General features: G+C 47.3%; 3 protein-coding genes and 3 long non-coding RNA genes across 8 annotated transcripts; 2 read left to right on the forward strand and 4 right to left on the reverse strand.

Annotated features, from left to right (window-relative positions):
* Window positions 1-17,742: 17,742 nt before the first annotated feature.
* BRI3 (brain protein I3) lies at window positions 17,743-27,539 on the forward strand. The gene is made up of 3 exons (XM_042972200.1): window positions 17,743-17,978; window positions 18,520-18,622; window positions 27,116-27,539. Exons 1-3 carry the CDS (start codon window positions 17,837-17,839, stop codon window positions 27,246-27,248), a joined length of 378 nt encoding a protein of 125 aa, XP_042828134.1. The 5' UTR covers window positions 17,743-17,836; the 3' UTR covers window positions 27,249-27,539.
* A 1,791-nt stretch (window positions 27,540-29,330) lies between these two features.
* On the reverse strand, window positions 29,331-121,997 carry BAIAP2L1 (BAR/IMD domain containing adaptor protein 2 like 1). 3 transcript variants are annotated; one of them, XM_042972197.1, is made up of 14 exons: window positions 121,767-121,997; window positions 96,374-96,449; window positions 91,889-91,975; window positions 54,325-54,386; window positions 54,146-54,217; window positions 52,788-52,925; window positions 51,987-52,139; window positions 50,069-50,236; window positions 47,183-47,330; window positions 45,086-45,302; window positions 44,381-44,458; window positions 43,150-43,330; window positions 30,036-30,073; window positions 29,331-29,541 (listed from the first exon to the last, which is right to left on the reverse strand). In XM_042972197.1, exons 1-14 carry the CDS (start codon window positions 121,815-121,817, stop codon window positions 29,466-29,468), a joined length of 1,545 nt encoding a protein of 514 aa, XP_042828131.1. In that variant the 5' UTR covers window positions 121,818-121,997; the 3' UTR covers window positions 29,331-29,465. The 3 variants fall into 3 exon arrangements, with proteins under 3 accessions (XP_042828131.1, XP_042828132.1, XP_042828133.1); XM_042972198.1 differs by having other exon boundaries at window positions 47,183-47,288; window positions 121,767-121,995; XM_042972199.1 differs by lacking the exons at window positions 91,889-91,975; window positions 96,374-96,449; window positions 121,767-121,997 and adding an exon at window positions 75,357-75,390.
* A 244-nt stretch (window positions 121,998-122,241) lies between these two features.
* On the forward strand, window positions 122,242-123,412 carry LOC122234723. The gene is made up of 3 exons (XR_006212640.1): window positions 122,242-122,389; window positions 122,534-122,745; window positions 122,842-123,412. It is a non-coding gene; the product is annotated as an uncharacterized LOC122234723 (long non-coding RNA).
* A 6,155-nt stretch (window positions 123,413-129,567) lies between these two features.
* On the reverse strand, window positions 129,568-134,276 carry LOC102949293 (40S ribosomal protein S17-like). The gene is made up of 2 exons (XM_042972410.1): window positions 134,120-134,276; window positions 129,568-130,115 (listed from the first exon to the last, which is right to left on the reverse strand). Exons 1-2 carry the CDS (start codon window positions 134,274-134,276, stop codon window positions 129,568-129,570), a joined length of 705 nt encoding a protein of 234 aa, XP_042828344.1.
* Window positions 134,277-156,314: 22,038 nt separating this feature from the next.
* Window positions 156,315-164,129, reverse strand: LOC122234608. Its single transcript, XR_006212454.1, has 3 exons — window positions 163,694-164,129; window positions 159,452-159,648; window positions 156,315-157,406 (listed from the first exon to the last, which is right to left on the reverse strand). It is a non-coding gene; the product is annotated as an uncharacterized LOC122234608 (long non-coding RNA).
* Window positions 164,130-174,941: 10,812 nt separating this feature from the next.
* Window positions 174,942-183,102, reverse strand: LOC122234703. The gene is made up of 4 exons (XR_006212615.1): window positions 182,633-183,102; window positions 182,317-182,398; window positions 175,832-175,899; window positions 174,942-175,153 (listed from the first exon to the last, which is right to left on the reverse strand). It is a non-coding gene; the product is annotated as an uncharacterized LOC122234703 (long non-coding RNA).
* Window positions 183,103-230,682: the final 47,580 nt, after the last annotated feature.

Genomic DNA, 230,682 nt, shown 5'->3' on the forward strand with positions numbered 1-230,682 from the left:
CAAGGAGTCAAATGTCCGGCACTGAGCCCGGTATTCATAAGGCGGGACCCTGGGCAGCCTTCTCCCTGCTCAGCCAGCAGGACCCACACTGTACACAGCTCTTTCTTTGTGTCTGCTAATTAAGTTAATTTCAACACTTTCGCTTTTCCTTGTCATTCTTACGATGCTAGAGGAAGCAGTTAAACATGTGGTGTTTCCTCCAGCTCTGACAGAGGAAAACTTGCAGAAACCATCTGTAGAAAAGGGCATGTCCTGATTCACATGTTTAAATATAGGCAACAGTGCCTTAAAGTGAGGAAGTCATGTTTTTGTTTCTAAGAGGAAACCCACAGCACCTCTAAAATCTAAAACACAAGCAAACAAATAGTGAGCTCACCCTGGAAGCCAGTGTTAGTCACTGTCTCAGCTGTCTGATCTCCGCCTGGTTATATAGACTCAGGCAGACATGGCCGAGTCAAGCGTTCATTTGACAGCCGTCTTCGGAGTGCTTACTATGTGTTAGGTTAGTGCCAGCACTCTTGGGGATCCAAATTCTCCAAGAAACCTTTTCCCCCAGAGCTGAAAAGGTCCAGTGGGGGAGAGGGAACTACATTAGAAGGCAGGAAGGACTATAAGCCATAGGGGTGTATTTGAATTGTGTATATAAAGGCAGTTAATTAAAGATAAGGTCAGTGGTAAAGTACAAGGGTCAGGAGTAGACAAAGAAAACCCGGGTTCATTTGCTTAAGATTATGCTCCAGGAAGCAAAATAAGGCTTGGGCTCATACCTTTAAGACCAATAGGCATACGGGTCTCTGTTTTATCTCGTGGGCCAGAAGCTTCTCACGTGGGACTTACTTTGTACTTCCTTTATGCATCCTTCTGCGCTGGACCATGTGATGGCTACTGGTTGACAGTTGTTTGAAGAACTTTTTTTTTTTTTTTAATTTTTAGTTTTAAGTAATCTCTACACCCAACTTGGGGCTCAAACTCACAACCCCAAGATCTTGAGCTGCGTGCTGCACCATCTGAGCCAGCTGGGTGCCCCAGGAACTTCTGATGGCAGTAAACTCACACAGAATGTTCAAAACCAAACCATAATCTGTGTTACACTTGTACATAAAAGAAACCTACTGTATTTTTGAGTCCAGAAATATGTGTCAAATAAGCCACTTGTGCCTAAATGCCTAAATGCCTAAATGAAAGGCCTAAAATGCCTTTCATTGTGTTTTACAATCATTTACACAAATGGGGTTTATTATTAACCTTCCCTGGAGTGATGTTTCCTGTCTCAAACCCATCAGCTCTCTTTCCAGCACAGAAGTGGAGCTCTGCTGACTGCTGCCACAAGTGGGATCTGCTCTGGGTGGGGACTGACGACGCACCTCCCGGCCTCAGCTCCGCCCAGCTTTCCCAGGCGGGCAGTGCCCAAGGTTGGGGGCCACCCAGCCACCAGGTGTGAAAGCCAGACCCAGACCTGCTCTTCTGAGGCATTCTCGTGTGCTTCTCTGTACCTCTCCAAGGGCCAGTAGTCCCTACTGGCTAGAAGTAGAATTATCTGCTGCTGACTGACTCCGAGAAGAAAAGCTTAAGAAACTTTTCAGATACTTAAAAAAAAAATTTTTTTAATGTTTATTTATTTTCTGAGAGAGAAGGAGACACAGAATCCAAAGCAGGTTCCATGCTCCGAGCTGTCAGCACAGAGCCCAACATGGGGCTCAAACCCATGAATGGTGAGATCATGACCTGAGCCGAACTCAGATGCTTAATTGACTGTGCTACCCAGGTGCCCCCAGACATTTTTTGAGAGTAAGGGGGATGCTCACTGGAGGAGATGCTAGGACAGGAGTCATAAACCTAGACATACGGCCACTCTAATTACAGATCTAATGTGAAAAACAACTTATTGAAGATAATACAAGAAAATATTAATGATCTTGATCTAAGGAAAGATTTCTACAAAAAAGGATATAAAAAGCACCAACTGTAAAGGAAAATATTGATACATTCAACTACTCTCAAGTCAAGAACTTCCCTTTATCAAGACACCGTTAAAGGGGTCAAAAAACATGTCCCAGAGCAGAAGGTATTTGCAAATGTGTAACCAACAGGGCTAGGATCCAGAATATAGAAAGAGCTCCTGCCAACCAGCAAGAAAAAGACAAACGTCTAAATTGGGAAAAGGTAAGGGACCTGAAAAGGCACTTAAAAGAGGAAATACAAACGGCTAATAAGCTTATGAAAAAGTACTGAGCAGGGGAATACAAATTGAACCCACAAGGAGACGCCTACCACATAGGCCAGGTGGAAGTATAGGTTGGTGCTGTCACTGGGGAGGTCGGTCTGACATTGTCTAGCAAACCTGAAGATAGGCATGCCCTGTGGTCAGTAGTGCCTTTGCTAATACCCACACCAGCAGCACATACGAGAACGTTCTCAGCAGCACCGTTTCTCACGGCCCGCGGTATCCATCAGCAGTAGGACAGATAAATGAATGTGACATAGTCCTACAGTGGAATATCATTGGTAACAAAGAATGAATGAAGTACAGCCAGATGCAACAACGTGGATGAGTCTTGAACATATGGTGAATAAAAGAAAGCCAGACTCAGACCCAGAGGAGTACATACGATCTCTTTTATATGTGAAGTTCAGAAATAGGCAAGAATTTAATTATAACGTTTGAGGATATATGTTTATGGTAAAAATACAAAGATAAGTGGTTACCATAATGTTACCATAAAAACCAGGATGTGGATGCCTTTGGAGCACCACAGGGACCTGCTGAGGCTTTGGGAATCCTGCCAGTGTTTCAGTTCTTGACCTGGGCCGTGGTTACACAAGTTTTGCTTTATGATAATGCACAACACGTATGCCTCAGTCTTCTCTGTTATGTTTTACAATATAAAGAAGTTTTTTTAAAAGGACGCATGGTAAAAGCAACTGTGCTAGCTTTATATGAATGAGATAACTTACCAGTGACAGCATCACGCGGGATGTTTTTAAATGTCATAGTTTGAACGGTCCAGAAAAAAAGACAAGATGACGTGCCCTGGAAATCTGTCCGAGAGCTCAGAGTGAGCTCTGGCATGATGGTGACACCGTGGTGATAGCAGCATGAAAAGAAGTTTGAGTCACCTCCAGAAAAGAAAGAGTAAAAAACATTTTAAAAAATATTTCTTACGTGCATCTGGGATTTGAAACGTGTACATAAAATCAAGTTAAGGGGTGCCTGGGTGGCTCAGTCTGTTAAGCGTCCAACTGTTGATTTCAGCTCAGGTCATGATCTCACTGTGGGATCAAGCCCCAAGTCAGGCTCCATGCTGGGATTCTCTCTTGTCCTCTCTCTCTGCCCCTCCCTGGCTTGTGCTCTTGGTCTCAAAGTAAATATAGACTTAAAAAAAAAAAAAAGAAAAACAGCTTAATAAATGTTGTAAATTGATATCCATTTCATTTTTATTCTCAAAAAGTTGAGCCCAAGTCAGCCACATCTTTTTTTTTAATAGTTTATTTATTTATTTATTTATTTATTTATCTATTTATTTATTTATTTATTTAGAAGGGGGGAGGAACAGAGAGAGACAGGGAGAGAGAGAATCCCAAGTAGGCTCTGCACTGTCAGCGCACAGCCCAACCCAGGGCTTGATTCCACGAACCGTGAGACCATGCCCTGAGTCAAGATCAAGAGTCAGACACTTAACCGACTGAGCCATCCAGGCGCCCCCAGCCGCACCTTTTGTGGGAGCTTCCCTGGGGGAAAGGAGAGCACAGTCTGTGTTGGGACAGTCCCAGTAGCTGTTACCGGCCCCATTGGACAGAGCGTGAAGGCATGGAGATCAAGTAACTTGCCAACGTTCACGCAGCTAATTCTCAGCATTCTTGGGCTGCAGAGAAAAAGTGGAAGGGAGTCTGCTGCAGTGGGTATCCTGTGCAACAGCAGGCTGGGAAGACAGGTTCAGCGAACAGCAGGAACAAGGCCCCTGAGAGCCCAGATCACCGTGCACGTCTTGCCGCAGCGACAGCCTGACAAGGGTGGGGGCGTCGATACTGTTGGCCGTTGCCCCAGCGCCACCCGCCTCCACTGAGCTCTGGATCCTGGATGCTGGTGCCGCTGCCGCCACAGGTGGAATGCATTCCAGTCCGTCTGTCCTTTTTGTCACTCACACAGACCCAAAGTCCCAGGCTCAAGCATTCAGTTAGCCAGCACCACAAAGTCCTTTGTCTGTGTCTTAGGGAGTTGGCTTTTGAGGGAGCAAGGATCACAGCTTTTAGTGTCCCTATTGATTTCCAGATCTTCCAGGCAACAGAAGGGAGTTCACACACTCAGCAGTCAAAAATTGTCACTTTTAGAGGCAATCAGTAGCAGGGCTCAGCCTGGTGCCCAGGACTACATGAATTTCCACTGTCCCTTCTGTGTTGCTTTGGACCCAGGGGTTGAGACAGGTGGAAAACACCACTCACCAGCAGCAGTGTCCTCACCCCCTTGTGCAGCTGCTGGCATCAGATCCCAGGTGAACAGAAGGCTCTCCCGGCTGTGCTGGAGTGGGGGCTGCAGGTGGGAACCTGCCAAGATCACCCACACGAGTCAGTTCCAACAGCATCTTCAGTGACTTTCAAGCCTGTTTACTGGCTTGGACGATGTGGGTACAGGTACAAAAAGAAATACTCCAGGGCCCCCTGGGTGTCTCAGTCAGTTAAGCATCTGACTTTGGCTCAGGTCATGATCTCACACTTCGTGGGTTCGAGCCCCACATTGGGGTCTGTGCTGACAGCTCGGAGCCTGGAGCCTGCTTCAGATTCTGTGTCTCCGTCTCTCTCTGCCCCTCCCCTGCTCGTGCTCTCTCTCTAAGAAATAAATAAACATTTAAAAAATTTTTTAAAAAGGAAATACTCTAGGCTCCTGCTCTAAAGAACCTGTAGTCTAATCTTGTAAAACATCAGCTGTATATTACTGCTGCCTTTAATGTAAGATCCTTAATACAGAATTCCTGAATTCCTCTCTCTGGTCCCCTATTGTATTTTCAAGTATATGTTTTAAGGGTGAAGTGATCTGTGATCTCTTCCCAGTTTATATTTTGCAGTTATTGTCACTCTTTATTCCTAAAAGATGAAGATCGTCAGTTAAACGAAGCTTTAGAGTGTGAACTTTGGGTTGTTTGACAAGCTCCTTCGCTGCCTGGCATAGTTCTTCAGGCGTTGTAAGTGCTCAGTACATGCTGGAGAGTGGTTGGGGGTGGGGCAGGTAGTGGAAGTGATTTGGAGAAATGAGAGAGAACGAGAATGAATTTGATTTAGGTATGGAGGGGCCTCCATAAGGCACCTAGTATGTCACCTGAAATGAAATCAAGAACAATTTTATAAAGGGAGATTTCTCCAGAAACCACAAAGGACCAGGGAAGAGACCGGAGCAGGGCAGGATCCCGGACCAGGGCCTCTGGACAGCCAGAAAGGAAGGCAAGCTGGCCCTGAAACCACGCGTGACGTCTCAGCCCGGGGGGGAAAGGAGTGAGGTGGACAGTTTTGTGCCTGAGACGGGCCGCTGTAAGGGCCCAGAGCTCTGTCTTTCCGTGACCAAGGACGACCCTGGGGCCTGGGGAGGTCACGCTGCCCAGAGCCAGCGGGGATTCACCCCTCAGGCACTTGGCCCCAGGGCCTGTGTTCTTCATCCCTGCTCTCTACTGCCTCTCAGCAGTTTTCGGACTTCTCTCCTGGGGAGGCATCTTAGAGGCCTGAGGAAGGGAGTGAGGACGTGAGTCCATCGCACGGTGGGAACGTCAAGTGCAGCAACTCAGGACCAGCAAGGAGGCAGGGTGGCCGGAGCCCAGGGAGACGTGAGGCTGAGTAACAGTGAGCTGGGGGAGCCTAGGAGGAGAGGGCCTTTGGGGTTACGGCGCGGCCAGGCGCTTGCGATGAAACACCTCTGGAAGGTTACCATGAGGCGAGGGTTGTAAGTGCGGCAGAGCGGTGATAGATTCTGTCTCACGTCCACCGCTTTCATTAAGTGGGTGTGGCAGACAGACCCCAGAGTGGCCGGCTGACCTCTGCCCCTTCTAGAGTCCCCCGTCCCCCCCTCCCCCTCCCCCCACCACCTTGAATGTGGGCTGGCCTGTGACTCTTCTGGCTAGTAGAATACCGCGTAGATGTGGGGATTGGCAGATGGGATTAAAGTCCCAAGTCAGTTGATTTTGAGTGAATTGGAAAGGAGATTATCCTGAGTGAGCTTGGGTTAATTAGATAAAAGCCTTTTTAAGAGGGACTTGGTCTTTTCTGAGGCTAGAAACTCTCTCCTGCTGCCCTTGCAGATGCAAACGGCCATGTTGTGAATGACCTCTGGGGAGGGCCACGTGCCAGCGGACCTCAGGCAGCCTTTGGGGTCTGAGGACGGCCAACAGCCAGCAAGAAGCCGGGTCTCTCAGGGGCGCCTGGGTGGCTCAGTAGGTTAAGCATCCAACTTCAGCTCAGGTATGATCTCAGGGTTCGTGAGTTCGAGTCCCGGGTTGGGCTCTGTGCTGACAGTTCAGAGCCTGGAGCCTGCTTTGGATTCTGTGTGTCTCTGCCCCTCCCCTTCTCGTGTCTTGTCTCTCTCTCGCTCAAAAGTAAATGAACATTAAAAAATAAAGAAGAAGTTGGGGTCCTCAGTCACCAGCTGCAAGGAAATGAATCTAGCTAACAGTTTGAGTGGGCCGGGCAATGAATTCTTCCCCTCAATTTTGAGGGGAGGATACAGCCTGGTGACACCTTGGTTGTGGGCTTGTGAGACCCCCAGCAGAAGACCCGGCTGAGCCCGTCCCGAGCTCCTGACCAGGACACCGTGAAATGATAAATGTGTGTTGTTTTAAGCCGCTAAATCTGTGGTGCTTTGTCGTGTAGCATAGCACACGAGTACAGTAGGAGATTCTTAACGTTACATATATATGTGTGTTGTTTTCCCCCTGATTATAAAGCAACCCTTGGTACTCGTTTCTGTCAGTGTAAGTAGAAACAGGTAAATGCTGGGGACCAAGGAACAAAGCCCCAGAAAAAGCAGGAACCATTGGTGCTGGTGACTATTCACGAGAAAGGGCAGGTGCGCGCCCCAGAGCTCACACACAAAAGCCGGCAGTGAGCAGCCTTCGCAGAGTGTTCCCGGGGAGGTAATCCATCACCCGAGTGCCCCGAAGACATCACCGTGAGGATCTGATCCTTCATTTCTGGACAATAAAATTTCTAGGGGCCTTGCTAATTTTAATACGATGCAAATAAGGCAAACGTAAATTGTTAATAATGCTAACAGATGAAGTCACTATTTTGTAGTGACAGGATTAGGGTAATGAATCATAAAAAGCTAAAGGTGGGTTTTGGAATACCACCCAGCAAGACTTTAAGAATGCATTGTTTTGGGGCGCGTGGGCGGCTCAGTCAGTTGAATGTCTCACTCTTAATTTTGGCTCAGGTCGTGATCTCGCAGTTCATTGGTTCGAGCCCCACATTGGGCTCTGTGCTGGCTGCTGATAACCTGCTTTGGATTCTCCCTCTCCCCTCTCCCCTCTCCCCTCTCCCCTCTCCCCTCTCCCCTCTCCCCTCTCCCCTCCCCCCTCCCTCCTCCCCCCTCCTCCCTCCCCCCTCTCCCCTCTCCCTCCCCTACTCACACTCTCTCTAAAAATAAATTTTAAAAAAAGTGGGGGGGGGGCACCTGGGTGGCTTAGTCAGTTGAGCATCTGACTCTTAATTTTTGATTTTGGCTCAGGTCATGATCCCAGGGTCATGGGATCAAGCCTCGCATTGGGCTTTGCTCTGAGCATAAGATTCTCTCTAAAAAAATAATAATTAAAAATAAAATAAAAATGTATTGTTTTAGGGGAGACATAAGGTTACAAAGGACTAAAACCCATGTGAAGGGTGTGGGTTATCCGAATCTGGCCAACACAACAAATGACATTTCTATAAAGCAACTTTAGTCTGATGGCCTAGTTCCAGCCCTTGACAAGAATCCATCTATAACCAAAATGCCTTAACTCAGCTGGTTTGAGATGGAATTGTTTTTCTCTGGGGCCTTTAACCCTGGTAAGATATCAAAATAAATATAGCTGTAAGCCTAGAATGATATATTTTTTAAAAATAAAGGAAATCATGAAGATGATATTGATGGTTTTTTATTTGTCTTGAAATTGAAATTCAAATATAAATTTGAAATTTATTATTTATTGATTTTTTAAAGGTTTATTTTTTATTTATTTTCAAAGAGAGCACGCGTGTGCAAGTAGGGGAGGGGCAGAGAGAGAGAGAGAGAGAGAGAGAAAGAGAATCCCAAGCAGGCTCTACGCTGCCAGCCTAGAGCCCGATGTGGGGCTCGAACTCCCGAACCATGAGATCATGGCCTGAGTGGAGATAAGAGACGCTTAACCAACTGAGCCATCCAGGCACCCTTGTAATTGCTTTTTAGATATAGAAAAAAAGAGAAAGATTTGTAAAATTTCATTCATAAGAGCTTAAAATTGAGCATTAAAAGTACAGGGGGTGTGGGTGTCGTCTCGTGCCAGGCGCTCTGGGACAGGAACCTTGTCAACAAGGGAAGGGATCTGGGTTCCGGAATCTGAGTGTGGAGCCTGGCCTTCCAACACACAGGGACGTTTATTCTCTTGTAGTAAGAGGATGGAGATCAATCACGGGCATCTCCGTGGAGATGCAAAGATCTCCAAGTGAAAAAAGCAAATTGCACAACAAAACATTGAGTGTCCACGAGAGGGAAAAGTCAACCCTAGTGAATCACATATGCGTGTAACTAGTGGGAAGGGAAGGGATGATGAGATTCGCCCTAAGTCCTCCATGTGACGCCTGTGGGGGCAGAGGGACTGTCCTTTTTTTCACCTGATGTCAGTGCTTGATGTGCAGATGCCCGTGCAGGGTCCTGGGCAGCACCTGGTGCTCAGGGCCAGGGGCCACATTCTGCTGCTGGATGCTCCCCCGGTGCCGCACGCTGCCTCAGCCACTTCTCACAAAAACCTGATGAAGTTGTTATTACCCCATTTTACAGGTGAGGAAGCTGAGTCATAGGTGGGCTCCTAGTTAGTAGGTCAAGGAAATGGAGGCCTACAATCCGGACCGCTTGACCTCCCGGCGCCTGTGTGCTCAATCAGAAAACCGCAGGAGAGCGCCCTGCCTCCCTGATTCTCTAGCTGGGGAGGACGACCCATAGGAAACGATACCAGTCAGCTCAGGTTCCCAGGAAAACATGTCAAATGGGTGAAGTGGGGGCTCGGAGGAGGGAGGAAAGACCCCATGTGGGGAGTGCTTCCCACAGGGCCATGAGGTCTTGGACGATACACCGGAGAGCTGGGGTTTTATGCTGCAGGTGGTGGGGAGCCATTGAAGGTTTTAAGCAAGGAGAGCTATTACACGCTGCTGAGCACAGTGGCTCCCAAGGGTGATACGTCCGTGCTTGGTATGAGGGGTGCAGAGGGAGTAGAGGCCGGGACACCCTGGGGAGGCTTCCAGATGACAGGCCGGGACCAGTAACCATGAGCTGGACAAGAAGGTTGTGTAGCCTTTGTGTGGAGAGAGAGAGTGAGCAGGGGAGGGGCAGAGAGAGAAGGAAAGAGAGAGGGAGAGAGAGAATCCATGCAGGCTCCACACTGCACTCTGTCCGTGCAGAGCCTGATGTGGGGCTCGAGCTCACCAACCGTGATATCATGACCTGAGCCGAAATGAAGAATCGGATGCTTAACCGACCAAGCCACCCGGATGCCCCAGGTTATGTAGCCTTTAAAAGAAAGACCTCACAATTACATCTCAGGCTGGGGGTTTTTGTTTTTATAAAAAGGACAGGCTGTAGGTCCTTGTTCCTATACATAGGCGTACAGGAAGGGGACGTGTCTGTTCCGCAGGCGGCTTCTCTGACACCAGAGAAGACCAAAGGTTGCATTATAGAAAGTGCCAAAGGCCAAAAATTATTCTACAATATCCAGTTTTGCTCGCTCTAGTGATGTGAACTTCAGATTAGAGCTCAGATTGGAAAAAGGATTCTTTAGGCGATGTGGTATGTGGTAAGCAGCGAGGAGCTGGTCCGCATGTCACACGCCCATTATGACCTCTGACCCGCAGTGGCCAGCTGAAGTGCTGATAGCATGGGACGTGCCCTGGGCCGAGTGGACCCTGTCTGCTCCTCCCGCCAGCCCTTGCTTTTCTGGATCCCGACACCGGCTTTTGCCCAGCCCCGGGCACCCCCTTTCTCTTAGGTCTACACTGGATCCCCAGAAGGAACTTGACCAAGGAAAGTCAGGAAAATAACCCACAGGAAAGAAGCAATGACGGTCTCATGTGAAGGGCGCTTGGTTCCTGGAATTTAAAGGGGGCCACTCTTGCCAGATGGATATGGCTACAATCCTTGCTCCACCTGTCCCTACTGACACTTTGCGGGACACGGGACAACGCCGGACCCTGGCCGTTTGTCTTTGGCGTCTGTCACATTTGGTCCTTACCTGGCCAGCCCTACGGTTCCTACCTCTCCTAAGTCACGGATTTGATCAAAGATGCCCTTGGCAGTGGTATTAGATGGGCTTCGTCCTACCTCCCAGAGGCAAAATCTGGTGGGTGGCGCCTCCAGCCTCTCCCTAATGGCGGGACTCCATTCTCAGAACCTGAGAATCTTGGAATAGGGCAGGATTGTGAGACTGCATTCTGTCCCCCACGCGGTTCCTCCCGGGCTTCCCTGCCCCACGATGGCTCCTCCCCCGTGGCCTTCTCCATGACTGCTTCATGTCAGCCACTGCCTCTCTTCTGCTGGAGCATAAGGGGGCTGTCCCCGGCCCCGTCCTCAGGCTCCCTCCTCACGCCCAGGGGCAGCTCGCCAAAGCTAGCCATGACCACGGTGCAAGCGGCAGGTAGGGGCCACTGGACAGGGCGGGCTGGCCAGAGGAGAGGGTGGAGTGGCTGGAGAAGGAGGAGAGGGGACGAGGATGGGCGGGTCTTTGCAGCAGAGGTGGCCCCTCTCCTTGGGGACCTCCGCCTGCTCAGCCCTCCCAGGCCTCCTGGTTTCACAGAGCTCCTTACCGACACCATGTCAAAGCCTTGGTCCCTTCTGCTTTACTCTGTGACCTGCAGGAGAAGCAAGCTCTGGGTGTCACTGGCAAAACAGAATAAGGACAGAGAAGGGAGGCCAGAACCCTCGGAGGCCCTGCAAGGGGCTCTAAAACTCACCGGCCGGGGCAGCTTATGGAGGTCCCCCCGACCTAACGAGGTGGCCTCTCATCTCCACTTGGAAATGGCCATTTGCTTTCCCCCAGCCAAAGAAGATACCCAGTTGTCATAAATTCAGTGCTCTGGTAAATGGTTAACAAGCTTACCTTGGTTTCTCTTTACTGTCGCAAATTAAACAGTGACAGATGTCAAAGGGAAATCCCTTCTGTAAATCTGAATAATTGTGATTGACCTCTGGGAGAGGGTAGAAGAGTCTGGGAGGTACACTGTTTTCCCTGAACGATGCCCTGTAATCACACTGCATGAGATCCCAAAAGGCATGAATCTTCTTCATGGACGTCTTCCCTGTGTTCTGGGCACTCTTGACTTTTTAAAACCAGGAATGTCTTTCTGGAATGATCCAGACCCATTCCTAGCCTGAAGGGGCACACACTTCATGGCCTATGGGCCAGAGTGCAGATCTGGAGGTGAGGGGATCTGGTTTGAATCCTTACTGGGCATATGATCTTGACAAGTGACCTTGAGGTCAACAGTTAATGGAGCACCTACTGTTCCAGGCCCTGGAGATACAGGGATAAGACACTATCCCGGCCCACAGGGGGGGGGGGTTCTGTGGGCCCGACTTAGTGGAGAGATTGGCTCTTTCCTTATATGTAAACTGGGAGTAATAAAATCTGAGGATCGTGGCCCTGACGTGGGTAACGTGAATCACAACCTAGCACCCGGCACAGAACAACCTGACGAAGGTTGGGTTTCTCCCTGTGAGTCCTGTTGAGAAATGGGGATTCTATCATTGTGGAAGGTGATGAGGTAAACGTGGCCCCCACAGAGGAGCCATTGTAATAGTTCTGGAAGAATGCTTGAAGTCTTAGTCTAAGAAAGCCTGGCTTATGAAGGCTAAGTGGCCAGTTTAGGCTTGAGAGCTGTTCTCTGTGTGGAAATCTGGGTGGGCACCAGCTGTTGCAGCCTCAGCCCACTTCCTCGAGTGCCGCCCTCAACATCCAAACTTGGCTGCCGTTTTCTTGGACTTTCCCCTACCCCCAACCAAGAAGACCTGGGCGGGGCTTAGTCAGTTAACCATCCGACTTCACCTGAGGTCATGATCTCGTGGTTTGTGGGTTCGAGCCCCGCATCAGGCTCTGTGCTGACAGCTTGGAGCCTGGAGCCTGCTTCTGGTTCTGTGTCTCTCTCTGTCTCTGCCTCTCCCCCACTTACGCTCTGTCTCTGTCTCTCTCTCAAAAATAAATAAACATTAAAAAAAAGTTTGTAAAAGCACTCTGAACATGGTGGAGATAAAAGGCGTTAAATCAGTTTTGCGCGTGGTCACCACAGATGGGTCTGACTTCCGAGTTTTCTCCTGTTACTGGTCTAGCCCATCAGTTATAGCCATTAATACTGAACTGCTTTTCAGGGGTATTGAGAACAGCTACTTGGAAATTTATTTAGCTAGAGACCTGCTCTCCAGAATTTGCTCTTTGTTCTTATGAGAATTGCTAGAAAATGTTGACCCAAGGACATTTCCTGTTTCAGTGTATGAATGTGTTCTCTCAGGTCCGCCTATGGAGCGAGGGCCACCTCTTAGAGAAGGAAGGGTGTAGTATGGATTTAAATCTATGGATACATGTCACTTGTGATGAGATTTACTGTGTGGCCCAGCAAGAAATTGTCATTTGTGTTGCATAGAAACACATGTGCTTAATTTATAAAATATTTAGAAATATTTGCCTACCAGAATTGTAAGGCTTATCACAGGCTTGCCATAAAACTTAAAACTCAGTGTTTATCTAAGATAAACATTTAGCAAATATTTGGTGAGAGCCTTCCCTGAGCCAGGCACTTGTAATTGGTTACAGCCTTGGGTTTTGAAATGATATTTGCTGCTGCTGCTTTTTTTTTTTTTTTTATACCACAATCCCAGCCACGTGAGATGCTAGTTTCCTGAATGTGCAAGACACTCACGTGATGGGTTATCAGCACTTTTCAAAGTCTGCGAAAAAGGGCATGATCCTTGTTTTGGTTTCCTCTGGGTACAGCTGGGGAGAGTCCTCGGTGACTGTCAAGGTCTGGAGGACGGCAGCACCTCCCCGGCCCGACCGGGTCCCCTACAGAGCGCTCCTGGTGAAGACGTGTACACATAGCAGTTAAGTGAGCAGTTACTTTCATGGAAATGGCAATACTAAAGAACTTTTTTCGACGTACACACGGACATGCCGGATTTCAGCCATCTGTAAGATGTGCACAGAGGAAGTGATGTTCCAAGTCTTCTTGCACAGGAACGTATTCGTGTTAACATCAGCGGCCGCTGGCTTTTCTTGTGCACTTTGCAACGAGAGCAATGCACAGTGATCGTTAGTGGCCTGAGTGCTGATGTGGGCTTGGCGACCTTGGAAAAGTTACGGGACCTCTCTGTGCCTTGGTTTTCTCATCAAGCAGTTGGGGTCTGTCCAAGTCTACTTCATGGGATGGCCCCGAGGATGAACTGAGATATCAATTGTGTTGTAGGTGTTTAAAAATTCAACCAAGTGGGGCTCCTGGGTGGCTCAGTCGGTTAAGCGTCCGACTCTTGATTTCGGCTCAGGTCATGATCTCACGGTGGTGGGATCAAGCCCCACACTGGGCTGTGCCGTGGACGTGGAGCCTGCTAGGGATTCTCCCTCCCTCCCTCTCTCTCTTTCTCTGCCCCTCCCCCATGTGCTTACACTCTCTCTCTCTCTCTCTCTCTCTCTCTCTCTCTCAGAAAAAAAAAACAAAAACCTGAGTAAATGTAAAGATCAATTTGACTTTATTTTGTGACTTGTGAGTCGGGCAGCACCCCATCCGGCACATAGAAGGGAGCTCGGGAGGGGCACCCAGGTGGCTCAGTCGGTTAAGCAACCAACCTCGGCTCAGGTCATGATCTCATAGTTCGTGAGTTTGAGCCCCGCATCCAGCTCACTGCTGTTGGCACAGAGCTCACTTCAGATCCTCTGTCCCCCTTTCTCTCTGCCCCTCTTTGCCCCTCTCAAAAATAAAATAAAGCATTAAAGAAATAGGGCCCCTGGGTGGCTCAGTCGATTGAGTGTCCGACTTCAGCTCAAGTCATGATCTCATGGCTCGTGGGTTCGAGCCCCACGTCAGGCTCTGTGCTGACAGCTCGGAGCCCAGAGCCTGCTTCGGGTTCTGTGTCTCCCTCTCTCTCTCTGCCCGTCCCTTGCTCGTGCTAAACATTACAATTTTTTTTTAAAAACATTAAAAAATAAAAAAGGAGCTCGGGAGAACCTGCACAAAATGGGAGACTTTTACAGGCAGAGGGGGAAAGGCAGGGAGGGAGTGGGTTACCTCCCCTCTGGGGGATAGAAGGATTCTGCCAAGTGGATCACCTCACTACTGCCGACCAGTATGTTCCAGATTGACTGGTTTAAAACTGCACTCCTGCCAATGGTTGAAACTGCAGTTTGCCTAGGTAGTTAAGTCTTGGTTTGCTGACATGGGGCTGAGCACAAGTGACTCCGTTTGGGGCCTTTTTATCTGGTTTTAGTTTATTCCTGGTCTCCCTTTGAAGTCAGCATCTCTGACCTCGGTCAGCTCTTCCGCTGCCTTGCGGTCAGACCCTGATTCCGTAGCCTGGCCGCACACCCATTCTCCTCGGTGACTTCCCTACTTTCTCTTCTCTCCTGGAACCCCAACACCCCTCCCCTATCCTCGGTCTCACTGCTGCCCTTGCTTCCTGTGTCATACGGAAAACAGAAGCAGGCAGAAGACAGCACCCGCCTTCGTCCACCTGCACGGGCACCCACGCGCTCTACCTTCTCCTGTTCCTGTGGGTGACTCTGGGATCCCAGCAGGGGCTGTGCCGCCATCTACCGGGCACTGGACCCCAGCTCCTTCCGCTGCCCCCCCTCTTTCTCCCACATCCTCCCTCTTCCTACTTTATACACATGCTGTTACTTTCCTTCCGCCCAGAACACAAGCAGACACACCAAGCTGGTCCTTCTGGTCCCACAGCTAACTCTGACCCCCGTCCAGGCTCTGCTCACCTCCCGGACGTGCCCACTCCAAACACCGCTGCGCCACCTTGCCCATCTCACCCCCGTGGCCTTGACCCTGCTCATTTCCCCCCTGTGGCACTCCCCATTTTCTAACACTGCCCCCACCCCATTGGAGTGTAGCCCCACAAGGCAGGATGCTGCCAGTTTTGTGGCATCCTGGGCAGGGTGTGTGCTCCATGAATACTTGAGGAGTGGGTGATCGGCCGTCAGCCACTACGATCGTCTCAGATCTTTATCACAAGGCTAATGCTTTATAGTTACTTTCCTGCCTCGCCTTTCTTTGGTTTGGTGTTTCTTCGGGATTTGCGTGCACAAGTCAGCCTGTGCGAGCCTGCAGACGGCTTTGTCTGATTCACATCCGTGTTCGGGCGATACTGTCGCCTGAGCCAGAAACCTGAGCATCACGAGTGTTCCACAACCATCCAGGAGGTGACCAAAGCTCAGTGGGCTCTTGACCTCTCTCACACCTTTCCTGGTCCCTAGGGCCAAGTCAGCGCTGGCATTCTAGACGGGACTTCTGCCCTCGTACTCTTGGGGCACCCAGGGCTCTTGGGCCCCTCTAATGGGCCCCTCTAACCCTCTCACTGCACTGCCATTGTGAGTTTACTGGCTGGCTCCCTACCAGACTGCTCCTTCTGTGTGTCCCTGGCCTGTCATCTTTGCCCCTCCCCCCACCCCCCTAGGCCTTTTGTGGCCTGTGGGATAACAGGTCACACTCAACTTGCTCAAGAATTAAGGAGCAGGACCTGTTTTGTGTCTGTGAGCAATGTTTACCAGAGTGATGTTGGGAAATCCCAAGCCACATCCTCTCATTCACGAATATGGATTTCCAAGCTGGGGGGTGGGGGGAGGAGGAATCAATTATTGGAGGAAAAGGGAGCCAGAGGCTAAGGATTTTGTGGAGTTTGATTAGCAAACAAAGGCACGTGAGGAAGGGAGAATTAACCAGGGAAATTGAAGGGACATCTGCCGATTTACCTGCAGTCCAATGAGAAATGACCTCACCAGCTACCTGCTACTACATTGGCACGGTTGGGTGTTGGGGAAGGACGGGGGACCCCATATGGGTGTGCACAGCTGACAGCGTGTTAGCAGGCTTGACCTAAGCCCACGTTTCACTGGTCGATGAGGTTGGGGATGCACCCCTGTTTTTCCCTGGTGGGGGCTCTTGTCCTGTGGAGCCATTTCTCCCACAGGCCAGGACCTCTGCTGGCCCCAGTCCTGGCCCCTCTGCGGTCTCTTTTCTTGACCTGGCCCTCCCTGGATGCTAGCCAGACCCATCCCTCGTTCCGCCCCACAGGATGCTGGGATGATGGTGACCGGTTCAGGAGATAAAAGGTGGGGATGGGCTTTGAGGAGTCACACTTGTGACAGAGAAGATGGTCTTTTCGGAGAAATTCAAAATAGGCTGGGGTCTCAGCTGTCCTTTGTCCTCGCACTGGATCAAACTGCAGGTCACGTAAAAGAGGCTGGGAAACACCAAATGCTACAGAAGGCCCTGGAAAGGCCTAGAGGAGCTACAAATTCAGAGCTTTCTTTTTAAAGTTTTTTACAAACCCATTAAACATTAGCAGGTGACAGGGAAAATGCTTCTTTGAGGGAACCCAACCGAGTGGTTGGTCTTTGCGCCAAGTTTAGGCCACTCCCCTTGTCTGAGCCTCTGTCCCCGGCCCGGCCCCGTAAACCAGGGCTAATAAGTACCTCCCGGGTTGCTGTGCCGATGAGTGAAACCGAGGAACAACCGGAACAGTGCTTGTCACGTAGGAGGTGCTCAATAGCTAGGGTTTTGTCCCCAAATGGGGAGTTATTTGTAATCAGTGGCTGCAACTCCTAGAAATGATCTAATTTGTCAAGACGAAAATCGAGGGAATGAGCATCAGCCGAGCGCGAGCAGGCAACGTTGAGATGCGCGCCCTGCTTCTTCCCGCAGGGGTTTGAGCTTCCATTGACCCCGGCCGCGGCCCAGATTGGGATCCGGGGTCACTCGACACGCGGAGCACCTCCCCACCCCCCGCTCCTTTGCCCAGGATAGGTAACAGCCGGGGGACTCGCCCCTCCTGGACCCTCCTCCAGGCCGCCCCGGGTCCCTGCCCTTCCCCGTGGTGAGTGGGCTCGGGCCATCGGATCTCCCGCCTACCACGGGGGTCTCCGCTAGGAGATGGGTGGGGCCGACCCCGGCTCTGGAAGGGGCGGGGTCCGCGGGCCATAAAAGTCACGACCCAAGTGCGGCACCTCCCCCCAGTCCCCTGTGTGGCGGGCAGTCTCCTCGCGGCGGGAGGTCTGGGGGCCGCGGTAGCGGCGCAGGGCAGAGCGCGGGGTCAAGGCGGCAGGCGGCCTAGCGGGTGGCCCGGGGCGGGCGCGGCCCCTTTAAGACGCCGCGCCGGCCCCGCCCCGCGCCGCACCCCCCGCCGGGAGCTGCGCCACGTGACCCGGGTCTTGTGACTGGCCGGGGGGAGGCGCGGAGGGGAAGCCCGCGGCGCCCGCCTCCGAGAGGGGCCCAGCCCCGCAGCCGCCGCCGCTGCCGCCGCCGCCCGCGAGGAGCGGGTCCCGCCGGCGGGTCCGGGCGTCCGCGCGAGTCCGAGCCGGCGCGGGAGCCGGAGTCCGAGCGGGAGTCCGGGCGGGAGCCGGGCCGGGCGCGGTGGGCGCCGCCCGCCATGGACCACAAGCCCCTGCTGCAGGAGCGGCCGCCCGCCTACAACCTGGAGGCCGGCCAGGGCGACTTCGCGTGCGGCCCTCACGGCTACGGCGCCATCCCCGCCGCGCCCCCGCCGCCGCCCTACCCCTACCTCGTCACAGGTGCGCCCAGCGGGCGGGGGCGGGGGGGACCGGGAGCAAACTTTGGGCTCCGTGCTGTGGCGACCTTTAACCCCGAAACCAACTTTTCTCCGGACGCGGCGGCGGCGGCGGGGGGGCGCGGCCCGGCCGTGCTCGGCCGGGGGGGGGGGGGGTCCCCGCGCGGGTGCTGCCGAGAAGCCTCCTCGGGGCCGGGAACGCGAGCCGGTGGGGACGGGGGCGGCGGGTGAGGCTCCCGCAGCGGGATCCCGCCGTGCGGCCCTCTGCCTACCCGGGGGCGGGGGGGGGGGTGTTGGGGATTCGCGAGCACCAGGCCGGCCCTTCTCGGGTCGCGCCACGGCCGTCTTGCCAATTAACTTCGTTAACCAGGTGCCGTCTGCAAGTTAGCACCCGGTCAAGCCCGTCGCGGGCTCTCGGCGAAGGCGGCTGTCGTCTTGATTTTGGAAAGGATAAGTGGGGTGAGGTCGGGGGGAAAGGTAGGAGTAGTCCTCACGCTTCCCAGATTTCCTCCCTGCCCCCTTCTCACGTGCCTTCCTGCCCACAGGGATACCCACCCACCACCCCAGGGTCTACAACATCCACAGTCGAAATGTCACCAGGTACCCTGCCAATTCCATCGTTGTCGTTGGAGGCTGCCCGGTCTGCAGGTATGTCACCGGCCGGGGACTGTCCCCCCCCCCCCAATCCGGAGAACACATACCCAGAATCTCAGAGAGGCGGACTCGTTCGGAGGTGGGCTAGTCTTGTCTCGGGACAAGCTACTGACCTGCGGTGTGGGGGAGAGAGGGTTCTTTTGTCCTTAGATCTAAACACATCGCAAGGGTCATAGGGGAGGGGTTCACTTTCCTGAGGAGAGTGCTTTTGGGGCCACCGAGTCCCAAATGAGTGGGATGTAGAAATGTTAATGTCTCATGTCCCTGGTTCTAGGACGTGTAAGTTTGCTTTGCAGTTGATTCTGGAAGGTGGTGAAAGGTTTCATTTTGCTGGGAAGGGGCAGCTAGGAAAGCCCCAGTGGCCAGTGTGTTCAAGGAGCCGGAGGTCCAGGAGGCCAGGGGAGCACCCTCCTTGAGGGCTGCTTCATCCCCAGCAGGGCGGTCAGCTGGAGGAGGACAGAAACACCGGGCTTCTTTGGGGGCAGGAGCGATTTTTCCGTATTCTCAAACCAGAGCCTCTGGAGTTTGGCAGGTGTCCGTAGGAGTCAGACTCGGGTAAGACTTGGTCCTTGCCCTTGGTTGATGCGAGAGAGTCCAGGTCAGCCCCTTGAGTGGGAGGAGGAAGTTGGAAGTCTCAGAGATGGAATTGAGAAACGCTGGTTTACACTTCGGCTTCGTGTCGCAGGTGTATCTGGAAGACCCAGGGTGGAGTCAAGGGGAAGTTAAAGGTTTCAGAGTCACAGGAGTAACGAGTGGGGGGTGAGTGCCGTCCAGGAGCGGGGGCATCGCAGAGATGAGGGGAGGAGGGGGACTCCCAGAGCCAACTGAGTACTTAGGTAAGAGGGCTGTGGGCAGGGGGCCCTGGGGCCGTGGGCTGGCCACGTGCCTCGTGTGTAAACTCAGAACAGGCATCTCTCTCTCTTTGTTTTCTGGGTTTTTCAAGTTTATTTATTTACTTGGAGAGAAAGGTTGAACATGCGAACCAGGGAGGCGGGGAGAGAGATTCCCGAGCAGGCTCTGCACCATCAGCTCGGAGTCAGCGCTGGGCTGACCTGGGGCTCAGACTCAAGAAGCACGAGATCACGACCCGAGCCAAAACCAGGAATCCAACACTTAACTGGCCGAGCCACCCAGGCGCCCCTCGGAACAGGCCCCTCTTTGATATGCCTTTGGAGGACACGGAGGGGGCGGGTGGAGGGCGAATGACCCGCACCCTCCTGACCGCCCTTCTCTTCTTGGGCACCTGGGGGCGTCACAGCTGTTGGGGTTTAAGGGCCCAAGGGTGGGAAGAAGGCCTGTGTGGCCTGGGCGCTGGCGGCGTGCCGCTGGGCTGAGCAGGGATCGGGACTTGGTCCCCGGTGTCTCGGGGGGTTGCTTGTAGAGGTGGGTGAGGGGAAACCCACTGTATTTGGCTTTGAGGCGGTCCCGGGTGCTCAGAGCCCTGGCTGCTTGCACAGTGCTGTCCCCACTTGGGCCAGCTGGAGGATTCCAAAGGCCTATTTTTGGGTGGGAGAATTGAGTGATCTCCCAAGTTTAGGGAGTGGTGTCAGGCCGGTAAACTAGAGGGGGGCCGGGGGGGGGGGGGTCTGTCTGGAGCAGAGCAGTCTGGGATTTCCGGGCCTCCACGCTACGTCCGAGTGTTCTGTCCCAGTGCCCAGCCTGCTGGAGGAACTGGGTTCAGATCCTGGCCCTGTTTTCCTGTCCGGGAAACGGGAGCGTCTTGGGATGCTCTCTGAAGCCCCCTTCCTGGCCCTCGTGCCTGTGCACAACCAGCAGCAAGGCCCACGTGGCTGCTGCCAGATGGGGAGCACTTTCCCTGGGGTGGGAGCTCTGTCATTTTGGGGGCCAGCGGCTTCTGCTGCCTCGGGTCCCAGAGCCCCAGTCCTGCGGAATCCCGATCAAGGTCGGGCTGCCTGAAGGCTGAGGTGCGGGACTCCTGTGTCGGAGACAGGCTTCTTTCTTTCTGTGTGGGGATCCCTGTCCTCCCTCTTCTGGGCGGAAGGCAGTGAGGAGTGGGTGCTCTGAGGGCAAGTCCGGGAACTGTGTTGGGACCACACACGGACTCCCTCTTGGCACATTCCTCTGTGGCCCAAGAAGGATGGATGCCAGAGCTAAGGGCCCCTCCAGCACTTGGGTTCTTCGTGCAAGAGCATCCCTGCCCCCTGCCTGCCCCCTGCCGGCAGCGCCCTCCCGTCTGGGGAGCGGTCCTTTCTGTGCCTCTGCAGCACGGGGGAGTGTGGGGGGGCTGGGGGGTGGGGGGGTTGGGGGAAGGGAGGTGGGCAGCGGGAAGGAAGGAGAGTCTCGGCGCTTCCTAGGGAGGCTCTCCTGTGGTTTGGGGAGTGGGTGCGTGGCCTTGAGGCCGCTCCTCTCTGGGCAGGATGGAGAGGTGGCCCCTGGGCATGGTGTCTAGAGTTGGGAGACAGGACACTTGTCATGTGACTGTGCTTTCTCCCTTTCCGTGCAGCCCGCCAGGCTCTGTCCCCTTCCCTCCCTGGTAGCTTGGCAGCGATTTGCCCAAGTCACACGTCTGTGATTTCTTCTGAGGGAGGCTTGGCGCGAGAGGCCTGTGTCCCTTGTCACTTGGCCATCATCTTAAGCAGCCTGACTCTGTCTTCCCTTTTTAGTCGGCTGCAAGAGAGCTTTTCGTGTGAGCCCAGAGGATGAGCGTGCTCCTTCTTGCCCTGCCCGCGGGGACTGGGTGCCGTCTTGCTCAGCCGGGCCCCCGGGCTCTCCAAAGCTGGGCCTCCCCTGGGGGGGTGTGGGCTGTGCCTGGATCCTGATCCCAGGGAGGTGGCACCGAGAGTCCGGGATACCAGGCCCGGCTGGGTGCACCAGGGGCTGTGCCGGGGTCGCCCGTGGAGAAGGCGCTCTGAGCAGCACGGGTCAAGGCCAGGGCGCGCGTAAAGCAGCAGACGCAGGGCCTGGCCTGCTCTGAGTTCCCCACTGACACTGGCTGGGCGTCCTCGGGTATTTAGTTTCGGGGATAACCAGAGAGGGGGTAGGAGATCTGGGAATGAGTGGGGCCTTGGAAGCCGAGAGAGGCTCCAGGAACAGATCAGGGTCAGATGTCGCCTGAAGCCAGCGGTAAGGTGCACGTGGCCCGGGGTGGTCAGCGTGGAGGGGACTGGTGACCTCGGTAGAGCCGGTGGGGGCACAGGCAGGCAGTGAGAGTATGACACGGGACGTGGGGGGACGTGGTGGAGCGTGTGGAGGGGTCCTGAGAGGAAAGGATCTGTGGGCACTGTCTCATTGGTCCTCGGTCCCGGAGGAGGGGGAGTAGCACCCAGGTGAGCTGGGACTTGGCGGGCCGTGCAGCCCGTGGGAGCACTCGAGGGACCGTGGGGCTGCCTCCCGTCTGCGGGCCGAGGACCGAGCCGGGGTGGCCCGCGGCACCTCCAGAGGCCGTTGTCATGGAAGACCCCTTCGCCCCGCCCCGTGATCTGCTCGGGGAGGCGTGAGGCCGTTCAGAGCCGCCGGCGGCCTGTTTGCAGGGGAGGCCCTGGGACCGCAGAGGGCCGGACAGATGCGCCAGGCGGGCGGGTATGACCCGGGTGGCCGCGTGCCGGGGCATCTGCTCCCCACCCCGAGAAGTCTGCCGCTCCCTTTCCCCACAGAGGCTAGTCCTTCAGGTGAGGGCTGGTCTGGGCACTGCCCCCGGGCTGCATTCTGCCTCTATGAGTGAGTAGTTGGGGACGAACCGGGGGCGGCTGGAGCTCGTGGTACCTGGTCCCCCGGTGGCGGGGAGGGGACTGGGAAGCCCTGGGCGGGGCTGCTGTAAGGAAAGCGGGAGGTGGGGAAATCTGGCACCCAGCCTCGGGACCTCCTGGGACGCGTGGGCTTGGGCCTCCCATGCTGCCGTCCCTTGTGAGGCAGGACCCCCGTGCAGGCAGGGCCTCTGTCATCCTGCTCATCCAGCGCGTCACCCAGGCCCGCTCTGGATAGATGGCAGGCGGCCCCTCTCTCCATAGGATGAGTCAGACATCCAATAAGCATTTTCAGCATTTGTCAAGTTCCTTATTTCCCCAGCTTCCCTGACTCCCCCCCCCCCCCCGCCCCCGCCGGCCACCCAACCACACACACCCACACCCACAGACAACCACATACAACCACACAATCTGTTGCTCAAGAGTGGGGGCGGGGCCTTCCATCCTCAGCGAGAGCAACCTGCTCAGTTTGGATTCTGAGCCACTTGAAAGAGTTGAAACTTTGTCCTGAACTGATCGGGGCCTTTCCGGGGGGGTGTTTGGGGAGAAGAGTGTGGGAAGCTGGGAGAGGCCGGCAGGAGATGGCCAGGACAGGGCATCCCATCCCTCCTGTGGTGGCCACATGGGGACTGTAACTGAGGACAGGTCTGCTCTGTAACCTGGAGTGTCGCTGCATCAAGAATGGCCCAGAGATCAGATCATGTTTCTCAGTTCAGAAGATTCTGGATTTTTAAAAAAAAATTTTTTTTAATTTATCTTAGAGACAGAGCGTGAGCAGGGGAGGGACAGAGAGAGGGAGAGGGAGAGGGAGAGGGAGACATAGAATCTGAAGTAGGCTCCTGGCTCTGAGCTGTCAGCACAGAGCCCAATGTGGGGCTCGAACTCACCAACCAGGAGATCATAACCTGAGCCGAAGTTGGAGTCTTAACCAACTGAGCCACCCAGGCCCCCAGAAGAGTCTGGATTTTTAAAAACTAAATTATGTCAGCATTGTTTTTGAGGTCTGGGGCATTACTCTTGGTCAAAACATTAATATTTTTGTAGCAAGACGTGAATATTCATGTTAAGTGAATGCATTATGACCATCAGTGGCCACATCAGTTCAGGTCACCTGTGGCTGCCAGGTGAGTTTCCTGTAAGCCTATGAAAAAAAGTTTTCTCAGAGCTTTCTGTTGTTTGGAATTGTGGGTAAGACTCTTTCCAGTGGGAAGTGTGGTGCCCGAGAGCTGGAGGCTCCTGCTGGCCGTCCCTTTGTCCCTCAGGCTTCAAAGCCAGGTTGGGTTCTGGTCATTGTCTTGTGGGAGGTGGTCTGGTCGTAGACTTGCTGGCAGGGATGGCCCCTAAGGTGAATGGTGTGAGCTGGGCTGTGCTCTGGTGACAGTGAGTGACAGGTCTGGACGGAAAGCACCGCAGGCTGGTGCTACCCGTGTCTGGGAAACGGAGGTGGGCCGGGTCAGCCCGTGTTACCCTCACTTTGCTCTTTAGGTTCCCAGAGCAGCTGCCGGGGGCTGAGCAGGGGGGCCGGTCCCCCGGGCTCCAGGGCAGCGAGGGCCTGGGCGAGAGTGACCAGCCTTCGCGGGTGTGCTTGGTGGAGCATCCGGGAAAAGCAGCCCCCAGGATGGGCGGTTCACTTCGGCGGGCCTGCCAGGCAGCGTGGGTAGCTCCCGGCCCCTGCACCGCCGGGGAGACTGCTCCCAGCTGGGGCGGAGCAGGTTGGCGGGGGGGGGGGGGGGGCTCCTGCAGCCAGGGGTGCGGGCTGCCCACACGCACCCACTTGAGGGCACTGAGGACGACAGGACAGGCCTTGGCCCCAGCCTCCCGCCAGACACCTGGAGCCTCTGAGCAGACACCATGGATTCTAGGCTGTGCCTCTTGACAGGTTGGATCCTGACACGAGATGACATGGAGTGTCCAGCTTGGGTGGGTGCTCAGCCCAGTAGTCCCGGTCCTCAGGCCTCACTGGCCCCTGGAGGGGACGCTGGGCAAGGCACCCTCTGCTCCTCCAGAGGGCAGTCTTCTCTGCAAGGTTCTGTGCTGGTGCAGGTGACCCAGCTGTGAGGCCCGGCTCGCCCCTGCCCTCTGCCGTTTCCTTGGACATTCTGACCGAACGTGTGAACTGGTGTGGTTCCTGGGACTTCAGCCGTAGGTGGAACGTTGCTTAGAGGCCAGGAGGAAGGACAGTGGCACCTGGGTGGTGCCATAACTCCCAACTGGTACAGGGCCGCCCGGCTGCTTCCAGCTGCTCTGTTAGTGGCTTGATTAGCATCAGTAGTTGCAGGAGTTGTGGGCGGGGATTGTGGACAGAACAGGTGTGTTCCCTGCCCGGGGCAGCCTGTCCAGTCTCCCTGTGTGTGGGGACACAGCTGGTGGCCCACAGCCTCACCCCTGACTTTGGCAGCATGGCCTTAGGTGCTTTTTCCGGTGGGGCAGGTGTAAGGTGGGCCCCGCGCAGCTGCGTCCGGACTCCCACGGGCAGGGGCAGCCATGGGAGGGCCCGAGAGCAGTGTAGCGACCCGACTGCCTTTGCAGTCCTTAGAAAGGCGACTCCTGAGCGGCTCAGTCAGTTAAGCAAGTCTGACTCTTGATTTCGGCTCAGGTCATGACCTCCAGGTTCGTGGGTTCGAGCTCCGTGCCAGGTTCTTGTGCTGACAGTGCAGAGCCTGCTTGGGATCCTCTCTCCCCCCCCTCTGCTGGTGCGTGCTCTCAAGGAAAGGTAACTCTGCTGAGAGAAATTCAGGCCTACTGATTAACTTTCCCCCAGATCTGGCCTTGTCTGTGTCCAGTCTAACCGTTCGGCACACACATCGGTTTGGGAAATGCCGGCTGAAACAACAGTTCAACAAATGGCTTTACTACAGGACTTCTCAGAGCCATTCCTAAACTACTGTGCGCTGTGATACCAGGATGGGAAGAGAGTTTCCCCAAATTGACCAGAGAACCCCCCCACCTTTTCTGCAGTTTATCAGGGGAACTAGTGTGTTAGGACCAGCACCTGGGGAAGCGCTTCTGACCCTACTGTCTGTCCATTGTGGAAGTTTCAGGCAACCCTCTCCTGAGTGGGCAGGAAGAGAAGTGGGCATTGAGTTTGATTTTTTTCTTTAAGCAGTGGAAAGCCAGGCCTCTTAGTCTGGTTTCTCACAATTCCCCCGCCTGCTCCGTAGGGCTGGGTGCAGTGTGGCCCTCAGAAGGAGCAGCATTAGCAGCTTTGGCATTTTGAGTGGAGGAAGCCTTCTGTTGGGTGCTTCTATTAAGCCGAACCTTCCTCTGCACACACAAGGTGGCAAAAGGAGAAGCAGCTGTTTCCAGAACATTCTGGAAGGGCACAAGAGATCCTTAGCAGTGTTTGAAGACAGGCTGAGGCACGGATGGGAGACCTGGCTTTAGGGAGACCAAGGCAGCTGGGGTGAACCCGGGGCAGGGGGCACGGGAGTGGGGGCCTCCCCAGGAAGGAGTGGGTCAAGTCTTCCTGCTCACTACCCAGCTCCTGTCCCCCCGTGGAGCCCCTCCTTTATTCCTTCTCAGTACTCAGCCCTGGGCACTTTGGCACATTTGTTCCCGTGAAATCTGGTGAAGGGCCCTGTTCACTAAAAGCCCTCGGTTCGCATCGCGGTAGACAGGGTTAGAGGCGTCCCCGGCCGCCTGGGAGAGTTTGTTTCCACCAGCTCTTCCTCGGTCTCCGGAATGTAACGGGTTTCTCATTAGGGCTGAGCTGGCTATTGCGGCTCTCATTTTAATTTCAGCTGTGTCCAGAACTTTCCAGAAGTAGCCTAAAGAGCAGAGGCAGAGCTGAGCACACGGCTCTTGCTTCCCACCTTTGGGAGCGAGCCTTTGAAAAGGACCCTGGAATGTGAGCGGTGACTTCAGATCACTGAACCTGTGCTCGCGTGGCTCATGATTGGGGTGATAGCCCGGAGGCGCCTTGTGGTAATTGTGTGTTGTGCGCATTGAAGGGAAACTTGACTTTTTGAAGAAACAGATTAAATGTCTCAAGATACATGCTGCCTTTTTTTCTTTTAATTTTTAAGTGATTTTATTTATTTTTGAGAGAGCACAAGCAGGGGAGGGGCAGAGAGAGAGGGAGACACAGAATCTGAAGCAGGCTCCAGGCTCTGAGCTGTCAGCACAGAGCCCGACGCGGAGCTCGAACCACGAGATCACGACCTGAGCCAAAGTCAGACACCTAACCGACTGAGCACACAGGCACCCTGTTAAGTGCTGCCTTCTTCTAGACGTTGTGAATATGGCTGATTTTAATTGTTCACTAAAATCTATTGTACCCCTCCCCCAAGTCTGAATTCTAAACTTCCTAAGTTTTTGGAATTTCCCTCTAAGGAATAGAAGAATAAAACTTTTCAACACTGGGGAGAAAAACTCTAAAATGATACGGTTTTCTTGGGTCTTGTTTTCAGAGATACAAGAATTTTTATAGAAACTAGCATTTGCTTCTTGTTCTTCCTTTTGTGACGGAGGAGAAAACACTGCAGGTTATGTGGCAACTGAACGTTCTTGTCTTTGTAAGTGGTAATTCCTGTAGGTAACGTAGCGGCTGAGAGTGGCAGCTAGCCTTCCCCTGGGTAAATGGGCATGTGTAAGAGGCCGGGGGTTTGTTGCTGGAGGGGTGAAGGCTGCTTCTGTGGACCTGGTCACCGTGAGGCACCCGGGGCTCTGGGTCCTCGCGGCCTCAGTCCCTTGTGCCGGGGTGTGGGGGGGGTACAGAACTGGGTCCAGCCTCGGGGTCTGCCAGGGACCCTAACGCGCGTGCCCCCCCCCATTCTCTCTGCAGAGTCGGGGTTCTGGAGGACTCCTTCACCTTCCTGGGCATCTTCTTGGCCATCATCTTGTTCCCGTTTGGGTTCATCTGCTGTTTTGCCTTGAGGAAGCGAAGATGCCCCAACTGTGGAGCAAACTTCACTTAAAGGGAACAACACACCTGGCTTTCCTACATCCAGCTGTCTTTTTCTAATGTAAATGTCGTGTACAGTAGCTTTATTTGATTAAGCTTCCAGGACTGTTTTGTAAAGTGAGGCGGGATAGACGGCGTGCGCGTGAGCTGCGGTTTCGTGGGGCGCAGGGGTCACGGCGTGGGGACGCAGCAGCACTGCTTCGGGGTGAATGACAACTCAATAAAGCACTGCTTCTATTTTTTGCAGTCTTCAATTTGAGAAAGGTGAGAAATACTGTTTTAAATAAATGAGATTCATACCATTGTTGACCTGGTTCTGCCTGGTGTGCACACTGCCACTTGTATAAATAAACTTGTGTGGACGTTGGAAATTGTGACCAGACTAGAATAACATACCCAGCGCCTGGCTTCAACACTGTCCATCGTGGCCGATCTTGATCTAGTCCTCTGTAGGCATTTGCAGCTCCAGAGAATGTGCTTTTCGAAGTTTTATTATTATAACGAAACATAATACCTTGACATTACTCCATGCCCGGGGCCTGAGGCAAGCCCGCCCACCCTCCGTGAGGCAGGTGGGTGCCCGCTGCGGCCCATTCCCTGGAGGTGCAGAACGGGTCCCCGGGTGGGCCCGCAGACCGCACCTAATAATCTGTAACGAAGCCAAAGGATCCCAGAGAGCAGAGCTCTGGAGACCAGGGCCCCCACCCCCTGTAACACACCGGGGCTGTGTCTTAACACCCCCCCCCCCCCCCCCCCCCCCCCCCGTTGAAAATACCGGGCTTCCGTGAACCCTCCTCTTAGAGGAGCGGTGGACCACGTAACTAAAGTGGACCGTGTTTTCTTCCCTGGCTGGAGCGTCTTTCCTCAAGACAGGTGTACTGCCCGCCAACCACTCGGCCCCTGGAGAGCCCTCACATGGGTCTGACCCCTCAGCTCCTGGGGACCTTGTCTGGTTTGCCAACGCGGCCGGGACAGGACCAAGAACGAGAAGTGGCACGCACACACACTGGTTTACCTGCGTTTGCCCAGGACTAGTTTCAAGTGTCTAGAAAAACGTTGATAGTTACGGCGAGACCAAAGGGGCTGTGATAAAAAAACAGGGCCCTCTTCGCCCACACACAGTGAATGGCCTGGGTGTGAGTCCTGATTCTGCACTCCTCCCAAACAGGGCCCGATCCCTGGCAGCCAGAGATCAACTCGGCCACTCGCTCCGAGGTCCCTTGGCACGGGACACCCCGGGTTCTGAGGGCACAGGGCAGGTCTCGGGTGAAATGCAGAACTTCCCATCCCAGCCGCTGAGACTCGGGCATATGGCTTTGTACGCGCTGTTTCGGGGCGTGCGTAGGTGTGTCCGTACCCGACTCAGAAATGGAGAAACTTGGACCCCAGGGGGTTTCAGAGTACACCAGCGATGGAGGCAGCTCTGGTCAGCCGGCTTAGTGAGAACGCCCTGGGTCTGCACACGCAGGGTCCTTACACGCGTGAGTGACGCCCATCACCTGCAGCACAGCCTGGTGTGTTTTCGTTGGTGAATCCAGTCGGTGACTCCGAACTACCAAAGTCCGTGGCTCTAGGGTTATGCAAGTACTAAACGTGGCCGTGACAGGGACAGGCAGAACACCTCCGTGCTCTGTAGCGATGTCTAAATCAAGGGGAACTTGGGGATTTCTCCATCTAGGTAGCTCTACATTTGGTTAAACAAAAATTAAGAATTTTTAAGTTAAAAAATCAAATTTTATAGACTATTCATAATTTATATTGCTTAAAATTATGATTTGCATGCTAAGATGCAACTTTACACAACCAGCCTTTCCTTTAGATAATGTTATAACGCTAGATAAGAGCACATGCTTTTTAAAATAAAACTGTGCTCATTTCATGCAGAGAGCTGGTCACGAAAGCAGACTATCCCTCATTCTATTAAAAAATAATCACAGAATATTAAAAAAAAATGATACAGTAAGGATTGGAACCAAATTTATGGTCTTCTGACAGAATGGGAAGAAAATATTTTCACTGATTTGAGTTGGTCACTAGACTATTATTAAAGACAAACGTATCAACCCAACTATGTTAAATTGAGAAAACGCGTCGATTTGCTCAAGTGGAATACATTTAAAATCAGGCACCCTTTGGCGAAGCTTTGCAACAGTTAAGCGCACACCAAACAACACATCATTTTTCAAGTGAGAACTTAACGTCGGAGGGACTGGAGCTCCCGGCCTGCTCTTCATCGAATGATCGGTGCAGAGCGATCGTTTGTCACCGTCGGCCGGAGTTTCACCGTCGCGAAGGGGTTTTCTCCGCTGCAGGGGGAGAGGAAAAACCACGTCTGCAGACATACTACAGGATGGGAATTGGGTTTTAGAGGAGCTGTGAACTACCGTCCTTGCTCTGTGAAGTTAGAAGGCTTCTGTATAAAACTCTGGACGTTTTCTAGACACAGACGTTTCACGGTGGCAGTCCTCTCTGTGCACCCATGCCCACCCGTCACAGAACTCTCCAGGGCTGTAGATGCTGTAATGGGAGAGCCCACCCTTCTGTGGCCCTGTGTGGGAGGGGTTACGTGAGAGAGCCATAAGGACGTGGTCTGGATCAAGGTGCCAAATGCAACATGGCCGGGAGGCATCCCTTGGGGACCCAGGCAGAGGCCAGGCAGGCTTCCTGTGCTGTGAGAACAAGGCGGCCGCCTTCTCCTTGGACCCCATAGGCCTAAGGCGCCTCGGCCGGGACACGCCCCCCCACCCCCTGCCCCGGGCTGTGCACCTACCAAGACCCCCAGGAACACAGTTCAACGTACCTGAGAAAAGGAGGCTTTGCTGTCCCATTTGCGTCGTTCTGTGAGGAAGATAAAGATGAAGTTTATGGAAGGGTCACGAAACCGGGACATTTTCAATAAGACCTTAAAGGTAAAGATATCTAAAGTGCAAGGAGCAATTTACGGCTGATGCGTGTAAGCCCACCTGAGGCCATCTCAACGTCTGTCTAAAGTCACCTAAGGGATAAGGGTAAGAACAGAAAACCGAAGACAGTGAGGGGCCCTCACAAGTGCTGGCATGTCTCAGGCCTTGGAAGACCATGGCCCTTAAGCTGCCCAGCCGTAGTGCCTACAGCTGGTGTTTTGGGAGCCCAGTCCTGAATGAGGCCGTTATAAACAGGAAGCAAAAATAAAACCTTGTTGGGTTTTGGTGCCCACAGATGTGCCAAGGGCTAGCCAGAGATCTGGTGGGAAGTTCCAGAAGATGGGACGACAGAGGGACAACACTGCCCTTGCCTTCAGGAACTACCAGAGCCTGGGGACTTGGGGGGGGTCTCCCAGTGTGGCCAGGGACCAGGGGTGTGTGTGTGCCTTCTGTCCTTCGTTTTATAAAGCTAGAAGGCTTTCAGAATTTGCTTTAAATCTGCTCTGGCTGTTGAAAAAAATCACTGGCCTGAGCTTGTGGGGCTAATTCTCAGATGGCTGCCCAGGAGAGGGCAGTGTAATGCCGTCTGAGCCACAGGCCACCAGACCAGACCAGACTCCTGGAAGCTCCCAGGATTCCCAGTGGCCTCAGGGCATATGGGCCTCTGAACACTGAAGGACAGATAGCTCTTCTCACTTCTGGTTGCCAGCCTAGGGTCGAAGGCCATAGTTGGAGGCCAAAGCCCAGGTCAGGGCTCTTTCTGCATGGCTCCTCTTGGGTTGTGGACACAGATTCTCGAAGTACAAGAGAGGCTGTGGGCACTGGGGCTACTTCAGACCTGTGCCTGCTGTCTCTGTGCCTCTGAAGACCTCCGAGCGTGCTTTGAACCTCGAGACCAGCAGGTAAGCAAGGTCATTCTGATGGGGAGCCCCAAGCACCTGAAGGCAACCCCAGTCAGCCTTGTGCCCCAATTCAGTGTCTACCTTTTCTTTTGTAATTTATTTTAGAGAGAGAGAGAGGAGAGTGAGTGGGGGGAGAGGGACAGAGGAGAAAGAGAATCCCAAGCAGACTCCAAACCCTGAGCCCCAACACAGGGCTCCATCCCACAGCCCTGGGACCGTGACCTGAGCCAAAATCAAGAGTCGGATGCTCAACTGACTGAGCCCCCCAGGCGCCCCTGTGTCTACTTTTCATCACAGATGCACACAGCGGCTGCCCTGCTCAGCATGTCCTAATAGGGTTTTAAATGGCTGCAAAATGATTTCTTCCTACTAGGCGTGCTGAGCTTCCCCAGCAGGCCTCAGAGCAAGTCATTTGTGGGGTAGTGCTCTCATTCCGTGATGGTTACAGGCTAATTTATGACTTACTGAAAAAGCACCAGGATGCCTGCCCTACAATGGCACGTGTGCTCAGTCCGTTGGCAATGGCATGTCGCCTAGAGCAGACAGCCCGTGCACAGAGGCACCAGCTCACGCAGCAGAGAGGCCTCCAGTGTCCTCCCTCCTGGCCTGGAAAGCACACTTCCTGCAAAGCCAGGTGTGGCCTCTGCCCATCTTGCGCTTGGCCACAGAGGCACACTTGGCCCTCTTGCTCCTTGATACTGTCTGGAAACCACCTTCCTGTGGCCTTTCCCGGGAGCACGCTCTGTCCCTGCCGTGTGCGTCCTCAAGTCTGAGGAAAGCTCCGTGCGCTCTGAACTGGAAACCAGAAACAAAACCCTCCCTGGAGTACTTGCCAGACAGACTCAGCCTCAGATGGAAAACTTTGGGGCCTGTTCCCGGGAGGGCCTCCTGAGTCCCGACTGACCCAACTGAACTTTAAAGTTTATTTAAGTACTCTCTACACCCAACGTGGGGCTTGAACTCACAACTGTGAGATAAAGCGTCACATGCTCTACCGATTAGCCAGCCGGGCGCCCCCGACCCAACTGAACTTTAAAATGAGTTTAGGCACATGTTCACAGGCTGTGCCATTCGAGTACTCGGTCCAGACATTTGAGAGAAACAAAAATGGCTGCAGAGATGCAGCACACTCGACCCTAAAGTGACAAGTGATGACTCCGCTGTGAGGAAGGAAGGTGAGAGTAACCTGGGACAGCCCAAAGCTATTTAGTGCCGGGCAAACCCGGGTCCTGGTGCGGTACGTACCCCGCACACACCCTGGCCAACCTACACGCATGCACGTGGGCACCAAAACCCCACCGGGATACTCAGAGGAGCCCTGACAGGCCAGCCTCAACATCTATCAACAGGAGAAGGGACAAGAGCCTTCTATCCAGTGAATCCACGCAGCGATGGAGCGCCACAGGACAGCCCGCTGTGTGGTTCACTTCCTCTGAGGGCCAGACCAGATGCGCCGTCACGGGGTCCGAAGTTGGGGCCGTCTGGACTGAGAAGGGGCAGCGCCGTGTGTGTGTGTGGGGGGGTGGGCTTCTGGGGGGCTGATAATCTAGGTCTTGCTCTGGTGCTGGTTATATGTAGCTGCTTTGTGAAAAGTCCTGCACTTTCCTGAATATGGCATTCTTGAATGTCTGCTTTTAGAAAAACAGGACATTTTCAGAAAGGTTTCTCCTCTCTTTAACATACTTCCACTAAGCCCACTCCTGTGTTCCCTTTCCTGCCAGTGAAGGGCACCCCCAGGCCGTGTGGCACTGCCCTCATTCAGTCTGTTAGGAAGGCTCATGTTGTGCTCAGAAGCGTCTGCGGAACCTTCCCTCCAAGCTGACCACATGACCCCGTCCCTTGTGCTGGCCAGTGCCCCAAGCCCGTCTGTCCATCCTGCCTGCTGCCTCCAAAAGCTCCAACTGAACCTGTCCCTCCACAGCCTCCCTGAGGCTGAGTCATGGGGTTCGGGTCTCCTGGTCTCTGCGTTCCCCAATCTGTCTTTCCCTCTTCCAAACAGCAAAGTCTCTGGAGGCCTTTCTTGGTCCTGCGTCCCTGGACCGGGCTGGTCTTGATATGCCTCCTGCTGCCCCAGGGCCCCTCTGCACAGGCTGCAGGCCGTGAGCCACCTTCTCCACACGCACGGTGCAGGGCACACAGCACATGCTAGAGCAGGTCTGTGGAGCTGAGCTCCCCAGGGTCCCCTAGCCCCCTGGCAGAAAAATTCCTTCTACAATGTGGACCTTGCTCTGAGTCAGCAGTACGTATCCCGCACTTTTCTACAGACTTCACAAAGGCCGGCACCTATGGCCTCAGAAGCACAGCCGGTTGCATGTTCTGTGTCCCCTTCCGGCAAGCAGCATGGTGCTGGTCTGGAGTGTACTCAACACGACAGGAGGTGATCAAGTGACAAAACCAGGCACCCCTAGGGGCTAGGCATGTCATTATGAGCGCGGAAAAGGTCATCCGTGAGACAGTAAGGGCAGTGAAGGCCTTGGGCCTGGTCAGCAAGATAACCCATAACCAGCTTATTTTGACCCAGCAGGAACAGGCAGAGTAGGGCACATCTTGTGATTCCCCCAGAAAACAACACGCAAGTCCACCTTGAGTGGGCACTTGCTGCCACGTGGTGTCCATCCATCTTCCCCTTCCCACTAGCCAGGCTTCTGCTTCGGTGTCCACCACATGTCCACGTACCTGAAGGCAACTACTTGGTCCCAGCTTATGGGTGGTCCAGGTCAGCATAAGACCACCCCATACAGTCGTCCTCCTGGCGGTAGGCAGACACTCAGACGAGACAGGGACTTCTGTGGCCCAGTGAGAATGCTGAGGGGGGTGACCTCTGCTCTCTGCCCACTGGTGATACGGAGCTCATGTCCCCAGAAGACAGGGTGACTGATGAGAGAGCCCTGAGGGAGGCCTTGCTATACCAACCCTCTCTGGGCTGCTGCTTCCATCAGATAGTTCCTTCCTGTCTGAAGCTGCTGGAAGTCAGCTCTTACCTGCAACACGGGCAGCCCTGATGCTTGTTTTAATTTTTGATGTCTGTTTATTTTTGAGAGAGAGCGCATGAGCAGAGGAGGAGTAGAGAGAGAGGGAGACACAGAATCTGAAGCAGGCTCCAGGCTCTGAGCTGGCAGCATAGAGTCAGACGCGGGGCTCAAACTCCTGAGCCATGAAATCATGACCTGAGCCGAAGTCGCACAGTCAAATGACTGAGCCACCCAGGCGTCCCATCCTGATGCTTGTTTTAGATGTTAACAGCTAATGCCAATCCTCAACGTGGGCTAGACTGATCTCACAAATCACAACCTCTGAACTAGTTCAACCCCTTTATTCTTAAATGGGGACACTGAAGGCCAGACAGGGAAGAGTCAACTACCCTGGGGAACCAAGGTGTCCCCTGTGGAGAGGAGATGCAAAAAAAACCAAAAAACAAACCAAAAAGGCCACACTCCGGGCCCTCCCTCACACACACTTGTGGCTTACACAGGGCAGTGAATGCTGAGTTTGAGAAGCAAATGTATGTGGAGGAGAACTTAGTTTTCAACAGCTCTTTCAAGCCTGGTTCTCTATTTAACAGCCCTGGGCAACAAGAGAACGTGGCCATCAGACCCTCCAGCTTCAGTCTCAAGGACCACTCCCCCAAGCCCTCCAGGGAGAAGTCGGTGTCTCAGAACATCACAGGGTAGCTACAGAACTGTGGGGCTGGTGGGCCCAGGAACATTGTATGGTAGGCAGCTCCCAGGATTGGGTGTTTAGTATACTTAATTAAGCCTAAGAATCCTGGTGTTTTAAGACTACATGTAACTGACAATAACAGTTGTACATAAAAATTAAGTATAAAAGTATTAAGATGCTTTGCCAGCTGCCATGGATCCCAGCATCTGGCTGAGACAGAACATACCTTTCCCCAACATCATCAGCTGGCTTAAAAATTTTAGTTTAGGAAAAATAAATTATCAGCCTGGCTGGGCATAAAAACTTTTGAGATACAAAATCCCAGGACCGCGTACCAGGCAGGCCTGAGTCATGCTACATGCTTCTCCGCCATCATGTTTCTAGATCAGGCTTTTAAATGGAACACGGTTCTATTTTTGTATGATCTATACCTGATTGTCCAAAATGGTAGCCACTGCCTGCATGACCCAGTCCTGGACATTTCTGTCCAATCCTCTAACTGTTATGAGTCACTGATCAGCCCTGCCCATGCCCTGACACCGGAGGATTAGATCCTGTGCCTCCTGCTGCTCTTGCAAGAGGCCACCGAGCCGAGGCGGCCGGTTCCAATTTCAGGAGCTTCCAGGGCTCCTGAGACCACTTCTGGGGAGCAGAACCAGTTCTCGTGTGCCTCCCCGCAGCAGGCCCGCAGGTTTCAGTTATGTTCGCGGAACTCCTGATCTGACTTGCCAGTGACCAAACGCAGTCGCTCGTCTAACAGAACGGGGTCAGCAGAGGAGCACGTGAGGGTGTCCGCCGTTGGAGGTGTGGGGTTTTTTCTTTGGCAGTTTGCATAGGATCTTGAAATAGGACTTCAAAACGTCAGTGACAGAAATGGAATATCAATCATTTAATCTCACTGTGCAACTGGGAAGCACTGTGTACGTATTTTGGGGTCATTACCCTCTTTATTCCAAGAGAAGATGACTCTGTGGTCTTACAGATAAGGAAAACTGAGTATCCTGAAGAGGGTGATGGGGGAGGGCGCCCCTGAAGTCGTGGCCGGCAGTGTCTTGTTCAGGGAGGCCCTCTGACTTTGTGGCCGTTGCTGGTTTTTAAAAACCAGTTAGTATTTTCTTGTGACCTTTATGAACTGGTGTTCTCCATTACCCTCCAGACCACAAAACCGAAGCAGCGATCATCGTTACCTGCCAGTACCTCGGGAAGAGCGTAGAGGGGACAGTGGGACCTGTCATACGGAGCGTTCTGATGGGGGAGGGGCAGGACACACTGATGCACGGCCAGCTGAGGTGTCAGAACCATTTCTCAATCTGAAGGACTCTGAGTCCTTCGCTCTGTGTCTCCCCCTCTCCTCCATCTCCCAAGGCCCCACAGTCCACCCCACGGTCTGGGAGCTTAGAGAGCTGGGCTGGCAGCCTTCCTGTAGCACACCAGCCCAGGCAGCAGCACGGGGCTCGTCTGGCACTCATAAATGCCTGGTCCGAGAAAGTGTTCTGATCCTACTGTGTGCGGGTGCTGGGGAGGGAGGGTAAAATATCTAGTCGGGGTGCCTGGGTGGTTCAGCCAGTTGAGCATCTCAGTCTCGATCATGGCTTAGGCCATGATCTCACAGTCTGTGAGTTCAAGCCCCTCATAGGGCTCTGCACTAACAGGGCAGAATCTGCTTGGGATTCTCTCTCCACCCTTCTCTCTCTGCCCCTCCCCTGCTCATGCTCTCTCTCAAAAAAAAAATAAATAAATAAAACCAAAGAATTGAAAAAAAAGATTTGCCTATATTTTTCTCAAGGAGATCTACTGAAGTGCTAACAGCAGTCATCCTGGAGGTGAAGTTACGGATAGTTTCTAACAGAAGTTCTTTGGTTATTTTTATAAGTAGCAAATTGTGTTACTTTAAAAAGAGGTATTTTGGGGGCACCTGGGTCAGTTAAGCATCCAACTCCTGATTTTGGCTCAGGTCATGATCTCACAGTCATGGGATTGCATCCCCCATCGGGCTCCATGCTGAACATGAGCCTGCTTAAGATTCTCTCTCCCTCTCTCTCCCTCTCCCCTGTGTGCACTCTAAATAAATAATAAAGAAGTATTTTAAATAAGGTATAATGATTAGATATTTTAACTTGGACTTTGCTCTTTAACTTAGATCTGCAGCTGTGATGGCCCAGTAGAGTTACAGGAAATCTCATTTCAGCAAGTGTTTATCTAGCAAACAGCAGCATTTGGGGGGGGGGGGAATATATATATATATATGTATATATATATATAGTTGTTTTATGTATAATATAGTTGAAATAGTTATTTTCATTTATGTATAATAGATATTATACATATATATTGTATGCATACATATATGTGTATATGCATGTATATATATGTATTGTGTATATAATGTAATATGTGAATATATACATATATATTTATATATAATACATAAATGAAAACTATTTCAGTAGGGATAAATGTTATTAATTTGAGAGCATCCTTATTTCTGTCTCCAGAGTGGGGTAATTTATCAATTTGATTATTTGTAGTAGAATCTGAGACAAAATTTTCACCATAAAGCCATATCTAATGTTAAATATAGTAGAGCATGAAATATATATACACAGATGAAAAAATTTTTATCAAAAGTGAGAAGAAGGGTCTCTCAAATTGTACTTTGTCCTTTTTTTTTTTTTTTTTTTTTTTTTAAAAGAGAGCTGAAATGCATGAGGAGCAGAGAGAGAATCCCACACAGGCTCTGTGCTGACAGCACAGAGCCTCAAGTGGGGCTTGAGTTCACCTGTGTACTCTGTACTTTAAAAATCCATAAGTAACTTCGTCTTTAAGGAATAAAAATACATAATACCCTGATTATTTTACATTATTCGGAATGTTTTTCTAATAGTTTACATGTATAACTTAATTATAGGTAAGAATTTTTTTTTTTTTTTTAATGTTGGCATTTCAAAGATCTGGAACTCAGAATTACATAAATTATCAAAAAAAAATCCTGGGGCCCTGAGTGGCTCAGTTAGTTGAACGTCTGGACTTAGGCTCAGGTCATGATCCTGTGGTTTGTGAGTTCAAGCCTCATGTTGAGCCCTGTGCTGATAGCTCGGAGCCTGGAGCCTGCTTCGGATTGTTTTTCCCTCTCTCTCTGCCTCTCCCCTGCTCATGCTCTCTCTCAAAAATAAACATTAGAAAGAAAAAAAAAAAAAAAAAGCTCCAACATACATTAACGTGAGCAAACCAGAACTGCTTCCAAAGTGAAGACAGGACGATGGTTTCTCCAAGCAGGCCACAGTGGTCACTAGCTCCGTCAGTTCTTACCTCTTAAATAACTTGTCATCCCTTTCCATCTCCACCGAACGCGACTCCCACCACCCTCATTCCCTGGACACCTGCACTGCCTCCTACCCCGTCACCAGGCCCCAGTGCACACCCTGAGGGCCATCAGCAGATGCCTGCCGTGCAGGAGGACGCAGGAAGGACGACGCACGGCCCAGACATCCTGGCTCGGTGTGCTTTTCTCCCAGCCTGTCCCTCCCACCGCCTGTCTGGCTGTGGCCCCGGACCGCACGTAGCCACCATGGTTCCCACAATGCACATCTGGAAGGCTTTGTTTGGTCAGAGCTCTTCCTTTAGAACTTGGCTCAAATGCTTGCGACCAAGAAGCCACCCCTGTGCTTGCCAAGAGCCCGAGCCCTCCCTCCCCCGCCGCCCGTCACGTATTTGCCCTCCACACTTTCGCATGGCTCCACTGCTCACTGGACTCCACTCCTAGGCTGCCTTCTTCCTGTTTGTTTCCTAAGGGCTAGCACAGGGCCTGGACCATGCATGGTAAATTTGTCAGTCAATGCTCAATGGATGAATTCCAACATGAAGGTCTCACCGTGGTCCACAGATCCCTTCTACACTGTACATCTTCACACATCATTTAACTGTCTTTAAAAAAGAAGTATGGTTGGTCACAGTTGTCTGATGCCACGGAAACATTAGTTACCAAAGTTATGCGACCTCACTACAGGTATTGACTCCTTTGCCTGTTGGAAGTACTAAACATGCCTTTTTTATGGAAGGTTTCTGTTATTAACTGGGGCATGTGGGTGACTCAGTCGGTTAAGCACCTGACTTTGGCTCAGGTCATGAATTCAGGTTTGTGAGTTCGAGTCCCACATTGGGTGAGTTCGAGCCCTGCTTCCAGTGAGCACTGCTTCTCTCTCTCTCTCTGCCCCTCGTGGGATTCTCTCTCTCTCCCTCCCTTACTTGCTCCCTCTCCCTCTCTCTCTCTCTCTCAAAAAAAAAAAAAAAAAAAAAAAAAAAAAAAGTTCATCAGCATTCATTATTCTGACGCTTGCGAAGTGAATGATAACTAAAAGCACCACTGGAACCCATACAAAGAAAGCATTTTCGTTAGATATTTGGGGCTTCTAAATGTTATATGAGGGACAGCTGGGTGGCTCAGTGGGTTAAATCTGACTCTTGATTTCAACTAGGTCATGATCTCACAGTTAGTGGGATTGAGCCCTGCAGCCCTGCTTGGGATTCTCTCTCTGCCCCTTCCCCGCTCTCTCTCTCTCATGTAAAAACATTTTTAAAAAATGTTACATGAAACCAAACATTAATGGCTGCTAAGATGAAACACTAGAAAAATGTCTTCTGGCTTACAAGACAGAAATAGGGGGCCTGACTGTAGTATCAGGGTGATGCTGGCCTCAGAATGAATTAGGAAGTGTTTCCTCCTGTTCAATTTTTGGGAAAATGTTTGAGAAGGATGGTATTAGCTATTCTTTATTATGTTGGGCAGGAGAAAACAGGATTTTTCATTGTATCCAATTCAGCGTAATAACAACTGCATCAGTACTTTTGTCATAAAGCTTTACTGACACGGTAACAATACTGAAAGTTTCCTAAAACCGAGACTGTGTTGGCTAAAATGTCAGTGTTTTCGCTTATAATTTCAGTGTTAACTATGATTTTGGGGCAAGGTTCTTTTTTATCTTAAAAGACATTATGTAGCCTTAAAGTAATGGAGCGAGGCGGTTATTATCAAAGCTGCTAATACCACAAAAGGAGAGATAACTAGACATGTGTCCCCCTGGATGGACTAGCCACCACCACCACCGATGAAATGCTCTAACAAAACAGGCAAAGAAACAAAACAATAATACTGATTCTGATCAAGGCCGAGAATACAGGAGAAAGGGGAATGCAATAAAGGACACCACAGGATTGCGTTCAGCAAAATTGAGCCTGGGGACACCCTCCAGGACAAAAATCTGGTTCTTCCAGGTACATTATAAGGAAAAAGATATGAAGAGACTCGTAGGTACAAACACTCATCATGAGGCTTGGTGACCAGTTACAGTGTATGCAGCTGGTCTGGATCCAGATTCAAACTATACTGTAAAACTTTTAATAAGACAATCAGAACTTTGATGATTGAGGAATGATGATTGATGACATTGAGGAATTACTGTCAATTTTTAAAGATATGATAATTGGTATTGTGGTTGTGTAAAAATGAAAGGTATTCTATTTAAAGATAAAATTTTTAGGGGTGCCTGGGTGGCTCAGTCGGCTGAGCGTCAGCTCAGGTCATGATCTCGCGGTTCGTGAGTTCGACCCCGCGTCGGGCTCTGTGCTGGCAGCTCGGAGCCTGGAGCCTGCTTCGGATTCTGTGTCTCCCTCTCTCTCTGCCCCTCCCCCGCTCATGCTCACTCTCGCGCACGCTCTCTCTGTCAAAAATAAACATTAAAAAAATTAAAAAATAAATAAAATGTATTATATTTAAGGCATTTATACATGAAATGACATGAAGTCTGGGATTTAACACTGAAATGACGGAGTGGCTGGGGGCAAGGTGAAAAAGACTGGTAAATGACCTGGTAATTGTGAAAGCTGGGGGTGAGAGGATCAGGTCATTAGATATCTGACTCTTTCCACTTTTGTGTATGTTTGAATTTTTCCCTAAGAAAAAGCTGAACATCAAACAAAGACAGGAGAAGGCATTACAGACAGGTCACACCAGGACAGCATACCTGGGTATTCCTGGATCCTATGTTTTGTGACATGCACTTGTAAGGTTTGTTTCCCCCGGTAAAAGGAATTGTATGCTTTTCAAAATGCCTTAAAGTCATTTCCAAACACTGTGAATACTGCTTTAAAATGTACGAGGGCCTTTAATAAAACAGCATTTGATATCTTTATCCTTCCAAGCGATTTCTTTTCCACGACAACAGAATGGAAAAGCTCTATTTCCAATAGCTGTGTGTCATTCTTCTGAAAATAATTTTTGAGTTAGGTATTCGGAGTAACTTGGAATGATAAAGGTGCAAACGATTACCATACAGTATGCTTCTCTGAGAGGAGCCAGACAAAGACATTTTTGAATGAAATTGCAAAACCTTGCACTTCCTGGATCAGAACACACCACTGCAGCTTATGATGAAGTAGGCATGTTTCAAAACACCCGAAGGCTCGCACAATGAAACACGGGGCACGTTTGTTAAGAGTGCCCATCCCATGTAATCCAGAGACTGCGCCCAGGCACCATTCACAGCTGAACAGAGGCCGCCAGGGGTGCAGGGCTGTGGAGCCACACACCCCGTGAGAAGCAGGGAGATGCCTCAGCGTGCACTACTGAAAGGACCACACAATAACTGGAAGATAAAAATCACAGTAGCCCAGAATCACTGCACCCAAGTGCCCGTGGACCACCCACAGTGCCCCAGGGCGTTTCCAGGTGGAAGCCGGCAGCCCCCAGGAGTCCAGCCCACGCTCTGGCCCTCACCTCCCCGGCTCCTTCCCACTGCAACCATGCAGCCTCACGGAGGTCCGGACGCCACCTGCCCCCTCCTTTCCTACCCTCCGGTACCGTCTGTCCATGGCCATGCCTGGATTCCATGGTCTGGAACACCACAGCCCCACCCCTGCAAACACCTGGAACTCTCTGCTCCTCCTCCAGCTCCACCACCTGGAAACCCTCCAACACTTAATTACTTCTTGCCTGAGCTGCGCAGCGGCATGTTGCTGGACAAACGACCGTACCTCTTGGCTTCGTCTGAGATCATGATCCCAAACTGTAAACAGGCATCGGCATACTGTGACTACCTTTCTGGAGCGCAGGCACCTTCTCACTCCTCAAAATGCCTGTGTCACAGATTCTCTTTCTTGAGACTTGCTCGCTCTGCCCCCATCGGCTAATGATCTCACTTCCCTGGCCGACAGAGTGGATGTCCTCAGTTGGGCACTCCCTGTGTGTCCCTTCTCCTGGCCCGCCACTGAATCTGCCAGGTGTGCTCTTCTGGCCTTCCAGGCCACTGTCCTTTTCTCTATCCTGCCCCTCCTTTGTGATATAGTCTGTCCTGAGACAAAACTGACAACACGCACCCCTTTCTCGATTCTCTGCCATCCTGGAATCATGGCCTCGTTCTCTGAGCGTACCAAGTACGTGCTCTCCTCTGCTCCTGTGTCTGGGAATCTCTCCCCTTGAACCCTGCATGATGGGCTCCTTGCCATTCAGGTCTCAGCTTCGACATTGCCTCCTCGGGGGTGCGGATACGGTCGCGTGCTGCCCAGATCCCACTCAGGACCGAGAGACTGGTACTGGGCTGCAGGGGGGTGCTGCCCTTGGTCTTCCAGGCTCTTCTGGAAATCGCCCTGGCTAAAGCCCTCGCGCCCTAGATGTTCTCGCAGTCCTGCTTCTCCCCTGCCTGATGCTGCGCCCTCTCTCACAGGGGCGCACCCTCGGGATCCCTCATAAGCGCCTGCATGCAAACCTGGGACATCCATCTGAGCTGTCACCCCTTCCCCTCTATCCCTTCACCTTGCTTTGATTGTCTGCATGGCCTCCATCACCGCCCACTTCCTCTCAGTAGAATGTAGGTTCCAGCAGAGCCAGGAATTGGTGTCGCTCATCTCTGTACCTCGAGAGCCCGCACCAGGGACCGGGGCTCGGCAGACACAGCTGGCCAAGGAATGAGGGGGCTCTGGGCACCCACGGCCCCTCCGGTCTTTCTTATAGGGTTGTTTAGGATTCCAGAGAACGTACATGAAGCGGTGTTTCCCCAGCACATGGTGCACACTAAACACCTTCTGAAGGCACTGAGATATAGTTACCATTCTTAACCTGAAGTCTCCCTTCAGGGAATAGTATGAAACTTGAAGGAAATGCAGAAAAAGGTGAAGTGACTGGCAGACTGGAGCCAGGACCAAAGGCGAGGAGAGAGTAAAACCTGATACCATCTGACAAACTGCATTTACAGATAAAATACAAACAGAAGAGGGACCGAGTTTAGGAAGCTGAGTGGCTGTGTGACAGAGAAGGGAACCCAGAAGAGACGGACACATGGCCTGCCCCCAGCCCGCCCCATGGTCGCAACCTTCATCCCTTTGGGAACGACAGCCCACACCCCCCACCGCCATTCAGGAGCTGGGTCACAGCGGGTCACGCTGCAGTTCCACTCACAGGAGAGGTGCTTTCTGGTTTGGACACCGGTGCTTTAAAGGTAGAAATACTTTTGGAAATGTCTGCTCTCTTATCTGCAGCCGCTTCCAGGGACAGACATTGCAAGTAATCTGGCGGGGGGATGACCACGCTGCTTTTCTCGGATAAGTTCACGGTGCTGATGCTTCTCACTGGCGCTGGGCTAACAACCAACAGGCAGAGAAGGTGCATTACATAAGATCCCACCATCTGAACCCTGAACATCCTGAACATCCTATGGCCAGAACTGCAACAGATTAACAACCACACAGGGTGTGGGGAGGAGAGGACACATAATAGACCTCTATGTAAAAAGGACTGTCATGTTTTCACTGGTTTATAAATGTGCACTCAAAAGAAAACTAGCTTAATTCAGGGCTGGCTCTTGATTAATTTAAGGAGATCAATAAGAAAATGAACACTAAAAAGTGTTGAGCACTTCAGATTAAAACAAAACAAAAAGAACCTCAGCATTTTGACATCGTAAACACGATACCTAGTTTCATTCCTTGGCCCAGTGGCTGTTGAGCTACATGGCCAGGGATGAGGATACAGAGACGACACTGACCAGGACTTGGGGGCATCAGCTGTGGTGCTCAAAGGTGCGCCCGGACAGCTAGATGGGATGCAGGGCTTCCCTGAGGCGGGAACCACTGAGGATGTGGCAGTTTAGGGTAAAGATGAGGGTAGTCTGGAGGGGTCACTTCTGAGGACCCCACGGGGCAGCCGACTACAACTGTGCAACACACACGCAAGTTTCACAGCCAGGTGTGGGAAAGACCTTCCTGGGTTTTAGCCTTGGCTCCACCTTTCTGTGCCTCGGTTTCCTCAATTTTAAAGCGGCGACCTACCTCATAAGGCTGTTCTGAGAATTAAATGAGCTAGTCAGTGTAAGGCATGTTGGCGCTTCCTAAGCGGCAATGACCATGACGGTCGCCTTGGATTTAGTAACCAGTTGGGGAGGGGGGGGTGTGGTGGGTGGTTCCAGAGGGCTGACGGGGTGAGGAGCAGAGTCTGGGGGCGTGCCCTCACAGCAGAAGCCACAAGGGAAACAGCTGCGGGTAACAATCCCCCTTTTGTACTCTCCTACACCATCGGGGGTTTCCCTGTGGGGCTGGCTCCATATGCAGACGGAATTCTGATATGGCCGAGAACATGCGGTCAAAGGTGAGTTTGTGGTCACTGGGAAATGGGAGCCACAGTCAGGTCCTACCTTGGTGTGGGCACACTCATGGCCTCCTTTGCATCTTCTTCCAGCAACTTCGTGTAAGATGCCGGGAACCAACCCCTCCTACAGGTGAGTGTGAGAAAAAAACCTGATCATGGGGTCAGCAGCAGACAAGTGGACAATAAACACACCACGGGGGGACTTGGGGCAGCTCCAGAGCAGACCAATTCCTTTTCACCATGTCACATGATGTGTATTTTATACACAGCATTTATTTTATTTGGATTCTCTTTTTGGTTTTTTTTCCACATTTATTTAATAGGTAAGTAATCTACACAGAAACCAACTTAACCACCTTACAGTAAAGCCGGTGCACCTACTTGTTGAAATGAGGACACTAGCCTTTAAACTATTTGTGGGCTAAATCTTAACAAAATCTATCTAATGTGCATATTATCCTTGAGAAATCCAAAGTCACATTAAAAAAAAGGAAGACAAAGAGTATTTAAAGTACTTTCTGAGGCGACTTCATATGATCTATTCAAGAATCAAACTCATCTGCAGATGCACAGACATATAGAAAATGGCCCGGAACAGAGTATAACTCCGATGAACTAAACTAGGAACTTAACTTTGGTAAAAATACTACAGTGACCACAAGGACTCTGCTGCTCAACGGAGATACAGCAGTTCCCTGAAGCAGCGGGCGGTCCTGACTCCTGCGCGGGCAGCATCTACCCCAAGACTTACGCTTTAGTGGTGTCGTGCTCCCCATAAAGCCAGCCGTCTTTCTCCTCGGGGACGAGCAGCGTGAGGACATCTCCCTGGGCGAAGCTGAGCAAGCTCTGGTTCGCGCCTGCGGTGTGTGGGAAGATGGTTTTCACCTTCTGCTTCTTCATCATGTTCAGTCCGGTTGCGACAGAAACCGATCGCTGTAAACTGGGATCATCTGAAGAATCTGTTAAAACTGAGCACGGCAGCGATTGCTTTTCAAAGAGCGATAACACGGCAAGTTCACACCAGCAAACCCCAGAAAGCCACCCACTCCTGTCTGCCAGCGATCCTTCCACTTCAGCTCCACGCGCCGTATCTCCGAGCCTTAGTCTTTGCCTGGACCAACGGACGGATGGGCGGGGAACAGCGGCCTGAGGCCCCCCCCCCCCCCCCCCCGAGGACGACCCTTGAGGCTAAATGCTCTTCCCCACGCAGAGAGGACACACAGAGGCCAAGCCTCACCCGTGCTCTGAGGTAATCAGAGGCCAGCTGATGCATCACCAGAGGGTCTGATGCCTTCCTCACCCTCCTCTCCCAACATGAATCCCAAGGCAAGGCGGGATCTACTCAAACCCCACTGCCCACGCTCTGGGCTCCAAGGAACAAGAGGAGACTGGAAATGCAGCTATTCTCGCCGTGCTCACTAACTGAACCCTAATCAGTGCCGTCCACACTTTGGATGCTTCGCAGATTCTGAGGGAAGGACTAGTTATCATCCACAGTGACTCAGTGGGATCACAGCTAGCACGTGGCCTAGCTGGGCACCAGATGTGGGTAGCCTGACCCCACAGCCCGGACTTTGATACGTGAAGCGCTATGTGACCTGTACATTTCTGTCTCCCTTGGAGTGCGGGCTGATACTTACCACTCCAAAGAAACAAAAGAGCCATTCTGAAAATCTCCTCTCCTGTCTCACCCAGGGCTGCAAAGGCTGCAGTCTGTGGCTCTCTCTAGCACATGGCTTGAAGGCCATGACTTTCATGAGTGAGCCTGTGAGACACCTATCACAGAAAGAGGGGTCTCTGGTGTCAAAAACTCTGCACAGAGCAGAGCCTAACCAAAGCTGTCTAAAATGTCTGCAAACAGTAACTGGTCCTGATTTATTAAAACAGCATCAACAGAAATTTAAGCAGCGAGAACTTAAGTGTTCAGAAGGCATGAAGTTCTCTGTTAGAGATGACGTAAAATGCTGATTATAATTCAAACCAAGCCTACTGGTAAGATTAATAACCATAATTTTGTCATGGGAACTTTAATAGTTTGTTTATTGAAAAAATAAATTTTATTACAATTGCCACCTAATATGGCACTCAGTGTGGAGGCTCTTTGTACATTATATTTTAAAATGTAACACCTTTCTTTAAAAAAAAAAAATTTTTTTTAATGTTAATTTTTGAGAGAGATAGAGAGAGGCAGAGCACAAGCGGGGGAGGGACAGGGTAAGAGAGGGAGACACAGAATCCGAAGCAGGCTCCAGGCTCTGAGCTGTCAGCACAGAGCCTAGTGTGGGGCTCAAACCCACAAACCGCGAGATCAAGACATGAGCCGAACATGAGTCAGATGCCCAACCGACTGAGCCACCCAGGTGCCCCTAAAATGTAACACCTTTCAATAGCACAATTACTCTATATAAACATGAATCAGTACATGGAATTAGTATGTGTTAAAGTGTCACTTATAAAATGTCTTATGGTTTTATAATAAACTCATACCTTTATTTATTTTGAAGTGTAAGTTCCAATAAGGCAATGCTGAATTCTACTTCATGGTAACATTTATCCAAAATATTAAAAAAAATTTAAAAAGGTATTTAAAAAGGGGCACCTGGGTGGCTCAGTCAATTGAGCATCCGACTTCAGCTCAGGTTATGATCTCACAGTTTGTGAGTTCGAGCCCCACGTCAGGCTCTGTGCAGACAGCTCAGAGCCTAGAGCCTGCTTCAGATCCTGTGTCTCCCTCTCTCTCTGCCCCTTCCCCGCTCATGCTCTGTCTCTGTCTCTCAAAAATGAATAAACGTTAAAAAAAAATTTTTAAAAAAAGGTATTTAAAAAGAAATCAAAATAAATATCTTACCTGTTGAATTCTTTATCCTTTCTGAATTCTGTGCAACTGCTGTTGGGTTATTAAACATATCAATCAAAGGACTGGTATACGCTCTGGCTGAAGGAGCTGGGGGCACCTTTGGTGAATATTTAGAAAGGGTGTCATAATCTTTCCCAACCTGTGAAAAATTCCTTATTAGTTTAATATTAGTGTAACACAGCAATGGACTTACAGAGATTTCCAGGGCTGATGGAACATGTTTTAAATTCCACTTTCTTCCCCAAATTCTCTTAGTTGGGTGGTAATGCCTTATTCTGAATTATTTCAAGATTATCACATTCTTTTCTTCATTTTGTCTTTTTTAAGGCAATTACTCCCCATTTCCCACATCCCCTGGCAACCACTAATCTACTTTCTGTCTCTATGGATTTTAGGGTCCTCTCTAGGTCTATAGGATTTGTCTTCTTGGCTACAGAATTCTATACTTAAAATAATTTTTCCAAAGAATTTTGAGTGCATTGCTCCTTTAATTTCTAACATCTTGTTTTGGTAACAAGAAATCTGGTACCATTAGTGTTCTCTTTTCTTTGTGAGTAATTTATTTCCCCCCCTCCCAGAAATTTTTAGAATTTTCTCTTTGCCTCTTTCTGCAACTTGACCACGATCTATTGAGGTTTGGTTTTTTCCTCTTGTCCAGGCTCACTCACTCAGTGTTAAAGAGCAGGCAGGGTCTACTGCAGTAACTTCTGCAGGGACCATAGTCAGGGCAGCAGAGGGGGAGAAGTGGCTGGCCTTGAATATACCTGGAAGGTGGAAACAACAGGGCATGCCTGTGGGTTGGCTGTGACTGGGGAGGGGGAGGGGGAGAGAGAGGGAGGGCGGAGTCCACATTTGTGCCTGAGCTACTGAAAGGATGGAGCTGCCATTTCCTGGATGGAAAAGACTGGAGAAGCATGTTTAGAGTGAGAAAATCTATCGTGTGGTTTTGGACAAGCTGAATTTGAGATCCCCATTAGACATCTGGTGATTCTAAGAAGGCAACTGGGTATCTCCAACCTGTCTAACATTAAGTTTACATCCTCTGTTTTTGTTTGGCATTTTGGGAGAGCTCTTTGGCTTAATTTTCTAAGCAGTTCCATTCTGCTAACAAGCCCGTCTACTGGTGTGGGGTTTTCTTGTTTGTTTGTTTTTTTGTGGAGGGAGGAAGGGGAGGGAGAAATTTAAAAACCTATTTTAGAAGAATTTCAAGCAAGTACAAAAGTAGGAAGAAGAGCACAATAAATCTTTATGTACCCAACACCCAGCTTCAACAGTTACAAATTCATGGCCACTATTGTTTCATGTACACCACACCCATCTTCCCCCATGCCTGGATTATGCTGAAGCAAATCCCAGACATTTCAATTATAAATAATAATCCAATTTTTACTTTCCAAAATCTCTAGTTGATTTTTCCCTGGGGATGTAATATCTTTTCATCTCTTTCTTAAGATTTCTCCTCTGCTATTTCCTCTGTTGCCTCCGGTATTGGCCATTCTGGTTTTTTTTCTTTTGGTGTATCTTTTTTTTTTTTTTTTTTTAATTTTTTTTTTCAATGTTTTTTATTTATTTTTGGGACAGAGAGAGACAGAGCATGAACGGGGGAGGGGCAGAGAGAGAGGGAGACACAGAATCGGAAACAGGCTCCAGGCTCCGAGCCATCAGCCCAGAGCCTGACGCGGGGCTCGAACTCACGGTCCGCGAGATCGTGACCTGGCTGAAGTCGGACGCTTAACCGACTGCGCCATCCAGGCGCCCCTTGGTGTATCTTTTTATGGCATTGTTTTTCCTTACTTGCTCAGTGATTCCTGGTTATCTGTCCATCTTGGTATCTTACGGCATTCTCTATTCTTTTCACTCTTTATGGTAGTATGGATTTTGCCTGTTCTCCTTATCACAGGCTACCTACAGTGGGGTAGAGGACAGGGAAGATACTTCCAGGAGCATGCATGACCTCTGCAGTGAGGTGCTTTGGCCAGTAGACCAAAGTCCCTGTTGCCTACTGTTCATTCAGCGCAATTGGGTCATTCAGCGCAAGTGGGACATTCAGCGCAAGTGAGACAGTGGGGAAGAAACCGACCAACTTAGAGGATGCGAATCATACAGGAATGTAATGTCCTGGGTTCTCCACCGCTTCTTGCAAACCATTGACTCTGAGCTTACTGCTCCGCCCTCTGCTGCAGTCTTGCCCTGCACATGCTCAGAGCTAAGGTTTCCTTCTCTTTTGATTCTCCACACACTGATCTTGCCTTTCTTTTAGACTCCTTCAGGGTTGCTGGCCCACTGACAGCACCTTCTCTTATTCCCCATGCAGTTATGGATCTATTCTGTAGGTTGCTGACTGGTCTTTAGCATCTCTGCTATCATTTCAGAGGTTAGGATGGACTCATGTATCCAAACTACCCACTGGAAACAAATCTCCACATGTCTGCACAAAGTACTAAAACCCGGGTTCAAAGAACAGCAAACTACAATGCTTGACTGCATTACCTTGAATACTGGGGTGGCCATATTTTTTTTTCCCAGTACCAGATTATGTTGTGATGAATGGCACCAGAGTTTTGCTAATTATTCTCTAAGACACCTACACTTCCTTCACTACGAATAAACATACAAATTTTGTATCATTACAATTAAAAACAGTAACAATAACATTTCCAAAACAAAGATAACAGTGGTATCCACAGCACTACACACTGCTAACCACTGCACAGCCAGTGTCAAATCTGAAGGCAAGGGGATACAAGTGAGAAAAGGCAGGCCCTAGAATAAAGGAAGACCTGTGATTCCCACTAACAAAAGCCTTGGTCCTCTGTGCAAATTTGGCCCAAATCGTATTAGTAAATGTGAAATCTTGGGGAGAAAACCAGTTCCTACCATGTTGCTTCTCTCGATCATTGGTGAAGGCTGAGGCGTTCCGGACACTGGGGTAGAGACTGGGGTCTTAATTTCTTCTATCATATTCATGATTTTCTCAGGTACTTTGGTAGCATCCCCACAGGTCTCCTGCCACCTAGGCAGTTTGGAATTGAGTAATTCTGCAGACTATAAATCCAAAAGAAACACAACTAAACACAAACATGTATTGCTCAAAGAGCTGAGAAAAGTTACATCAACTATCAGTGGTAATGTTTTACTGACTTACTACCACAAGTCTGAGACATTGTGTTAAATCCAGTGAACATTTAACCATCTCTGAGCATCTGCCCTGGGTTACTGGCTGAGAAAGATTAGGCTCCTTTTCTACAGGAGCTTCTCCATTCCCACAGCATGAATGCAGAGTTTAAGACTACTACAAGAATTGTAAATGATGAAGAACAAGCTCAAACACCAAAAGGGAGGCTTGAGCAATCTTATTAAGCCCTATTGTTTCCCCAGTGGCCTCAGAAATGCCAATCAGTGCTTTCTTCCTCTTACTCCTGAGAGAGGGCAAAGCCCTCACCCCAACCCTTCTACGCCCTCAGACTGTAACCCTCACACACCAACTGCTTGGGCCTGCTTTATCCAAGGAGCCCCTGAAAGGACTGGGACACCGAAGCCAGGAAAAGGGAAGGCACAAGAGCAGTTTTCAGAAAGGTGATGTGACTTCCAATAGAGAAAAGAAGTAGACTTAGTTTATGCTACAAAGCATAGCTGGGATCCAAAGTTAACAGTAAGAAAGAGTCTGCCACCAACTAGAGCTCTCTGGAAACAGGCCAGGTTGCCTTGTGTCACAGTGAGTACCCCTTCAGTGGCAAGGCTTTGCTGTAGGAAGAGCTTCACGGTCACTTGGCCTATTGACCCTGGCCCAGCAGGGCACCCTCACCATGGAAAATGACTCTGCCAAAACTAGTACAGATGCACTGTTGACAAAAGTGATCATCTAATACTGCAATTCTTTCTTGTAACAATGTTAGATCTTAGGAATTTAGATTTGGTAGTTGCAAACACTTTATAAAATATGTAACATTTGCCTGATGCATACAGATAGGGCCAAGTTGTTTCCCCCGAAAAAGAGGACGTTGCCTTATATGCAAGTGCTTACAAAGCTTCTACCATGGAGCACTCTACATACATACAACAATACATACAACAATAATGTAATGTTGTAAATTACATTACAAATAACAATGAATATTTGACTTCACTCAATGCTAGTTTTGGATGCTTACACAGGCCCAATAAAATTTATAATTTAAAAAAAAGGGAAAGGGAAATGACACATATTTTGTAATGCTTTCTGGGGACATAACCTCAAAACTATGTGTGCTGGAAGCAGGGCCGTAAAGCCAGTCATTCAGTTGATGAGATCATGAGGAAACACCTTGAGGAGGATAAAAAAGTAACCACAACAACTGTCTCGATGCTGGGACAGAACTTCCAGGGACACTTCTGTACATGGACTCCCAAGGTGAATATCTCAAACCACCCAGGTGGGCTGGACTTGGGGCCCACTGGGGCCCATCCCACAGCTCTGGTGAGGACACTGATGCTGAGGATGCATCAGAGAGAGTCTGAGAAAAGCAGACTCATAGGTGAGAAAAGAAAAAGTGCTGTTTCTCAATTATTAGGCATTTTATGAAATATTTTAAATATGGATATATTACTTAAATATTATAAGCAACATTTGACCATTTCATCCACGTTTCTGAAAGTTTACATATTCAAGTTGGCCAAAACTCTTTCTTTGGAGTCTTCTCATTGGCAAAATAGGCCCATCACTTTACACTGAGGCACATATGGAAGGTAAGTAATTTCTAGGGCATTTGAATATGAAATTATTAATAATGCAACACAACTTGCCATCTGAACCCACCTGTAAATGATAATAATGTAAGTGATTTGCAAAGCTACAGTGTTTGTCAACCAGAAAGCAGAAGCGCCTTTTCTCTTCAAGCAGAGCTTCTTTGCACCCATCTGCAATAAATTTCTGGATGTCGCTCTGGCGAGAAGTAACGGTTTCTACATACTAGGAAAATAAATAATAATTATACAAGTATGACATGAGGAATCAGAGCTGCACAGCCAGACGTTTATCTTCCACCATCTTTACACTTGGTTTATTTTGATAATGGAATAAATACTAAATGCAGATAAACATTAGACAAAATAACAAAGTGGTAGCCTGATCTGAGCAGGTATTATCATTCTCATTAAGATCCCTGACTCATGTGCAGAAGAACGCTGCCAAAGGCCTTCCACTCTATGCTGGGCAATTTGCACAAAATATTACTTTATGTTTCAGGGACAGGATTGTGTTCTGTTGGAAAATCAACAGCTTTAGAACCAGAAACTTCGAATTCAAACCACAGTTCTAAGTATCAACCATGTGACTTAGCCTAAGCCTCATTTTCTTCATCTGTAAAATGGGGATAGTAATGCTAACCACCCTCCCCTGAATTGGGAAAAAATGCCCATGTTCTTAGGAGGCTACTAATTATCCTCGACTCTGGAAAACTCTGTGGCCTTAAGCTCATACCAACTCAAAAATGCTCGTAAGCTTCAACAGCAGCAGAGCAGTAAGCAGATGAAAGTATAGGCTGAGTGAGGTAAGCAAGCTTCCCTGTAAACTGCACAAGTCATCAACAACAAAATAAAGAAGTGCTGAAAAGTTCACCTCAATTTCTTTGTGTTCATATTTGAGCGCATTTCGTCCTCCTTGACTTTTCCTTCTGATCTTCTTCAACTCTGCTTGAGATTTCTCCAAAGAATCTAATTTATTCCTGTGTTCTGTTTGGTATCTTTTAAGAGTTGCCTGTAAGTGAAATGTTGTGCTTGTTTTAGTGTAGCACCATACAAACTGTTGGGCAGTTACTGCTGCCAATATTTCCACTGGACGTGGCCCTGCACACCCGTTCCCTCCCTTCCACTTCAACGTGTGACTTTGTCCTCAAGTTCCCCGTTCACAGAAGGGGCCACTGACCACAAGGGCAGCTCCTGTAGGATAACAATGTCTCTTCTTTCTTGTTCTCTCCAATGTTTTAGGACACTGAGTGGTAAGTACTTTGGGGAATAAAAAAACAATTTAATGTTCCTGACTGTTTTATGACTTACAGTTTTAAGAAACAAAATTAACAATTGCAATCACAACCAATTATTTTGGGTGCTGTGTAGTGAAGTGTTTGGGGAGCCTAATAGAACTAGGTCAGAATTCTGGCATCATCCTTCATTTCCTGTGTGATCTCAGCAATTATTTAATTTCTCTAAAACCCATGTTCTCCCTTTAACCTGTACAGTGAGGATAAGAAGAGTATCTACATAAGAGTTTCTATAGGGATAAACATCAGATAACGTATGGAAAATGCTTGCCATTACATCTACCTCAGCAGCTTTTGGAGGTCCCTCCAGAGTGCACACAGGGGCAGCAGGGCAATTTCAGGGTAACCTACACTGCTTACTGCCACATGGGGCCTTGGTGAGAAAGGGTCTTTGGGTGGCAAAGAAAGTAGCTACTCTACAGCAGGTAAGGGAGGTGGAAAGAGCCCTGTGTGTGGAGGGTCAGGCAGACGGAGAAAACTGCTGGAATCATCAATACCGGGTGACAGGCAAGGGACACCATGCAGGAGCAGTCTGTGATGACTGGGAGAACACCAAGCACGTCTCACGTCCTCAAGTGCTGGTTTGTGAAAGCAACAGCTGCACTAATACAGATGCAGATGCCATCCCCATGTATGTGTACTTTGAAGACAATGCTTTCTAGAAGCAGGATTCCTTCCAATATTGTCCTCTATGCTTTTTAATAAAGATCCCAGGTGTTAATGCAAATGGGGCCCTGGAAGGCACCTTGTCTATTTCATGCATCTGTGTATATACTCAATACTAATCTCTATCCGTATTTGCTGCTGCTGGATACACAGTGAGAGAAAGTTCTCCTAGGGCTTAGAGACCAGGCAAGCGTAGCCTCCTGGGAAAGCCAGGCCCCTGTGCCCCACACCTACCTCCACCCACGGAGGTGGAGCAAAACCGTGTACTCACATTCATGTATTTTACATCAAGTTCTGTCTTCTTCTCCAGCTCATGTATAATCTCTTTATGGAATTTTTTGAACTTTTAACAAAAGAAAATGAAAAATTCACATCAGCTTTGAATCTTTAAGCAAAACAAATTTTTAATGTAAAATAAATATATTTTGTAAGTATCAAAAGTTTACATACATTTTCATCAAGACTCTCATTGAGTTTCTTGTGGGTACTTGAAATCTCTATGAGAACTTGGCCTGTGAATAAAACCAGATGTTGGGGGGAGGGGGGAGAGTCACTGGGTGGATTTTGTAAAGATATTAAAGAAAGTAAAATAATGGAATGAAGCACAGTCTATCACTGCCCTCAATGCCTGGAAGCATCAGGCCCTGTGGCCTGTCAGAAACACTGACTTCACACCCACGGCAGGGTGGGTTCCAGAGGGACACAGCCCCTCGCAAACTCACTCCACAACATTGTTCACCCAAAGAATGCCAACTTTTGTCTTCAAATTCACATCATGCTTTCTATATTTACTCCCTCCCTAAGCTGAATCTTATTTATCTGATTTAATTTTTAAATTCACTTACAAAAGATTATCATGGTCATTATAGTAACTACCTATAGGAACAAATGACTTATTTTTATCTAATCCCCAGAGTAATCTGATTATCTGTCAGGCATAAAAGATAAAGGTTATTTTTTCTCTCATTCTTGTGTCCTTTTGGAAAATATTAATGCCATGGGAAAATGCAGCAGGGACAGTGCTCTGCCTCGTATCTCCCGGGACTACACCAAGTCTCTGACACAAGTACAGTCACAGGACAGAAGAGAATGTTCCAGGACTAAGGAGCCTTACTCCAAAGGCAGCAGGATGATCATTTGACTTGCAAAGCACATCTCTGGCAGTTTGAGGCAGTGTGATAGACATGTTGACTGTGAGGTACCTACTGGGACATACGTGTTCAGGAAGTGGTTGAATTTCTTCAACTCTGATAAAGGTGAACAAGAGCCTCTCTCTCCCTGCTCATTTATCTGTAGGAACCAAATGGGTCTGATACCTAAGACCTGGCAGATATGGAATCATCTGGAATAACCACCAGACCATACTAAATAAAAAGAAAATGTGCTGGGTAGGTCCCCTACAGTTCAGTGGATATAGATAGAAAGGAATTCCTTGGGTGAACTGAAAGGCTGTAGATGAAGGAGAATTTAAATTAAGACTGTGGTGGATATGGGAAAAGAGAAAGAATACCAACTAGACTATGACTTCAGCTGTCACCTTTACACAAATGAGTGCCCTGTTGTCGAAACAGTTTAAGACATCTGACTCTCAAACAGTCTAGGTTTCCCCCAATTCAACCCTTTTCTGGGGTACCTGGGTGGCTCATTCAGTGGAGCATCTGATTCTTGATACTGGCTCAGGTCATGATCTCATGGTTCATGAGACTGAGCCCAGCATCCAGCTTTGCACTGACAGCATGGAACCTGCTTGGGATTCTCTCTCTCTGCCCTCCCCCAATTGTGCACGCTTTCATGCACATTTATTTATTTATTCTCTAAATAAATAAATAATCATTTAAAAAATTTAAGAAAAAAAAAAAAGAAAAAGAAATTCAATCCCTTCCTGAACATGTTTGTCCACCTGGATGTCCCAGGAGGTACATCATGGTCAACATGTCTAAAAGTGAGCTCACCCCATATTCTCTAGCCCCAGCTCTTGGCTGCCAGCTAGCCAGTCACAAGGGGTCGACAATTCACCCATGTGTCACACTCAATGACAAAGATGCATCCCTTGTGCATGTGGTGTCATCACTTGGGCCAACCTCTAGGGTGAAATCATGCCCCTTACTCATCTTGCTTCCTTGGGCAACAAATGTGCTGGCCCTTCCCTGCCGTGGAGAGAAGATATGTGGAAATGACATGTGAAATCTATGTGCACTCAATCATCTGTCCCAGGCCAAGTGGGGAAGAGTCACCGTAATCTGCCACCCAGCAACACATTCAAACCCACCAGTTGGACTAGGAGTGTCCCCCTGCCCATCATTTCTCTTTACTCCCAGCTTGTTCTCTTCTGGATCTTCTTCCTCACAGGTGCCAGAGATCCCTCAAAACCAGATGTAACATTTCATTCCCCTGGCCCCCACCCATGGTATCCCAGATAAACCACCTCCTCAGCATGAAGCCCACTGTGGACAATGCTGCTTAAGATAACCATGGCAGGTGGTGGGGACAGAGAACTTCCTGTAAGGAGAGAACCTTACAAAGTTACAGACAGGTAACTCCTAAGTCCCTAAGCAGCCTATGATTCTAGGAACCTCTAACAGAACAGCCTGCTGGATGAACCAAAGGGAGGGGGCAGACACACAGCCAGCCGCATCCCCACCACACCAAGTTATCAAGATACCTACTCTCTATCCTTAATGACATTGACTTCATTTCTCCCATAATTACGTTCTCCTAAAGCTCAACATGAAATAATTCAGAGTTACCACAAAGGAAGCCTTCACATGCCCGAGAATATAATTATATTAAATGTCATTTTATCATTTAGTGATTTCAGACACTGAAATAGTCTGAGTTACTTTCACATCCATTTTAAAATCATAAATAACTCTTGGCTACAGATGAAAAACAGTAACAACAAAAAAACCCCCTACTTCAATTATTTGAAAATTAAGCACTCTATTCTTGGCAAGTCAGATCTACTTTTTTTAAAAAGTCTAAAAATAATTGTGCTTAAATCACTCAGTGTGACTCAAGCTAGAATCAAAGCACTCACAATTTTTTTTTTTCATATGGTCATGAACTTTATCTCTACAACCGTATATAATGTGGATCTCTGAGAAGCACGTTGCCAAAACAAAAGCTTGTGCTAGTGTGGCACTCTTGTGAAAGCCAGCACTGCTGAACCTGGTGCTTGGTCTCGAGGCCCCTCCCACCTCGTGGTTTTCTCCCTGTAGGCAGCTGGGTGGAAAGGCTCACTGAAACAGCCCATTCACTCTGTGGCCAGGAGCAGAACACCCGACCTTATCCTGGTTATTCCTGCCCCTTACAGTTCGTGGAATTTAAATGCTGACTTTATAGCAGCAGCCACGGAGTCCTCGGTCAAAGAAGGATTAGAAAACATCTTTACTGTGATTATGGGAGCTGCCAAAAGTGTATCTTGAAACAGAAAATGAAAAGTCTTTATGTTCAATCTACAGAAGTTTATTCTTAAATATAGCAAGTGTTCCTTTATGTCTGAAATGTGGCATTGCACATGTTTATTTACTCTTAGCCCTGTAACCTAATTTTTCATAAATTACATTTGAGAAGAAAAAATTTTTTTGAAAAGGAGGGTGGAGCAGAGCCCACATTCTAATGGAGCAGAACTAAACACACACCCAAACAGGAACCAATGTGCTGGTCCCAGAAATCACAGACCATATGTACTGATCAACCATTTCCTTTTTCCCTTTTAGGTTCTGAGTACACATTCTGGGAAGAAACACCCAAGTACAGTAATATGACTCAGTCTGAGTAAATTATATTCTTAAATAGCATTACTAAAGGATTCACATATATACATATTTCAAAATCATGAATTTGACATAACTAAAAGTTGATGTCCACTATCAGTTTTAGGAACTTTGAATAAACATGTCCAATAATTTGGACAATACTATATAAAGATACGAATTTAAGCTGAATGGATTTAAAAAGTTAAATAACTAAAATTAAAGAGTATTACTTGTATGAACACATAAAAGTTTTCACTTGAAATACAGATTAGTTGTTGGACTGTTAATATATTTTCAACTAGATAATCCATTTTTTTAAAGTTTGAGAGTGAAAGACAGTGTGAGTCGGGGGAGGGGCAGAGAGAGGCTCTGTGCTATCAGTGCACAGCCTGATGTGGGGCTTGATCTCATGAACTGTGAGGTAATGACCTGAGAGGAAATCAACAGACGCTCAACTCACTGAGCCACCAGGCACCCTGACAACTAGATAATTCTTCATCAATTCACAGCATAAATTTAGAGAAACCAGAGGGAGATTATTAACAGACATGAGTAGCACAGAACAGGTGCTCAACGTGTAGGCACACAGACTCTTTTTCATTTATAATTGATCATGGATAATCAGAACACAGTATTTCCAGAAAGCACAGAGCAATGATGGAGTGAGTCACACACGATTTCCTCCCTGTTACTTCAAGTGGAATCAAACAATAAAATGAGACAGTAGAAGCCAACCTACTGTGGACCTAAAGTTACATGAATTATGGTAAACCTGACCAAAAAGTCACTGGAAAAAGGATATACTTTTTCTGACAATTTTTAAAATATCAAACGTGATGAGAAAATATAATGGAAGTAAAAGCAAACTACACGCAGATGGCTATGTTAAATACAAAAGTATGTATCCCACAGATTAGAGTCACCAGCACGGAATTAGTACAGAGGCAGATTAGTAACCATGAACACGTGACTCAACTTGAAAGCTTTACCAGCATCTAAGAATAGCCCTCAGGGCTGCCCACCCACAGTCCCTGGATGCAACTGGAGGTGCTCTTTTCTGGTGAGTGTCAATACTGTACCAGTAAACAACGTGCATGTAGGGATAAAGCCAAATAAGTGATAGGGTAAGCGTTTCATCCAACACTCCTCCAGAAATCTAGCTTCTGACCTGGCCAACTATAGTACCACAGTTCTAATTAATGTCTTCATGGAGACCGTAATTATTCTACCACTGATCACGACTTAGTCCACCCAAGAAAACAAGTTGGACAAACAGAAATCGTACATTAGAAGTATATAGTGTTCCAAAGTTCTTTCATAGTCTGAGAGAAAAGTAAAGTGCCAGGCAGCATCTGACTTTGTTAAGAAGAGATGACACTAGGGTAGCCACTAAAAGAATAAAGTGCGTATAACGACCAAGCAAACAGAGAGGGGAAAAAAACAATCAGCCAAAAAGAGGACAAGAGAAGAAATGAGCATAGGACAGACAGCAGAAAGTAATTACACTTAATGTAAATAGACTATATAATCCAATTAGAAGACAAAGACTGTTAGGATTAAAAAAACAAAACACCCAATTATATTTTCCTTAAAAGAGATACACTTTAAATATAGGGATACAGAGAGTAAAAGGATGGAATAAGATATATAGCAAACACTAACCAAAAGAAAGCTGATGTAGGTACATTAAAACCAAACAAGATGTAGTAAGTGGTCAAAGAGGGTGAGAAGCATTATTAGAATTAGACATAAAACAATGATTTCATAATGGGAAAAGGTTCATATGGAAGATGGAAAATTTTTTTATTCATAGGCAGCTATTAACATGGTCTCAACATATTTAAACTAAAGCTGAATTATAAGAAGAAATAGATTAATCAATAATTGTAGGAGACTTCAATATGCTTCTCTTGGTAAATGGGTAGAATGAGTAGGCAAATATAGCAGTACAAATGTAGATAACCTGAATAAGATGATAAATACAGGTGATCTAGTGAACATATATAGAAGACTATATCTGATAACTTCATTTTTAAAGCAAAGAGTATATTAAAAAGAGATCAAAAGAAAACCTCACTCTGTTTCAAAGGGCTGAAATCACAATGAGTATGCCCTTTAACCACATCAAAATTAAACCAGAAACCATTAAGAGAAAGGTAACCAGAAAATGTCCCTATACTGGAAATGAAGAAACAGACTTCTAAATAACCTACAGATCAAAGAAGAAACCACAATGGAAATTAAAATTATTTTGAAATAAAATGATAAACATAGGATATAAGAACATGTAAGATGTAACTAAAAATTGTGGTTAGAGGAAATTTATAGCCTTCAAATGCATATGTTAGAGGAGTGTGAAAAACACTAAACACTCATTTCAAGAATTTAGCGGAATATAATCCAATAATAAAAATAAATTAACTACTGATAAACATAACAACACAGATATATTTCAGAAATATTATATTAAATGAAAGAAGCCAGACTAAAAAAGCTACATACTGTATGATTCTATTTATAAAACATTCTGGAAAAGGCAAAACCGACAGTATGTGATAAACAAATCTGCTTACTCTGTGACCCAGCAATTCTACTCCTAGATATATTCCCAAGAGAAATGAGTGCATTTGTTTACCAACAGAAGCACAAGAATGTCCATAGCAGCTTTATTCACATATCCAAGGCCAGAAACAACTCAAACATCTATCAACACTGGAATGGATAAATTATAGAATGGATAAACTCACACAATGGAGCAGGAAGACCTGATATCTGTATATAAATTCCTCTCAAATCCTTGGCTAACACCTAAACTACACATGCACAGGGTGAGACTCTAAGAAAAACCAGCAGTTAGAAGGATGTAGAGTTTGGCAGAGATTCTCAGTAGGACACACATTGAGTTGTCGGGGGGAATACAAAGTTGGGAATTCAAGTCCCACCAAGTGAGAAAGGCTTCATAAATACCACAGGCTTCCCAGTGACATCAAGAAGGGACTTAGGAATAAACACTAAGTCACAGGACAAGGGCAAAACCAAAATAGATCCACCAGAAAAAAATCTACCAGTAAGCCTCCACGAATCAAGGTGATCTACTAGTAATGTAACTGTCTACTGGAATAAAACTTCACAATCTTAAGAGGAAGATAACAAAATAGAGTCTCTACGACATTTTTTTAGTTTAGTTATTTATTTTGAGAGACAGAAAGCAAGCTCACTAGTGGGGTAAGGGCAGAGAGAGAGGGAGAGAGAATTGCAAGCAGGCTCTGTGCTGTCAGTGCAGGCTCAAACGAGGCTCAAACCACGAACCATGAGATTGTGACCTAAGCTTAGATCAAGAGTAGGACGCTTAACCGAATGAGCCACTCGGGTGCCCTGAGTGTCTATAACATTTTATCACAATGTTCAGGACAGGAAAAAAAAATTGGTAGGGTGAATGACAAACTTACAAACTCTGAAATCATTTTAGTAGGATCATTTTCTTTTGGTATTCCAAAATGTATAATTATAATACTTAAGTTTATGTATAACTTCACTATTATAAATAAACTTATAAATTGATACAAAATTTTTTTCCTTTTGTGACTGGTTTACTTAGTACAATGTCCTCAAGGTTCATCTATGCTATAGGATATGTCAGAATTTCCTCTCTCTCTTTTTTAATGTTTATTTATTTTGAGAGACAGAGCATGAATGGGGGAGGGGCAGAGAGCGAGGGAGACAGAATCCAAAGCAGGCTCCAGGCTCCAAGCTGTCCAAACAGAGCCCAAAGCAGGGGCTCCAACCCATGAACCATGAGATCGTGACCCAAGCTGAAGTCAGATGGTTAACCAACTGAGCCACTCAGGTGTCCCAGAATTTCCTTTCTTTTTAAGGCTGAATAATATTCCACTGTATGGATATTCCTCATTTTACTTATCTATTCATCATGAGGAAAAAATGTTGACAGTCACTTTGGTTCTTTCTGCCTCTTGGCTATTGTGAGTAATGCTGCATAAACATGGGTGTGCAGATATCTCTTCAAGACTCACTTTATAAAAAATTTATTTTTAAAATAAATGTTTTTTTAATTTTGTTTTTTATTTTAGACAGAGAACATAAGCAGGGGAGAGGGGCAGGGGAGGAAAGAGAGAATGGAGCCTGACATGGGGCTTGATCCCACGACCCTGAGATCATGACCTGATCTGAAATCAAGAGTCAGATGCTCACCAGGTGAGCCACCCAGGTACCCCCAAATTTATTTTTTTAATTCAAGTATAATAAACATACAGTGTTCTACTAGTTTAAACTGATAAAAATTTTTAATAGTTCCAGAACTGTTTTATTTATTTTTTTAAGTATTTATTTATTTTTGGGACAGTGAAAGCAGCAGAGGGGCAGAGAGAGGGGGACAGAGGATCCAAAGCAGGCTCTGTGCTGACAGGCTGGCTGCAGTAAGCCTGATGTGGGGCTTGAACTCACAAACCACATGATCATGACCTGGGCTGAAGCTGGACACTCAACTGACTGAGCCACCCAGGTGCCCCAATAATTCCAGAACTATTTTAGGTGTATCACAGAATTGAGAAAATGTACAAATATGATGATGTTATTGGGAGCCAATATTTGCACATATTTCCAAAATATGTAAGTGCATATGCTTATTTTTATATGTCCATGTGTATATATGCATATATGTATGTATATACACAGGTATGGTTTTATATGTATGTACACAGTACACACTGTATACATGTATATATTTCCTAGATCTGTTTGCTGAAAGGATCAAGATGACACTTCAACAGAGCAATAAGCACATCTAGTATTCAAATCTTAGCTTCTAGTATCATCCCCACTAAAAGCAAGGAGCATTCCTCAGAAAAAAATAGCTGTTGATTCCACCATTGAGAAGGGACAAGATGAGCCTCAAACGTACTTTTATGCAAGAAAATAAGGACAAGAAAGAATGAATGAATGAGTGAATGAATTAGAATCACCCTGAAGGAGCTCCTATTGGCCCAATATAGGATGGTTTGAGCACCAAAGTAATTAAGGACAGTAAGAGGATATATATAAATAATTGAAAAAACCTTGGAACCCATGAGCCCACAGCAATAAATAGATACATAAAAAAAGAAAGAGGAGAGAAAGGAGGGCTTCTGTTAAAAGTAAAATGCAACAAGTACAGTAAACACTCATTCAGGCAAAATTAATAGATGCTGAATCTAGAGAACAAATGTTGATGAGGAATAAGAGATCTGCATAGTCTGGGTGCGCCTGGCTGCTTCAGTTGGTGGAGCATGTGACTCTTGATCTTGGTGTAATGAGTTCGAGCCCCATGCTGGGTGTAGAGATTACTTAAAAATAGAAAAATCTTCTAAAAAGTTTTTTAAAAAGATCTACCTGCTCTGGTCATCAATCCAGTGCTGGTTGATAAAGAAGTGTGTTGACATGAGAAAGAATACCTACCAATGCTCTGCTTATTTCATAGTAAGTCTCTGGCAATCTCAATCTTAGAAAATAGTAGAAATGGCCAAAGATCTGAAGGAGAAAGTTCTCTGAGCCAAACAGAAGTTGTAGCTACAAACCCAAACATTCTTTCCTTCTTGGAGAGGAGTGGAGTCCCTTTAGACACAGAACAAATGAACTTTTATATATAGACCTAGAATAGGTTTCCCAAAAGACATCGTTCTTCCATAATGAAAGGCCAGCAGCTACTGCTGGTCTCTCAGTGACAGAACACAAGATGTCTAAGAAGAGCTCCTGAAGATGAAAGGCTGGTTGAGGAGGCTGGAAAAGAGTGGGGTACTGTGAAAGCTAAAAGACTGGGAGCATTTTCAGAAAGTGAGGTGCTCTGCATTGTAATCACCCACAGTGAACTCAAGGGGCACAAACATGGGGTAAAGGTTAAAGCATCTGCAGAAAGATGCAATGGTGCCAGACAGGCCTCTGGTAAGTTCTTTAACCTCTCTCCAGGTCATCTCATGCAGCCTCAGTACTGTCAGCTGTATGGTGGTAACCAGAATATCTACTTCACAGGCTTAGGAGAGTACAGTGCTTTCCTGAGCTCTGAAAGGAAACACTGGCTGGTAAGGTGTGCATCCAGACAGGAGTAGCAAATAAGTTAAATAATGCATGAAACACAACAACAGAATGGGCCCACATGCTTTTCAACATGCTTTCTTTCTGAGTACTTGTTTTCTGGAAATAAAGCCCACATACTAGGTTGTCAACTTATAACTAGTTACCACATTTGTTTAAATATTTCTTGTTCCTTACATGTACACATCTGTGTATTCTTTAATATACTTTAGTATGCTTAAAATGTTTCAGAATAATTCCTAAAATTTACTAAAATAGACAAATGGACACCCACCTCTCCTAAACTCAGCTCAGTGCTCCTCTCATGTTTCTTTCCCCCTTCCTAGGGTCCCCAAAGGAAAAACTGTCCATCTCCTGTTGAAGGTATTCTTGAGAAAATGGCTAAGAAAGAATTCTTGAGATGTCTTTGGTGCAAAAAGATGATTTTATTAAAACACAGGGACAGAACCCGTGGGCAGAAAGAACCACACTAGGGTTGCGAGGAGTGACTGATTATATACTTTTAAGTTAGTGGAGGTAAGGGATAGCGTAGCCTCTAAGGAATTTGAAAGCAAGGATTTCAGGACCTTGAGGGGCTAGCTGCTGTTAAGATAAGGTTACTTTTAGTCTTTAATAAAACAAAAACATTAAGGAAGTAAGGCAGCCATGAGTTGCTTGAGGAAGGTCATGGTCTGCATGTTTCAAGTGTTTATGAGTGGGCTGCAAGCTCTGAGGAGATTTAAGCTACATTTCTCTTGCCTTTGTTTCCCTTACCACTATTATCAAAAAGGAATACACACAGTACTCTTTCCTCCACCTCAGAGCCTTTTCCTTTACTAAACAGAATACTTAGCACTTCAGTTTTAAGTGTTGACAATTCTTCTATAGTTATACTGTACCAGGAACGATCCATTGGAGAACAGACACATCTGACCACTGCTGGTTAGAAACCAACCACCAAGGGCACTTCTGGTTTCTGTGAAGAACTTGGAAGTCATTACTCTCTTACTCACATCAAGAAGCTAAATAAACTGAAAAACAACAGTGCTTCTTAGATTCAGTAGAGAATTAAGTTCACAGGTAAAGATCTGCCCTGAAAACCAGAGAGAGGCTAATGTGGAGAATCCTGGTTTACTGGCAGCAGAAACCAATGCTGGAGCCAGTACTGCTAGAAACTCTTCAACTGTAACTGATGGTTGCTGGAGGCTCAGCACGAACCAGCTTGAGCTAAAAATTCCAGGGGCGCCTGGGTGGCTCAGTCAGTTAAGCACCCGACTTCAGCTCAGGTCATGATCTCGCAGTCTGTGAGTTCAAGCCCCGCGTCGGGCACTGTGCTGACAGCTCAGAGCCTGCAGCCTGTTTCGGATTCTGTGTCTCCCTCTCTCTCGCTGACCCTCCCCCATTCATGCTCTGTCTCTGTCTCAAAAATGAATAAACATTAAAAAAAATTAAAAAAAAAATCCAGAGGGCTCAGTCTTAGGGGAGGAGTCTAGCACTTTCATGAGTATTACCTCTAGGAGCCCCCACCAGGTTCCTACCCTGAAGACTGGAGAAAATGCCCACGGGGCTTACAGGCAGGTGGAGGGGGAAAATAACCGTTCTGAAATCAGCCCAGCATTGTTCTGTTCTTGCTTTGTTCTGTGTATGGAAGGCGAGGCCTCAGAATAAACTGTTTTACTAAGGCCTTATGCCAGGTATTTTGACCCACTAAAAATCAAATACACCCCACAAAACAAAAAATGGAGATTTAAACCTAGAATTATAGAATTATCCCCCTCCCTAATACTTCACTACTACAGCATCCATCAACAGGGTTTACATCTGAGACTTCATTTAGAAGGATTTTGGGAGGAAACTGAAAGACAACAGTGGGATGGGACAAAGCAAGGACATCAGAGGAAAACTGAAGTTCGAAGCTCTTCCCAGAGAAAATCACAGAGGACAGAAACTTGGTGCTACATAAAGAAATGAAAATGAGTAAAGGAAACCTCATTTCAAATGGAGTCAGAAAGCCCCCAAGGGGGTAGTTCTTGCCCATAACCACTTGTGCCGTTTGCAGACCTCAGCAGGGAAAAGGCAGCATGTCTGAATTTCCCAACAGGAAGAAGCCTACTACCCGCAGGAGGAGGAAAGAAGATTTTCTCCAGCCCAGCAACAATTCAGCCAATGAGAAGTCACCATAAACCTGAACTCTCGCCCTCCTCCAATGAGCTTTCATTCCAAATAGCCCCTCCCACTTTGTCCTTTCCTCTGTAGAAGCAAACCCTCTCCTGTGTTTTCTGGACTTGCCTATGGTTTGTCATAGTCTGCGTACCCCCTACTGCAATTCCCAAATAAACTCATTTTGCTGGTCAACTAGTTGGCTATTTTACTTTTAAGGTTGACAGAAATGAAGAGCATTAAAAAAGGAATGAATGTGGGGCGCCTGGGTGGCGCAGTCGGTTAAGCGTCCGACTTCAGCCAGGTCACGATCTCGCGGTCCGTGAGTTCGAGCCCCGCGTCAGGCTCTGGACTGATGGCTCGGAGCCTGGAGCCTGTTTCCGATTCTGTGTCTCCCTCTCTCTCTGCCCCTCCCCCATTCATGCTCTGTCTCTCTCTGTCCCAAAAATAAATAAAAAACGTTGAAAAAAAAATTAAAAAAAAAAAAAAAAAAAAAGGAATGAATGAAAGCAATTAAACCTTGTATTTCTTATTCTTAATTGATACACTAGATAACTGTTTATTTGAAGTAATAGCAACAACATATGGAGTGGGTATGACTTATGGATAAATCAGATGAATAACAGCAGTGCTACAGAGGTTAGGAGGGAGGAACTGGTAACACTCTGCATAAAGACCCTGTGCTGCCTGGGAAGTGATACAGTGGTGTTTGAAAGTGGACCTAGATTGCCTGTATACTACCCAACCTTAGGACAACCACTACCAAAAAAAAAAAAAAAAAAAAAAAAAAAAGGTTTAAATATAATCAGTATGCTGAGAGGAGATAAAATGGAATATAAAATGCTCAATTAAAACCAGAAAGTGCAGGAAATGGGGAAGATTGTTTTAAGATAATGAACAAGTGCAAAGAATACAAAACAAGTACAGTGATGTTAATCCAATGACATCACTAATCATTTTAAATATAAGTGGTTTAAATGTACCAATTAAAAGAGAGACTGACAGAGTAGACTTCATGTACACGTGCCCACTAAGAGAAAGCTGAAATACATGGGGAAGAACTGACAGAGCTGTGAGGAGAAACAGATGAATCCACTATAATAATCACTGTGGACTTCAATACTCTCAGTAACTGACAGCAGGATGATTGAAGTGAACAGCATCATCAATCAACTGAATCTAAATGACAGAGTAAACTTCACCAGGCAACAGCAGAATACACATTCTTTTTAAGCTCACACAAAACATTCACCAGGACAGACCACATTCTGCACCATAAAACATACCTCAACAAATTTAAAAGAATGGAAGTCATACAAAAAAATGCCCCCAGACCACGGTGGGATTAAACTAGAAACAAGTAACAGAAATCTAGCTGAAAAAAAATCCCAAAATACTTGGAAATGAAACACCATACTTCTCAATAACACAGGGGTCAAAGAAGAAAACAAGAGAACTTTTTAAATATTTGAACAAAATGAAAACACAACATATCAAAATTTGTGCAATGCAAGCAAAAGCAGTACTTCAAGGGAAATTTATAGCACTCAATGCATGTATTAGAAAAGAAGATATAAAGTCAATACTCGAAGCTTCCAACTTAAGAAGCCAGAGAAAGAAGAACAATTTAAACTAAGGCAAGCGGAAGAAAAGAACCAATAAAAATTAAAGCATAAATGAGAATAGGATAACTATAATAAAGAAAAGTCAATGAAACCAAAAGCTAGCTCTTTAAAATGCTCCTGATAAACGTCTAGCTAGGCTAAACCAGGGAAAAAGAGAGAAGACACAAATTATAGGAATAACTTGCTTTATTGTGCTTCACAGATATTGCATTTTTTATAAACTGGAAGGTTTGTAACAACCCCACATCAAGTATGTCTATTGGCACCATCTCCCAGTAGCATTTGCTCACTTTGTCACTGTCACATTTTGGCAATTCTCACAATATTTCAAACTTTCTCATTGCTGAATTTGTTACTATGATCTGTGATCAATGATCTTTGATACTACTATTAGAATAGTTTTGGGGTGCTTTTAATCTCACTCATATAAGATGGCAGACTTAATAAATGTTATGTTCTTGCTGCTTCACTGACCAACAGCTCCCCTCCCTCACTTCCTCTCCTCTGGCCTCCCTATTCCCTGAGATACAACAATATTTATATTAGGTTAATTAATAACCCTATAATGGCCTTTAAGTGTTCAAGTGAAAAAAAGATTCATACACCTCTCACTTTATTTTTTTATTTGAAAGAGTGTATGTGTGAGCGAAGGGGAGGGGCGGGGGGGGGGGAGAGAGGGCTGGAGGCAGGGAGAATCTTAAAGGCAGGATGAGCGTGGAGCACAACGCAGGGCTCGATCCCATGACTCTGGGATCATGACCTGAGCCAAAATCAAGAGTTGGATGCTCAACTGAGCCACCAAAGTGCCCCACACCTATCACTTTAAATCAAAAGCTAGAAGTGACTGGGATTCGTGCTTAAGAGTCTCTCTGTCTCTGCCCCTCCCCCAACTCTCTTTCTAAAAACAAAAACAAAAAACCCAAAATTAAAAAAAAAACACTCCACAGCTATCAGAATGACTAAAATCCAGAAAACTGACAACGCCAAATGTCGAGAATGTGCAAAAATGGTATAGTTTGGCAGTTTCTTACAAAGGCAAACAGTCGTACTATTCAATCCAGTAATTGTGCTCCTAGGTGTTCACCCAAATGACTTAAAATCTTTTGTCCACAGAAAAACCTGTACATGAATGTTAATAGCAGCCTTTTCATACTGCCAAAACTTGGAAGCAACCAAGATGAATGGATAGACTGTCGTGGTACATGTACACAACTGAGTATATTACTCAGGGATAAAAAAGAAAGAAACTATTAAGCCACGAAGAGACATGGAGAGCAAGCTTAAATGCATATTGCTTAGTGAAAGAAGCCAGTCTGAAAAGGCTACATACTACAAAATTCCAACTAAATGACATTCTGGAAATGGCAAAACTATGGAGACAATAAAAAGATCAGTGGTTGCCAAGGAGGGTGGGGGAGTGGATACTGTAATGGTAGACGTATGTCATTAAACATTTGTCAAAACTCATGTTAACACAAAAAGTGAACCTTGTGGCACCTGGATGGCTGAGTCAGTTGAGTGTCCGACTTTGGCTCAGGTCATGAGCTCACGGTTCATGAGTTTGAGCCCAGTGTTCGGCTCTGTGCTGACAGCTTTGAGCCTGGAGCCTGCTTTGGATTCTGTGTCTCCCTCTATCTCCGCCCCTCTCCCACTCATGTGTTTTGTCTCTCTCTCTCTCTCTCTCTCTCTCTCTCAAAAACAAACCAAAAAAAAGTGAACCTTAATGTAAACTATAGACTTTAGTTGATAGCAATGTATCTATACTGGTTCATCACTGAGTGGGAGAGAGAGGAGTATGTGGGAAGTCTGGGTAAGATCTGCTCAATTTTCTGTAAACCTAAAACTTCTTTAAAAAAACAAATTTATTAAAAACAAAATAACACAAAACAACAGCCGTCTGGAACGAGCAGTGATTAGGAAGCACTGCCCTGTTCCGAGGAAAACACATGCAGAGTCTGAATGCTTCTAGAAGTTACTCATGGACAAGAACTTGCATTCTGATTCTCAGTTACCTGTGTGATACCAGTGCCTGCCCAGCACATAACAGTCCTTAAAAGTCTAGTCAATAAGTAAGTGTACTGAACAAATGAATTAGAGGGTAATTGCAGTGAGAAAGAACATAAAGTAGTATAGTAGGGCAGAGAAAGGAAAATCTGGCAGAAGTTTGACCCATCATATGGTGGTATCTGTAGTATTTTATTTTATTCCTATACACGTAGGTATCACAGAAAGTCCTACAGGAAGAATGCTTTCTGTTAAACCTGAATGCCTGATCCCTAACTTGCCTTCTCTCTCTCTCTCTCTCTCTTTTTAATCTACTCAACAACTGGATCTAGATGGAGAGGCTTCTATTGTGGCAGTACAGACGCTGGCTGCATCTGGAGTGTGAGCACCCAGCATCCATCTGTAGGATCCTAAGCCCCGGAAGAACAAGCTCTCTCAGCCAGGGCTGGCACCCACACAGACCAGTTTCCATCCGCAGAGCCTCCAGGAGCAAATTCCTGGCATCTTTTGTTTCCAATCACCAAGGTTTAGTAACCCTGAGGTTTGGTCTCAGAGAATCCTGAGCCATAAACAACATATTAAAAAAAGAAAGAAAAGAAAAGAAAAAAAACAAAAACCAAAACCAAGGGACATTTTTATTTACAAAATTTTCATTCTGCCAAACAAAAAGCTATAATACCAGACTATGTGGGTTCGATTCTGGACACTTGGCAATCCAGGCTGCGAGGATTAAGTGTGCTAACAAGGGAAAGGTTCCAAGACCAAGACGCACACTAAACACCCAATGCTAGACTCCCTTCTAGCTTCTGATTTCTGGTGAAAAGTGGGAAGGGAAGGGAAAGATAATACAGAAAGGAGGAAGTTGGTATAAACCACTTATTTTGGATGTTTGGCAATAAAAGAAGGTAGCTAGAGAAAGGAACAATAAATTTTTTTCTTTTTTAAGAAAGGGAATGACAAAAAGTGTGAAGGAAGAATAAATGAAAACCAATAAACTCCATATATGAATTAATTCTTAACTTATATATAAAAATGCTTTAAAAGGAAAATATTAGTTATCTTTGCATAGAGACTTAATCTCCATGGGAATTATCATTAGAAAACATCCTGGATATTTAAACTCAAGTCTTTTCAGTGAAGCAGAGAACAAATGCACGCCCAATATCAGAAACCAAGTCTTTCATCACCTAAGGTAATACCTAGTAGAGACATCTTCTCTGAAAATTAAACCAAATATTATGTAAATGTAGGGGAAGATTCGGGAATTAGGTGCCAGTTCTGTCATTAGGACTGATAAACTGATTCGGGAAGCAAATTAGTTTATTTCCTACTTCATTTTTGATCAGCAATTACACTAATTTAGTCCACCTGCTGTACACAAGCACTGTCAAGTCAAAGCACAGGATTTGCAATGAAGGAAAAATATTCCCTGAGGTGTATTTTAATGTACTACTCTTATTTTAGCTAAAAGGATGACATTAGGGAACCTGGGTGGCTCAGTTGGTTAAGCATCTGACTTCGGCTCAGGTCATGATCGCACAGTTTGTGAGCTCGAGCCCTGCTTCTCTCCCTCCTCACCTCTCTGCCCCTCTTGGGAGTCTCTCTCTCTCTCTGCCCTCGCTCACTTGTGCCCTCTCTCAAAAAAAAAAAAAAAAGGACATTAACTTATTCAAGCTTATCAATTATATATCACCCAGGAATAATTTATCAATTTTGCATCCATATACAGATTACAAGCAATTGTTTTCTTTACATGTCAATGTAAAAAAACAGCATCAAAAGATTAAAAGTTTTCTACAAGCTATTAGTAAGTTAACATTAATTATTCATCTTCATTTTTTCATTGATTAGTAGATTAAGGCTAAAATACAACCATTTTGATACTAACAAAAATGAAATCAGGTGTATTATCAATAATGAATGAAACTGAAAACTAGTTATTCCTTATGGTGTCACTAATTAATTACAGGATTTTCAAGGCTAAAAAATGCTACATCTTAAGTTTTAAAAGTTCTTTAAAACTTTGAAACAGGACCCCAACACATGAAGACAAGGACAATATGTAGGTAAAGAAGGCACTAAGGGGCTATTTCAGTTCAGTATTACTGAGTAAAACCATCTTAAAAATTTTAAGTGAAGAATTTTTGGTGCACCTGGGTGGCTCAGTCGGTTAATCGTCTGACTCTTGATCTCGGCTCAGGTCATAATCTCACGGTTCATGAGTTTGAGCTTGCATCGGGCTCTGTGCTGGCAGTGTGGATGGAGCCTGTTTGGATTCTCTCTCTCCCTCTCTCTCTGCCCCTCCCCTGATCGCATGCTCTCTCTCTCTCTCAAAATAAATAAATACACTTCAAAAAATTTAAGTGAAGAAGAAGTAAGGATTTTCATTGTTTTAAGCAACCAATTGTAATTGAACAAGTTTAAAAACAGTATAAGAAAGGCTACTGCTCCCAACTTTCAGATGGAAAGCGATTTATTCTTTTGATCTAAAACCACACACTCCAAGATGTTAGACATTGGGTAGTCTTAATATGATGAGAATTTAAGGGAGTTTACACAAAATACAGACTCCCTTTATTAGACTGCTTACTCCACAAGAACTGAAACACAGAGAAGAGAGTAACTCTGCTTTTGCAGTTCTGATGTTGTTCTCACCTTCTCTACCTGAGAGGACAAGATGGCACACCGGCACACACTGTAAGATCCTCAAAGGTAACGGCAGCTCACACGTATTGACTGAGTTCTTCCCTTGTGTCCAGAGTTGTGCTCACTGCTGTACAGAGGTGACCTTTTCTAGTTAGTCCTCACAACCCAGAAGGGAGTACTGCTGTTACCCACACTGTTCAGAGGAGGAAACCACGGCTGTAAGAGGTTCAAGGGTTTTCCCACATTTACACAAGAACTAAAAGGTGGGAGAGCTGGAATGTGAACTCACGTCTGATCTTAAGCCTGTGCTCTCAACTACTCTGCATCCTCTCTCAGATATGCAATGAGAAACCATGTAGAAGACGAGTCACATTTTCTCTACTTGGTACCCAAGGACAGGATGATGCCCAGTGTGTGTCAATTACAGGGAAAGGAATATCTACTCAACATCAGCCAGAACACTTTAATTATTAGTGTTGTCTGAAAATGGAACAGGCTACCTCTGGGGGGCTGGGCAGCATCACTTGGGTAAGGCCTGGCCTGGTTGCTTAAAGCCATTTCAGTTCATAGTGTTTGGGTCATGCAGGAAGTAAAACCAAAGTGGTGGGGCTGACTCCCCAAGGCACCCCATGAAAATCAGCTACCCCCAACTACCAAGATCCAAACACACGTGCGTACGTATACACACACGACCTACCTCCCAAACGGAGTGGTCAGTGGTATCTGCTCCATGCACCTGAACTTTGGAAACAAACTAAAAAGTGTTTTAGGAAGGGAACTAGGGAGGCATACAAACAGGATTATCCATTACATATATCATCTGTAAGATGGACATGTAAATAAAGAGCCCCTCACAGGACCTGGTGAGAATCAAAGGAGAAGACAGAAACGAAGCACCTGGCATGCCGTGATCCTCAGTAATTGTTGGTTTCCTACTGAGGGAAGCCACAGGGCATGGAGTGTTAAGCATCAATGTGGTTGGGCAAGCGAAACAGGGCCCGACTTGTTCACAGGGATATAGAACTACACGTTCACACAGTGAACTCCAGACTCACATTTCCAGTTGCCGCCTTGACATTTCCACTTGCCTACTAGGCATCCCAAACCCAACACATCTAAAAGCAAACCTTGACCACCACCACCCCCGCCCCCGCCTCACCATACCCCCTTGTCCACACTTGTCATCCGGTGCACAGCAAACCCCACTCTACCTTCAATCCCAGTCCAAGCCACCATTCTTTCTCAGCTGGGCTGGCACAACAGCCTCCCAACCGGTCTCCCTGTTTCCACCCTCCTACACTCTATTCTTTGCACAGAAGCCAGTAAGAAGCTTTTAAAATGTTAAGTCAAACCAAGTCACACCTGAGCTCAAAACATGCAGCGGATCCCCACCCCCACCACAGATTAAAAGGCAACATTCTTATGAACACCCACCCCTATGTGACCCGGCCCCACCCTTGCACCTGCTGTACCTGTAGCCTCATCCCTTCCCACTCTCCCATCCTCACTGAGTCTCAACCAGACTGGCTTCCACACTGTGACCAAGTTCACAAGGCCTCAGGAATTTTGTACTTGCTGGACTCCACTGGAATGGTCTCTCCAGACATCTGCCTGTGGCGCTCCCTCCTAACTGCATGTCCCTGACCACTCTCCCTAAAATGGCCCCTTTCCATCCTTTTCCTCCATCACTCGGCGCCTCGCCTTGTTACTATCTGGCATATTAGGCATGTTCGTTTACCACCCACTAGAAAGTAAGTTCCCAGAGAGCAGGGACTTCTATGTATTCTCCCCAGTGACTGCAGCAAAGCTACCAGATAGTAAATGCTCATTTATACTGTGATTTAAACGAGGAAAGAAAAACTACTATAATCCCTCGATTACTGAATATTTGGTTTTATGTGCTTTCTTTAAAAAAAATTTTTTTTAATGTTTTTATTTATTTTTGAGACAGAGAGAGACAGAGTATGAGCAGGGGAGGGGCAGAGAGAGAGGAAGACACAGAATCTGAAGCAGGCTCCAGGCTCTGAGCTGTCATCACAGAGCCCGACGTGGGGCTCGAATTCATGGACTGTGAGATCATGACCTGAGCTGAAGTCGGATGCTTAACCAACTGAGCCACCCAGGAGCCCCTGTGCTTTCTTTTTTTAATGTGCTTTTCAACATACCATGCAATGACTCCCCTCCTTCCCCCCGCTGGTTAAGGGGCAATTTTTCACAACAGAAAAGAAACAAACCCTGTACTCATCCTTATATGGCAATTCTCCCCCTCGGAGTCCCTACACATGGCTCTGCCTTGGTACCAACAGAAGAAAATGTAAAGTGAAATGTAGGCAGCCATCAAAAACAATGAATAAACCGATTACTTATTAACACAAAGAAACAGAAGTGGAGTGCTAAATTTAAAAAAGCAGCGAACAAAGTAGTTTATATAGCCGCAGATTTAATTATGTACAAACATTTTAAAATAATAAAGGTAGAAAATGTGTTTATTAGGTTCATTTTTCAGTAGGTATTACATTTTTTAAAAACTTGAAGTATATTTAAATGCTCATTATAAAATGAAAGTATAATTCTAAACGTCTTAGAGGACTCATAAGTTATTTAAAATATTAACATGAAATGGGAAGTTGGGCAGGACTGAGAAAATAAAAGTGAGGTAAGATTAAAATACTTAATCACACACCCGCACACACATAGGAAAGAGACCTTAGTATGTCACAAATTCTGTTAGAAAAATGGAAGCTGCTGACTATCAGCCATGGCTCTGAGTTATAAATACCTGAGTCATCTATATATCAGCTTCACTTCACTCAAGAGTCACAGGGGGGAGACTTATTCTGGACTCTTAAGAGTCCAGTTCTGAGTTGTAAAGGGCTTGCCATTCAATTTGCTCTTTAGTCATCTTCCAGTTTTTATTTTATCTTTGAACCCATGCTCCTGAACTATTAGTCAGCATTTAATAACTCAAAATCCTTTAGCCTTACTAATTTTTAATTTCAATTTGAAATGACACAAACACAATCTGTAGGCCAGCACTCAAAATAACAAGGCTGCAACTTCAACTTGTACCCATTACACCCATGATCCTTAGTCCTAAATTCCAGGCAAATTGAAATATATCCCTCCCCCAATTGTTCCCCCAACCAGAAACCACCACCCTTTCTACCTCCAATGCTGACCATCATGATATTCAGCATTCCCTGACACTCAGCTTCCCTCCACTTACCCCACTCGGGTGTAATCATCTCTTCCCATGAAATCCTGTAGCCTTTGTATGTCTTACTCTCGCACTCACTCCTGTATTAAAGGTACGTATGTATATATTTTCTTAATGTCCCTCACTATGTTGTAGATATCTTGAAGGTAGGGCCAAGTTTATGAATGCTGTAAATGATAGCCATGGTTTCAAGAGAGCCTAGAGAAACCTGATTCACATTAGACTGAAAGAAGCCCAGTACCCTTATGAGATACTCATTTGGTTGACCAACAAACATTTCTAAGCTCATCCTAGAGTATCTACTTCTCACATACTTGCCTCACCAGCCTTCCCCTCCAGCTGACTCTGCTAAAGGACGGGTTAGGACACCTCCCCCACCTCAGAGTCCTTCTAGACACATTGTTGTCAGCACATCTTCACAGCTCCTTTGCAGGTTTTATAGGACATGTCCCAAGGCCATTTCCTGTACTGAATCAAATTCTGGTTTCCTGTTTCTTCTTTCCACTGGGTTTAAGGAACAATGAACAGGGGATCCAAATCCTTCTGTCATGTGCCCAGTCTTCCAGATTTCAAAGACTACTTTCATAATTTGTTCCCTATGTAGAAATCCAACTTCCGTGGGGTCCTCCTTAAGGAATACAAAATCACAAATTCAGACCTAAGTACAGGGTTTTAAAAGCTGTGCTGCACCTGAGAGGTCCTAAGGCTGATGCTCCCTGAGTCTGGGGGAAGCACTCCACTCTCCATGCAATCAACACACCCCCAGCTCTACTCCTAATTAGTTGTGTGAAGGTTGACAAGTTACTTAAACTAAGCTTCTGTTTACTTGTCCATATAAAATGGGAAGAACATCCCCAACTCAGAGGACTGTTGGGAGAACCGCATGAGCCTCCTGATTTCTGAACTCTTGTTGGCGCCAGCAAAATTCATTTACTGTGCTATTCATACTGAGTCGGGGCCAAATAAAACTCTTCACAAGTTACTGCAACGTTAGGAGGTAGCATGTGTGAGACGTGCTGCACAGCACAGAGCAAACTGTCTAAAATATTTCTGACCAACTGGGGTCCTAATTCAGATTTTCAGATTTCTGCTGAAAAGTTGGGAATAAAGTCGTACATGATTAGATGGTCATGATAGTGCTGCTGGGCTGCCTGCACTTTCTATGGGACTGGGAAACGTGTGCAACTAGCCTCCTGAATTAATATGTCTAGTATGTTGTTTATAGCAGGGATTTACTAGGATGCCCTGTGCTGGGAACTTCTCAGATCAGCATACTTACCTTTTTTGATTTTGGGGGATACAATACACATAACACAAATTTATCAGTGGCAATGTTTAGAATATTTACAATGTTGTACAACCATCACCACTATCCAGCTGAAAAACATTTGACCCCTCAAAAAGGAGACCCTGCCCTCATCAGCAGTCATTCCTCATCCATCTCTCCCCCAGTCCCTAGCAACCACCCATCTGCCTTCTCTTATGGATTCGCTGACTGGAAATTTCATATAAATGAAACCATGCACTCATATGTGGCCTTATCTGGCTTCTTTCACTTAGCATGTTTTCAGGGTTCACCCATGTTGTAGCACATATCAGTATTTCATTCCTTTTAATGACTAAGTGATATCCCATTATAAAGACATACTACATTTTGTTTATCCATTCCTAGGTGCTGGACATTTGGGCTGTTTCCACCTTTGGGCTATTGTGAAAAGCACTACTAAGATTTCATGTGGGCATGTAAAGAGCTAAGGAATGGAACTGCTGGCTCACACCATAACTCTGTTAAAATTCTGAGGCAAGTTCTTTTCCAACACCGGTGCTTCCTTTTACATTCCCATCAGCAATGTACAGAGGTTGCGATTTCTCTACAGCTCTACCAACACTTGTTATTGTCAAAGTTTTTTTTAATGTTTATTTGGGGGGGGGGAGGGGCAGAGATAGAGGGAGACATAGAATCCAAAGCAGGCTCCAGGCTCTGAGCTGTCAGCACAGAGCCCGACGCAGGGCTCGAACTCACAGACCACGAGATCATGACCTGAGCTGAAGTCAGACGCTTAACTGCTTAACTGACTGAGCCACCCAGGCACCCCTGTCTTTTAAATTATAGCTAGTCTGTTGGTTATGAAGTGCTCATTGTGGTTATGACCTGCATTTCCCTAATAGCTAATGATATCCAGTAACTTTTCATGTGCTTGTTCGCATCCTTACTTTTAATAATTTTGTTAAGTCATTTGGAACGCAAAAGAGTACCTAAGGAAGTACATTTATTCCCAAGTGGCTGAAGATCAAAAACTGTCAGAACCCCACTTGTACTAACAAGGAGTCTACCCAATCACCCACCATGGCTGTTGTTTTCCACCACGGCATCACAGTGTGCTTGGAAAGTCAAGTCCAGCTCATATCATGATTCGAACTACACCTATCGTTGGCATATCCCTCGCCCTTTTACTTACCTATTCTCCTTCCTCAGCCTGTCATAGAGGCCACACCCTTTTGCTGTTGCTAGAGCCACTTTTTCTTGGCATGCTTCAAAGTCCCTTCCCTTCCTATATTTGTACATTAGAACTTAGTGAGTTTGTTTCTGACACATAACTTTGGGCCTAGCACGGTGTCATGAACATAGTAAGATAGCTCTTCCAGCATTTTTAAGAGAATGTGAATAGGCCCTATCAACAATGATGGTGGTGGTGAAGCAAAGCCCTCTGGGTCTCCTGAGCCACTGCCCCTCACTGTGACCTGTGCAGTTGCTATGGCCCCTGACCAGCTCTCCTCTGGCTATAGCTGAGAGTGTAAGAATGAGGACTCCCACACTCTCTCCATCCTGAGTTGATGGCACACACAATATCCTTTAAGGAGAAGACCAATTTGACTAATTGTGAAAATTTGGTTTAAACAAGATAATTTTCTCTTCATATACTTCAAAAATGTAACAGATCGGGCAAATATAATAAAGTTATGAAAAATAGGCAATGATGTTTCAGATGTATATTCAGGATGTGCCCACCATGCAATCAGAAAGCACTAAATGTTCAACTGACTAATCTTGGTTTGACGATTCAGCTTTTACATCTCCAGTTTTTACTAATTATAGTGCTTCGTTTGCACACATAGTTATGTCAAAGCTAAGAAAAAGAATGCTTTTCTTACAACAATTTCTATAAGCTAGTACAATTTACAATACAGAACCTCCTCTTAAAGTTTAGGAATTTATACATATGCCAATATTCCTCTGATATGGGGACTTAAATGGCAGGTGCAGGGGCACCTGGGTGGCTCAGTCAGTTAAGCGTCCAACTTCGCCTCAGGTCATGATCTCGCAGTTCAGGAGTTTGAGCTCCTCGTCAGGCTCTGTGCTGACAGCTCAGAGCCTGGAGCCTGCTTCAGATTCTGTGTCTCCCTCCCTCTGCCCCTCCTTTGCTTGTGCTCTAAGAATAAACATTAAAAAAAACTTAAAAAAAGTTAAATGGCAGACGCATATGTAGACTTTATAAATTATTCATTTATAAATTATAAGCCTATCTTTCTCTACAGTTACTATAGCTTAGATCTTTCTTGCTCCCAAAGGGACAAGGACGTGTTGAGTGAATGTTTTCATTGAAAATTGAATGGACAAGAGTCACTTGCAAAGTCCAAAGGCATTTGTTACATGTACAATTCCAGGACAATCTTTTTTCAAATCCCAAACTGAAAATAAACAATAAAAATTAATAAAGGTCATATTATAAATACTTGTAAGCACAAAACAGAAAATCTTCATAATATCCGATGAAGAAAACACAAAATGCAGGGTCGCCTGGGTGGCTCAGGTGGTTAAGTGTTCGACTCTTAGTTTCATGTCCAGTCATCTCCTCACAGATGGTGGGTTCGAGTCCCACATCGGGCTCTGCACTGATGGTGCAGAGCCTGCTTGGGATTCTCTTTCTCTCCCTCTCTGTCTGCCCCTCCCCCACTCACACTGCCTCTCTCTCAAAATAAATAAACTTAAAAAAAAATACAAAATGCAGACGCATGAATCAGTTCAATCAGTTTCAGACTATGTGATGGTTCACTATTTAACACAACCTTTTATCTGCCAAACTATAACGAGCAGGATAACCTCGAGTGCCTTAAGATACAGCAAGTCAGAAAAAACACATCTTTGGGACACCTGGGTGGCTCAGTCGATTAAGCATCCGATTTCATTCAGCTCAGATCATGATCTCAAGGTCAGTGAGTTCGAGCCCCATGTCAGGTTCCATGCTGACAGAGCCTGGAGCCTGCCTCTGATTCTGTCTCTCTCTCTCTCTCTCTGCTCCTCCCCCACTCATACTCTCTTCTCTCTCAAAAATAAACATTAAAAAATTTTTTTAAAAAAGATATTTCAGATACTTTTTTTTATTTTTAAGACCTAAGACTGATTTTGAGTGCCAATACAAAATTATAATATTTTAAAAAATTGCATGACCTAAAAAAAAATAAATTGTATGACCTATAAGCATTCTATCAATAACAAAAGAACACCTGTGATTTTGTAGGTTCCTTAGTGATGAGGAGATAAAATCTTCTGTTTTGTACCCAATTTAAGAAACCGGGCCAAACAAATTAACAAATGATTCAAAACGTAATAGTTGACTAAACAAGAACAAGATACAGCCTAGATTTATGTAATGGTGAGCTATAAGGACCTCAAAGCAAAATTGTAAACTCTCCAAAGAAAGTCTCCTGTTATTTCTTGAGAAATAAATGAGAACAAACTTTATTTTTCCATGCTTTAAAAATGAAATGACTGATTCATACTTTCTTTTAAATATTTTGCTAAAACACTTTCTTCTGACCATTTCTGTTTTCCTTTTCTACTTTTTCAGTATTTTCTACGTTTTTAAAAATAAACATTGTTTGATTTAGGGACAAAACTGGAAGTTTTATACATATTTCAATTTCCTCTCTTAAATGAGTACTGTTCTGGGTTGAAGTGTGTACCTAAGATAAAGATTTATGTGTGCACTACAAGTACTACAAACACACATTCTGACAATGAATTCTTCAAGTGACTTATTATTTAACAATTAAACACAATGGATTAAAATATATTTACCTGCCAATCATGACTACAGAGCTCTTCAGCTCTTTTATTCGTTCCTCCCAACAAGGCAAAGCGGTTGTGCTCTTGAGCACATACTACTGTGGCTATTAATGTATGTTAAACCCAAGCACTTAGCAGGTGGTAGGGAACTGCCTTTCAAGAAAAAAGGGTATCAAATTGCTCACACAGTCACTCAGTCTTCACACGTAAACAACTGTGTGGTATTAAAGTTCTTCCACCTTCAGGGTAAGGTTCCTGGGAGGGGCCAGGTTGTAAATAGTTTAGGCCTCTTGTGGGCCAAACTTCTCTGTTGCAACCACTCAACTCTGCCATAGTAGCCTGAAAGTAGCCACAGACAATACATGAACAAGTGGGCCTGGCCAGGTTCCAATAAAATTATATTTACAAATAGGTGCTGGCTAGCCCTCTGGCTCTGGTTTGCTCACCCCTGCAGTTAAGGTACAACTAATAAAAGGTGATACTTTAGCAAAATGAATTTGAAAGAGACTTGAAAATATATGCTAATTCTTATTGTTACCTTCAAGTGGTTTAGAGCATTTATCATAAAAATGACTAAAATTTGGTATTTCCCTTGAATGATTAATATTTTACTTCTGGGGCACCTGGGTGGCTCAGTGGGTTAAGCAACTAATTTCAGCTCAGTTCATGATCTCCCTGTTCGTGGGTTCAAGGCTTGCTTTGGGCTCCCTACTGACGGGTCAGAGCCTGGAGCCTGCTTTTGATTCAGTGTCTCCCTCACGCTCTCTGCCTCTCCCCCACTCATACTCTGTCTCTCTAAAAAATAAAACATTAAAAAAATTTTTTAAAAATATTTTACTTTCAATTACAGTTGAAAAAAAAAAACAATGACACATTTTCTGAGTATTCTCTACAAGAGGAGAAGAGACTATATTCATAAAGAGCCTTTCATTTTCAAGAGAAATGAGCAGGATAGGACTTTTTCAGGAGAAGGATGTGTATCCAGCAAATTTATAGAAAATTAAAAATTGCCATTATTTCTCAAGTTTCAGATAGCTACAATAACTTACAAACTTTGGAAATTTACATTAAAATATTTTCCATAAAATCTGATTCCCTTTGCCCTGCAAAACTTACACTATACCTTTGTTCATATGGATTTTTTTTTAATGCTTATTTTTGAAGAGAGAAAGCAAGAGCACACACTAGCTTGGAGGGGCAGAGAGAGAGGGAGACACAGAATTTGAAGCAGGCTCCAGGCTCTGAGCTGTCAGCACAGAACCTGACACGGGTTCAAACCCATGAACTGTGAGATCGTGACCTGAACCGAAGCCGGATGCCCAACAGACTGAGCCACCAGGCGCCCCTGTTCATATGGATTAAACAGAAAATGAAAGGGCATTTCTAGTGCTTTGCAAATTCTAAATATTTTACAAGAATTTTATCAAATGTCAGGGCACCTGGGTGGCTCAGTCGCTTAAGAGTCTGACTCTTGTTTTCGGCTCAGGTCATCATCTCACAGTTTCATGAGTTTGAGTCCGTGTTGGGCTCTGTGCTGTCTATGGAGACTGCGTGGAATTCTCCCTCTCTCTTTGCCCCTTCCACGTTCACACCCTATCTCTCTCAAAATAAACAAATTTTTAAAAAGAGTTTTATCAAATGGTAAGTCATATTACATCAGTTATTTTTATTTTCTAAGAAGCAAACTATATTTTTTGAATACCTTTTAATCAGAGAAGTTCCACCATTGCTAGGCATTTCTCCTTTTCATTTTCAGTGACTTTCAGTGACAACAAAACTTTTACATCCTCCATAGGTGTCACCCCAACATAAGAACAGTAAGATAATAATAAAACCCTTATTAGAGAGAATCCTTCATGAATGAGAATCCAGAGGCACAATAATAGCAGCAGTAGAACCAGACCTTCAAGAACTCAAAATAATGGAATTACTGCATAGATAATAAAAGAAATCAAAACATAAAAACAAAACCCAAATTAAAAGTTAGTTTCCAGGGTGCCTGAGTGGCTCAGTCAGTTAAGCATACAGCTCTTGATTTCAGCTCAGGTCATGATCTCATGATTGGTAAGGCCCGCAATGACCTCGAGGAGTCTGCTTGGGATTCTCTCTCTCTCTCTCTCTCTCTCTCTCTCTCTCTCTCTCTGCTCCCCCCTTGCTTGCACGTGCGTGAACGTGCATGCTCTCTCTCTCTCTCTCTCTCAAATAAACTTAAAAACAATTAATTTGCAAAATCAAAGACAACCCAATTAAAAATGGGCAAAGGATCTGAATAGATACATTTCCCAAGAAGATATGCAATGGCCAATAAGAATGTGAAAAGATGCTCAACATTGTAAATCACTAGGGAAATGTAAATCAAAACCCAAGTGAGATATTACTTCACACTCACTAGGACGGCTATCATCAAAAAGACAGTAAGTGTTGACAGGGATGTAGAGAAATCAGAACTCTCACACACTGCTTATGGGAATGTAAAATGGTGCATTAATTTTGAAAAGCAGCTTGGCACCTCTTCAAGAAAAGTTAAATTTAGAGTTATCATAATATGAGCCAGGAATTACACTAAGTGTACACCAATGAGAAAGAAAAAGATAATACATACACACAAAATTTGTACACAAATGTTCATGGTAGCATTATTTCTAATAGTTTAAGGTAGAAACAACCCAACTGTCCATCAACTGATAAATGGATAAACAAAACATTGTATATCTATATAATATCATCCCATCCATAAATAGAAAGTACTCATACATGCTATAATGTGAATGAATCTTGAAATTATACTAAGTGAAAGAAAGTAGTCTCAAAAGATGACATATGGTAGGATTCCATTTATATGAAACTGTTCGATATAACCAAATCTGTAGAGATAAAATATATTAACCATTTCCTATGGCTGGAGTTGAGGGTAAATGGAAAGTTGACTGCTAATGGTACAGGATTTCTTTTTGGGGTGATGAAAATATTCTAAAGTTAACTATGGTGGTAATTTAAAACTTTGTAACTATACTAAAATCCACTGAACTGTGCACACTATAAATGGATGGACTGTATTCTATGTTAATTATATCTCAATAAAGCAGTTATAAAAAATATGACAAAAGTTAATTTGCAGATTTCAAAAAAAACGAAATAGAACTTAATACTGATGAAAAATAGTCACTGAAAGTGAAAACTCAATGGAACCAATTAGAAAATAAAAAGTTTAAAGCCATTTAAAAGAGCAAAACACACCATAAATATCTAATAATGCATATATAAAAATGTGTGCAAGACTTCTACAATTAAAAACAAAAAACAGTGACAGAAATTAAAGAAGCCCGAAGTAAATTTTTAAAAACTGCCATATTCGTGGATTAGAAATTCAGTATTGCTAAGATGTCAATCCTTCCTAAATCTATCTACAGAGTCAATCTGTAGTCCAAATTCTAGGAGATTGTTTTTTCGTGGAACTTGACAAGCTGATTCTAAAATATATGTAAATGCAAAAGTCCAACAACAGCCAAGATGCCCTTGAGTAAGAGCGTCGATTTGTTCTATCTGAGGTCTACTTCTAGCTATCAGGATGCATTCTAAAGTCACAGAGATGAAGACAGTGTGGCATTCGGGCAGCAAAGTGCAGGAGATGTGTTGCCTCCTTGTTTCCCTGGTGAGAAACCCATGTGACATGTTACAAAAATGGATAATTTAAAGTGGAAGTGCAGCAAAGAAATGAAAAACAGTAACAACAAAGTAAACGGAGTTCGAGAAGTAACTGCCTATGGGCATGTGGACACCGTGGCCCTTGGAGAGACACTGGACGTGCAGCCACAAGAACTGGGTGAAGCCTGAACTTACAACATAACCGAGCAAAGTGATTGTGACGAAAAATAAAATGAAGAGGTTTCAGAGAAAGCAATGACAGCAGAAAACTGCACGTTAAAAGAACTCTAGTGGCTATCTGGTCACATTGAAGTCACAAAGGATAAAATATTGGAAGTTGATACAGGGTTAGGAAGGAGCAGGACAATCCATAAAAGCTTAGAGAAGATGTCTACTCTGTATCTTGAGTTACGGGGGAAGGAGACAAGTGCCATTGAGACCACCCAAGTTTTTTACAATAAAAATGCTTCCATTGTCAGTGTTTCTAATACTTTAAATTAATGTGTACAACATAAATACTAGTTTAACTCTTTTTTCCACTTCCCTATACATTTGTAACTGAGAATAAGAGAATTTTGAGGATTTTTGACAATTTTGTTTTCTTTTTTTCCCCTTTTTTTTAGAGAGAGAGCGAGAGACCACGTGCACAAGCAAAGGAGAGGGGCAGAGGGAGAGAGAGAACTTAAACAGGAACCTTGTTCAGCATGAAGCCCAACACAGGGCTTGATCCCAACAACCCTGGAATCATGACCTGAGCTAAAATCAAGAGTCAGACACTCAACTGAGTCACTCAGGTGCTCCTTGACAAACGTTTTTCAAGGTCATGGCACAATCATATTTTCCCTGCTGATGATTAAGATGGCTTTCAATAGTTTTAACTTGCATGGTCATTTTTGTGGTCCTGCACTGCTGTGCAAAATGGGGACACCTGTATGTAAAATTAATGAATTAAATGTATCAGTTCAGAAATTAGAAAAAGAATAACAGGGGTGCCTGGGTGGCTCAGTCGGTTGGGCATCCGACTTCAGCTCAGGCCACGATCTCACGGTCCATGAGTTTGAGCCCCGCGTCAGGCTCTGTGCTGGCAGCTCGGAGCCTGGAGCCTGCTTCAGATTCTATGTCTCCCTCTCTCTCTGCCCTTGCTCTGCTCATACTCTGTCTCTGTCTCTCAAAAAGTGAATAAATGTTAAAAAATATATATATATTAAAAAAAAGAAAAGAAAAAGAATAACAGAGTCATCCTAAAGACAGCATAAAGAAGAAAAGAAAAAGCAGAAATTCATAAAATAGGAAACAAAGATACAATGGAGAGAACTGAAAAACTGGTTCATGAATAATCAGGAATAATCAAGGAAATGCATATTCTTGCAAACTTACATTACCTATTCTACAGGATAATGTCAATGAAAAAAAACCTATACTCTTCTTGAGTTCTCAAATATGTGTGAATATATGAAGTGGCAACAGAGAAGCATCTTTCTGGTCTTTGAAACTACAGAATCTAGTAGGTACATTATCTCATTTCATCTTCCCACAACTCAAGAGATGTTGCCATCATCCCCTGTAGGCATGCCAACCTGCTCATAGTCACGAAGTGTTGCCCAAAGTAATACGAATTGATAGCAGCAAGGTAACAATATAAACTTTACCGAGCATCTCTTAGGTGTTGGGTAATAAGCTACCTGCCAGGGTCTCAAGGGAAGATACAATCTGGCCTGGCTTCCACATCCTAGGTAACTGGATCTTTCCTGTGCTTCGGCTGGGGTGGGAGGAAGCTCTATGACCCACGAAGCACCGATGCCACCTACCATGCACCCTAGGGATCACCAACTCTACAACCCCTGTTTTGTCTTGCCTGGCTGCAGAGCACATAGCTAGGGACACAGGACCCAGTGTGGCTGCCCATGGAGGTTCTCTCTCACCTCCACGCAGAAATGACCACCAAGTTTACCCTTTAGGGCCTATCAGTCACATCAAGGAAACACTGGGTTACTGGGTTTTCAAGCAGGAAAAACTCATCCATGAGGCTCCTGAGGATGAGATGAGGCAATGTAAGAATAAGAAGCAAGTGGCACACAGCAGGCACTTAACTGAGATCTGAGTTTCTGTACAAAGCACAGCAGTACAAGCGCAAGTCAGGCAACACTTGTGAGAAGAGCCATATATAATATATTGTATAACACCTATCACGCGCGCGCGCACACACACACACACACACACACACACACACACACACACACACACACGCACACACAGTTAACTGCTCTGTAATTTCCATCCTTCCTAATCCCATAATGTAATACCTGGCATTTATGGTCAGCACCCCAGTGAAACCACCATTTCCGAGGGGGCCGGTGGCCTCTGCAGATTGAAAAGGTCCCCATCATGGGGTTCCCATTTCCTTTCTTTTCAGTGGCCCCTTCTTGGCTGGCTCTTTCCAGTCCCCTCTGCCTTAGTAAGGCACAGTGTAAGCAGAACAGAGGTGAAGAACTCAGATTCTAAAGTTGGACCATCTGTTATCCACTGTGATCTAGGGCACACCTTTCACTTCTAGGTCTTACCTAAAAGTGGAAGTGCCTACACCCAACTCATAGGACTGTGTAGAGAATGAGATGAAATAACACCCGTCAGGGGCTGCACCCTGTGTCTGGCAAGCCAGTCCTTGATGTTCGCTGTGAGGCATGCTATAGAAGAGCATACTCACAGGAAGAAAAGACTAGAAAAGAGTATAGTGGTGACAAAGCGGGTGTATTAGAGTGGTAAAATTACAGGTGATTTTTTTTTCTCTAGTCACCCAGTTTTCAAAAATAAAGTGTGAGGTCATGCAGACAATTGAACAGAGAGAAAAGGAAGGAGAGAGAAGCAGAGGCAGAGAAAATGCATCAAAGAGTTCATGATTACAAGACACTGTAAAGGCTGAAAAGAAAAAGGGCAGAAAAACAGAAACTACCCCCATATCCTTAACCTTCCTCTGTGCTTGGAGTCCCACTTCCCAAATAGGAATAGAAGGCTGTGGGAAGGAAGACTGTGGTTTTCAGGAGAAAAAGCAAGTATCCAGGAAAAACAACAATCATAAAGTTTGAAGCATATACATGATAGTGAAACATCCCACGTGGGAGAAAGACATTACCCGAACCAGAGACACTCACAGAATGCAGAAGCACTACGCAGTCTGAGGCACAGAGAAAGTGAGGACATTTGTGTAAGTCTTTTCCTTTCACTGAAAGTTGTTGAAACAAGACCTTTGATACCAGAACTGCCAGACATGGTGGTATCATCAGGTGTCCCCCCCTGACAGCTCTGTCCTCTCCCCCTCAGAGGTATTCCTTAGCTAATGGTGCTGGGGAAAGCTCTCTGGCTGCAGGGTCATGGGACATGAGAGGGTGTGTGTGCTGGGGCTCCCAGGGAAAGATTTCCTCCTTTGTAAAGGGCACAGCTTAGAAGAAATTCTTCTTCCTGCTTTTGGATACAACGGGAGGAAGGAGGATGTGATGTGTAAGACTAGCGATGGCAGCCATCTTGGTACCATGAGGAGTTGAACTTGAGGATAAGTAGAAAGAAAAGAAACCTGAGTTCTCAGTAATGATTGCTTAAACAGGAACCTGCTACTCCTGGCCTTCTTATGTGGGATAATAAACATCCTTAATGTTTAAACCACTATTAACTGGTTATTTGGTACTTTTAGGCAAAAGCATCTTAAAATTATTCATATAGCATTTGGTGAGCTGATGTGCTCAGAGGGATATCTAAATGAAAAAACCCATAGACAGAAATCAGGAATGGCAATGCTACAGCTTGGTCTTAATAGGTGCCAATCCAAATGATAAAAAGTTAAAAAGCTAATCAACTTTCTCCTCCAGGTTTTAGCTCCTTTTTTTCCCCCCTAAAGTGAGACAAGAGACTGAAATGCTCAGTTCTGCCACTCTAACTAATACTCATAATGCATTTGGCCAAGTTTTCCAAGTAGACTCCTCACAGCAAATTTCTATGAATTAGGTAAATATTTTACTGAAAGGATATTTTCTTCACCCACCTCCCAAAGTACAAAAGCATCAGAATAGAACAGAAATTTCACGTAAAAAAATTATGTGTACACACACACACACACACACACACACACAAAATGAGAAAGACTGTATATTCTATAGCAACATTAATAAATATTTTAATTCAGGAACACTCAGGTGGCTCAGTCAGTTAAGCTTCCAACTTCAGCTCAGGTCATGATCTTGTGGTGAGTTCAAGTCCCACATTGGGCTCTCTGCTGTCAGCACAGAGCCTGCTTCGGATCCTGTTTCCCTCTCTCTCTGTCCCTCCCCAGCTCATACGCACACACACGTGGGTGCACACTCTCTCAAAAATAAACATTAAAAAATATTTTTTAACTCAACATTAAACTGAAACCTACTCTTGCAATCTAAGTTTTAGAAATGGTAAGAATTCAAAGCACCTGGGTGGCTGTCAGTTGAGCATCTGACTCTTGATTCTGGCTCAGGTCATGATCCCAGGGTTGTGGGATCAAACCCCGTGTCAAGCGTCACGCTGAGCACAAAGCCTGCTTAAGATTCTCTCTCACACTCCTTCTGCCCCTCTCCTCCACTCAAAAAAAATTTTTTTAGGGGCACCTGGGTGGCTCACTCGGTTAAGCGTCCGACTTCGGCTCAGGTCATGATCTCAGTTTGTGGGTTAGAGCCCCGCGTCGGGCTCTGTGCTGACAGCTAGGAGCCTGAAGCCTACTTCTGATTCTGTGTCTCCCTCTTTCTCTCTCTGCCCCTCCCCTGCTCATGCTCTGTCTCTCTCAAAAATAAATAAATGTAAAAAAAAAAAACCTTTTTAAAATTTTTAAATGTTAAAAAAAATAAACAGTAATAATTTTTCAGCATCCCATTCATTTCTTTCCCAAGCAAAATTTTTAAACTGAAAATTTTATTTTTTTTAATGTTTATTTATTTATTTATTTATATTTTTATTTTTTTTTCAACGTTTTTTATTTATTTTTGGGACAGAGAGAGACAGAGCATGAACGGGGGAGGGGCAGAGAGAGAGGGAGACACAGAATCGGAAACAGGCTCCAGGCTCCAAGCCATCAGCCCAGAGCCTGACGCGGGGCTCGAACTCACGGACTGCGAGATCGTGACCTGGCTGAAGTCGGACACTTAACCGACTGCGCCACCCAGGCGCCCCATATTTATTTATTTATTTTTGAGAGAGAGCACATGTGCATGTGAGAGGGGGAGGGGGAGGGGGAGGGGGAGGGGGAGGGGGAGGGGGAGGGGGAGGGGGAGGGGGAGGGGGAGGGGGAGGGGGAGAGGGAGAGGGAGAGGGAGAGGGAGAGGGAGCGGGAGGGAGGATCTGAAGCAGGCTCTGTGCTGACAGCAGCGAGTCCCATGTGGGGCTTGAACTCACAAACCATGAGATGCTGAGACCTGAGCTGAATTCGATGCTCAACCGACTGAGCCACCCAGGTACCCCTATTTATTTACTTATTTTTAAATGTTTATTTCTTTTTGACAGCGAGTGAACAGGGGAGGGGCAGAGAGAGAGGGAGACCGAGGATCCCGAAGTGGGCTTTGCACTGACAGCAGAGAGCCCAACGTGGAGCTTGAACTCACGAGCCATGAGATCATGACCTGCGCTGAAGTCGGATGCTTAACTGACTGAGCTACCCAGGTGTCCCTAAATTGAAAGATTTTAAACTATAGGATTTGGAGGTGGAGGGAGAGGGAAGATCAGGGGAAAGGGGGAAAGGAATGAAAATTCTGAAATGATTCATGATCTTCACATATGAAACACCCCTTCAGTTTTATCAGATGGAATTTATAAATGTTTTGTAATAAACTTATGAATACCAACACCAAAAGTCAGCAATAAGACAATAAAGCCTTCTTGAAAAATGAGGAAAATATAATCCACTTTTGGTCTCTTTTTTCTGTGAACTGTTCATTACTCTTTCAAACAGAGAATTTAAACACATATAGGGCAATATTTTAGTCTAAACTTTAACAAAATGAAAAACTAAGCAAATCACAGGAAGTCAGTATTAGGCCTCCAAAAGCAACTCTTGCTAGGGTAGTACTTTATCATGAAATTGCTGTAGATGAGCAGAAAATTACTAACTATATGAGATGGTGAATATAAGCAAAAAGACAACTTGAGACAAAAATAAAACACAGAAGTTATTTCCATTCCCTCTGAATCAAATACATATCCACATGAAAGAAAATTTCACCACTGCAACATATTTTCCTTATTGAAACTGAAGAAGGTTTCAGCCTGTGTTTGCAACAACACGGTTGCTGTGGAAATAGCTGATTCAACATTATGAACTCGCAGCTGAATAAAGTAAGGTGTGGAACAGAAATCTTATTTAAACAGTGGCAAGAACCATAAAACATTAAAAAGGCAAACTGAATGACGGTGAATCAGCACCATATGGTTTAATGTAAGGGTCACACATTTTCCCTTTGGGCCTGACACAAATAGGATGTGTCTTTTTAATTTAGTCCTATTTTTGGAACCCTCTAATCATCACCATCATCCCTCAAATGTCCTAAGTTTTACTATCTGCTTCTGACTGCACGACGCACCGTGTATTTTATGAAACTGACTCTGTTGAAGACAGAGTTTCTGTAGTTCCTACCTCACCAGAACACACACAAGTTATGCCACCAACAAAGCACACGTCAGGGCTTTGAAAATTTTCTGCCTGTACCTGATTCTATTAAATACAGCAGCACGGTCTTCATCATCACACGACATCACTTCAGGCTTAGGTTTCAAGACTCTTTACAAACTCTTCCAGAACGGAAGTTGTGAGAGAATGTTACTGGGCGCCCAGAGCCACTTCACACCCTGTAACCCAGCCCGCACCCCCAGCACTGTTATCACACCTGGAATTTGTTCTTCCGCTTTTATGGGTCAGGTAAGAGTTCTCCAAGCCATCCTGAAAACCCTTAAGACACTTTATATAGAAATGATGTGAATTATTTTAACCCTAAAATATATGTTCTACATGCAGCCCCCGCCTCTGCCTCCCCTTTCTACAGAAACACACTTTTAAATACACACACTTTACCAATATTTTCCTCTGCTTTTCTGAACCTTTCAAATCATAACAAGCATTTTGAAACCAGAAATCTTATCCTTTGTAAAATAAAAAGAATCAACAAATTTTAAAAATAATGGTTATGTGTGGGGCTATTAAGAAAAGGAAAAACAGCGACTGTTCCACCCTTAGGAGAGGACGCAGTGAACGGACTCTGTAAACAGAAACCCAGATTCCCTCTGCAGCTGGCACTGCTGAGGGTGTGGCTGCCCTCCGAGTGTGCACAGGAGATCAATTCATACCAGCAAAACCGGAAAAATCACAACTGAGAGCAACTGTGGAAGCAGCGAGAGCCAAGAGCAGGACGTAAAGGAGTCTGCTTTCTGCTAGGTGAGTCACAGGAAACTTTCCTGCCAGAGTCGGGAGGCCCGCCGTGCCCATCTCCTTCAGTTAAGAATGTAGGTCAAAACTCCCTGGGTTTCATGCTCCAGGGATCCGAGGGGAAGGGCTAGAGCCCAAGTTTAGAGGCAGAAGCCCAGTTCCTAGGGAGCAGGGAGGTCAGCCACTGGCCTTGGCCTGCCTTCTAACTAAGCCTCCACTTTCAGCAGACTACAGGGAACTCCATCATTCCAGAAGTGAACAACACACGGGTGTACTGGGCTAGCCCTTCTTACTATTCTGGATTTGGGCCACCTTGTGTATTCTTACGAGGGCTCACAGGATGAAAGGCTCACAGGATGAACCAGCTCAACTTGTGTTTGTATATAATGACGGTCAGCTCACCCAGCTCTGTTGACACAGGGGACCCGGTGGCAATCTCACCAATCTTGGCCACTCCATCGTAGTAGGCTTTTCCCGCAAGGATCATAGCTAGACAGGGAAGGTGACACACAAAATCATCACTTACACAAGGAAAAGAGGAAGTGCACGGAGGTTTGCTTCCAAATATCCCTCAGTCCCTTCTGGGTGCAGAAAGGTTTGGACTGTGCCAAGGGTGGCTCTCGGAGGGCAGGGCTTGTGCCTGATAGCTGTGACGTCCCTCCAGTGCACTTTCGGAGGCCCCCGCCCAATGGAAAGCTCCACAGGATCCTCACCTTGGACCAGCCCTGGCATAGCTGAATCCAGAAAAGGTCCTGCCTTCTGATGCCAGTTCCAGAGGGGATATGTTTCCAACATCAAATTAGGGCTGGAAACATATCCGCTCCAGCAAGAGAGCTTTTCTCAGCTGGTTATTCTACAGCTACACAGGTCTGCAACATTATTAGTTGAAAGAACTTGCATGGGGTGGCCCAGGAACCTGGCCTTTCAATGGCACTTTTACTTTTCTATTGAAAAACTTATTCTGAGCCACAAACAATAAAATAATTGTTGTTAGGGGGGAAAGGTATGAAATTTAAAATACATTATTTTAATCACTCCAAAAACACAACAGAATTCTCTGAAAAATAATTGAATGTTCTATCAACTCCCCACTACCTTTTTGGCAGAAACAAGGAAAACTTCTACTGCTATATCAATTGGATTCTATTTCTCTTAAAAATAGTATTTCTCTTTTCAAATTGATTCTGAAGACTAAATTATAAGGTGTAGAAATCTGTTTTTGATTTTTATTTTTCCTTCCTTTCTTTTTCTTTAGGAAAGGGAGTCAGGGGCAAGACAGACCTGGGTCTGCATTCTGCCTTTACTTCTAATGACACGACCTCCCTGGGCAAGGTCACTATCCTTTCTGAAACAAAGGAGGGTCATCTATAAAATGCCCTAAGAGCACAAGCATGGAAGCTGCTAATATGATTTCCTTCCTTCACTTTCCAACAAGCTAGGTTTGGTAAGACTGATAGTGTACAACAAGCAAGCTTTTTAACAACACCTAGCCTATTTAGTGTGGTTTTGAAGAAAATAATTTATTTTGCTTTACTCAAAGACTAACTCTGAAGAATACAAAATTTTAGAACTAAAAGAGCCCTTAGGAATCTCTAAGATTCCTTTCCTTTTTACTGTGAAGAAAACCAGAGGCCATACCAAGTGCTTTGCCCCAATTTATAATGGGTATTGTTTTACAACAGTGGGTTAAAAAAGATATCTCAAGCATAAAAAGTAGGGGGGAGAAGGTAGGGGGTGCCACAGAACAAATTATGTACAAGTCTAGCTGAGGATATTACTGGCCAAAAAAGTAGCATTTTCATGGCAAATTCATCTATTTCTTGTAGAGTTGAAAAAAAATGTAAAAGTTACAGCTTTTACTAATATGTACACAAGTTTAAGAAATGTAACGCTCCATTATACAGTTATTTCATAAGACTGAGGATAACCTTAAAGTATTAGTAAAAAAGAACAATAACAAGTAGCATTTATATGGACTTTCCAAGCCTTACTTAAGTTTACCTATCCAAGAATATTAAGACATGGGTCAGTGATGTTATCACCCTGTTTCATGAAGGAGAGTGGAGTGAAGATATGCTGGGACGTGCCCAAGGTCAATGGCAAATCAGAGGCAGTGCACATAACTCCAACTAAGGTAGTTTACTTCCTCAGTTCTAAATTACCGTGCTTTTCGCGAATCTTTGGTCTCAGCTAGAACTGAAAAAGAGAGGACTCTACCTAAAAACAAGGTTTGTAGCCAATAAACTGGCAAGTTAATAGGTGCAACTTTTAATAAGAAGATTTTAAGTTGTACGATACTGATAAGCTGAAAAGCAGATCAGTGGGAGAATGACATATATGCACAATGCATAAAAAAAATTTTCGGTTTGCATCCACACATGAAATTGAAATTTTTTGTTAACTGTTGACTTATGTTTAAAACTATTTAACCTCAGAATGGTAAAATATTCTTGCTTTAATAATAAAGTTGAATTAACTTTAAAAACTATATAATTTATCCAGAACTTAATAAAGAATACTATTCTCATAATTTTGCCATCCCCCCTTTGTGAATACATTAGGAGATTTTCTATCACTTGTTTTAAGGAACGAAGCATATTTGTCCTATTTTAGTGGTTGACCAACTACTTCATCAATCTAATCTACAAACTGCTACCAGATAATTTTCCCTTAAAGTACGATTTCATTAGGTTACAGGAGTGCTCAAGAACCTTCATGGCCTCGACTGCCCATAGTGTAAGCCCACACTCCAGCGTTCATGACAGATTTTACAGAAATCGCCTTGGATAAACCATACCTCCCAGAATTCCCAACTTTTGTAGTCCCCTATACATTGATTGGGGACTTGGTCATGTGACTTGCTTTGGCCAATGGGGTACCAGCAAGCATAACTCCCACAGGGATTTGCACTCTTGGAAGTCTGCTATGCCAGAAAGCGGGAGCCCAGCCCCCAGCTGACTGCAATTGTAGGACTGAGCCCCAGGGGTCCAGAGAACTGCACTGCCTTTACAGGACCTTGAGAAATAATAAACTATTGCTGCCTTAAGCCACCAAGTTTAGGGAGACTTTGTTATGTGGCTATAGATAACTGATGCTGCATTCACATGCATTAACAATCTGACCCATTCCACCTTGTATTTTACTATTCTCCAACAGCTTCTCACTCATGCCAGTCTGGGCCTCAGATTTTGGCTTGGATGCTGTCTTTTCTGCCTGAAACCTAACATGTGTCAGCTTGCACAGCTCCTACAAGGCCTCCCGCCTGCTCTGTTCCCCACCAACTTCACTGCTCAAATTCCTGTGACACTGCTCTTTCCATGCTCTTTGTTAGCTGTGAATGTTGTCCTGACTTATGACCTAAGTGGTGACTGCACATCTGGCATCCTCAACTATACTACAAATTCTTACCGAGGACTTTACAAATTTATCTCAATTTCTCGATGGCTTCAGTAAAAAACAGATGGCCTGCAGAAATTCTGGAAATACTTTAAAAGTGCAAAATAGTCCCTTTGGGGAGAAGCCTTATTTAGCAAGAGACTAAGCTGCTGGCAGCTCCTTGAGTCACCTTGTAAAACTGCCTCGGAGAGGCACCAAGTGCTAGAAAGAAAAAAAACCATCGCAGGTCATTGTGACTTCCTTCACAGGGGCATCTAAAGCAATGACTTTGTGGCCTTGTGACTAAGCAGTCACGGAGGGAGAGTCAGCTGTGCAAGAATTCTAAAACCAGTCTCCTGCTCTTTGATAAGGGAGGTGAGGGGTCACCTACAGAGGTCGCTGACACTTCTTGGGGGGTGAAGGATGGTTTCCCAACAGTGAAAATGTCTGGCAAACAGCACAGAGATCCAGAAGAAAGTAAATAAGTAGTTTACTTTCCCGTGATTATGACAACTGGGCACCTGTCATCCAAACTCTAGCTACCATACCCCCTCTTCCTGGGGCATGCTTATGCTAAGGGTATATGAGGTCACAGATTTATTTTCAAAACCTCAAGAGGGAGCAGCCAAAGGTGTGACATGGTGAAAGAAGGAAATGAGAAATACATAAAAGACCCAGAACTTGATCTGAACCATTGGAAACTAAGTTTTCTACTTATGTTACACGGTGGTTTTAGTGAACCAAGGTACAGGGTGAAAATGGTGTCTGAATATTTTTGGGGTGACACTTGTTACATAGGGAGAATTATTGTGACTGTGTTAAAATCTAGTGATTATCAGCATCTCAAGTTTTTAAGGTGATCACTGATAACATTCACCTCTTAGTAGGGAAATCCATGTGTAGATGCAGGTCAGCTTCCTCCAATGAAACCTCTTGAAACTAGCAAACAACTCCAGTTCACAAAGAGAGACAAAAGCCAATGCCTGAATTCATTTTAAAGGAAGCACTCTTTTGGAAATGAAAATTTTAACTTCAACCTTTAACTCAGATGTTTTTCCGTTCAGGCTAAAACTTTTCTCATATCACTATCAGAAGTTATACACCCAAAGGCAAGAAAGTATTCTACATAAATAAAAAGAGAGTAATTCTTCTGCTGCAAGACACTAACAAATATTTTAAGCACACATTTAATATATGTTATTAGTTCACGACGAATTTGGTTTGCAAAGTGGAAAACATGTTTATGGCAATGATGTAAAAGATTGAGTCCGGTCAAAAACCATGATCTGGTAATTGAAATACATCACTTAGAATAGCCAATGATTCAATTTATTCATTTCAAATACACTAATATCCTATCATTGCAAACTTCCATAGAATTAACCTAAGTATTGTTTTTAACTTCAAGATATTTCAAAAATTCACTATTAACCACATAAAAATAATTAAGTAAAATATTTACTGAATGGTTTTTATATGTGCACTATATTTATAAATTTAGAAAACACTTACCATTAACAGCTTTTTCATAATTTTTTCCTAGGTTTATTAAATTTCGTAGCCCAGGATTGAACTGTTCCATAACATTCTGACAAACAAACAAACAAACAAATTAATAAGATAAGCAAACAGTAGATCAAGTAATCTTTAGACTTTGTCACTACATAGCCATGGATGCCTGTGTATGCTCGACAGTACGTCTACAAAGCCATGAATGTTTACTTTAAAATAATGAAGAGCACATACTTCTTTACTGATGGAACAGGGCACTCGTACTGGCAAGACACATGTGATCCTGGCAGTTTCCCAGTTGCCCAAGGGCTGCCTAGAACCTACTATAAATGGAGCAAGTAGCCGACACGCATACCTCCAAAGCATACCCCACAGGAGTTACAGGCCCAGAAGCTGATGCTCCCAGTGGGGTTTAAGTAGGTTAATGGTTGTCACGCTAATGTTAAAAACAGGTGTGCATGATTGGAACCTTATAACTATATAAGCAACGTTTTGGTTATCAATTGAACAGACATTTCTTTCTTTCTTTTTTTTAATTAACGTTTATTTATTTTTGAGAGACAGAAACAGAGCACGAACACGGGAGGGGCACAGAGAGGGAGACACAGAATCCGAAGCAGGCTCCAGGCTGAGCTGTCAGCCTGTGTTGAACCCACGAACCATGAGATCATGACATGAGCCAAAGCTGGATGCTTAACTGACTGAGTCACCCAGGTGCCCCTGAACAGACATTTCTAAGAGATCTTGTTTTTACTATGCTTAATAACCAGGAGAGGGTATGAGGGTGGGTGTTGCTGATGGCCCTAGGACACAGGCCAGTCTGCGACCTTCTGTCCAGGTGGTCACTGGCATTTTTTTTCCTAGTGATCAGTTTATTCATTAAGTACTTATGGAGTAACCACCGAGTGGTAGGTAGGTCCTGTGCACACAATAGTAGATGGAAAGACATGGTTTCCCTCTCATAGATTTCATGATGCCATATCTCTGCAAATGTCACGGTTTTCATTTTTAAAAGTGTTATTCTTATATCACTAGAAAGTCACAAACATAGAGACAAATGCTATGATAAGTATAAGAGGCAATTATTTAGAATGTTGACCTAAACTTAGATTATCCTAAATCTGAAGTACAGACAAAAGATCATTCCTATGGGTTTCTGACTTCTTGACTAAGAATACACGGTGACTGAATGTATTTGTTCCATCTACAAATAATGAGCTTCACAGCATTAGCCACTCCGGGTGGACCACTCAAGTCTCCTTACCTCCTCTCCCCAAATGTGAACCCTATTTGTACAAGACCAGGCAATAAAAAGAATGAAAAACACACAACATTCAAATGGCAGATACTTGATACACATGCTCTTCAGGATAAAAGGTTCTCCTTTATAAACCAGTACAGAGAGAACATAATAACTTTTATTTTATCAAACAATGATAAAGGCTTATCATGAAAAAGAACCCTTGGCTCAACCTTCCCCTAAACTTCAACTTACTCCTAAGAGCACTTTCAACTAAGTTGTTATTCTTATATTCATTGCCATAGTTTTGGATAATATTCTTGATTTCTCAATTTTGGACAATAATGACTGGCTTTCTACTACCCTAGATAAGGGCTCAGCTCTCCATATCACTCCACTTTCCCTACCCCAATCCTTCCTATATAATTAAATGGCAATTTGCTGGTAAGTTGAGAGGGTTTATTATGACATTGTAAATACCGGTCACTACAATGCAAGGAATGTACTAGGGATTATGTTCCTTTCTTGGTACAGTCTTTGTTTCTCCTGGGATTAACAATCATCTCATCACCCTCCACACACACCACCCCTCCCCGGCTTAGTTTTCCATGAATCTACCTTAAATTTTTCCACATGCTCCATCCCATCTAGCAGAAGTCTATCAATATTATTTTTCAAATGCACAAAGTTGTCAGCTAATCTTCCATTCCATTTTTCCCCTGAACTTCCTCCAAGGACTCCGTCCTCTTGCTCAGTCTGGCCTGACTGTCCCTGCCACGCTGCTACCCTTGCATGTCCTTTTCTGATCCCCTGTGTTAGAGCTCTCATTAACTGGACTCCACACCTTCGTCTTTCATTTATTCCCATTTGCTGAAGATCATTCTCCAAGAACAACCTAAGGAATGATGCATGATAGATAAATTTGAGTCACCATGTGTCTGACATTATCTTTACCTTGACATTTGATTGATATTTTGCTGGCTAGAGTATTACAAAGCAAAAGTGATTTTCCTTTAGAATGTTAAAGATACTGCTCCACAATTTTTAACATCCAGTTTTGCTGCTGAGAAGTCAGCCATCATTTCTTCTTCCTTTGCATAGGACATAGTTGGGGGTGCTTATTTCTGGAAGACTTCTCTTTATCCCTGTGTACTACATAATGGTCTGTCTTAGTATGGGTACTTATTTATTTTACTGGGCATTCAACAGACCCTATCCATATAGAAAGTTATGCCCATTAGGTCTGAAAAATGTTCCTGTTTTGTTTTTTGTCTCTCCCTACTTTCTGGAATTCTGATAAGGATTTTACACACCCTGAATTTATTATCTAATCATTTTACCTTTTTTCTTTGATTTTCCACTTTTTGTTCCCCCATCTCTGACAGATATCAACTTCACATTCCAAGTCTTCTATTATGTTTTTTAAAACTTTTGATATCATATTTTAAATTTGGGCTCTTTGCAGTTTTTTTTTAATGATCCCTTTTTAAAAGTATCCAGTTCTTGTTTTGTGAATGATGTATGTCTAATCGGAATAAATTATAATTTTTTTGTTATTTTCTTCCAGTTCCCCATATTATCTCCTAATTATTTCTTTTCATTGTTTGGCATCCATCTGTCTTTTGTGTTGGAGGCTTTCCTCAGACATCTGGCAATCCCTGATAGCCTGTTCATAATTATAAATTTTTTAAATTTTTTTTAATGTCTATTTATTTTTGAGACAGAGAGAGAGCATGAATGGGGGAGGGTCAGAGAGAGAGGGAGACACAGAATCCAAAGCAGGCTCCAGGCTCTGAGCTGTCAGCACAGAGCCCAACGCGGGGCTCGAACTCACGGACTGTGAGATCATGATGTGAGCTGAAGTCGGATGCTTAACCGGCTGAGCCACCCAGGCGCCCCTAGCCTGTTCATATTTAAGAGTAAAGTCCTAAAATGCTGGCTGGAAGCTTGTGGGTGTGGGTGTGTACACTAGGGTTGTTGTTGACTAGTAGGCTTCATTCAGAGTAACTGGACAAGTCAGCTATAGACAAACTGGCCATGTGACAGTAACCAGAGTCCACTGAGTCTCTCTAGACAAGTTTCTTATTTCCTATCAGGGGTAAGGGAAGAGGCAATGGCCAGGTGGCTGGCTTTCCCCACCCATCAGGAAGGTGACTGGGTTGGGAATTTCACAGTTTACTGAGTTGATTTTTACTGAATTCCTGCTCTCTAAGGTTTATTCCCTCCACCTTCTGCTGTTGTTTCCAGGTCGAGACCTCCTATGATTCAGTATGCCCTGAGATTAAATCTCGAGTCTGCCAGGCAGAGAGAGCTTCTAGTAGTAGTGGTGGTTCAGGTAGGAAAGAAAAACTGTCAGTTTAACCACCTTGTGTAACTCCTTTTCTGGCCCTGGGTGTCCCCTCCGTCCCCACCTTCTGTGGGCCTGCTCTCCAGCCTCTCAGGTTCTTTGAGGTGAATGGCTCAGCTCTCATCAGTACTCCCACTGCAGAGTCTTTAAGTTTTCTTAAGGCAGCTACCACTCCTCCAAATTTTTCTAGGCTGTTCATCAACTGCTCTTTTTTCAGTCCTTTCTACCATGAATTTATGGCTTCCACCCACCCTCCTTTCCTCTCCTCTTTTTCTTTTCCTTCCTTTGCTATCATTTCAATGTATTCTCTCTTTTTTTTTTTTTAACGTTTATTTATTGAGAGAGACCGAGACAGAATGCGAGTGGGTTAGGGGCAGAGAGAGAAGGAGACACAGAATCCGAAGCAGGCTCCAGGCTCTGAGCTGTCAGCACAGAGCCCAACGCGGGGCTCAAACTCATGAGCTGTGAGATCATGACCTGAGCCAAAGTTGGATGCTCAACTGACTGAGCCACCCAGGCGCCCCATCATTTCCATGTATTCTTAGAAGAAAAACCTCAGGATCAATCTGCTGTATTTAACTGGAAGTCCACTCATCCTGTGTTATTGAAGCCAGTCATCTGTTTGAGCCTCATTTACAACCAGCAGCCATAAAGCCCCAAAGCCAAAGATGACTCCCATACCAGTCTCTCTGAAAGATCTAAGTCTCAATACCGGATCACAGGGACCTAAAGCCATAGCTGCTATTTCTACCCTCTTTTCTCAATTCCCTTGTTTTGTTTTTAGGCTTATTTTGAAATTGTTCAAGATTCACAAGAAGCTATAAAAACTGTACTGAGAGTTCTCACATATGCTTTTCCACTGACAGTAACTTATATAACCATAGTACATTATCAAAACCAGGAAACTGATATTGGTACAATGCTTAACTAAACTGCAGACTTCATTTGTATTTACCAGTTTTTTTTTGTAAGCTTCTTTTGTTTTTGTTTTTTTTTAAATGTTTTTATTATTTATTTATTTTGAGAGAGAGAAGTCCATGAGCAGGGGCAGGGCAGAGAGAGGGGGAGAAAATCCCAAGCAGGCTCCGCACTGCCAGCACACAGCCTGATGTGCAGCTCGATCTCATGAACCACGAGAACATGACCTGAGTGGAAATCAAGAGTGGGATGCTTAACCGGCTGAGTCCCCCAGGCACCCCTGTATTTACCAGTTTTTATATCACTCATTTTGAGGGGGGAAAGTGCATTGTGTCTATGAAATCTTAACACAAGTATAGACTTGTGTGACCATCACCACAGATACAGTACAGAACCATTCCACTAACACAGTGATCTCTCTCATGCTACCCCTTTACAGTCACACCCTCTCCACCAATCTCAATCACTCTAATTTTGTCATTGTGAAGATATTATACAAATGAATCATACAGTATGTGACCTCTGAGACTGGCTTTTTCACTCCACACAATGTCCTTAGGAACCATCCAACTTGTTGGGTGTATTAATAGTTTATTCCTTTTTTTGGCTAGTAGTATTCCACAGTACAGATGTATCATAGTTTATTTATACATTTACCCGTTGAACATTTTGGTTGTTTATAGTGTTTGGCAATTGCAAATAAACCTGATATGGACAATCACATTCCGATTTTTGTGTAAACGTTAAGTGTTCATATCTCCAGGATAAATACCTAGGAGTTCAATTGCTGCATCATGTGGTAGGTATATGTTTAACTTTGTAAGAAACTGCCAGACTATTTTCCAGAGTGCCTGTACCATTTTACATTCCCATCAGCAATGTATGAGATTTTGGTACTTTTTAAAATCTAATAACTTTATTGGAAAATAATTGCTTTTTAATAAAAGGATAAAACTACTTTTCAATATCTCTTTCAAAATTCTTATAATAATCTTAAGAGACGAAGTCTGGACAACAAGAATGTAAGTTCTAATAAAAAGATAAAACTTGGGGTACCTGGGTGGTTCAGTCAGTTAAGCGTCCAACTTCAGCTCAGGTCATGATCTCTTGGCCTGTGAATTCAAGCCCCTCCATCGGGCTCTGTGCTGACAGCTCAGAGCCTGAAGCCTGCTTTGGGTTGTGTCTCTCTCTGCCCCTCCCTCACTCATGCTCTGTCTCTCTCTCTCTCAAAAATAAACATAAAAAAAAAAAAATTAAAGATAAAACTTTAAAAACATCATTTAAAATTCTTATAATAAACTTATGAGGCTGAGTTTGGAGGGGTAAGAATATAAGGAAACAGATGCAGAGCTAACTCTGTCTACTAGAATACAGTCATTAAAAAGAAGCCCAGATCTGTGTTTTTTCTTAAGATTATTCTTAGTTCAGCTAAGCCAAATAAGAGGAAAATATAATTTGATTTCTTGATATAATTCCTGAAATGTTTACATATAACTCCTATCTTAAAATATCAAAAACAATGAATTAATGAGAACTTCCAAAATTAACACCCAAGCATAAACCAACCATCCAAATGATTCTACTGGGGAAAAAAGTTAACTCATAAGACTTAGGACTACAATAAGCTTCAGAGAAAACAATACAAGAGTTTTTAGGCTCGAAAGTTTAACATACACTTCAATTTCTTATTATTTAAGTTCAGCTACAGAAATTTTTCCCCCAGAAACTTTGGCCCCCTTGAACAGTGGAAAATCCATTTCTACCCTGGCTCTTGGCCATTAATCTAGTTATTTTAGCTGAAGTACATGTATTTTTAAACTCAGGAACAAAAAAGCAGTGCTGCCTTTGTACTCCACAATCTGTAAAGTTTTGTAAGTAGCAGTGGATATCTTTGTGAACTGGATGGGTCCCACATTTTTTTGAGAGGGCAGTCGTTGGGTCAAAGGTCATATGGTGTGTTAAGGTTTATTAAGACCTGAATTGTTCACATGGCCTAAGATTTAGAGAAAATCACCAGCAGTAATGAACAAATCCATTTTAAGTTTGGCACTAAAAATAAAAAGTTTAAATACCAAGTATAAAAACAAAAAAAAAAAACGGTCCAAGAAACACTATTTTGTTACAATCAATAACAAAAGCTCAGTTACTGCCTGGCAAGGAGGATAATTTGCCAAACCAGTTTCCACCAGAATGAGTTCATTTCCATTCAGAGAGCAATATGGATAGTCTAAGCTAAAATAACTGGCAATATCACCGTTCTACTTGGGCTGAGTCTCAGGAAGAGGAGTTGGTTCTAGCACCAAAGCTCAATAAGCAGCATTGGAGAATTAATGGTTAGCTGTTCCAAATAAAATGCTGAGGAATAAGCCACACACTTTCCACCAGATTTCTAGCTGGCCCATTTATCTCATGCATTTCCTCTGCCTACTGTGGAGCTACAGATCATAATTTTAAAATGAATTATATAATCTTGTGAAGGTTTTAGCTTCCTCACCATTTAGATTTTTCCTTCATTTAAAAAAAAAACAAAAAAACAATTACCTTTACCAACATGGAACTAAAGACAATGAAGCATACATTAATTCAATTATGACTAGCCAGATAAACTGAGCTGACTTTAAATTTCTAAGAATTAGTTTACGTTTCTTTTTCCAATTCTCTACATGACCAAGGACAAATTATTTGATATATCAGTGCTTTATTTTTCTCAGTTGAAAATTGTGGGTAATATTTACACTGGAATAAGCTTTTAAAAGTGATTTAAGAATCTCTAAGTAAATAGGGAGTTTTATAATGTTCTTCAGGTAACATATTTACCCTTGAAAGTTTCAATGCCATTTTATATAATCTCATACAAATTAATCCAGTAATGTCACAAATGCTTAAACTAATTAAGGCACATTCTCATTTCATGTGACAAGATTATCTGTTAATAAGGATTAACGGTTTGAGAATACTTCTAGATAGACATCATTTGTAGAAAATTTTACTTATCCCTTCCTTGTGTTGTTGGAAGCCACCATTCCTGGACTAACATCAGTATTTGATTATGTCCCCTGCCTTTAGGGAAGATATTAGTGAGTAAATTTGGCAAAAAAGCAGCTGCTTGTAGACTAATAGATGGTCAGAAGAGTCATGTTTTCATATCCATCTTCAATGGGGAGCACAAGCCAAGTAAAGGAAAATAAGACAACGGAGATACTCTGTTTGAAGTATTAAGTTACAGCAGAAATAGTCAAGATTCAAATATGTAAAACACAGAAATGCTTCCTATCAAACATGAATAGTGTTTTTGTTCCCCTTCAGTCTGTATTATCTATCTATGCTACTAGCTTCTAACTTGCATTATCTATCGATTTGTATTATCTATAATTTGTAACATGCATTCCAGTAGCAATGGGCCCGGTTAACGCTGGATGAAAAAAAACTGAAAAAAAAATTGGGGAAATCACATCACCACCTCGCTAAGGCTCAATCTCCTCTTCTTTTTTTTTTTTTTTTTAACGTTTATTTATTTTTGAGACAGAGAGAAACAGAGCATGAACAGGGGAAGGTCAGAGAGAGAGGGAGACACAGAATCTGAAACAGGTTCCAGGCTCTGAGCTGTCAGCACAGAGCCCGACATGGGGCTCGAACCCACGAACCGCAAGATCATGACCTGAGCTGAAGTCAGACGCTCAACTGACTGAGCTACCCAGGCGCCCCTCAATCTTCTCTTCTATAAAATGGAAATAATGATAATTTGGACTTCATGAGGAGTATGAAGATTCAATGAGATATTAAGTAGTATTTATGCAACACTTAGGTGCTCTTCCAAGCACCTGGTACTTAGTGCACACTGAATCAATTGTAATAATTAATATTGCAAGACAAAAGCTCTAAAATATTAGTCAACTCTTCAAGTGGATGAACATTCCCATTTCCACAGATGTCTCCAGATACCTCAGTTCCTCTCTGTAATATGAAAATAAATGATACTGGCTATTCTACCTTGAAGGGTCACATCAGGATGAGAGAGACCATGAATATAAAATACTCTAGAAAAGTGTGGGATACAAAGGAAATCGAAGGTGTTATTATTTCTTCTATTCAGTTGAGAATATTTTATTCTTTTTTTCCTAGGTGAGATAAATTTGGCATTTATGGAGTGCTACTATATTTCAGGCTCTGTGCCCATGTTTTACATGGGCTGTTTCATTAGATCCTAACAACATGATTATTATTATCATCATTTTATGGATGACACACCAAAGCTTTGAGATGCTAAATTTAAAAACCTTGCTGAAGGGGTGCCTGCATGACTCAGTCAGTTAAGCGTCCATTCTTGATTTCAGCTTGGGTCACGTCATATCTCACGGTTTGGGTTCATGGGATCGAGCCCCGTGTTGGGCCTGCTTGGGATTCTCTCTCACTCAAAATAAATAAATAAATATTTAAAACTAAATAAATAAAATAAAAACTTTGCTGAAGATCGCAAAGGTCAGGCCCAGGCAGCCTCCCTGCTAACCTTTGCGCTCACCCCTCAGGTCTCAATACAATTCCTCGAAGTGAATTGTGCAATCGTATAAGCTGAAAATGGTTGTATAACAGAGCATTATTTTAGTGTGAGAAATTATGGGAGACTACAATGTTTTCTTTTTCTTTTTAGAGGATTTCTTGTGATATTACTCCTGATTTTTTATTAATAAAATATTCTAATAGCAGAAGAATTAAACCAATATTGACCAATTCTACCCGGGCAAACAAATATTTGACCTTCTTTTCTTTCCCTTAAGAAAAAGAAAAAGTTGGGGCGCCTGGGTGGCTCAGTCGGTTAAGCGGCCGACTTCGGCTCAGGTCATGATCTCGCGGTCCGTGAGTTCGAGCCCCGCGTCGGGCTCTGGGCTGACAGCTCAGAGCCTGGAGCCTGTTTCAGATTCTGTGTCTCCCTCTCTCTCTGCCCCTCCCCTGTTCATGCTCTCTCTGTCTCAAAAATAAATAAACGTTAAAAAAAATTTTTTTTTAAAGAAAAAAAAAAGTAAAGATAAAGAAGATTCCTCAACTACCTATAGTCCTCACAAGAATAATGGTTGACACTATCATACTGATTTTCTTTAGTGTAAAGGAATTAAAATATTACAAAACCACCGGATGTTTTTAACCACCCCAGCCACATCTTGTATCTCTTTGACTTTCTTCTCCCCAGAGGGAACCATCAATTAAGAATGCTGTTAATTTTCTAACTCATATTTTATACTTTTACATATACATATATTTAGTCCTGACTGATACATAATTTTGTTTTGTACATTTTAATAAAATAAATGGTATCAAAATACATTTCACTCTTACTTTTTTTTTTTTTTAATTCAATGTTATGTTCCTGAGACCTGCCCACCTGGTTACATATTGACTGAGTTTATTCTACTACTTTAAGTCTGCATGGTATCCCATTGTGATTGTTAGTTTTAGGTGTCTGCATAACAGTTAGTAAATTAGGTACTAATTTAGGTGTTGCTGTGAAGGAATTCTATAGATATGGTTAACATCTACAACCAGTTTAAGTACTATCCTCAATAATCAGGGTAGGCTTCCTTTAATCACTCGAAAAGCCTTCAAGAATAAAACTAAGGTCTTCTGAGGAAGACGATATTCTGCTTGCCTACACTACAGATTTCAGACTTCCCAGCCCTCACAATCAAGTAAGCCAATTTATTTCCTCTACTGAGTAGCATTTAGATGGGCTTATGAGTTTTGGCTAATATGAAGTATGTGGCAAGGGACTGTACATGTCTCCTTGTACTACACAGGTAAGAAATTACCTAGAAACAGAATTGCTGAGGCATAGAGTATGTGACAGATTTCTCAATTTTGTTATATACCACAATATACTTTAGAGAAAGCGGCTGTAGCAATGGGTGCTCCCACCACCACTGTATGAAAGCACTATCTTACCCACACACTCACCAACACTTAGTGTTGCCACAGTTTTTTCCTACCTGATGAGTGAAAAACAGTAACTTTAAATTTTTTTTTAATGTTTATTTTTGAAAGAGAGAAACAAAGTGTGAGCAGGGGAGAGGCAGGGGGAGAGGCAGGGGGAGAGGCAGAGAGAGAGGCAGAGAGACAGACAGACAGACAGACAGACAGAATCCAAGCAGGCTCCAAGCTCTGAGCTGTAAGCCCAGAGCCCAACGTGGGGCTCAAACTCACGAACCGTGAGATCATGATCTGAGCTGAAGTCAGAAACTCAACCAACTGAGCCACCCAGGTGCCCTGTAAACAGTACCTTTTTAAAAAGAACTTTAACTGCCTCCCCTGTCAGCAATAAAAAAGTACCCATAACTGGAAATATCCGAGCAGGAGAGGAGAAACAATGAAAGGTAGTTAACTAGTATATTGCAATGATTTCATCCTCAACTCTCAGGTCTACATAGATTTAAGGTCATCAGAGAGTTTATCCATTTAACAGCAGGGTAGGGCACCAAAAGCCTGGATACTTCATATAATTAAGCAGGTTTGGCTCTGGCCACCCCCTTCCCTGCCCCCAATCACTGTGCTCCAGGCACAACGGCCTCCAGGCTGTTATCTGAACACACCAAACCCATTCCCACCAGAGCTATTTTGTATTTGCTCTCCTGCCTGAAGGCTCTCTTCCTAGATACATGTCTACCAGTTCTCAGCGCCAACCCTCTCAGAGACACTTTCCTCCACTTGCCTCCCACCATGTCTGGTAGCACCTCTATTTTCCTTCTCTCTCTGGCTCCGTTCCTTGCTTCTCTTCCTTCAAAAGGCTGATCACTAACTCACATGATATTACCAATCTATTTACTGTTTCCTTAGTAGGAAATGCATGTAAATTAAGGCCAAGGGAGATCTGTAGCATCAAGAACAGTGCCTGGACCATCTAATGTCCAAAATGTACTCATCAACAGCGGTTTTCAATTGTTGTTGTTGTTGTTGTTATATAAGAGATATATGTGCTCATGGATGAATCAGCTACACAACATGCCCTCAGTTCATCTGAACATACTGCAACAGACACAATGACCCAGTGGGCCAATTAGTTGTGAAAATCAGGTGTGAGGTCATACACTGCCTGCACCTTCTTTAGCTCAAAGTAACAGCTCCAACTGAAGGTCACAAAAGCTGTAAGGCTCTGCCCTATGCTTACTAAGTCATAGCAGGCTTACAAAATCTGAAAATGCCAGGGCTTCCCTTGTGAATTCTGACTTCCCAAACTTATGTTTCTCCAAGTTGATTTTTAAATTACTTTTTAAGTATTAAGCAGTAATGTGGCCCTTAAAAAAGTACCTTGCAAGAGATACCCCAAATGTCCAACTGGTGAACAGATAAACATGGTACATCCACAAATGGAATATTATTAAGCCATAAAAAGAAATAAAGCACCAAAACACACTATAACATGTAGCGACATCATGCTAAGTGGAAAAAACCAAGTCACAAAAGACCATATATTATAGGACTCGGTTTATGTGAAATATCTAGTAAGACAAATCTATGGAGACAAAAAACATATTAGAGGTTGTCTGGGGCTGGGGATGAGAAGGAGGAATGATGGCAATGGTCACAAACGACCTTCTGGGGGTGATGAATAAAATGTTTAAAATTGGATTGTGGCGATGGTTGCAAATTCTATAAATTTACTAAATTTACCAAAAAAATCACTGAATTCTACATTTACAATGAGTGAATTTTATACTTTATAAATAACACTTAGATTAAGTTGTTTGTTTTCTTTTTTTAAAGGAAGAGGTAATAACAAAAACATAATGTTCCAGGCTATTAAGGGCTCATGCTTTAAATCCTTAATGCTACGGAATGCCACAAAGCTATGTGTCCACTCACTCCTTGGTTGTTTCTAACTAGCCTGTCCACAGAGAGCCAGATGTACTGAGGTGCAGGCCATCCACTTTGTGAACACTGGTCCAGAACCACCCAGAAAAGTGCTACTGGCCTCTAAGCACTTATACCCATGTAGCTGTCAGCAGCAACTTCCCTTCCTAGAGTGAAAATCAATTAGACCCATTACTAGAAAAAGATAACCCAGCTATTTTGAGATAAATCTCCTGCTGGATTAGCAGCTATCTTTCCAGCTATGATTGGGGAAGGAGTTTCGCAAATGTTTCTCCAGGCAAAAAAAGTCTTTTCTGTGTCCTCCTGTAAGGGTAGTTTCATAGGAAATCTTTAGCACACAGAGAAAATTCCCTATGAAAGTTTTGCTAGGATTTAAATGTTGCTTTGCCTTCATTCTTCCTTTCCTTTCTTCATCCATAATCCAGACTTTGGTTTATAAGTATTTCTATAAAAGCAGTCCTTCAGAGTGCAAAGGGCATGCTAGAAATGAAGCCATGAAACCCCCAAGGTTACAAGGCTCCATCCCTTGCAACATGACCTGAACAAGAAAAGCTAATGGGCCAGTGATAAGCAAAGCACCAGGCCATCTCTTTGGGCTTATCTTCTCCCGGAAGGATATTCTCTGACTGTTCTGAGAGCACCTATTAGAGCTCCTTAAGACCCAACCAACCAAGTGATGAGAACCAGTGTGATCATCCAGAAAATTATGTATTGTTCCCTCTTAAGATACACTACTAGAAGCAATCACATCTCCATGACCTTTCAGTTCATTGTTTAAAGAAACAAATTTCTCTGACAAACACCACTTTCTCTATTCACTACTCATTTAGACAGTAAGAATTGTTCTGAAGCAAAAGCACAGTTAAGCAAAACAAAAAGATCCTGCACTGGCGGGAGAAAGTAAGAAGTGTGTTCTATAACTGTTCAAACTTTTTGATGAGCTTATCAAGCCTATCATGAAAAGTAAGTCCCAGAGCTATCCCACCCAGTAATTTAGTATAAGAATTTAGGTATTCAACTGTTTTGTTTAAGTGTGGAGGGCAACTTGAGTTCATAACCATCCTTGATAAAACAACTTTAAGAGAAAGTAATGGCCTGAATCCTTTCAACACTACAAAGTTTCATTCTATTTTAAATACTAAACAAAAGTTTTACATTTACCTAGAATTATTTGAAACCACCTTTCCTTATAGTTTAAGTGCAGATGATTATTCTGGGTCCAAGGTCCAACAGGTGCTATAACTCCATATAGTTTTGGATTTCTTGGCAGTGCCAAGAAAGTTTCCAGGAATGAAAGCACACATTCCTAGCCTTGGCAATGAGCAACCTATCAGACACTGTAACAATGTTTGGCCCACACTGGCTTCAGTTGACAGGGGACCTGGGGACCATGCCCGAGAATCCAAGCAACTTTTGGACCTTACACGTGTGAGGGAGTAGTACCTGGGAGACTGAAGTAAATGAAATCAGGATCCATTTTTGCTTGGTTCACAGAGGTCCATGTTCTTGTTTCAAAGAATGGAAACACAATCCTCCCTATAGCCACAGTACCAAGATGACTATTACATAACTCTCAATCGGAATCTGAAAATGGGCCTCTCTTCTGGTATTTTCCTATGGTGGGGGGCAGGAAGGGTATCATGGCAAGTACAAGGTAACATGTACTTAGGCTTCGTTCCACTAACTCTTTAAAGTCCTTCTCGTGTTTGGGTCTTTGAAACAACTATACATGTGTTGAATCTTTATTATATACTTACAATGAACTCAGTCCTATGCTGGACACACAGATGTGTCCAACACATGTGTTGCCCTTGAAAACACATGATCTAATAGGGAGACCGATTAGGTATCAAAAAAACACCAAGGCAATTCAGATTGACATGTGAAAATAAGAAATGCAGACATCTTTAATATTATTTGAATATCACTTAGAAATATACAACTTTATCACAGATAAATGGTATATAATAAGGAAACAGTGATGATTAACTTACTGGGTTTAAAATAGCTGTCAACAGATATATACTTTGAAGGCTAGAGAGCACACTAGACTGTTTGGTTGAGCGTTCTTACCTGCCTACTTATTGTTTTTGAAAAGGTGTATCATGGAGTAAAAATCAAGCAATGAATTTACAGGGAAGAATTTCTCATGGGCTGAGTCACATTTGTTTAGAAAGTCTTCAGTACTCAATAGGTTACAGGAACTTTACTAGATCAAAGTAAATTGCTGATTTCATACAGCAAGTGACATTCTCTTTTTAGTTTGCTAGTTCTTTCTAAATGCTACTCTTACATTGTATCTGGAATAATTCTAGTTGAATTTCCCTCACCCAGACCCTGTGAGATGGATCATTCTGTTTTGCATTAAAACTGCAGCCCTTGCAATCTGAGAAATATTGTTCAAAAACCTAAAATAATTTAAAAACAGTTCAAGTTTGGGGCACCCGAGTGGCTCAGTTAAGCATCTGACTCTTGATTTGGTTCAGGTCATGATCTCACAGTTTAGGAGATGGAGCCCTGACAGAGCCTACTTGGGATTCTCGCTCTTCCTCTCTCTCTCTGCCCCTCTTCTTGTGTATGTGTGCTGCACACACACACACACACACACACACTCTCTCTCTCTCTCTCTCAAAATAAATATTTAAAAAACAAATAGTTCAGGGGCGACTGGGTGGCTCAGTCTGTGGAGCGTCTGACTTAGTCTCAGGTCATGATCTCATGGTTCATGGGTTCGATCCCCGCATCAGCTTAGAGCCTGCAGCCTGTTTTGGATTCTGTGTCTCCCTCTCTCTCTCCCACTCTCTCTCTGCCCCTCCCCTGCTTGTGGTCTGTCTCTCTCTCTCTCTCTCTCTCTCAAAATAAAATGTTAAAAAAAAATTAAAAAACAAAAAGTTCAAATTCATTACATGTAGTTCTCAGATAACAGTGAGGGGAATCAAAACTTCTAATTTTTTCATTTTGTTTCTCATCTACTTCTCTCTTAAACCCAACTTTCCAAGACTTCTTAAAACTTGCCTTAAAAACTCCTCTTGATGGGGCACCTGGGTGGCTCAGTCGGTTAAGCATCCAACTTTGGCTCAGGTCATGGTTTCATGGTTCGTGAGTTCGAGCCCCACATCAGGCTCTGTGCTGACAGATCAGAGCCTGGAGCCTGCTTCGGATTCTGTGTCTCCCTCTCTCTCTGCCCCTCTTCCGTTTGTACTCTCTCTCTCAAAAATAAATAAACGTTAAAAAAAAATTAAAAAAAAACCCTCCTCTTGAACTTAATCCACACATGCATTTATTTTTTTCCTTTCTTCCAATACCAAGACAAAACAAAGTCCAAAGAATTGAACTGGTAAAGGCAGGACCTCGCTGGGAGAGAGGGTGGGGAAGGAACAAGGAAACAGAATTGATGATACTGGGCAAACCAAGGTAGAGATGAAATGCTGGAGAGACTAAAACCTTGGCGCTGTTGACCTGTCATAAGCTATAAACTCTAGAAAAGCACAGACTTTTTTTCTTCATTGTGGGTCCTAGTGGTAACCACAGTGCTTGGCACAACTGTGGTGCCTAAGAAAACAGGTGAAGAGTGAATGTAGGTAATAAGCTTGGCACATACATAACAGATGCTCAAAACATTGTAGCTATTATTACCAGTGCTATCTCAGTCCCACTGGCCCCCAAAGTGAGGATTTTAGCTACAACTGCGCGATAAGCATAGGTCTTCAGTATTTATTCAAAAATTGTTTTGAGTTCTTACTATGCACCAGCACAATAAGAGATTAAAAAATTAAAAAAAAAAACCCCAAACCCTCAAGAAGTATATAGCTCACTGACAGAAAAATTTGTACCAATAATTTCAACACTATTCTTTTATCAAATATTTACTCAGCTCTGCCTATGTGTCAGTCACTCTACTAGATACTGGAGATAAGCAGTAAACAAAATAGATGAAAATCAATGCTCTTATAGTGATAATACTCCAGTAAATATATGCTACTGCTACTAACAACACTGTTCTAAAAGCTTTCTGTGTTACAATGTTCAGTCTGCACAATAAGCACATGAGGTAGGTACTATTATCATCCTTATTTACAGATGAGAAAACTGAAGCACGAGGTCAAATGGAGTAACATGACATTGAGTACATATAAAAATCTGGAATAAGGCAAATGGATGCGTTAGCTGAATATCAAGCTGTCTTCTCAAAGAGTGCAACAATTGGACTGCATGTCCTAATAGAACAATGTCTTGCATGTTTAAAGTGTGTTTAGGGGAGCCTGGGCGGCTCAGTCCCTTAAGCATCTGACTTCGGCTCAGGTCATGATACTTGAGATTTGTGGGTTTGAGCCCCCATCGGACTCTGTGGTGACAGCTCAGAGCCTGGAGCCTGCTTGGGATTCTGTGTCTCCCTCTCTCTCTGCACTCTCCCTGGCTCATGGTCTGTCTCTGTCTCTGTCTCTCTCTCAGAAATAAACATTAAAAAAAATTTTTTAAGTGTCTTTACACATTTAGAAATATATTCTACTGTCAGACACAGTCGGTGTCCTGTACCTTAAGCTTCTTCAAATATAAGATGAAGCCCATGATAAAATATACCATTTGGTCAATTAAATCCATTAATATTAAAGAAAACATAGATACAGATAGATAGATATACAGGAGTGCCTGGCTGGCTTAGTCAGTAAAACATGCAAGATATATATATATACATATAGCACAGTGCTTAAGTAAAAGGAATTATCATTGTGATTTTCCTGATTTTCTTTTCTCTGTAGTCAGAAACAGACTGTTCTACTAGCTTAGGTCTCAGACATGTGTACCTGGTAAGAATATGAAGATGAGCAGGGTTGTGTCCTGCACACCTCTTGCCTCCTGCACACAGGCAGGGGCTTCCCTCCTAACTCAGGATGGAGCTGTTCCATCCTCAAGTCCAAAGAGACACACTTTCGGTGACTAGTAGTCAGACTTGTCATCTGAGATCTGACCACCAACTCCAACCTTTTTCATGTTTGTTATTCTGACAATGTGTTTCTAATCATCTGAACTTTTATCCCTACTTACTTTTGACAGGTTATTACCACTTTTGCACCTTTTCTCGTCCTTATTACAGCTTTCATACCTTTCAAGGCTACAGCTGCACCTTGAAAGGGATCAGCTGCTTGCAACATCAGGCATAAGATGCTTAAAGATAGTTGTAAGAACTGGAATTTGGGGTTCTCAGTTTTGCTGAATTCTTTTTCTGTTGCCCTCATGTCTCAGGTTAGTAAACGTTAAAAATATACTCCCATAAGTAGTAATTAAAAGAAAAACGATGAGACTTTAAATTAGGTTTACCTATGAAAGGCTAATTTCCAAAACAGAGGTAGAAAATGGCACATTTTAGCTTAGTTTTCAAAAACTTTTCACCCATGAAAATGGTATGTCAATTTCTGTTTTAAGCTTAAAATTATAAAAGTAATCTACTCATGTAAAGAAAATATAAACACTCTAGAAGGTAGAGTGTAAGTGATAAGTAAAAATTTCCCTCCCCCTGCCCTAGAGTTTAACCTCAACTATACTTGGGTATTTTTGGTGAAGAAATTGCTATGGCTTAAGGACTTTTTAATCTCTAATCCCCATATAAATAAAAAGGGTAAGCAACAAATCTGAGGGTATCTTCACCCACAGGCTGTTCTACTTAAAGCATATGTAGCTCTCCAAGGCTGTGAGCAATCAGATCTCTGAGGGGTGCTCATTTGTTTTGCTCCCTGGATTGGGAACACGTTCTGGTAATATTTTTAATTTACTTTTGAAAGAGGAACCAGAAACTTTTTATCTCATTTACACAAGTCTCACCTTTATCCACAAAGATTTGAGGCAGCTCTTAAAACCAGAACCCAGTCCCTAAAATAATAAACCTGAAAAACAGACTCAAGTTTTGGAAAACATAAATAGAAATATAAAATCAAGGCTGAGGAAAATAAGAACAAAAGTACACAGGCTTGAAGAGCCACAGAGATGTAATTATTCTGTACACATCTATAAGTACAAAGTTAATTGGGGAAATTATACCCAATAGTGGAAGACATGAAATCTCAGGTCTTGTCCTGGCCAATGTCCATAAGCTACTATACATTATAGCTATACTGGTCTTACTAAAGGCAAAAAGCAAAAACCCTGTATAGGTTATAAAAAAGGAAGTGACTTTAAAAGACCTACTTAATTGGTTAGGGTTAAGGAAGGTGCATTCTCAAACAATCAGATTAAGCATAATTTGGGGCATGTTCTTCTGGAGGGCATTTTGCAATGTGTAGCAAATATGCTTTAAAATGTACCTAACCTTTGACCCACAACTCCCTTCTGGACATTCAGCTTAAGGAAAACATCACGGATTTGTGCAAAGCTTTACCTACAATGATACTTGCTACAGTGCTTTAACAGCAAAGTGCTGGCAACAATCTTATGTCCAGTAAAAGGGGACTGGATCGATAAATTGTTGAAGAATGGAGTACTGTGGAGTCATCAAACTGGTGAGGCATAGAATACTGACACCAAGATGGACTGGAAAATATTGAAAAGAGTGACAGTGAGAGTCGACAATGTTATCTCTGCGTTGTGGGATCCCAGGTGACTTTTACTTCCAGTGCGAATCCTCACAGAAATCTTGGAAATTTTCTAGTATCTGAAAAATACAGCTTTAAGAAGCCTCTGAAATTAAAGCCAACACATACACATAAATAAAATATGAATGTGGGAAATGCTGAGAAGTATGATTTGGGGGACTTGTTCTCACGCATGAACAAACCAGGTGGAGGAAAAAGACTCAAAAGTGTCATTTCCTTTAGAAAGTCCTAGTCTTCAAACCTCTTACTGTAACTCACTGAAATTCTTTTTTAAAAACTAGTCTAGGGACGCGTGGGTGGCTCAGTCAGTTGAGCATTTGACTCTTGATTTCAACTCAGGTCACGATCCCAGGGTCGTGGGATGGAGACCCACATGGGGCTATGAGCTGAGCATGGAGCCTGCTTAAGATTCTCTCTCCCTCCCTCTGCCCCTCTCCCCTGCTTGCATGCTCTCTAAAATAAAAAAATAAAAAGTAAAAACTAGTCTATTGCACCTATAATAGTAAAGTAGGTACATTTTCAAGAAAAGTTACACAAAAAGAAAAGTTATTCTCGTTAACACCATAATAACAGGGCACCTGGGTGGCTCAGTCAGCTAAGCATCTGACTTTGGCTCAGGTCATCATCTCATGGTTCCTAGGTTTGGGCCCTGTGTCAGGCACTGTGATGACAGCCTAGAGCTTGCTTTGGATTCTGTGTCTCCCTCTCCCTCTCTGCACCTCCCCTGCTCATGCTCCGTTTCTCTCTCAAAAATAAATAGAAAACATTAAAAATTAAAAGAAAAACCCTCAAATTAGCATGAAAAGTCAATTAATCATAACTCTGCACCCCCTCTTCCAGCATTCGGAAAGTTGGTTAAAACATGGCTCACCTATGCCCTCAAAACCCCTTATGAAATAAAACTTTTTGATGTGCGCAACTATGATAGTTTTATAGCCTAATAAATTTATGTTTTACTCTACTCAATACCACAGTTGTATGGCTCTCTCTCAGACCCACATTCCCTAGGTCCTCGGTTCTACTTTCTGACATTAAAAATCTCCCAGGGAGTCAGGCTTCTGCTTCGGCTGCAGACATCCAACCCGCAAACTTGGAGCAAATGGTTTTGTTTTGAATTTTAACATTTTATTTGCATACACCCATCAGGGTGGCCAAAATTAAAGGCAAAGAAAATATCAATTGTTGCCAAGGATGAGCTACTGGAACTCTGGTACAACCACTTCGGAAAACTGCTTGGTGGTTTCTACCAACGCTAAATATTCAAATACTTTATAACTCAGCAATTCTACTCCCATGTATATATCCAAGAGAAATGAGGGCCTATGCCCATTAGACATGTATTAGAATGTTCATAGCAGCACTATTCATAATACCCTGGAGTAGTTGGAAAACAATCCAAATGTCCCTCAGGAGAATAGATAAATCTTGATACATTCACACAGTGCAATACTACACAGTAAAAAGAATGAACTAACTACAATTACTCCGCCATGGGCATATCTTACAAACACACTGGGTGAAAGAAGACAAAATGGGCCAAACTAATCAGTGCTGTTAGAAGTTAAGGAAGTTATCTTGGAGGGAGCACAGAGGAAAGGGGGCATGAAAGGGCCTTCAAGGGGGGCTGGGCATGGTCTGCATCTTGATCTGGGTGCTAGTTATACTCATGTGTTCACTTCGTGATGGTTTTATTAGCTATATACACCAAAGCACACCTTTCGACACATGTATTACAGTTCAATATAAAGTTTAGGAAATAAAAAATATACTTGCAAATGTCAACAGGTAAGTTAAATCAATGTTTATACAACTTTTACAATAATTTTTGCTTTTAAATTACAGAATAAATAGCCGTGTGGACTGGTGATAAAACCAAAAATCCAATTTGTTGACATTTCATGCACATTAGGTTTCCCCTGCAGGCCTGCCTGTGGCTCATTACAACAGAAGTGCCAAGCAAGAATTAATGCCCAATACTGGCATAATGTCACAAATTTTAATTCAAAAGCAACCTGAAACTTGTGAATGGCGTCCCCTGGCCAAGCTTCATAATAAAGGACACTGCTCTGTCTACATAGCAATAATGTTAATATAGTTCTAATATATAGAACTAATAATCTAGTTCTAAAACCTCCTTCCAATCAGGAAAAATGTTATGACAAAAAAAGACAACCATGGTTTGGCTTTGTATTTTCACTTCACTGGACAAAAAGCTACAATACCAGGCTGTTCAGTTTAATACTGACACCTGGCAACGCTTTCGGCTGCTACCTGGCACCTGATTCTTACTGCCTACTTTTATAGTCATCATGGAGCCAAGAGCAAGCTGTCTGGGCTTCTGCAAATCCCATTTTACCTTCAGCATACCTGAAGAAAGCATTACAGGAACAGATGAAGATATCAAATAGTGTATACAGGTAACTACAGCAATAAACACATGAGCTAGACCCATACACCACAGGCCACTCTGGAAGCCAACCAGGCAGGGACTTTCACTTACACGTCCCAATTAAACCCAAGTCCAGAAAATAAAAAACCATTAAACAGACAAAACCTAGTATATACACCTGATAAAAGAACCTCATTTTCTTACTGAACAAATTTTTATTCAAAACAGAGATGATGAGCGGCACCTGGGTGGCTCAGTCAATTAAGCATCTGACTTGGGCTCAGGGCATGATCTCAAGGTTTGTGGGTTCGAGCCCCACATCGGGCTCTGTGCTGCCAGCTCAGAGCCTGGAGCCTGCTTCGGATTCTGTGTCTCCCTTTCCCTCTACCCCTCCCCAACTCACGTTCTGTCTCTCTCTGTCTCTCAAAAATAAATAAAAAAAATTTTTTTAAAAACAAAGATGATGAACAAAATGGCAGAAAACTTTGGTGACATCTTAGGTCACCAAATTATGAAAAGGCATTTGATTTGTGCATTTGTTGGCCACTAGAAACTAAACCACTATACCCAAAGGAGAGGAATGGAGGCTGGCAGGGTAAATGGCATGTGGATGCTGGTCACCCCTAGACTGTCAGCCTCAGTTTCTTAACAGTAAACAAAATCCATATCCACCTCGAAGGCTGATGTATACTTAGAATGAAACAAATGCTTTATGGAAAGTGTCAAGGGGGGTGGGGGGCCGAGTATAGGTGTTTACTAAGTAAATCAAATAAATGTTCACATAATCAACAAACCCTCATGCCTACTACATGACAAGAAGTGTTCAGAATATAACAAAGCCAAGCTCTTTCCTTTGGGAGCTCACATTTTAGTTAGAGGGGGATGAGAGATAAACGAATAAAATAAATATGTTGTGTAGAATATCAATATCCTAAGGTGGTAAGCACTTCATGGGAAAGGTAAAGTTAGGTGGGATTGGGAGATGGATGGTGTTGTCTACAATTTTAAAGAGTGGTTTGAGCAGGCCTCTCTGAGACCGGGACATTTAAACAAAGACTTATGTGTCCCTTCCCTCCCGCCCTCTTTTTAAGTAACATTTCCCCCCTTCACTGCTGCTTAGCAAGATTAATGCAGGTATGACAGCCCTGGATGACATCACACCCACCCCTCCTCAACTTCCTACCGCTTTAACAGTTCTAACTTCTAGGAAGGTTGTGGTTACTATTAAAGGTTTTTTTTGAAATGTATTTCTTCCTCGTACCACTAAAGCATGTACTCATCAGAAAATCACACAAAATCACAAGCAAGCACTGAGGGCAAATTATGGGCATACTATGCGGAGAAGGGGAGGGATCTTTGGGAACTCTAATTAGCAACAGTGACCTTGCTTGACATTTTGGGGCTTATTATCATACCATTTGTTTGTGAAGTCGTAAAACACACACCCTCCTGGGATTCAGCATAGGTCTGGAATAATCTTTTGTCTAAGTATACATTTTAGAAAACCCAGCGAATATGTAAATAAATACTGAAAGATACTTAATACTGCATACAGAGAGTCACACTACTTTATAATCCCCCACTTTCTCTAAAGATTTTATTCCTTTATTCCAAAGCTGGAGAAATTTGAGTATTTAAAAAAAAAAATCTAAAATCCATACTAGCTGCAAGCCATTAAATCTCATTTGCAGGTGGCTTTTGTAACTGCACCTGGTTAGGTTATCTTTCCATTAGTTAAACACTGTAGATTGTTAGGTAACATAAAGGAAATCTCTTAAAAAAACAAAAAAAAACAAAACAAAACAAAAAACTAGAATCATCAACACTGCCAGATTTTTACCATATTAAGCTTAAATTGTTTTCAGTTTTGGTCATCAGGGGTGGCGTGGGGAAGAACTCAATGAGGAGGTGGGGCAGGATTGCAGGCTTTCAACCAAACCTGCAAATGTAAAATTTCACTATGCATTTCCACCATAGCCCAAGCATGAGCCAGCAGCATTCCCCTCCTAGACTATATATAAACTTGCTGTCTGGAGCTGTAAATTCTTTTACCACCATTCAACATAAAAAACACGACACGAAAACATTAACGGAAAAATGGGTATTAAAGTCAATCAACAGGGGCACCTGGGTGGCTCAGTCAGTTGGGCATCCAGCTTCAGTTCAGGGCACGATCTCACGGTTGGTGGGTTCGAGCCCCGCATCGGGCTCGGTGCTGGCAGCTCCGAGCCTGGAGCCTGCTTCAGATTCTGTGTCTCCCTCTCTCTCTGCCCCTCCCCAACTCGCATTCTGTCTCTGTCTCTTGAAAATAAATAAACGTTAAAAAAAAAAAAAATTTAAAAGAAAGTCAATCAACAAACATTTGTGAGCTTTTAACATGTGTTAAGACACTTGGGAATGGAAGGCCATAAGTAACTGGTCGCTGATGTTCAGGGTATTACAACTTTTCAAAGTATGAGAATGGTTTACACTGCCTCATGTCTACAAATATGTTGCACCCAAACAATGAAATCCAAACTTCTTGCATCCTGCCCCAGTTCTCTGGGGTTGGCATTTGTGACACTACAACTCACTTGAGTACAGCCCCTCCACTGAGTCATTGCTAAAAGTGAAAGGAAAAAGTGGGAGAAAAAACAGAGTTACTTCGGAGCATCTGATTGCCTGTCTCAAACTGATCTCTCATCCCAGATCGGAAAGATCTATGTGCCTGTCTTCCTGGAGGCAGGAAGATAGGAACCTGGGTGTTCACGGTGTTTTCGTGCCCCAGTGGACACTCAGACTGCCTGATATCTGCAATGATCCGCATTCCTCAATTGCACTGGGTTTTTCCTTAACTGACGCTCGCAGGAGTGGCTCCAATCCCGCGGGTCTTAGAGTAAGAATGTGTTATTTACACACCGTCAACACCCCACACCGCCAGCCCCACCACCTTCAGGATCACTTAAATATTAACAATCTCAATACAAATGTAAAACTTTAACATTCACGTTTCTGCGATTTCTAAAAATTGCCTTGTGTCAAGGAAACAGTTACTAGTCAGACCAAAAATGCTGTGTCCACTGCGTCTAGCATACCTTTCTAGAAAATAGAATTCACGTTACCTATTTGTGTAGTCAGAAGAAGGGAATCAATTATTTTGAACTCAAAAGACAGATGACGACTATATTTTCACACTCTTCTTTATTCCTTTCCTATAAAAGTCAATGAACTCCTCTGATTTCAAGAATTCACTCAGACCTTTCAACCCTAGAGACTAAATTTTAGGGCTAAAAAAAAAAAAAAAAAAAGTCTATAAAAGTGACCAAAAGGTGGGCCTTAAAAACGGCTAGAAATGAATTTAGAGAACTTGAATTTTGAATTAAAACAAAAGTTGTTTTGTAGTCTATTAATAGCAGATGATTAAGCACGTATCTTATTTCAACTGGAATTCATTTACAAGCACTTAAACGTACTAAACTGGCCACTAATCCCAAATCTGTGTCTGCTTCTGGAAAAAAACGCTTTCATAATAAAGACAAGTTAAGAGCGTGACCGTCAACGCATTCCTTCAGGTAAGGTCCATTTTCATTAGAACCTCGGGGGCGGCCGGGGGGAGGGGTCCTGGGACCCCGGTCGCCTCCCGGGACAATCGCCCGGCGGAATGCGGCGCCGCGCGAGGCAGGGTTCCCCGAGCCCGCGGCGCCCCCCGGACGCACCTGGCGCGGCCCGAGCACAGCGCGCCGCTCGCCCACGTCCTCGCAGGCAGGAAAGTGGCGCTGCTCCCGGGCCCCCGAGAGCCCCGGCGCAGCGGCCCCCCCCAGGGACGGGACACTCTCCCCTCACCCCCACGTCTGGCTGCGAAACGTGTGGCTAGCAGGGCGTCACAGCGCCGGGAGGGGGAGGGTGTTCCCGCGTCAAGTCCCCTCCTCGCCCCGACCTTTCCCCGGGCGACGACCGCGAGCCGCCGCGGGGCCTCCCCGCTTCCCCGGCCTCGAGCTCCCAGCCCGTGCCTTCCCGGGCCCCGGGCCTCCCGCCCTCGAACGGCGAGGCCCCGGGACCGTCCTGGACCCGCTTACCCGGTAGGTGTTCTCCGTGAGCCGGTTCACCTCCTCCGGCCCCCGCGACATGGCTGCAGCCGCCCGGCGGGGCGACGCGGGACGACGCGGCGGGGCCTCGTGGCCGCCCGACCCTGGGCGGCGGGAGCGCCGGTGCGGCTGAGGGGCCCTCGAAGGTCGGCCGCTGCCACAGCCGTCGGTCCCGCAGTGCTGGCGCGCTCCTCCGCCGCCAAAATGTCAAAAGTTGTAGCGCCGCCGCCGCCGCCCGTGAAGAACTGAGGAGACGCGGCCTGACGCGGCGGGGCGAGGCGAGGCGAGCGGGCCGGGGGGCCCCACCTGAGGCGGGAGGGGTGGGCGGGGCCGGAGTGGGCGGGGCGGCTCCACCTGAGGCGGACGAGTGGAGGGACGGGGAGGAGGCGGGCCGAGCCGGGGGGGGGGCGGGGCAGCGTGGCCTGGGTGGGCGGGGCGGAGGCGAGCTGGGCCGAGAGGGCGGGGCGGCCCCACCTGAGGCGCCGGAGGCGGGGCGGCCACCCTTTGCCTCGTTGCTGCCCGCGGAGAGCTCCCGACTCGCGGCCGCCCGGATCCCGCGAGGCATCGGTACCTCGCGATGCTGTTCTACTTGGACAGAGCCCGCAGGGGGGACGGTGAGGCCCCAAGACCCACGCTTTCCGCGGGCGCCCCTCCGTGCTGTCTCTTGGGGACTGCGGGAAGGGGGACCCACGTCCCCCAGTTGTATTGATTTCGCTGTTTGACCCCCTTCCTGCGCACCCCTCTCGCTGACCCTAAAGACCTGAGGGATCCCAAGGCAGGGGCTCTCATAGATGGAGGAAGGAGGCTGCCACCTGCAGTTTTGGAAGCTCCTGTTGGATTAGAAACTTAATGAATGCCAAAATATGGTCGCAGAAACGGCAGTACGTTTTTAAACTTTACATCGAGAACGACCTTTAATGTTACGTAGCCGTGCTATTCAGGAGATCGTTACTGGATTTAGAGAGCCACGGTGAGCTGAGGTGTTGTGGAGGTAACTCTTCCTTTCAACACTTACAGGGAGCAGGTGTGTGGCTCCTGATGCTCCCTGTCCTCTTCTCCACCCCAGCTCCAGCCCAGACCCTGAGGATCCAGAACAGTCTTCTTCAGACAGGAGCCACGGCTTAATATCTGAGACATCCTCCCAACAAGGAGGTCTTATTCTGGTTTTCAAAAGCTTCCATTTGGGTGCAATTGCATCTTTTATGAGCTGTTAGGATATGAGGCTTCTAAACTGCTCTTGTGATAAAGTTCAATTGGCAATGTACACAAAGAAGGCACTGTGTGTCCCAGATGAGAACACCAAGAGAATGAAATGTGGCTGGACTTAGAACAGAGACAACCACTTGGACTCTGGGACAATGTTACCGGGTTTTACAAGTTATAAAACATCATGCTTGGGAACCAAAAGATTATGTGTTCTCAGGTGTTGGGGGAAATAACACATCAGCCCTAGGTTTCAGGCAGTGGAAGTGACTGCCTCCTTCCTTAAGAGATCTCTAGCATTTGGTTCATAAGATTTGCCAATTGGGTTTCATTTGCCATATTGAGGTGAACTCATGACCTTATAATTACCATCGTTATGTATTAGGCTCCTCACGTATGTCTGCTGGTTTTCATTTAAACTTGAAAATCCCTGACTTAACTTTGCAGGTCTCCTTTTGTCTTAGAACTAACCTCTGTGCTTTCTGATGAATGGGGTCATTTCACTCTCTGCTGCAGGGCAGTCAGTCAACCGAGGAGTTGGAAAAGAGAGCAGAGGCTTAACCTTTAACACCCCACAGCTCAGCAGTGTAGCTCAGAGTCAGAAAAGACAGAGATTAACAAACCACCTTAAAACTGGCAAGCATCTCAGATGGCCTGATTTGATTGCCAAGGTTGATATTTGATCAAAGGACCAGGTTCATGACTGTATGCAAATCTACAAACAGATATTCTGTTATATTTAACTCTCCTTTATGGAAATAATTTCCTGGTTGGGACCATCCTGCTCCTTTAGAAGTCTTCTTGGTCTGTACAGACATTAAGAATAGTGCCATTCAGCTCTCAGCTTAGTAGCTGGCATATAGATGCCTGGTAGTTGTTTGTTGAACAAGAGTATGAGTATTGATTATCTGCTCCATGCCAGGTGCTCTGCTGGGAGGGGTGGGTGCAGGAACGCAAAATGAACTGCCCTTGACCGAAGCCCTTAATGCATACGCGAGAAGTAGAATTCAAGGAGGACCCTAATGGAAGGTGTAGTCGAGGTACAGTCAAAGGTGCTGTCGGTGTGAAAAGGTGGGAGACCTCTCAAAAAGCGAGTTGTATTAGGCTCTTCAAGTGCGTTTGTTGGTTTCATGCAAACTTGAAACTGAACTTGAAGTTGTACTAAGACTTCCTGACGCTCTGGGCAAGGAAAGTGAAACCCATAGAAAGGAATGACTCAGGAGAAGGTGAGGAGAAGCCATTTGGCCCAACAGTTTTCCATCTGCTGGGAAAGCCCTGCAGCGGCCCTCCCCCAACCCAGAACACGAGTGGCCTGAAGAAGGGTGGGCCCTGAACAGGTCCCGATGGGCAGGCACCCAAGGTTTCCTCTTTTAACTTTTGCTTGAGTTTAAACAAGTAAAAATCCTGTTTATGTTAACAAAGTTTGTAAGAGGCAATCGCGGATGCCAACATCACTAAGACTTTGAAAGCCACACTCCTAACAGGCTCTTGTTTTGAGGTTTTACCTTCTTCGGAACTTGCTGACAAGGGGCTCTCAGCCTTGCCGGATGCTTCAGGATGCACACGAGAATTCCACTCTGCTTTGCGACACAAGAGGTCTCTGTCGATATGATAGTAGTTTGGGGCAAATTCCCATATGAAATGCCAAGAGGGAGGATGGGGCTTTGAGTATTCCCATTCTGAAAAGGCAATGTGAGTTGGAGACTCGTTGGCTGTTCTGTAACTTTCTCCCTGTCCAAGGTGCATTGCCTTCTCCAGGGCACCAAGTTCACTTCTGTTTTGGAGTTTCTCACAAGCTGTTCCTTCAGCCCAGAATGTGCTTCCCCCACTCACACAGCATTTTCCCATAATTTGGATTTTACCCTAGATGCAGCCTCAGAGAGGCCTTCCTTAACCCCTCCACCTGCAGACGTTATTTTAGACCCTCTCTATCATGGCATGTTCTTTTCTTTAAAAAAAATTTTTTTTAAATGTTTGTTTATTTTTGACAGAGAGAGAGAGACAGAGCTTGAGCAGGGGAGGGGCAGAGGGAGAGGGAGACACAGAATCCGAAGCAGGCTCTAGGCTCCGAGCTGTCAGCACAGAGCGCAATGTGGGGCTTGAACTCACAAACCACGAGATCATGACCTGAGCCCAAGTCGGATGCTCAACTGACTGAGCCACCCAGGCACCCCTTGGCATGTTCTTTTCTAATAGTGCTTGTTGCTTGCTATGGTAGGTTGGAGAATGACTCCCCAAGGCTGTCCAAGTCCAAGCTTTGGAAACTGTGAATGTTAATTCACATGGCAAAGAGACTCTGCAAATGAGATCAAAGATTTTGAGAGGAGGGGATAATCTGGGATTATCTGGATGGACTGGATGTAGTCACAAAGGTCCATATAAGAGGGACATGGGAGAAGTCAGGGGAGGAGGAGAGGTGATACAGAGGCAGAGCCTGTCATGATGCATTTTGAAGACCAAGGAAGGGGCCACAAGCCAAGGAATAACAAGGAGGTCACTAGGAGCTGGCAAAGCAAGTATACAGACCCTCCCATCGGAGCCTCCAGAAGAAACTACCTCTGCAGACACCTTGATCTCAGCCCCGTGAAACTCATCTCGCACTTCTGCCCCAGAACTGTAAAAGAATAAACGCATGTTGTTTTGAGCCACTAAATGTGTAGTAATTTGTTGGAAACTAATACACTAGCTAAACTTTTCCTTGTTAATTTCTCTATTGATTGTCTCTTTCCACTCCATTCTCCCATTAGAATGCAAATATCACGAGGGCAGGGCTGACTCCTGTCTGGTTCTCTGCAGGTGGCTCAGTGCCTGGCACACAGTAGGTGCTCAAGAACTGTTCTAAGACGATACATTTATGAGGTAGTCAAAAGGCTCTTTATTTCACAAAAAGCAACTATGTCAGGGGTTTGCTTTTCCAGCTTTCAAAAAACGATAAAATAGACTGCAAAACACCTGAAGTCTGAAGTCCTTGGTGAGAATATACAGATATTAGATTCAATTCACCAAATACCAAACGGTAACAAAGCATTGGCATAAACAAATTTTGAGAAAAATTCCTGAACTTTTTACAATGTGCAGTGCATGGCAGACACACTGTTGTATGGACAATCTGAGAACATTAGCACTCAAGAAAAGTTAAATACTCATTCTATTTATGAAAACACTAGGGACACCTGGATGGCTCCGTTGGTTAAGCCTCCGACTTTGGTTCAGGTCATAATTTCTCAGTTTGTGTGTTTGAGCCCTGTGTCAGGCTCTGTGCTGACAGCTCAGAGCCTGGTGCCTGCTTCGGATTCTGTGTCTCCTTCTCTCTCTGCCCCTCCCCTGCTCACACTCTGTCTCTCAAAAATAAATAAACGTTAAAAAAAACACAATAATAGCTCTAAAGTATAGTGGCTTATTAACCTTTCATGTAAGTCCTTCTAAGAATAAGAGTTAAATGCAAAATACATTAATATATTTTAAATGCTATATGACCATGAAGCTTTCAATGATTCCATAAAATACATGTGAAAGCCAATTTTGTCACTTCAATGGCATTTGAACCACTTCTGCTTTTCAACTTTGCTCAATTTTTTCAACTTTGTTCAAATTTAAGAAAGCTCAAATCTTAATCCATCTTCTCTACTGTTCCTGAATTACTAACTTTGATATTTTGCACATCTTTATCTTACTGTGTTGCATTCTGGATAATTTTTCCAGAATCATCCTCTGCATCACTCATTCTTTCTTTGGCTATGTCAAATTCCTGTGTAATTAATCTACCCATTGAGTTTTAAATTTCAATATTTTTTTATTTCTATAATTCTACTTGGTTCTCTTTCAACTATCACTTTCTGTTAAAAAAAAACAGCTTTATTGGGCTATAATTCACATACCATACAATGTATCTATTTAAAGTGTACAATTTAATGGTCTTTAGGTTATTCGTGAAGTTGAGCATTCAATTTTAGAACATTTTCATCACCCCAAAAGCAATCCTGTAATGATTAGCTGTTAGTCTTCATCTTCCTTCAACCCTGTCTCCTAGTCCTATACAACCACTAGATCCACTTTCTGTCTCTGTAGATTTGTCTACTCTGAACATTTCATACAAATGGGATCATAGAATGTGTGGTCTTTTGTGATTGGTTTCTTTCATTTAGTATAGTGCTTTCAAGGTTCATCCATGTTGTAGTATGTATCAGGACTGAGTTCCTTTTAGTTGCTGGGTAATATTCCAATATTTCATCATATACCACTTTTGCTTATCCATTCATCCATCAATGGACATCTGGATTATTTCTACTTTTTGGTTTTTGTGATGAATACTGCTGTGAACATTTGTATGTAAGTTTCTATGTTTCTTAGGTACACATCTGAGAGTGCGTTTGCAGGGTGCTTCCATGCTGAACAGTTTTGAGAACTGCCAAATGGTTTTTCAAAGTGGCTGCATCATTTTACATTTCCACCAGCAATGTATGAGGGTTCCAATTTCCCTACATCTTTGTCAACATTTGTTGTCCATTTTTTTTAGGCTCTCCTCCTGGGTGTAAATTGGTATCTTGTGGTTTTGATTTGCATTCTCTAATGGCTAATGATGTTGAGTATCTTTTCATGCACTTATTGCATATCATCTTTGGAGACTGTCTATTCAGATCTTTGACCCATTTTTAAATTGTGTTATTTTATCTTCTGATTATTGAGTTGCCAGTGTTCTTCATGTATTCTGGATGTGAGTCTCTTACATATCTCTTATCAGATGTATGACTTACAAATATTTTCTCCCATTCTGTAGGTTGTCCTTTCACCTCCGTGATGGTGTGCTTTGAAGCACACACATACAAATTTTTTTAACGTTTATTTATTTTGAGAGAGAGAGAGGTGCATGTGTGCACATGAGCGGGGTGGCAGGGGCAGAGAGAGAGGAAAGAGAGAATCCTGCGCTTACAGTGCAGAACCCAGCGTGGGGCTCAATTCCACAAACTGTGAGACCATGTCCTGAACCAAATCTGGACCATGTCCAGATGCTTAACCAACTGAGCCACCCAGGCACCCCTGAAAAATTTAATTTTAAATCCAATTTATCTAAATTTTTTTTCTGTTGTTGCTTGTGATTTTGGTGTCATATAAGAAACCATTGCCTAACCCAAGGTCATCCTATGTGTTCATCTAAGAGTTCTATAGTTTTACATTTAGATCTACATTTCAAGTTAACTTTTGGATATAATGTAAGAAAGGGGCTGAACCTCATCCTTTAGCTTGTGGATATCCAGTTGTCCCAGCATCATTTGTTCAAAAGATCATTCTTTACCTCATTGAGTTGTCTTGGTGCCCTTGTCAAAAATTAATTGGCCATAAATGTAAGGGTTTATCTCTGGACTTTCCATTCTATTCAGTTGATCTATATGCCTATCCTACCACAACAGTGCTATACTGTCTTGATTCCTGTAGCTCTGCATTAAGTCTTGAAATTGGAAACTGTGAGTCCTCCAACTTTGTCTTCTTCAGATTGTTTTTGGCTACTCTGAGTGCCTTGTATTTCATATCAATTTTAGTATTTGCCTGTTAATTTATGCAGGAAAAGGATCTGGGATTTTGATATGGTGTTATTGGATCTGTAGATCAATTTGGGAAGTATTACTACCTTAACAATGTTAAGTCTTCTGATCCATGAATATAGAATGTCCGCCCATTTATCTAGGTCTTTTATTTCTTCAAACAGTGATTTGTGGTTTACAAAGTACAAGTTTTACACTTCTTTTGTTAAATTTATTCCTAAGTATTTTTATGCTAATGTAAATTGAACGGTTTTCTTATTTTCATTTTCAGATTGCTCGTTGAGAATGTACAGAAATATAATTGATTTTTATGTATTTATCTGGTAACCTTGTTATCAGATTGAGGAAATTCCCTTCTATTCCTAGTTTGTCAAGTGTATTATAATGAAAGTGTTAATTTTTTTCCCAATGCTTTTTCTGTGTCTTGTGAGATGATCATGGGTTTTTTGGTCCTTTGTTCCGTCGATTCGGTGTATTACAATGATTGAACTTTTGTATTTTGTATCACCCTTGCATTCCTGGGATACATTCCCCTTAGTCAGGGTGTATAATCCTTTTTATTATTGCTGGATTCAGTTTGCTAGTATTTTATTGATGATTCTTACATTTGTATCATAAGGGACATTGATGTGTTGTTTTCTTGTGACGTCTTTGACTGATTTTGATATTAGGGCAATACTGATCCTATAGAAGGAATTGGGAAATGTTCCCTCATCTTCTGTTCTTTGGAAGGGTTTATGAAGAATTGGTATTTATTTTTCCTTGAATGTTTGGTAGCATTCACCAGGGAAGCCACCTAGATCTGAACTTTGCTTTGTGGGCAGTTCTAAAACCATGAATCTAATCTCTTTTTATAGGGTCTTTCTGTTTCTTTTTCAGATGTTATTTCCTTATGGTTTCTATTCCTTCTTCTCTGTAATCACTTGCAATATTATTTTATAGTTTCTCCCAGATAGTTCTGTGTCATTTCTGTTTGTTTGTTTTACTTTGTCTGGTTTGGTTATTTATTGTTTCATTAAGCCATGGTTGTGTTTGCTGTGCATGCTCTATCATGGCGAATCACAACTTTCTTTATCCGTTTTGGGAATTTGTTGTTGTTGTTTTCGTCCAAGGTTTATTGACGATATCGCAGCACAGCAGAAGGAGTCACGTGGTGTCCTGGAGTTCATGCCAACTGTAGGCTGTGTGACCTGCAGGCTGGACAGACTGCCAAAGTCCAAGAGCTTCAACATTTCCTCAGTGTCAGGATCTACTTCATTGATCTCCTGATCCAGGACTGAGACCTCAGGAACATAATGATCTCTCCTTTCTCTCTCTTCCTTCTGCAACTTAATGGAGATCCTGCTTACCGGGCCTCTCTGAATCTGCTTCATCCATTGAGTGACATCAAGTGCTATCTCACTGTAGAGGTTCTTGCTGGCAATAGTGGTGGTCTCCTTGCACATGCACTTATTGGCATGGGAGTCGTTGCCTAGGCATGTGTAGTACTTCTCAGTAATGACCCGGGCCACCTTCTTCACGGTGTTGGTGCGAACGTGGCCCACGTTGGTGGATCTGGTAATTATTATGAGGTCATCTTGCGTGGTGATCCACTTGTCTGGAAAAACCCCATGTGGCCTGGGTTATAAAGTGTTCCTCCAGGAAAGCTTTGCATTTGTTCCTGCCAGGCCCTCCAAGAAGATTACCAAGGGAGGGTATAAAATTCAGACTCTGCCCCTGCCCCGTGTCATAGGTTTGGTGGGTTAATTTCTCTTAGGATAGTATTTTCTTCTACTAAACCCCCCAATGAAGCCAAATTCCTCTGTCGTCTCCCTGGGCCGGAAAGTACCTTCTAGCACCTCTCTTACTGGCATGCAGTCTTCTGAGGATCCCATCTGTGTGAATGGGCCTTACTGTCTACTCGCCATCTTGTACAGGTCCCAAGTCCCTATACAGGTGGAACTTCTATAATATTGGAAACATCTGACCATTTGGGCCAGTTTTCAGCTCTAACACTCCCCTCCACACCCATAAGGGCTGCTATATCATCTGTCCTGGGCGCTTGGTTTTCTTCCCTTTGTGTTTTTGGCATCTGTTGTTGCCTTCTCCCTGCCCCCCCCCCCCGCCCCCCAAAACTCGGCTGCATGTTAAAATATTTTTGTTACCTTTTATATGTCATTTCAAGTATTTGTAACTGGAGGAATTCTGGGTGGTACAGTCTGCCAGAAGCCTGAAAGGGCCTTTGTAGTCTCCCTTTGAGGCTGCTTCTGGGGTGATAAGCACTGGGCTAGGAGGCCAAGGATCACATTCCCTTTATCAGTATGTAGGACCGGGCAAGGCATTTTCCACTTCTTGGTCTGTTTTTTCACGTCCCGATTAGGGTGGTTGGTCCTCAAATTACTCTCAGTTCTAAAATTCTCTGATTTTTTTTTCTTTTTTTTAAAGTCCTGTCCACAGCACTTATTCTGAAGTCTTATTCTCCAGGTGCAGATTGGCCTCTGTGAGGAGAGGCTATTTGCCCGAAGCCAAGATAACCCGAACATTCTTTACTTTTCCCAGGGCAGAAAGGAAGAGACACTCGTCTGTTGTCCCAAAAACCCCTCAGTGCCTTGGCTTCGCGGGGAAATGGTTGCCTTTGTGCAAGTGGATCGGCCTGGCCTCTCTTCGTTTGCCTTGTCTTTTATTTTTCCAAGGAAAAAATATCAGCAGAGAAAGTTCCAGACCTTCTCTTCCCATGCAGCCTGGTTTTCTGTATTTAGCAAATGCCAAACATCGACCATGTCTGCAAATTTCCTCTCGGTAAGACTTAAATTCTTGCACAGCGTGCCCAACATTTTATCTCGATAGACAAGCGCAGTAAGGTCTGGAACAATTTTACCTTTAGTTGGGGCTTTTTCTTGGAGGAAAGACTTGGGAAAAGATACTCTGAAGTGCTTTGACAGGGATCTATTGAGCCAGATAGACAATTCTCATGTCCTTTCCCCTGTTGCTGCGGCCATAGTAACGAAGCCAGAAGGCAAACAGGATTGTCAAGCAATTCCCCAAAATGAACAGCAGGGGGTGCTGAGGGGGTGGAACAGAAGGGAATATCTTTCCAGCCAGGACAGTTTGTCTTTGGACGCTTTCTTTCAGGGAGAGCAAAGGCTTGTCTCGGATGAAGTTTTTGTCTGCATCTCCATCTGATTACACACCCATGTTTGTGTCCACGTGCCTTCCAGCTGCCACCTCACCACACGGGCCCCTTCAACCCCGGACACTGGGCATTTCTAGTGCATTTGTTTCCAGAACAGCTCAGACCGTCTGTAACCTTTCTCTTGGTCTATCAGTGTCCCACCACTCTGACTCTGAATTTTCATGGATCCAAGAGAGCAATAAATGATGAAGGAATGCAACCGTTTCTCTAAAAGGGGAAGTATTAGCCCCGAGGATCTTGAAATTCAGCATAAAATGAAAATTTCCATTAGGCAAATGCGTGCAATTATAAATAATTAAGCAAAAACCTTGACTAGTCATTACGTGTTTCTTTAAAAATGTCCCTAACATTGACATTGACCAAGAAGCAAAAGAAGGCTTAACAATCAATGGGAACTTTGCTGAGTCCAAAAGGCAGATTTTGCCACTTAAGCCAGTTTGTAATGTCCCATTAGTATCCGATCGCTATAAAACTTTAAGCATGCGTTTGGCTATGATGTCAGGCAGTACTCTGGGCCCAGAAGTAGCAGTCACAAATCCATGGTGGAAAGAGCTTCACTATTTTAATGCTCTCAAAGGATGCACTCACCCAATTAAAATCATACATCCCATGCATTATCTGTTGTATTTAGAGATATTTAAAGGCTGCAGTTACTGTAGCCTTGGTAAAACAACAAGCAGGCATATGACATCAGATACTCCATCCCCTTTTTCTGTTATAGTGTGTAGAGAGCAAGAAGCTTGAATTTCTGGTCTCTCTTGCAATTGGGAGTGACAAAATAGACAACGTTCTGGCCAAAGAGACAAAGGAAATGAACAAAGGTCTACTGAGAAGGTAAAAGGCAAAATAGTTGGGGCTTGGGCAATTGTTTGCTTGACCCCTTAATAACTTCCTAGAAAGCAGATGTGATGTCCATGCAAGCCATCTTGTGAGCTCCAAGCAACAAATGAGACTGGGTGTCAACAAATTGAGCTTGGTGTGTGGAAAGAGAAAGAATGGGTCCCTGACAGCATGTGAGCCCTGAGTTTTCTGTTCTTTACAGCTGAAAGCATCCCTAAGTGACATATTGTAATTAAAATTTGGGAAAATTAGGGGTACGTGAGTGGCTCGGTCGGTTAAGCATCCGACTTGGGCTCGGGTCATGATCTCGCGGTTCATGAGTTTGAGCCCCGCGTCGGACTCTGTGCTGGCAGCGTGGAGCCTGGAGCCGGCGGCTTCAGATTCTGCGCCTCCCTCTCTCTCTGCCCCTCCCCTGCCCCTGCTGACACTCTGTCTTTCCTTCTCTCTCAAAAATAAATAAATGCTAAAAACAATTTTAAAAAATAAAATAAAAGTTGGGAAAATTTGTGGTTGCGTTGAAGTCAACATATGCAAACATAACGAATCGTCACACGAAAAATCCAAAAGATGAGAAAGCGCTTCTTGAAACTTTTGGTACATTTAAATGTCTTCATTTGGAGGATGACCATATTTAGAAATAAGGCCAAAAGATCTGGGGACTGCCAAATAAGAATATGATTATGGAGACCAAAGCAGGAAATATTAAAATTGGGACCCTCCTGGAAAATCCTAGAAAATTGTCTGTGAATTTACATCCTTAAGCCACTTTTTAAAAGTACTTTTACTTTAATCAAAGAACGTGATTTTACGCCCACTTTCCAAGAAATACATTTCTGAATCATTTTTCAAAGTTGGCAAATAAAAGCCTTCTAAAGATAAATCATCCACTTTGCTTTTAAGGCAGTCATTGCTCCCACAAAGCAACGACAATGACAATATCCCCGGAGGCCACAAAAAGAAAAGTATTCGCGTGTTATTACGAGCTAAAAAGGTGATCCATCTCTTGGCCTATAATTGAGTTCATAACTCTTGGAAGATTCCCTCTGTATCGGTGGCTTTCTTCCAAACACAGAAGGAGATGGGACTTTGGCGCAAAGTATCATTCAAAGATCCTTGGGTTGTAAAACGTTTGGTTCTTTGATATTAAGCAGACAAGATATCTGGGGGTCTGCGTTTCCTCCCATTCTGCTTGATCTGGCTGTTGGGCTATTGAGTAGACTCTTGAAGGCAGACGCCATGCTCCTTCCCCCGGGTAGAAATGGCAGCTGGGAAAGAGGAGCAGAATTCAGGCCTTGTAGCGTAAGGCTGTAGTAAGCCTGACCTCAGGGTAGGCCTGGGCTCCTGGGGCCTGTCCCCGTCGCGACTTGGAGGCCAGGGTCTCCCGCCGCTATTGGAATGTGATAGGGGGGTGACAACAGTGTGCCCAACATGGCGGGAAGGTTAGTTTCTAGTCTCAGTGATAACGGATCCTGTGTGGCTTGGAGCAAGTCACGTCACGTTCCTGGACCTGTGTGTCCCAATCAATAGGAATGGGGGCAGACAGTATTCCAGGGGACCCTGAGGGCGGTGAGGGCCATGCTTTCCCTTACGGCGCTTCTCCAGAGATGCAGCGACCTCGCCAGGCTCCCTACCGAATACACAGGAGGGAGAATCAGTTGCGTAGACCAGGAAGTCGCCGGTGCTAGGGCTGCTGGCCAGGAAGAGGCCCGGCTGGAGCTGCCTTAGTGGAGGCAGAGGGAAGGACATGCGTCCCTATTCTGAGGCTGCGGCTTGCCCACCCGGCCCCCTTCACAGCTGCCTTTGATCCCCAGATCATTCCCTTTCACTGTCAACAGAATGCGGCTCACCCTGGGATGGGCCGGCCTACTCTTTCACCCCCCACCTCAGGCTCCAGAGCCTGGTTGCAAAGTCACACGGAATTTCCACACGCCTCGAGGGCTGTACAACTACCTCGCAGGCGTATTTCAAGTTTTATTATTACTATTACTTTTTGAAGAGTGAACACTTTCTGATTTGTCACCTGTTTCGCTGGCCCACCCAGCCAACCAAATCACTGATCTGTAGCAGTAGCGATGGTAGAGAAGGCGACCAGATAACCAGGCTGAGCCAGAGCCTGGGGTCCAGCGGCATACCATAACCAACAGTTGCCTGACCCTCAGGCACCTGGGTGGTTCGGTTCATTAAGAGTCTGACCTGGGGCCCCCCGTGGCTCCCAAGCCACCATTTGGAGAAAACGACTTTGGAAGAAGTGGGGCAGGCTGCTGGCATTTGGGCCCACGCTCAAATCTCAGGTCTCAGTGACCTGATTCTTTCCAACCCGGTTTGGCCCAGCTTTCCATGCCATGCCCCTCTCCCCTCTCTGCCTTTTGAAAGCATTGTTCCGGGCCTGACTTTGCAATGAGATACTGGGAGCTTTACACACATGGCATCGACAGAAGCTGCCACAGGGAGCTGAGACGCCCCTTCGCTGACATTCCTTGTGTCAGACGCTCTGATTCATCTGCAGGGTTTCATCCAGCTTAGTCCTCCAGTGACTGGGTCCCTCCTGGAGCCAGATTCTTGCCTGGTTGGGTGGGTCAAGGTATGACTCACCTTAAACAGCAGCTCACCCTTGAGTCACATGGATCAGGACACCCGGACGGATGTGACATCATCAATAAACACAGACAGATAAGGAGGCGGCTCTGTTTGCCTTGGAGAGAAATGCCACCACCCTGGCTGGGCCTCTGCGGAGTGGGTGAAGGACACCGAGTCCATGAGTGTTAACTCTGTGCAATGACTTATCTGTGGAGACACCGAGAATCTCGGGGCAGGGAAAGTCCTCAGGGGTCATCCTGTCACTTTGCTACAGTAAAGTGTTACTCTGTTGTTATTTCAAAGTCTAACCGGATAATCTTCTCATATTCTGCTCTCCAGTCCATGCATGGTCTCAGCTAAAAGATGGTGGGCCCCTTGAAGGCAGGGTCAGCCCCTAGTTCTGTGTCTCCCTCCATCACTCAAGAGAGATCTTTTGTCTCTCTCTTTTTTTTTATAGAGAGAGGGGGGGCAGGGGAGAGGAAGAGTCAGAGAGAGAGGGAGACAGAGGATCTTAAGCAGGCTCCACGTGGAGCCCAATATGGTGGGGCTCGATGATGTGTGGCTCGATCCCACAACCCTGGGATCATGACCTGAGCTGAATTCAAGAGTCGGACGCTTAAACAACTGAGCCTCCCAGGCACCCCATGAAGAAAGAATTTGAATCAGTCTCCTTCCCCATCTAAATGAAGAGTCCCCTTTGGGGCTGAAATTTGCCATTTTCTCCAGGGTCGTACAATTTTTTTTTAATTAAAAAAATTTTTTTAAATGTTTATTTATTTTGAGGGAGAGAGAGAGAGTACAAGCAAGGGAAGGGCAGGGAGAGAAGGAGACACAGAATCTGAAGCAGGCTCCAGGCTCTGAGCTGTCAGCACAGAGTCTGACGTGGGGCTCGAACGCACGAACTGTGAGATCATGATCTGAGTCGAAGTCAGACTCTTAACCAACTGAGCCATCCAGGTGCCCAAGGGTCATGCATTTGTTGGTTATGGTATGCTGCCGGACCCAGGCTCTGGCTCAGCCTGGTCACCTGGCTGGTGCAGCAGGCAGGGGCCCTCTGACCCTCTGGTGCTCTCCTAAGACCAGGCTGATGAGGCACATGATCCGTAACATGCCCTGGGAGCACTACCGAAGCCTGAGATGGATAGAAAGGTCGGGAAAACCGATCCTGTCTATATTTGAGCATTTGCTATTTTGTTCATCATAGATCCTTTTTGCATTAGATTTTCTAAAACATTGCAGGAAGATAACTTGATTACTGAATCGTTTGGCATTCCCTTAAGTTTTGTGCTGAGTCAATTTCCTCCCTCACTTCTCTTGCCCAGTCCTGTCCCTGTGAACCAGAGAGATACGGGTGGACAGAAAGATTGTCCCAGGAAGCCTACCCCTATAGTTCCCCTCTGCTCTGCAGGGAAGGCAAAAGGCCTGTCTTGCTCTACAGTTTGCACAGACTTGGAGCCCCTTAAACCTTCCCAGCCAGCTGCTGCCTGGGACCCAGGAGGTCCAGAGGTGTGCCAGCTGTCTGAACTGCCCTCTGTGCCCACTAGATGGCGCGCTGGCTGTGCAGGTGAGAGAGGCACACCCTTCCTTGGCCAGGTCAGCTCTTCTAAGTGAGTGCTTGTCAGTGTAGAGAGCACCTGCCAGGTTGATCCCCACTGCAAGCCCAATGTATAGGTGAGGATCCTGAGGAAGTGAGGTGAAGTGACTCACCTGCTAGCCTTTAGTCCCTAATTAATACCAGCTGCCCAAACTTCCCTTCTTCCTGAATCAGTTGTTCTTGATCTGTTTTAGAGGTATCTTTTGACAATCTGGTGCAAGCTATAGGGACCCTCCTTGGAAAAAGTTTGAAAGTAATTTCATAGTCTTCTAGAACAGCACAGAAATAGATTAAGAACCTCTTTTCTAGGGGCGCCAGGGTGGCCCCGTCAGTTAAGCGCTTGACTCGATTTCGGTTCAGGTCATGATCTCACGGTTCGGGAGTTTGAGCCCCGCTTCAGGTTCTGCACTGACAGCATGGAGCCTGCTTGGGATTCTCTCTCCCCCTCTGTCTGCCCCTCTTCCCCATGTGCTCTTTCTCTCAAAATAAACAAAGACACTTTAAAAAGAGGCAACTGGGTACCGCAGGTGAGTATTATTGGTGGCTCATGTGTGGCGGTGACAGCAGAGGTGGTGAGAAGATGGTCAGATTCTGGATGTACTTTGAAGGTGGAACCATGAGATTTCCTGACGGATCAGATGAGGGATGGGAGGGATTCAAGGCTTTTGGCATCCTCAAATAGGAGGATGGAATTGCCATCAATGAAGGGTGGGAGGTCGTAGATGCAGCCAGTTTTGGGGGGAAGAGTTGGAGTTTTGGTCATGTTAAATTTAAAATGTCCATTAGGGGCTCCTGGGTGACTCAGATGGTTAAGAATACGACTCTCGATTTCAGCTCAGGTCATGATCTCACAGTCATGAGACCAAGCCCCCCGTGTCAGTCTCTGTGCTATGTGTGGAGCCTGCTTGGGATTCTCTCTCTCTCTCTCTCTCTCTCTCTCTCTCCCTCCCCCACCCCCTCTCTGTCTCTCTTAAAAGAAACAAACATTAACAAAAATGATAAAATGTCCATTAGACCCCAAGCGAAGATGTATGGGAGGCACTGAATATATAAGCCAGGAGCTAGGAGAGTATAAATTTGAGAATAGTTGATGTATCAACAGTTTAATGTCTCAAAACACTTTGGTTGGTTATAAAGAGAGACTTAAATTTTTTTAAATGTTTATTTATCTTTGAGAGACAGAGAGAGGCAGAGAGAGAGGGAGATACAGAATCTGAAGCAGGCTCCAGGCTCTGTGCTGTCAGCACAGAGCCTGATGCGGGGCTTGAACCCATGAACCGTGAGATCATGACCTGAGCCGAAGTCAGGCACTTAACCGACTGAGCCACACAGATGTCCCAAAGAGAGACTTTTAAATGTAGCATTATATACACACAGGGCTGATTCTAAGGACTTTAGATGAGAATTCTGGAAAACAATGTGGCTAGCTTACCTTTGATGGTGTCAGAGGAGTTTTGTTCTCTTTGCTCTAGGAATGTCAAGGGTGTGATCCATTATATCATGCAATGCTCCCTCCATCCTAATCAATTTCATCTTGGGTGCCCAGCTGGCTCAGACAGAGGAGGGTGTGACTCTTGATCTCGGGGTTGTGAGTTTGAGCCCCATGCTAGGTGTCGAGATTCCTGTTTTTAAGGAATAAATAAAATAAATAAAACTTAAAAAAAAGTTCTCATCAAAATAAAAGAATTGTACTGTGTGGCAATGGATGTTACTGATGAATTTCATCTTTTGCTAAATCCTGGGAAAAGCTCTGCTTTCCCTGAGGAAATGAACATGCTTCCTTTCCCCAAAAATGAAAATGATGAAAAGATTGTGCAGTGTCTTTTTTCTCTTTAGCTGCCAGGGAGCTCAGAGTCAAATTAGAAACTCAACTATAGTCCATTAACCACTTGGGTCTGGAGGACCTGCATATTTGTGTTTTTACTTTCCCCCACATTGACTTCCTACTTTCATTTTTTTTTTAAACATTTATTCATTTTTGAGAGATGGAGAGAGACAGAGCATGAGTGGGGGAGGGACAGAGAGAGAGGGAAACAGAATCAGAAGCAGGCTCCAGGCTCTGAGCTGTCAGCACAGAGCTGATGCGGGGCTTGAACCCACAGACCATGAGATCATGCCCTGAGCTAAAGTTGGGCGCCCAACTGACTGAGCCACCCAGGCACCCCTTGACTTCCTACTTTTAATGTCCAGTCTTAGTTTAAAAATTTTTATTTTATCATATGTGTTCTTTCTAGGGTTGTCTCACATCTATATAGAATGAGGGGGAGTGTAAAATAAGGAAATAAACACAATTGAATAAGGTTACTTTTTAATAACAATACAACTCATTTAGAAGTAAAAGATATTGAAAATTTGTCTCTAAGGTAATTTTCTATATGCAGAATTGTATATTTCAGCTAGCTTTCATTATAACATTGAAAATGTGTTCCTTAAGGAAAAAGAATGCTCGTCCCAGAATGTTATAAAAATCACTTTAAAATTACAGCAAATAGATAAATTCACATATTTTAAAGAAAATAAGCAAGTTATTATAAGATATTAAGACCAATATGCAAAATAAGTCACAAAATACAAATGCAAAAAAACCCTGGAGTTGTTTTTATGTTTCTTTTCAATAATTTAAAGGTTGCAGGAAAAGGATGTGAGTTTTCCTCACAGGACACACTGTTCTCTGAGACTCCATAGCCCCTGTTTTCTGGCATCTGCTGAAGCAGAGATTCTCAAACCTCAGTCAGCTTCATATGCCTTCACATACCTACAAACATCTGACTTTTTAGTCTGTCTGTATTGCTTCTTCAAATCAATTCCTTTTCTAAATTTAAATTTATTCAAAGAGGAAACAGTTTAATATGTCAAAGGCGTAAATTCATGGGTTCCCTACTTTCTTTAGGCATGTTAAAATCAATTCATAAGTGTGAAAATTAAAAATTATATGGTGTGGGGGCACCTGGGTGGCTTGGTTAAGCGTTCGACTTCAGCTCAGGTCATGATGTCGCAGTTCATGGGTTCGAGCCCCGCATCGGGCTCTGTGCTGACAGCTCAGAGCCTGGAGCCTGCTTCGGATTCTGTGTCTCCCTCTCTCTCTGCCCATTGCCTGCTTGTGCTCTGTCTCTGTCTCTCTCTCAAAAGTAAACATTAAAAAAAATTAAAACAAAATTATATGGCGTGTTGCCCTAAAAGCACCTCCTAAAAGTGTGTGGGGGTTCTGTCCTGGAGGGTAGCTTCGTCCAGGCTGCCCTCAGACTTTGGAAGTAGTAGTGGGTCTTAAAAATGACCAGATAAACTCAGCTGAAGGGAAGAGGGGCCCTGGCATCAGCTGAGGCACTCATAAAAATGATTCAACCAGGAGAGAGGAGGACTTCTCCCCATTAAAGAGAAAATGATGTGAATGGGGGCACTTTTGCTGAAACACACAAAAATAAGTCCTTAGAGTGACTGCTAAATACAGACCTTGGGGAAGATCTTAAGAAAGCCAGCTCGGTTAAGCATCTGACTTCGGTTCAGGTCATGATCTCACGGTTTGTGAGTTCAAGCTCCGCATCAGCCTCTCTGGTCTCAGGACAGAGCCCACTCTGGATCCTCTGTCTCCCCCTCTCCCACTCACATGCAAGGCCTCTCAAAAAATAAACATTAAAAAAAAGAAACAAAGCCAGCTTGGGATGAGGACACCCCCCTGTAATGCGGCCACCATCAGTATTTCATGCCCTGCCCCCAGCTCTTAGTTGTCATGACACTCACCCATTTTGGCCAGCTGTAGAAATGACACCCTCGGTTTCCAATAATATATCTTACACCTGGCTTTCAGAACAGTGGTTCTTAAGTGTGGTCCCTGGGTCAGCAGCATCATTGTTACCTGGGAACTTGTTAGAAATCAGATTCTTGGGCCCCACCCCAGTCTGATGGAATCTACCCAGCCCTCCAGGGATTCTGACGGATGCTGAAGTTTGAGAACCACTAGTGGCCCCTGTTTGCACAGTAAACAGAGGGCTATCAGCAAGGAGACCTGAATTCTAGTCTGCATCTATAGCCAATTAACTGTGACCTAACACCCCCCCCCCCAAAAAAAAATCAGTTTGAGCCTCAGTTTTCTCATTTGTAATGCAGGGAAGATGTTCCTAGCCCTGCTGGCCCATTAGAATCACCTGGGCCACTTTGGAAATTTCGGTGCTACTGTGCCAAGGAGTCTGTACCTTATAATTCTATTTATAGTAGGTTCTAGAACAGGCAAACACTAATCTGTGATGGGAGCAATCAGAACATGCCTGGGATAGAGGAGTGGTAGGTTCACGGGGAAGAGGCAGGAGGGACCTTTCTGGGGTGATGATACTGTTCTGTCCTGATGGGACTATGGGTTACAGAGGTGTATGTATTTGTCAAAGTCTGTTGAATGGTACCCTTGAGGTTGTGATTTTATGGATATTTTGCCTCAAAGCGTGGGGGGTGGGAAACAGACTGGAAACAAATATTAGTGTCTAGTTAATAACATTTGTGCTGACGTATTTACGGGTGAAATGTACTGACCTCACAACCCATTGTGAAATGCATCAAAAAATAAGACGGCTTGTTGGATGGACAGAGGAACGGAGGGTCAGTAAAATTCTTCTGATCTTCCATTAAGTTTGAAAATACATATTTGTAAGAAAATGTTGGAGGGAAATTCCGATGCTGGTGCCCCACACTCACGTCTATTCAATCAAGAGCTTTCCTAAATGAAAACTCCTACCATCGGAGGGCAATACATTTTCTTTCTCAAGGGTAACAGGTCTTTAAAAATTTTTTAAATGTTTTATTTATTTTCGAGAGAGAGAGAGAGAGAGAGAGAGAGAGAGAGAGAGAGACAGAAAGAGAGTGTGCAAGCTGGGGAGGGGCCGAGAGAGAGGGAGACACAGAATCCGAAGCAGGCTCCAGGCTCCGAGCTGTCAGCACAGAGCCTGACGCAGGGCTCAAACTCGCGAACCCTGAGATCATGACCTGAGCCGAAGTCAGACGCCCAACTGACTGAGGCACCCAGGCGCCCCTCAAGGGTAACAGGTTTTAAGCCACTCGTGTACAGATAATACACCGGGCAGAAGAGACACATTCGGAGATTGGGGGATTCTTGGGTTTTATTCCGGACAGGGAATTTATTGGGCTGGAATCTTCCCACAGGTTACAAATGGGAAAGGAATGGGTTGTGCACCTGGGCCTCGTTGTTAGCGCTGCCCCACTCCCTCAGCTGCAGGCATTTGGCGACCGGTCGCCTCGGGGTCTCCAGCTGCAAGTTTGGGGATGCTCTCTGTAGAACTTCTTGCCTCAGCCACCAGGGGGAGCTGTCACCCCAGCAGTTGCCTGAAGCTCCGGCAACATTCAAACCCAGGGCTTGGCGCGATTATGTGTGTGGGGGTGTGGGTGGAGGATCCTAGAGGGCTAGTCCCATCATGCTTTGCTTCCCCTGTTAATTCGGCCACCTGCAAGGACCAAGCCCCGCGGCGCCGCAGACCCTTCTTCCAGACCTGTGCCTTCTCTAATCTGACTCAAGGCATGTTCTCATCTCTGTCCCGCTCACCTTTCCCGGCTAGACTGATGTCGCCATGTGCAGCCAGCAGACTCCCCGAGCCTCGGGCCTCGACCTCTTCTGGGAAGGTTCTCCTCGCTCTTACCAGGTTCACTGCTTCCCCTGCTGCCCTCCACGGGAGGGGGTGGAGGGGTGGGAGGTGGGGTAGGCTTTCTTCTCTGACGCTCCACAACCCCCCAAATCTAAGGCTGGGGTCAGCCTCCTCCACGCTTGCCAAGGTCGCTTCTAAGACGTGTCTCTTCCCTTCTTGTTCTAGACCCAGCCGTATCACCTGCCGCCCCTCCCGGTGGCTGCCGTCCGCTGGCCGTGTGGTCACCGAAGACCTCCGCTCTGCTGTTTCCTCCCTGCTCCACCTGCTCTCTTCCCGACGGCCCTACAGATGGCCATACTCCTCCGTGGCTTCTCTCTGCCTCCACTTGCTCACCTCCAGCGATCTCCGCCAACACGCTGCGATCAGGGACCCTGCCCCCTTGTGGGAGGAAGGCTTCGAGCAACCTCACCGTCCCGGCACCTGCCCAGGCAGCTCCTCCGGCCGTCCAGGGCTCGCGTCACAGTCTCCCTGAAACACTGCCGTCCTCATTCTTGCTCCTGTGTGATCACCGCCCTCGCCCTCGGCTGTCTTCTGCTCTTGCACCTGCCCCCCTCCCCAACCCAGCATCCCCCAGGGGGCTGGGGGAGGGGGAGGAAGCACTCGATCAGTGAGACTCCTTCCATTGTAAATTCATGCTCACGGACCTAGGGGTGCTCCCGGCAGCCCCACTCTCTCCCACTCTACTCCCACTCTCTGCACAGACGACTTCATACCTCCTCTCCTCTTCTCCCCGAGCCGCCCTCGCTCCCGCCCTCCCTCCCTTCTGCTCTGTGGAGTCACATCTGACTTCATCGAGAAATTCCAAGCGAGCAGAGTGAGCTCCCTACCTGCCCCCGCCTGCACCTCTCTGCATTCCTGCTGTCGAGGTGGAAGAATCGTGCCTTCTCCCTTCTGGCTGTGAAGCTAGCTGCCCCCCCTCCCCAGCTCGGGTTCCCATCCCTTCTACCTTGTCACTCTTACAGGCACCCTCATTTTCTCAACCACAGGAGGCTTCCACTGGAGGGTGAGCTGGCTCATTAGTTAGGGACCCAATGTCACTCAGCTTTCCCTAAAGAGAAATGTTTCTAATTGTCACCTGGCTAAGGATGGTGTGGGACTTGGCAGGGGAAGGGTCTACTCTTGGTACACAGTCTCTCAGGTGATCCCTGGTCTACCATCGGTCCGTGTACGTCCTCTTCGAGGTGGCTTCCTGGAATTACTGAGTTCTGACACAGAACAGCATCTCGAAACCCTTCCAGCCATGTCCTCACCCAACCATCAGCCTGGGTTGATCATTCCCACCACTGGCAGGTGAAAAAGGGACACCTCTGCGTCCGTGGAGGATGTACCTGAGATGGCACACCCAGGGCGCCTGGCACACACAAGATGCTCGCTGTGCCAGGACAGTCTGCGCCGGTCCCTAAGAGAGTGCGTCCCAGGATGCTCCTCACACTGGCATTTACGCACGAGGAGGGAGATGCCCCAGATGCAAGGTGGTCAGAAACACACCTCAGGATGTTGTGCAGCACTCCGGGGTGATGGGTTGGACGTACACACAGCGGTATCTCCAAGCCTCGTGTCCCCTAAAAACAGGAAGGACCAGAAGGTCCATCGCCATGGGCAACAACACAGGTGTTTCTGCATGCCCGTGAATAAAAGTGCATATGTGGAACCCACAGGAGGTTGTCCGTGGAAGGGGTGAGGTGGGGCTCACAGACAGACGGATAGAAGTGGGGTCTTGCGTGGGGCTGTGCTGATGGGGGTCGGGAGCCTGGACTGAGACATGTGATGATGCCCTCAGTCGTGAGCCGGTTCACCTGCCCCTGCCCTTCCGATCTAACTCAGCAAGGTGACCTCCCTGCACCTTCCGCTCTGGCATGCCCCTGCATAGACCCACTGCAGGTGCAGCCTACAGGCCGGGCTTTCCTGGGTCTCATGGCATCTAGGAAACAAGGTTCTGTTGGTAAAATCAGAGAGGCCACTCTGTACTGGGACCATACCTGAGAAAGAAAAAGAAAGAAAAAGCCTCCAGCACGCTGGGGACTATGTGGGAACAGAGTGTGGGTATGGGACCATAACCCTGAGTCCCCCGGGGTCTAGCTGGTCCCGTCTTGGGGAGCCATGTAGGCTTGTGTGGAACAGCGAGGGTGAGGACACCTTAAGGAGAAGGGTATTGGCCCACCTGCCTGTGACATGGGGCCACGAAGGCTGGTTTCCTGGAGTCCCAGAGGTAGTGAGTCAGAACTTTCCGGGGACCGGGGATGTCCTTATTCCTCTCGTTTGCAGTTTTGTGGTCTCAGGCCAACGGGCTTCCCAGGAATGATATGGCTGGTTCCAAGCTACCAGCGTGGTGTCGCTGAGCAAGGAGCTGGGATTAGACACTCACAGGCGGCTCTTGGAAGTCCTGTGGGGCCACCCTCCACTGTCCGTGACCTGCTGGAGATGGCAGGAGGGCACAGAGCCCCTGTGGGGGAGCGAGGGAAGGCTCCACCTGTCAGGAGTTGAGGACCTCTCCGTTTCGGGGCGGAGTGACTCTCATTTAAGCTAGGCCTGAGGAAAATGTTAACGAGAAAGCTGTCATCCTGGGGCCTCATGAGGAAAATTGAGGTTTTTTTGTACTTTCATGCAGCGATCCACCAGGACGGGACATTCTCATTAGAATGCAGGTGATTCAGGACAGACTCGGGTTTGCAGGTGAGAACTCTTGTGTCCAGAACCAGGGGCCACGTGTCAGACCTTTTCACGGAGTAAATCAGAAACCTGGGACAGCGTTGTCATTTTTACACCAATGAAGCTCAAGTGGTTCCCTCTGTAGAAACTTCCAGTTAAAAAAGAGGGCAAACATCTGATCTCCAAGTAGGAATTCCCTGTTTCTTGTAGTTGAATTAATTGCTTCTCACCTTGTAATGTTTACAGAATAGTGATGACACGTTGAGGGGAAAGGGGAACAAAATCTCTTGAAAAGGAGGAATTTTCAGGCACAAAAAGGAAACTATATTAGGTTCTCCAGAGAAACAGAGCAGGTAGGCGATATCTGTATCTATATCCCTATCCCTATCTATATATCTGTATATCTATCTATCTATCTATCTATATCTATATCTGTATCTGTATCTGTATCTATAATCTCACCTGTGATCCAGTCAGGTTGATACATAAAGTTAACCATCACAGAAACCATGTCTGCTAAGTGAGACAAGATGTGATTTGGCCTTCAAAGGAGCAGACACGATGATAAGTGACTGCCATATGCTGAGGCTGGATAAAAAGCCCTGACTAGCTGCCTAGGAGGACTCCTGGATGTGCACTTAGTGGGTCCTTCTAGAATCTTCTAGGAACTGTTTCTCTCAACTTACGGTCTAGCACGCCTTTGCGCTGAAAAAGCACACTTCGAGCCTTGCCAGGATTCCATGGGATCCTAATAGAATTGGAAAGCAGAAATGGTTGGTTTCCTTTCAAGTGAAATTTTAAAATGTTCCCATGATTCATTTGCAAAGAGATTCATTTAATAATAACTTCCAGCCACCAACAATATCATTGTTGTTTTTTTTTTTTTCTTCAAAAAATCTTTCTAATGGGCTAACCGTCAGCTGCCAGCCTTGTGTTGGCTAACACAGAATACTCAGACAGAGCGGGGCGTCATCTGTAGCTTTTTTGGGTTCTTCATCCCATAGGAGGCCAGGCGCTGCCCAGACTGACTCCAGGGAAGAATGTGCTTCTGGGGCCCAGGCTAACCTGCCCCACCCCTGCTCCTTCCTAGGTCATCCTGTCTGGGCCGCTTTGGCAAAGACGGCCAGTGGGGGCTGCAACCCTGCTCTCTTCCAGACTTCAGAGTTGGGCTGGTGCTATGGACCGAATGTCCGTGCCCCCACCTCTCGCTCAAATTCATCTGTTGAAATCCTAACCCCTGAGGTGATGTCGTGAGGAGGAGAGGCCTTTGGGAGGTGGTTAGGTCACGAGGGTGGAGTCCTCATGAACGGCATTAGTGCCCTTAGAGAAAAGACCCCAAAGAGCTTGCTCGAGGACACAGTGAGAAGGCATCATGGGGTCTGAGAACCAGAGAGCAGGCTGGCACCTTGATCTTGGATCGCCCCAGCCTCTAGAATGGTGAGAAATGAGTTTCTGTTGTTTATAAGCCCCCTGGGGCTGTCCAGCCAATCTCCGTTTCCTAGCAGTGCCCCACCCCTTAGACTTTGGTAGGACCACGTGTGACAGGTTGTAATTTCCAAACAATGATGTCAACGGGGTCTCCTCCGTTCTTGCTGCTCTTTCATCAAGAAGTGGAATCTTTGTTTCTCCCCTTGAACTGGGGGAGGGTCTTTGTGACAGCCTCACCCAGCAGAGGAAGTAGAGGCAATGTCATATGACTTCCAAGGCTGGCACACAGAAGGTGACGCAGCTTCTGCCCGGCTCTCTCTTGCGACAGGTGTTATTTGCAGCCCTGGGCCGCCTGGCATGAGTTGGGCTGTCCGGGCGCTGCCGTGCTGGAGAGATGGCATGGAGATTAAAGGCTCACGTGGCCCCGTGGCGATACCCAGCCCTGCACCAGACAACGAAGGGGCACAAGCCTTCTCGATGACCGACCTCCCGCCCCCGCCCCGCGACTGCACCCCCCAGCAAGACCCTGAGCAAAACCACCCAGCTAATCCCAGATTACCCTGCATTTTCGAGCAAAAAAATGATCCATTGTCTCTTAAGCCGCTGTTTTGGTGTGATTTGTCCCACAAAAATAATCATAATACCTTGTGAAGGGGAGTGAGATGGGTCATTTCCAGATCCAGGTAGTTAAGAGGTAGGGAGACCATATGTCTCAGTTTGTGCAGACTCCATTACACCTGTTGTCTTGGCCTAATTCTTTTTTTTTTTTTCTTAACATTTATTTTTGGGAGAGCACAAGTGGTGGGGGGGACAGAGAGGGGGGACAGAGGATCCGAAGCGGGCTCTGCCCTGACAGGCTGACAGCAGCAAGCCCGATGTGAGGCTTGTGAACTTTCAAACGTCGAGATCATGACCTGAGTTGAGATCGGGCACTCAATCGACTGAGGCACCCAGGTGCCCCCAGGTGCCCCATGGCCTAATTCTTTTTTTTTTTTTTTTTTTAATTTTTTTTTTCAACGTTTTTTATTTATTTTTGAGACAGAGAGAGACAGAGCATGAACGGGGGAGGGGCAGAGAGAGAGGGAGACACAGAATCGGAAACAGGCTCCAGGCTCCGAGCCATCAGCCCAGAGCCCGACGCGGGGCTCGAACTCACGGACCGTGAGATCGTGACCTGGCTGAAGTCGGACGCTTAACCGACTGCGCCACCCAGGCGCCCCTGGCCTAATTCTTAATAACACCCCTTTTCACTCCCAAAGTGTCTGGATTTGGGAGATATGCTATATGGTCACCCTATTCAGAACCAGATGTACTTTGGGTTGGGTTGGGTTGGTGCAGACAAGAATGGTGACCTCGGGGGAGCCACAGATGGAAGTCCCCTGGGCCACAGAATCACCACATAGAGGAGCACCACCCATGACCCCAGACCCCTATTCTGGACTCTACGCAAACAAGACATAAACTGCCAAGGGGAGTCATTTTTTTTGAGCCATGATACAGCTTGTTCATTATAGCAGTTAACGTTACCCTGAAATTTCTTATGAGCAAAAATTAGAAATCTCCATCCTGGTTTACAAAGCAAGAGTAAAGGTATCAGTGTCGGGAACCTGTGCCCATTTGCTTTAGACCCACAGACCCCTAAATCACGTGAATCCATGGCCAGCGTTATGAAATTTCTACGAACAAATAAATCTTTTTTTTTTTTTTTAACCACATATCATGAATATGGACAATGTTTCCACCAGCTTCCTTCCCGGTTCTCGGTTCTCACTTTAAAAGATCAGATGTACTTTGTGACAGTGGGTTCTTACATTTTAAAGAGGAAACTCCTCTGCGTTCAAGACTGTGGGCTTCGGGAGTCAGATGGGCTTAGTATGAATTAGTGTGGGGATGTTTATTAGCTGTGCCGCCCAGGAAAACATCACTGAACCTCTCTGCACCCCAGGTTCCTTACCTGTAAAATGACAATGACATTGACTTTCCTCTTCTTTCTCCTCTTCCTTCTTTTTCCCTCTGATAACATTTTGACAAGTTAATCCATGAGTATATCTGAAATAAGAGGTCCCAAAGTGCATGCATTAATGGTAAGCCTGTGTGGGTGGCTTTCGGTTTTCACCTTGAACTTGGCCTGTCTCTCATGCAGAAAAGCAGTGCTGTGGAGGGATGATGGGGTCAGGACCCATAACCCGGTGTCTGCTCTACCCCGTATCCCTTCATCCACCTCTGACATCACCTGCAGCCTGATGGATGGCTCGTGAGCTCAGTCCATGCGCAGGGACAGCCCTGCCATGTGCCGGGGCTACCCCTAGGGACAACATTCACCCAGCTGGACGCCAGAGCCAGTGTGTGGATGCCCGGTACCTGGTCTTGGAGAGATGAATGTGAGTCATCATCTCCATGGCTGCTCAGGTGTCCCGGGAGGACTGAGCGCTGGTGGCCTTTAGTGGTGACCCGAGTAATCACCAGTGATTAGCTTTTCCTTCTTCCCTGCCTTGTCAGTATCCGAGGGCTGCCCTAACAAAGAGCCATAAACTGGGTGGCTTCAAACAACGGAAGTGTATTGTCTTACAGTTTGGGAGCTAGAAGTCCACGATCAACGTGTCGGCAGGGCTGTGCTCCCTCAGAAGCCTCCCTTCCTCCTTTGCCTGCAGCTCCCGGTGCTGGCTGACCGTCCTTGGCTTTGGCTGCATCTCTCCAACCTCTGCCTATGTTGTCACAGAGCCTTCTCCCTGTGTGTCTCTGTCTTCACATGACTGTGTTCTTTTTTTTTTTTTTTAATTTTTTTTTTCAACGTTTTTTATTTTATTTTTGGGACAGAGAGAGACAGAGCATGAACTGGGGAGGGGCAGAGAGAGAGGGAGACACAGAATCGGAAACAGGCTCCAGGCTCCGAGCCATCAGCCCAGAGCCTGACGCGGGGCTCGAACTCACGGACCGCGAGATCGTGACCTGGCCGAAGTCGGACCCTTAACCGACTGCGCCACCCAGGCGCCCCCACATGACTGTGTTCTTACAAGGACCCTAGTTATTGTAGTGAGCAGCCCACCCTCCTCCGGGGTGACCTCATCTTAACGAATCACACCTGCAATCGCCCTATTTCCAAATAAGGCCACATTCCGAGCTACTGGGGGTTAGGACTTTAAATTCTTTTTGGAGCCCACGATTCCAGCCAGGATACCTGTTCCATTCTCTTTGCTCCCTCGGCCCTCTTTCCCCGAGAAATACCAGCACTTGATCCTTGTTACAGGCTCTGCTTTTGGGGGAGCCCAGACTGAGGCACTGGGGGCCGGCCTCAAGCTTTGCGGTTCCCCAGCCGTGAGGCCTGATGGACTGTGTCGGGGGATGTGTCGGCTCATCGGGAAATGCAGCAACGCCCTCATCTGGCCTTGTCAGCCTCCCCCTCCCTGACATGGTCCCTGAATAAGAAAATGTCTCTTGACTTGGGTTCCAAATCCCAGTGATCTGGGCTGGATCCCATGGAGCTCCCTCTTTCCTAAGGTCCAGGGGTTTGGGACAAAGGCCAATTGTTCAAAACCATTAGCACCAGAGGATGGGGTCAGAGAAGTAGAGAGCAAGAGAGAGCATATCAGCCCCCAGTGCCTGGGACCCATCTGGCCCCGGGTGGGGGGCCTGGCTGCCTCTTGAGAGAAAAGCAGAGAGAGGGTGGCCAGCCCAGCATGGGAGGGGGCCAGGCCTGAGTCCTATCACTCCCCAGCTCTTCAGGATCGGAGGTCAAAGGAGAGAGGAGAGCACTAGAAACGTGCGAGCCCTCTGATGACAGTGACGTTGCACAATGGGTCTAGACAGGCCTGGAATCTGACCGACGCTTCGCCCCTTCCTCCTGGAGGATCTGGGGTACATTAGGAAGGCTTTGTGAGCGAGTTTCACCCTAGAATATTGAAGAGAAGGCCAGGCGAGATGATATTTGTGAAGCCGCTTGATGAATAGTTAAGCGTAACGTACAGGACAGATACAATTTTAAAGGAGATGGAGAGAGCCCTAATTATAACTCCAGGGAAGTTTCATGAATCAGAACTCTCTTTCCTGGATGCTGATTGCTCGGAGGGTGGAGGGTGCTAATTATGTGATGTGGGAAATACCTTCTTTCACATCCAGAACAAGCTGGGAGATATTTTTCTAGGAAGTTTTCCTGTGGACCAGGCAGATGGAATCATCTATCTGAAAATGCTTCCCATTAGGTCACCAGAGCTGCGTCGGGCACCTCGGGAGGGAGGCCTGCTGGCGGCTGGAGAGCTCACCTTCCGTGGTAGCCAGCAGCCAACAGGAGACAGAAGCTCCCAAGACTTAAAACAAAACAAAACAAAACAAAACAAAACAAAAAACAACCCCCCCCCCCAAAAAAAAAAAAAAAAACCCAAGCTGCAGCCATAAACTGTGTTTACAGCATTCTAGGGACTGAGGGCATCACTGAGGAAGGGAGGTTGCCAGAGTTATTCTTTTCTTTCTTCTTTTTTTTTTACCTGAAAATAAAAGATCACCACCGACCTATGAATCATAAACCGGCAGTGACCGCGAGGCTCGCAGCCGGAAGGATTGCTGAGGGCCGTGGAGGCGCCGGCCGGGGGGGCCCCCGGGAGCAGTTTCTCTTCCTGGAAGGGACTCCGGCTTGGTTGCCGTGAAAGCTTTATTTTCTTCTCTCCGGCTTCCTTGCTCATTCGGTTCCAACCTTGCCCCCCTATCATTTTCTTCCCAGGCAGAGCACACATTCCCGTTTCTGATAATGCTTCCTTCTTATGGCTCTCTCTCCTTTTTAAAAAATTTATTTCTTGATCCACCCACTTTATTTCTGCTTCCTGGGATTGTTTACCAATGGAACGAAAGCTGATACGATGTGAAACATGCCAGAAAGTGCCAGTGCACCGAGTAAAAGGCCCCTCCCTCCTCCTCCTGGCAGCACCCTTCTCCTCCCCCCACCCCAGAGCCGTGGCTGGAGAAAGGTGGGCTAAGGCCCAGGCCACAGAAGCCCCGTGGGTGCCTGGTGCTGGCCTGTCCCGGGACTTGCTGGGCTTGCTGGGCAGGAGGCAAAATACAGAGATCAGGTTTCCTGGGACCACCGAGGTGCCTGGCATGGGGAACCACTGTTAACACTGGATCCCTTCCCTCAGGAGCTCAGGCCAAGGTGGGGAGGGAGATGGCTGAGAGAGGGACTTGGGGGCAGAGGGGCGCCAGACACCCTGGGAGGCAGCCCATACTTGGGGGGGCTTGGAGTTGTTCTAGAACCTTCCACAATGCTACTCGTTTCTTCCTCACTTGTCCCCTGAGCCTTGGAAGGAACAGTGGGGCCTCTTGGTAGTTGAGACGCAGGTATGGGAGAAATTTCCTGGGCCCTTTTCCTTCCCACCCGATAGGTTACCTGCAAAGGGCTCGTGGCCACTCTTGAAGGGAGATTCACTCATCCCCTAGACATTTCCTGAACTCTTCTGTATGTCAAGCAGGATGTTTAAGCCCACCGAGGCTGGGACAGACTGTCTGGGTTCCAATCCTGCCTCCATCACTTATGAGCTGTGTGACTTAAAAAAAATATATTTTTTAATGTTTTTATTCACTTTTTGAGAGACAGAGCATGAGCGAGGGAGGGGCAGAGAGAGAGGGAGACACAGAATCCGAAGCAGGCTCCAGGCTCCGAGCTGTCAGCACAGAGCCTGATGCAGGGCTCGAACTCACGGACCACGAAATCATGACCTGAGCCGAAGTCGGATGCTTAACCGACTGAGCCACCCAGGCGCCCGCCTCCTACATTTGTTCAATAAAAATAAGCTCTTCTGGGTGCTGGGCATGCAGAGATGCTCCTGACCCCATGGAGGCTTCACGTGGAGGGTGAAGACAAAGCATAAACATGTGAACAAATAAATGAGAGAACTGCAGGGTCATGAGGAAAATTAAGCCCGCAACAGGATGGAGGGCAAGTGGCAGGTGTGTGGGGGGGACTGTGTTCTTTTAACCAAGGACACTAAGGAAGGTCTTCCAGAGGAGGGGTACCTGCATGGAGATCTGAATAATGACAAGGATCAGCCAGGGAAAGAGCAAAGCAGTGGATTCCAGGCAGTGGGGACAGCACGTGCAAAGGGCTGGTGTGTTGGATGAAGAGAAAGGCGTGGCTGAAGCTGGGGGTGGGGGGACACGGGAGAAGCAGTTTGCACATGAGGATGGCGAGAGGCAGGCCCAGGTCCCGGGGGGTCTAGCAGGCCGACGTCTTTTCTAATTGCAATAAGAGACTATACTCCAGGCCTGCAGCAACAGATTACCACAAACTTGGTGACTTAAAACAGAAATGCATTCTCTCAGAGGTCTGGAGGCCAGGACTCTGAAATCAGCAGGGGCGCCTGGGTGGTTCAGTCGGCCGAGTGTCTGACTCTTGATTTCAGCTCAGGTCATCGTGTCACGGTTTGTGAGTTCAAGCCCCGTGTTGGCCGCTGCGCTGACAGTGCAGAGTCTACTGGGAATTCTCCCTTTCCCTCTCTCTCTGTGCCTCCCCCGCTCACACACGCGCTCTTACTCTCTCGAAATAAATAAACTTAAAAAAAAAAAAAGATGTTGGTAGAGCCGAGGTCCCTCCAAAGTTCTAGAGGAGGATCCTTCCTTGCCTCTTTGAGGTTCTGATGGCTCCAGCTCTTCCTTGGCTGTGGTCGTTCCTCTTCAGTCTCTGTCTTCACACGGTCCCCTCTCTGTGTCTCTGTGTTCTCTTCTTAGGACACCAGCCATCGGACGTAGATCCCACCGGAAATGCAACTCTTTTGAGATCCTTAATCATATCTGCAGAGACAGTGCCTCTGAATAAAGTCGCATTCACAGGTACCAGGGGTTAGGACTTGGACATATCTTTTTGCGGGGGTGGGGGGGAGCAATTCAACTTGCTGCAGAGGCTGCTGGTAGTTTAAGCAACCTCAGGCAAGGCCACAGTTGGATCAAGAGAGCAACGAGACCTCTCTAAAATCATGTCTGAACATAGACAACGTGTGGATACGGTCCAAACCACAAGATGAACCAGACATCCCCCGTCCTGGCTAATGTGACTCTTTTTTTTTTTTAATAATTTTTTTTAACATGTATTTATTTTTGAGAGAGACACAGTGTGAGCAGGGGAGGGGCAGAGAGAGAGAGGGAGACACAGAATCAGACGCAGACTCCAGGCTCTGAGCTGTCAGCACAGAGCCCGATGTGGGGCTCGAACCCACGAACCACAAGATCATGACCTGAGCCGAAGTCAGACGCTTAACCGACTGAGCCCCCCAGGCGCGTCCCCTCTTTTTTTTTTTTTTTAAATCAACATCAGCTCTAGCTTTGCTCCATCTCTGTCATCTTCCGGAGAAGAATAATTAAGATGCCCAATCACAGCATTACCCCTGACGCCTGAGAGCATCCAATCCAGAGCAAACCTTGCTTTCTTGAGCCCCCACCCCCACACCAAATCTAAACCTCCATCCTGTAGTAGGTCCTAACTGAGATGGCCTAGGGTTCCCGGTAGTGTGTGCTCACCCTTGTTGCATCAAATTAACAGACCCGATTTTGTTTCATCCACAGTGTGCTCCCGGTGGCCACAGCTTGAAGGACAGCATGGGCTTCACAGCCGTGGGACCTGCGTGGTCCACAGGGCTCTGCACTGAGAAGGACCTCGCACTTGGTTTAATGCTGTGTGGCCACCATATTGAAATCCTTAATTTTTGAACGAAGGGCTCCTGGTGTTCATTCTTCACTGGCTCTTGCAAGCTCTGTAGCTGGTTCTGCTGAAGAGCATTGACAGTGGCTAATGGCAGGGTCCTTGTGGTAGAGAGAGTGACGAGTGGGTGGATGCGGGACTTTTTGGCCCGTACACGTAGGACTGGCTGCTAGTTGGGATTTGAGTTGGGGAATGCAAAGAAGAGAGAGAGAAAACTCCGAATTTTCTCCTGGGCTGGGAGTGCCCTTTACCAAAACGGGAAATATTGGGTGGTCAAATCAAGCAGGTTTTGCAGTGGGTGAGGGGTTGGGTCAAGAGTCTTGATCCGGTGAAAATACACTTCTGATCGATTGATCGTACATTAAGAATAGGCATGCAATGTTACATTTTTAAAGATTGGTAACTCAGTGTTGCACTACAGTTTTGCAAGATATTACCATAAGGCAGGAAGAAGGGGAGAATGGAATAAAGGGGACATGGGATCTCTCCATATTATTTCTTACAACTGCATGTGAATCTACAATTATCTCAAAATTAAAAGTTTAATTAGAAAAATTGGTGACCCAGAAAATCAGGATGTGAACGGATTGATAGGCGGCTCCAGGCAGGTGTTACTCATTTGTATTCATAAGTTCTTAAATCTGCAAGGGGCTTGGGGGCAGCTCACACAGGGGACGCGGTGATGGGGCCGTACGTGGTGTCAGAAGGGCCAATGGTGGCCACTGTGGCACCTGAGTGTCCTTCCTGGTGTCTCAGTTGGGGGCTGATGGGGTGGAGAGCGGCTCATCTCTCCAAGGCGCTGCCAGTAGACCGAGGAAAGTTCTTTGAGGAAAGTGACCTGGGCGCTCGGCTCCTCTACCAGTCTCCGGTCACTTCAGCAGCAGGTGGGCCTGGGGTGCTTTGGGCCTGGACACCGTGAGGAGGAATGGAGGCCAGAATGGCTTCTGTTGGTCTCCACGTTTATGCTTCCATTTAGTTAGACTCAGGCTCCCAGGGGTGGGGGTGGGGGCAGCATCTCATCTTGATATTTGCAGATTTATTCACGGAACTCCCCACACATCTGGATGAGAATATATGACTTGCCCCCCAGAGGAAATAGTTAAATGAATCGCTAAAGCACAAAATGTTCCCGTAAAATTGCTTCCATATTTTATTAGACGCAGATGAGCATGAATTATTGTGAAGCCAACAGGAGGGTTTGCAAATTGGGTTCTTGCCTTTCCATAAACAGTTCTTCCACACCTAGATCATTATGGAAAGGCTTTAATGAATGTTGGCTTGTGATGGGGGCATTGAATAATTCATTCACCCATCCACCCATCCACCCATCCATTCATTCATCCATCCATCCGTCCATCCATCCAACATTTATTGGGCACCACTGTATGCCAGGTAATGCAAGCTAACCTATAGTTGCAGGTGCCATTTTCACTGACCCACTTTAAACGAGTCCTCTTGAGATAAGGTGACTTGGGGTTTGAATGTCATGAGAGGTTCACTTTTTGGGGGGAAGGGGCTCCCTTTCACGTATCTCAGGGGGCCACTGGCCACACAGATTTTCTTTCACGTACGCCTCCACAGTTGAAAATGCTATTTGGGGGCACCTGTGTGGCTCAGTTAAGCGTCCGACTCTTGATTTTGGCCCAGGTCGTGATCTCACGGTTCATGAGTTCAAGCCCCACATGGGGGGGTCTGCGCTGACAGCGTGGATTCCGCTTTGGATTTGCTCTCTCCCTTCCTCCTCCCTCTGCCCCTCCCCTGCTCATGCTCTCTCACTCTCTTTCAAAATAAATAATAAACTTGGAAAAAAGAGAAAATGCTACTTAACCTTAAATTCCTCTTTCTTAAACACCGGCTCCTTGGTGTCAAGGTGTGAAATTTCTTGGAGGAAGAATGGACACAGTCGTGCAAACCTGGCTTTGAACTGATTGGCTTCTCACATTCTGTGTGGCTCTGCCGAATTGATCCCAGCTGGGCGCCCGAAGGGGTCTGCTTTCTGCTTGGAATGCCCGGCTCGGGGCAGGGAGCAGGGGTGGGGGGGTGGGGACTGGGGATGAGAGGACACGCACCATTTCTCTTCCTCTGTCTGGAAGTTAAGCACAACAGTGTGGCTTGTAGGATTACTGGGAACCTGAGCAACCGGGGAACCATTCCCACGCTCCCTCAGTCACCATGGGAGGAGGCGGGCAAGGGGAGTAGTTTCTCTGCTCGCCTTGGTCTGAGCTGGACACGGGAGTGGTGGCTGCCCGTGACGTGGTCTGGCAGGTGCTGGCTCAGTGGAGAGCTGGGTCCCAATGGGGTGAGGACTTCTAGGGTTGTTGGGGGCACTGCGCGCCGTCATTCGGTGGCGGGGTGGGGTGTGGGGTCTGCCCCCAGGAGGGTTTCTTGAGGAAAATCAACAAGTGGGAAGGACCCCCAGACGTGTCCCCTGTCGCACGGAAGCCCTTTACCTTGTGGGCATAGAAACAGCTCGGAGAGACCAATAATGCGTCCAAGATTACCCGGTGAGTGGTGGAGACTGGGTTTAACTTGCTACACTCCCCTGCACCACGGCTCCCCAGACAGGGACTGTGTGTTGATCCCTTTTCAAAGGCAAAAAGGTGTTGTGAAAAAATGTTTCGGGAGACATCTGTGAGGAGACGGCCGGGCAGAGAAAGATGCTTCTCGCTGCATCTGTTTTCAGGTGAGTTAAGGTGTGGAGAAGAATGACCGGGCAAAGTCTGGAAGCATCTTCTCCCATCTGAAGGCCGCAGTCCATGACCAAGCTGGGCAGACACAGTGGTCACCCTCTTGATGACAAATAGTGGGTGCCTGGGTTGCTCAGAAACTCGGGAAACCGAGTTGTTAGAAACGGGCATTCAAACTAAATTCTCCCGTTGTCCAGAGGGCTCAGGGAGCAGATGAATGGGCGGGAAGGAGGAGGGGCTGTCTGCTTCTTGTCAACTGAATGCTTTTCAGAAGCCCTTTTGGTTCAAACTTTCAAATTACACTGGGGAAAAAAAAAGATCTCTAGAACGTCTACCTTGGTAAATAGCGAAAGATAAATACAGGATCCTGTGGTGTTTCTGGGTCAGGGTTTTTACTTGTGAAGTCTCAGCGTGGTGTTCTGGAAACGCCCTGGTCTCAGCATCAGAAGACCCAGGCTGAGGGTGGGCTGGTCTGCTGGCTGTGTGACTTTCGGCAGGTCACAATGCACTAAGTCTTTCCTTCATGACAGCAGAAGAGAGTAGCATTCGCTCTGTGGATGGTCCGAGGGTGTTGTAAAGCTCACACTGAATGAGCTTCTCACCTTGACTTCCAGATCCCTATGCAAACATAAATTGCTGTAATCAACCAGAGGGGAGAGGAGACAGGACCAAATGTCTTCTTTAAACCCAAGTTAGGCTTGCTTATTAGGTAGAGTTCTCCAGAAAAACAGAACCAATAGGATCTATCTATCTATCTATCTACCTACCTACCTACCTACCTACCTACCAACCTATCTCAAAGGAGATTTATATAATGAGGATTTGGCTCATGTGACATGGAGGCTGAGAAGTCCCACTAACTGCCATCTACACGCTGGAGGCCCAGAAAAGCGGATGGTATAGAAGATCAAATGAGAAGTGATATTCCAGCTCAAGCAGTGAGTCAGGAAAAAAGTAGCAAATCCCTCTTTCCTCCGTCTTCCGCTCTGTTCGGGCCCTCAGTGGATCAGATGAGGCCCACCCACACGGGAGAGGGCCATCTTCTTTCCTGAGTCCACACCTTCAAATGCGAATCTCATCCAGAAACACCCTCACAGATACTTCCAGAAATCACGTTTCATCCGGGCACCCCATGGCCAGTCAAATTGACACATAACATTACATTGACATCACCATCTGGAAAGTTTCTTCTTCTCATTCATGAAACTGGAGGCACGGTCTTTGGCAGCTCGGCTCGTTTCCTGAGGCAGGGGAGGAAACGGGAGCTCCGGGGAGGCTGTCAGGGATGAGGATTCCAGACGCCAAAAGATGGGAAGGGCACGTGAGGAAACACCAATGTGCAATATTCTTTAAGAGTCATAGCATAGATCAAAATATCTTTCTTTTTTTAATTTGAGAGAGAGAGAGAGAGTGGGGGAGAGGGACAGAGGGAGAGAGAGAATCCTAAGCAGGCTCCATGCTCAGTGCAGAGCTGGGCACAGGGTTTGATCCCGCAACCCTGGGATGATGACCTGAGCTGAAATCAAGAGTCAAATGTTCGACCGAATGAGCCACCCAGGTGCCCCAGATCAGAATACCCTTTTTTTTTTTTTTTTTGAGAGAGAAAGAGAGAGGGCACAAGGGACAGAGAGAGAGAGAGAGAAAGTATCCCAGGAGGGGTAGAGAAAGAGAGAGAGAAGTGGGGCTCACCCAAAGCAAAGGTCAAGTTCACCCGAAGCAGGGCTCGTGTTCACCTGAATGGCACTCGAGCTCACTCAATGTGGGGCTTGAACTCACGAACCATGAGGTCATGACCTGAGCCAAAGTCAGATGCTTAACAACTGAGCCGCCCAGGGGCCCCAGAATATCTTTTGATAGTTTTTATGCAATGGGTGTGTTTCTTTGAAGATGATGCCACCTGGAGCCTCCAGATGGACTCGGATTGCATTTAGACAGCTACCCTCAGGATCTGAGATCTAGGTGCTGTGTTCAGGTGCACCCCCTATTATACATAATCGCTCGGCATCTGAGCTATTGTATCATAAAGAATCTGACTGGTCTTTGTTCTCATCCCAGGAGGGAACTTCTAAATTCTTGGGATTTTCTGAGTTGATAGGAGTGTGTGTTATTCATGATGGCCTCCTTGGATGACACCTGAGTTTATGTTAATGAAATGGCTCAGGATGGGGGCTGGCCGAGCCAGAGAGAACACCCATGTGATTAGCAGACTGGAGCCTTGGGCCAATGATACCAGCTTGCTATGGTCCGAATGTTCGTGGCCCCCCCAGTTCCTATGCTGAGATCCTAATTCTCAATGTGATGGTTTTAGAAAGTGGGGCCTTTGGGAGGTGACAGGGTCTTGAGGGTGGAGCCTCCGTGAACGTGATGGTGTCCTTATAAAAGAGACCCCACAGAGTTCCCTCGCCCCTTTGGCCATGTGAGGACACAGTGAAAAAACGGCCATCTCTGAACCAGATGAGACAGGAATCTGGTTCACGCCAGACGCAAGGCTGGGCAAAGCTTCCTGTTGTGCCAGAAGGTGACCTGCCCAGATTCCAAGGGGAGGGGGTGCAGAAGCCGAGTTTTCAAGTCCCTCCCACACCTTGCCCGACGTGGCTCCTCATCTGACTGGTCCTGATCTGTATCCCTTATAATAACACTATAAGCAGGAGTATAGCACTTACCTGAGCTCTGTGAGTTATCCTAGCAAATTCCTAAACCTGATGGGGGTCATGAACCCCCCCTCCAGATTTGTGGCCGGTGGGTCAGAATTGCACGTGGCCTGGGGATCCCTGAGCCTGTGGCTGGTGATGGACGTGGGGGCAGTCTTGCCCTGTGGACTCCATGCTCATTCCAGGTGGTTAGAATTGCATCACGGTAGCTGCAGAGCCAAGAGAACAAACGCCATATCTTATTTCATCTTTTTTCAACCAAAAAATATTTTCCGAGAGCTTATTTTGTGTCAGGCATGGTGGTGGGCACACACATACCACCTCACCGTCGAATGTCATGTTCCCAAAGGAATTCGTGAAGCTTAGAATACCGCTAGTGTCAAAGGGGCGATGTTGTGAAAAACACACTGAGTTCGGAATTACTATTTTTAGGAGGAGGCACAGATTTGGAGGGCCAGATTTCCATATAAATTCATTAAACCAAGGAAGTCTAAAAGCTTCGTGACGTTAAGGGCTGGGAAGTAATTTTCAGCCTTGCCTTAAGAGGTATCCCATTCGTGGGGGGCCTGGGTGGCTCGGTTGGTTGGCTCTTGATTTCCACTCAGGTCATGATCTCAGGGTCGTGGGATCGAACCCCGCATCGAGCTCTGCACTGAGCATGGAATCTGCCTGAGATTTGCTCTCTCCCTCTGTCCCTCTCCCCCATTTGCTCACTGTCTCTCTCTAAAAATAAATAAATAAAGAGGTATCCCATTTGTGAAGAACTTAGAGTTGTTTCCCAATGGAGAACGGGAGCCTCACTCTGTCCCTAAGGTCTCCTGCGACGTGTCGGTTGTGGTGAGTTTGCCATAGGGGGATCTCACACTGTGAGCTCAGGGTAAGCTGTCAGCAGGGGCATGAGGACATGGCATGTGGAGAGCAGGAGGAAGGGCTTGGGGACGTCCTGAGTCCTCACGGGGATTGGGGGGGGGGGCAGGCAGAGACGCACTGGTGGATGAGAGTCTGAAGATCCACATGGGAGGTGTTCCTGGCCTGGAAGCCAAGGTCTCGCTTCTGAGGTGGACAGTCACTCGGTCCCACAGGAGCATCTGGCTGGGCTTCATTTGTCAAAGGCCATCTCAGCCGATGGGGAAAATGAGTCACTATGGACTCCCCCCCTTCCCCATCGTGGGCAGTTGAACAAAATTTGAACAAAATTTGGAGATCCAGGCACGGTGGGCCAGGTGTGTATGAGAACTTCCTGGAGGCAAGAATTGCTGTGAATACATTAGATTTCCTTACAAAATGAGGGTCTCCCGATTCTCACGGTGGCACTCACCAGAGTCGAGGATGGAAAAGAGCCCCTTTCAGCAGCCTCCAGGATCAGTGAAGAGGATGTGTGCTGAGCACCAGGCAGGCCTGCAGAAGTCACGCGGGTGGGCCCAAGCCTTCGAGGCAACCCAACAAGTCTCGTAGGGGGTGGGGTGGTTGGCAATCCCCTCAGAGGCAGCCGGGGCTGGAGGGAGGTATGAGGTCTCCAACAACTGAACAGAGTGGTAGGGTGGGTCAGGAGTGGCATTTCTGGGTGGTCTGACCTCCTACGCCCTGGTATTTCACAGACGCACCACTCAGGGGCTTTTCAGAAATCTGGGAGCGGGGATGGCCCGAAGCCTTCTTCAGGCCTGACAGCAAGAAACACCCAGGAGCTGGGGCGCCTGGGTGGCTCAGTCGGTTGAGTGTCTGACTTCGGCTCAGGTCACGATCTCATGGTTCGTGGGTCCAAGCCCCGCGTCGGGCTCTGTGCTGATGACTCACAGCCTGGAGCCTGCTTCGGATTCTGTGTCTCCCTCTCTTTCTGCCCCTCTCCTGTTTGCACTCTGGCTCTCTCTCTCAAAAAATAAACATTAAACAACAACAACAAAACACCCGGAGGCCAATAGTCCCCCCCACCCCCCCACCAAGGGAAATGGCTGGCTGGCTGTGCCTCCCTCTTCTGACACCAGACACAGAGCCTGGAGGCTGGAGAAGAAATAGCTCCCTCAAGAGGTCTGATGCTTGGGAAATGTCAGACTCCCTGGGCTCTTCAACCCTCTGCGAGGAAATGCGAGGGGTCAGCCTGGTGGGGTCGGACAGCATCGCCAGAGGCCCCTGAGAGGAAGCGAAGATGTGTGCGTGCAAGCATGAGTCCGTGCAAGCATGTGTGTGCAGGTGTGAGTGTCCATGTGTGAGGGTGAATGCGTGCCTGTGTACCAGTGTCTCATGAGTGTGCACGGGTGCTGTATGTTTGAATGATGTGTGTGTTTGTGTATGACCATGTGGGTCTGTGGGCCTATGTGTATGAGGGTGAATGTGTGCCTGAGAGGGAGCTCGTATGTGTGTGGCTGTGCGTGTGTGGCAGAGATCCTGATTCACTAATCTCCCAGGACGGGCTCATGCTCAGGACAAAGGAGAACTAAAGGGGCGTGTATTGGAGGAGGGTCAAAGGAAGGGTGCAGATGGATGGGAGGGACTTGGCGCCCCAGGAGGAAGAAAGGATGAGCGGCACAGAGAGTCACATGGATAAGCTGCAGAGATATTTTGTTTTTTTTACTGATTTTTTTTGAATGTTTATTTATTTTTTGAGAGAGAGAGAGAGAAAGAGAGAGACAGAGAATGAGCAGGGGAGGGGCAGAGAGAGAGGGAGACACGGAATCCGAGGCAGGCTCCAGGCTCTGAGCTGTCAGCACAGAGCCCGATGTGGGGCTCGAACTCATGAGCCATGAGATCGTGACCTGAGCCTAAGTCGGACGCTCAACCGACTGAGCCACCCAGGTGCCCCTACTGCAGAGATATTTTAGCAGATTCCAAGGGTGGGAAATCCTGGGGAGAGAAACAGATGTCTAGGGAGAATTCTAAGGAAATTTTCACGTGATGTTTGGTGCAACCCCCCGGCTTCCCGTGATGAATTCAGTTTTAAAGACCTACATTAGTACACTCTGCACAGTGACTGGTCTATGTGGACAGCCTGACATATTTGGGTTACACAAGGTAATAAGGGCCCAGTGGCCATCTCTCAGGGACATCCTGCTGTTTAAATCCCAAAGGACACTTAGAGAACCTGGATGTGGCTTTGTTGAAAGATAAGGCCTTGAAGGCCCATCAGGAAAGGGTAAGCCTCCGAGGAGAAACCCAAAGGAAAGGAGAGGAATCAGCACTCTCCCGAGGGAGCCAGGGGGAACATGGGAGCCATGCCAGGAACTGCAAAGACCCAGGATGTGAACAGCATTTGCATTAGAAAATCAAACTCACACCAGCTCCACCGTTAAATATTTCCTGACTAATGTGACTAAAAGGCCAGAGGCAGGAAGGTGTCAGCGTGGGTTTGATTTAGTGCTTCTAAGGTGTCATGGAGAGTTTCCTCCCATCTCTCTGCTCTGCCTTCTGCAACAAAAGCTTTATTCTCAGTCAGCTCCCCCTCATGGCTCCACATCATCTACCTCACTTCTTCACGCCCTGTCATCTGGACGGTGACGGGACTCTCTGTCCCGTATCTAAGCCTGAGATCCAACCTGACCAGACAGTAATGCCTGTGGCCAGGGAAATGGAGATGCCAATGGGCTTCTGTCCACTGAGACACCAACTGAGCCAGCCTGTGGTGGGTTGAGTTGCGTCCCCCCTTGATTCACATGTTGACGATCTAACCCCCAGGATCTAAGAATGTGACTGTGGAGATGGCGCCTTCAAAGGGGGTAATTAAGGTAAAAAGAGGCCACTGAATGGGTCCTGACCCAACAGGACTGGGGTCCCTATAAGAAGAGGCCATCAGGACACAGACATGCACAGAGGGATGACCATGTGAGGATACAGGGAGAAGACGGCCATCTCCATGCCAAAGGAAGGGGCCTCAGAGGGAACCAGCCCTGCTGACCCCTTGATCTCAGACATCCAGCCTCTAGAACTGCAAGAAATACATGGCTGATGGTTAAGTTCCCCATCTGTGGTACTTCATCGTGGCGGTCCCTGCAAACATTAGCACACCTCCTCTAGACCTGGGGTGGATTCATTTCCCCAGAGCACATGGACCACACCAGGCAAGATGGGTGGCCAAATGGGAATCTGGGTTCTGTTAGGAAGAGGGACCCAGAGTAGATCCCACAAATGCACCCACCCCCATGACGGAGGAGTAGAAACACTGAAGAATTCCATCCTAAGAAACACTGGGTCCGGTCCGTTAAACCCCAAGATTCTGAAACCCCCACCATTTGTTCTGGGCCCCCGGCACTCTGGGATGCTCACGTGGGTGTCTGGGGAGCAGGATTCAGGGAGTCTGTCACTGTCCTCCAGGCGAGGCACTGAGTCGATCCTACCCTGCTCATTGCTCAGTCAGTCCTGGGGGACTCTCTTGTTTTATTGTTCTTCATCTTTCCCTCACAGATCTCCAGTCCCTGCTCCCACGGCCCTCCTTCTGGTTGGTGCCTCGGATGTCCCGCGAATCTTTGAGAAGATTTGGCTTCGTGTACATGAGCATTTAAACGTGTGCACATGGTGGGCTCTCCATCTTGTGTCTTTGTTGTCTTTTTTTAACTCAGTACCAGATGTTAATACCCAATGACGTTGTTTGTAGGTCTATACTTCTTCCGATGGCCGTGTTGTGTTCCAAGGCAAGTATGTGCTGTGATTCCTCTTTTCTCCAGGGCGGGAGGACACGGGGTACCTTCCATTCCCTTCAGGCTCCCCCCCACCCTCTCCTCCTGCTCTGTGCCCAGCGGGATGCCTCATATGAACCCAACAATGGGCTCCTTGCTCTCTGGCTTCTGATTGGGTGTGGCCAAAGAGAAGTCCCAAGAGGGGCTGAGGGGGTGAGTGGAGAGGGACAGGGGGGCAGGGCATTTCTTTCTGGGGATCCCTCTGGCAGCAGACCCATAGCTGGCTGGATCCTTCTTGTCCACACAACGCTTGGCCAAACCCAAATGGCCTCGGTATCATCTCTGCTGCTCTGAACCTGGGGCTTCTGCATTATCTCTGGGGTTTCCCTGTCCCCACACTTTTGTAAACAGTCCCTTTATAAATTAACCCTCCTCAAAGGATCCTGATTTGGGCATGCCATCTGTTTCCTGCTAGGACTCTGAGGGATCCAGCCTGGGTTCCCTCCACAACATGCCATCTCCAGCAGGGTTATGATGGGTGTCCTGGTGTGGGTCCCCTCCTGGGGTGTGTGGCCCCAACGTGAGAGGCAGCCCTCCGGAACAGAACCAGACACCTCACTTCATCAGTGCTGTTCGGCCCGCTATGCTGGAGAACTCCCAGTGTTCCCTGTCTTCATCCACATTTAATATCCTATTTGGTATCCTATTTTCTGATAGCTGTCAATCTGGTGGATAAAATTGGTATCTGCATCTCTGTTTTTTTCTTTTTTAAGTTTATTTATTTTGAGAGAGAAAGAGAGAGAGAGAACAGGGGAAGGGCAAACAGAGAGGGAGAGAGAATGAATCCCAAGCAGGCTCTGTACTGACAGTGCAGAGCCCAAGATGGGGCTCAAACCCACAAACCAGGAGAGATCATGACCTGAGCCAAAACCAAGAGTCGGACGCTTAACAGACTGAGCCACCCAGAAGCCCCTGCATCTCTGTTTTCATTTACTTGTCGGCTACCTGGATTTTGCCTTTGCCTGTTCGTGACTTTTATTACATCTGAATGTTTTGGTCTTGTGCCTTGGTTCTATTGAAACATACTCTGGGGGTGGGGGAGAGGGTGGGGAGGGCAGGGGGATTATCCAAGCTATGAAATATGACTTCCTTGTGTATTTGATAAAATAAAACATTAAAACAAGATGGGAGGGGCCTATTCATAAAATAAGTAATTCACACAAAAAACTATTACTTTTAGGGGCGCCTGGGTGGCTCAGTCGGTTAAGCATCTGACTCTTGGTTCTGGCTTAGGTCATGATTTTACGGTTCAGGAGTTTGAGCACCTGCGTTGGCTCTGTGCTGACAGCTCAGAGCCTGGAGCCTGCTTCGGATTCTCTGTCTCCCTTTCTCTCTGCCCCTCCTCTACTTGTGCTCTGTATCTCTCTCAAAATTTTTTTTTACTTGTTATTTTTAAATGGGGGGTGGGTGGGGTGCAATGTTGGGCAGCACAGTCCTGGACACAAGCAAGCGAGGGCGGGTAGCCTACAGGCTCTGGGCCCCACTGCATGGCTGCCTGGGACCTAATAATGCTACTCGCTGCGGAGCCTGGCCGGCTCTGGGGGAAGGACGACTGGGCAGGGAGTTACTTTACTTTCCAAGACTCTGAGCAGAAAGGCTGCCTGTCAGAGGAGTCAGCCCTGGCTTCGTGCCTTGCAGTGTAGTCCTGGGAAGCGACCGGTGGGTATCTCTGTGGCTGAGGGCTAAGCAGTGTGGGCAGTTCTGGACACTTCTCTGTATTAGCACCACAAAGGGGCAGCTTGAAACAATAGGGATTTATTCTCCCAGGGTTCCAGAGGCCAGAAGTCCAACATCAAGCCATCAGCAGGGTCACATCCCCTACGAAGTCTCCAGGGGGAGAATCTCTTGCCTCTCCAGCTTCCAGAGGTTCCTGGCAGCTCCTGGCTGTCCCCCAGGCTTATAGACCTCACTCTAGTCTCCACCCGTCCTGTCCTGTGGCTCTCTAGGTCCCCTTCTGTCTCTTAGAGGAGATTCTCACTGGATTAGAGCCATTGTAATTCAGTATGGCCTCAGCTCCAGTCTCAATCATTCTTCTGCAAAGACCTGATTTCCAGATAAGGTTGAGCTCTGGAGGTCATGGATTTGGGGGACACCATTCAACTTCTTCTGCCCTCTAAATGTGCATCAACTGGCAGACAGACCAAGAGCCCAGAAGAGGCCACTGCCAGTGTTATCACAGAGGAGCTGGGGAGGACAGGGAGGCTAGCCCAACGGGAAGGGGAAATATTTATAAATTCCTGACCCCTGTCCCCAAGCAGAGCAGGCCCAGAGCCACTGCCCCCTTTACTGTGATATGTCACGCTCCTGGAGAGCCCTTGCTTTCCCATTGTCTGAAGTTCCTCGGGAAGAGGCCTCACCATTTATGTAAGGCCTAAAGAGACTATTTGAGCAGGGCCTAAATGGGTCCAACAGGGAGGGGATGACAGAATGTTCTCTTTAGCCTTCCCGGCCACAGCAGGGTTCTGAGCAGAGAGCAGGATGTTCATTCTGGGCTGGAGCAGAGGGCTGGATGAGGTCCACACCACCCTAGCGACGCCTCATACCTGCCACATCACCCCAAGCAGAGAAAATGCGTCCCACAGTTAAGCCAGGTGGGGGCGCTGGATTTCAAAGGGCAAAAGGCTTCTGTCTCCAGGCAACTTGTAATTCTTTTGTTCAAAGAATAAAAGCGAAGCTGGACTTCACGCTATAGTACAAAGCTGTAATCATCAAGACAGTATGGTACTGGCACAAGAACAGACACTCAGATCAATGGAACAGAATAGAGAACCAGAAATGGACCCACAAACATATGGCCAACTAATCTTTGACAGAGCAGGAAAGAATATCCAATGGAATAAAGACAGTCTCTTCAGCAAGTGGTGCTGGGAAAACTGGACAGTGACATGCAGAAGAATGAACCTGGACCACTTTCTTACACCACACACAAAAATAAACTCAAAATGGATGAAAGACCTCAATGTAAGAAGGAAGCCATCAAAATCCTTGAGGAGAAAGCAGGCAAAAACCTCTTTGATCTTGCCCGCAGCAACTTCTTACTCAACAGGTCTCCGGAGGCAAGGGAAACAAAAGCAAAAATGAACTATTGGGACTTCATCAAAATAAAAAGTTTCTGCACAATGAAGGAAACAATCAGTGAAACTAAAAGGCAACCAACGGAATGGGAGGAGACATTTGCAAATGACATATCAGATAAAGGGTTAGTATCCAAAATCTATAAAGAACTTCTCAAACTCAACACCCAAAAAACAAAGAATCCAATGAAGAAATGGGCAAAAGACATGAATAGACACTTCTCCAAAGAAGACATCCAGATGGCCAACCGACACATGAAAAAATGTTCCACATCACTCATCATCAGGGAAATACAAATCAAGACCACAATGAGATACCACCTCACACCTGTCAGAATGGCTAACATGAACAACTCAGGCAACAACAGACGTTGGTGAGGATGCGGAAAGAGAGAATCTCTTTTGCAAACTGGTGGAGCCGCTCTGGAAAACAATATGGAAGTTCCTCAAAAAACTAAAAATAGAACTACCCTACGACCCAGCGATTGCACTACTAGGCATTTATCCACAGGATACAGGTGTGCTGTTTCGAAGGGACACATGCGCCCCCATGTTTATAGCAGCACTATCGACAATAGCCAAGGTATGGAAAGGGCCCAAATGTCCATCGATGGATGAATGCATAAAGAAGATGTGGTCTATATACACAATGGAGTATTACTCGGCAATCAAAAAGAATGAAATCTTGCCATCTGCAACTACGTGGATGGAACTGGAGGGTATCATGCTAACTGAAATGAGTCAGAGAAAGACAAAAATCATATGACTTCACTCATATGAGGACTTTAAGAGACAAAACAGATGAACCTAAGGGAAGGGAAATAAAAATATAAAAATAGGGAGAGGGACAAAACAGAAGAGACTCATAAATATGGAGAACAAACTGAGAGTTACTGGAGGGGTTGTGGGAGGGGGGATGGGCTAAATGGGTAAGGGGCACTAAGGAATCTACTCCTGAGATCATTGTTGCGCTATATGCTAACTAACTTGGATGTGAATTAAAAAAATAAATTAAATAAAGCGTAGCTTAACAGAATAAAAGCAGAGCTTAACACCGGAGAGGGGAGTTAGGCACCAAAGAAACCAGAACAGGTTTCCTCTTTGCCTTTCCTCCCCGGAGAGTCTGGTGAGCACCGCGAACACGTACTGGGGCCAGAGCAGAGGGCCGGGTCCTGTTGCCCACATCCACGGGCCGGTAGAGGGGGGAGACCATCTCCCCAAGCAGAGAAGCAGGAGGCACGGTCCCGTCTTCCCTAGTCCAAGGCCTCTGCCGGTCTTTGGTTTCTTAGTGATGGCAGCCCTTGACGATCACAGTGGTCACTGGCCTGTCATGACCAGGGATGGAGGAGGGAGGACCAGGAGGATGCTGCCCTCACAGTGTCTCCTGGGAAGGCGGCAGTGAGAGCAGAATTTCCTACTTTGTGGGCCAAGCTGGGAGCGGAGGAAGGCGCTCAGTGGGGGCTGGGGGTGGACTTCCCTTGGAGACTACCAAGGTTCAGGGTCTGTCAGGACACGGTTGGGCCTGGGGCCTTTGGCACCACAAGGACTCAGCCCCGACAGCAGGTGGTGTTCAGGGTGACTCCTTTCCTGGCTGTGCCTCCACTAAGCACCGCAGAGGCCTCCTGGGGACCAGTGTGTCCCCAGGGGCAGCCATGTCTTCCCCGACCTTAGTCTGGGCTGCTGCCCCAGCTGGCCTGGCTTCCACCTGTCTGGGGTCTGGTTCTCCAGCCTGCCGGCGAGTCTGTGAGTTCCCCACTACCTTTTCCATCCATTCCCTTCTCTCATCAAATTAACCAGAGTTCATTTCTGTTGCTTGCAATTCAGAGGCTGGCTGACCCGGGAGGGAATGCGGCATGGTCAAAGTCAGATGTGGAAAGGGGTCCAGGGTGCAGGGCAGGGAGCCCCTCGGGAGAGGGCAGCCAGGGTTGGGCTGAGGCAGGAGCCCAGGGCCCAGGCCAACGTGGTGGGTGCCTCCGGTGAGGGAGGACAGCGACGGCCCAGCGCAGGGAGGGTGGCCGGCTCTCCCCAGGTCTGCCAGACACGGCTCAGGGAACGCAAGCCTGACATCAGCCCCCCACTCGCGATCCGATTCCAGGCGTGCTGGGGCTCCTGGTCCTCCCTTCCCTGACTACTCAACTGGCTGTGTGACCTTGGACATCATCTCCCCTCTTTGTGCCTCATTCCTCTTGCATCTCAGTGGGGTGGTTCTGGTTTTGGGGTTCCTAGGAGGCAATCTTCTTACCTTTGCTCTCTGCGACTGAGTTGGTCCAGCAGCGAGCAGCCTCTACACGCGTTCTGCCCGTGACCTGGAGGCAAGCTGGAGGCCGTGGATAAGAAGCCTCAGGGGGCACCTGGGCTGCTCAGTTGGTTAAGCTCCTGACTTCGGCTCGCGGTTCGTGGGTTCAAGCCCCGTGTCGGGCTCTGTCCTGATGGCTCGGAGCCCGGAGCCTGCTTCAGATTCTGTGTCTCCCTCTCTCTCTGCCCCTCCCCGCTTGTGCTCTGTCTCTCTCCCTCTCAAAAATAAGTAAACAGTAAAAAACCTAAAAATTAAAAAAAAAAGAAGTGTCAGAATTCAGGTGGGGCCCAGCCCAGCTGGGGAGTGGAGCGGGCTTTCCTCTCTGTCTCCTGGGTGCGCAGAAGGGCTGTCCTTAGGGGGACAGTGTGGCTGGCCCTGGAGTTGGGAGGGAGATGAGCTCAGGATTGCAGATCTCGAATAAGGGGGTAGATATGAGGAAAAGCAGGAGGATTTGAGGGTCATTGAGACGACTTCCCAGGGGGTCCCCAAGGTATAACAGGGCTGGATGGGGGCCCAACCCAGGCCCCAGGAACGCCCCCTGCCTGCAGGTATAAATAATGAACCTCCGCAGCTACTTACAAAACAGCATGTGGAGAATGCTTGTGGATTCTCTTTGATTTCTCCTTATCACCTGTGGAGGGTCTGCCTCGTGTGCCCACCTGCTGGGGAAGCGAAGGCTCCACGCTGGGGGTTTGGGGCTTGGCTGAGCAGATTGCCCCAGAGGCAGCCAAACCTCCAGGCTTCTGCTTGGTCCGTGTGTGCCCAGCCAGTCGGGGACCGCTGGGGGTTGCTGCTGGAGAGCCCCTTGCCCGCTGGCCACACGCGTGTTAACGTGTATTACAGACCATCCCAGTCAGGAAAAGAGAAACCACTCTCGGTATTGAAACAAAGTGAATTTGTTGGTAACCCAGGGCGTTGATGAGCAGAGAAGCCAAAAGGGTAACTCAGAGATTAGCAACCCGGAAGCTGCAACCCATCCCCGGGATTGGTAAAACCGACAGAGGATGTGGTTTTATCGAAGCCCAGGATCTGGGGCCGTTTGGCGGCAGGTGGAGCCATGGCAGTGGCTGGTTGCCAGGAGCAGGGATCATGGAGGGAAGGATTGTGTGGAGGGTGCTAGAGCCATGGAGGAGGAGGATCCCTGCTGGAGACCCCGCCCGGGCAGGGGGCAGATCTTGGCTTCTTCCTCTATCCCACCCACCTTACCTTTTTAAACAAAATACAATAAGGGGCACCTGGGTGGCTCAGTCTGTTAAGCATCCGACTCTTGGTTTCAACTTGGGTCATGATTTCACGGTTCGTGAGTTCGAGCCCACATCGGGCTCTGAGCTGATGGTGTGGAGCCTGCTTGGGATTCTCTCTCTCTGTCCTGCCCCTGCTGTCTCTCACTCTCTCTCTCTCTCAAAATAAATAAACTTTAAGTTTTAAAAAAGTTTTTAATGTTTATTTATTTTTGAGAGAGAGAGAGAAACAGAGCATGAGTGGGGGGAGGGGCAGAGAGAGAGGGAGAATCTGAAGCAGGCTCCAGGCTCTGAGCTGTCAGCTCAGAGCCCGATGTAAGGTTTGAACCCACCAACTGTGAGATCATGACCTGAGCCGAAGCTGGACGCTCAACCGACTGAGCCACCCAGGCGCCACTAAATAGATAAACTTTAAAAAATATTTTAAAAATAAAAAAATTATAATGAAATGCACATAACAAAATTTACCATTTTTACCACGTTTAAGGGTACGGATTAGTGGTGTCAAATGCGTTCACACCACCATCCATCTCTGGAACTTTGTCACCTTCCCAAACTGAAACTCTGTCCCCTCTGGCTCTCCTGTCCCCCCAAACTCCTCCACCCACCCTCGGCTCCCACCTTCTACTTTCTGTCTCTATAGATTTGACTACTTTAGATAACATATAAATGTGATCATACAGTGTCTCCTTGGGACTGGCTTATCACTTACCATAACATCCTCAAGGTTCATCTGTGTTGTAACAGGTGCCAGAATGTCCCTCCTATTTTTAAGAGAGACAGTGAGTGTGTAAGTGGGGGAGGTGCAGAGAGAGAAGGAGACACAGAATCTGAAGCAGACTTCAGGCTCTGGGCTGTCAGCACAGAGCCCAACGCAGGTCTTGAACCCACAGACTGTGAGATCATGACCTGAGCCCAAGTTGGATGCCTAACTGACTGAGCCACCCAGGCACCCCCAGAATTTCCTTCCTTTAATGGCTGAATAATATCCTACTGTATGGATATACCACGTTTTGTTTATCCATTCCCCTGTTGATGGACCCTTGGGTTGCTTCCACATTCTGGCTCCTGTGAATAATACTTCTATGAACATGGGTGGACAAATAGCTCTTTGAAACCTTGCTGTATTTTTTTTATACATATATACCCAGAACTGGCATCACTCAATCATCTATGGTAATCCCGGTTTTTATTTTTTGAGGAGCCGCCATATTGTTTTCATCATGGCTGCACTAACTCACATTCCTGCCTTCAGTGCACAGGGTTCTACTTTCCCCATGTCTTTGCCAACACTTGTTCTTTTCTGTTGTCTGTTGTCGCTGTTGCTTTGAATAGTAGCCATCCTAATGGGTGTGAGGTGGTATCTCATTATGATTCTGACTTTTATTTCCCTAAAGATTAATGATGTTGAGCATCATTGTATCACCTTTCAGTCTTGCACTAAACCATTGACTAAACCTCCCATTGACTCCCGTTGACTAAACCTACCTAGAAACCAGAGGGCAAGGGAGCCTGGGAAATGTAGTTTTCTGCCATAGAGAGTGTACAGAGAAAGGCTTAGGATGGGTGGCTGGTGTGTGTGTGTGTGTGTGTGTGTGTGTGTGTGTGTGTATGTGTGTGTGTGTGTGATTGTAAAAACAGCACATATCAGTGGCATAAAGGACTTCAGAATCTCCTGTGCCCGTCAGTGTCCTGAGGAGGAAACTGAACTCCAGCAAAGATAAGGGGCCTGCCAAGACTTCACAGAGAGGAAGTGACAGAGCTGGGGTTTGAACCTAGCATGTTTGACTCCTAAACCAGTGCTCTTCCCACTCTGTGATTTCTGTTGCCCATGCGGTGCTGGCAAGAATGGGGATCATGCATTTTCACACCTCAGTGGTTTTGCTTACGCTGGTCCCACTGCTTGGAACGTTGTTTGTTCCCTCCTTTCCCACCTGGAAAACTCAAGCTTACTCTCAGCAGCTCAGCTCAAATGCCAAGTGCTGTAACCTGAGCCCAGGGGAGAACAAACCTGAAAGGAGGAATAATTGCTTCAGTCTGTGTAAATAGCAGACCAGCCACAGGGTCCCGTCTTCATTCCATGTTGGGTCCTCAGTGTTTTTCTCTTCCCTGCACACTGTCCCTGTACTTCTGATGACTCTGAGTTTCCTCTAGGAATCTCTTCCTTCATTTTGTGTAGATTCGGGAATGGACACCTCTCTTCCCCAAGCTCATCATTCAATCCATCTTTCTGGTCACAGGGACTCTCATTGAACCCTTGGACAAGAGGCCTTCCTTCCTTCCTTCCTTCCTTCCTTCCTACTTCTTTCCCTCCACTGGGGTGGCAAAGCTGTAAAGTTACGACATGGGACAGGCCTGCTTGAGAATGAAGCCAACAGAGGGGAAGACAGGGTCATGGGCTGCAGCATTAGAGGGTCTTGACAACATTGTTTCTATGCCTGGATACAGCTGTGCCTGAAGGCAACCTCACCTATGGGTACTAATAAGTTCCCTCTTTTTGTGAGGCCAATTTGTGTTGAGATTTAAATCACTTACCGCTGGAAGCCATGATGGATATATGTGTGTTGGGTCAATGCCCTGGCTTTCACACACATTCTTGATTTAGTGTTCCTTGGCCGGCAGCTCTGTGGGTCTTGTCCCCAGGACAAGTGGTCCCTTTGAATACCCTATAGCACAGAGACAAGCAGATCAGAAGTTGGTGGGGTACCGTCTGGGGAGTTTTACATCAGGAGGGCGTGCTTTTCCTATCCCCAGGCTTGGTGACTCCCCCGAGGACTATAGGGAGGCGGTGGGTGGTGGGGCTGGGGCTGAACCAGGATGTCGGGCCCTTTGGCCACTTTGCCCAAAGCGAGGCCTTTGGTGAGAGCTATAGGGAGGTTTCCTTGTTAGGCAGGATGACAAAGATATCCGTGTTTCTGAAATGGCCACAGAGCCAAAAGAGCTGAACTTTTGAGGGGGTGGAGTGCTGGGCTCTTTGGTCTCAGTGGTCCTGCACTTGCTGAGACAGGCCTCTCTCTTCCCCAAGCGTCCAGGAGGGCCACTACCAGGCACGTGGTGCTTTGTGCTTCAAGGACAAAGCCGGAATGAAACTCTAGCAGCCCAGTGCCTCGTCAGCTTCGTGCCATTCCCCATCCTCCCTGGGCACTTTGCACATTCAAAAGCTATTTTAGAAGTAGCAGCACATCTGATTCTCTTTAATGCACTTCCAGGCAGCACAGATGTGCATCAATGAGAGAATGTTCCCTGAACCAAAGTGCTTCTGTGGGCCTCATGATCCTCTCCCTTGGCACTCACTCCCAGGCCAAGAGCCTCCTATGAATCATGCATTAGCTTCTGTGATTGCTGTTCAGAGTGGTGGCAACTCTTGCAAAGGGTGAGGGAGCCATTTTACACTGTGGAAGGCAAGGGGTCTGGGGCCCCAGCTGGGAGTGGGGGGAGGGGGCGGAAGGAAGCAGACTCTGTAAGGGGGAGGTGGATGTCTGCTCTTAGAGGCGAAGCTTGCAGCGTCCAGGGCCCTACCACCAGTTCACATGGTGATGGGGCCCTGGCTACTGCTCCTCCCCCTCACGTCTGTATGTGACAGACTTTATCCTGAATGAAGGGAGGATCTGGCACCCGAAGAACTCCCATATGGAGCCCAGCTTATGCGGGGGTGGGATGGGGAGGGAACCCGCAGACACACAATGAAGTGCAGGGTGGGGAGAACTCTCCACAGGTGAGGAGATGACAAACAACGCCTCAGGAGATGACTAATGAGAGAAGCAGAGCCATACAGCAACTCCCAGATCAAAATAATTATACAAAGCTCGTTAAAACACACAAAGACATAAATTAAGCACTGCAGTCGCCTGTCCCTAAAAATGTGTCAGTCAGACAGACAGATGACTGAGGGAAGATGTCTGATGTTTCTGTCGTTTGCAAAAAATACATTATTTTGAATTTGAGGGGGAGGCACAAAAATTCGTGATTTAACGTTTAAAGCAATTTTCAAAGTTTTATTTTTTTCTTTTAAGCTTAAAAATGTCCCTGGAAAAGAACACGAAGACGTGTGCTATTAAGAGATGAAAGTCTCTCCCTTTAATGAAATGAAGCAAAAACATGGCTGCAACCAGCCAAGTAGGTATTTCCAACATGGTGGTCTCCTTGGAGAGGGCCCAGTGGTTAATGAGTATTCTTCACTGTGGGGGCAGAACTCACATCCAGTGTTCCTTTACACACTGAAGGCTCTACGCTGAAAACTTCTAGGTTCTTTCTCTGGCTCATCATTTCAACCCGCTTCCTGGGCAGTGTTTCTGTGACTCTGGAAGGAAAGGAGCCTCTCGTCTTCGAAGGGGTACTCCCTCACTCCCAGCACCATCCTGGAATGAGGACTCAAGGCAGACTAGCAGGAGTGGGTCCAGAGTTTGAGAGAGCAGAGCTCTGATTATTTGAGGGATTCCCTTTGAGAAAAAGAATACATAAGTGCAATATGCACTTAGGTATGGAAGTGAATATTTATTTAGAATAAGAAAGGAAATCAGCACAGAGTACTGGATCCCTGGGAATTCAGGTCACTTTCTTCTGCTATCTCTTTAGGCAAATTACTAGCCACATTTGCTGATTTCCTGGCTTTTCTCTCCACTTAGAATGTTCTAGGACTCCCACGATCTTCCAGCTCTCATAGGGGCCCAAGCAAACAAGAGGTCCTGATGCTGGGGCTTCCTGCCTGAAAATCTGTCCCTGGCAATGGGGCTGCCCAGAGAAGTTACATCTCTGCTCTGGCTGGGATTTGCCTCTGGCAGCATCCAGGGTCTGTGAATAAGGCTGGAGGCTTTGGAAACATCCAGAACTCTGGGATTTGGGGACACATGCCTGGAGGTAGCCTGGCATCGTTTTACAATTTCAGTCGATGGAAATCTGGCCAATTGAATCCTACTCTGTTTGGAAATAGATCAGGTAGAAAGAAGGGGAGTGGCAGGCCAGGGCCTGGGGACAGTTGTGGGCAGGCTGTCCAGCTGGGGTCAGGCAGGAGTCATCTTGGTGGAGGCATCAAGGCCAGCTCGAGATGGCCAATCCCTGCCATGGGAGAGGGAACCTCAGGCTGTGCAGGCCCAGAGCCCCCACTCAGGTTTACTCACTCTCCTTGTTCTGATTCCAGGCTAATCGGGCAAATTTTAGGGCATCAGTCATTCTCCGGGAGGCCTGCCTGTTGGACAAGAAAGGGTAGTTAGTCTGCCAGAAAGCCTGTCCACCCAAAGTGGCCCCCAGTGGTCACCTGGCTCTCGTTGGAGGTCTTCTGAGGGAGAGAGGCTACTGGCCTGTCAACCTGCACACCCAGTGGCTGTGTCTCACAGGGCCAACCACTAAATTGGCATTGAGGTTTTTATTTATCAGATTCTTTGAACTTGGTTGGTGCCAGTTCACCCCCAAGACAGATGGATCCATTTCACTGTGCCCAGAAAATCAACGTCTGGTGTGGTGCCAGCTCGATAAATTCACTCAAATGAATGAAAATTAGATTTCTGAGCGGGCTGGGAAGGCTGAACCCAGATACTGGCAGATTCCCAGGAAAAATGGTTGCCTTGTGAGGGCCAATAGGGGGGAGCAGTAGGCCTGTCCTGGGTCCTTTCAGGTGTCAGAGATAGGGTCTTTAAAGAGGTACACACAGGGGTGCCTGGGTGGCTCAGGTCATGGTCTCACAGTTTGTGAGTTTGAACCCCGTGTTGGGCTCTGTGCTGTGAGTGCGGAGCCTGCTTCGGATCCTCTGTACCCACCTCTCTCTGTCCCTCCCTCTCTCTCCCTCCCCCCTCTCTCAAAAATAGATAAACATTAAAAAAAAAAAAAAAAGAGGTATACGGAATGAGGCAGACAACCAGCTGGGAATGTTGCCTTCAGGGACGTGGAGCTGAGGGTTCTATTAAAGCCCAGCAGAGCTCTCCGCCCAGTGTGCTCCCGGGCCTGTCTTCCTTCCAGACCCTTCTGTGCCCCCCCACTGGCACCATGCTGGCCTGGGAAGGCCCCCTTTGCCCCAGCTGTGCCTCTCTTCACACCATCTCCGGAGTCAACCACTGACACATGTTTAAAGAACACACACAGGCTTTCAAACTCTCTACTGTTGGGAAGTCAACCACCCCCAGCCTTGTGGGAAGAAGCCACTAGGGCCACAGCTGATTACAATTCCATTCACACTTTGTGAGTCAAGATCATGCAGATGTCAACACTGTTCCAAAGAGCCCATGACTGGTGCGCCAGCCCAGTGCAGCACCTCCACAGGAAGCCACCGCTACGGATCCGTGCAAGCTTCAAATGACACACACTCGCCCTTGGCTAAAACTCCCCAAGCGCATTCTAGGAGATTGTAGAGTCGTGGGAAGCAAGTGACACAGCAGGGAAACGGAGATGTGGAGAGGGTCGTTTAACTGTGTCCCATGTCATATGGGCTCAAACAACGTACACTGGAATTGAAAGATCAATGAGGATGAGGCCATTAGGGTAGCCCTCCCCCACATACCTGGCGTCCCTATGAGAAAAGGAGATTAAGGGGCGCCTGCGTGGCTCCGTCAGTTAAGCGTCCAACTCTTGGTTTCCGCTCAGGTTCATGAGATCCAGCCCTGTGTCAGGCTCCACGCTGACAGCATGGAGCCTGCTTGGGATTCTCTCTCTCCCTCTCTCTCTGCTGCTTCCCCTGCTTTCTCTCTCTCTCAAAAAAAGATTAACATTAAAAAAAGATTTAAAGAAGAGGAGATTAAGACACAGACACACACACAGGGACAACCATGTGAGGAGATGTCCATGGAGACAAGCCAAGGAGGGGGGCCCCAGGACCCACCAACCCAGCAGACACCCTGATCTTGGACTTCTAGCTTCCAGACTGCGAAAGAATACATGCCTGCAGTTTCTGCCGCCCGGCGTGTGGTGCTCCCTTACGGAGGCCCTGCACGGCCTGATACATGTCTCACCCGTGCTGGCCCCTGGGAGTCCTGTTGACCAGGATGCCGCACACTCCCGGAGCGGCCCTCTTCCTGCCATTCCCTTGCCTTTGAACTCCATCCCTTGCTTACGTGTCCGTGGCAGCTTCCTCGTCTCTGCAGCCAGAGTGGGTTTCCTCAAGCCCACGCTGACCACCTTCTGCGCTGGCTAGAAGGCCTGCATGCCTCCCCATGGACGCGAGACAAACCCTAACCTCCTGAACGTGGCTCCCTGATCCCCCTTGTCCTGAGCCTCATGTGCACCACTCCTGCTCCCTGCTTGGCTACAAACTTTCTGCAGTCCTCCACACCGTGCCCTTTCATTCAGACCTCTGTGACTTGGTCGCTGGAACTGCTGTACCAAAGCACCACGGACTAGGTGGTTAAACGACATGGGTTTATCATCTCAGGGCTTCTGGGGGACAGGAGTCCAAGATCTACGTGTGGGCAGGTTGGTTCATTCTGAGGCTGTGAGAGCGAATCTGTCCCAGACCTCTTTCCTTGGCTTGTAGGTAGCTGTCTTCCCTGTGTCCCTCGACGCGGCCTCTTCTACATGAGCATCACTGTGACCACATTTTCCCAAAATTAGGACACAGCACACATTGAATTAGGACCCCCTACTAGATGACCTCATCTTAACTAATTACATCGGCAACGAACCGATTTCCAAATACGGTCACATTGTGAGGTGCTGGGGTGTGGGACTTCAACATATGACATTTTGGGGTCACAATTTAACCCACCGCACTTGGATATGCTATTCCCCCCATCTGACATGTTCTTCCCCTTGATTCTTTCTCTGGATGAGCCACAGTCATCCCGGAGGGTAATCGCTGCCAGGCATCCCCCAACTGCCCTGGGGCGGCCCCAGCTGCCCTGCCAGCCTGCCACCCTGCCCCAACCTTGCCACATCTTCCCTCTACATCCCGCGCAAGCCCCGCCCCCTTCTAGTGGGCCCCGGCCCCGCCCTGTGCACCCCGCCCCCATCCTACTTGCCGGGTCCTTTCCGGAGTGCCTCGCCCCATCCTTGCGCCCCGCCCTATCCGAGGCCTGCCCCACCTCTCCTATTCCACCTGGCTGTCGGCTCCCGTGCAGGAGTCTGGGGTCCCTGCACCTTCACCGCCCCCTCAAGCACTTCAGGTCCCCTTCTGCCTTGTCCTTGAATTCGGGTCGTCATCTTTCTTCTCCCTCAGCACTTGCTTGTTTCCAGAATTAATGAGACTACATTTACTTTTCATAACTTTTGGGGGATTCGGGCCATCCCTTTAGGAGGCAGGAGATGCTGGGGGGCGGGGAGGCCGGTGATTCCTGAGTCGGTGGATGATTTCTTCAGCTCTGGGCTAAGCCGGCTCCCGGGAGCAGCGCTTCTGCAGGGACACAGTGGCAAACATTGGCTGTTTATATGCATGCCGCCGGGCCTGGGGCTCCCTGCCGCAAAGCAGGAATGATAATGACAGTAACAGCGCACCTCTGGGTAATTTACAAAGCGTGTTCACCGCCACCATCTGATTTGATCCTTATTAAAAAACAAAAAGCAAAAAAACCCAATGCTGGCATATTTTCTATCCCCATATTAAAGACTGAGAAATTGAGGCCCAGGAAGGCAAGCTGAACCAGGTCTGCCTCCTTGGAACAAGGAGATGAGACAGGAAAGGGGGAGGCGACAAGGGGTTAACACGCTGGACTGGAACCTCAGAAAGTAGGGGGGACACAGAGGGAGGGGTGGCTGAGACCAGCACAGCCAACTGGTCCTTAGCCATCTAGCCCAAGCTCAGCACCTTGGCTGCACCCCAGACCCCAGGTAGACCCCAGACCACTGGCTGAACTGACCAGGGCCCCAGGTTTCCTTTCCTTGAAAAGCTACATTCAATGCCCTATCAGAGGCATCAGCTGACCAGGCCCAGAGAGTGGTTGTCTCAAGGAAACCGTAAACTACATGAAGGATGCCTTTCTCATATTTGGTTGACATGCTTTATGTATGATCACTCTTATGACAACAGAAGGTATATAAAAAGGCTCAGTTACAGTTTCTTGGAAATAATAAAATAACTTGGAGGGACTCGTATGCCAAGGAGTCTGAAGATGAATGCCTGGCTATAAAAGAAGACTCGTGTCGTATTTCATAAAGCTGTGGTTCAGCTGCCTGGCAGGTGAGGAACGAAAAATGGGATTGTTTTGAGAACGTTTTACGATGCATCCAGAAGGGTCCAGTTCATTGTGTGATCAACAATCAGACTTGAACGAAGGGAATGAACATTGCTATTCCCCCCTTTCAAATATCCTTTTGGGAGACAGCAATTTCAGGACTAAGTATAAAATCTAATAATTATCAGCTACCACTGTAGAGGGAGGAAATCCATGTTCAATCTCTATAGTATGTGTTACTGGAGAAGAGGAAGTCATTAGCTCTGTATTACAAATGGAGGAACTATTTGTTTGTGACAGGCACAAATGGAGTCACAATAAACAAGAGACAGATTGGGATTGAACCTAAGGACTGGCCTGCTTCCAAGTCTGTGCCCTAGGGGAACATCATTATATAGTCATTTAAAACCTAACCTGTTCTCTCCAAATTGTACTTTAAAAACATGTAATCAGAAAGCCCCTTTAAGAAAATCTGGAAATAAAAGCTGTTAGAAGAATAAAATCGGGGCGCCTGGGTGGCTCAGTCGGTTAAGCATCCGACTCTTGATATTGGCTCAGGTCATGATTCCATGGTTGTGAGATCAAGCCCCACGTCGGGCTCTGAGCTGACAGTGCGGGGATTGTCTCTCTCTCCCTCTCTCTCTGCCCCTCCCCTGCTGACACAACACTCCCTCTCTCTCTAAATAAATAAACTTAAAAAAAAAATAAAACCAAATTTAAAAAAGCCACTCATTAGAACACACTAGGATATATTCCTTAAAATGATTAGCTCACGTTAGTTTTCTCTGCACTTGCTAATTAAAAAAATTTTTTTTTAGCATTTGACAAGAGAGATCTGAAATTATTCATTTAATTTATTATGGTAAATCTCAGTGTTTAATATATTTTCAACACCTTTCTAAAGTGAGATCTCACTTTGGTGTCTTCACCTCTCCTTTTTATTTTCTGTCTAAAATTAGAAGTTGGGTTAAAAGAGGTAGAAATGCAGAGCCAGATGTGGACGTGGGGGTCTCCTCAGAATATTTTATTCCAGTTCCTTGAGTTAATGTTTTCCAATTTTATTGAGATATAATTGAAGTATGCGAAGCTGTACATATTGAAAGTGTACAATTTTTTAAAGATTTTTTAAAGTTTATTTTGAGAGAGGGAGAGAGAGACAATCCCAAGCAGGTTCCGCACCAGCACTGCAGAGCCTGATGCAGGAGGGCTTGAACTCACGAACCACGGGATCATGACTTGAGCCGAAACCAAGAGTCAGACCCTTAACCTACTGAGCCACCCAGGTGCCCCACATTATGTATGTATGTGTTATATACATATACATATACATATACATATACATATACATATACATATATATATATATTATACACACAGAGACAGAACCTACACTCAAGATAAAGACTTCATTGCTTCCCACAGTTTTCTCTGGCCCTTTGAAATTCATCCCTCCCCTCCCACCCCCAGGGGACCATTGATGGGTCTTTCAATTCATTTGCATTTTGTAGAATTTTATATAAATGAAGTCATATTGTATGTAGCCTTCTTTTACCTGGCTCCCTTCATTCAGTAGAATGAGCTGCGAGGGACTCACATTGTTATTGATCAGCAGGCTGCCGAGTAGCATCCCATTGTGTGGACACACTACATTTTATGTATATGCTCCCCCACTGATGGACATTTCCATTGTTTCTACTTTTTGGCTACTGCAAATGAAGCTGCTGTGGACATAGGTATGAGTCTCTGTGTGGAGACGTGTGTTTCTCTTGGGTAGACACCCAGGAAAGAATGGGCCACATGGCAGATGTATAAATTCTTGAACTTTTGGACTGTTCTCCAAGGTGGGCGTACCCTTGTACGTTCCCATCAGCAGCGAGTAAGACTTTCCATTGGTCCACATCCCTGCCAGTTTCTGAGCTGATTTTTTTAAATGTCTATTTATTTATTTTTAAGAGAGAGAGAGAGAGAGAGAGAGAGAGAGAGAGAGAGAGAAAGGGAGAGTGACTGGGGTAGGGGCAGAGAGAGAGAGGGAGAGAGAATCCCAAGCAGGCTCCTTGTTGTCAGCACAGAGCCCGACATGGGGCTTGACCTCACGAACTGTGAGATCATGGCCTGAGCCAACATCAAGAGTCGGCAGCTTAACCAACTGAGTCATCCAGGCGCCCCCCCCCCCTCCCCGAGTTCATTTTAATGTGTAGTTTTGGCTTGTGTCGGTCGGGGAATCAACTCTTGGCTTATTTAATGACTGTCTACTTCTAGGGCTCACCAGTGTTACCTCTTAAACATCTCTCCTCACTTGCTGCCACCACATGGTCAGCTCTGTCCTCCCAACTGAGGACACTGTCTCTCCTTGGAGCCAGGCTCTGTGCACCAACCAGCGGGGGTCTTTTCAAGACGCAGATCTGGTGGTGACTGTGCCTTGTTTGAGACCACATCACAGCTTCCCAGGGATGGGAACACATCTCTCTCAGAATACAACATGATCCTGCCAGATCTGCCTCCCGCCTCACCTCACTCCCTCATTCCCAGTGTCCAGTCTTCCTTCTGTTCTTTTAGTGGTTGGATTCAGCCAGAAAATGCTTTGTTTGGTTCCTGCATGATGTACCACATGGTTTTATTATTTTTTAAACACTGGAATGAACTGTCAACATTAAACACATAACAAATCTGTGAAAACATTAACAGGCTGGCATTCCCCGCTGTGGCCGCGTGAGCACGAGCCAGGGACTGCCCCTTTAAGCCAGGGCAGGTGGCCTGCCACACACCACCACCCCCCCGCCCCCCCACCCCACCCCTGCTTTCTTGCACCTGTTCATTTCCACTCACCTTTGCTAAATTCACATTTGTTCCTCCTTGAGATTTCATCTGAAAGGGGGGATCTCTGCATCTCCCACCCTTGGCACCCTAGCACAGGGACCTCACCCAGGCAGGGTGGGTCTTCCTACTATGAGTGAGCCACGGGGCCATGCCCTCTGTCCTTTGGCACTTGTCCTTGTGAAACTGTTCTGCCAGGGCTCCAGATCCAGCCATGAGAACACAAAGCCATTTCAGTTTCCTGGGAGACAGGGGTAGAGGATTCACAAAAAGGAGGAAAGCTAATATCAGTTTTGATGCACAAAATAGGATTTTTAAGTATGCAGCCAGATTAGGAAGCCAGGTTTGGTCAAGAGAGGTAAAGGTTCTTGAAATTACTTTAGTTCCCCCTTTAGTAGCTCAAGAAGCACTGAATCGGAGGGGATCTGTCTCTTTGAGCCCAGGGGCTCGTGCGGTAAGAGGGACATGGAGACAGGGACACAGAGCCTGTATCATAAACACCTCTCCCCAGGCAGGGGGTGCCCATGGGTGAGGCATTACATAGGGGCCTCTGTTACACCTCCTTTTTAGGAGTCTGGGTGGGGGCGGGGGCAGGTGGCCTCCCAGCCTGCCTTCCCCACCTGGTAGGAAGAGGGAAGCCCTGAGTCCACTTCCTCCAAGTGCCCTTGTTTCCATGTGAGGTGGGCAGGACCGGAAGTACCCACATTCCTGGGAGAGCGAGGAGGTGAGTGGGCTTCTGGCTTGATTTGGGGTTGGGACCTTTGGGCAGAGACTTGCGGGCTCCATATCAAAGGGCTGTAGGGCTAACCTCCTGGGCCCTGGTGGGGGATGGGGCATAGCACCCCTCCCAGAGGCAAGAAAGGTCAGAGCCATCTTTGGATCTGACCAAGTCCCAGGAGCACAGACTCCAACAGCCTTCACTCGGCCATAGACCTTAACCAGACGCAGGTCTGCACTGGGGGCCGGACCAACTTTGTGGGTATGTGGCTTGTGCAGTTCATGGGCCTGTACCCAGAAGGGCCTGCACTTGGCTTAATGTGCCCTGTCACCATCTTGAAATTCTTTTTTTTTTTTTTAAGTTTATTCATTTTTGAGAGAGAGACAGAGAGACAGAGAGCAGGGGAAGGGCAGAGACAGGGAGACACAGAATCCGAAGCAGGCTCCAGGCTCTGAGCTGTCAGCACAGAGCCTGATGCAGGGCTGGAACACACAAACTGCGAGATCATGACCTGAGCCAAAGTCACTTAACTGACTGAGCCACCCAGGCACCCCAAAATTCTTAACAATTTTTGCACAAAGCACCGCACATTTTCCTTGGGCACGGAGTCCTGCCGGTTGTATATAGCCAGTTCTTCTCAGGAGGCACCAGCCACATGTTCATCCAAGCACAAGGGCCCCTTTGCCCTAGTGTCATGAGGTCACAAAACCAACCACATCCACATGGGCTGGAACACCATCTCAAGGGGGCTGGGGGGACTCTTGGGGACCTGAGGGCAGAGAAACCCTGAAGGGAACAAAAAGACCACTAGATTATGAAAGGGCACACTGTATTTACTGGATGGCACTAAATTTTGTTTTCTTCTCTCCCCTCCCCTTCCTCCAGCTACAAATGGGGTGTAGGCCTGGGGGGAAGATTGAATTATTTTATAGATATCATCTGTAGAGGAATAAAGAGACCACATTATGCACATCTGCACGCAGTGTGAATCTGTGTGATCTTGCCACAAATGGATGAGGTGTCTCTCTTTCTCATCCAGTTAGCAAGACTGAGAAGAAAGCAATGATAGCCTGATCTTAGAGGAATAAAAGTAGCAGTGCTTAAAAGAAAGGAAGAAAGAAAGAAGGAAAGAAAGAAAGAAAGAAAGAAAGAAAGAAAGAAAGAAAGAAATTGAAAAGAAGATGTAACGTTGCCTCTGGACTTGCGTGCCTCTGACCTGGGTGCTCTCTGGGGTGGGAAAAGTGTGCCGAACAGCTGGTTGCCTAGTAACGACTGACATCCCCCCACAGTGAGTTGGAAGAGGGGATGACGGTGAGGGAGGTTTTGTTCTGTTTTAGGGACAGAGCATCTGATCAGGAAAGGAAGCCCCACACAACTTCCTGTGGGTAGGGGAGTCCCGGACCCAAGAACAGAGAATGTTCCAGCCGGTGCAGGAAGGAAGGACGCACCATTAGTCGCAACGGCTCCATTTGCCGGAACGCCTTCTTATCCTAAGTCTCAGAGAGTGTGCAGAAGACAAAGCTATTCATGAGAGGGAGGAACAGACTTTCCCTGAGAAGAGGAGCAGAAACCAAGGGTTAGCAAAGAAGAGATGAATCCTAGGAGAATCAGTCTAGGAGAGAGGGCGCCCCATTAGTCCCAGACTTATTTCTTTACGTCTTGCTCCCTATTCCCTTTCCTCAAGCAATGGACAGAGGGATTTTAACGACAAAGAGCAGTTTTCATAGAAAAAGTTAGAGGCTCCAAGGGGCCACTGCGGGGCTCCTCTGGTCCTCCCCTTGCCTCTGCATGGAACCCTCTCATAACGATCCCAGACAGAAAGCCGTGCTGCTTTAAGGTTCTTCAGAGATGCTGCTGCTGTCATCTCCCTTGAAGCTCATTCTAGTGCCTGCAAAGTACCCTTCGTGTCGTACCCAAACGGCTGCGGTTGTAACATTTCCTCTTGTTTGAGGCTCACAAGAGAGAGGGTAAAACCAGACCCCGGCTGGGGTGGACCACCCTATGCTGGGGTGGGGGAGGGGGCGGCGGTGTGAAGCTTGCGTGAACCAGAGAAGGGACAGTAATATTCCCAGCCACCCGGAGACGGTGGGAGGGACCCTGCTCCTTCCTGCTGAGAGTGCAGGCATCGGACGGCCCTGAGTCATCTTCCTCCAGAGACCCAGCGAGATGAGACACCCTACAGAGCCCAGCCTATCACACAGACCCCTGTGGCGTGGAGGAAGCCTGCCCGCTTTCTCCTAGACTCTAGTCTGGACTGCCAAGGTCTGAAGCTCTTTTTAGCAATGTGCCTTACCTTCCCCGAGCCTCCGTCTTACCGTCTGGAGAGTGGGGTATGAGGATACTGACCTCACACAGTCGTCATCAACACGAAATGGGATCGTGGACAGCACACTTAACATCATGCCTGGCACCTGTCAAGAACTTGGACAGCGTTAACTGCGATTATTTTCTGGGAGAGATGACATATGCCACGTGAACAGACAAGCCCCCCACCCCCACCCCGCCGTGGATCTGTTTCTCCAGTTGGTCACCACTACATACATGGGGATATTTAATTAAAAAAATTTTTTTAACATTTATTTATTATATAAATATGTAATATTCTCTGTCTGAGAGACAGAGACAGAGCATGAGTCGGGGAGGGACAGAGAGAGAGGGAGACACAGAATCTGAAGCGGGCTCCGGGCTATCAGCACAGAGCCGGATGCGGGGCTCGAACTCACAAACCTCAAGATCACGACTTGAGCCGAAGTTGGACACCCAACTGACGGAGCCACCCAGGCGCCCCGAGAGCTATTTAATTTTAACTTAAAGTTCAATAAGATTAAAAATGCATATATCAACTGCATGGGCCACATTTCAAGCACTCAGCGGCCACCCATGGCCGGTGGCTACCTATTGGACAGTGCAGACAGAGAATATCTCTCTCACTGCAGAATGTGTTACCAGACGGCATGGCCTTAGACCAGTGAGTGCAGGCAGGTCCCTAAAAGGAACAGAAGGAGGGCAGGTCACTTTTGAGGGAGGGAAGGTTGGGGTCCACAGCAGGGGTCCCCCTGGGCAGTGAGTAGGAGGCAACGCGTGGGCGGGAACTGGGTGCATGAGCCAGTGGGGCCACGGCAGCAGCGACTGCAGGGGCGCCTGGGTGGCTCAGTGTTGAGCTTATGACTTCGGCTCAGATCATGATCTCAAGGTTCGTGAGTTCCAGCCGTGCATCCGGCTCGCTGCCATCAGCGCAGAGCCATCTTCAGATCTTCTGTTCCCCCATCTCTCTGTCCCTCCCCCTGCTCCCAATCATGCTCTCTCTCAAAAAAAAAAAGAAAAAAAAAATGGAGTGACCGCAGAGGGTCTGAGGACTCACCTCCCCTCCCCTCGAGCTGAGCTGGCAGCCTGAGGGAATCCATGATATTGGTTCCAGTCTCCACCCTACTCAGGCATTCCATGGATGTGGCAGTCAGGGGGTCTCTGATGAGCCAGGGGACATCTCTGATGCCTCCCCGGAGGGACCGCAGTGGTGGCACCTTGAACTTCCTCTGTGGCGCAGTGAGAGCAGGCAGTTTCATCTTGTCCTTATGTGTGTCCTTCCTAAGTGTTAAGTGATCGGTGATACATCGAAGCCCTGATTGTTTCTGAAGGGCTCTTTTACGAGATCGCCAATAAAGTTCTAAATGATCATGCCTGTTTGGGGAAAGATAATGCCAGAGTGGGGCCGGGAGTTTGTCAGAAGAAATTCCAGCCGGTGAGCGTTTAGGGAGCGAGATGAAGTCAGCGCTTGGAGACCATGAATTCGATGGCTGAATATGTCACCGTAATAATGAAGAATAATAAATGACTGAGAAGCTGCTGTAACTCACAGGGCAGGAGTGGAGACTGGCAAGGGAAATTTATGCCCTTGTAGTGCTGGGGTAAGAGAACATGTCAGACGTGCCTCGGTCTTTGGAATAGAAACCTTCTAGAAGAATGCTCCTCTGAAAAAAAGCCTCTTGTCAAAAGAATGCCTGCCTCTGTTTCTGTGAGAGGAGGGGCTCTGGCTGTAACAGACCATCTATCCATCCAGCCCACTCCATCCCCACCCGACTCCCTGCACCCCACAAGCTCCCGCCAGCCAGAGTGAGGGCAGCTGTGGGGACAGGCCACTGCCCCACCCTCATAGGGTGTCTTTCCAACCCCCTTCTCTGTAAACGGGCAGCAGGACCCATGATCAGGGGCGCCGAGGCCGTGGCCAAGGTGGGACAAGCTACCAGCAGGAAGAGCATGCTGGGAAAGCATTTTGCAGGTGCGGGGAGTCTGCTATTTTTATTAGGGAACAGGGGTTACTTTCTCAACATCCATTCAGAGCAATCACTAGAGAAGACAGGAGTCAGAAATAAAATGGGCCTCAGGTCTGTGGATCAATGTCGATCTGTAATCATTTATTCATGGTCTTCAGGGAAGCCACCGGCACAGCCCGTGTGGGAAGGCGCCCAACAGGACATGTGCAACCTGGCCCGCCCTCCCGGACCCTTCCCACCAGCCTGCAAATGTGCGTGAGTCTTACATAACCTGCCTTGACCTCCCCTCTCCTCCCAGCGCGGCCCTGTTCCTGGGCCCTGGGTCAGAGCGCAGAGGCTCAGTCCGCTCTGTGCACCTGTTGAATGCGTCCCCTCCATGCACGCCACCCACTGGCCTGCTGGCCCGCTGGCAGAGTCAGCTCGGGGCTCTGGGCTGGTCTGATGGGTGTGCCAGTCTGCTCCCTGGGCTCTGGCCAGCGTCCAGGATGCACGGACAGCCTTACCTCCTTTCTGAACGTCTTTCTCTTCCTTCTTGTCTTCCGTGACCTCACCTTCCCCTGGGTCTGTGATCTGTAACCATGTCTTAAATTATAAAGGTGACTGAGTGACAATGTGTGGGGGATAATGTCATTGAAAGAAAAGTTTAATGTTACAGTTCTCCCAGAAATGAGAGGCACACATCCAGGCAGGCCAGGTGGGCAGGCGCCAGAGTCAGGAGGCAGAGGCCAGAGGGAGTGGGCAACAGAAGCCAGAGGGAGGGGAGAGCAGAGGCCGAATCCTCTCTTGGGTTTCCCTGGAGAAAGTCAGGGCAGGCAAACAGCCAGGACTCGTTGGTTTGAATAGTCCGGGGGGCCTCTGAGCTACAGGGTGGTCTCTGTCTGGTACTGGGCCCTGGGGGATTTAGGGAAGAGGAAAGATTGGCTTGGTGACTTATTAGCCACCTTCCCTCCTGTATTAATTAGTTTGTTAGGGCTGCTGTGACAAAAAATGACAGACTGGGCGGCTTAAGCAACAAATATGTATCTTGTTACGGTTCTGGAGGCTGAAAGTCCAAGATGAAGGCATCTGCAGTGTTGATTCTTGGTGAGAGCTCTCCTTCTGGCTCCTTGTCACATCCACACCTGGCCTCTTCTCTGCTCACAGAGAGACACAGAGGTAGAGACAGAGTGACAGACAGAATGAGTGCTCTGGTGTCTCTTCCTTTTCTTAGAAGGACATCAGTCCTATTCGAGCGGGGTCCACCCTTAGGGACCCCCTAAAGGCCCAGTCTCCAAATATAGCCACTCTGTGCATTAGGACCGCAACATAAGAATTCTGTGGGCAGGGGCCCCCTGGGTGGCTCAGTCAGTTAAGTGTCCGACTCTTGGTTTCAGCTCAGGTCATGATCTCGCAGTTTGTGAGTTCCAGCCCCCAGTCGGGGTCTCTGCTGACAATGAGGAACCTGCTTGGGATTCTCTCTCTGCCTCTCTGTTTCTCTGCCTCTCTGCTGCTCACTCTTACTCTAAATAAATAAATAAATACATAAATAAATAAATAAATAGAATTTTGTGGGGACACAGTTCAATCTAAAACACCTGCCCTGCCTCTCGCAGTGCTTCTGGGGTCTGGGGGTCACCTCCCAGAGAAACTATTTGACTCGAATCCTTATCTCGGGTCTGCTCTAGACTGGCGCATTCCGGTGCCTCTCGGGCTGTCCTCTCCAGACCACAGGCTCTGTGACCAAAATGGCAAGACTGTCCTTTTATCTCTCCTGCCAAGGTCTCGCTCCTGGTTTTCCTCAGGGGCTGGATTCCGCTGCTGTATTCCTGGCTTCTTTGTTGCTACCATAAAGGATTTGGACAATTCCAGCTGGCTGTTGTGCCCAGGGGGTGGGAAGACACCTTTGGGGCCAGTCGATGGATGGACTCCCATCTCAGGCCAGATGAGGCCAGTGGGGACCCAGGGGAATCGAGGCCACTCTGCTGCCCATGCCTGGAGGGCAGAGGTCTGTGCCGTGGCTGGGGTGAAGCCTGTCCTGGCGGTCCTTCTGTGCCCTGGCCTGGCCCGGCCCAGTCTGCAAGAGAAGGGAGGCATCCTTCTCCCCTGGGGCTCCGGGAACCTGGAGTGGGTGAGGCTTTTCAGGGCTGTGGCTGCTCCTTCATTACTGATGCAGTGCTAGGCTGCCCTCTCTTGAGCGGCTCTCCTCCAGAGGTAAATTCCAAACTGGTTTCAGAGCTGCAGGGACCCAGTGCTGTGGCTGCCTAGACAGTAGTGGTTGGGGAGGAGGCAGATTTCAGTTAAGTGCCTGCAAGTCCCACCCCCGCCCCGACCACTCAAATCCCCCCGGCCTGCCTGGTCCTCCACATCCCCACTTTGAGGGTGGGTGTTAGGGCTGACGTAAAATGCCAGCCTGGTGTTTGTGCACAGCGCGGGATGGGAAGGAGGCGCAAGGGGCTAGTGCTGGTGACTATCCGCCAGCCACTGGCCACATGCAGCTGTTTAGGTGAAAATTAAATAAAAGTTAAAATTCAGGTCCTCAGTTGCATGAGCCACATTCAAGTCCTCAATAGCCATGGCAACCAGTGGTTACAGTATTGGGCGAAGCAGATGTGGCACATTTCCATCATCAGTAGTAAGTTCTACTGGCCAGTGCATTCAGCCCTGATGGGCCCTTATGGGTGAGCACTTGGGGTTCCCAGCTTTTGTGGAACGCAAGCATCCTCTGTTAAAAATGTAGCTTCCTGGGGCGTTCGGGTGGCTCAGTTGGTTAAGCTGCCGACTTCGGCTTGGGTCATGAGCTCACGGTCTGTGGGTTCAAGCCCCACGTCGGGCTCTGTGCTGACAACTCAGAGCCTGGAGCCTGTTTCAGACTCTGTGTCTCCCTCTCTCTCTGCTCCCCCGCCCCCACACTCTGTCTCTGTCTCTCAAAAATAAATAAATGTCAAAAAAAATTAAAAAATGGAGCTCTCTGGAGCAAGCGGCATCTAGCCCCACACTCTGAGTGCCTATGGCCTCTCCATCCAGCCTCTCCCCACTTGGGCTCTGCCCCTGGCCCAGTGCTGGTCCTTCCTGGGCTCCCAACGTAAGATTTACCAGCCACCCTCAGTCCTACCAGGGGAGATGGCAGGAGAGTGAGGGTGGGTGCTTTATGCGGCCTGGGGATGGTGCCACCCTGGGGCTGTGCCTGGAGCAGGACATGTATGTCCTGGAAGGACAGGCAGAGGCCAGAGGGAATCAGTATATTCAACCTTTAGGAGCTAAACTGTGTCCCCCGCCAAAGTCATCTGTCGGCAGTCCTAACCGCTAATACATCAGACTGCGACGGCATTTGTAGATAGGGTCTGGAGAATACGTAGCTGCCTGGGTCCCACCCACAGCGGCTCTGATTCCACAGAGTTGCATTGGGCCCAGGAATATATATTTTTAAGAAGTCACCAAGTTAATTTTTAAAAACGTTTCATTTTGAATTCATTTGAAACTCATAGGAACGCTGCAGAAATAGTACAGAGAGTTCCAATATACCCTCACCTGCCCGGCCCCCGCCCACCCCCCGCTGTAGTTAGCATCTTACATAATCGTCGTACAGTGGTGAAAACTCGCGACTAGCCTGGCTTCGAAGTCACCAGCTGTGTGTGCACGTGCATGTGCGTGTGTCTGTGTGCACGCTCGGAGGCATCTCTGTGTGTCCGTGTTTGTGTGCGTGTGTCTGTGGGCATAAGCGTCCGTGTCGGGGTGCGGGTGTGTGTCCAGTCAGGAAGGTGATGGGCAGTCGGACCAGCGGGGCCTGAGGCTCTAAGGCTGCTGTTAATGCAGGGGAGCCCCCAGAGAAAATCCACGAGTCTTTTCTTCCAAGTGAATATTGGCTGTAATAACAAAAGGCTAACGTTAAAGACGCTTAAAAACAGGATGAAAGTAAAATACCACACATCATGGAAAGTAGGGGAGGCACAAAAGGATGTGTAAGGTGCACCGAAGCCCGGTGATTCAGGGCGGCCTTTCATGATACAGGAGATCCCTGCTAAAAAATGTAACAGCAACTGCTAAAATCCTAGAAATGGAGTGTCTCTAGCTCCCAAAACAGTGGAGGGGGAAAAATTGTGTAAGGACTGTAGCCCACGTTTACAGAGAGCTCTCGGTGAGCAGGCCCTGCTCTCAGGTCCCCCTCGGATCTTCCGCGTCGGAATTCTTTGTCATCTCCATTTCACAGATGGGAAAGCAGAGGCACGGAGAAACGGAGCCTTCCCTGGGACCAGAGGGAGGCCCAGGCAGAGGCTAAGAAACAGTATGAAAACCACATACATACAGGGCCAGGTCCGATCTCCAGGTTCCATCTGCCTGCTGCACAGAAGGGAGCCGGGGCTCTGAGCGGCACGGCTGAGGTCATGTCAAGGGGGAGGTTGGGCGGGGCTGGGGGCCTGGTGTAGCCCCCAGCCCACTGCCCCGGAGAGGCAGTGGCGAAGGAGTAAAAATATAGGACTGTTGGTGTCCTTAATAATAGAAGAGACAAGTCCCTGCTCACGACAAACATCAGCTCACAAATCACAGAAAGTGCAACAGCACACACGCCAGGTGCTGCCACCAGAGCCGAGCACTGGGCTGCACCTGGGACACCTGCCTCTCCCCAGCTCACCCGGACAGCCACTCTGGGCACATTGGTTTCGAGATTCGTGTCAGCGATATTTCCTTCTCCACCACGAGAAACAAATCTAAAGCTTTTTTTGAGGGTAGGTCTGAGAGGGACATGTGTGCAGAAACAATATTTATTTGTTTCACAAACAAGCATGTTTCCTGTGTCACAGTGGAACAGCTCAGGTGTCTGTGGGCAAGTAGTTCATCATTTCCGATTGCAAGCGTAACATATATTTATTGTAAAAGCTTGGAGAATACAGAAAAGAACGAGAAGAAAATGAAAAGTCGCCCATAATTTGGAGACTACAACGGTCAGCACTTCTGTTTTAAAACTTGTGAATAGGCAATATTTATCATAGATATTATGTGGATGTAGAATATATGTGTTATACGTATTCAGGGATACATACAACTGGGGAAATAGCAGAGGAATGATTCACGCAAATGAAGGATAGAGATTAACTTGGAGGGTTAGGAGGGGGCTGTGATGGGGGACACACAGGAGTTCAAATGAACAGCCATATGTATTTTTTCAAAATGTTTATTTTTAAGAGAGAGAGAAAAAGAGAGAGGGAGAGCATGAGCCGGTGAGGGCAGAGAGGAAGAAAGAGAGAATCCCAAGCAGGCTCCGTGCTGTCAGCGCAGGGCTCGAACTCACAATTCGTGAGATCATCACCTGAGCTGAGATCAAGAATCTGCTGCTTCACCAACTGAGCCATCTTTTTATTTGAAGCTGGGTGCTGGGTACTTGGGTGTGTATTGTTCTTTAAACTATATGTAAAGGTTATATACACCTTTTGGTATATGATATAGTTTACAGTTGAAGCGTTCTGTTTTTCTGGCATCCTTTTCTCACTTCACTTCATTTATTCAGCAAACACTGGCTGAGTGTCTCCTCTATTCTAGGCGTTGGGATCTGTGGGGGATGGACACAAAGATCCCCACTCTGGGAGTGTATGTTTGAGTGGAGGACAGTGGGGATCGGGAGGGCCAGGGGGCAGTTTGTAATCTTCATAGGATGGCCAGGGGGTCCTCACTGAGAATGCAATGTTGGAGCAGAGACTTGGAGGGGGTGGGGGAGGGAGCCAATTGGGTATCTAGGGAAAGACCATTCTAGAAAGAGAGAACAGCCAGTGTAAAGGCCCAGTGTGGGGTGTGGGGAGTATGCTGGGGGCCGTTGAGAACTAGAAGGAGCCTATATGGGGGCACCTGGGTGGCCCGGTTGGTTGAGCGTCCGACTTCGGCTCAGGTCATGATCTCACAGTTCGTGGGTTCGAGCCCCGCATCAGGCTCTGTGCTGACTGCTTGCTCAGAGCCTGGAGCCTGCTTCAGATTCTGTGTCTCCTTCTCTCTCTGCACCTCCCCCGCTCACGCTTTGTCTCACCTGTTTCTCAAAAATAAATAAATGTAAAAAAAATTTTGTTTTAAAAAAAGAAGGAGGCTATATGGGGGTGGGGGTGGGGGTAGGGTAAAGCTCAGAAAAATAATCAGAGGCCCAATCTGGGAGGGATTGGTAGGTCTTAAAAGGACTTGGCTCTCTCTAAGTGAAATGGGCACCATGGGAGCGTTTGAGTGGACAGCTGGCTTGAGCTGACATGTTTTCACAGGGTGACGCTGGCTGCTGTTGAGAATGGATTTGAGTGGGACAGAAAGAGGGACACCCTTCTGGAGGCTCTCAGGTGGGTGGTGAGACTTGGTTGGATTCGGGGTCTTTTCTGAAGATGGTGCACACGAGACTTGCTGTGGGATCAGATGTGTAAGAGGGAGAGTGGCCGATGCCACCGCCATGATTTCTGACCTCAAGGACGAGGAGGATGGGGTGGCGACCCCCCCCCGGATGAGGAAGCCCGTGGGGGAGGTGGGGGGAGGCAGGAGGAGAGCCATGGGGAGAGTGGGGTTCCGGGGGACCTGGGGACACCAGGAAAGATGAGATGTGGATGGACAGGCAACAGAAGTGACTTTGATTCAGCAACTTCCCTGGTAACCTTGACGCCCCCAGTCTTTGTGGATGTGGTGGGCTGTATAATGACCTCCCCAAATAGACGTCTGAGTCCTAGCTCGCCGTGCCTGTGAGCACGACCTCACTCGGAAACGGTGTCTTTGCAGACAGATAGATTTTATAACATTTTGGAATTTTAAATACAAACCGATGGATTATTGAAGACCATTTCATTATTCATCTGCTGAGACATTCTTACCTATTGGTAGCGAGCATAATTTTCCACCATTCCCTTGAAATTCCCTGGCTTCCTGGCACCCCCGCACACCCTTCTCTCCGGGAGCCAGGGGAGGAGCTCCTGGCCTTGCAGGCTCCGTGTTTGCAGTGTGGATGGGTGCCCAGGGCCTGGGGCCTGGAACAGCAAATCGATTCCTGGGGCGAATGAAGCTTACAGCTGTCCGGATTTCAAACGGCCAGCTCAGCCTTGCAATGGCCTCACGTAGTTGTTTAAAATTCCAGAATTTAATCATCACGCTTGGCATAACTGTAAGAGGGGTGGGTGGTGGGACAGGAAAACACTGATGTAAACGCACAGGACCGTGGGCTCCAGCTTGAGGTGGGAAGTGCGTTTGTTCCCCAGGCTGGGCAGAGTGGATTCTGGCACACGAGCCGATTGCTTTGTGCAGCCAGGCACGGAACACCAGCCAGCCCACTGCTCCATCCACATGGGTGCAGCCAGGGACACGGGACCGTCCTGTGGGAAAGCTGGCCCTTCTGGGAAATGATGCAAATGCTCCCAAGAGAGCCTGTTAACGTGGCCATGAATCCCTGCCAGGGTGACACTCGTCCTGGCTGTCCCTGGCTCAGGTAAGGATTTCTCCAAGGCAGTTTGACTATAAACACATTTTGTTGGGAGTGCTAACCCATCACCCCCGAGAAAACCGTGGCATCCCTGTATCTGTTAATTCACTCATTCTGCCATTCATTAAAAGCATTACCAAATGCCTGTCGCGCATCAGGCACCCTGCTTGTGTCAGATGAAACAATCGATTCCCAAATAATGTGTCTACCCAAGGCCAGGTTATCTGGGTAATTGACCGGAGGGCTTGGCGTCCCTGTGGATTAGAGAATTTTGTGCAGTGTAACATTTGGAGGAGTTCAGCCTCGAGTTGAAATAAGACTTCAATGTGGCTTCTTGTGAACACAGCAAAGCATCCATCAATTTTGCACACTCCCAGGGCCACTCCCTGGGGGTGCTCCAGGACCCCCGTTTTGATCAGGGCTGCAAGCATTTTATTCTTCAAAGCCAGACAGTGTCCAACCTTTTCACCCCACCATTGCTCTGCGTGTTTGTATTGCTGGCCAGCCTTGCCAACAAATAAATTCATCAAGTTCCATGTCCTAATCTTCACTGCTCTAGTCTCGTACTCCTTCCCTGGCTTGTACAGGAGGCATTCCTGATAAGGGGTTTGTCTGCCTGGAAGGCAAGGAGGCCAGCCCCAGCTCCGTATCACCGGTGTGGGATTTTCACTTTTATTTATAGGGCAGGTTGTCAGGGACAAGCCGAGTGTTGGATCTTCCAGAATATTACAGAGAAAACATCCCCACACGTTTCAAAAATCTTCTCTCTGAACAAGAGGTTGCCAAGGGGAAATTTACCAACCAGCTGCTTTTTTTATGATGATGAGAGGGAGTAGTGGCCAGGCTTATAGCTGGGCTGGAGCGCTGTCACGCGGCCCCAAGAACAGAGTTTGCAAGAGGCTCGTACGTGTTCAGAGTTCTGGCTCAGTACAGAAGCACTGTCCTTTCCCACCACCCCTTAAGCGCTACCAGGATTGACTCTGCTGCTAAAGCCACTTGTTCGGTGCCTCTCAATTACTTTCAAAATTATAGTTGGTTCTGGTGAAAGGGTGGATGATGCAAAAATGGAAGAAGGAGTGTGTTGTCCATTTTAGGGGCACCTCATCTTTTGGACCTTGGCTAATGATAATGGGATTTCTACTCTCCCCCATTTACCCTCACTTAGGGACACGAGGCAAGATAGGGGGATCAGGACTGAATGAAGCAGCTTGCCCCAGATTCTGTAGGCAGGGGTGGGGCCCCTTAGAGAACAGTGCAGAGGGAGGCGCTGCCATTTCTGAACGTGCGAACGCCATATGGTTTCCAGCCACTTTCAACCAAACATCTGTTTTATTAATATTAAATGAAAGTGCTTTTGGCTGTTAAGAAAACATTACTATAAAATGTGTAAGTATAATGATCACATCCTCAATACAGCGTACAAGATCGCCTCTGTGGAAAACAGGCACTTGTACATTTGCTTTTTATCATATGTGAGTATGATAGGTAATGAGAACATCAATCTATGTGGAATGATAAAAATAAAATTTACTGCATCTTCCTGACATCAATAGTGTCTCAGAGTGCATCAGGCCCCTTTTCTCAGTGAGATTAATTTGGGCTTCTTTTAAACTTTGCTGTGTTCATCTGATATATCAGTTCAGCAGAGTCTAATTACCAGGGGCTGATGGAGTAGATTTGTATTAGTTCGTTGACTGGCAAGGGCAGAAGGACCCAGAAGCAGATTGCTGATTCTCAAGCATCATCCAGCTTCCTGGAGGAAAGGCATGTTGCTGAAGATCTTGTCTGAGTGGAGTGCAAAGATATTCGGTGTCTGCAAATGTCTGTCATACACTGAGGATGCAAGTTTTGGAGGGAATGAGGGCAAGTAAATAGAGTATTGTACATCTTCATTAAGTCAGGTGTTTGTGGGATGGAGAAAACTGTCCTCATCTGTATGTGTTACTTCTCCGGGTTGGCAAAGGGTGTGGATCATAAGAGATGGTCGATACAGCATTTTCGCCTACCAGAAATGTCTATTAACCAGCAGATCTGCACATTTACGGTACAAATAGAAACCGATACTCATAATTATGACTCTCAGGCAACAAAAAATCCTGGTGAGACTCTCTGTTTATCAGAGCCAGATTAAATTATGGTCACTGAGGTTTTAGTGCCAAATGCGTTTTATTGTTTTATAATTCTTTGGGATAGGGAGATCCATGGAAGGTATAGAGGTAATGCTTCATAACCAGGCTATCTGATTGAGACAGAAGGTCTCATCTGCCAGCTATGCTGGAGAACAGAGTTAACAGAAATGTGCTCGTGAAATGTGCAAATGGCAGCCTAGCCAAGTGTGGCTTCCCTTGTCATGGCGGTGGTTGGAGATAGGTCAGGCTGTGGGTACCCATGAGCCGGCCACAGGCTGCATTGCCTATAGCATGGGGAAGAGCTTGGAGGCAGTGGTCCTTGCTGAAGATGACATACAGAAATGCGTCTGGGGCTCAAGGACTTTGTGTGTCCCATCCTTGTCAACCAACCAAACTGCCTGCATAGTGCGGAACTCTGGGGAGTCCTGAGGCCCGGTGACCGGGATAAATGGGTGATTGTCTACATAGGGCACTCCCTGTTTGGGCCACATGAGGCTTGGTGGGGAAGGGGCTTGCCCAAACAGAGCACGATCTTGAACCCCAGCTTCCTGCCTTCTGGAGTTGGGCTTGTCTCCACACCTTGTAGAGTCCTCTCTGCCCTGACTGCAGCTCTGGTCCTCCCCTGTTCTCTAAGCATGCAAACTCACTCCTGCCTCAGGAGCTTTGCACAGGTTGTTTTCACTGCCTGGAATGTTTGTCTCCTTGATATTCACGTGTTTGGCTCCTTCAGACCAAGCGTGGATGCCCTCTAAATGGTGAGCTTCTGTGACAGCCCATCTGAAGGGGACATCTGATCACTTTCCATGATGTCATCTTGTTGTAACACCTTGCACATACCTCACACCCAATATCTTCTCAGTTGCTTGTATGGAGTTTGTCGTTTGTCTCTCCATGAGGGCAGGGGACTGGCGGGCTCCTCTCAGTGTATCTCCAAGGCATAAAGCACATTGTGGGTGCTCGTTACAGTTTGGTGAAAGGAACAAAGCTATCAATTGTTTGGGGGCAATTGTGGTTTGACCACACAACCAAATCCACCCATCACATACTCCAAATCCTGGAGCAAGGCTTGAAGCTTCCTCCAGCCACAAGGATGGATGACATGGATGGGAAAATGCCCACAGTGTGGCCGGTGCTGTTTCAGGCCCGAGGGAGGCCAGGCTTCCTGGTGAAGGTCACCCCCAAACCTGCCCAAGCTCTTCCCAGGAAAAATCTGCATTAAAAATTAAGGGGCTGTGGCAAAGATGTCCCCAGAGAGGGTTCCAGAATTCTCCCATGCAGGCATGGTGGGGTCGAAGGCAGAAGAGCCCAAGGTAAGAGCTTAGAGGGATGGAACCAGACAGAGTCGGCTGGCGCCCTGGTCTGCCCAGCGCATGTGTGACCTTGGTGAAGTCCTCTCTGTGGCTTGTCTGCAAAATGACTGACAGCTGTCTTTCCAGCCCCCCTCTCGCAGATGCAGGAAAGGCTGCGTGTGCCAGCAAGTGCAGGTGGATGTGTACACAGCACAAATGTCAAGCTGTCATTAGCGGATGCAAGCCAATAATCAAGACCCCCTTGCTCATAGCGACACTGGTGTAACCAGTGACTTACATTTCTGTTTCCAGTTTGGTCCTTGGGAGTCCAGAGGCTCCTGCATTTTAGACCAGCAAGTTATTGTTGTCTTGCCTGAAGAGCAGCAATTGTAATAACCGTGATGGCAAGATTGACAGTTTGCATTTCTGAAGAACAGTCCATGGGCTGGATGCTGTGCCAAACTCATTGCATGCACTGTGGTGTTCAGTTGACAGCAGCCCCATGGGGCACATACCAGTGAAGAAATGGAAGGCTGGAAGAAGTTAAATTACTTGCCCACCCAAGCTCTCTCAGCTGGTAGACGGCAGAGCAGGGATGTGAAACCTGGAGTCTGGCACCCAAGACTACCTCTGGGCCACTGGGACTCATGGTCCTCGCTAGAGGTAACTGAGACCCAGGAGGGCCTGGTCACATGGGAGAAGTGATGGGCTGAGGTAGCTGGAGTGGGGGGAGGCATCTTGCTCCCCGAGAGGTGGTGACATGGTTCATGGAAACACCATCACCTGTGGCCGATGGCTGGAAAGGTCCCAGCAGGGCCTTGATCTAGTGCTAATGACTCTGCAAAAAAAATTAAAAAAAAAGAGGGGGTGCCTGAAAGAGTTTAAATGCAAACTCCCCAAATTCAAGAGAAAGAATATTAAAACTCTGCTCTTCATGAAAATAACATCGTGGGGAAGGCCCTTTTTCCCTCATGCTGACTGGACAATTGCATGAGAAGCTTCTGGGTTCTCCTTGGCTCAAGATGAAGGTTATGTCCATGAATTACTTATCTTAAGGTTGAACCCAGTGGTCTTGCAGTAAGCACTACAGGGTGGACCCAGCAGAACAGCCAGGTTGTGAGGCCCCCAGGGGGCCCCCAGGGATGGGGGGAGGAGCCAGGTGAAGCTGGTTCAAATCTGTCTGCATCTTCCTCAGAGCCTGTGTCCTCTTCTGTTTAATGGGAGCAGTGTGTCCACCACAGAGCTTTCCCAGCAATAGGAACAGTCTATGTGACATGCCTGACAGTGAACTGGTTCTCAACACAGGGTAGCAACTCTAGTGATTAGGACTTTATGGATTTTGAACAAGGTGGCAAGTGGAAAAATATTCTCATGGATGTCTGTCCCTTCCATGGAGGGGAGCGCCGGGGACCATCTGCCCCGATACAGGGGCCCCTGACTGCATCCTCCACTGCTGCCCATCTGCGGGGGGACACCCTGCCTACTGTCTAGACCAAGGAATTCGCACCCTGTCTGAGCCCCTAATGGGCCGCTCCTCTTCTCTTGCACATCCAAGAAAGGCCCACATGGGGGACAGTGAGGAGGTGTGAGCAGGCTGGGGGAGATGGTTTGCTGGGCTTCTGCAGTGCAGAGTGATCCCCACCCAGGGGCAGACAGAGGCCCTGGCTGGGCTGTGAAGTTGGAGCTCCTGCTACAAACTGAGGAGCTGGGGAAGGTGGATGGATGTTGGAGATGCTGGGGGGTCCTGACAAGTGCATCCTGTTGGGGATTGTACAGAGATGAAGGGCATCACCTCAAAATTCATGTCCTTCCCCCATCCTCAGAATGTGACCTTATTTGGGAATAGAGTCATTGCAGATGTAGTTAGTTAAGATGAGGTCCTGCTGGAGTAGGTGGCCTTTCATCCAATGGGACTGGGGTTCTTATCAATCATGAGAGGAGAAAAGACACAGAGACGCCCAGTAGGAAGACAGCCATGAGATGATGGAGGCAGAGATTGGAGCAGTGCATCTACAAACCAAGGAATTCCAAAGACTGCCAGGAACCAGAAGCTAGTGGAGAAACATGGAGGCCCCAAGGAGAAACCAGTCCTGCAACACCTTGGTTTTGGACTCCTGGCCTCTAGAACAGTGAGACACTAAATTTATGTTGCTCTGAATCATGGCGACTTTCAGAGAGTGGGGACAGTGTCTGAAGAGGTGGGCCCTTGGGCAGAAGAAGAATGTTTGTTTCAGCAAACAGCGCCTATGTTTGGTGCATAGGTAAGCATCTGGCACTAAAGAAGCACACAGGCCAATGGGAATACATTCAGAAACAGCCCCACATGTGCATGGGAAGATGTATAACATTTCAGATCAGTGGGAAAATGTGGGATTATTCAATAAGCGGTATTGAAAGAGACTTGGAATAGTCTGGAAAAAATGAAGCTGGGGTCCCCTACATCACTGTTTATGTGAAAATGAATTCTAGATGGATCAGAGGGCTAAATGTATTACTGAGAAAGAAGGCCATGGCTTCTGAAGAGATGGAATAGGTATTTTTTTCTATTCTGCCTGCTAAGTATAGCTAATATCCCTGAACATTGTATGGAAAACAAACATAAGAAGTCTCTGAAAGGTGGGGAGAAGGCAGACGGGCCAGGGAGCTTAGGACCCAAGGAATGACAGGGTAGTGAGTTCCTTGAAGTTTGATGTGTGTGTATGTGTAAGTGTGTGTGTGCACTTTATATATCTCAGACTGAGTATCAGAGAGGCTGGCAACCTAGAAATGCCAACAGGTACAGACAAAAAAAAAGCCCTACAAAGAATCTGCTCTCTCTAGCCAAAGGACAAGGAAAGTGGGAGCCTAGTAAAGCAGGCAACTTTAGACAATGACCTCTGCACTTCTGCCAAGCACTACTGAAAACAGAGGCCCTACCCCTGCCAACATAGGCTGAGTGAGGAGCCCAAACCTTCACCCCTGCCAGACTGTAATGAGGCACCCCAACCCACTCCCCCTCCCCTTTGACAAAATGGTGGCAGAGAAAGCCCTAATGGGGAGCCACAAATTTTATTCCTGCTGGTGGTAAGGAGGCCCTCTCCCTCTGTGGATTTGGTGGAGGCTGTGTATGGAGCCTGGGGGTAAGCACCACCCAGTGGGAAGTAACAAGGGCCACTCCCCCTCCCTCCTGGGGTAGTGTCAGCTGAGGCCTAGAGGGGAGCCTCCACTTCTACCCCACCTATAGCAGCTAGGAAGAGGCCTTCCCCTTCTCCTGCCAGAGAGATGTCACAGGAGGCCTGGTAAAATAGGACATTTAAATAAGATCCAGATTCTCAAGATATTAATACCAAAAATATCCAGGTTTCGGTAGAAAAATCACTCATCATACCCAAACTCAGGAATATCTCAACTTGAATGAGATAAGGCAATCAACAGAAACCAACACTGAGGTGGCACAGAGATCAGAATGATCTGACAGGTATGTTAAAGGAGCCATCATAGAAATGCTTCCACAGGAAATAACAAACATGCATGATACAAAAGACAGTGTAGAATATCTTAGCAAAGAAATATAAAGTTCCAGCAAAGAGATAGAAGCTATAAAGAAGAACCAAATGGAAATTTTAGAACTGAAAAATGAGAGAACCAAAATAAAAGCTCAATGGGTGGGTTTCACAGCACAATATGGACAGAAGAAAGAATCTGTAAACATGAAGATAGAACAATAGAAATTACCCCGTCTGAACAATGGAGAGAAAACAGACTAAAAGTCATCATCACACAAAAAAAGAGAGACTCAGGGGCCTATGGGATGACAACAAAAGGTCTGACATTCATTCCATAGGAGTCCTGGAAGGAGAGGAGAAAGAGAGTGGGGGCTAAAAATTATTCAGAGAAATAATGGCTGAAAATTCCCCAAGTTTGGCAAAAGACATAAACCTATAGGTGCAAGAAGCTGAGTGAACCCCAAACAGGACAGACCTTAAGAAGTCCATGCTAAGACACACCATGTTCAAATTTTTGTAAGTCATGATCTTGTGGGTTGTGGGCTCGAGCCCTGCATTGGGCTCTGTGCTGACAGCTCAGAGCCTGGAGCCCACTTCAGATTCTGTGTCTCCCTCTCTCTGCCCCTCCCTACCCCTCCTCTTTCTCCCTCAAAATAAATAAACATTAAAAAAAAAAACTGTGGAGGCCAGAAGGAAGCAGCACAATATTTTTCAAAAGCTTAAAGAAAGAGATACCAACCCAGAATTCTATATCAAATAAAAATATCCTTTGGGAATGAAGAGGAAATGAAGAACCTCTCCGAGGAAGGAAATCTAAGAGCATTTGTCACCAGCTCATCTACCCTAAAAGGATGGTTACAGAAAGTCCTCAAAACAGAAATAAAAATGATAAAAACAGGAATCTTGAAACACCAGAAAAAACAATAGCAAGAGTAAACATATGGGTAAACACAACAGACTTTCCTTTTATTCTTGAGTTCTCTAAATTATGTTTGATGGTTAAGCAAAAATTCTAGCATATTTGACAAGTACTCCATATATGTAGAGGAAATATTTAAGACAATTATATTATAAATAGGAGAGTGTAATGGGGTGTAAGGGAAGTAAGGTTTCTATATTTCATTTGAACTGGTTAAACGCCAGTATCAGTAGACTATGATCTATTATGGATGTTTCATGAGATACCTAAAGTAATCATGACAAAGTATGCAAAGAGACATATTCCAAAACACTATTTATAAATCAAAATGTTATTCTAAACAATGTTCAAGTAACCCACAGGAAGGCAGAAAAAAGAAAACAAGAAATGAGAAACAGAGAGAAAGAATGGAAGACAAACCAACAAGCAAAAAAAGGTAGACTTAAGCCCTGACAGCAGTAATTACATTAAATATAAATAGTCTAAATATACCAATTAAAAGACAGAGATTGACAGAGTGAATTAGAAAAAACAGGCATGCAGGAAAATAATTTGGCAGTTTCTTAAAAAAATTAAACATATGCTTAATATATGACCCAGCAATTGCATTCCTGCATATCTATCACAGAGAAGGGAAAACTTATGTCCACAGAAAAGTCCAATTGTGGGTAGAAACTTTATCTGAAATAGCCAAAAAACCCTGGAAAAAGTCAAAGTGCCCTGCAACAGGTGAGTGGTTCAACAAATTATGGAATATCCATACTATGGAATATTTCTCAGCAGTAAAAAGGAATGAACTGTCAAAACAGGCAACAATTTGGATGATCTCAAGGGCATCATGACGAGTGAAAACAGTCAATCTCAAATGGTCGTATGCTGTGTGATTCCACTTATGAAAAAATCATAGGAGCACCTGGGTGGCTCAGTCAGTTAAACGTCCAACTGTTGATTTCAGCTCAGGTCATGATTCCAGGGTTGTGCCATCAAGCTCTGGTCAGGCTCTGCACTTAATGTGGAAGACTGCTCAAGATTCTCTCTCTCCCCCACTCTGCCCCTCTTCCCCACTTGCATACTCTATTTAAAATTTAAAAAAAGAAAAAAAAATCACAGGTATGGAAAATAGATTAGTACTTTCCAAGGGCTAGTGGTGGAGTAGGGGAAGAAGGACTGGTCTGACTAAGGGGCAGTGTGTGGGAGATCTCTGTGGAGATGAAACAGTTTTGTATCTTGGTTGTGGTGGTGGCCACACAAATCTACACAAGTGATAAAATGGCACAGAACTACACACACACATTGAGCCAATGTCAGTTTCCTGGTTTTCAAGTTGAACTATAACCACAAAAGCTGTAACCACTGGAGGAAACTGGGTGAGGGTACAGGGACCCCTCTCTGTACTATATTAGCAACTTCCTGCAAATCTATGATTGCTTCAGAATAAAAATTTAAAAACAATAAAGACATAAAAATTACAGAAGAGAGCATGAGTGAAATAAAATGCAAAGCCTAGAGCTCGGAGAGGAAATAATCAATAAATTTAGCTACATAAAAATCGGAGACTTTTGTTTGATAGAGTAGACCATAACAGAGTCAAGAGGGAGATGAAATTCTGGGAGAAACATATTTGCAATGTCTGTGGCAGACATATGTGGCAGGCCAATCTCCTTGCCTTACAGAGTTCACATAAGTCAACAAGAAAAAATAACCCAATAGAAAAAATGGGCAAAGGATGTGAACGGGCGATTTACTGAAAAGTGAATACAAATGGCCAACAAATGTGGGAAAGATGCCCGGCCTCATTCTTAACGAAGGGCATGTAAAACAGACAATAGTGAAATTTGTTGTTCACTTATCAGATAACAAAAATGGAAAACCAGGATGCCCCAGGGCTGGTGAAGTAGACATTTTCCTACACTGTTGGTGGGAGTATGAATCAGTGTCCTCGTACCAGAAGACAGTTAGGGAATAATTATGAAAATTAAAAATACTCCCTGCAACCCCACTGCCATGAAGTTATCCTAAAAGCATACTCTCAAGTTTCTCAAGATACATGTGCCAAGAAATCAGTTTTTGTTTTTGCACCAAGAAATCAGTCATATTTATAAAATGGTGCCTGGAACACAGCAAGTGCTATGTAGGCGTTTATTAAATGAATCAGTAGGGCTCAGCTTGGGCCCAGGAAGGCTGTGGCTTCAGGGACACTGGCACACAAGACCCTCAGCACAGACACCAGGGTCATGGTGCCCACTATTGGTGCTTACCTGTGATGGTTCATTCTATGTCTCAACTTGACTGGGACAACTGGGTGCTCAGATATTTGGTCAAAAATTATTTTGGATGCATCTGTGAAGGTGTTTTTGGATGATATTAGAATGTGACTCCATAGGCTGAATAAAGAAGCTGGCCCTCTTTAATATGGGTGGGCCTCATCCAATCAGTTGAAGGCCCCAATCTAATCAGTTGAATAGAACAAAAAGCCTAGGTAAGAGGGAATTCGTTTTATCTGACCTTCTTTTAGGTGGGAGACATTAGTCTTCTGCCTTTGGACTTGGGACTGAAATGTACACAACTGGCTCTTCTGTATAAAGAGAGTCTCACATTTAAAACTTGGTTCCTCCTGTTTCCCAACTTTCAGGGACAATGGTGATGATGTGTTTGGTGCAGTGTCTTTTCCTACACACACAAGTCTCTATTCATCTCAAACATGTCCCCGCACAGGGTATGAACACCCAGCAATCCAGATACCCAACCCTCGGGACCCATAACGTCTCTCCCTCCCCTGCTGCACTGACTCATCCGCGGTGTAGACACTGGCCTCGGCCTTAGGGGACACATCCCGATAGAGGTAGGCCCAGCTGGGTGTGTATCATCCCTAGGGAACTCCAACCTCACAACGTGGGCTGGGCAGGTAAGAAAAGCGATGGTCTCACCTCTCTGGTCTCAAATTCCTGAGTCAGGAGCATTTTATGACTAGGGTCAATGTCACTAAAAGGCAAACAACAGGATGCAGGCCTGTGCAGGAAAGGCAGTTTGCAGAGATTTCTTGCCCCTCTGTTCTCACCTATCAATCTTTATCTAATTGAACAAGATTCTCCGCCTGCAGTAAAGACAGCCACACACACAGACCTGGCGGTTTGCTCAGCTGGGGGACTTTGTAGCTTTTGTTCACACATGTATTTGTGGTGAAAGTTCTTACTTTAGAAGAGAAATAGAACAGAGAACTTGGGCTTGTGAATTTGTATTTTTCCTCTTTTTCACTCTGAGCCCATGAGATGCAAAGAAAGTTCTAGAACACAGCTCAGAAGGACCTCTGGATTCCATCTGCATTCACTGAGCTGTCATCTTTGGACACACACCATGTGAGCTCTCAGGCCTACTGTATCAGCACTGCCTTTTAAATGAAAAAAAATAAATAAATATAAGGTGGGGCACCTGGGTGGCTCAGTTGGTTAAGTGTCTGACTCTAGGTTTTGGCTTAGGTCATGATCTTGTGGTTTACGAGTTCGAGCCCTGCATCAGACTCTGTGTTGGTAGGGCAGAGCCTGCTTGGGATTCTCTCTCTTCCTCTCTCCCTGCCCCGCCCTTGCTCTCTCAAAATAAATAAATAAACTTAAAAAAATACATTATGAAAACAAATATAAAGTGGATTGGATACTCCAAGTTCTCAACATTTTTTTCTGCTTCTCCCCTCAGTCTGCACCGTTTCTCCTTGGATTCTATCCAAATCGGCATATAAGCTCGTTTGCCCCAGATGACTTGGGGACAGAGGAATGGTAATGTCTTCTGAGAAGATGTTCGCCAACAGTTCTGAAAATGGGGCAACCAGAAAGTTTCTCCATTGTGGTTGGTGCCCATGCCCTATCAGTCTTGTGAGAATGTTCTCGTGTGTCAAGAAAATTTACCAAGAAAATATCATTGTGTTTACAATGATATAGATGCTCAGTTATAAATCAGACTGAATGGAAGAGCTTAGGGTGGCCCATCCCCAGTCCCCATCCCATTTACTCAGGACAACCTCCCCGTTTCTGCCTAGTGATGGTGGCTGGCATACGAGACAATCTGCCTCTTCCTCTGCTGCTTCACTTACCAAGTTTAGGGGGTAACTACCCATCCTGTTATGGTCCATGATAATTTAGTTCATTTACACCATTCTCTTCCCTGCTTTCCTGCCTTTCCCAATGGGTGATGGTTATATTCTTTTTTATTCTTGTGTTGGTTCCCTGAACGGGCTCTTTGAACCTCAGGTGGGTGTGCCAATGACTGGGCTCCCTTTGAGGGTAGAGGGAAGGTCGGCCCCAGATGCCCTGAGTCCCTGTTGGAGAAAGGCAGTTCTGGGCACAGAGTCCCTCTCTCCTAATGGCCCCGTGGTCTGCCTTGGATTGAGTGATAGTTTTCTTGAGCTGTGAGGGGCAGGTGCTGGGAAGGGAGCTGGTGGAGGGCACATAGAAGTAGGTGTTTCATAACCACCCCACTCTTGATTTCTCTCTTGCTCACAGCCTCCATCAGGCCTGGAGTGCCCCCACACTGGATACTGTGTCTGGGCTTCCCCCCCATTTCACTGTGCCACGTGGCCCCATTCATTTCCTTATCTTCCAGAAACCCACTGACGTTTCTCATTCACTGATAGCCCTCCCTTGTGGGTACACTCCTATATTTCTCTCCTTTATTCAGTCTGTCTCGTCAACAGGAAAACCACATCAGCCTTTTTAACAGGTCTCGAGATGCCAGATGGAGACCTGAGCTCGGCGGCCAGAGCTGCCCTGGGCAGACAATCCACAGAGCCTGAGCATGATTGGCTGCCTGGGCTTTCTGGGTTCCCTTTATAGATGTTCCAGACAATTCCATCCATCCTCAACTTTGCCATGGTTTTAAAACAATTGCTCAACCCGGGGCAGTTTGTGGGGGTAAAATGGTGGAGATGAGCAAGCTGTTGGGTCAAATCAACCCACGCGTCTCCTGTGAAGATGGTCCCTGTGCCCAGGAATGGACATATTTCTGCCAACCTGGTCATTCCGGGGCGACCAGTTCCTGGGGAGCCGAGTGAGGGTTTTGAATGATTCCAAAAATCTCTGTAAATGCTTTCTATCTGTGAGCCCCATGAAAACCCCACACAGTTTATTATCCCGAAGCTGACCCACAGATGTGGAGGGTGTCTGGACTCATCAAGGGCTCCAGACTGACCTCCGGTGTTGAGGTCTGCCCTTCGAGCATATGCCTCGGCATCCCCCTCTTGTCCTTGTCCAAACTTGGGGGGTGGTCACAGACAGAAGATCATATTTGGGGTATAATTGGTACGTCCATTTCATCTACCTTTTTTTCCCTCCTTCAGGTGTCATTATGGGTTGAATTGTGTCCCACGTGCCCCCACCCCCCACCCCATTCCTCTGTTCTAACCTCTAAGGATCTCAGGATGTGACTATTTGGAAATAGGTTGTTTGTAGATGATTGATTTAAAATGAGGTCATTAGGATGGGCCCTAATCCAATAGGACTCGTGTCCTTATGAAAAGGCGAAATTTGGACACAGAGGCACCCCCAGAAGGAAGACAATGGGAGGGGGAGGACACAGGAGAAAACTGCCCCTGTGAGCCAAGGAGAGAGGCCTCAGGAGAAGCTGGCCCTGCCGACCCCCTTGATCTGGGGCTTCTAGACTCCAGAACTCAAGGACGATAGATTTCGGCTATGGGAGCCATCCAGCCTGTGGCTCTTGGTTACGGCAGCCCTAGGAAATGAGTGTGGATTCTAAGCAGGAAAATGGATTCTCTGCATTTTCTTGGTTTGAAAATTTTCAAGGGCCGTGCAGGAAGCTGCACTACAGTCTCTTTGTAAAAGCTGATTATCACAGAGGGTGCTCGGTGTTGCAGAGAGATATCTCTGCCTCCCAGATGGCCTCTGAGCCCCCATCGGGCTCCACGCCCCCAGCCACAGACCCACCAGATAAGCTCTGAGTCCAGAGAGCAAGAAGGTGCCAGGGGCCGCCTGATGGGGGCAGAGAGGTGCCAGGAGGAACCGGCCATTTGGGACTGGCTGTAGTCTGTGGGATCTGAAAGCCAGGATTTTAAAATGAGGCTGTTTATATATTTCCTGACGACTTCCTCCCAGCTTTCCTGAATCACCTGGTAAAGTCCTGTGAAAGGGCGAGCCTTCTTCTGTGGGCAGAAGGAAACCAGGTTTTCATCTGCACCTGCATTGTTCTGGGGAGCATTCACCCCCAGGAGTGCTCCCCAAGGGCCAGCAGGGGACAGCATCCCAGGGCGCAGTACAGAGCTGGGAAAGGTCCAGGCCGGACTCCCCCCTCCCCAGTGCCCTCCCACCCCGCAGCTCTCTAGCTCCCATAGTAACTAGAAATGGGCCCAAGGGACTCCTTCCCCAAACACCCTCGGGTCCTTCACTCGGGTCTGGCGCACGGCGGGACCCGTGTCTGTGTGTGGACTGGGTGGGGGTGTGCAGGCCACTTCATCCATCCACATCTGAAGGCCGTTTTGCAAAACGCACAGTTTGGGCCTCTCATGGGGCAAATACTACCACCCAGGAGTGTTCACCTGGTTGCAGGTGTTCAATCAGCGCTCACTGGCACGGCCCTGTAGGTGCCTCCTTGTGCACCGAAGTGCCAGTAGGCCGACGGCAAGGAGCAGTTCTCAGCTGCATTAGGACATTTCTTCTTTCTCCCTTTTCCTTTCTCTGGATGGGATTACAGCCGCTTCTGCCAGCGTCCCCAGATCTCGTGCCAGGTGCTGCAGACTTCGAGGCTAATTGGGGCAGAGCCTTATCGGGTTGCACGCTGCCCGGACGTGGTCTTGGACAAGGGCACGCGCTCGGAGATTAAATTCTCCACGGCGACACAGCCTGTCTTTCCTGGGAGCGTACGAGCTTCTGTCAACACTGGCGCCCTCTGATCGGATCACCAGGGCTCTGCTGCTGAGTCTGGGGTACAAGGACAAGGAGGTGACACAGGGCAGACCTGACACACCCAACTCAGGTGCTGCCCTCCAAGGCCTGCCCACCTCTTGGGGAAAGACTGCAGGCTTGGGGTGAGAAAGTCTTGGGTTCGAATTCTTCTCATCCTCCTGGCTTGGTGACCTTGGTTGGTGTGTCCTTTTACCTGCCGAGCCTCAGGGAGATAAGGCACCGGGCTGTGGTACAGATGCGACATGCGGAGGCAAGGAAAGCAAATGTTTTCTCATGTTGGAAAGAACACTGCATGAGACTGGTGAAGCAGCTGGGTGCCGGCTCTGTTCTATGTGCTTGGGAGACATTAGTGAACCAGACATCAGACATCCCTCACTCGTGAGTTTACATTCCAGCGGGAGAGAGACAGTAAACAAAAAGCAGAATACATATGGAGTTTCTGTATCCGGCTAGAGGAGTGAAGGGTTATGGAAAAAGGAAAAGCCCAGCCAGGTAAGGGCTGAGAGTGTAGCCAAGTCGTATGGGCTGAGTACTAGGGAGGAGTTTCGATATGGAATAAGGCTGTTAGGGGAAGCCTCAGAGAGTGGGCAGCATTGGAGCAAAGACTTGAAGGACACCAGGGAAGTAGCCAAGTAGAGATCCAGGGGAAGAGCATCTGGGCAGGGAGACAGTCAGTGCAAAGGCCCTGTGGCAGGAGTGTGCCTGGTGTGTTTCCGGTGCGTGGTGGCAGCTGAGGGAAACCACTGAAGAATTTGAGTTTTTACTCTGAATGAGAGGGGGAGGCACTGCAGGGTTTTGATAAAAGGAATGGCATTATCTGCCATCGGGGGAGGCAAGGACATAGCCGGTTGACCAGTTAGCAGAAGGCCATAGATGATGGTGGCCTGGACCAGGATGGTTACAGTGGAGTGGGGAGAAGTGATGCTTTCCAGATGTATTTTCAAGAGTATTTCCAGACAGATTGGATGTGGGTATGAGGGAAGGGAAGAGTCAGACATGACTGAAGACCTTGGCTGCCATCAACAAGTGTGGGTAAGACCTTGTGAGGAGAGGTTTGGGATGGAAAGTCAGGGTTAGGGCTTTGGAAAGGTTGAGTTTAGATGTCCACTGGACAATTCCCAGCAGGCTGCTGGACAGGAGTCTGGACTTTGGGAGGAAGATCCAGACTGGGGATGTACAACTGGGAGTTGTCTGTCTATGGATGAAATTTAGAGCCAGGAGACTGAACGAGGTTAAGGGAGTAAGTACATATGAAGAGAAAAAGGGGGCTGAGCTCTGGGGCCCTTCAAAGTCAAAGAAGTCAAAGAGAAGAGAAGGAACAAGCCCATGGTGCAGAGAAGCCGCCAGTGAAAGTTGGGACTGTGAGTAAAACGGGGGTCACTGTTGACCTTGACAATGGTGATGGGCTGGTGTGTCCTCCCCAAACTCATACAGGGAAGCCTTAACACCCTGGGATCTTGGGACATGACTGTATCTGGGGGCCTTTAAAGGGGTGATTATGGTAGAATGAGAGATGGGCCCTAATCCAGTAACACTGGTGTCCTTGTAGGGAGATGTGATTAGGACACAGACATGCATGGAGGGAGGAGCACGTGAGGACACAGAGAGGAGACTGCTGTCTACACCCCAAGAAAGAAAGGCCTCAGAAGGAGCCAACTCTGCTACACCTTGCTCTCAGACTTCCAGCCTCAAGAATCACGAGAAATAAATGTCTGTTGGCCAAGCCCCCCATCTGTGGTACTTTGTCACCGTGGCACCAGCAGACAAATCCCAAGCACCTTGGGGGAGAGGGTAGCAAATTCTAGCCAGGTGGGCTTAAGAGAGCAGAGAAGAGGGAACCCTTCCAAGGGTTTTACCGCCGAGAAGAGCAAAGACAAGGACTGTAGCTTTCAGAGGAAGTGGGATCAAGGACTTCTTTTTTTTTTTTTTAAAGACATTTCTTTTATGATTTTAGGTGGGAGGCTTAACAGCTTGTTTTTATGCTGCTGGGAGTGGTCCAGTAGACGTCACAATGCGATGACGACGCAGGACGGTCGTTGCTGGAGTGACGGCAAGGCTGGTGGAAGGGGGAGGGGAGTCTGTGCCCAGAGGGCGGTGGGACACAGAGAGGCCTCCTGGCAGTTTGGGGGGACAGCTCCTTAGGCAAGTGGGATGAGAGAGGGCCCTGTCAAGCTCCCCCTTCCTTGTCTCTGCCTTTCCTTGTTTCTGTGCTGTTTCACGTCTGCAAGTTGTACAAAGCTGATAATGATGCAGTTGATTCTTGTCCAGCGAAAGGCAAGCCAACTGTGTCTACTGGAGGGCAGAGTATTGCTGCTGCCATTTTGCGTCTGTTTCCAAATTCGTGTCTGCCTTCCTTGTGTGATTCTTTCCATTCTCTTTTAAACCACAGGTCCTATCTCACTGATTCCCTCATTAACTGATGAGTTCAGTAAGATCTTTGACACACATTTATTTTATATTTGTATGAGAGTCAGTATTTTACCTCAACGATCCTTTCTCACGACACTGATAAGACAGTAGGTATCTTTGCATATTCTCTTCTGATGGGTTTGATTTTTCCCATGATAACCAGAGCTCTAAAGTGGGTCCCTTTCTAAAACCCTCATCGGGGAAGTGATGGGTGACAGGAGGGGGATACGGGCCACCTGGAGGGACCCTGTAGGTGTGCCGGCCAGGCAATGGCCTAGCCTTTCCAAGGGTGACAGCTCCCTGGACCTGTGTGGATTGCAGGGAGCTTCATTCCACCCCTGGCTGCAGGCCTTCTTGGCAACACTGTCATTTTTCACCTGGAACCACCCCCCCCACACACACACACACACAGGAGTTTGCTCCCCCTTCACTCCCACCAGCCCAGAAATGGCCAAGTTGATTTATTCGTGTGTCTGCAGTTCTGATGGGGGAAGGGGGCTCGTGTGACCCCAAGGGAACAACGCCTCCCATTCAAAGGTCTGGCCTAAGGAGGAATGGCAGGGGAGGGGGCTGCTCCAGGACAGAGGAGCACTGAGCTCAGCTCCCAGCCCACTTCCCCTCCAGGACTCCCTCTGGGACCCACATCTGACTCAAGTCTGGGAGGGGAGTGATATGCTGAGCAGAGGGCCTGCTTGGCAAGGGCAGGGTTCTGACACCACCCCCCGGCCTCCTCCTGAAGCCTGGGGCCCCCTCGCTCCCCTCTCCGTGGGCACCCCGCTCTGCCAACTATCCGGGTGTGCAAGGTCATAAATTTTGGTCTTGAGGTCCTGGGTTCTGGGTGCAAGTCCAAGCTCCTTCCTCCCCAGAGGGACGGCCTTGGCCGAGTGTCTTCATCTCTAAGCTTCCACTTTCTCTTCTGAAAGCCAGGAATGGAAGGAACCCGCCTGTCTGGCTGCCGTGCAGATCAGGGCTCTGAAAGGGCCAAGCTCCCTCCTGCTCTGCCCCTGCCCCTCAGCCTGGGAACGGCCCAGAGGCTCTGGTCTTGCTGTGTTCCCTGCCAGGGGAGAGGCAGCTAACTGCTCGCTGTGATGCCACACCAGCACAGGACCAGGAACTGGACTTTCCCCTTGGAGCCTGGGGCCAAACTCTGTCCCCCACCTCGACTTCCTCTGGGGATCTTGGTGTGACCCTTTTGCCACGTATAAAGATGCCTCAGTGTTCTAGAATCTGTATATATATGTACATATATATATATATACATATATATATATATGCATATATTTGTGAGATATAAATATATACATATATAACAGATATATGTGTATGTATGTATACATATATGTATGTATATACACACACACATATATTTGTGGCCTACTTTTCCAGTCTCCAAAACTCTATTCAATCTTGCAGGTTTAGACCAAATGCTGCCTCCCACAGGCAGCCTTACTGGGTTGCTCACAGATTGAATTGATTACTCTTTCCTCTGCAGCTCAAATCCTGTTCCCCTCCTGGCTGCATTTAGACGTTTAGATTGTTTCCCCTATTAGGCTTATTTATTCATTCAATCATGTTTCATTCATTCGTTCATTCATTCATTTGGCTGAGGTTTACTGAGCACCGTCCATGCACAATGCATAGGCCCTGGCCTGGTGTCCAGATGTAAACGCATCAAGTCTCTGCCTTCAGGTGCCTGTATCCTCGGCAGGTTTCTGTTCCCGGCACTGAGGGCCTGCCTGCCAGGTAACAGGTGTTCGGTAAACAAAGGGACACTGTGAGCCCATTTGCCCAAACTTCCTGCACTTGGCACACCCTGTTTGTTTCGATTTTAACTGCACCTTTGCTATTGCACACTTTAATTAACATTCTTGGGCCCACTGCACATTCTTCCGCCCTCTGTGGGAGAGCTACGGCTTTGTGACAGGTTGCAAGTTATCACGTTCTTGGGAGACTCCCCGCTGCTCCGGCCTGGGTCCCACACTGGCCTCAGGCCCTGGGCAAGCCCCCGCCCCTCCCTTCCCAGCCCTGCCGTCCTTCTCTGTGACCTCTGAGCAGATGAGGGCAGTGGGCTTGCTGGAGCCTGTCCAAGGGGTGTGGCTGCCAATGCCACCACCAAAGTCCTGCCCCTCTCCCTGGTTTCGGGCTCCCATCTCTGGAGCCAGCTGTGCCCTGCAGAAGCAGCGTGTGCCTGACAGGGTTAAACCAGGCAGCAGCGTCCTGTGCTCTGCCCCGTGGGTGACGTTGTGTCCCCCAGGGGCCCAGACGCCCCACAGCGAGCCCACCCTCAGAAGAAGAGTGGCGGAAGCTGTAGACATAGGTGCCCATGGTGGCGAGCTGACCAGGCATGTCACACCTTCCTGTCCCCGCTTCTCAGGACCAAGCCAGGTGCAGGTCGGGCACCGGGTTCTGGCCCCTGGGGTCCATCACTTCACCCTCCCCGACCAGGCCTGCGGCTCCTCCTGGGGAATCCTCTCCACCTCGCCCTACCGCACCATCTGGGTAGAAAGGCAGATCCAGGCAGTAGTTAAGGGGCGTGCAGTCCCCCCCCCCACTGCTGGACTAGCCGTTCACTTTCTGTGAGCTTTGCATCTGGAATGGAGTGAGGAGGCACGACGAGGTGCTGGGGGCGCTCACTAACCCACACCGGGCTTGCTCAGGGCAGACAGCTGACTAGTTTCTGCTGCTCAGAGGCCTGGCCCTTCCCGATTCCTCCTCCTCCAGACTTCCGGTGTGTTTTCTCATTCCTGCCATCCGTGCGTCCTGGTACGCTGGCTGGAGGCAATGGTCACTGGGTCAGCCGAGAGTGTCCATTCAGAGCATCTCGACGTGATCTCGGGAGAGACACGCTGCTCTGGGTCGGCCGGCAACCGTGGCTGAGCTTACTCTCATCCTTCCGGGGTCTTCCGTGGGATGGACACAGGAAGCCTTCCTAAGAAGACACTTACTACCCCTGAACTTCCATTCCCACTATGCTGGCCAGTGTGTCGTGCCTGCTGGTCACCATTTAGTGAGAGTCCACTTTGTGGCAGGCCTTGAACATGAGCAGGCACTGAATGCCCATTGAAGAGGGAGCAGACTGAGGTTTACGGCGGGAAGGGAGGCCATGGCTTGCCTGAGGTCACAAAGGAGAGATGGGCAGAGTGCCAGGGTGGCTCAGTCGGTTCGGCTCAGGTCATGATCTCACGGTTTGTGAGTTTGAGTTCTGAGTTGGGCTCTGTGCTGACAGCTCAGAGCCTGGAGCCTGCTTCAGATTCTGTGTCTCCCCCTCTCTTTGCCCCTCCCCCACTCATTCTCTCTCTCTCGCTCTCTCTCTCTCAAAAATAAATAAACATTAAACAAATTAAAAAACAAAAAAACAAAGGAGAAATCGGCCCCAGGTGACCCAGGGCACAGCAGTGGCTCTCTCCTCCTCACCACGTGAAAGGGTCCCTTTCACCACGGGTTCCAAGGGTGTGTGAGGCCACTGATCTGAGGAAAAGTGTGGGGACAGGGACAGTTAGTGCCGTCCTCTTCCTCCCTTCTCCCTGCCTCTGCCTCCTCTGAGTCCAGGGGAAGATCAGAGGCGCCAGTATGCTCTGGACCTACCGGCAAAGCAGCCTATGCTAGTGTCCTGGGGCTGCCCTAACAAAATTCCACAAACCGGTAGCTTAAAACAATAAAAATGTATTATCACATAGTTCTGGAGGCCAGAAGTCCAGAAATCCAGCTGTCTGCAGGGCCACGCTCCTCACCCCAGGCTCTAGGGGAGGGTCCTTCCTGCCTCTTCCAGCCATGGTGGCTCCTGGCAGTCCTGGGTGTCCCTTCACTGGTGGACACATCACTGCAGTCTCTGTCTCTCCTTTCATGGCCTTCTCTGCGTGTCTGTGTCTCTCTTCTTTTAAAGACACCATCCCATTGGATTTAGGGCCTGTGCTAATCTAGTAAGACCTTAATTATATCTGAAAAGACCCTGTTTTCAAACAAGGCCACATTATGAGGTTCTGAGTGGGTATGAACTTCCAGGGTGGTGGTGGGGACATTCTTCAGCCACCACACGGCCCTTCTGAGCAGGAAGCCAGCACCATCAGGAGTGCACAGGGAGGGCCAGCCGGTTGCGTCCCTCTCATCACAGCCACCTGTATGATCTGCGGCTGTGACCCTGTGTCAGCCCTGCCCAGGGCCCTGAAGCTCAGTGGCACGTGACACACCGGAGGCCCTGGGGTCTGGCCAAGGTCAACCCCAGAGTCCTGCTCAAGCAGGTCTGTCGTTCCAGACCTCTGTCTCCCCATAAAATGATAGGCCTCTTCTGAAGCACGTGCCCTCATCTGGGTCCTCAGCCTGCCCTGCGTCCAGGCGAGCAAGGCTGCAGGCCCCTGGGGCCCGGCGTGGCATTTCGTAAACAGAGCGTGACATTCGGAGGCAGCTCTGCAGCCTCTGGGGCGGCGGTTCTGTTTTCTGACGTACAAATTACCGTATTGTTGCAAATAAGAGTTGTAAACACAAGTAAGCCCCGGATCACAAATCCATTTTTATTAAAAAATACAACTCTCAGTGTTGGGAGCCCATTTTTCACCAAATGAGGCATATGACCAATCCATTAGAGGGAGAAAAATCAAAGGCAACGCTTCGCTTCGCTGGTCAGGTAGGACCCCGAACACACGAGTGAAGGTCAAAATGGCCATTCAAGTATTTTATGTTAATTAAACCCTGTTGGTGGCTCAGCCTGGAGAGAAGTAAGTGAAACATTGGTTCCTCGTCGGGCTGTCCAGAGCACTGTCCTGCGGGAAGGAAGTGGGGCCAGTTGGGCCTTGTCGGTCTGCACTAATCGCTGTGAGCATCTCTGCCCTGCGGCACTCAGGTGGGACCCAGGCTCACGGCAGAGATCTCTTCTTATATGAACACACAGTCGGTTCCTATGAGCTTCCGATGAAAGTTATGTGCCAGGGCTTAGGGCGGCCGGGGAGCCTGGAGGCCTGGGCTCTAAGCGCACAGTGGGTCTTGGGAAGCATCGGCGAAGAACCTGGTGGGGACTCTGCCCTGTGCTTTCCAGCTCAGTGTCCTCCTCAGTGCCATGGGAACGATGCCCACAGCTACCTCCAAGGCTGCTGTAGGGATTAAGTGCCTACTTCCACAAACACCAGCCACCATCACCCACACTCCTTTGATGACTGCTGGGACAAGTTTGCAATTATCAGCAGTAGGGGGTGGGCCTTTGCTCCTCTTAGGCGCGTGGGGTGCCTTCTTCCCTCACCAGCTCCCGGAGGTGGGTTATCCAATCTGATCCCAGAAGGCTCGTTCTGCTCTTGGCATTCAGCCCTCGGAGCCCACCACTATTACAATTCTTACTTTTTGTCTTCTCTTTACAGTAAACAACCAATTCACACCCTGAGAACTTACAGATTGGTAGGATATAAATACATCAATTTGTTTTAAGCCGTTGGAGTGCAAAATGACATTTTTAGCACTCAGAAGGGCTGAATCATGGTCTGGAGGTATGCAGTTGGATCAATTCCTTTGAGGGGTCAAGTGTAATTTTAGAGTAGAATTAGTATGATTCACGATGGAGCTGCTATACTTACAAAAAAAAAAAAAAAATTCAGTTCCAAGCAAGGATTATCGTTCTTTTTACTTAAGCATTTTCTAAAAAGTTTAAGATGTGCTTTTGGAGGGAGGCGTTTATGACTCGTGAACAGTCTGAAATTGCCTCTTCCCACTGAGCACATCGTTGTTACAAACGGCTAAGTCACAGTCATGTGTGCAGATGACCTCTGTGTGATGGCCTAGGCCAGGCTAAGGTGACCCGCCCATTTCATATAACCCCCCAGGTTCCAATAAGTTCCTTTCATTATCCTGGCATTTCATAAAGGAATGGATTGGAAAAAGTCCAGTCGGGACAAATGGACCTCATAGGAAGCACCGAAGGAGGGGCCCCCATGGAATATCTGAGGAACTTGAAAGCCACATGCGCCTTGGATAGTATTAGGAAGGAGGACAAGAATTCAAAAGTTGATCATCTCGGTCTCCTCCCCTGTCTGATGAGGACCGTGGTGACCTGGACACTTTTCTGATGGAGGTCTCGGGGGTAAACTGAGGAGAAGGTGCTGTGGGTGCCTGCCTCCACTGAGACTTCTGGCCTCTCTTCCTGTTTTTCTCTTCTGCTGCCCATAAGAGAGATTCATTTTGGAGTCTGAGGTCACCTCTATCGACAAAGAATATTTTCAAAGAAAGCCCAGTGGAGTTCGGGCCGGGTGCCTCTCTCTTGGCTTGCGTTGGGGGAAGAAAAGTTTAGAATCAATAACCAGAAATTTGAATTAGTTCAACTCTTTTTCAGAATAACCAGGAGTAGGATGGACGCGTCCTCCCCACTACCTAAGGCCCAATCCTTACTCTTCCAATTCTAGCTCATCCTCTCCAGGCCTGTGCCTCCCAGGCCAGCTCCTGGGGCCTCCGTGGGGTGAATCCTCACCCCGAGATCACATGCCCAGATGCAGCCATCTCCAAGTAATGGGTTAGCTAGCAGCACATTATTTCTGGATGATCTTCAAAATATTCTGCTCAGATTTATTTCAAGTGTGGATTTAGTTTCTGTCCTGCGGTGTTACCAGTTGGTAAGGATGTGTTCTGCCAAGGTAATTTGTTCTACTGTGGCCCAGGTGAGATGTAGCAAGGAAAGACATGAAATCTTCAATTTCAGGAAGGAAAGAGCATAAATTCTGAAGTGTAGCACCCGCCAGTGCGGGAAGGTCCCAGGGGAAGGCTGTGAAAGAATTCTATAAAGTTTTAATAGCTCAAGACCCAAGGTAGCAGAATTAAATGCAAGCTTGGGGACCAACTCTTTTCTTGATCGTATAAAACGTGGGGGAAATCTCTCTCAACTCAGGCAGCGCCTTGGGTGTTTGGGCGGAAAGCGGACACATCAGAATTTCGAAGCACGTGCCGAGTTTTTTCCAATCTCATCAGGAGAGGTGGAGCCCCCTCCCGGACGTGCGGAACAGTGAGGTTAGCCTGGAGCTGCAGGACACAGGTATCTTTATCCCTCGTGACAGGTAACTCGGTAACGCACTGAATACTGTGAGTCGTTTCAGAGAATTATCAAATTCAAGGGTGTTGTGGAAATCCCCAAATTTGTAGCCAGTTGCTCAGAAGTGTGCGTGGCCTGGTGGTCCCTGAAGCGTGGCTGGTGTCTGAAATTCGGGTAGCCCTGGGGAGCCCTAGACTTATGGGGTTTGTGCTAACTCCCGGGGGGCACAGAATTCTGGGGCAATCTGAACTGAACTGTAGTACAAAATTGTAGTACACCCAGTTGGTTTTCCCTTTTCATTCAACGGGGAAAATATTCCCACACATACTCCTAAAAGGAATCAGGAGTCCCCAGATCCTTCTGTCACAGGAGGCTGGCGAGGCCAAGAGGCTTTTCTTTTGCACAACTGGTTCCCACACTGGGGATAAGCAGGCTTTAGCATGAAACCTTGGCCTGAAAAAGCCAGTTACCCGCTCCTTCTTATGTCCTCAGCTCGAGGTGCCCCAAAGCCACCACGCCATCCGTTCAGAAACAAAGGCATAAATATACACAAAGACTACAGGTCCAGGTGCACATGCCAAAATCACCTTTCCCAAGTGGCAGAGGAGCCCCGAGCGAGTGCGTGTCCTGGGGACTCCGTTGTGACTCGGGTGCCGTGTGGACACAGGCTGAGGGAAGTAAAGGCTCCCCCCCTCTCCTCGCATCGAAGCCTTCCCACAGCCCCACTGTTGGGAGGAGTTCCTGGCAGTGATCTATTTGTAGCGTCGCTATTTAACCGGGTGACTTGCCTTGGCAGCCACTGAGATCTCGGATCTAACAGATTTGAAACTTAATCCCCGCAGCGCCAACAAAGCCCTGCTCTTTTCATGTGGCTAAAAACGTACGGCATCCAGACATGGCTCAGTTGTGCTGTCTACGTGGCATTTAAAACACCTCTGCCCACGTGGGGCATCCACATGAGCCAGGTTTCCTAGTAGGAGTGTGATCTTCAAAAACATAAAATAAAATAAGGCGTGGGGAAAAGGCTCAGAACTGGCTCTGGCAGCAGCATGCTTAGCTCACTAGAAGAGAGAGTGAAGCTCCCCCTTCCTCTCGTCAGTACGGCCCAGAATTGGGGGGAGAGGAAGCCGAGAGAGTAGGGTTGTGCAAATGGGCTGAAAGGGCTGCGTGCACGTTTCAGGAGAGTTCTGTGGCCCCAGGGCTTGACACATTCCGAAAGGGGACTGCACGGTTTAAGGAAAGGATCCAAAGCCCTTTGAACACCTTCATCTCACTCTGTTTCCACTGTTGTCTGGAAGAGAGCCAACATCCACATGGCTGGCCCCTGCTTCCGGCTTCCTCTCCTCTTTGCTTATTTTCTTCATGATGTATCACAACATCTGTTTCCCTGATTATCATCCAAGATCGGAGCCCTGGGGAGGCAGGATCTGGTCCGTCTTCTCTCTGTCGCACCTCTGGACTCAGCATGTTGCCCGCACACAGTTGGAGCTGAATAAATGTTTCATAAGGAAGCCTCCTAGCTGGCCTCCCTGCTTCTGGCCTCACCCGTTTCACCTGCCTACTCAGCCCACCACCTGAGACACTGCTCAGGTAACAGGTGACAGGGGGAGGGCGTTTACTTCCGGCCTGGCCTGTGTGAAGCCCCTGCCCTGGTGGTACAAGTCCCTAACCTGGCCAGGTCCTCTTGTGCCCTCCTCGGCCTGGGTCTTCGAGGCATCCTCAGCCTCGCACGCCCATGCCCTCCCCTTGCCTCTCAGTCTTCCTTCATCACGCATTTGCTGTTTCCTTTTCAGCTCAGGCCCACAGCACCGTGCACAAAAAGGGGCTTGGTGACTACTGAACAAAAACGTCAGACACCCTGTGTCACCAAGCTGGGCCTCACACCAAGCAAGTCTTCTCTTTTAAAGACTTACCGTGTATATAATGTGCCACCATAAGTTCTTTTTGTCAGTACTTGAATGGAGCTGCAGCCAGTTGGGGGAAAAAAAAGTCTGTTTTTCATCTAGTGGAAAAAACAACCCAATATCAGGGAACTCAGCCATTTGCACATCCGGATCCTCTTACCACAAACGGCTTAAGTGCCCAGACATGCCGCTGATCCCCTTCTAGATGGTTCTGGTGCCAGAGCCAAATGAAATTCCAGGCGGCAGGGGACAGAGCTCTCTGTGGCTTCCTGGAAGTATGGTCATTGATGAGACTTGATATTAGCGGCTTCTGCAAACAGCCAGGAACCTGGTAATTGCTCCTCAGAGCTAGTGCCCAGAGGCTGGGCGGGCAGGTGCATGGAGTAATGGACTGGTACCCAGGGAAGGAAAGCATGGGTGTTGGGGAGGGTGGCCGTGCAATCAATGAGAGGAAAAAGACTTGTGAGTCTGACAGCCATTCAGAGAAATATTCTGAAACTCGTCTGCTCTTCTTTCCTTGGGTTTAGGGCTTTTTGGCGGTGGGGGTGGGGGTGGGAGGGCAAATAAACTTTATGCTATTGAAAAGCCCTGCTGTAATGACCCCCAGAAGACGGAGGTCGAATCCCGAAGGGTCCTAACGGAGCCTCCTTCCTTACTCATGAACTTGTAAGCATGAGAGCAGTTTCTCTCCACGTACCCCGCCCCCCGCCCCGCCCCCTGACTCCAAGGGTGTCTACATTCAGTAACGGGTCAGCTGTAGCCTCTGTTCACCTGGCCGGGTTTCCCCGGGTCTCAGTGACCAAAAGCAGCGATTAACTTTTTCTTGCAGCCATCTGCACCTATCCGGTACAAAACATGACTTTTGGTTAAATTAACAAGAAGAGTAATGACGACTGATGACTGCTTATATTGGCACAGTAGGTCCGAAGGAACAATATGGTCAGGAAGGCTGAGGGAAGGGCAGATAGCGGAGGTGGGACTGGCCGCTCCTGAAGTTAACCCCCTGTTCGTTGTGCTGCCGTCTTCCTCGGTTCCCCCACCCACAGAAGCAGAAAATGACGGTGAGCGTTTTCTTGAGGTCCAAAGCTCGTGGAGGCCCCGATTGTCAGCCACTGCAGCTTTCAGGTCAATCGTGACATACTGGGCTCCCCAAGAGCAGCAGGGCCCTCTGACTGACCTTTCTTTCAGGAGGGTCCTGTTTGTGCTGCCCAGGCCACAGCACTGAGAGTCTGGGGTGGGGGGGGGTGGTGAGATTAGTTGGAGATTACCTAGGGTTGCTGTAGCTCCCCCCATCTGTAAACTTCCAGGAAGTGTGCAAAGCTGGCCTCTGACCTGGAATCAGACCGTGTTCCACTTTTTTTTCCCCCCAAGAAATAGAGTCACCTCTTCTTTGGAACATGACAAATATTTCAAACATGAGCACCCAATGGCGTCTCCCCAGCATTCTTCTGCCCCACAGTGCCTGGGTCCTCACGTTGCTTTCTGGCTGCTCAGAATCCCCACAAGGGAGTGCGGACATCTTCTCCCAGGAGGCTTTTTCTTTACACGCAGTGTGGCATGCCGAGTCTCATACCTCTTGCTGAGAGAACTTGGGCTCTCCCACTGGCTAATCTGAAGGACTAGTTCATCAGTTACTAAAGACTGACAAGAATAGTTAGTGATGTGGTGCCTTGATGTCCCTAGATGATACATTTGAACAGGATTTTGACAAAAGCCGAGAGTAAAAATGGGGCACCAGCGGGCACTGGGGGAGATGTCTGGTATAGAAACTTAGCAACAGTTCACAGTGGCTCAGCTGTCAAGAGGCCTGACCACAGAGAGAGGAAGAGTGTGTCATTTATTTATTAAAAATTTTTTTCTAACGTTTATTCATTTTGGAGAGACACAGTGTGAACGGGGGAGGGTCAGACAGAGAGGGAGACACAGAATCCGAAGTAGGCTCCAGGCTCTGAGCTGTCAGCACAGAGTCCAAAGCGAGGCTTAAACCCACGAACTGTGAGATCATGACCTGAGCTGAAGCTGGACACTTAACCTACTGAGCCACCCAGGCTCCCCAGAGTGTGTCATTTATTGAGCCCCTGCTGGGCTGTCAGACCTCTCTGTGTCTCAATTTGCTTGTTTTCTTCTTCAGTTTGCTTTCTGTAACTCTCTGCATGCAACCTGTGTCTCCGGAAGTAAGCATCAAATTTCTTGTACACTCTGATTCCTCTCTGCCAGGGCTGCTGAGGGAGGGCAAGGTGGGGACATGGGGAGGGAAAGACAGGTGCCTGCCCGGCCATGTGGGACAGTCCTTAGGAGCTAAGCAGAGCTCCTGTTCTGGGGGTTCAGTGGACCCTTTCTGTCTGTCCAGACCCCCCACCCACTCCCTGGGATGGCCAGATCACCCTGAGGGGGCCATTCTAGTGGGAGCTGCCAACTATAGCACCTTAGCTCAGGGATTGGCCCAAGGGGAGGGCACATGATTTGAGCCAGGCCAATCAGAGTGCTTCCCTGGGATTTTAAAATTTGTATTCCCTCTTCTTGGGCTGCCAAACTGTGAGGAGGTGAGTTCAGAGCTGCCATGGCTGAGCATCTTTTTTTCACAAGGAAAAAGGCCATCCACAGTGGGAAATAAAGGAGTTGACGTGTGGAGGGAAACGGAAGCAAGAGACAGGGTGGAGAGGCCTGGCAGTGTCCAAAGTCCCCAGGGCCAGCTCAAGGTGGGGGTGTGGAGAGCAAGGGGCAGAACCAGAAGACGCAGTGGCAGAAACGGAGACATGGTGGGCGTTAACTGAAAAGAAATGGGTGGACAAGAGCAGAGAATGACAACGGAAAATCACCATGACCTTGACGGGGCAGCTGGGACAACTGTCTGCAGGCCAGACCAGTGCCCACTGATCACCAGCTGCCTGGAGGGATGCTGTTTTCTAGTTTTCCCAAGGTGCCATTCACAGTGGCCTTGGGAGTCTCCCTCTCTTTGGAACTGTTTAACGAGGGCCAGCCTCTGCCCCTGCCTGTGTACGAGATACAGGGCAGAGGAGACAAATGCAGACTTGTGCTCACAGTGTCTAGTCAGGACGCAGGCAAGTCAATGTGCAGTTACTGTGCCTGTGAGGAGGGTCACGGGAGAACCTCAGGGGCCGAGAGTCCAGAGGAGGGAAGTGTCTGGGTGGGCTTCCCGGAGGAGGCAGCAGGGATAGCGAAGCCTAAGCGGATCATGGCCATCGGGCCCCTCTGAGTCTGCAATATTCATGCCTTAACCAGGTGGAGGCTTTCGTATTGCTCAGTTTTTTCACATCTCTTTTATTTGACCCTAAAAGCAGCCGCTTCAGGAGAGGAAGGCAAATATTACGACTGCCATTTTATAACGAAATCCTGGAGTATCGACTCCTGAAGTGGCCTAAGGCAAGGGGAGAAAACATCACTTATTGAGCACCTTTTATGTGCTGGGAACTCTGCAACACCCACGTTTACTCTCCCAGTCCACTGCGAGTTTGATGAACTAGCACTTTCACTGACAGAGAGACTGAGGCTCGGCTGATGCAGGTGAAGAGCTCCCAGCTCTGCGGGAAGCCGTTTTCCAGACTGGAGCGAGGCTGTCAGGGCTGCCCGAAAAAGAAAACTCTCCCACTAGCTCCACCACCAAAGGGGCCCAACTGGCTCACAGAATGGGAAGGTTCAACGACGAGGTGGGTTGCAGGGTTGGTTGGATTCAGCAGCTCAATAAAGCCATCAAGCACCCGGTTTTCCTTCAGGCTCTGCCTTCCAAGATGGCAGCTTCGTCATCAAGCAGCCTCCCTCGCGGTGGCAAAAGGGCCTCCAGAGTTTCAACCTGGAGCAACCACTACCACACTTTCCTTTTGAGATATGGTAAAATCAGAAAAGCAAAGGTGTGTTTTTTTCCTAGGAGGTTCCTAGCAAATTTTCCTTACGTGTCATTCCCCCAAACTGGAACACAGGTCCGTCCCTGAGGCGGTGTCAGGAATGCTGTGGGCTGACTGGCTGAGCCCTGGGTCACCTGAAACAGTCACCCGTGGCAGCAGGGACGGGATCACCCTGTTTAGAGGGCCAGAGTTCGTCGCATGCACAGGTGGACAGCTCACGGAAGCCTGATGTTTCACGGGAGTCTGGCCCTGTTATGTGCTTGGGCGGGGGACGCTGGCAGGCAGCCGGCGGAGTACCCAGCGTTGCTGGTGGCTTCTTTTCTACGTTCACAGGACTGAACAAACAGCTTTGCATATTCATGGAAGCAGCAGAGCCTCGGACTGGATGCATGGGTGCATTTCTAGCCTCTCAGGGAAGGAAACAGCTAAATGAAGAGGCTCTCAAAGGATTTGGTGTTCTCGATGGTCTTCTGGAGGACATTTTTCGTGATCCCTGCAAACTTGCGCACAGTCAGAAACGGAGCCCACATCAGGGCTTGTTGTTGCCTAGTTGACTCAGGCACAGGAGCCCTTTGGCAGGTAGGAGGAGGGGAAGGTGGGTGCCTCTGCCTGGGTGCCCTAGGAGCTGACGGCACTGGGCCCTGGGCAGTCATGGTGGTAGGCCAACTCACCCAGGTGGAGAGACTCAGGCACCCAGAGTGTTTGATGAGGTGCTCAACCCCATCTCCCCCAACCCAGAGGGTACATCAACTCTGCTTCCACGAGGTGCAGATGAAGAGAAGGCTGTTAGTTAACTGTGGGTCCCAGGCTGTTTGTGCATCCATCCTCTGTTACTGCCAGGAGCCGGTTCAAGTTCACATAGCTCCTGGCCCAGGCAGTGCCCACAGGCTCCTCCCTCTTGCCCCTGGTTTATTTGTCCAGCTCTCATTGTCTGAGCTGCACCTGGGAGTCAAGCCCAGAGCTGAGTGCTGGCCGAGCAGAGATGGGTGGTAGCCCATGCCCCTGAGCGCACAGGACCGAGGGGGGCAGGAGGGAGACGCTCGGCGGGGTGAGTTGTGGAGCACCCGGGCAGAGAGGAACTTGAGAAGCACTGAGTACCCCTGGAGATATGTGGGCACCAAGCCATGAAAGGCCGTGGTGTTTGGGGAACAGAAGTAAAACAAGAGGGTACAGGGACTGGTTGTGTGCAGGGAGGGGTGGTGGCAGCAAATGAGGCTTTAGGGGTAAACTGAGGCTGGACAGTAATGGCCTCAGGAGAGACGTCTCAATGGAACAGAAAATGGAGACGCACGCCTGCAGGCAGATGGGTTCATGGGACCTAATGCATCTGGCAGGCTGTGGCAGTGAGATGGAGGGGATCAAGGAGGGGGTGGTACAGGCATTAGGGGAGGAATGCTGGGTCAGGCAGAGAGGATTTCCCGTCGGGTGTAGCAGGTGGCAAGAGACAAGGTTACCTTCAATGTACTTGTATGGCTTAGAAAATCTGGTTAAAAGACACAGGCATGGGGGCCAGGCTCGAATCGGGAGATGAGGGTTCAGCACGCTGTGCACTTGGGACGTTCCGGGGTGTCCAGAGGGCACGGTACAGATGCAGAGCAAGGATGGGGACGCAGGAGTTGGCACACCACCCTTTTTATTTTGCACATTCCCTTCTAGTGTTTGTTCCTGTGAGAGGCACACGCAGCTCCCCAAATGCAGACAACGTGGGCTGAAGTCCAGCTCCCATGACCACCAGGCACGAGGCAAGTCGCCAGACTGAGCATTGTTTCCTGGTCTGCGATGCCGGGATAACAGTCTCTACCCGACAAGGCTGTCGCGGGCATTAACTGAGATGATGAGGTCAGCTCTGTGCCTGGCATAGGACGTGTGAGCGGGACACAGTGGCAGCCACTGGGATGACGTACGTGTGCACGCGCTTAGGAAGGCCAGGGCACAATTGCTTTCTGAACCATGCCACCTCCCCGGTCCCCGGACAGGAATGGCCCTGGTGGGCTGCCTCCATAGAAACCAAAGGAAGCGTTGCTCCTGCGTTCTCTGAGGGGGCGCCTAGGCTGTCAGGGGGTTCCGGTTTTCAGGTGGTTCTCTCTGGGACAGATGTGGCTGGGCCGCTACACAGCAGGGCATGTGGAGAACACAATTCGGTCTCGTGCCTGCTCCTCCCCTCCACCTGCTCGAGGGCAGGACCACTGGATGCAGGGTCAGGTGGTTTTACCTGCTGTAATTAATTCACACGATACAGGATTGTTCCTGAAGAGCGTTTGGAGGGCCCACTGATAGCGGCACCGGGCATCAACACCCCGAACCCTCAGGGCCTCCAGTGAGGGGCAGCTGCTGCCTGATCCTCGTGAACGACAAGCGCTGCTCAGACATTCGCTTTCCCATTTCTTGTACATTGTGTTCTGGCTTTAGACAATGAGATGCACACGCGGAGCCCAGGAGAACAGCTGATCCACATCTCTGGCTCTGAAGACTCGTGATTTCAGTGGAAGTAATGAGCAGAGACAAATAGTGAAGGCCTTGCCCTCACCACCGGGCTGATGAAACTCCGGCTGTGGGGACCACCTGGGGTCCTCTTACCTCCGGGCCTCCGTGTGTCCAAAGCATCAGGATCTATTTGGCTCCAGCCTCAGTCAGACCTCAAAGGCTGTTCCCAAAAGATCATGCAAAATCCGAGGCACGAATTGGAGATCAGTGGCTAGAAGAAGTGGAATTTTTGCAGTGAAAATTCTGTTACATCTGGTTTGCTCCCATCAGTTATATTTCATACAGTTTCTCTGATACCCCATCAGAAGAATACTGAGTAGGGGGGCTGGTTGTACACCTTTAATCATGCCAACGAAAGAAGGGGAATGCATCTGAGAATCTATGAGACTCTGGCAGGCATGAAGCCCAGCCCATTTGGCAGTTTCTTAGTTTCGTGGAGTGATTGACCCCCCCACCGCGGACTCAGCACTGTGCTGTCTGTGACAAGGCCTGACCAACAGGCTCCTATTGTGGACGGTTGGATGGCTTGATGGACTGATGAGAGAAAGAAAAGAAAAATAAAGGAAGAAAAGAAGGAGGGAGGGAGAAAGACAGAAAGAAAGGGAAAGAGAGAGAAAGGAAAGAAGGAAGGAAGAAAGGAAGGAGGAACTTGTTCTCGTCTTCACAGGGATTCCTTGGCATGCTGTAACTGACCTGTCTGGTCCTCATCATAAATCCTTAGGTAGAGTCCGTTACAGGGCGTGAGTGTCTGTCTGTCCTCCTGACACCCAGGCGTGAAGACTTCCTGGTTTCCCGTGAGCAGCCTTGAGTTCCTGCATTTTAGTCCGGCTCCTCTGGCAGAAAGGACAGCACAAGTCTGGGGAGGACTCAGCCCCACGTAGACTTTCTGCCTCAGAGAACAGCAGAAGACTCCCTTTTTATTAGATTCTGCCTTAGGTGGAGGAGGGGGCTGCTCCCCACTCCTGGAGGGCATGTGCCACACTTGAGAAAACCCCCAGGTGAACCTCGGGAAGGAAGCGCCGGTCAGAGCAGAGAGGCTAGGGGCATTCTTCATCCGAGGAGGGTGTGCGTCCTGGGAGAGCTATTTCCAAGGACCCTTGCTGAGATACGCCACCACCAACAGAACTGAAATCCAGGGCACCCAATTAACCCTGGCTCCCAGCACGTGAGCCCCACCTCTCCCCAGGCAGGGAAGGAGCTCTTCAACAGGCTTGGGGAGAGAAAGCTCAGGGCCTGGGGCAGCCAGCGCAAGGCTGACGCCAGTGGCTGCGGTCAGGGTCAGGACTGCAGAGAAGAGGGTGGGGTCCAATCTGCATTCCTTCCATTGTGTGATCCTGAATTCCTGAATCGAGAAAGGAAGACAGGGAGGTTCCCAGAGGAAGCCACTAGGCCATACCTATTCGGTTCCCACAGGGAGAGGGATGAACCCAGGCTGGGGATGAGGAACCCAGGCTGTGACAATCACATTTAAATAGTGGTAGTGGATTTCTGGATGTTTGGAGGTCACTCTGGCTTTCAAGAACGTGGCAGTTCCTGGGTCCTGAGTTCCAGAGTAACCACTGATGATGCGGGGCGGTGGTGGTGGGGGTGAGGGGAGTCTTAGCTTCAATCTAAATTTATATTTCTATTTAGGTTAGCTAATCTAAGAGCAGGCAAGACAAAGCTCTGTGTGTGTGTGTGTGTGTGTGTGTGTGTGTGTGTGTGTGTGTGTGTGTGTGTGTTGGGGGAACCCTTGATCCACAGCATTGGCCTTTGCTTTGAGACATTTCTGGCTCGGATTTGAAAGTCTGTGCTGACATTTGTCTTTTTTCTCCATGGAGGCTGCTCTCCCTGTGTCATTAGGACACTGGCACCACAACTATTTCTGATGCTGAGTTCCTTTCTGTCCGGGCCAGATGCTATGGCAATTATCATTAAAAAAAAACACACAATCTGATAAAGAACTCGCTTCACAGGCTTAACTAAATTAATAGACTAAGTCTTGTGACCAGATAGACTTTCCTTTTATTGGCTGACACTGGAAAGTTCTCAGGCATCTGTCTGCAAAGAACAAAAGGAGCCTAGATCTCTTTATTTCTGTCCAGATTCTTTCCCCTGCCCCGAAACCCTGGCTCGGTGTAAGACAAGACACTCCACAGAAACAAAATGATTCCCCTGACAAAGGAAGCCTAGCGCCTGTAAGACGCATCTGAAAGGCCAGAGAGAACTGTTTTCTGATTCCATTAGGGGCACCATTGGTTGGGGAAGCAATTTTTTTTTTAAAAAAAGTTCCATCTTCACGCGGTATAAGGTTTTGAAGTTTTTGCCCCCAATTACTGCAGTGGTGGCAGGATGTGGATTAAATTTGGAAATAAGGAAAAACTTCAGGACAGGTGGAGGGGGCCACTCTGGTGGGAGCTGGGGTCGCACTTCCCAGGTAGCAAAGTTAATGGGTATTAGCGAGCTGCCAGGGTGGAATCATCAGCTATGCCCTTGGCAACCAGCCCGAACATGAACACGATTTGAGCGTGAACAGAAGGCCAGGGGATCCCGTCCTGCTCGGAGAAGCTGATGCCTTAGTTCCCAAGCATCCCTTATCTTGGTTTGCTCCTCCCAGATGATGGCAGCATTGGTGGTGTGAGCCCAGAGCTCACAGCCAGGAGGAGCCTTCCCCACTTGGATGGGAACCAATAGTCTCAGGGTAATACCATCACACCCCCTCCTTCTGTGTGGGGTCAAAGGAAATGATCCACATAGGATGGGCTGACCCCAGACAAAACTGGCCCCCTGCTTCATCACTCATTGGCTGGTGAGCCGTTGACAATTCCCAAGCCTTAGTTGTCTTGTCTATAAAATGGGCACAGCGACAACACCTATATAAAGGGCAGTGAGGAATAAATAAGAAAACGGCTGTGGGGAAAAAAATGGAAGCTGTAAAATGCTCTTGTGCTTGTGATGTTGTCGTTCTAGTTGCTGCCCACTGTGCTGTGTCAAGGGCACCTTTGGAGAAGAGAACGGAGTGAGAAGAGTCCAAGAGAAGCAGAGATTTCTTTTGATACCCCCAACACCACGTTCTCCCCCTACTCCAGTCATGAGGGGACTGAGGGTTCTCTGCCAGCCATTGTTGACCACAAGTAGGACTCTTCTTCCTTCCTGAGAAAAGTGAGCCTGACAAGCAAAGGAATCCCCCGCTTCCTCTGGGGCTTCACCACTGCTCCCACCTGAGGCAGTTGTGTCCCTGTCCTGTCACGATCACGGACAGTGACCGACTTGATGGTAGGAACCAGGCCACTCAGCTG

The sequence above is a fragment of the Panthera tigris genome, chromosome E3 (assembly GCF_018350195.1).
Source record: "Panthera tigris isolate Pti1 chromosome E3, P.tigris_Pti1_mat1.1, whole genome shotgun sequence".
NCBI classification, from domain to species: Eukaryota; Metazoa; Chordata; class Mammalia; order Carnivora; family Felidae; genus Panthera; species Panthera tigris.

Bases quoted from the DNA above. Each gene is read 5' to 3' on its own strand.
- BRI3 (XM_042972200.1), top strand. From the start codon at position 17,837: ATGGACCACAAGCCCCTGCTGCAGGAGCGGCCGCCCGCCTACAACCTG. The intron at 17,979-18,519 runs GTGCGCCCAGCG...TCCTGCCCACAG, and splicing joins CTACCCCTACCTCGTCACAG to GGATACCCACCCACCACCCC. The intron at 18,623-27,115 runs GTATGTCACCGG...TTCTCTCTGCAG, and splicing joins GGAGGCTGCCCGGTCTGCAG to AGTCGGGGTTCTGGAGGACT.
- BAIAP2L1 (XM_042972197.1), bottom strand. From the start codon at position 121,817: ATGTCGCGGGGGCCGGAGGAGGTGAACCGGCTCACGGAGAACACCTAC. The intron at 54,387-91,888 runs GTGAGCTGACCG...TTTTATTCACAG, and splicing joins CCCTGTGTCAACAGAGCTGG to GCCAAGTTCTCATAGAGATT. The intron at 44,459-45,085 runs GTAAGTCTTGGG...ACTCACCTGTAG, and splicing joins GAGCACGACACCACTAAAGC to GAGGGGTTGGTTCCCGGCAT.
- LOC102949293 (XM_042972410.1), bottom strand. From the start codon at position 134,276: ATGTCCTTCCCTCTGCCTCCACTAAGGCAGCTCCAGCCGGGCCTCTTC. The intron at 130,116-134,119 runs GTAAGGGAAAGC...GGGTTTTTCCAG, and splicing joins TGCATCTCTGGAGAAGCGCC to ACAAGTGGATCACCACGCAA.